This window comes from Antechinus flavipes, chromosome 2 (assembly GCF_016432865.1).
Source record: "Antechinus flavipes isolate AdamAnt ecotype Samford, QLD, Australia chromosome 2, AdamAnt_v2, whole genome shotgun sequence".
Lineage (NCBI taxonomy): Eukaryota > Metazoa > Chordata > Mammalia > Dasyuromorphia > Dasyuridae > Antechinus > Antechinus flavipes.
This window is the reverse complement of record NC_067399.1, coordinates 320,607,111-320,861,497: the sequence shown is the minus strand read 5'-3', so window position 1 is coordinate 320,861,497 and position 254,387 is coordinate 320,607,111. Positions and strand designations below refer to the sequence as shown.

At 35.0% G+C, this 254,387-nt stretch overlaps 3 protein-coding genes and 1 long non-coding RNA gene across 12 annotated transcripts; 3 read left to right on the top strand and 1 right to left on the bottom strand.

Annotated features, from left to right (window-relative positions):
• Positions 1-12,209: 12,209 nt before the first annotated feature.
• On the bottom strand, positions 12,210-77,119 carry ZFYVE1 (zinc finger FYVE-type containing 1). 5 transcript variants are annotated; one of them, XM_051977659.1, is made up of 12 exons: positions 76,723-77,119; positions 74,311-75,248; positions 38,773-39,277; positions 35,795-36,009; positions 27,994-28,100; positions 25,279-25,387; positions 24,688-24,785; positions 24,481-24,598; positions 16,427-16,597; positions 15,619-15,799; positions 15,007-15,120; positions 12,210-13,893 (listed from the first exon to the last, which is right to left on the bottom strand). In XM_051977659.1, the coding sequence occupies exons 2-12, from the start codon at positions 74,791-74,793 to the stop codon at positions 13,661-13,663; spliced, it is 2,334 nt and encodes a 777-aa protein (XP_051833619.1). In that variant the 5' UTR covers positions 74,794-75,248; positions 76,723-77,119; the 3' UTR covers positions 12,210-13,660. The 5 variants fall into 5 exon arrangements, with proteins under 5 accessions (XP_051833619.1, XP_051833618.1, XP_051833623.1 ...); XM_051977658.1 differs by having other exon boundaries at positions 76,777-77,119; XM_051977663.1 differs by lacking the exons at positions 35,795-36,009; positions 38,773-39,277; positions 74,311-75,248; positions 76,723-77,119 and adding exons at positions 31,121-31,188; positions 32,634-32,722.
• Positions 32,901-38,835, top strand: LOC127549538 (uncharacterized). Its single transcript, XR_007950652.1, has 3 exons — positions 32,901-33,867; positions 36,549-36,606; positions 38,742-38,835. It is a non-coding gene; the product is annotated as an uncharacterized LOC127549538 (long non-coding RNA).
• A 38,365-nt stretch (positions 77,120-115,484) lies between the features above and the next one.
• On the top strand, positions 115,485-161,575 carry RBM25 (RNA binding motif protein 25). Of its 5 annotated transcripts, none has more exons than XM_051977654.1 (19): positions 115,485-115,647; positions 128,142-128,262; positions 132,130-132,179; positions 135,884-136,051; positions 136,482-136,539; positions 137,926-138,086; positions 140,412-140,630; positions 142,099-142,152; positions 142,399-142,482; positions 146,104-146,390; positions 150,453-150,669; positions 150,791-150,880; positions 151,817-151,890; positions 153,016-153,166; positions 154,072-154,396; positions 154,942-155,216; positions 156,104-156,202; positions 158,521-158,568; positions 159,924-161,575. In XM_051977654.1, exons 2-19 carry the CDS (start codon positions 128,157-128,159, stop codon positions 160,014-160,016), a joined length of 2,559 nt encoding a protein of 852 aa, XP_051833614.1. In that variant the 5' UTR covers positions 115,485-115,647; positions 128,142-128,156; the 3' UTR covers positions 160,017-161,575. The 5 variants fall into 5 exon arrangements, with proteins under 5 accessions (XP_051833614.1, XP_051833613.1, XP_051833616.1 ...); XM_051977653.1 differs by lacking the exon at positions 115,485-115,647 and adding an exon at positions 116,839-116,965; XM_051977655.1 differs by lacking the exon at positions 115,485-115,647 and adding an exon at positions 116,841-116,965 and having other exon boundaries at positions 140,448-140,630.
• Positions 161,576-176,524: 14,949 nt separating this feature from the next.
• PSEN1 (presenilin 1) lies at positions 176,525-252,716 on the top strand. Its single transcript, XM_051977652.1, has 11 exons — positions 176,525-176,635; positions 189,548-189,693; positions 202,125-202,381; positions 203,195-203,336; positions 214,520-214,587; positions 216,472-216,692; positions 220,285-220,383; positions 236,127-236,213; positions 237,341-237,517; positions 245,257-245,375; positions 247,818-252,716. The coding sequence occupies exons 2-11, from the start codon at positions 189,607-189,609 to the stop codon at positions 247,971-247,973; spliced, it is 1,413 nt and encodes a 470-aa protein (XP_051833612.1). The 5' UTR covers positions 176,525-176,635; positions 189,548-189,606; the 3' UTR covers positions 247,974-252,716.
• Positions 252,717-254,387: the final 1,671 nt, after the last annotated feature.

The window sequence follows — 254,387 nt, the reverse complement described above, 5'->3', positions numbered from 1 at the left end:
ATTTCGTATTATTTGCCAAATTGCATAATGAGATAAAACCTCAATGTTGTTTTAATTTAGATTTTTCTTACTTCTAAGATTTGTTCATCTTTTGTTTGTAAATCTTTTGAAAACTGACTGCATTGGACTGAATTGGATGGCTAAATTGCACAAATTACAAGTCTGTTTGGCAAGTTTGCAGCAAGATCATGTGCATATCATCTTGTAAAGCAACTTCAAAAAGTATGGGAACACAATTATTTTTACACTGTTCTTTTTGTGCTGTCACTTGACTAGTTTTTTTTTTTGTTTGTTTTCGTCAATGAGGAGGGTGCTCATTTGTGAGCCTTCATCATTTCAAAATGAAATGGTTAAAAATTCTTACCCTGTAGGCCGCACCTTTTTAACAACTCATTAAAAAAAAACAAACCTCTAACTTTTGAGATAATTAACACTGATTTAAATTGTTTACCATGCCGTAGTGTTTTAAGAACACTATTTAAAAGCAAAATAAACTTGGTTTACATTAAAAAAAAACTTTTTGTAATTTTTGAGCACATATACAATGAGGATTGTGACTCGGTTATCTGAGCCAACTATTTTTACTATTAATATTTAAACAAATTTTAAATAAAAATGTGCATTTTAAAATTAATAGTTTTATCAGACTTTTTTGTTAGTGATATTTGATGTAAATATTTCCCCTCTACCACTTTTCATCTATCACTTTTATTCCAATTCAAACAAAAGATTTTTACATTTTCTGTAGTCAAAACTGCCTATCTTGTGTTTAATTATTTCCTTTTCCCTTACTTGGTTAATTATTTTCTAAAGAGGGTTAAGGGAAGAGGAGTTATTTATAGTAATTGCCCCCCTCCAAAAAAAGAGATTAAAACATTTTTAAAGGATATAGAAAAGAATAGAACTTCAAAAGAAAACACAAAAAGTAGTTCCTGAAGTAACATGGCAATTATATTTAGTATGAAATGGAGTCACAGTTTCATATGGAACTATTTTGTGTTCTGCTATGTAGTGTAGAAATCCTTTTTTTGGCAATTTCAAAATGAAAAAGAAAATTTAAAAAATAATTATCCATATATGTGATTCCTGATATCTCATTTACTCTTTTTTTTTTTTTCCATCTAATTTTTTGGTATGATATTTTACATTCAGATCACATACTCATTTTTAACTTGTTATATATATAAACTGCTGGACAAAACAATAATTTCCACTGTCCAATTTCCCCAGCAATTCTTGTAGAGTCCTTTCCCTATTTTGTTTTGGTTCTTAAGTCTATTAAACTCTGTTCCATTGCTCACCTTTCTTGTTGATGTAATATCTTTACCTGATTTATCATTATTTTTGTTACCACTTTAAAATTATGTATGTTAATGCCATCCCCTTTATTCAGTCTTTCTTATTGTCTCCCTTGAGATTCTAGGCCTTTTGAATATATTGAAATTGTCTCCACTTTTTTCTATAGTTTTGAAGTTATAATAAACTTTGAATATCCTTTTAACTCCCAGATATTTTATGTATTATTTTGAGTGGAATTCATCATGTTTTCCTAGTTTTAAGGTTGTATAAAAATACTGAAGGACTTGTTAGTTTCTTCAGTGACCCTCCAAAGTTTTCTAAGAAGACCATTAGATCATCTGTAAATATTGATAAATTTGTCTCCATTTTGCTTATTTTTAAATCTTTCAATTTTATTCTCATTTTATTGCATTAACTAGTATATCCAGAACTGTCAACAGTGAAAAATATTCAGCATGTCTTTATTTTATTTTTTTGAACTGAGAAAGCTTCTGGTGTTCCTCCATTACAAACAATGCTAATTGGTGGTTTTAAATACATTTGTCCATTCTTTAAAAAAAAAAAAGAGAAAAATCTCTTCTGGGCTGATGCTTTTTAGTGTTGCATTTTTGAAAAAAAGCTTTTTCTTATCAGATTTTGTTTTTAGTTTGTAATTATAGTAATTTTCTATTGTTGAAACATTCCTCCATCTATGGTATGAATTTGTTTTATTTTTAGGATTTTTTAATAGTTTCCTGTGAAATTTAGATTTACAATTTTTATATCAGTATTTGTTAGTGGATGGTCTAAAGTTATTTTTCTCCCTTGTATAGGTGTCAGAATAGCTCTGACAACTGGTAGAATACCTTCTGTCTCTTTACAGAATGAATATTAATTGCTTTTTAAGTATTTGATCAAATTCACTTGTAAATTCACTTGGTGGGGAAGGATTCTTTAAAAATTCACTTATGACTTATTCAATTTGTTTTTCTGAGATTAGTGCACGCAATTCTTTTCTTTGGCATTTTCTATTTTTACAGTTTGTTTCCTTTGAATTCTTAAATATAATCATATGTAATAATTTCTAGTAAGTAACATTTCCTATCCTGGATTCACTGTTTTTTAAGTAATCTGATTTTGCTTTCTCCTTTTCTTGATCGAGTTAGTGAATTGCTAGGCTTTTCAGAAAAAAAAAAAAAAACAACTCATTTTTCTCAAGGTTTTACAAATTTTTTTGAATTTTTCTAATTCTCAAGATTTTTTTTATACTGTTAGAGATGCTGATTTATTTTCTAGTCTTTTTAAATGCTCAATTTATTGATTTTTTTCTATTTTGTTAAATTTTCAGAGATATAAATTTCCTTAATTGTTTTAGCTTTGTCTCAAAAGTTTCATTATGTTTTCATTATTCTTTGATTCTATAATTCAGTCATCTTTTGGTCCTATTGTTCTTATAACTTTGTTGTGATATGGCTTATAAAGGATGCACTTATTATATCTGTTTTTTAAATTTGGCCTGGATTCTCAGCATATGCTCATTTTCTGTAAAGTTTAACTGATTACTGCAGAATATTTTTGTTAATATACCAGTCAGATGAACAAAGATCAAACATTAATCTGCTTTACTCAACAAAATCATTCACCTCCTATTTTCATTAGTAGGCATTAGTATTTGTCCCTTTCATTAACTACACTTTGTGACTATATTAATATTACATATATTATAAATTTATCTTCTTTAACTCCTATCTATTACATTGCTTTTTTCTTTAACCCTTTTTCTAGTTCAGATGGGAACATCATAACTAATTTTCAAAGCCCTTTCTCCATCTATCTTTGCTATTATTACAGTGATATTAATATGTAATGTTCCTGGGTCCCATATACACTAAAACATTTATGGCAGCACTTTTTGTGATAGCAAAGTAGACATCTGTTGACTGAAAAATGGATAAACAAATATTTGGTACATAAATGTAGTGAGATTTAGTGACATTAATAAACAGAATTCAAAGAAGCAAAGTAGAACATATACTGATACAGCAAATTAACAGAAAAATGTACATTGTGATCCCAATGTAAATGTGAAGGAAAAAACACTAGATAATCATAGTTATCAAGCTTGACTATGGAAAAGATTTGATTATGGGGAAATTTTTACTTTTTTTTTTTTTTTTTTTACAGAAATAGGGAAGTACAGGTATAGGATATCATGAACTTTCCAAAAATTATGCTCCTAACAAATGTTTCCCTTACACTTTTTTTTTACTCTTCCTAGGATTTTCCAAACTGTATTCCCAAGAATGCCAACTCTCTAGACAAGTGGGGTTCGAGGCAAGGGGAGCATTCCTTAACTCTAGTGTTAGAGAGATTCCAATTTCATTGCTTCTTTTCCCACATCATTTGTCCCTCTTGATGCTATACAATCCCTCTTGATGCTATACAATCATTTTAAGCTTCTCCGAGCTGTGCCTTTTAGGTATACTTCATCTGACCATTGAATTACTGAAGTTCTGAAATTATTGAGAAGTGAAAGGAACCTAGATCATCTGGTTCAATCCCCTCACTGTTCAGCTGAGGAAACTGAGGCCAAGGAAGTATTAAGTGACTTGCCCCAAGGGGGAAAGAATCCGTTAAGAATTTAACCAGTTTCTAGCTCCAAATCCACATTTGGATTGCACTCATACACAACCTTCCCTATCTCATAGAATATCTCAAAAAATATCCAATCCTTCCGCCCTAAGCATAACTCAAGACCCTCATCTCACTCTACTTCGACAGACTGATTGTTCCCTTTCTGCTGACTAAAGCCATCTTCTACTCTTCCATCTGTGGTCTGCCCCATGGTTCTATCCTTACCTTCCTTAAATCAGAGGGAAGAAACTAGAAAGTACTTACATGACACTACTCTCAAATTCTGACCAATCATTACCTGAGCCTCCTTACATCTGTCCCACCCCCAAAATAGTATCTTTTTTATTTTGATGAAAAATTTCCCCCTAACCACTCACACATTTTTAGAGCTTCCAAAATCTTTTAGATTGTTTCTTGCTTTACATAATACTAAAGTTGAAAATATACTAGGGTCTATGAGTAATAATTTTAAAATATATAATAAAACAATTTAATGACGATAAATGTCTCCTTATCAATAGCCCATACAACCTAAATTATTATAAAGGAATATCTTATTGCGGGTAGCTGTATTGCAAATAGAAGTTCTTATCAGGTAATATACATTATAGAAATGTTCATTCCTAATTTACATGTAAGTTAATTTTGGAGAATTTTTAAAAATTAATTTTTGAATTTATTAAAGAATACCATGTTCAAAAAAAAAATTCCTCCTAAGTCATTCACTTTGATTTTTGTGATGCTTTTTTCCTCAAATCTTTAGTCTATCAATTTTATTTGCTCTCTATCACTCTGACATGTCAGATAAAAAAATACTACCCCGATTTTTACTATTTTGTTTTTAATTTTGTTCAATCGATTTACATTGAATACCCTGCTCACTCTTCTGAGTTCAATTCTTTCCTTTGCTGAATTTCAGACCTATTCATTGATATTTAGCCTCAATAGGATAAATACTGCTGTGATGTAGGAATTGATGTCTTCTGCTCTTCAACATATATTTGTTTTCCTGATTTCATAATATCCACTGATTAATCCTGTTATTTTTCCTGCTTGTATTATGAAAGCCCACTTTGCTTCCTACAATAGTTGTTCCTTATGTTCTGAAATTTCATTCTATTTCTTGCTGATTTCAATTTTGGGATTCTGGAGATTCCCTCTATTTGAACTTTGCTATCTGCTGTAAGTCCAATACATTGATCTTCTCTTTATTTTATACAAGCATATAGAGATGTAAAATGTCCCATAATAATTGCTTTGGCTGCATCCCACAAATTTTGGTTTGTTGTTTCATTTTTGTCATTCTCTTAGATAAAGTTATTGTCTATGATTTGTTTTAGCCATTCATTCTTTAGAATTAGATTAGTTTCCAATTAATTTTTGGTCTATTTTTCCTGGCCTTTTATCACGTGTTTTTTATTGCATCATGATCATGCATTTACTATTTCTGCCTTTCTGCATTTGATATAAAGGTTTTTATGCCCTAATACATGGTCAGTTTTTGTATATGTTCCATGAACTGCTGAGAAAAAAGTAAACTGTCTCCATTCAATTTTGCCATCTGCTTCAAATGTTCTGGGGCATCTTTTCTGCAAGATTTCTTGGTGTACAACATTCAAATTCTTTTTCATGTTTTTCTGGAAGAACTAAAATCCTCATATCTCTTTGTACCCTCAAGTTCACCACTCCTGTCTTGAAAAGTACTCATATGTCCTTCCAATATTTACTCTTACATCTGTACATTTTTCCATTCCAATTCTACAATTTTAAAAAATTGTTTTATTCATTTAAAAATGTTCTGTTTCCCTTCCCTCCCCATTGAGTCATTTCATTATTAGGAATAATTATATATCACTGTATGTTAGTGTGTATATAGAAAAGCAGAGGGGAAAAAAGTCAGTAAAACTGATCAATATGTTGAAAAAATTTGAAAATAAATCCAATATTCCACCCATGGACCTTTCATGTAAAGGAATGGGGTAGGGACATTTCTTCTTTGGCAACATGTTTGTTCTTTGTAATTTTTCCATATTTTTTATTTTGTAGTAGTAATTTCCACTTCAGTTGTTGCAATAATTGTGTATATTTTATTTGTTTTCTTGGCATTTACCTCACTGCAACAATTCATTTGTTTCAATAAATCTCTATATTCATCATATGCATCATTTCTTGTAGTATAGTAACTTTCCTTAACATTCACGTACCACCACAATTTTTATATTTCCAATCAACAGGCATTTTTGTTTCTAGTCATTTTATTATCCTGCACTAGGGTGCTGGAATTTGTATTAAATTCTCTAATCTCTGGCTAGTCTTTGTTCCTTAAAGAGTTCCAATTTCAGTTCCAGTTCTTTCACATTTTTATTTAATCCTTTGGTTGCTTTTCTAAAACAATTTGGTAAGAGCTGTTCCACTCTAATTCAGAGAACTTTATATCATTTATCAAACTACTTTACCTTCCTTAGGAGACTGAGTCAGTTTTGTTGTCAAGCATTTGTTTTCTGAGATGGATTCTGAGAAGGAACACAATCATGTGTTCACTTCTCAATTTTGTCTATTTTCCTAAAGTAACCTTGCAAAAAATGTACTTCTTGTTAATTCCTTGCCTTCAGAGCTCATGACTTGTCTTCGCTGTCTGTTCTCTCAGATCTCCCTAAAGTAGTACACTTCTCAAAATGGACTCAGCTCCCCGAGATACCGTTGCGAGAATTCAAGGGGCCATTGTAGTAAAGCTCCATTCCACCATTACTCTTACCGTTTGTCTGGGTTACTCTTATCTTTACTACAAATGTTTTTCTTTGTTCCCTAAAATTGCCTTCAGGCTAGTCTTAAGGGATGGAGGAAATTATTCACAACACTGCTGAGGAATGCTGAGCAATTTTTCTTGTGGCACCTCTTCATAACTCATCCAGTCAATCCTATTGCTGCCAGTTTCCTTCTGTTCTATTACTTTTGGTCAACTGTGTTTCTGTTCTCTTCCCTTCTCCACAGTGTTCCTCAAATGCACCTTTTCCTTCTCCAGGACATAGAATTGATCTGGTTCATGAGGCTGTTCTTCTAGTAATAGGATTTCCTCTTGGGATATTACCATTAGTTAACTACAGAAGTAGGATGCTAAAAACCATAGCAAAGTGATGATATCACAGTATAGCTCTGGGCTAACATGCAACCTAGTTTTGGGAGCATAATGGAAAATGCTGGGATGAGTGGAAGCTCTCAGCCAATTTTCTGTTATATTTTTCCTCTTTCATCACTTTGTAGCAGATTCTTTCAGGTTTTTGTCACTGTTAAGTTTTCTGAATTTCAGGGGTTTAATTAGGTGTACTATTAAGGAGTTTGGGAAAGATGTCCCAATAAAAAACTTTTTATACCCATCTTTTCCTGGGATTCTCAAAAGTTGTTCTCTCACAAGTCATTTTTTAATTTTTTTGGGGGGTAAATAGTATTTTATTTTATTTTTCCAATGACATGTAAAGATTGTTTTCAACATTTGTTTTTTAAGATTGAGTTTCAAATTTTTTTCCCTCCCTCCTTCCCATCCTTTGCCCCCAAGAAAGCAAGCTGATACAGGTTATACATGTGCAACCATGTAAACATTTCCACATTAGTCATACTGTGAAAGAAGAAACAGAACAAAAGGGAAAAGCCACAACAAAAAAGACCCCCCCCCAAAAAAAAAAAGAAAAGAAAGAAAGAAAGAAAAGGAAAAGGAAAAGGGAGGAAAAAACCTAAAGTGAAAATATTATGCTTAAATCTGCATTCAGACACCATAGTTCTTTCTCTGGATGTGGACAGCATTTTCCATTATTGAGTCTTCTGAATTATTCCAAATCACTGCATTGCTGAGAAGAGCTTAAGTCAATTAATCATATTTGATCATTGCACAATGCTGTTGTTACCACATACAATGTTCTCCCAGTTGTGCTCAATTCACTCAGCATTAGTGGATATAAATTTTTCCAGGTTTTCTGAACTCTGCCTGTCCATTATGTCTTAGATTCCATTACATTCATATACAATTTTTTGTTCAACCATTCTCCAAGTGATAGACTTTTCCTCAATTTCCAATTCTCTGCCACTACAAAAAGAGCTACCAAATAATTTTGTACATCAAAGTCCTTTTTCCCAAGTCTTTCAAAAACAGCACCAAGAACATAAACTTGGTAACTAGAGCTAAGTTTTCCACCAAATATGAAAAACTATCCAAAGGGAAATTTTTACATGAGGATAACATGAAATAAAAGGAGAAAAATAAAACATAATGCACTTAATAGGCCATTTAAGGACGATTTTCCAATGTTAAAGCACCATATAAAGGACTGAGTATCTCATGTTGCTACTGGTTTGAAAATGAAAATATGAGGGAAGACATTGAAAGAGGAAGAACAGTTTTATCAATACCTCCAGTGTGGAATATTAAGAAGAAATCTCTTAAAATCTAGAGTTAAAGGTGATAGTACATTAGCTGAACTGTTTGAAGACTAAACAGTCACAACATTTAGAGAGATCAGTGATCACATGGAAGTGATTAGATTTTATTTGTTCCTAGAGCAATAAACTCAAGCTGTGGAGTTTTAAAGTTAATGGAAGAAGTAGTCCAAAAGTGGAACTGATAACCTCCTTAGGTATTAGTAGGCTTCTATTGGTAAACCAAGTAATACAAAGGTTTATAAAATGAATGAATGTTGCAGAAGAGACTGTTTATCAAGTTGGAATAACTTTGCAAATGTAATGGGTTTCTTTTTTGGGGGGAGGGGTAGGAGAAGGGGAGGTAAGATATTAGAAAAAAGATGTCAGTTGCTATTAGAATATGTGGTAGGGATGTCACATATATATAAAAGTGTCATAAGAATCTTACTTCACAAATTCCTAAGTAGTAATCCTTTTTAGTACAATTTTCTATATTAATTTTAACTTGCTAATTAAATTACTTTGCTCTAGACAGTCACACATTAGCCATCAGTATATGTGATTGAAGCTTAAATTAAAAGAGCTTCAACTGCTTAAAGCCAAAGCCCATACTGTTCTCTTTCAGGAGATTCAAGGAAAGAACATTTTTCCTCCTCTTCCCCCCAAATTTGAAAATTTTGCTGTAGTTATATGATTCCTTCAGGACGTTGGATTTCTGTATTAGAATCATTATCTCTAATGGGGATGCAATAGTCTCATTAATACATATAACTTATGGAAGCTCTAGATGAAACTCTGGAGCTATATATTACTGGATTCTTAATTTCTTCCTTTCTCCCTCATTACTGCCTTGAACACACAAAAACTGTGTACACATAGGCATTAAAAGGTTCTCAAGGCTAAGATATCTCCCTTAGTTTCAAAAAGAAATTGTCTCTAAACTGATTGGTTAGATAATAGAACATGTCCATTAAAACTAAACTAATGATATAAATTTGAAAAAAGGGATCTGACTTTTTTTCCCCAGAAATTTAAAGTATAAATAAGTACTAAAATAGTCATTTACCAAAAAAAAAAAAAAAAAAAAAATTACAAATTGTTAAAACAAACAAGCTTACCATTTGATTCCTAATTTTTATATTTCTTATAAAAAAGTTGCTTCTACCCTCTATCTCATTTCTTTTGAATGAAATGGAATAATACTGCCAGTTACCATAATGGCCTGTGGAGAATTTAGACAAAGGAAACTACTAGGTTAACAATGATTACTAAATTTTAAAGGTTCTCTTCTACCAAAAAAAAAAAAAAAAATGCCCTTTATTTCCTTTTTACCTTTTCCAGGAAGGTAAGCATCCTAAGCAGGTTAACAGATGATGAAAATGTTCGGAATGATAACATTTTATCAGACTAGTTGGAAAGCCCAAATAATTGAATTTTGCTGTATTTTAATAATGTGGTTCCTATCTATATTAGAATCATTATGTTAGACTCTAATGGGAATGCAATAGTAATATTAATGCATATAACTTATGGAAACCACAGATCACAGGTATTATTCAGTATGCTCCTATGCAATGTGATTTATTTGTAAGCTGCCATGTTAGGAGAAGGGTCTTTGCTATATAGTTTAACTATAGCATTATAAAGATTCCCCAAGCTTCCAACTCCACGTAGGGGATATGGTGATGAGAATCCTTTGAATCCTATTGCTTAGGAAACCATTTAGTCAGCCACCAACTGAAAAAAACTCTAAATAAAGTCTAAATAAATAATCTAGTACTTAGCAAACATGGCTCGACCTATGGAAGAATCTTTTAAACCATCAGTTTATCAAAAGTCTTTGTATGTCATTCTCTGTTGAGTCTGGGTAAAGGCAGAAAAAGGAAGTCAAAAAAGAACTTTAAAAGATTTCACAATAGGATGTACTTTTCTATTCTCTATGTTGCTCCAACTAAAGCAAAGAGAATAATTTTCTACATTACCTTATACTTCAAACCAAAGTTTATGGCTAGAGATACTGTTAATTATCTAATTAGACCAGAGGTTCTTAATTTATTTAATTCCATGTGCCATCTTGGCAGCCTATTGAAGCCTATAAGCCACTTCTGAGAAAAATGTTTGACTACATTCAAAATTGAAGGAAATGCTAAATTTTAGTTGCAGATTAGTAAAAAAAAAAAATAAGTGTCATTCCCCCTCACCTAACTTAATAATAGCTCTAAAATCTTTATAGAGACCACAGGTTAAGAACCCCCCTGCTAGAACAATCATGTGTGTATACAAATGCTTTTTGTTGTTATTTGATTGTTCATGAGCCTTTAGGGTTTTCTTGGCAGATATATGAGTGGTTTGGAGTTTCCTTCTCTAGCTCATTTTACAAATGAAGAAACTGAGGCAAACAGGGTGAAATGACTTGCCCGGCAGCTATTAAATCTGGCTAAATTTGAAACTGGGAAGATGAGTCTTCCTGACTCCGGGCCTAACACATTGTCCACTGTGCCACCTAGCTGACCCAAGCTATACGTCCATTACTTTGGGGAGAAGGCATGCCAAATGCTTACTACCTAGGATAATTAGGCACATCATGTAAAAATATTATGATTTTACTCAGAAATAATTTTCATCCTATACTTCTATTTTCTTTACCTTGGCAGAGAAAGGCAGTTGTTGTCAAGGCACATAGAGTGCTGGGCTTTAAGTCAGGAAGATCTGACTTAAAATCCAGCCTCGGACACAAACTTTCTAGCAGTGTGACACTGGCTAAATTACTTAATCCATTTGTCTCAATTACCTCATCTGCAAAATGGCAATAATAATAGCACCAACAATAAAGATTAAGTGAGATAATATTCATACTTAGTAGTACCTGGCACCTAATTACTTAATAAATGTTTACTGTCCCTCCCCTACTTTGGGATTAAAAAAATATATTGCATCAATTGATACAGCTTGGTACTTGAAGGTATTCTTAAATTTTGATTCTTCTAGTATGTCTAATCTTTTAGGCTACTCTTATCTTCTGCCTCATGCCATCATCTTCCCTTCCCACTCCTCCAAAAAAGAGAAGAGAGAGCCAAATATGAAAAATGAGAACAATGGAGGAGAGAAAACAGGACAAAGGGTAAAAATGAGTATAGTCATGGCTCCAAGAAAGAAAATAAACTGACCAGAATTGGATATGAGGAAGATACAAGTATGATTTTACATGCACATTATACAAGAAATTAAGTCTAAGAGAAAACCTGAGAGTAAACATGATATGAAAAAAATAACATTCGAATACACAAAAGACTGTGTATAGAAATAGTTAAGTACTTATTCCTATCTCCGAAAACAAAGGCTTATGCCACAGTTAAAACAAACTAAAGCTACCCTTCACACTTTATCTTTTAAAAGTAAATGCCTCACCATCCATTCATGGTAGATAATACATCTAACCTGCCGAAAAATAAGAAAATTTGAAAGGATTAGAAAAGAGAAAGTAAATTTACCCAAACTGACATTCTCACAGAAATGAGGTTCCTATCTTTTTTTTTATTTTTGATACTGCCAGTAACTGTTTCCCCAACAACTAGGATGCAGAAGTGTGTGTTAATTATTCTTTATGAGGGATTAGAGAAGAAAAAAAAGGACAGCTCACATTTCAGAAGGAATATTCCTTTATAACAGTTAATTTAATAATATACAGTTCTAGAAGGAGGGCGTCAGCCACTGTGCTATAAGACAGTAAGGGAACAGGTCTCTGAGTGGGACCCAATTCTGGCTACCCATGATCATGAACTGTCTCTCAAATAGGATGCCCCCTCCAAAAGACACACAACACACACACAACACACACACACACACACACACACACACACTCTCTGTCTCTCCTCTCATTCTCTTTCTCTCTCTCCATTATTAAGGGGCAAACTTTCCATTTAGTTCAGTCCAGAATTTTGTTGCTTTTTAATGAGTTTTTGGCCATAGAAGATAAAATCCACCACGGAAGATTATTTTAGCACAAACAGTCTCTTTCCAGTCACCTCATGGTTAGGGATGGAAGTCTAGTACCTTGATAAATAGAAGTCCATTTGATTTCTCTTGCAAGGACTGAAGAGATGATGGAATTTTGTTTTCTTATGTGCTCTGTTGTAACATATATACATGTATGCATGTATGTGTGTATATATATATATGAATATGTATACACACAGATATAGATATATATATGTTTTAATAAAACTTTTAACAGTCCAATTTGTGCTCTTTGTCCCTGGAAGATTACTCATGGTTATCCCTCTAATAATTAGAGGGCTCATGTTTTGGGAACAAGAATAAGACACTTTAAAACAAGCATTAAAATCCTAGGGCAACACTTGGAAGTAAGTCACAGGCTTTAAGGAGAAGTAGGTAGGCGAGGGAAGATACTCAGGGGCTAAATTTTGGAGAAGGGTCCCCTGCATCTTAGAAAAGCCTAGACAAAAACCCCAACAATAAGTAAAGATACCTTTTTTAAAAAGGAGCAGAGGAGAACGTATCTTCTTCCTGTGCTCTCAAATACAGGAGGTGGCCTGATACCCACACCCTGACTTTCCTGGAGGTTGAAACCTAATTCCAAAACCACAGCCCTCACCCACCATTGATTCTAGTGACCTGCACTTGAAGGTAGGTGGTTCCTGACTGAAACAGGCTTAGCCAGGGAAATTAATTTAAGTCCTCCTGAACACCAAAGGATAGAAATCCCCATACTGCTGTCCAAAGCATTATTATACCATAAAGCCTTAGTCTCCATAGCAGCTGGAGGAGTCTAACCTTTAAGTGAGGAAGATGAGATAGGAAGGAAAGAAAGGCTTTTAAATGCTTTAAGAGAACAAGCAAAAGGCTAACAAGCAATGCAATGGCTTTGGACCTAGCCCAGCCTCGCAGGGAAGAATTCTTGCTACCATTTTTCCCTGCGCCGGTAACTTGTGTTAAGGATTCAGTAGCCAACTGCATCCTTAGCACTCAATATCTTTGTATTTATATATATATTTATTTATAATTATAGATATATGTATTTATATTTTATTTTTAAACTGGAATAAAATGCAACGGATTCTGGTTCACTCACCTTTAAAATGAGCTGCCCAGTCCCCCCACCCCGAGGGATTTAGGCCTTCAGCCCTGATCTGATGTATTCACCCCCAGCTTGACACTTAGCCTCCCAGATGGAGGTGGTAGAGCCCCAAGAATATCTAGGAAAGAGGGCACACACTACAATAGGCTACCAGGTCAAGGAGGGGAAGACCCCCAAAAAGATTTGTTTCTAACCCTGAGAACCTAAGGAATTGTGAAGGACCTGGAGAGGGAGCTGGCGTTAAAGATCACCAGGCTTTTTATTGCAGTTAAAGCAGACTCGGACTGGGTGGTCCCAGCCTCGAGAGGGGACGGCTCGGCGGTCATGGGAACACTCATCGCAGAAGCCTTGGCCACAGGCCCGGCAGTGATGTTTGGAAAGTTTTATGCTGAATTCCTTTCGACAATTGTGGCAGTGCAGGATCTCATGGTCAGGCACCCAATAGGCTGGTCTGGCAGCATCTTTCACAAGACCTACAAAAGAGAAAGAATTATGGTTAGAATCAGCATAGAACAAGACTCAAGTCAGCACCCAGGCTATGGTACCTTCACACAAGGTACCTGGCATAAGCACGTCCCCTAACATCATAACATCTAACATCATAAACCAAGTGATCCATGGTGTACTTATCAGGAAAAAATAAGAGGGTTCAAAAATATTTTCATTTTACCTCTGAGTTTTTTCAGTCATGTCTGACTCTTCCCGATCCCATTTGGGGTTTTCTTGGCATTTGCTTCTCCAGCTCATTTTACAGATGAGGAAACAGGCAAATAGGGAGAAGTGGGCTGCCCAGATTACAAAGTTAATGAATATCTGAAGTCAAATTCGAACTTAGGAAGATGAGTCTTTCTGACTTAAGGTCCAGCACTCTGTCCAGGTGCCATCTAATTGCCCCAGATAAAGGTAAATACTATCTCTCTGACCAATAAATCATAAACTCTTGAAAAAGGTTTCCAAGCTCATTAGTTAAAATCAAGAATAGTCTACCCTGACTCAAACACAGTGATGACTGAAAAAAAAAAAAAATCAAGTTTCTTACAATTCCAATTCTCTAGTCTCCATTATTAGTTTATCATATCTGAACTCTATTATAGAGCACACACACTTCAATTCCAAAAATCCAGCTTTTCAGCAAAAAATGATGGTCCGGATTTGCAGCTTTTGTTGATGTGATTATATGCTTCCCAGAGATACCATGAAACCACTAAACTCAAGACCACTAATAAACTTAAAGAGAAGTCCCTGAGAGACAGGTATTAACCAATTTGTCATCCAAATGAAGGTTAGCATGGTAGTCTTTAATTAATAATTATCTATGCTTTTGAAAAGAAGTTGGATATACTAATTACTTCCTGTTAAGGAGCTGATAAAGAGTATAAAGTGAAGTATACTTTCTCCTTAGGTTTTTTCTGAAGAGGGTAAAGGGCAAAGCTAATACAGAAATTTAGTCTGATTATATGGGTTAAGGAGGGGAAAGTAGAAGGGGAGAAATGAAAAAATAAAAATGAATTTAAAAAGAAGATTAAGAGAATGGATAATTTGCTAGGAATACGCCATGCTGGGAGTAAATAATTGTCCATGCCCACCTAGTGGTATGTCGATGGCTGTTACTACTGCTCCCAGGGTATTCTGCACTGCTTCGCCCACCTTCCTGGCAATCAGTGTCCCACCTTCTTCATCCACCTGTGCCTCCGGGACATCTGTACAAAAAAATAGTTCTTATTAAAGGACAAGCCTAATGATAAATACTCATTCATCTCCAATAGAAGATAACCAGTTTCTTTGTGAAAGCATGAAATATGAAAGAAAAAAAAAACTTCTAGATTCTTCTCCCAGCACACTACTATTCAATTCTATAAGGTTTAGAGCATACCATCAGCTGAGGATAAAAGATTGGGTAAAACCTGTCCTGTTTTGTTATCCCACACCCTTATAATATGTATTAATCTATCTTCAAAATGAAAGAGAAATGTTTTTGCTTTAGATTCTCTCCCACAAATAATACTGCCTTTCCAGGACTAAGATACTCATAGTACTATAAACACAGAGAAGAGGAAATGCCAAAACCAGAGACATGAATCACCCTGAAAAAAGTGGTTTAGTCTGGGAGTATACCAGTGTGGAGATATCTAATCTGGAATGCCCAAAGGAAGAAGGTCCTCCCACTATGTTCTTGTGGGCCCACTGTCCCACATTACCTAAATGGACGTTTCTTGCATCAAAGCAGGTGTCACACACTCGAACTGGTGCAGGTCCCCAGCCCCGCTCAGGTACTGGCCGTGTCTTGGATGAACAGCTGTCACAGAAGCCCTCCCCACAGGCCCTGCAGTGATGCTTGGTGTCATTATCTTTAAACGATGTTGCACACTTGTTGCAATTCTAACAACCCAGAAACAAAAAAGAAGCAGATCATTTGTACCAGTTCAGGTAAAAGGGGCATGACACATGGAATAAATGTCATGGAGCCATGCTGGGGTTGACTTAACTATGAATATTAACTGGGAATCTCCTTCTCAAAAGTAGATACCCTCAGGCATTCACCCCACCTGGCACAACTACACTATTCCCAAGAGAGAATGGAGTAGTAATGCATCCAAAGCAATAATATAAGTGTTTTTTTTTTTTTTTAATCAAAATTGGGACAATTTTCCAAAAAGATTTCTTGGAGACTAAGATACCACAGAGTTAAACTAACTACTTGAACCTAGAGATTCTAGTGCCTTTTACCAAAATTAATTAGTGCCTTTGACCACGATTAATTAGCTCACTTCTAAGCAGAGAAACAAAAATCAGCGAGGAGACATGACTTGTAATCGCCAAATTAAAATAGGAAAAGAAAACCTGGTAGATTAGTTCACACTGCTGTACTTCTCTCCAAGCTATAGATTTTGACAGGGAAAAACAAATCTCCTTGGCTCCTCCCAATAAACAGCAGGTAAATGATATAAAGTTTAATGCACATAAAATGACATGATTGATGGGACTGTGCAGATGACACTACAATACCAGGATTTGGGAGTTGGGTCTCCAATAGGCAGGGGCAATCTGGTCGGTCAGCCAAGATGTCACTGCCTTTGTGGGCCCAAGGCTCAGCTCAGACACTGACTGTGCCATGAAGTTCATCCCATCTAACAGGCGTTGGGCAGCATTGTTGTTATCTTTCAAAAATCCATCTGTCTGAAACAAACAAATGAAAGAATGAAAAAATGCCTCCAAATGAAAGGAGTTAATACTTCTGATAAGCTGAATATTTGTCATTAATTAAACTTCACAAATCAATCAGCAAACATTTTATTATCTAACACTACTATCTGCTTAAATTCTGGGATGCAAATATAAAGAATGTAATAGTCTCTATGCAAAAGGAATTTACATTCTAATGAACACAAAACTTTTTGGAAAGATTTATAGCCCCAAAACCACCACACTCCTATACAAATGTCAAATCCATTGAATTTATTAGACATATCATCAACCTAGGAGATCAGGATCAATAGAATACCACCCAATGTAAAGCACTTTGCAAAGATACAAGCACTATATAAATATTGGTTATTATATTTAAAGTAAAACAAGGATTAAAATATACTTTAGAAACATTTTACTGAAGAAACTACAATTATGAAAGCACATAAGCACAATAGGAAAACAGTTTCATCCTTGTAAAAAAATTTGAACCTTAAAACAATAATTGCAGCTGATAATAATACCCAAAAAGTATCTCATTTGATCCTCATAACAAATCTAGCATGTGGGCATTGTAGATAATATTATCCCCATTTTATGGATGGAAAAAATTTAAATGACTTAATCAAAGATATTCATTTTGGGGAATATAATCTATATCCTATGATGATGATTGGCTTAAAGAAGAGATCACAATCAATCTTAGGTTTTGGTGATGTTAAGAGCCCCTAGGAAAAATATCCAGCCCTTAGAGGAGCCTAATCTGAAACAAAAAGCAGAATGTTTCTAGAAATGAGATCAAAGTATAATTATCAATTCAAAAAGCAAAGGTGTTCAAAGAGAATAAAGAAATCCTTTGAATTGTGATGCTACATATGATGCAACAATTAGCTCTTAAGACATAAAGGTTCAGTTTAAGAAACACCTTGTAGAAGAACCAAAGAGTTAAGATTTTAGTGTTGTGACAACCTATCATATTCCTATGGGTAAAGAAGTTTAGGTTTAATTTTTGTTTCTCAACTATTTCATTCTTTCCTTATAAATAGAAAGGTTTTCTTCTAATGTTGTGAATTCAAAAGAAAACTTTAAGGACAGAGAAACAAGAAGGCTCTCAAGGGTCATTCATACCTACCACATCATGAACATTTATTTCTAAAACTTTTAAATTTTGGTATAGGCAACTGAAAAATATCAAAATGTGAACATTTCTTTATACAAAGAAAAAACAGAGTAAGAGGTTGCTGGCAAGATGATATGGATCTCATATATAACTTGGTTGCGGGAGGGGGATTTGTAATATATATATTAAGTTTAACATGGCAATTCCAATACTGCTTTGCACATAATTGTGTCCCCCCCCAAACTTCCTTTTATTCTCTTCTGTGTATTTTTTAAATGTTTCATTAATACTTTTTTCTTTCTTTTCATACATTACATTTATATGCCATCATCTGTTTAGCCATCCTCTAATTGATGGTTGCTGAGTTCTTAGCTTTTAAAAAATGCATTAGATGTATCTTTGAACACATCAGCCTTATCTCTCTTAAAAAAAAAAAAATCTCATTGGGATATGACAGTAATTAACCATTATCTTGGGGTTAAAAGTTATGCACAATTTAACAATTTGTGAAGGGAGTACAGTTCCAAAGTACTTTCTATAATGTCTGATCTCAGTTCAAAAGGGTATCACTATGTCTGTTCTTCCTATTATAATTATCTCAGCTTTCCCACATCCCAGCTCAACATTCATCATTATCTTTTCCTGTCATCTTAGCCAATCTGAAAGGTGTGTAGTGGTATATCAGAGTTCTCTCAATTTGCATTTCTCTGATCAACAGTGATTTAGAACACTTTTTTATATGATTAGAAATGGTTTCAATTTCTTCATCTGAAAATTGTCTATCCTTTGATCATTTATCAATTGGAGAATGGCTTGAATTCTTATAAATTTGAGTCAATTCTCTATGTATTTTAGAAATGAGAACTTTATTAGAACCCTTGAATGTCAAAAAATTTTTCCCAGTTTATTGCTTCCTTTCTAATCTTGTCTGCATTAGTTTTCTTTGTACAAAAACTTAATATAATCAAAATTATCTATTTTGTAATCAATAATGACCTCTAGTTTTTCTTTGGTCACAAATTCCTTTCTCCTCCATAAATCTGAGAGGTAAACTATCCTTTGTTCTTCTAATTTGCTGATATTATCAGCTGTCTAGATATTTGCAGATATTATCACTGTCTAGATCACGAACCCATTTCAACTTTATCTTGGTATATGGTGTTAAGTGTGGGTCAATGCATAGTTTCTGCTACACTAATTTCCAATTTTCCCAGCAGTTTTTGTCAAATAGTGAATTGTTATGCCAAAAGCTGGGGACTTTGGGTTTGTGGAACACTAGATTGCTATAGTCCTTTACTATTTTGTATGACTCCTCTTTTTAAAAAACCTCAGATATAAAGGTATATAGGTAAAAAGTATATGCCAACAATAGTTGTGACATTGTAATGGGATCAAAAAGTATGCATAGTTTGATGACTTTTTGGATATTGTTACACATTAACTTTCCAGAGAATGATCAGAGCTATTCACAGCTTTAATCAACAATGCATTAGTGTACCTGTTCCTTGTCTTCTACAATCATCACTTTCCTTTTTTGATGTCTTTGACAATCTGATGAATATCAGGCAAAACATCAAGTTTCTTTAAATTTCCATCTCTCATCAAAACATTTTTAAATAGCTATTGATAATGTGCATTTCTTCTTTTGAGAACTATTCCTTCATTTATCTTGTACATTTTTGGATCAATTCCCTAGGCAACTTGAATATCAGATTTCTATCAAAAATCTTTCTCATGTCACCTCCCATCCTTCAAACATCACCTCCCTTATTTTTCTATGATGTTATATAAGAATTGAATGCTCTACTGTATATAAAGTGCTTTGCAAAATGCTTTGTAATGATAACTTTAATTTATTTCTATACCTTTATCTAGGGGACAAAACTAGCTGGTGCACCAGTCCTGAGGTTAGGGGAACCTCAAACATTTAACACCTACTAGTTGTGTGGCCTTGGGCAAGTCACTTAACCCCAATTGAATCACCAAAAATTAAAATAAAAGATTTCTACAAAAATAGGCTAAAAAAAAAAAAAAAAGATCCTTAAAGGTCAAATCCAACAAGACAAGTCATCTTGTTCAACCAAAACCTAAAGCACTGGTATCAAACCAAAATATAAATGGATTGTTGCCATAGAACACTGACTTAGAAAAGCACAAATTAACAATACCCATGTGTGTTGTGTTTAAAGATTTCCCATAAAAAATTTAAGCTGGCTCCACAAAAAAAAGATAGGCTTTTAAAAATCTGTAAAAATATGACTGCAGTTCTTCCCAAAGATATGAAAAAACTGAAAATGGGTTCTGTTGTAGAAAAGTGATAGCAGACCATTTTATTGAAACAGATGTTGCCTAGTATTCACAGCCAGTGGCTGAGTCTTCTGCAACTTATGATTCAGACACTGTCAAGAGAAAAAAGTGGGAAGGGATAGGGTCTTATGTGGTCTTTCAAAATGTAAGCTACATACACTTCACAGAAGTGATTAGAAACACTTTCATTTCTGCAGCTTGTGACACTAAAATCACAGCTATTGGGTCTATTTAAATTATATAACCTGTTGGCTCCCTTAATGCTACATTGAAAATTGAAAGTCAAATCCAAAGCATCTGGAGAAGAAAGACTTTTATGCAACTGGATGCTTATTTGCCCTATTATTTTTTATTACCCTTCAATACCGAAATGTGTATGACTTGCACATTGCCAGAATATATAGTATTTTCTTCCAAAAAAAAAAATTACACATATATATGTATGTGTATGTACTTTCCCTCTAAAATTTTCCCCTAGCTAGCTATTTTCCTTTTAACCAGAGTAATGTTGTTAACACAAAAAACTTTCAATTTTATGTAATCAAAAGTGTTTATTTTATCGGCTGTGTTGCTTTATATCACTCTTCTTTGTCAAATCTTTCCTCTCCAGACTACTTTCTAATTTTCTCAGAAGATTCTGTCCAATATTGAGTCTTTCCCCAGGAGTTTAAGAGTCCTTGTGCTCACTGGACACCATGCTATGAGAATTAATTCTGGGACCTGTGTATCTAACTTGTTTCAGTAATCAATTTCTTTATTTTTTAACCACAGTCAAATAGTTTTGTAATTGTATTCATATAATTTCTATCTATGTCTTGTAGATGCAGATATATCATATGTTCTAATATTATTTTGAAAGGAATCTATTTTTTCAATCTCTTTCTACTGAGTTTCACTGGGAACAAACAAAAAGACTAATTAATATGGCCAAGGGAGAAGGAAGAAGGAAAGAGAAAAGGTTATTTTATATCCTGCTACATTTATTTAAGTTATTGTTTCAATTAAACTTTTTTCACTGAATCTCTCTAAATTTACAAATACTAATAATTAACTGCAAAAAGTGTCAATTGTTTCCACTTCACTTATATTTATTCTCACAATTTCTTTTTGTCTTCCAATATTGGTTGGTTGATAATGATATAAATGAAAAAAGCAAAACATTCTCACACACACACACACACACACACACAGTTAAGCAAAAGAGATCACAGCATTGGCCATTACTGAGAACACCTATCTGGTTCTGTACCTTAATTCTTCTCCTCAGTACCAATAGATGCACTATCAGTCTTTTGAAGTCATGATTTCAGTAGATATTTTACTCAAAATTCTGATGTTTCTCAGAGTTTATTTCCCCTTACATTATTGTAATCATCTATTAAAATATTCTGATTCTGTTCACTATACTTTGCATAAATCCATATAAGTCTTTTTGTATTTCTCTGGATTCATAACAAAGGTCATTTTTTTTAGGCATGATAAAATTCCACTACATTTATGTAACACAAACTGTTCAGTCATTCCCCAAATAATCATCACCTATTTCATTTCCAATTTTTTGCCACAACAAAAAAATGCTGCTATAACTATTTTTGTACATAGATTTCTATTCCTGATCTCCGTAAAAGTAGATTCTAATATCACTATTTTTATGGAAATATTTTGCAAAACTTCACATGTGCTTTCTCAATGTGGGGGGAAGGAAGGAAAAGAAGGGAAAGATATTGAATTCAAAGTTAACAGATATTAAAAATTGTTTTATATGTAACTGAGCAAAAATAAAAATATTAAATAAAAAAATTAAGAAAATACACATGCATATATGTTGTTTCCTCCAATAAAATGTAAGCTTCTCAAAGCTAAAAAAAAAAAAAAAAAAAAAAAAGAATCTAATAGTATCATTGGATCCAAAGACAGTTACACCTATACTGAAATATGTAACTCCAAATAGTTTTCCAGAATGGTTGTACCAGTTCACACTAAGTATCCATCCTGACACCATCATTTCAAAATTGCTATTTACTTCTTTTGTCATCTTAGGCAAATCTGATGGACATGAGGTGTGAAGTGAATCTTTAAAAAAAACTTTTTTAAAGTATTTTCCTTATTAGTGAATTGGAGCATTTTTTCCCACATGATTCATTATAATTTCCATTTCATTTGAAAATAGCCTGTTCACATCCATAGACCAACTTGCAACTGGGGAATGGCTTATTATTATTATTATTATTAAAGCTTTTTAATTTTCAAAATATACAAGGATAATTTTTCAACATTAACCCTTGCAAAACCTTATGTTCCAATTTCCCCCCCCTTCTTCCCACCTTCTCCTCTATATCCAATATATGTTAAACATGGTAAAAAAATATATGTTAAATCCAATATGCATATAATAAATCCAACATATGCATACATATTTATACAATTATCCTGCTGCATAGGAAAAATCAAATCAAAAAAGGAAAAAAAAGGAAAAAGAAAATAAAATTCAAGCAAACAACAAAAAGAGTGAAGATGCTATGTTGTGATTCATACTCAGTTCCCAGTTTTCTCTCTGGGTGTATATGGCTCTCTTCATCACAAGATCATCAGAACTGGTCTGCATCGTCTCATTGTTGAGAAATGCCATGTCCATCAGAATTGAACATCACATAATCTTACTGATGTCGGGTACAATGATCTCCTGGCTCTACTCATTTCACTTAGCATCAGTTAAGTCTCTCCAGGCCTTTCTAAAATCATCCTGCTGATTGTTTCTTATAGAATAATAATATTCCATAACATCCATATACCACAACTTATTCACAGCCATTCTCCAACTGATGAGCATCCATTCAGTTTCCAGTTTCTTGCTACTACAAACGTTTTTTGCACATGTGGGGCTCCAGGTCCCTTTCCCTCCTTTAAGTAATGGCAGTATTCTTATGCATTTTTATCAATTCTCTAAATAGCTTAGATTAACAGACCTTTAAGAGATATTTGTAATGGAAACTTCTCAAATTGTTTTCCTTCTCATTCTAAATCAATGCATCAACTAGCACTAAAGCTAATCAACTATTGCTTTTATCTTTTTAGATAATCTCTATTCCTTGTTTAGCTAAGAATTCTCCTCCTCATAGTTGGATTTTCATGAAATATCCTTTGGTATTTCATTCATTTTTCCATGAGGAGTATTGTAGGATATAGTATAATGTTACTCTAAAACTAATTACTGCTAAAAGTGCTTTCCACTTTTTCCAGGAATTTTGATGAAAAATAGTGTTTAGTAGTATCTAGTAGTTAGTGTCCCTGAATTTATCATACACTATATTACTATGTAAGATTAATTATTAGATTGTCCCATTGATAAACATTTTTTTCTTACCAGCATCAAATTATCTTATTACTTACTACTTTATCATGTACTTTGACATCTAATATAATTAGTTCCACTCAATTTGAACCTTTTGTAGTATCCCCTTGAAATTCTTGGCCTTTATTCCTCTAGATAAATGTTATAATTATTTTACATAATTCTACAAAATAATTCCTTGTTAATTTAAACAGTATGGCATTAGATCTGCCTAAATTATTCATGCATTTCCACCACATTTTTTATGGAGTTCAATCACAAGCAAATTTCTTAATTTCCACACAAAGTACTTTGTACTTTTGTACTTTTATTCATGAATAATGACTACATAGATATCAAGGCACAGTTATTTGAAGTGAGATTTTTTCTATTTCTTTCAAATTAATAACATGTAAAATGGCTATTGATTTGTATGGGTTTATTTTATATATTCCTACTTTATTGAAGTTAATATTTCAAACTGATGTCTAGTTGAATCCCTAAGATTCTCTATGTAAACAGTCATATCGTTTGTAAAATGGCATATTCATTATTTTCTCTTTGTATATACATGTTCCCTAAATTTCTTTTTCTTCTCTGACTAGGCTTAAGTGTCAATACTAAAGTATTACATATCACTTTCATTTCTGACTCCTCCTCATTCTATTTCTCCCACCTCCCCTGCCCTTCACCAGAAATGTCCACATTCAAAGTGCCTACTGATTTTGGTCCTATTTACCAAAGCTTGCAGTATTCCTTAACACTGCTCTTTTCTCAGATCTCCCAAGCTTCAGACCTATTTACTAGAGCTTCTGCTGGCATCTCCAAGCAGTCTGGCTATGCACTTGTACAGTCCTTGAACCCTAGATTAGATAGAGGAGCTTCTGTTCCTTTTCAGTTTTCTTTATCATTGGTATATATCTAGAGCCCTTTTCAGCTATCTGCTGAAATGCTAAAGAACAAGGCTCCTTCACAACCTTTTACAAAACAATCTTTACCAGAAGTCATCATTACCAATGTATTAATGACAAATTCTGACATCAAAAAAATAACCTTCTGCCACATTTATGTATTACTAGATAGCCAGGAAGAAAAAAGAAAAAAGAGAATACTTACTCCAGGCCAGACATGTTCAATTTCTGTCCGTACAACTGTGTCCACAGGATCTTGATTCCCAAACCAGTACTGCCGACTACGATATACCACACCACAGTTAGGACACTCAATCACATACCTGTAATGGAGGTAAAGAGTAATCCAGATAGGCATAAGGAGGAGATGGGTATATACTGAAGTATCTGAAACTTAGCTACCTCTACTTACCCAGACCATGCATATTTTGCAAGACCCATCCAAGGGGAGTCAGTGGAAGCGGATGTTTTAGGTACCACACTGACCTCCTTTCCTCTTTCATAGCAGGCCTGGAACATATAAAACTCCATCAGCTTCTTGTGGATAGAGAAGACCCCAGCCCCTCATGAATACTGATGAAATTTGGGATCAAATATAGGTCAGAAAAAAAGGACCACTTTTTTAAAGATGCCAATTCTCTGGAAGTTAATCAATAGAACATAAGCATACACATGAATATAAAGTCTAAAAATGATTAGATAGTATATTATGGCTAAAGAAATTTTGAGTGAATATGTAGCCTTAAGACCAATCTCTAAACTGTAGATCTAGAGGACATAAAAGTAAAAAAAGAAGTGTCTAAAAAAAAATCCCATCTGAAAATGAACACTTAAATACCTGACAAAAGGTACCAGTAACATTACAACACACTTGGAATTCTGACTCCAAAAGCATTGGGATAGAATAAGAGATAGCTTGTGGATTATTTCAAGCTTCAATCTCTCAGAGGAGAGAAAAAAAAATGTATATCTGTAGAAAAAACAAAATCTCTCAGTTACTTACTTTACAGGTATAAACCCGGTTATCATACTGGTGGGAGTATCTACACCGGCTCTTTGCTTCATGAGGCACTCCTTCTTTTCCATGATTCATGCTATTTTTACATCCAGACCTATGATCCAAAAAGTAACAGTGATGCAACAAGCAAGGGAACTTGTTTGTTGCCTGGAAGATATTTTAGGTCAAAAACAGTCATAAGATATTGTTGTGGTGCAATCATTAGCATTACTATGACTAGTAAGCGGGAACAGGGAAAAATATGTACATGCAAATTTATACAAGTAAAAAGAAAATATAGAAACTACAGGTATAAAATAATTTGGGAAGAGGCTCTAGCAACTATTGGAGGTAATCAGGAAAAAACTAATTTGGAGATAGGTCTTAAGCTGGGATTTAAAGCAATCAAGAGAAAGATTTCTAAATGACAGAGGTAAGAAAAGAGTGCATTTCAGGCATGGGGCTAACAGCTTCTGCAAAGGCTTGGGGATGGGAAATGTAATGTTGTGAAAGAATACTAATTAGTAAGTCAGTTTGACTAGACTGTTTGGAGCATGAAAGAGAGCAAATATTTAAGACTGGAAAAAATAGGCTGAAGACAGCTTGTCTGGAGGGCTTTAAATGCCAAACAAACAAGTTTGTATTTTATTCCAAAAGGAATAAAGAACCACCTGACATTACTGAGCCGACAAGTGACATTGGCAGATCTCTACTCAAGAAATATCAATTTGGTAACTGTGGAAAACAGACTGGAAAAAAAGATTTGAAAAGCAGGGAGACCAATGAAGAGGTTATCACAACAGTCAAATGGGAGGTGATAAGGACAAATTAGAGTAGCAGCTCTGTGAGTTCAAAGAAGAGGAAAGACAGAAGAGACATTATGAAGTGAAAAGAAGAAAAAAAAATCATTTCCAAGGTGGGACAGCTAAAGGAGGACTTGAAGTTTCCCATTAGGAAAAAGAAAAAAAAAAAGATATTAGATACTTAATAAGAGATGAAGCTTAATATCATAGGATCATTTTAAGAGCTACATGAAGCCTTAGCGCCATTAAGCCCATTACCCTACTTTTACAGATAAAAAAATAGGCACAGAGAGGTTGGGAGATCTGCCCAGACAAAGAGGAAATGTCTGGGTTGGAATTTGAATCTGGGTCTTAACTCTTGAATCCACTTTCCAATAACCATCTAGTCCAACCAATACTGGAAAAAGAATTTCTCTGCCAACATACCTGACAAATAGTCTTTACTTAAAGGCTCCAATATCAAGCAATCTACCACCTCCAAAGATAGCCAGTTACACTTTGGATAACTCAAAATTTTTCCCCTCTTAGAGAAAGCTTAGATGTGACTCTGAAACGTCTTCTAAGTTACTTATTTTTACTCTGAACCTTGTTCAACCAAATAGAGCAAGTCTAATCCTTCTTCCATATTATAACTTTCCATATTGAATAATCCTTCAATATGGTTATTATGATATCCTTTCTAAGTCTCACTTTCTTGAAGCTAAAATATCTCCAGTTCCTTTAAGTGATCCTCATCCAGAATTAACTCAAAAAAACCTACTATAATTGTCCTCCTCAAACCATTGTCTAAACTTAACAACAATGTCCTTCCTAATATGAGACACCCATAACTAAACAAAATATTGAATGAGAACTGATGAGGGCAGAATAAAACACAACAAAAATTGCCCCCAGTTCCTGAAACTATACCTCTATTAATGAAATCTAAAACTGCATTAGCTTTTTTAAGCTGTTGTCTCTTACTGAGCAGCTTTTTTAGTCAACTAAAACTCCAAAGCTTTTTCAGAAAAACTATTTTCTATCCATGTTTTCCCCAATATTTGTGAGATTAATTTGTTAAGTTTATGTATAACACTTTACAATTTATCTCCATTAAATTTTATCTTATTAGATTCAGCTCAATCCTGTCAAGATGATTTTGGATACTGATTCAAATAATACAGCATATCCTTGCCAACTTTGTGTAATCTGCTGAGGTGCTGTTTGTTCTTTTTTTTCCCAAAAATGTTAAACATGAGTTTTCATTTTGCAAATGAGGAAACTAACACCCAGTTAAGTGGGTGATTTGCTTAGGGTCATCCAGGGAGGTAGTAATCAAGGAAAGGACCTGGGATTGAATCCCAGATGCTACACTAGCCAATCACTTAACCTTTTTATGTCTCAGTTTCATTTATAGAGCAGAAAAAATGCTGTCAGTGAGGATTCAAGTGAGATAATTTTTATGAGCCTTAAAACACTATACAAAACATTAACAAAAATCTGTAGAATATTTCTTTGAGAGGAAGGATTCTTTTTTCTTCAGTGCCTTGAAAATAATACATACTTAATAAATGTTTCTCCAACCCTCTAATAAGTAGCAAAATTAAAGTCAAATTTAATTCTCCTACAGGAACCCCACTGCTTTTTACCTTATACTGAACTCTCTCAGAGATTCAATATTCATTAGATAATTCAATATGATATTGATATTTAGATTTTGAACCCAACCTCTATCCCACCTTGCCCAAATGCCATTCTGATTTGGAATTTTCCCAGGTTAATCCTAAGGTAGGTTTTGAACTTTATAAGATATTATGTTCCACAGGCTATCTTACAACTTTAAAAAATTGGGCTTCATTTAATTTGTCCTACAAAGGAGGCCAAGCCTACTCCCTTATTCTTCTGGTAATAGGTAGGGTGAATTGTTTTCTTCACTTACCCACAGCTGAGGCAAATGGAGGAGCAGGTGAAGTACTCGTCTGGAAAAAAGGAACTGTGAGCCATCTGGTCATCAGGGATTTCACCGCTGAAGCGGTCACTCAATGCCTGCCAGAATTGAGGGGGAAGGCAAGAAACTCCTAAGTAACTCAAGAGAAAACCACTTCTGCCCTGTTTTCTCTTCAAAGGGGAGGTAGTTTCCATAGAAAGGCTAAATTACTAGTCTGCTCTGAGAGATTCCCCACCTAGGGAGTGGAGACCAATAGAATGCAAGTGCTGCTATCATGGCCTACAAAGCATTAAGCAATATTTCAATAAGCCTTAGTAAGAAATTAATATTACCCTCTTTTCCAAAAGCCATGAAAGGATCAAAATAAGCTGACAGTTCCCCTTTATTCTATTTAAAGTTAAAACATATTATACACTAGATCTTTAATCTCAGACATTTACAAATCTAAGTGGTCAATTTTATCACCGTCAGTTGACAATAAGAAAATAAGGCATAGAAAGGTGACAGTTCTCATAGTGAATATAAAGTTGAGGATTTTCTGCATTCCTTACTCTTTCTTTTCCCTGCCCTCATAATCTACATAGATGGCTTATTAATGCTTGGGCCAATGTCAAGATGAGGGAGAAAACTATTCCAAAAAATAAGGAGGAAATATCATAATATTTGGCAATCTTTCTTCGGTACAATTAAGCCAAAAGCCAAGAAGCAGCTGAGCCTTTTTGAAATTGAAATAAGTTTCAGGTCAAAGGATAAAGTTTTTGCAGAGACAAATGGAAAAATCTATCTTGAAAGATATCTGCCATTTCTAACCCTCTATTTACTTAGTACATTCTAGGAGGTCATGCTTTCAAGCTAAATTTTGTTTTCCTCTCTAAGTCTTAGACAAAGTTGAATCTGTGAAAAAAGCAATACAATTTCAATCAGCTATTTCCAAAGTTATGCAAATAAAAAAATTAGATTCTGTAGTCATTAAAAGGCATCCAATTTCACTTTAAATTCCAGGTTTTCAATAATTAGCTTAATCATTTAGGTTACCTTGCAAAAGGGAGAGGTTTTCGTTTTGGTTTGTTTTTGGAAGAAGGAATAATTTTTTTAATGAAAAGAAATTGGGCAGAGGCAAAGAGATTCCAATGTCAATGCAGAAGCTTCAAACTCTGGAGAGAACTTTATACAATGGGACATATTTAAATAAATAAAAGCTTAGACAAGTATAAAATGATCCAATTTAATGATTAAAATGTAACAATTATCCTCTGGAGATGATTTTTGAAAAAGCAACAAAACCATTTATCATAAAACTTGAAAATAGTAAGGTACACACACCAAAAAAAACCCATTATAACAAAAATATAGCTTTAATCTAAATATGAATTCTTTTTCTTGGAATAGGGCCTCTCTCTTCTCTTACCCCTATCTTAACTATTCATACTTAAACACTCAAATTCAAATCCCATCTTCTGCCCTATCACGAAGCCTTCCTGAATCCTCCAACCCAAATCATCCCCTCTTCCTGAGCCCTATAACTTAGTCCAGGTATCACATAGCTTGGTCTTTAAATTTTCTTGTTTTCTCAACTATAGAATAAGCTCTGTACAGCATGGATCATCTGTTTTACTTATTTTATATATGCCTAGGATAGTGAAATGCACACCTCAGACATTCAAAAGATACTTGTTGAAAAGATCAAGTGCCACCGGAAACTTGTCTTCACTCCCCAGTAAACATTCTTTCCTCATATAGGGAAGTTGCTGACCATAATCAACAGGTTTCTCTTACAATTCCCTATAAGATCTGTCTCAAACCATCCCAGTTTCATGAACAGTGGTCCAAACTCCTGCAGACAGTCTGATTATAGGCCAAGCAAAATGTTTGTTGTTCTAGGGGGAAAGTTGGGGGGGGGGGGAGGGAAGAGGATTCCCTTGCTATATGTTGAATTGACTAAGTAAAACAGTGAGATAGACAAAGTTTGTGTTTGAGGCCCTCTTTCCTTCCCTTTTACAGAACCCCTCTCTCCTGGAAACTCTCTGGGCTTCCTTCCTTGATCTGTAAAATGAAGGGGTTGAGACTATATGATTTCTACATTCCTTACTGCTCTGAATTCTATGCTCCAACCCCTCTCTCCTAGGGCATTATGATCCTATCCCACCCATCCCCCACTCCCTCTTCTTCCTCTCTTCCCTTCTCACCCCCCCCTTTTTACCCTTCTTCTTCCTGTCCCTTCTCCCTCTTCCCCTCTCTTTCTAGGACACATAAGTTGAATTTAGGCAGCAGTCATGCTCTTCCATCACTATCAATATCAATTATTTAGCATTCTGCATGACTTAAGTTGCTTGCCTGCAAAGAATCTCTGTGGCAATGGAACTTGAAAAGGAGTCCAGGATGGGTGGGATAGGATAGAAGAGGGAGGAAATGAAAGAAATGAGAGGGGGGAAAGGGAGAGAGGGGAAAACAGGAAGGGAAACAGGGAGAAGAGAGAGGGAGAAGGGAGAGGGAAAAGGGAGAGAGAAGAGGAAGAAGAGGAATAGGGAAGAGAGAAGGAAAGTGAGGGAGGGAAGAGAGAAGGGGGAGGAGGAGAAGGGAAAAGGGAAAGGACAGGGAAAAGAAGGGGAGGGGAGGGAAAAGAAGGAGAGAGAAGGGAAAGGAAGAGGAGGGAGAGGGGGGAGGGAATAAGGGGAGTGGGGAGAATGGAAAAAGGAAAGGGGGTCAGAAATAATTTATTTAGTGCCTGTGATCCATTCCATTTATAAGCCCAGGGCCTAAGAAGGGGAAGTGTGAGTCTACTTTCAATTATCTTCAGTTCTTGCATGCATCTCACAGTGTGAGCATCTTAGTAGATTGCATGATTCTAGAATCTCCTCCACATCACATTCATACATTCATATCCAATCTAGTCATTCTGCTTCAGCTGGAAGAACTTCCTGGTCAGCCAGAAGGTTCCCCGATATGCTTCCTTTGACTTTGTGGTTCTCTATGACTTCAATCATTAACTAAGCAAAAAGAGTAAGTTATATGGTGGTGTGCATACTCTTTGATATTATTATATGTACAACTTACATGTGAAGAGTTTTCAAAAGTATTTTTCCCTAATCATCAATTTCCCTGCCAGCTGAGTCTTTACCTGTTTTTAGTTTTCTTCTATTTGAGTAGAAGTCCTGGTTCCAGCCTGCCTCCTGATCAATACTTTAGCTGGGTGTAGTGAAAAATAAAATTTACATTCAATTGTTTCCATAGCAACCATCTCAGATCCATCTGATTGTTGATATAACGGTCCTCTTTTAAAAGTCTTAACCCCTCTTTCCAACTAAGAACTTTTTAAAGATATTCTGCTATATACATTTCACCTTATAGGCAATTTAAGATAATTTTGGCTATAGACCTTTTCCTCTTACCACTTATCCTACTATATTTCACATTATAAGTAAGTTAAGGTAATTTAACTATAGACCTTTTCCTTTCCCCACCAACTTTAAATTCTAATCCCCATTAAAGAACCTTAACTGTAATCTCTTAAAAATGTTAGTTTTACAAGAATTTTCATTCATTCATTCAACATGCATCAATTAGGCAAGCTAGCAAGCATAGGAAAGATACAAATACAAATAAAATGGAGTACTACCCTCCAATAAGCTAATAGTTGTAAGGCACATATTTATACTTACAAAAAAATTAATACAAGTACATGAGAAAAGTATGAAAAATTGTATCTCAAGATCAGAAGGAAAGAATACTCCTAGATAAGGAGGGGAATTGGAAAAATCAAGAAAGGCATCAATACTTAAAAGTCTTGTCCTTAAAGTTGTATCCAGAAGCTGGTAGGATTTGCATCGCATTAGGGAGCTCTCATATTGGTCAAAACCCAAAAGAAAAAACAAATGTGGAATTTCAGGATTTAAGATATTATTTAGGGAGTTGGAGTGCTGAGCCCTACTGGGTATAACTCTTAAACAACACCAGAAAAGCCAGTTTCCTATAGATGAAGCCAGCTGGGAATCTGGACAAGTATCATAACTTTCACTGTAGATAGAATCTTAGAAATGTTAACTTTTGATGAAATCTTTAGAGAACATTACTAAATGATAACACCCAGGAAAACTATGTACTTGGTCTACCAAGCATATCATTTGTTATGGAATTTTACTTTGGAAAATTGTAAGCATAAATCTAATGGCAAGGAAAATTGTGACCCAACAGCAATGAAAGTTCAAGAATCATCTTTGCTTCAAATACTTGCTGGTCTACTCTTTTTTATTTAAGAAAGGGTGATGACATTGGATTTCCTGGATAATTCTAAATTTCTGGGCTCATTTTACAAGAAGATTTCCTATGAAGTAAGCTCATAAAAATAACTGTCATTTCCAGCGACATGTTTCTCATAGCTGTATCTCTGCTAAGACAATAATTCCTTATGACATCACAGAAGAAGGCAGACTGCATTCAAAGCAAACCAGATTTTACTTCAGATGCCAATTGCAAAGTATTTCCTAAGGATCATCTTCTGGAAAGTGGATAAGGTAATCAATAAATATTTTCCTACGGTCATTTAAGAACTAGATGATGTTTAACAATACTGCCATGTTTCAGCTGGTTTATCTGACCCAAAGAAGAAAAATATTAGGGAATTTAATAAGTACCAAAGTGAATGAAAGCTGTCCTCCTCCCTCAATTGCAAACTGAATTTTCTTTTCCAATGTAGATAATACCACATGATCCAAACTTGCTCCCCATCCAAGATTCCAGATTTCACATCATTCCTAAGTTTCTTGGGTTCTCCTCCTCCCAAGGTCCCAAGTTTGGAGGAGAAAGTCAGGGAAGGGTCTCCCTTCTGAACAAAACCTTGGAAAAGCATTTGTAACATGTCTGGGAATGGTTGCTTGGAGACCAGATGATCCTGAACTTCAATTGTCCTGGCAACAACACGGCTCTTTCTCTATTGTACCCCCATGGCTAGCACTAAACAAGAGCATGCAATACATTTCCTATTTCAAAATTGTGGAGTTTTAGACAGTAAACCTTAAGATAAAGTTTGACTCTCCCTCATTTCCCTTCCTGACCCAATAATGATTAAATAGAGACACTGGTAAATATCTCATGATGGAATTTGAGGGCCAAAGATTTCTCTTTATTTGCTAGCCTAAGGAAGGACGATGTCATATAAAGCCAGTATTAATTTTTAAATGATTGCCTCAATTACATAGCAGCAGCCTGGACTCACAAGGAATATAATGTAATAGAAAGTCCATTAGATTTCTCTTCAGTCAAAAGTCCTGGATTCCAGGACTTAATCTCTTCTACCTCTGTCATTTACCCAATGTACAAACTAGTATTAACTTGAGCAAATAACTTCACCTCTTTGGGCCTCAATTACTTCATCTTTACTATCAAGGTAATTTCCCACGCTAAAAGCCTTAGATTCTGGTACTGATAACCTAATTCTCATAATACTGGATTTGTCCTCTGCCACTAACAAGGTAAATTTGCCAACTCTGCTAGAATATATTTCTGCTGAGGCAGTTCCTGCCAACACAATGGTAAACAAGGGCAGAAAGCATAAAACAAGTAAAACATATGATAAATAGAAGGAGACATAGACTCTAGCTAGACAGAAGGAAATTTCACTAAAGGAAGTAATACCAAGATTCTTGCTGGGTGACAAGGAGATTATTGTGAAGCCCACAAAGGACAAGGACACTGTTTCTGGATGTATTGTAATAATGCAATATGTGTAAAGGAGTTGACTACAAGTTAATTCTTCTGTTCTTCTTACTAATGTATTTTTCCCATAGCTATCTTTCTTTTTTAGTAAGAGATGAAAGATGAAAGATGAAAACCACTCTTGGCGGTTATGAATTCTAATGCAGAATAGAGGTAGGAGGATGTCAATGATTTTAAATGTATTTTTTTTTTTTTTTGCTGAGGCAATTGGGGTTAAGTGACTCGCTCAGAGTCACACGGCTAGGAAGTGTTAAGTGTCTGAGACCAGATTTGAACTCGAGTCTTCTGACTTCAGGGCTGGTGCTCTATCCACTGCACCACCTAGTTGTCCCTGTAATTCTCTTTTTAAAAATATTTAAGAGGTTAACCTACATTAGGAAGGACTATAAGGAAAATGAAAGCAATATTTAGGATACTGGCAAAACCATTAGATTTCACAGCATGTGAACCCCTAAGAGATCTCTGATTCACTGTCACAATTCTGAATTAGGGGTCACTCATTAAATGAGAATATACTTCTAAAAACTTCTTAAACTCATCCTCAAATCATATTTAAACACTCAGATTTTGAAAATTCTATTATGACATGAGTATCTATCTCTCAAAGTTTACTAAACACACTAATGAGAAGTTGAGGAAGCAACAGACTAACATGGAAAAAGGAAGAAGTTAGCAAAATAAAACAGATCTGATGGGGGTAGCTAGGAATCAGGAAAAGGAACTACAATCTAATAATCCCCCTGGATCCAATTTTAACCTCTAGTAGTCACCCTGACAAATAAACATTAAGCTATGCTTTTCTAACAATAACTGTATTGCTCTTTTAAATCCCAATTTGAAGAACAGCCCTAAACTATCTTTTACAGAATATTTCAAAGATTTAAAAATTTTAATAAACTAAATCATTGCTGAAAAAGAGCCCCAACAACTCTGTTAAAATCAATCACTCAATATCATATGCCACCACTTCAGCAAGAAACCATTATGTCATTAGGAAAACAAGGATTGTCATAACTACAATTTGGTCAGAATTCTTGTAATCACACAGCTGTTCAGACAACTTCTATGCATCTTAAACCTAAGAGACCTCAGCAGTTGCCCCTATTCTTCAATATGCCTAGCAAATAAGGCTGGAGGAGATTTCAGAGACTTAAAAGTCTCAATGTATTAGTGTCCTTTGATAGTTTCATCTAAATATTAATCCAGGTAAGTGTCTGAGAAGGGCTATGATGGCAGTCTTAAGCTTTCATGAGCAAGAACTGACAAGGGTTTTTAGTTTTCTATATTCCTGGATCCATTTTAGTTAAAGAGAATATCTAACTAAAATGAATCCAGGAATATTTGACAGGTATGTATAGAGTTACTTGGGGGAGGTAGTAGGGAGGGAGAAGAATGAGGGAGAGAGGAGTAACCTGTATGCACATAAGTAAAACAAAGTAGTGGATATGAGAATTATATTAGGTGCCTTAAAAATATAAAAATTGCTACTTTTCCAATCATTCTGACCTGGAGGAGCTATTCCTTTGTTGCACCAAAGTTTCATTGTTTTTTCTTATATAGCAGGACAGGCCAACTGACTAATGACCAATATGATTTCGAGGTATTGATATGTATGTGGATGTTTCACAAATTACATCTCATGAGGAGATGGAATGAGCAGTAGCAAAATTATGAGCTTTCCACATAGGTATAGTTAGAATACTACAATCTTAATGTTGGAAGGCAAGAACTAAATCTAAGCTACAGATTTTCTAAGTGAGAGATTTTATATCAATCATGATCTGAAATGACATCATTAGTTCTATAATATAAATAAATTTGCAATATAAAAAGATTCTTTAAGAGGATTAAAGCTGATTGAGATAAAGGATAAGGGGGCCTGGTGAAAGGGACCAGTAGCACAGTTCAGAGTTGAATTTCCTTTTCCTATTCTTAAAATGTCTTCTGAGACAAAGGAAGGAGTGCTGCTACCTGTTGGATTTTGCTAATGTAGTCCAACTACCCAATTCTTTCCCAATAGCTGCCCTAGAAAATGAATACTAGGAACTTAATGAGTACTAGTCATTGGGAACCCACTGACCTTTAGTGCTTTGTAGATGACCCCTGGGTGCCTGGGAGAACGGGTGGTGTTGTTCTCCAGCTGCTGCTCCAAGGCCCGCCTGAGCCCAGAGAAATCTGTAGGGGGATTGTAAGTCCTCGTTCCTTTGTAGTGGATGGAACTGAAAGCTTCAGGGAATCGACCCAGCTTCCGAAACCGGTCCTGGATCAGCTTCTCAGGCACCTCAGAGGGGTGATCTGTGAAGGCACACATAGGTTCATGAGCAAACAGCTTAAACAACAACAAAAAAAAAAAAAAAAAAAAAAAAACTTTTTGATAAACTGAAGACTGCTAGGATTGGCATCTTCCTTAAGTTCATAAAGGAAGTTATTAGTAAGACAGAAAAGGAAATCTCTCTTATCTATGTCTTAGCTATTTTTTTCTTATATGCCCTTTCGATTTTTTAAGGGAACAACACAAGGAATATTACACACATACAATGGGCCTTAAGTCCCTGTTTCTCTCACTGCTAATCAGAAGCCAGAAAGTAAAATGAAGCAAAGTAGGGTATAAGTACAGAATAGGCCCTTGGCCAAAACACTTCTCCAATAATTTTAGCCTGTATCATTTACAAAATTAAGATCATTCATTTACCTCTAAGCGAAGAAAGAAAACCATATCAAGTAAAAAAGTAGAAATCATATGTAATAAAAGAGGTGACAAATCAAATCATGTTTTTCCTCAGTTCTACTCTCTATCTAAAATTTGTCTATTCTATTCTCATATTTCTATAAAGAATTCTTGATAATGCAACATACTACTGGTGACATCGAAAGACAACTACAGACCAAAAGGTAGCAATGAACCTCTTTCCCAAAGCCCTGAAGATTAAATTACAATATTTAATTGTAGCAATTAAGCAATCTTAGAATAGTCTCTCTTCTCCTGTTCCTTTTCTTAAATTCATAATTGTAGAGCTGAAAAGTATCATGAAAATCATTTTGCTCAACCTTACTATTTTCCAAGAACTTCCTTTCTCTTACTCATACAAGTCCCCTGAAACAAATACCACTGATTTTATATTATTCCTTCCTGGTTTCTCTGGTTTGAGTAAAATATTAATTTAGAGTATTTAATTGGCAAACAGGAAGATATGCACCCCCACTCCCCTACCAGAATTCAGGCCTGCCATTAAAACTTTAATGAACACGTGTTCGAACCACATTTACCTTAGAAATTGACCCCTTTGTAATGCTAGATTAGAGGATGGGATCAAAAGTATACTGCAGAATATTTTATGTCAAGTTTTTACTAAATGAAGTATGATATGATACCTATGATATTTCTAAATTCATGAAACAAAACCATTTTGCAAAGAGGTTCTGCTACCAATCATCAAATAATTATTCCCAATTCCCAAATTATAAGGATAGATTATGTAATATATTGGTGGTAATGTTCTTTAAAGTCATTTTTAATTTTTTATTAGTATGAAAAACATCAGCAAACATGAACATTTCCTTCAACAAAAAATGAGACAAAAGAGGATTGTATAGGATACAAAGTAAAAATACAACAGATTTCCCATGTCCTTTTTCTGAATTTACTTCTATTTTTGTCATGTTTCATTGATACTTTTTTCTTTTTTGCTCCTTCCCCCAGCCTTTACCCACTCTCCACCATAATAGTGGAAATTCTTCCTAGATCAGAAATAGTAACTGTTCTTATCCTATCCTAACCAATTTAAAAGATAAGTATTTAATAGCATTATTCATACAGAGCTCCATAGTAGACTCACTCACTATTATTTAAAATATGGTAACAAATATTTGATACCAAGCATGAGGGAAAGCACCTCAAGAAGTATGCAATTTAAGAAAGGATCTAACATGATCAAGGCAAACTAACATAGATCAAAGGACTTAGAACTAGAAGTTATCTTAATGATCATCTAGTCTAGCTAACTCACTATGTAATCTGGGAACTGACCCTTTCAAGTTCCCAAAATCAAAACTATTTTCACAATACTAAGACATTATTTGCCTATTAAAATGTTCTTCCAAGAATTACAAAATGTTTAACCCATATTGGCTTACTTGCTATCTAAGGGAGGAGGGCGGAGGAGGGCGGAGAAAGAGAGGAAGAAAAATTTGGAACACAATGTTTTGCAAAAGATAACTATCTTTACGTGTATTTTGAAAATAAAAAGCTCTTAAAATTTTTTAAATAAAAAAGTAAAATGTGGAAGATTCCCTTTATTAGTTAAATATTTGTATGAAGCTGGATTTTCTTCACATACTTCAAACCAAAACAACATATTGCAATAGACTGAATGCAAAAACAGAGATGAGAATCCAACTGTCTATTTAGCCAGGCATTAGACAGATTCGCAAAAAATACATAAATCAATACTACTCATCACTTTTTTTGGTTTGTTTGTTTTTTTTTCATAAAAAATATTTATATTGACATGCAATGGATTGTTTTTAAATAAGTTAATGTTTTAAAATTTTATGAATCTTAATTTCCAATATAGTAAATCCTTATATGTGTAAGCCATATAAACAAAAATTCTTTGGGGTCCCTAATTAATTTTTTAGAGAGTTAAAGGATTCTGAGACCAAAAAATTTAAGAAACAGTGATCTAATCTATCTCCCTCGCTTTATAGATAAGAATAGAGAAAAGTGAGTAATCCACAAGGAGGCACAAGAAATGGGCAGTCTCATTATTCAAACCCAGATTTTCTGACTTTAAATCGAATATTTTTTATATAAGATAGTTAAGTAAATTACTTGGGGAAAAAAAAATCCAATCTCTTAAGATTTTTGTTTAAAAAGTTTCTCTTCTACATATTCTTTTATTTGTTCTTTTGAGGAAAAGGAAGAAAATCAGCCAACATTTACTATGCCCATTATATATGGGAGAAAAAAATATACAGAAAAGAAAATACTAGCAAACTAACAACTACATTTTTTCTCTTTTATTTAGGCAAAATCAATATGCTTCTGTAATTACTCACCAGAACCCAACAGTTGGGTATGTACTGTTTCATGGAAAATGATGACTGCAGGACCCAGAGTAGATAAAGGGACATCTAGACCACAGCGGGCAGAGGTGGCCTTGAGCTCCTTAGTAAAGTGTTTCAGGTAGGCTTCTGAAGCATCTCCAAGGAACTTGAACAGGTCATTATGCAGCCTGTCGGCATGAGTCCGATAGATGACCAGATCAGAGATGGCTAGAACCTTGAGCAGCAGCCGTGTCCTCTGACTTAGGTTGACAGTAGCTCCCAGAAGCCCTTCTGTATCTACTACCGCCACTTTGTGGACTGGGTCATACGCTGCCCAAACCCCCACTGTGCAGGACTCCTGTGCTGGGGATGTTTTGAAGACCTCACGGCCATAGAAAAAAGTATGGTTAAGGGTATGAGACTTTCCATCTCCAGTATTTCCAAATATGGAAACCACCTTCAGATGTTGATCAGGTTTGCAGTCCAGTTTCTTAATAAAGTCTTCTTCATTTATTACCTTATAAAACAAGATAATAAAGCATGAAATGGCTAGAAATAAAACGAATCAGCACTTAAACTAAAGCTCCTCATCAGCCATTTAAGATGGGAGAAAAAACTGAGCAAAAGTCATCAACAGCAACTATATCATATAATCACTATTCAGTACTACCCTCCAAAACCAACTTTGAGCCTCTCCTGAACAAACTGTTGATTCAGTAATTGGTCTTTCATATCAGTGACATTATCCATGTATAAATTATATGATGAATTGATCATTTCATTTCTAAAAGTTTCAATTTTCATCTGAAAAATGGGGATAATAATTCTTACATTAGCCTATCTCAAAAGGTTGTGGTAAAGAAAAACCATTTTAAAATTTAGCTATTATTAACTAGGTATTGAATTTCATCAATCCAATATTTCAGCTGACTCCTAGTTTAATTAGACCATCTAGTTTAAGTCATTCAATTCTTATGGACAGGGAAAAAAAGGGACATAAAATAGATACAATCACTAGAAATGAAAAGAATCCAAGGATTTAAAGGTGTTTGTGTTGCTCCCTACTCTCAGCCAACTCTGAGGGTAAATTGACTTTGGCAGGATTAAAGAGGAACATATGTTAATTTTGCAAGAATCCCTGAAGAGGTGGTCAAGGGCTAGTTGAGGCAGCAGAAAAAGGCCCAGAGAGAACTTAAGGCCAATGACACAGAAAAAAGCCATGTCAGTTTCTACCTTCCAGGTCAAATCAGAAAGTGGCAAGGGCTTGACTCTTGAGATGTGGAATAGATGCAGGAAGGGAAGATTTGGAAGGTTCAGATAATTTGGATATAACAATTTCCCTGCTATTTTCAAACTACACCCAGGTGTGATCCAGTGTTGCTGACTATCCATCCAATCAAAAATAGAGCCATTGAGTGCAATCTATCCATTATAAATGGCTAGAGAAAAATCTATCACAGAGGGGTAATGAAGAGGGAGAATAGGGAATAAGCATGTAGATAGCACCTACTATGTGCCATGCCCTCTGCTAAGCACTTCTACAAATTTCTCCTTCGATCCTCAACAACAAACGCTATAAGATGTTACAGCATCTCAAAACTGAAGAAAACAGAAGCAAAAAGAACTTGAGTGTCTTGCTCAAGGTTATACAGGCACTAAATGTCAGAGGCTAAATTTGAACTCAGATCTTCCTAACTCCAAGTCCAGCATTCTATCCACTGTGCCATCAAATGCCTCTACATAAAGAGGCAAGGGATAAGGTCAGTAGGTCCCAGCCTGCACCATGTACAAACCCCAGATATAATACAGAAATACATATATTGAATAATTGACACAATCTCCATATTGTTCCTTAACCCAAAATATTTTTTAAAAAGCTATTTTCAAAACATATGCATGGATAACTTTTCAACACTGACCCTTACATAGTCTTGTATTTCAGAGTTTCCCCTCCTTCCTTCCCCCCCGCAACATGGCAAGCAATCCAATATATGTGATATATGTTAAAATATATGTTTAACCCAAAATATAATAGCTATCCTGATTGGCAAGGTGAAGAAAAAGCTAATAGTATTTCTGCCAAGTCTGCAGGAGACCTTCCTAGTCCTACCCCACCTGTTAGCATATTTTTCTTTACAAATTTTATCATCTCTTCTGTATATACTTTGTATGTACTTCGTCATGTGTCGTCTCCCCCTGAAAATTTAACACTTGAGAGCTGGGATTGTCTTTTGCCTTTATATCCTGAGAATTTAGCATGGTGACTGGCAGACAATAAGCACTTAATAAATATTTGTAGACAGATGAGCTTTCAAAAAATGTAAATAAAAAACAGGATCATCTCCTAATGGAGAGTAAGACATAACTGCAGTCATCAAAGAACTGCAGGGAAAAAAAGCCTTTAAAAGTCTTATTTCACCATTTAGTTCTCTTCTTTAGTTAATAAAGACAGGACAGGGGTTACCAACTCCTTCCACCAAATGGTACCAGTGGTTTCTTCAATAAATCCTAACAAATGAAGATGTTCTCTAGGAGAGCATGTGCAGTAATAAACTAGACTCATGCATTCTTCTCAGTCACAGTATATTCAGGTCTCTAGAAGCACTATGCCCTCATCTGGGAGCAATACACATTTACTGTACTTCCCCCCAAGGGCATGTAAACACCCAAATTATCCATAACTTGATCTATCAAAACACAATCAAGTGAGGAATAGCTCATACATCACACTGAGGTATTTCAACAATAGTCGACCAGATCCTAAGGGACCAAAGGTAGGTTGTTAATGCAGAATTACAGGTTATAAGGTCCAGAAGATGTCAGCATAGGTGAGATAGTCCCACTAGTATTAAACTGCAACATCCCATTCCACGGACCCAAATTTAAAAAAACACAACAAAACCCTCAATGGCTGATTGGCTTAAGTTCTGACAACAGTACATTCTTCAGCTCCTAATAAGGATTTACTGAATAATAAGCAAAGTCATTCAGTGGGGACTGCCTGAGGAACAAAAATAACAGAAATAAAAGTTGCAAAGCACTTTAGGTAATCTCACTTCAACTTCAAAACTTATCTTATTTAGGTACTATAGGTTTTTCAGATGAGGAAACTGAAGATCAGGTTAAATTATTTCCCTGATATTACACATCTAGTAAATGTCAGAGGTGAGATTTGCATCTAAGACTTACTGATTCCAAATCAAGGGATGTATTCCTGCGTCCACATTTGTTTTCAGCAAGGTAAAGGCTACAATTCAGATAGTCTTGTCTTTTAGGTGCATGTTCAGATAAGAGCATAACATTGAAGATCTCAGTGTCAAATTAGGATTTAATGTGACTCTGGAAACCTCTCACAGATAATGGGCAAGATTGACCAATGGGTTTTGGGGGCAAGACAATGCCAGAGGTCACTGGGTAGTATCTTTTAAGAGGTAAAACTGATAAGAGATCAAAGAAAGAGGAAATGGACCTATATGGACAAAAATACGTATAGCAGCTTTCTTTTCTGTAGCAAAGAACTAGAATCTGAAGCAGTACCCATCTAAGTTATGATATGTGAATATGATGGAATACTACTATGCTAAAAAAAAAAAGTACAAAGGACACACACACACACACACACACACACATATACATATACATATTGCTTTTTCAATGATAAGGGAGAGGCAAAAAAAGGCAGAGAATAATGGAACCAAAAGAAAAAGAAAAAAAAAATTATGAAAGGGATGGTGGTTTCAGTGAAGCTGGAAAAGTGAACAGATCCAAAAGCACAATGTAAACCATAACAATATTATAAAGACAAACAACTTTAAAAGATAATGACCAACCATAATTTCAGGAGACTAGTGTTGACAGCTACCTAATCATCTCCCATTAAAAAAGTGACGGACTCAAAGTACAGATTAAGACATACATTTTTCTGAACACAGCCAATGTGAGCAGGTTTTTTTCTTGACCATACATATTTGTTATAAGGGTTTTATTTTTTCACTGAGAATGAGGAAAGTAGGAGGGAAAAGCCACATTTTCATAAATTCAAAAACTGTTTAAAAAATTGCAAAAGGCAACTGGTAGTTTGTTATTGGATCCAACGGGTGAGCAAAAGGTTAAATGATACTTATTATAGTATTATATTACTGTGAAACCAGAGTTGCCAGAGTTGGACTGAGAAATGACAGCTCCTTCATTAAGAAGTCAGAATGTAAACACACTATTATCAAATGATGATATATCAATTACTTGGCTATATCCTGGCCTCAACAGGACAGTAAACCACACATTCTAGTAATGAATCCTTGGCAAACTACTACATAGATTCTACAGATCACTGCAGGAAGTTCTCTGATCTAATAATCAGAAGAATGGGGATATTTTAAGCTTTACAGATGTCCAATATGTCAGAGTCACTCAAAAATGAATAGCTACCATCTTCTAGTCAAAGTCACAATTCAAGATAAAGGGAAAAGGAAATGGTCCCTATGGGTTGACCTCAATGCTGTTCATCTTGTAGTAAAACATACCAAATTCTAGATCTAAGAAATAATATATATTGATCCATAAATTGAATTCAGTTAGCTGATCTGAAAATAGCAGGCTCAAGTAAAACTGGAGATAAAAAAATAGAGACAGGACTTTTGAGGAGGACTTTCTTTTGATATCATCCTATCTTCCCTTCCTATCTCAAATTCCTAGAAAAAACTATTTACACTAGCTATTCCCACTTCCTCTACTCACTTTTCAACCCTTGGCAATATGCTTTCTCACATTTGTGATACACTGAAACTATCCCTTTCAAAATTTACTATTTGAATATGCAAATCTGATGGTCTCTTCTCAAATCTCATCCTTCTCCACTTGTTTCATATGTCACTGCAGATAACCCTCACCAGCTACATATTCTTTTCCTCTGGGCTTTCATGACATGAAAGGAAGAAAATAAGAATTTCTTAAGCAGTATTAGGCACTGTGTAAAGCATTTTACAAATATTTTCCCTTTTGATCCTTGTAATTATTGTGGGAGGAACATATTATAAATCCCATTTTACAATTAAGGAAACTGAGACTGAGGAAGTAACTTGGCAGGGTCATATACCTTCTAAATGTCTGAGGCTAGGACTGAATTCAGGTCTTTCTGATTTCAGGTCCAGCATTCTAGCCATTCTTATCTTGGTTTTCCTCCTATCTGTCTACTCATTGTACTCTGCTGCTTCAGCACTGTCCAGATCACACCTCCTTACTGTGGGTATATTTCACAAGGCTCTGTCATAGGCCCCTTTGTCTTTTCTCTCTACATTCTCTCTCTCAGGACCTTATCATGTCCCATAGGTTTAAATTATTTCTATGTTGATGATTCCCAGATCTGACTATCCAGCCCACTCTGTCCCCTGAGGTTTAATTTCATATCACAAATTGGATGTCTTAGAGACATTTCAAATTAACATGTCCAAAACAGACCCACCACCCACCCTGACCCGGATCACACTCACCCTCTCTTCCAAACTTATTTCTATTGAAGGAACCACAATTTTTCTAGCCTTCCAGATTTATAATCTTGGAATTATGAAGTTTCACTCTCATTACATATGTTGATCAGTTGGGAAATCCTACATTTATATTTCTATAATATAATAACTAGAACTTTTGTAGAACTTTAGTGTTTGTAAAATACTCTACAAATATTCCATTTAATCCTGACAGCAGCCCTGGAAGGTAGGTGCTATATTTTTCACATCTAATCCCTTCCCTCTAACTCATATACCTATCATTCTAAGGTCCCTCTCATATTAATTACTACAATAACTTAATGGAGTCTTTAACACAGATCTGACCATGTCACTTCCCTATTCAATTTACTCCAGTGGTTTCTTCTATTGCTTCTAAAATCAAATATAAACTCCTTGGTTTATCTTTTAAAGCCCTTTTCAAGTTTTAAAGCAACTTTACAAGCTGACCCAAATCTATCTTTTCAGCCTCATTGATCATCAACTCCCCTCCTGTATTCAATAATGGAACCATTTACTTCTCTTAGTGGAACACCCCTTGATTCCCAGGTGCATTTCCTCTGACCAAAGAAGATATTAAATCATATGATTCAGAGCATAAACTGCTGCTGTGATAATGCCTTCTCGACCTTGTGAGTTTTGCTTTTCCTAAAAATTGTGAATCTTGAATGGACCTGTATAACATCATTCCAGAATGCCAACTGTTGGAATCTGATTCAGTGTGTAAAAAAAGGCTCATTTTATTCTGTATTGCCAGGTCTATTCTTGAATTTATCTAGGGACAAAGTGGGATCACTTACTTGGGTACCTTGTTAGCCCTTATTTTTGCAAGTGCCTATTCAATTTACTCCACTGGTTTCTTCTATTGCTTCTAAAATCAAATATCTCTATTTCTCACATTTCATTTCCTGTCATAGGTCTTTTCATTGGGTGTCCCTAATAGCTGGGATGAACTATTCACTTCATTTTCACAGAATCCCTCTGTCCCTTCAAATTACAGCTCAAGCAATACCTTCTGATGAAACCTTTCTTGGCCCCCCATTTCCTAGTACTTTACCTCTGAAACTACCTTGTATTTCAGTACATATTTAATAATTGTATTTGTTGTCTTCTCCATTCAAATATAATTGTATCATTCGTTGAATTTTGGTCTTAATACACCTGGGCACAGTGTCATATAAAAGGTACTTAATACTTGATTTTTCATGGCTGGAGGTCTCATTTAACCATGTGTCCCTCATTAGTTTCCCCTAAAAATGCCCTAACAAAAGAAAAGGAGCACAAAGGTGGCACACTAAACCTAAAATAGAAGCAACTAGAGCAATCTGCCCAGACAGTCACACCCAATGGACCCCATAAACAGATCGGACTTGAAGAAATCATAGAAAGTATGGAATACAAAATTATAGCATGCAATTAACTAGATCCAGTCTTGCCACATCAATAGCCAAATATATCAGCTGCCAGCACACATAAACACCCCTGAACTCCGAATATGGCAGTATCCCCCAAGAACAGCCATATTTCATGTTTCAATGTAGGGGAGAAAGGAGAACAGAGTGATGGCTGGAAAGTCTCATGGTACAAATAAAGTCTAACAATGGATTTGTAGTTAAAAGGATCTGAGTTTTATTTCTTAGTTTTCTGTGAGACCAGGGGCAAGTTATTTAACCTTGTTTTTGCTTTCAGTTTTCTTAACTATCAAAGGATCTAGATTAGATGATCTCTAAAGTCCTACAACACCTCAGGATCTGGCTCTGCATTCCTCACCCACCACGTACTGGCAAAAATAAGGGCTAACACGATACCAAGTAAGTGATCCCACTTTGTCCCTAGATAAATTCAAGAATAGACCTGGCAATACAGAATAAAATGAGCCTTTTTTTACACACTGAATCAGATTCCAACAGTTGGCATTCTGGAATGATGTTATACAGGTCCATTCAAGATTCACAATTTTTAGGAAAAGCAAAACTCACAAGGTCGAGAAGGCATTATCACAGCAGCAGTTTATGCTCTGAATCATATGATTTAATATCTTCTTTGGTCAGAGGAAATGCACCTGGGAATCAAGGGGTGTTCCACTAAGAGAAGTAAGCAAGTCAACAAGCACTGTGCTAAGTCAACAACTTAGCTGAGACCTGGAGAACCAAAGAAAGGAAAAAAGAACCCTCTCAAGGAGCTCACAACATAATGGGGAAGACAACACACTACATACAAATTAAAACTTTAAGTAATCTCAGAAGGAAGGCACTAGCATTGAGAGTGGCCAGAGAAGAGATTTCTTATACAAAGTGGGTCATGGGTCTTAGCTGAAATGCCAAATATGTCAGAAAATCCAGGAGATAAAAGATGAGGCAGAGCACTTCAAGCACTGGGGACAAGTAATAAAAATCTACATCAATTTCAATAGACTTGTGATGCAAAATGCCATCCATATTCAGAGGGAGAACTATGGAGAATGAATCAAAGCATAGTATTTTCACCTTTTTTTGGTTTGTTTGTTTGCAAGGTCACTTTTAAAATTGAGACTGAAAAGGAAGGAAGATGAAATCAGACCAGGGGAAACTAAATGAGAAAGTACTGAGGTATGAAAGAAGTGTAGTAACAGAAAAGGAGAAGGCAGAGAAGTTGGAGGAAGCAGTTTAGGGAAAAGAGAAGGCAGAAAGAGAGATAAAGTGATTAATACACAGGAAGAGGTAGAGTGATCATAATCAAGTAGAGAATGATGTCAGTTTTTAATCCTAAAAGTGGAACATTTGTGATAGCAAGACCACCTCTGCTCTTTATGGTTAAGGTGGTATAAATGTTCTTGGTTCCTAAAGTGATTTAATGTAAACATTAAAGCTTTATATAAATACTAGTTATTATGTTGAGGGCAGCTGGATGGTACAAATGTAGCAGTGGATATAGTGGTGGACTTTGGGTCAGGAAGATCTGAGTTCCAATCTAGCCTCAGATACTGGACAAGTCATTTCATCCTGGTTGCCTGTTTCCTCATCTGTTAAATGAATTGGAGAAGGAAATGGCAAACCACTATCTCTGCCAAGAAACCTCAAATAGGGTCACAGTCAGTTAGACAAGACTAAAATGACTGAACAACAAATTGTTATGGTGTAGAGAAATAAAGTAAGGTTTGCCATCTGAACAGGTAAGAGTGAGAAGTGCATAATTCTAAAGTTATAAAGATGGGAAAGACAATATAAAAATGGTAGTTCCTTTAATTGGATCAAAGGCCTATCATGACTATGCAACCTGGACAAGTCACTTAACCTCTGAGGACTTCCATCACAGCGGGGGAAAAAAAACAAGACAAACAGACTAGAAATGTGCTCTAATCCGTAATTCTGGGCCAGAAACTGCTAATAGCACTTAGACAGTCTTTATGGTTTAGGGATTAGAAAAATGATCAGGAGAAAATACAATACTCTTAGAGACTTCTTATCCAGTATTTTAAATTCCATGGTATTCTGATATACCAACTCATTAAATTTAGACACCAAACACTGAAGTTTAACTTCATGAGATATTTACATCATTATAAAATGCCATCAATAACCCTCCCTATAAAATGTTGGGGGGAAGAGGGAGAGATTTAGGAGCAAAGCTCAAAACAAATTCAGAAAATGCCAAGGTGGAATTGTTATCATGTAACTGTTACTGTGGTAATCCAGGTCTGGGACATAAAAAAGGTTAAAAGATCGGGAATGTTTTACATCTTATAAGGGAACAAAGCAGCATCTCAGACCTTTAGCGTTGGCATAAAGTTTGGAGAATTATGTTACTACTATTGCTATATGTATAAATTGTATATTTGATACTCTGCTGTCCACAACATGGAAAACACAAGCAAAGGAGAAGGCACACACCTACTGCAGATCCCTACCATGCCTATGTATAATGATGGGGAAACAGGGACAATATGGAGGCAAGCTTTACCTACAGTAATGAAGTATTTTTAGAATGCTGAATCATGTTGTGTTTTAATAACTAGGGTCAATTTGGTATTGCTACACATTTAATGTTTTTCATTATATTCTTGATCTTATAAAAGTTTAATACATGTGATAAGCAATGGATAAAACATGAGAACTACATGACTTGAAAATATATGTATATGTGTTATCAGAAACCTAAATAAAAATCAATAACCTAACATAGTTCTAGACTGTGAAAGATCATGAGTAACTAGACAGAGGAGTCTGAACATGGGTCAGAAAGCTAGATCATGGCAATGATGTTGTCAAAAATGATATCTTTCCATCAAACATCCTAATTCATCAATTTCCTCAAATCCCATTAGGATACAGCCATGACCTAATATCTCAGTCACACAAAGGGGTATTCCTGCTATCACTCATACTTCTATGATTAAAAAATGTTGACATCCTTGTTATTGTTCTATAAAAAATAATGATCAAGCTAATTTTAGAAAGACCTGGAAAGACTTACACAAACTGATGCTAAGTAGAACCGGAAATACATTTTACACAATAACAGCAAGATTATGGGATGATCTCCCCAGGATAATACACCATAACCAAGTAGGATTTATAGCAGGAATGCAGAACTGGTTCAATATTAGAAAAACTATTAACATAATTGACTATATCAATAACCAAATTAATAAAAACCATATTATTATATCTCAGTATATGCAGAAAAAGCATTTGATAAAATCCAACATCCATTCCTATTAAAAACACTAGAGTGTATAGGAAATAAATGGACTTTTCCTTAAAATAGTCAGTAGCATCTATTTAAAACTATTAGCAACCATCATATGTAATGGGGATAAACTAGAACCATTCCCAGTAAGATCAAGGGTGAAACAAGGTTGTCCACTATCACCATTACTATTCAATATTGTATTGCTAGCTTTGGCAAAGAAAGAGAAAAAGAGATTAAATTAGAATAGGTAATGGGGAAACCAAATTATCACTTTTGGCAGATGATATGATGGTATACTTAAGAGAACCCTAGAGAATCAACTAAAAAACTATTAGAAGTAATCTACAACTTTAGCAAAGTTGCAGGGTACAAAATAAATCCACATAAATCATCAGCATTTTTATACTTCACTAACAAAATCCAACAGCAAGATACACAAAGAGAAATTCCATTTAAAATAACTATTGATGACATAAAATACTTGGGAATCTATCTTTCAAGGGAAAGTCAGTCACTTTATACACAAATAAAGTCAGCTCTAAACATTGGAAAAAATCAAGTGTTCTTGGATAGGTTGAGCAAATATAATAAAGATAACAATATAATAAGTAATTTATTTAGTGCTATACCAACCAAACTCCCAAGAAACTATTATATTGACCTAGACAAAATAACAAAATTCATCTGGAAGAATAAAAGGTCAAGAATTTCAAGGGAATTAATGAAAAAAAAAAAAAAATCAAATGAAGGTGGCCTGGCTGTACCTGATCTAAAACTATATTATAAAGCAGCAGTCACCAAAAGCATTTGGTATTGGCTAAGAAATAGATTAGTTGATCAGTGGAGTAGATTAGGTTCACAGAACAAAATAGTGACTATAGTAATCTTTGACAAACCCAAAGATCCCAGCTTTTGGAATAAGAATTCACTATCTGACAAAAACTGCTGGGAAAATTGGAAACTAGTATGGCAGAAACTAGGCATTGACCCACACCTGACACCGTATGCCAAAATAAGGTCAAAATGGATTCATGATTTAGACATAAAGAATGATATCATAAAAAAATTAGAAGAACATAGGATAGCTTACCTCTCAAATATGTGGAGGAGGAAGGAATTTGTGACCAAAGAAGACCTAGAAATCATTATTGATCACAAAATAGATAATTTTGATTATATTAAGTTAAAAAGTTTTTGTACAAACAAAACTAATGCAGACAAGATTAGAAGAGAAGCAATAAACTGGGAAAACATTTTTACATTCAAAGATTCTGATAAGGGCCTCATTTCTAAAATACATAGAGAATTAATTCAAATTTATAGAATTCAAGCCATTCTCCAATATCAAGCCATTGATAAGTGGTAAAAAGGATATGAACAATTTTCAGATGAAAAAATTGAAACTACTTCTAGTCATATGAAAATATGCTCCAAATCATTATTGATCATAAAAAAAGCAATTTAAGACAACACTGAAGTATCACTACACACCTCTCAGATTGGCTAAGATGACAGGAAAAGATAATGTTGGAAGGGATGTGGGAAAACTGGGACACTGATGCATTGTTGGTGGAACTGTGAACAGATCCAACCATTCTGGAGAGCAATCTGGAACTATGCTTAAAAAATTATCAAACTGTGCATACTGTTTGAGGCAGCAGTGTTACTACTGGGCTTATATCCCAAAAAGATAATAAAGAAGGGAAAGGGACCCATGGGTGCAAAAATGTTTGTGGCAGCCCTTTTTGTAGTGGCTAGAAACTGGAAACTGAATCGATGCCCATAAGATGGAGAATGGCTGAACAAATTGTGGTATATGAATGTTATGGAATATTATTCTGTAAGAAATGACCAGCAGGATGATTTCAGAGAGGCCTGGAGAGATTTACATGAACTGATGCTAAATGAAATGCGCAGAATCAGGAGATCCTTGTACACAGCAATAGCAATATTTTACGAAGATCAATTCTAATGGACATGGCTCTCTTCATGATGATTCAAACCAGTTCCAATTCAGTGATAGAGTCATCTACACCCAGAGAGAGGCCTGTGGGAACTGAATGTGGACCACAACATAGTATTCTCACCTTTCTATTGATGTTTGCTTGCATTTTATTTTCCTTCTTGAGGTTTTTTTCCCTTTCTAGATTCAATTTTTCTGTGTAGCAAAATAACTGTATATGTATACATATATTGAATTTAACATAATATTTTAAGATATTTAACATGTACTGGACTACCTGCCATCTAAGGGAAGAGGTGGGAGGAAGGAGGGAAAAATTTGGAACAGAAAATTTTGCAAGGATCAATGTTGAAAAGCTACCCATGCATATGTTTTTTAAATAAAAAGCTTCAATTGAAAAAAAAAAAAGATTATGGAATGATCATACAGATCATGGTTCTTAACAGATCTGGTGGTTCTCAGCAGTTCAGTGAACCAAGGCAATCCCAATAAACTTTGGATAGAAAATGCTATCCACATCCAGAGACAGAATTATGAAGACAATGTAAATCAACACATATTATGTTCACTTTTTTCTTTTTCTTCTGTTTTATTTTTCTCTCATGGTTTTCCTTTTGTTTTGATTTTTCTCTCCCAACATGATTCATAAGCAAATACTTATTTAAAAAAATGAATATACACATATAACCAAAAATTTTTTTAAAAACCATTGACATTCTTCTACCTGATCATAATCACTGTTTTTCCCTATGCCTCAATCATTCCATTTTTCTTTATGCTTTACCTTTCCCCTAAACTATCATCTCCTCCTCCTTCTCATCTTCCTCCTCCTCTTCTTCCTCCTTCACTGTTACCTACTACTCCATACTCTCTCCACATTTCAGAACTTTCTCCTTATTCTAACTTCACCTTCCTTCCCAATTTGGACCTTATCATTAACCACCATCTACCTCTACTAATCCTATTTACATGCTATTGAATAGAGAAGGGAAAAAAAATCATACAGAAAAAGCTAAGTGGATCCACCACAAATTTATGTACTCTAACCTCAATTAGACCCTCTCTCAAAGAAGGTAGTCCTTTTATTCCTTCCTAATGGATTCCCTACCCTTCTTCCCCATAACCTTCCAAACCTTCTAGAAAGTCATCCCATACATCTATATTTACACAGCATCAAGACTGAAGCTGACATAGGTATTTGGTGACCGATTAGTGGAAGCAGCACAGGACACCATCTCTGGAATCTGAGGAACTACGTTCAAAGTCTTAACCTTTCTGGATCCCAGTTTTTTCATCTGTAAAATGGCCTCTTAAGTCCCTTCCAGTTCTAGGTCTATGATCCTATATGTAACTAAAATCATCTCTTCTAACTACCCAGTAGGACTACTCTGAAGATTACACAGGGAAAAAAAATTGGTAAAGGACTCTGAATCAAAGTTAAAAGCCCTATACAAATGATACCCAATGATTTGGTCCTAATTTTATCTTTTACATTCATCCTTACAGAAAGGTTGCTTTGTTTTTATGGGTTTTTGAAGAGAAATGCAAATTAAAATACTTCATTATTTCACACCTAAATACAACAATATAAGACGGGGTAGTCAATCCTGGAGGGGTCATGAAAAGACAAAAACACTAACTCTCAACTAGTCCAACCATTCAGGAAAACAATTCAGAATTGTGCAAGAAAAGTTTCTAAATTATTCACACCCTTTGATCCTGTGATCACACACATACCCCCAAAAGGTCAATGACAGAAAGGTCCTACATACAACAAAATATTGATTATCAGAACTTTTTGTTGTAGAAAAAACAGCAAACATGAGAGGAGTTCATCAATCCAGTAATAGCTGAACAAATGAAAACATGTTAATGTTATGAAATATTGTGACATAAGAAATAACCAATATGAGGAATGAGGGAAGTTTGCATATGAACTGATTGAAAAGTAAAGAAAGCAAAATCAGAAAAATGTATATATTTCCCTAAGATAATATGAATGACTACAAGGCAAATGACACCATATATAATTCTGGTCAAATATAATGGCCAATTGACTAGTACAGATAACAGAGATTAAAAGAAAACTTCCTTCTTTTTGTTAGGAATTAATAAGAACATGTACCCCATCAGTAATGACTGCTTGAGTGCTTTGCTTATTTTGTTTTTAATCAAAAGGTATTAAGGAAGTTTATTATGAATTAATTGATGTGTCAAAATAAAATATATCAATCAATAAATTCATTCTTGGGCTCTGGCCCAAGTCAGACCTTGTGCCAAAGAAGAACAACAGTCCTGTGATGGTAGAACTGGTTATTCAACTAGGTCTGAGAAAGGTAAAGAAAAGATAAGATAGGATTCAAAAGCATGCATTTTCAAAGTCTATGAACAGTGAGGTTTTAAAAAAAGGAAGGCATGTTTTCATCAATGGAAACAATTCTCCAAATCACTAATAAGAAATATAAATTAAAACTGGCAAAGCTGACAAAAGAATTAAATGATAAATGTGAGAAGGGATATAAAACAGATATACTAATGCAATGTTGGAACTGTCAGCTGATCTAACTTATGTTCCAGGAAACAATCTTAGAATTATAATTTTATATAAGTAACTAAAATGTATAAAAATTCTTTGAATCAGCAATACCACTTACTAAGCATATACTATAAGAAAGTCAAAGACAAAAAAATCTCATATACATATGAAAAATGTTTATAGCAGTACATATGAAAAATATTTATAGCCATACTTTTTGCAATAGCAAAGAACTGGAAGAAAAGTAGATAGCCATCTATTTTGGGATAGCTTTAAAAAGTATGGCATATGAAATAACTTCAGAGAAATTTTGGAAAGACATATATTACTAATAAAGAGAGTACGAGTAAGAAAAATAAGGAAAATAGCTTTTATGATGACCACATCAAAATAAAGGCGAACACAACACTGGAATCTTCCAGGACATTTAAGTCTAAAAGATTGGCAGAGATGGTGGTGTGGAATTAGGCATATATTTTCAGATGAGGCTGTGGATCTTTTTTGCTCAGCTATATTTATTTATTGCAAGGAAGAATTCTATTGTGGCAATGGAAAGATCTACTGGGTAATAACAATGATATAAAAAAAACAAAAGATTTTTAAAAAAACTTAAGAGTGGAATTGAACTTGCTTTCTTAAAAGGGAGACAAAAGAGGGAGGAGAAAAAATTTGGAACTCAAAGTCTCACAAAAATGAATGTTGAATATTTAACATATATAGGACTGCTTGCCATCTTGGGGGAGAGGGGAGGGAGAGAGGGGAAAAAAACGAAACATAAGTGATTGCAAGGGATAATGATGTGTAAAAATTATCCTGGCATGGATTCTGTCAATACAAAGTTATTATTAAATAAAATTAAATTTAAAAAAAAAATGAATGTTGAAAACTATATATTATTTAGGAAAATAAGATATGAGTTTTTTTAGGGATGGGAGGAAGAATTTTTATTTGCTCTGAATACATTTCAATGGTCTTACCTAGCATCACAATCAAGAGAAAAATAGTCAGACAACCCCATACTCATTAACTTAATAACTATTTTTATCTATATAGTGTTTTACTTACAGGATCTCATTTAATCCTCCCAACTCCTGAGGGTAACTCATTAGAAGTATTATCACCCCCACTTTGCAGATTAGTTAAGTGATAGAGAAATTAAGTGATTTGTCCAAGGTCTTGCAGATAATTATAATAGCAGCATGTAGTTTTGTAGTTTCTATAGTTAGCATATAAAGCAACTGACAGTTCCCTTCTCTGGATACCACTTTTCGCTTTTGGAAAGCAAACTATTAGAAATTTTCTCCTTACATGACAATCCATGGCTAAATGTGCAAATATCATTACCATTTTTTTTTAATTTACAAAACATATTCATGGATAACTTTTCAACATTAACCCTTACAAAACCTTCTGTTCCAACTTTTCCCTTCCTTCCCCTCACCCCCTCCTCTCCTAGATGGCAGATAGTACCATATATGTTAAATGTTAAATCCAATATATATCATTACCATTTTTACAAAGAAGATGCACAAGCAAAATAATTGTACAAATGTGTATGCCTATATTCGATTTACATATATATTTTACCATCTTTAACATATATTGGATTGCTTGCCATCTGGGAGAGGGGGTGGGGAAATTGGAACACAAGGTTTTGCAAGGGTCAATGGTGAAGGATTGTCCTTACATATGTTTTGAAAATAAAAAGCTTTAATAAGTTAATTAACTTTAAAAAAAAAAAAAAGAGAAGGTGCACATACAGGTTAAATTACTTCTTCAACTACTACCATATCCAGGTCTTCAAGCTAAGTCTTCTGTCTCAAAGTTCAGGCTTCTTTACACTTACATCACACCATTATCTTTTTTTTTTACATGATTATTAGTTCAATACAATCTATTTGGATCCTTTACCATCATAGTAGAGTGAAGTAAGTAAAGAAGAAGCAGCACCCCCATCTCATTACTACCTATCACCTCCAACTGGGCTCCCATCTCCAGTTAGATTCAAATAAACTAGATTTATCTCAACTGCTTCCAGCTCTTCTACAGGGTTTACCTAAGAAATATGACTGTCCCTAACCATCATCTTACCAGGACTGAGAATTCAGACAAGACCATGTTGTTGAGAAGCATCTGGCTATTAATTTGCAGGCAAGAAAAATTATAAGAATCCCTCACATGAAGCCTTTCCAAGGGCCTTCACCTTTACTATCCTGATGATTATAATAGCTATATCTATATAGTACTTCAAGACTTATCTCATTTTGAAGTAGCTATCATTGTTTCCATTTTACAAATGGGGAAAATGAGGTTTTCCCTATGCTAATGCAGTTTTTGGTTTTTTTGGGGGGGTGGGGGGTGCAGTTATCTGAAAGACTGGTAAGGGGACTCATAAGGGCTGGGGAAGAAGCTCAAGTGAACTGTCCTGGGAGCAGAAATCATGGCAGCTACCAGAATCTAGCAATTCACTTATTATGATTCTTCAGTCACTCTCCACAGAAGACTTTCTTCACACTCTTCACAGAAGTAGCTAGTACACATAAATTATAATCACCACAGCCCTAAAAATATGGAAGTTTGTCCCTGAGACAATGAAAAAAAATCAACTTTACTAGAACACTCAAATTGCTAAGAGAACCTAATACCAACGACAACATAATTCCAACAATCTGAAATAATTTCTAATCTTTGAGCCAATCAGAGATTGTTTCTATATTTCTCCCCCTTCCCCATTTTGAAGAGCAAAGTTGTAGCAGAGTTCATATCATATCTCCGGAAGATGGATTACTATTAACTTTTACCAGTGATTCAACTGTTACTTTTACTTTCTTGTGAACTTAAAACTACAATAAGTAATGAAAGGCTCAAAATCCAGAGAGGCCAGACAAAAGACAATTAACATATGGAGGGGATGTGGGAAAATAGGGACAGTGTTACATTGTTGGTGGAATTGTGAATACATCAAGCCATTCTGAAGAGCAATTTGGAACTATGCTCAAAAAGTTATCAAACTGTGCATACCCTTTGATGATCCAGCAGTGTTTCTACTGGGCTTATACCCCAAAGAGATACTCAAGAAGGGAAAGAGACCTGTATGTACCAAAATGTTTGTGGCAGCCCTGTTTGTAGTGGCTAGAAACTGGAAAATGAGTGGATGCCCATCAATTGGAGAATGGTTGGGTAAATTGTGGTATATGAACATTATGGAATATTATTGTTCTGTAAGAAATGACCAGCAGGATGAATACAGAGAGGATTGGCGAGACTTACATGAACTGATGCTGAGTGAAATGAGCAGAACCAGGAGATCATTATACACTTCAACAACAATACTGTATGAGGATGTATTCTGACAGAAGTGGATTTCTTCAATAAAGAGAAGATCTAACTCAGTTTCAATTGATCAATGATGAACAGAAGCAGCTATATCCAAAGAAAGAACACTGGGAAATGAATGTAAACTCTTTGCATTTTTGTTTTTCTTCCCAGGTTATTTTCTACCTTCTAAATCCAATTCTTCCTGTACAACAAGAGAACTTCAGTTCTGCACACATATAGTGTATCTAGGATATACGGTGACATATTCAACATGTATAGGACTGCTTGCCATCTGGGAGAGGGGGTGAAGAGAGGGAGGGGAAAAGTCGGAACAAAAGTGAGTGCAAGGGATAATGTAAAAAAATTACCCTGGCATGGGTTCTGTCAATAAAAAGTTATTTAAAAAAAAAAAAAAAAAAGACAATTAACATCTCCATGTAGATGACTCTGTCTTTCTAAACAGTCTAAATCACAGTACTCAGTTAATATTTTTCCATGCTTGTCAGGTCAGGGGCATCTAGCTGATGCAATGTATAGAGTGCTGAGCCTGGAGTCAAGAGAGACCCAAATTCAAATTCATCTTCAAGACAGTTAACAGCTGTGTGACCCTGGGCAAAGCATGTAATCCTTTTTGCCTCAGTTTCCTCACATCTGCAGAAATGACAGGGAGAAGGAAATGGCAAACTACTCCAGTATACTTTGCCAAGAAAATCCCAAAAGGATAAAGAATCAGACAGAACTAAAAACTAAACCAACCAACTAGATCTAGGAATAAGACCATAGATTTAGTTGAAAGGAATTCAATAAAATATCTAATCAAATCGCCTTTTCGCCTCCACTCCCCCACCCCACTCCACCCTCCAGAATCTCCTGAAATCTCAGCAATATCTAGAATGACCCAGGTTCTGATAATTTCTCACTTTCTAAACTCACCTTTAGTGGCATCTCCCTTGGAGATAGAGGACTAGAGAGTAAAAGCACTAATCTCCCAAAGTATCTTTATATATAGGGCTCACAACCATCTGGGTACTACCATTTTTCATCAGCTACTTTGCTTGATATGTATGTCAGCTCCAGGGTATAACATATGCCCCCATTCCAGATACCTGGGCCCTTTATTTCTTTTCAGTTTCCTTTTTTTTTGTGTTGTATTTCCCCAATAGACTGTGAGCAGCTTGAGGGTAAGAACTGGGTTTTTTTTCCCCCTTTATTTGTACCCTGGCAATTAGTACAAGGCACAGAACAGAGTAGGCACTTAAAGATTTACTGAATTGAAATTTTAATAAATCAGTACATGATGTGCCCAGAGAGATTAAGTGATCTGTCCACAGTAACAAAGATAGTTAGAAATAAGGCTATAAACTCAGTCCCTCTAAGTCCAAAGTTAGTGCTAGGTAGAACTCAACATTCTCAAATTCTAGCTCAGAGAGCAAATTTCAAAACAGTACAGAACCAGGAGAGAAGCAGTCTATTGGTTATGTAGGTGGGGGCACAACCACCAGGCCAAGCCCCACATGGTCAAGGTTTAGGTCCTTATTGCTTCAGATTGAATGTAAATAGCAATCATTTCAGTCTTCGCCAAAAACCCTGAGGGTCTTCCCTTCCCAGATTTAATTAGTTAATTTGGATTAGGTGAAAGAGGCCATTTTTTGCCTCAATTGCTACCTAACCTCCATCCCTAAATGGGTGGGGGCCTCGGTCAAACTGGGATCTTAGTTCATTAAAAGCCTAGGTTTCCCACTGCATCTGGGGCCATCTATAGTTGTCCGGATCTGTGTCTGTCCACTGAACCCCGATGGTTCTGAAGGAAAAAGTGAGGCAGGTGACCTTGTGATCTTCCCTCACTTCCAATTCACTTGCAAGTCATGGCCTCACCTCCCTGATGTCATGGTCCTCTTTGAGAATTGACAGTCACAGTATCATGGATTCAGATCTGGAAGGGACCTTGACTGAAGCAATCCAGGAAGAGACCAATCCCTTCATTTTAGAGTAGAAGAATCAAGATTATATCATAAAGGTTAGTAAGTAATATGTCCAGGATCCCCTAGCCACTAAATGTCCAAGGTGTGATTTGAATTTAGGACTTCCTAACTCCAAGATCAACACTATCTACTACATCATGCTGGATCACAGGGTTTCATTTCATTATCATAGACAAACTGAAGTAGTCTATGAAAGCTGTCTCACAAGATGGAGACAGTGTTGTAAAAACTGAGTGAAGGCCAGTTGTGCCCCAGGGCCCAGTTTCTTTCTCCAGAAATCACCGGTTTACATGGAGTAGGACCTTTTCTTTGTGAGACTAAGTTGGGGCCACCTTGGCATCGAAACTCCCATAGAAGGTAATTTAGTAATCCTAAAGATGTGGTTGGTTAGAAGTTTTTCCTCATTTCTGACTTAGAATGTGAGGTCATTTGTCCTGACTAATCAGGCAAAGATCCAGCCTACAAGGAGTGTTAACCCAGGCCCCTATATAACTCTTGTCTATTAACTAGGCCTCGCCTCTCCTTGACCAACTGCTTGTGGAGAGAGAGATGCCCTTTCCCTCAAGATAATAATAAAATTCCTTTCTGCTTTTGCTTTGAGAAATGTTGATTTATTTGATCTAGTGGTCCCACACAGTTTATTGGGGGGGGCTTTCCAGGATCATGTGGCCTGATGAGTGGGTGGGGTCTCTAGACCTAGCAAGAGGTCGTCCTGCCTAGCTTTAGGCAGTCTGTCAACTTCCGGTACCTTTCCCTGCTTCCAAGATCTAGTGACCAGAAGAGGAGAGACTTAAAACAAAACCAGAGTCAGTAAATCCGAGGCAAATCCCAAGTGGCAGGAGTTGGATGGCATTCAGGCAGGCAACTTTTGTGAACAGAACATCAAAATGTAAATGATCTGTGAGTCCTTGAGTCGAGAGACTATGGAGGTGTGCTCTGAAAATTCTTGTCAAATATTCATGATAGGGCTTAACCAATAGTCTCCTTCAGTGGAAAATGCTTAAATATTGTTGATGGGGAGAACATTCCCAGGGGTAATTGAGTATGTCCAATTTAAATCTGTATGTAAAATAGAATGTGTCTGCTTTGCATTCCGTGTTCTGTGAGAGTTAAGGAGTCAGTTCTGTTGCTAGTTTGAGAAACATCAGGCTGAGTTGGAAAGGTATCTATAACAGACATATCTAGAAAGGTTAGAGAAAAAGCTTAAGTATGTATGAATGAGAAGAGCATATATTGAAAAAGATTAGAGAATTTGAGAACTTTGGGGAAAATAGAAAAGCAATGTACTACCACTTTAAAAAATCTAAATAAAATGAAAAATGACATTTCTGTGGACCCAGAACTGACCAATTTAAATCTGCAAAAATAGTTAAGCTATACAACTATTAAAAAACATTTTAGCAGATTTTGGGGTCTGGGGGAGTAAGTTTCAAGTTACTTGGCCCTATAAGCTAAACTAAGTTGGTCTATAGAGTTTTTAAGTAGGCCTAATTTACATAATTAAAAGCCTCCAGAGGGAAACTGGCCCAAGGAAGGGAAAAAAAAAAAAAAAAAAAAGAAAAGAAAAAAAACATGCTTCCCTTCCTGGGTTTTTCCAAGCTTTTCAAGTTTGTGGAACCCATCTTGGCTAGGGAGGTATCCTTGGCTTACCTGAATTCTTCTGGGGTTTGTGCTGGTGCCCCAACATCTTTAATATGGGCCCTCTCCTCAGCATTTTTGGCTCAGAAACTGAGTCACTGGATCACAGACCAATAGCCAGATACCTAGGCCCAAATTTCTCCAACCCTCTTCCCCCGGGTCTTAGAGTCTGTTAATTTCTTAAAGCCCTGTGGTTGGATTTGAAAGAGCAGTTTTCTGCTACCTTAAGTTTGGGGATTGTGTATTTACACTGGAATTCTGATTCTGAAATTGTAGGGGATAATCACTATTAACTCGATTTCGGATCTTGTTTATTCTGGTATAAGCATTTAGAAATGTGTGCATTGCTAGTGAAGTATCATTACTAGAAATTTACATCCGTATTTGATTTGATTTTAAGTTAAAATTTTTGATTTTCTGGGAACTTACCTAAAGAGATCACATGTTTGTATCCTAATTAGATGAAATATATTTAAGCTACAATGTTGCTTGCTAAATAGTATATTGGATAGTTTGTAAAAATTGTATGTGTGCTTTAACATTTTGTCAGCCCAGCTGGATATGTAGCATAAATTTAGTGAAATCTGATTCAAGGCTATTTAGGATATTAATCTTGTTTATCTTGCTTTCTCCCTTAAACAAAGAAGTAAAAGCAAGAAAATTTGACGAATAGGGATGTGTGTAATTGCAGAATAAATTGTATCTGAAAGGTGTGTAATATGTCTAAAAATAAATAAGTATTGAGGTGTCCCCCGGAGAGAGAAGGGAGCCTGGCTCCAGAATATTTAGGTTAGGTTTTAACGAAATGATACCAGTGGGGAAACTGAGCATTCCCCTGAGCTCTGCTGCTAAGGGTTAGTGGAATAACATTGGAACAAACTACCTAAGTATGGATTGGTAGAAATAACTGATTCTGATTTTTAAAAAAACAAAAAATAAATAAAAAGGGAATTTTTTACTTTTAAGTCTGTATAAGAAAGAATGGGGAAGGACTGCAAAATGAGTGGCAATTCCAGATACCTGGGCATCTGCTCTCATCTGGCAAAGTGGAAAGAATGAATCAGATTCTTAAACTGATTACTAAATTCATGTTAGGGACTAAACTGTCTTGGACCAAATGTTTGCTTATTGCTTTGTTAAAGAATTAGAATTGTCCCCAGAAGTGACCTGGGACTTTCCTCATATGATATTGGTTTATTTTATTTGGGAGGATAAAGGGAAAGGCCCTTTTTTTGAAACAAAGGATAAGTTTTTAAGGAATTATATATACTGGCAGTGTCTTCATTCCTTTTTAGCCTTTAGGAAACAAGGTTTGCTAACCCAGACAACATCTTTGGAGTTTGCAATTTGCAGGAGAGTGAGCTCTTACTAAGTCCTGGAAGTAGAGTGGGAAGGACCTTACCAGACTTGAGTACTAGACTACTACTCAGTCATCTGAGACTGCAATTTGGAGGCTGAAAACACCAGGCTTACAGGACCTGTAGAGGAACTTCAAGAATGAATGGTCTATTAAAGACAATTTATAACCTCTAAAATTGACTTTGCAACTAGGAATGTTTTGGTTAGAGATGGGAATATTTGTACTTAAGAAAATTTTAACAATATTTGTGTTGTACCCATTATTTATATTTCAAAAAAAAGTTTAAAGGGACTCCTCAATTGAAGGAAGATGAATTAACATTTTTTTAAGAATGAAGAAATCAATAATTATTAATTCTAATAAGGTTCTTTTATGTGAAATTAGGATATTCTATATTCTGTATGAGTTTTATTTGGTTGTATTGAGTCATCATAAAGTTGTATTCATTATTTAAAGAGATTCCGAGAATAATAGTTTTTGCCTTTGTTCCTTTGAACATCTTTCTGTTACAGACAATATGAAATTTAGAATTTTTCTATGTATTGGGCACTTTAAAAGCAAAATGATTTATGTAATGTTGAATTTAAAACCATCTACTTAAATATGAAAGATAAGCTGTGAACCTTCTAGGATGAATCTCTTTACTGTTATCAATGTAAGGTCAGAGTTGATACCTATTTAGGATATGTGATCCTTGAGAATAAGATTCATCTGAATGTTTGATTAATGAGATTTGCTATTGGAAATAAAATCCCTTAGACTGTAGCTGATATCATTTGGAGTTTTAAATTCAAGTATGATTGTCTGACAGATCATCAAGCCAGTGATCCATCTGAAAAGAATATGTCACAAGCTACTCAGAAGAATGTGGTCTTGAATTGTTACAGGTGGTAGTAAGTATCTGGGCAAGAATTAGGAGGATGACCTTGGCCTCTGTTGATGTGGGATCCTTCTGACTCAGTTTCCCCATGGTATTCTTTTGAATAAGAACCCACCAGATTATTCCTGAGTCTGGCTTAAGGTGGAATTGTTACTATATGATTAATTGAAAACTGGGAGAGTTACCTGAAATAAAACTGAGTTAAGAACCTGTTTTGATGCGATCATGTCCCTGCTTTTTTCCTCTAAAGGCAAGTTTTTATAATCAGCAAATAGTCAGTAGAAGCCATGAGCACATTTTTTTTTTTTTAATGTGCTCATTATGTCCTAAAGTAGGTAAATGAGTATTTGGCCTAGTCATCTATCTGTTGCTAAGTGCAGTTTTGTCTATTTTAATATCTCTGTTGTGACATTTGTGGAAGGCATCTTTATTTGTGAAAGGTTACCTATTCCAATTATAGTGAACATAACTAGTTGGAATGATAGATGATCCTATTACCTGAGGCCAAGAAAAAAACTCCAATCAATAAGATGTTTATGGAAGGCTAGCCTCATAGCACTTGGTAGGTCCTCCTATTCCCATTCTGTATTATCCAAAATGGTTAGAATGAAGGGCCAGGAAGGGAGGAAACTGTCTGAGTGATTTCATAATTAATACTCCCATGAGAAAAGACTTTGTTTCCAGGAGAAAATACTGACTATTGCCTTGGTAAAAGATATAACCAAAGACATCAGAAAATTAGCACATGTTCCCTTTTAATACCTCTTGGTGGTCTTGGTTTGGAGTAGCCTGTTGAAGACAGGTTTTATGATTTCTCCTAATAGCCCTCAGTTAAGTCTTCTCTGTATGATACAACTTATTACCAATATGGTTCAGAAAATTGTCCAAAATGATTAAAATAGAAGGTAAAGTCATGGGATCAGCAGAATTGATGGTGCTCAAGAGACAAGGGTAGAAACTGGAGCCTGGGAGGAGGTTAGATTTCAAAAATAAAGTCGATCATGAAATTGAAGAAATATATAAACTTTGCTATGAGAAGCTTTCAACTGATGAGAGAGAGGGGAGAATTGAAGGAAGTAATGTGTGAAAGCTATCTCACAAGATGGAGACTGTGTTCTAAAAATTGAATGAAGGTCAGCTGTGGCCCAGGGCCCAATTTCTTTCTCCAGAAAGTTTACAAGGAGTGGGACCACACAGTCTTTTTCTTGTGAGGCCACCTAGGCATTAAAACTCCCATAAAAGGTAATTTAGTAATCACAAAGATGTGGTTGGTTAGAAGTTTTTCCTCATTTCTGACTTAGAATGTGAGGTCATTTGTCCTGGCTAATCAGGCAAAGATCACCCTATAAAGAGTGTTAGCCCAGGTCCCTACATAATTCTCATCTGTTAACTGAGCCTTGCCTCTCCTTGCCCAACTACTTGTGGGAGGAGACACCCTTTCTCGGGAGATCTTAATAAAATTCCTTTCTGTGTTTACCTTGAGAAATCTCCTTAATTTATTTGAGCCAGTGATCTTGTCCCACATGAGGAAATTGAAGTTTTTTTAGAAAAACTTCCAATTCCTTATCATGAGACAGGAAAGTAAATTCTAAGGTTGGGATTCTGCCCTTTAATTCCATCTCTCTGACTATTTAGTCAGCAGCTTCCATTTACCTTAACTACCAAATGGAGAATAAAAATCATTTCTTGTTGTGTGTGTGTGTGTGTGTGTGTGTGTGTGTGTGTATACGTACATACATAAGTATTTTCAATCGCCAGCTCAGATCCAAATGCCTTTGTTATGTTTGTTTCTAGGCCCCAATTTTAATTCTGTTGCACCGACTTCTTGGCTCCTGATTCCTGCTACCTAATCTGACTCCCTATTTATTTGTTCTCTCACTCTGGTGACCCCTGGATGCTCTCTTCGCAGCTTCTGCAGTGTGCAGTCTTGTCTGGATTTTGGTCTTTGGATCTGAGAGTTTGAACTGATTAAATATATGCTTGCCCTTCCACACTTAAACATGACAGCATAATAGAAGTTAAAGGTAGAAAAACACCTTAAAAGTCTAGTTCATTTCACTCATATAACAGATGATAAAATTGAGGCCTACAAAGTTTAAGTGACTTATCAAGTCACTAAAAAGTAGGAAGCAGCAAAGGTTTTTTAACTTCATTTTAAAGTTAACACCATGTTAACATGATCAAAGACATTAGCATTATACCTATGTTGTATTTGCCTCAGCATGAAAAACCCTAGAAGACAGAAGTACACATTTAAAAAAATGGGATAAATTTCCCACTTCTTCCCACCTGTTTTTATTGCCATGGAAGGAAAGTGGGAACAAAGGAAGGAAGAAAAAGGAAAGAAAATTCTGAATTTTGATTATAGGTTAAAAGTACTTTGGATTATCCAAATTCTTCATCATCTTTTAAGCAAAGTTTCAATTAAATCATGTCCAAGACATGAAAAGTAGTCCTCCTTTAAAAGGTCAAAATATTACTGAAATAGAACTTCTTAAATGATTCTTACTGTAAGGAAGTCCCTTCAACCTCAACATTATTTTTCCCAACACAACACTTAAGATTATAAGTGTATGTGTGACTGGATGATAGATGGGAAATGCATATCTAGCGTTCTACATCTGTGTATATACATATAAACATCTGTATCTGTATATGTATATATATATATTATATATACATTTGTGTGTGTGTGTGTATACACACACACACACACACACACACACACAGAGATTGACCAAGATATACATGTACATATATATGTACATTTTCATATATAACACATCACACATTCACAAACATCATTTCTCAGTTATTTTTTTCTTGAGACCTATGGACTACAAAGAAACAAATATATCAAATGTTAACTAGGGACCAAAGTTCACTTTCTTCCAAATCATTCTATTATTTAGAGGGTGGGTGGGCATTCCCTTTGAATAATTCACTTAATTACCACTGGCCACATTATCACATAGTCTCATATATACTATTCACAACATCCCTCTTCCTCTGGTAGGAAAGAACTAGACATCTTAATGAAATGACCCACAAGACCGAATCTTTGAAGGACTTTATTTTTAGAATGGTGATTCAGTCTCTTAGACCACACCTAAGTCACCCTATTCCGTTCTACAAAGAATGAATTTTCCAAGGCAAGATTCAACTCTAAGAACTAACTAGAACACCCAGAGGTAAATAACAAAATAGAAAACATTCTCACAAATGTCTTCTAAAACACTTGAAGACAATTATCTAATCCACAGTTTCTGAAGCTATAGCCCTTCTATGCTTTTCCCAATTGTCAACAACAAAGTATAGCACAGGCTTTCCTAGTTACTATTCAGAACATTAGACTTGAAGTCAGGATACTTGAAGTCTTATCTTGACTCCAAAGATCACAAGACCTTAGGGCAACTTATTTTAATTCCCTGTAGACTCAAATTCTCGGTTAAAAAGGAGATAACTCCTATCTTTTTTTCCTGCTTTCAAATGCCATTTAAAAAAGCAAAATCAATTTATGCTTTTCAAAAGAAAGATGCCATGTAAGACACCAAGGGAACATTATTATTATGTGGCCATTTTACCTTTAAATGACACTTCAGTGCAGGTACTCGATTCAATTTAACAAGTATAATAAGCACCTACTTACCAGACACAGGGAATAAAAATTTAAAAACAAAACAATTCTTGCCTCTAAGAGATTAAATTATACTGGGGGAAGGAGGAGGAGAGAACAGCATGTACACAGTTAAGTAAATATAAATTAATACAAAGCAATTTTTTTTTTGGTAATGGTGGTGGGGAACAATAGGTAGGGGTATCAAGAAAAATAGTCTGTAGGAAGTCAGCACTTGAGTTGAGTTGAGTGAAGCTAAAGACTCAAAGAAAAGAAGGTAAGAAGGAGGAGTATCTGAGGCATGGGAGACAGTCTTAGAAAGTCATAAAGATTGGAGGCGGAAAGTCGTGTACAGGGGAACAAGCAGCAGGCCAGTTTGGCTGGAACAGTGTGTGTTTGAGGGGGAGTAATATGAAATTAAGTCTGGAAAGACAGGTTGGAGCGAGGTTTTGAAGGACTTTAAATATCAGAGAAGTTTGTATTTTATTCTAAGGGCTAAATAGGAAGCCAGTGAAGCTTCTTGAGCACATGGTCAGACCTATGTAAGCAACATAGATTCTTAACTTGTGAAATGATGAAAATGGCTCCTTAAGATTTTCAGCTCTGTCAGACTGTTTAAATAAATGTGCAGAGCAGTGTCATGGGCAGATAATGAGTAGATAATAAAATCATTTATGCCTGGCTGGGGAGTATAGATTTATTTTCCCAAATATTTTGTTTAAAATAATGTTCAAATTAGTTTGTACTTAAGGTACTTATCATTGGATCAATTGGATAGAAGCTAATCTAAGATTAAAACTTTGTTGCAGATAATCCACATATTAAAGAGAGTTGGCTGTAACAGGACTTATTTTTTTAAAGGAGGAAAATAAAAATATAGAAATGAAATGAGTAAAAAATAGACACATATAAGAAAAAAGAAGTGGGGTAGAGGCTCTGGCCAAAAGAGTGTTCCTGAGTTTGAGAATCCCTTATTTCTTCCCCCAAACTGGCAAACTACAGCAAATTACTTTAATCTCACAAAATAGTATGTATTTTCCACTACTTCTAGACAATTCACCACACAGTAATAAAAGCTGTCTTTTTCATATTATAGAATTTCTTTAAGTACCTGATTTTCAATTTCAGCTTTGCCACTTAATTACCTGTATGATTGTGGCAACTGATTTAACTTTCCCTGCGCCCCAGTTTCCTCATCTGTTAAAACAGAGGCTGAACTAGATTACCTCAAGACCTTTTCTGGTCCCAAATCTTTGCTACATAACAGTCCTGCAAGCCCAATTAAAAGTATATATGAAAATATGTTTAACATGATTGTACATGTATAACCGTTTTGGAGAGAGGTGAAGGAAGGGAGGAAGACAAAGATGGAACTCAAAATCTTACCAAAAGGAATGCTGAAAATTATACATACAATTGGAAAAAAACCAATATATTATTAAGTGGGAAAAAAATTAAATCATAATCCAACAGGCCAGTGAAATTGAAGTTTCCCTATATGCCAATGTTAGGTTCCCAGTTCTTTTGTGTCAGATTCCTTGAAAAGTTGATGGCTATAGTCCCAATCCTATGGAAAAAGACTGACGCTCTCCCTCTCTCTCTCTTCCCTCCCCACCCCCTAGCAATACTGAAAATAGAATCATCCTTTAGTAAAGTCAAATCAAAGATTGAGTGATAAGAGATGAGTGAGCTAATATATACATACATGTATGGAGCACCACTAAAGTGGAAGTACAAAATGGGCAAACAAATTTTAATCAATGCTCAAAGGTCATTGAAGAGGGTTTGAGGGGGAGGAATCACAACATTCTTTCTAATCTCCAAGGCAACAATATCTACTTTCTCCTGCTTTAGGGTCATTCCCTCTCTATTCTCTAATTTTTTCTCCCCCAAAGGTCTTTTCATTTTTCCTCAGCTAAAACAATCATTTCCTTATTTCAACTCCTGTTAGAGTTCTTAATTTTCTCTTATCTCAACTATATTGATAAAATTAGTTAGGATTTCTAACTTAAGTGACCTTATAAGAAATTTCTAAGGCCAAAAAAATTCTCCAGAAAATTCTGTAGTAGGAGCAAAGTTCTCAAAAGGGCCTCCAGGTCAAAGTCAATGGCAGCACTGCAAGCAGCCCTATCTACACAGAAAACATTCAGAGCCAACTTAATAAACAGCCCATCTGTTACAGCATTTTATGGCTCAAAAGAGTTTATTATAAACATAACACCCACAGAATCCCCTTCTCCTGGTCTCATTAATCCCTTGTACAAATCCAAAAGATCAACATTTTCAAGTTAAGTGATTGACTAGAAAGAACTGAATCAAGTTGAGCAAAACAAACTAGAAGGAACAGGAAATATGTCAAAGTGGCCCACTGAAAAGCTGAGTCATAGCAACTCATATTCTATGTAGGTCAACTTTTAAGTGGACCCTGTACTGTATAGAAGGCTACTTAAAGTCCTATGATAATATTTCTGGCACTAATAAATGAGTGAGTCTGAGAAATCTCATGTTATTATTGAGCACAGATTAAAGACATAAGAGGAAGTTTCAATGTCTTTCTGATTACTGTATTCATATTTAATGTTTCTCAGTAATCCTACCTAGACTCTGTCTACTCCTTAGATAACAAAAAAGAACCCTTCACTCAGCCTTTTCTCCCCTACAGGCAGGAAAACCATTAGGATGAAGGGAACAAAACCCAAAATGCTCTATGCTACATCCATATATAAAGGGTTGGTATCAATTTAATGGTCCATTATTCTGCAAAACATTTTGAAAATATTTTAAAGCAAATCATGAACAATTTAAAGCCAATATAGAGAACATGGCAGTGAAGAGCTGGAAAAGGTTTTGGGTTTTTTGTTTTGTTTTGTTTTATGTTCTCTGATAATAATCACCTGGACAATGTTTCCCATTGCCATGGTTTGGGGCATCCTACTGTCTATACATCTTTCTCTATTTTGCTGTCCCTACTTGTTTCTACTTCTTTCTCTTCCCAACCTTATTCTACAGAGGTCTGTGCTGTTTATAATGCTTTCTCTTATAACCTATCTCATATTCTCAATCTTCTTTGCTATATCATCATTCATAATCCATCCCCAGATTAGGTTTACTACCAAGACTCTGTCCTGGCTCTACTCTGTGCATTCTCTCGGTAAATCCATCAGTACCAGTGCATTCAACTCTTATCTCTAGATAAGCAACTCCAAAATCTTCACATATATTCCTAATGTCTCTATAGTAGGTGCTTAATAATAATGGTTCTACCAGGAGATCATTATACACTTCAACTACAATACTATATGAGGATAAACTCTGATGGAAGTGGATATTTCTGGCAATGAGAAGATCCAATTCAGTTCCAATTGATCAGTAATAAACAGAACCAGCTACACCCAGAGAAAGAACACTGGGAAATGAATGTGGACTGCTTGCATTTTTGTTTTTCTTCCCAGGTTATTTTTACCTTTCTGAATCCGATTTTCTTGTGCAACAAGAGAACTGTACAAATATGTACACAGATATTGTATTTAAGATATACTTTAACATGTTTAACATGTACGAGACTGCCTGCCATCTAGGGGAAGGGGTGCAGGGAAGAAAGGGAAAAGTTGGAACAGAAATGATTGCAAGGCTCAATGTTGAAAAATTACCCATGCATATGTTCTGTCAATAAAAAGCTTTAATAAAAAAAGAAAAGAAAAAAATTAATAATGGTTTTAACAATCTGTATTTATATAGCACTTTAAGATTTGCAAAGCACATTCTATGTTATCTCCTTTGACCTAATCCTTGTGACAACTCAGTGCAATTACCATCCCCATTTTACAGATGAGGAAGTTATGACCGAGAAATATTAAATGACTTGTCTGGGGTAACATAAGGAGGCCAAATTGGAACTCGGGTTTTCCAGACTTCATTTCCAGTGTTCTATCAACCACTATCTTCCAGTGTCTAAGGTAGCATTTGAGGTCACTTCTTCCTAATTCCAAATCTACTGCTCCCTATGCCTATGTATATCATATTCTCACATGAGGCTGCAAATGTTCAATCTATTCTCAATAATGACTCAATCTTTTAAAAAAATTGGTCCATGTTTGTTGAACAAGGCAAATACAGTATGCCAAGATTTGAGTGATTTGGTTGACTTTCCCCAATCCCTGATACAAGAAATGGCTTGCTAGGTAGAAGAGGGGAAGGGAAATATGTGGAAATGAAAGTAACATCTCCTTATCAATAATATATACCAGCACAAGTTCAGGAAACCAACATTTTTAAAGAGATGACTGAATAGAAAAAAACTGAATCAAACTGAGCAAGCAAACTGGAAGAACAGCAAATGTATATTTTAAATGTAATATTTATTAAATAATTTTTATATTAGTCCTCTAAGACTCTCTCTTCATCAAACAAAATCTAAACAAGCAATAACGAGTGTACCTGTGGCTTAATAATTTTTTTCTACCAAGAAACATGGAAGAGACCTATGTATGCCAATAGCTTGAGAGAATTTGGGAAAGGGGAATGTCAAAGAAAGGTTTTATAAGGATGGAAAAATGCATCACAAAAAGGAGAAAAGTTGTAGCATGGTAAATATACTGGAAAGTGCACTTAGAATATAAAAATGTAGCTTAAATAAAGTATTATGCTTACACCTGAAGATATTTGTAGACAGCAGATAGAAGACAAGAAATAAAGGATGATTTGAAGAGACTGGTATGTGGAAGATTTTTGTTAATGTAATTTAAATGAACAACCATCTCATACACAGTAAATAGTAATATTCAAGTCATAATCTGATTTTTGTCTAAGCATTTTACACATCACCCAAAACGACTTTCAAAGTTTAGACTTTTACCAAAGACATAGGAAATTACAACTCCACCTGTTTATTACTCCTTTGGCCCACAGGACATTTGGCCTGAATATCAGGGTAAGAAAGATGGCAAAAGCTAATGTTCCAAGTGCTTCCCTGTACTAGAAACTGAGCTGAATTTTACTCCCTCACTTTGACTAAAAGTCAAAGAATGTACGGTTGATAGGACTAAAACAAATTGAACAAGTGAATGTAGTAATCTGTAATAGCAAGTCTGTGGTAAGGGATTCTCCATGAAATAGGAAAATATCTTCTTCTACTTTTCATTCTTTCATCCCACTATATTCAAACTTGGTATAACCATAGTGGGTGGGGAAATGGAAAGAAGGGAAGTGAAGCCCTAGCATTCTGAGTTGCACTATTCTGGGACAGTAAACAAGTGAAGCAGCCAAGTATATGATGGTCTCCTTAAAGGAGCAGTCTTACAGAGACAAGGACCATCACTAGCTTAAATGGGGAAAATAAGGAACATTCCATTTTTAAGCAGCAGTTATCAAAAAGCTCTTCAACTCAAAGGTCATCATCTATCTATTCTAAGGAAAGTGTCTTCTCCAGTGTCTACTCCTTACCCTTCTATTAACTATTCTTAGGTCAAATAAGGCTATGCTTCTTTATCATCCTGCATGTTCAGCAGCAACTGATAGTACCTAACCTAAGAACAGGAGATTTCTGGCAGGAAAACTTCTTTGGCTTTCTTAATGATGTAGAAAGGATGTCAGTCAGCAGAAAAACAAACAAATAAAAACTGGTAAATTCTCTTGTCAATTCACTGCTCTCTAATCAGATCCAGGATGAGTACAGTTACAATAAATTTGTAAAAGCAAGAGAAAGATGAAAATGGTAGTGAGAAAAATGTCAATCATGGTTCAAGAGATGGAAAAAGAAAACCTTTCACATGAGAAATTCACAGAAACATGGGAAGACATGGCAAGTGAAGCTGAGCAAAGACTGCAAAAACAAAGCAATAAGAAACACAATGATTAAAATATTAAATGCAACCTGCATGAAAAGACCATTAAACTCAAGGCTACTGAAATGACCAGAAAATATCCAGGGGATATTTCAGGATCCAGAAATGGTGATATATAGCAACACATATTCTTCCACTTAGTGGCAAACAACAGACACTGAATGCAGCATAGATTTTCAAGCTTGGCTGTTTTACCAGGTATAGTTAACTACTTTCCTCTTTTACTAGGGACAGTTCAATAGCAGAGGAGAAGGGAAGAGTCATTTTTTTGGAAAATAACTAATGTTAAAAGAAAGGGTATTTTTAAGGGTGTTTGGCGCTTTTTTTTGTTTTGTTTTGTTTTTAAGAAAAGGGTCTTTTTTTAGAACAAGTGAATCAAAAATTTTGTTAGAATGAAATTTGCTTTAACTAAAGATCAATCTAAGAGGTAAAATATTTATAGGTATACTTCCCTTTATTCCCTCTTCCCAGTTACTTCCCTTATTAGTAGAGTTGCTAGAACCTCAACTGCTGCCCTCTGCCTACAAGAGGCCATTTACTTATTATTGTGGAAATAAAGTAGTAATCCTCAGTATCTCAAATGTATCATCTCTTGGGGTCTTTACCCATGAACACTCTAATACTACCTTCTACAACAAATATTTCCTAATACTGGGCCCTGCCACTAATTCTTAGTTCTGTCCTCCTCAAGTTCCCCAGTATTCACTTATCTCTGAATACACTGTAGGGTCCCTATAAAATGAGTTTCTTTTACCTTTTTAGCTTAGCTTAATGCTTTGCACTGATCAGCACTGAAACATTTACTGAATTGTTGAATTTGGGTTGAAGATAGTATAAAGATGGTATCTGCTCAGGTAGGGATTGTACTAGATGAGAAGTTTAGAATGATGATTTTCATTTAATGCCTAAAATGTCTCTAGCATTGTTCAAAGTATAGTAATAGTGAGGCAGCTGTAATTTAAGAAATTATTCTGATCCTCAAGGACTTTACAATCTAGTTGAGGAGTTAATATAGTCCTTTTTTATGTTTTTAACTGAAAAATATACTAATATGTCCCAAAGAAATAATGACTGTCAGTGTGGGAACACTTTACACTTTATATCCCCAAAAATTTCCTAAAGAAGAATGAGCAATGATCTGTAGGAATTGCTTGGACCTATTAGAAGACAAATGACTGAAGTAGGTCTTTTCTGGATCTATGATGTTTTAAAAAGAAATCTCCACTTAAAAGAATCTTATTTTAGTTCTGATTTAGTAGTCCATGTGGTCCAGGAAAAGTCCCTTTCTTGCTGTCTCTAAACTTGGTGCCAACACATCATGCATAAATGACAGTAGTATTTGGTTCAGCTCAGTTCATCCTTTCACTTTAAAAGTATGACATAGCAACTAGAATTGTGGCTGCATTCCAAAGAAAAAGCATAATTTATATATATATATAAAGAAATTAACAGGGATCACACAGATCCAAGTTGTTTCCAATCAAGATTTTGTCAGTAGGTATAAATTATAACCCTCCCACTCCCACCCCACAGTGCAAAGACACTGCTAATTAGAGGCAAAAATGGGATATGGATCGCTTCAAAATTTTATTGACTCCTTCAGAGATAAGGAAGTGGAGAAAGGAGGTTAAGGATGAAATCTGTGTGGACTGGGAGAGTACACATTAGAAACACAAAACAAGATAAAGCATAGATTATAATATAATTTCAACAAACTTGTTAAAGAAAAAATGTTCTGGATTATGATGAGGTTTTTTAGTTTGATCATAACAAGTGAATGTAGTGCCATCACTCTTATTCCACCATCTCACAAAGCGTTTCATATTAATCAAGTTCCAATGACCCCAGATGCTTTTCCATTACAATTAAAATGTATGACATTACAATGAATAATCATAACTCTACTGTAGATGAACTAAGAAGTCACAATCTGTAGAGATGCTTTCCTGAGCAAAGCGCTTAAGATCACTCAAAATTCAGATAGCATTTCTAAGTTTTATTTCCTAATATTACCATGGGATGCTGTTAGTATTCCTTCTCTGCTCCATACCTATGCACACACAATTCTTCAGTGACACCTATTCATGAATTTAACATTTAAAATCTTCTTATAATCTTGCACAACCTGAACTTTTCCACCTTTTAAAAAGGTATATACATGTGGACAACCACTGCCCCAAATCTCAAGATTTGAGTTATTGGCACTAAAAAATTAATCCAGCTATAACCAGAGACTTACCTGAATTTCTTCAGTTTCATCCACTAGGAGAAAACTCACGACTTTCTCTGTCATCTTCTTTCTCTTGGTTTCTTCATCCATTCCTTCTCCTTCCAGCTGTTCTTGTGCCTTACTGACATGGTAGATGGTAACTGGATGTCTTCTTTTGCTACCCCCAGAATGAGTCCTCTTCTGACATTCCAGGCACAAATTGATTTTGCAAGTCTGGCACCTCACTGCTGCCCTCTGTCTAACCCCAGGGGAGTGTCCATTGGGGCCCTTACAGGGGTCACAATAAGGGACATGGCCAGGCTTGAGCCTAAGTCGCTCATGATTCCGTAGCCTTTCCTGCCTATGCAGTTCCTCTTCACAGCGGGGACACTGCAAGCTGCAGCACTCATCACACTCAAAGACAGCTTCATCTGTCCCACTGCAAGCATAGCTTTCCTGGCACATCAGTCCAGGGTTCAGCCCCTTTTCTGCTGAGGAAGCCTGGGCACTCATAATGAGTTCAGAAAGGAGACACACACACCATACAATGCTTATAAACTGCTCCCTAAAAGCAGACTATAATATTTTCCTACGGATGACTGCACAGAAATTTCACAGGATTCTGCAGATCTAAAGGATCTGTTTCACTTAAAAAAAATAAAAAATAAAAATTATGATTTTTTTTCCCCCACTTACAGATGGGTTATATTTTCAAACCTTCTTTATCCAAGACTTTTGTATCAGCAGAAATATTGATTTGGCTTGATCTCATTATCCATAAAGTGCAGATGAAAAAGTTATCAAAATTCAACTTTTAAAATCTATTTTTTTCTCACACAGGCCTGATTTGTCAACCAAGGTGGATTCCTCTGCTAAGCCTCTGGCCTGTGGCTTCAGTGATGTAAGACAGTGGTCAGATGGATTTCAAGATAATTCAACCTCAAGTCAATAATAGTTTCATGGGATGCCTAGAATAAAAGAAGATTACACTCATGTAAAAACAGAAATAAACTTTTAACATAACACTTTGATTAAATGTCAGGTCAGACTCTTCTGAGGATCTCATTTTTACACCCATACTCAACCAAAAAAGTTCAAGTAGGACTGTATCAATACTTGATATTAATACCTTTCAAACTATTGCTAAACTCATGTTGGGTCCAGAGCCTAATAGTAAGTACTGATTTGAAAGGTAACTGAGAGAGTCCAAGACCAGGGCTCAGGGTATGTTTCCTGACTTCTTTTCCAGTAAAATATGCTTTACTTATCTACTCTAGAATTCAAAATTTAAATAATTAACCAAAGAGTTCAGTACCTTTGAGGTAGCACCAAAAGGAAGAAAAGTGTCACCACTACTATATATTCTCCTGAACCACAAGAACAAAAGGAAAAAAAAAAAAAAACCCTAGAAATTAAAACTCCAGATCTAGCTACAACTAAAAGGCCTGGGTAGCTCTGGTTAGACTTGTAACTAGATTGTTTCCCTTTAACTCCAGACAGATGTCTAATAAAAGACAAAAACCATGGGTCACCATTTAAAAAAATAAAATGATTGCTATTCCTTTCATCCCTTTTCTTAATTTCACAAAAAGTGACAGAATCTAATAAGCACTGTTTACTTTTCTGTATGGTTGCCCCAAAAGACAGGCTCATAATTGCCTGTCAATATGAATTAAGGACGCACATTCCACTTCAAAACAAAACAAAAAACAACAGTCCTTTTCTCTAGAAAAAGGGATTTTTTTTTTAAACTTCCCCTAACAGTTACATTCCTAAGTAACTCTCCCAAGCCTTGCCCCACCCCACCAACTAAGTTTGAAACAGTTTTCCAACAAAAACGCATATTCACTTCTCCCTTACCAACAATCCATCAATCAATCATTTTCCCTATTTCCAGATAAACAAGGCAGAGCAAAGGAAGAGGAAAACCCTTTTCTCCCAGTGGAGTCTTGTGCCAAGTTGGCCATCCCAACCTCAGCCAGGGTCAGGGTTGAGGAGTGGAGGGGGTGGGAGTTGGGGGTGATGGGGGAACAAATCAGAACTACCACCACTCCGCCCCCAAACTCTCATAACTAGTGGAGGAGGAGGGGGTAAACAAATAAAAAACCCACCATCAAAACAACTCACTCCCCACCCTCCTCCCCGGCCCCGAGAAAACAATTGGCTCCTCTCCTCTCCTCCCTCCCTCTTTCCTTCCTCCCAGGCAGCAGCAGCAGCAGCAGCAGCAGCAGCAGCAGCCGCCGCCGCCACGACCCACCCACCCCCACCCCTTCTCAGCCGCCCCGAGAGGGTCAGGAGCAGCGCCTAGGAACAAAGAAGGCTCTCCCAAAATACCCCTCCGCACCCTGGCTGAGCCCTCAGCCCCATCCATTGTTTACACAACATCACCGTCCACCCCACCCCCACTCGCCGCGGCCTCACTCCCTGGCCCGACCCTCCTACCAAGCCCTGGCGGAGGCCTGGGCCCCCAGTACTCGTCACACCCGGGGACCCCACCATAGAGCAGCTCGGGGCCCCTCGGCAAGAAACAGCAGCTGCGACGACGGCCTGGGGGGGAGAGAAGGGGGAAAGGGTCCCGGAGGTGCGTGGGAAAAGGTGGGGGCTGCTCCCTAAGGCACCGGCTGCTCCAGCTCCAGCTCCATCTCCCCTTTCCCCGATCCCGACCGCCCGCTTCCTCCTCCTTTTTTTTTTTCCTCCTCCCCTCTTGTTGTCAGTTCGGATCAGCTGATCCGAGTGAACTTCACCCAGCTCCGGCTAACAGGAAGGCACGAGCTGGGCAGTGCCGGGCTCCGGAGGGGAGGGGAAAGCGGAGTTAAGCCAAGGGAGAGCGGGAGAAGACGGAGAAGCGGGGTGGGCGGTCGGAAGGAAAAATGATCGATGGCGCGTGGCCTGCTGGGTTTTGGAGTCCCGATCTGGAGCCGGGTAACTTCTGCGTCTTCTCAGGCCTGTCTGGAAGAAACTACATCTCCCAGAAATGGAGAAGACGAGGAAAGGAGGTTGAGCTAAAGTAGAAACCAGGAGGTCGTTGAGGAGTAACGGGTGAAGAAGCACCCGGAGGCTTTCGGGATTTAGAGTTTGGAAGTGGTAGTGAAGGCTAGTTTTTAACAGGTTTGAGAATTGGGGATAGTTAGGATTGGAGAAAGAAGTGGGATTGTATTAGAGAGCTGAATAGTTTGTTATGATTAGTCTTTTTGTTTGTTTACATTTATCCAATTAATTACTTTGCAGGGAGCACTACACATAAATACAGCATTCCCGAACACCCAGTTTCAAAAATTACAAACAAAAAGACTAAGGGAGTAAAGATGATGAAAATCAGCCTGTTGATTTCGAACTTTGTTCAAATGTATTTCCCAGGGCAATGATGATTTCTCCCTCTCCCCACTTAATTCTTCCAACCTAAAGACTCACAGAGAATTTACTTTTCAATTCAACAAACAGTGGGTGCTAACTAAATGCCAAATACTGTGGTAGGTTTGCTAGACGATCAAGACACTTAAGGAGTGGATTTTATTTTATTTGTTTGTTTATTGCTGAGGCAATTGGGGTTAAGTGTTTTCCCTAGGGTCACACAGCTCGGAAGTGTTAAGTGAGACCTTATTTGAACTCGGGTCTTTCTGTCTTCAGGGCTAGTGCTCTATCCACTGCACCACCTAGCTGCCCCCAGTGGATTTTTATAATAATAATATCTTACACTTGATTAGTGATTTCACAGATTACTTCATTACAACACTATTAGTCCAGGTAATCCAAGTATTATTATTTCCCTTATATACAATGAAGAAATTAAAGTCCAGAAGGGTAAATGAGTTTATTACACAGAAGGATATAGTAGCAGTACAGGGCAGTCTTGCATCACATGTATGAGAACTTATCCAGTCCTTGTCAGTGTTGTTCATCCTCTGTTGGTATCAAGCTGCCATCTACCTATCACCTGGTGCTCCAAAAAGCTTTAGCATACGAAGAGACACCACTGCAAAACCGTCTGGGCAAATGGGCTAAATCAGGTTGAGGATAATCTACAGGTCTTAAATTCTGGCAGAGAAACTAGAGTGATCTGCCATTTCCTTCTCTGGATGAGGATACCGGTGCACATTAAGTGACCTTCCCAGGATCACATAGCTAATGCATGTCAGAGGCTGAATTTGAATTCAGGAGGTCTTGACTCCAGATCCTGCACTCTATCCATTCCACCACCTCGTTTCCTTCAATTGGCATTTACTAAGTAATTATACTATGCGCCAGGCAGGGTGCTAAGCAAGCTAGGAGGGATTAAAAAAATAAAAAAGCAAAACAACCACAACAGATCCTGCTCGAAGGAACGGTGCCCCTTATATTTCGAAGGCAGGATATAATCAATAGTAATAAGAATAACTAGCATTTATATAACACTTTAAGTTTTAAAGCATTTTATGGCTAATTCATTTGGTCCTCATAATCACCCTGTGAGGCAGATGCTTTTATTATCACCATTTTTTTTTTTTTACAGGTAAGGAAACAGGTTGAGAGATATGAAATGACTTGTCCAGCTAGTAAGCCTCTAAGAGAAAATTTGAACTCTGATTTAAGTCCAGTGCTATTTCCATCTGGCTGCCTAGCTATCTATAATAACTGACATTTAGATAATATTTTAAAGTTTGCCAAGGTTTTTAATAGTTATATGTATATACGTAGATATATATACATGTCTATGTATATATGAAATGCTATAGCATTTCAGTTTACAAAGCCCTTTATACTTATACATGCATATGTATATGCATATCCACATATACTGATATACATACATATAAGTATATACATACATACATATGTGCACTATGCAATCTCATTGAATTCTCATAACAGCCCCATAAAATAGGTGCTATTATTAGCCCATTTTGCAGGCGAGAAATGACATAACTAAATATGTGAACTAGTTCTGTATTATAGCAAAGTTTTCCTGCTGGCAATGATATATATTCTTCAAGACAAAGCAGAGACATTCAAGAGTTGGATAATATATTCAACACCAAAGTTTTAATAACTTTTTATGTCAATTAAGTATTCACTACATTCGAACTGAAATTAACAACTATGCTTTTTTAATTTTAAAAGATGATTTGAGTTAAAAAGAGGAAGTTTAGCAGGGAAATTTTTTTTTTTTAACATAGTTCAGGTCATACATTTGAGGTTGGTTACATACAGGTTTCCCTAGATTTTCTAGAATTTTCTTTTTTTGGATTGTCATTAACATTTTTTCCAACATTTATTAAGAACCCAAAAGTTATTTTGAAATATTAAAGTGTTTTCTAAATGTCAAGTGATACCTATTAGGATCCTAAACTCCTTTTAGGATTGGGCATATAATGCCAGGTCTTAATAGCATCTCTGCCAGAGAATGTGTTAATTGCAAACAAAACAAAACAAAACAAAACCTTTTTCTTACTAAAAATCTTATGGATTGAGCCTGCTTTTAGGTATATAATAAAATCTTTGCTCTTAAGTTGAAAAATAATAAATAAATGTAGATCAGAGGATAGTAATGGTGATGGTGTAGGTGATAACAGTATTAGGCAATTGGTGATTACAAAAACTAATAAAACTAGGTACTTATAATTTTATAGAGTCATAAAATGTAACACATAAATATAAAAAGAAATAAGCAAGACTGAATGGTATGTGACATTGGTTAAAAAGAAATGCTGTGGAAGTTTCTTGGTAGCCTTGAATACGTTTCTTTATTCTTCAGTGACTTTTAATTAATTGGTTTATAAAAAAGTAGATATAAATACTTCCCAAGAGTATGATAAGATTTAATAAGTGTTTCTTTAAATGTAAAAGGCCATAAAAGTGTATCTTATTCTCTCATAATAATTCAAACAAAAAAGTTAGCTATGAGGAATAAAGTTAAAAATCTTTAATTATATAATTGCAAAAGTGAGTGTCCTATATAATAGGATCTCTTGGAATCAATACTGGTCCCTTTTTTATATTGGAAACACAAGTCTCTCCCGATATGCCCCATTAGCTGAGTAGCAATGATCACAACCTATCCGGAACCTTCTACCTTATTTCTACCTTATTGTGAATCTCCACCCCTAATTACATCATTACTCCTCCCTTAGCTTTTACCTTATTTGGAAGTAGTTCAATGCTTCCCCTAATTCCCTATTGGTTGAGTACTATCCTATCTGAAGAATCTAATTTCCCAATTTGAGTCTCAAATCTTCTTCTCTAATCAAGTCATTATATCTGCTTCCCCCACCCTACCCCCAAATAAAAATGGTTCTCTACCTTCTCCATCTCTAATAACTTCTGAAAAGTATTTATTTGAAATCTCTACCCTTGATTACATTTTTTCTATATTTTCAAATCTAACCTCCCCCTTCCTATCCTCCCCCCTTACATTCTTTTATTTCCTTGATTGGCATCTTAACCTCCATTTCTTGGGTTTTAATTTTATTTTTCTAGTATTTCTCAAATTCAGTTTTCATAACTGTGGAAACTAAACCTCTATTCAATTCTCACTGCCTCCTGAATGAAACTTATTTTTTTTATAATAAGTTTTTATTGACAGAACCCATGCCAGGATAATTTTTTACAACATTATCCCTTGCACTCACTTCTGTTCCGATTTTTCCCCTCTCTCCCTCCACCCCCTCCCCTAGATGGCAACCAGTCCTATATATGTTAAATATGTTGCAGTATATCCTAGATACAATATATGTTTGCAGAACCAAACAGTTCTCTTGTTGCACAGGGAGAATTGGATTCAGAAGGTAAAAATAACCCAGGAAGAAAAACAAAAATGCAAATAATTTACATTCATTTCCCAGTGTTCTTTCTTTGGGTGTAGCTGCTTCTGTCCATCATTGATCAACTTAAAACTGAGTTAGGTCTCTTTGTTAAAGAAATCCACTTCCATCAGAATACATCCTCATACAGTATTGTTGTTGAGGTATATAATGATCTCCTGGTTCTGCTCATTTCACTTAGCATCAGTTCATGTAAGTCTTGTCAGTCCTCTCTGTATTCATCCTGCTGGTCATTTCTGTGATGAACGCGTATTTAAAATCAGCCAGAGTTAGGAATTCAAGTTAAGGGGAAAATCTTCAATCTTTATTCTCAGTAGAGGTGAAGAAAGATATGGGCAGCTGCGACAGGAAGCCAGCTAGCAGAGAGTGATCGGAGGTCAAGGGCGGTCGCGATAGCAATGCGAGCAGCTGTCTCAAGACACCAGCCAGCAGTCTCTCCTTCCGCTTCCCTTTCCCACTCCCCTGCCACCACCAAAAACATCATTTCCTATACAACACATCAGGACTTGCCCCAAGAGTGGGCGGGGGCCATTCTTTCTCCAAGCATATATATTAATAGAGTATAGTCCAATTACTATTTAGCCTCATATGCTTGGGACCTCAGTGCATCAACTCGAGCCTCAGCCCATTACAATTTCTTACACAACAATAATATTCCATAACATTCATATACCACAATTTACCTAACCATTCTCCAATTGATGGTCATCCATTCAATTTCCAGTTTCTAGCCACTACAAACAGGGCTGCCACAAACATTTTGGCACATACAGGTCCCTTTCCCTTCTTTAGTATTTCTTTGGGATATAAGCCCAGTAGTAGCACTGCTGGACCAAAGGATGTGCACAGTTTGATAACTTTTTGGGCATATTTCCAAATTGCTCTCCAGAATGGTTGGATTCATTCACAACTCCACCAACAATGTATCAGTGTCCCAGTTTTCCCACATTCCCTTCAACATTCATCATTATTTTTTCCTGTCAGCCAATCTGACAGGTGTGTAGTGGTATCTCAGAGTTGTCTTAATCTCTGATTTCTCTGATCAATAGTGATTTGGAACACTCTTTTATATGAGTGGTAATAGTTTCAATTTCATCATCTGAAAATTATCTGTTCATATCCTTTGACCATTTATCAATTGGAGAATGGCTTGATTTCTTATAAATTTGAGTCAGTTCTCTATATATTTTGGAGATGAGGCCTTTATCAGAACCTTTAACTGTAAAGATGTTTTCCCAGTTTGTTGCTTCCCTTCTAATCTTGTTTGCATTAGTTTTGTTTGTACAAAGGCTTTTTAATTTGATATAATCAAAATTTTCTTTTTTGTGATCAGTAATGGTCTCTAGTTCATCTTTGGTCATAAATTTCTTTCTCCTCCACAAGTCTGAGAGATAAACTATTCTATGTTCCTCTGATTTATTTATAATCTTGTTCTTTATGCCTAAATCATGAACCCATTTTGATCTTATCTTGGTATATGGTGTTAAGTGTGGGTCCATGCCTAATTTCTGCCATACTAATTTCCAGTTATCCCAGCAGTTTTTATCAAATAATGAATTCTTATCCCAAAAGTTAGGATCTTTGGGTTTGTTAAACACTAGATTGCTATAGTTGACTATTCTGTCTTGTGAACCTAACCTATTCCACTGATCAACTAATCTATTTTTTAGCCAATACCAAATGGTTTTGGTGACTGCTGCTTTATAATATAGTTTTAGATCAAGTACAGCTAGGCCACTTTCATTTGATTTTTTTTTTCATTAATTCCCTTGAGATTCTTGATCTTTTATTGTTCCATATGAATTTTATTGTTATTTTTTTCTAGATCATTAAAATATTTTCTTGGAAGTCTGATTGGTATAGCACTAAATAAATAAATTAGTTTAGGGAGTATTGTCATCTTTATTATATTCGCTCAGCCTATCCAAGAGCACTTAATATTTTTCCAGTTGGTTAGACCTGACTTTATTTATGTGGAAAGTGTTTTGTAGTTTTGCTCATATAATTCCTGACTTTCCTTTGGTAGATAGATTCCCAAATATTTTATGCTGTCAACAGTTATTTTGAATGGAATTTCTCTTGCTGTTGGATTTTGTTGGTGATATATAAAAATGCTGAAGATTTATGGGGATTTATTTTGTATCCTGCTACTTTGCTAAAGTTATGAATTATTTCTAATAGCTTTTTAGTAGAATCTCTGGGGTTCTCTAGGTATACCATCATATTATCTGCAAAGAGTGATAGTTTGGTTTCCTCATTGCCTACTCTAATTCCTTTAATCTCTTTCTCAACTCTTATTGCAGAGGCTAGTGTTTCTAATACAATATTGCATAATAATGGTGATAGTGGACAACGTTGCCTGAATGAAACTTCTTACCAAACTCACTTATTCAATTAATTCAGAAAATATATATGTATATATGTATACAAGCAATTAAATATTGCAATAGATACAGTGCCAGGCCTGGAGTCAGGAAGACCTGAGTTCAAATCTGATTTAGAATTATACCTATTTGCTCCTCCCCTCCTCCTGATATATATAGTTAGTAAAGGAGAAATAACCTTTAAGTTCATCCATTTAATGTTTAAGTTGATATCCATTTAATGGGTAAGGAGTGCTACAAGTTATATGTGAAGATTTAACTCTCAACCAAATGTCAGTTACACAAAAATCACACATTAAATATGAAGTGATAATAAAGGTACCAGAAGTGGTAATATACAGTAGGGAAAAAAAAAAAAAAAGGAGAAAATGGAGTGACAAGGCTATCTATTGAAATGTTGAAACTGTCTTAATGTCTGGAAAAATTGAGTTCCCATCAAGGATGTCTCAAATATGCTAATCAATATAGTCTAGGAAAACTTGAGTTCTCATGGTTGACAATAGAAACAAGATGGGCTGTTTTAGCAATTCCTGAAAATAAACCCGTACAACCCACAAGCTGGTCCAGAAATCCCATCAGTAAATAGTAGATGAATCCATTTATTCAACCTAGTACAAACACAAATAAGAGAAGTTATGCTGATTATAATATACCAGACACCATACAGAGTGAAGGTACTATCCTACTGGGAGTAAGATATTTTAAAATGAGAATGAGAGGGGAAACAAGGGGAGGAGGAAAAGAAAAGGGGTGGGGGAGCTCAATCTTATCTAAAGAGAAATTATCTAAGGTTTCTAGTGTGGTAAATTGCTACCAGACATGATATGACTCCCTATATGCTGACTTCTTCCCAGAACCTTTCTTTCCCAGCAGGGATCTCTCTCTAAAGAAAGCCTATAACTATATATGTGTCTCTTCTCTCAAACATGGAAAGCAGAACAACTGATCTTTCCTCTCCTAAGTTCTTACCATGTTCCTCATGAAGGAACAGAACACTGACTAATAATTTTTGTTGGAATCTTTACAAACTACTAACTCATTAGAGTTGATAGATTATTGATCTGATCTTACAAGAAGATGTTTTGGGCCAGAACCTGAAACAAGGTACTAAGTAGAACTAATTGATACAATGCTTGTGTTTGCACCTTTACTCATTGGAGTTCACACGTTTGGAAAATTTCAGGGTTTAGTATGAGATATCTGAATTCTCACCTCCCTTGAAGCTCTTAGGGCTAGAGAGCACTATGGGAGAAAACCCATAATCCCATTCTCTCAGAAGAGTCATATATAAGCCAGTGAAGAGTGATTCATTCAAGAATATTTTCCACTTGGCTAGCTGGTGGCAAAAGAAGAGTTTTCAGAGGAAGAAGCTATGAGTCGAGAGTTCAGTGAAGATTGAGAAGGCTCTCTCAGAGGCAAGACAGATTCAACTTGGTGCTGGCTCTGGAGGCTGAAGAAAGCAGAAGCAGAGAGGCTGAAGGAAAAACCTTTGGATTTGGAGACATTCGGAGGGAGCACTTGGAACCAAGCAGAGAGAGAGGCCTCAACTAACCAGGCTACTTTGGAAGGAAAAAATAAACGTTTGTATTTTTACCACTGGCTGCATTCGGGGTAATTATTGATCTGAACTGATACTAAAGCTGCCTCCCAGAAAACCTCCCCTGAGAAACCTGCACCTTCTCCCAGAGAAAATCATCTTATTATTATATATTTTAAAGAACAAAAAGAACACCACATTTTGGCGCCCAAACAGGGACTGATTCAGATCCTGATCCAGTGGAAAAGCCTCTGATCCTGATCCAGTAGAAAAGTCTTCTCAACCCAGAAATTAGAATGAGTACAACAAAGAAATTTTGTTAAAAGAGTTAAAGTAGAATTTCAGCTAAGATGGGACAGATATTTAGAAAACAGCCTGTTTCTGTTCAAGGAAAATATTTAGAGAGCATTGTCAAAGTTATGGAAAGCCAAGGTTTAATTATAATTTTACAGCAGATCACTGAACTTTTACAAACTGTAAAGCACATATGTCCTTGTTTCTCTCTGGAAAAGGAATTAGATCTAAATGAATGGCAATTAGTAGGAGAAGATCTTTGTCAATTCTATAATAAAAATGGACTTAACTCAATTTCCAAAGACATACTTAATACATACAATTTAATACAATTGACTATAAGAAGTTCTTTAAGTGTTAGAATGAAGAAAAAGAAAGTGCAGGAAGAAGATGTACCAACTTTACAAGGTAAAAAGAAGGACGAATCAGATGAGAATGGAGTTAATTACAACTCTGAGTGTGATACTTGACAGCAGGAGAAATTAGATCATTCCACATCTCATGACCCTCCCCCCTCAATTAACCCTTCATGGATAGAGGAAGAGGGGGGAGGAAGAGAGGTAGAAACACAATCAGCGTCTCCTGTAAAGCAGAATATGACGAGATTAGAAGAGGCATTAAGTAAAACAAAAAATAAAGGAGAAGATATATCTGATTTTATAAATGCATATCCTGTGATTGAAGGGCTCGACTCCTCAGGTCAAAAAGGGAGAAGACACACTCTTTTTAATTTGGAAAAAATTAAAGATTTGAAAAAGGGTTGTACTCTTTATGGGGCTACATCCTCTTATGTGAAGATGTTACTAGATAATTTGTCTTATGAAATCTTAATGACTGGAAATCCATAGCTAAGACATGTCTGGAACTAGGACAAAATTTATTGTGGCTTTCGGAGTATCATGAATTATGTAGGATTCAAGCCCAATACAATAGGCAAACAGGAGCTATTGTATAAGTTGCTTTTGATCAACTAGCTGGTGAAGGTCAGTATGCAGAGAGTTCAGAACAGATTTATTATCCCATAACAGTGTATGAGTAAATTTCTAAGGCTGCAATAAAAGCTTGGAATTCTCTCCCTGGACAGCAAGATGGAAGTAAAGCTTTTATAAAAATAGAGCAAGGTCCCAATGAACCTTTTGCAGATTTTGTGGGATGTTTGCAAACAGCTGTAATAAGAACCATTGGAGACAATGCAGCAACAGAAATAATGACTAGACATTAGGCTAAGGAAAATGCCAATGAGGTTTGCAAGAGAATTATATGGGTGCTAGACAAAAATGCTCCTTTAGAGGAGATCATAAGATGCTGTGCCACAGTGGGCACAAATGCTTATTATACCTAAACTATGATGAACATGGAAAGACAAGGTCCTTTTTGGCAAAGGAATTCTAGAGAAACTCGTTGATGTTTTCAGTGTGGAAAAGTTGGACATTTGAGAGCTCAATGTAGATACAGAGATACAATGAGAAGACAGGGTGAGAGAATAAAACCCAAAACCCCATGTCCAAAATGTAACTGAGGCTTTCACTGGGCCTCTGAATGTAGAATGACCCAGAGAAATGAGAGGCAGGACCCAGCTCTAAAGTATCAAAGGACAGGTGGGGCATGATAGCAGCTGAGGTTACACTCAGAGAGACTTTAGAAATTCAGGACTCTGATGTCATTAACCAACAGAAAAGCAATCAGGATTACAGTTGGGGAGAATACAGGCCTTTTAAGACAAGGCAATATCCAGTGCAAACAGCTCCAACGTAATTACCAGATGATGAGGAGAAATCCCAGAAGTGGTAAATAAAGGGAATTAGGTTAACTGCTTGGGGAAGAGGGTCTACTTATATTTCCACAGGTGGAGAAGGAATCAGATGGCTGGCAATGAGACTGTCAAAAGAACTTTAAAATCTTCAGCTTTCAGCTCCTGAAAAAACTGCAACAATCATTGGATTTCCTGAGATGAAATACAAAAAGAGAAAAACTTCAAAACAAAGGAGATTTAAGAAGCATCTGACACTGAAAGAGCATGGCTGACAATGAGACTGTTAAAGGGACTTTTAAAATCTTAAGGAATCATTGGATTTCCTTACACAAGATGAGACTGTTTTAGTTCTTGAAAAACCAGCAAGAATCATTGGATTCCTTGAGATGAAAAATTGTTGATGAGACTATTGCAGTACTTCAGAGCTTACAGGAATTATTGGATTCCTGGCACATGAACTAATGGACAATGGAATCCTTTTGGACTATTTCTAGGACTTATGGACATGTATAAATTTTCAGGTTGATTCATGTTATTTGTTACATTACTACTAGCCTGTGTTATATTGCTATATGCTTATGTATTTTATGTAATTGCAAGAATCATTGGATTTCTTGAGATGAAAAATTGTTGATGAGACTATTGCAGTACTTCAGAGCTTACAGGAATTATTGGATTCCTGGCACATGAACTAATGGACAATGGAATCCTTTTGGACTATTTCTAGGACTTATGGACATGTATAAATTTTCAGGTTGATTCATGTTATTTGTTACATTACTACTAGCCTGTGTTATATTGCTATATGCTTATGTATTTTATGTAATTGCAAGAATCATTGGATTTCTTGAGATGAAAAATTGTTGATGAGACTATTTTGCAGTACTTAAATTTTCATGTTGATTCATGTTATTTGTTACATTACTCCTAGCCTGTGTTATATTGCTATGTGCTTATGTAAATTATGTATAATGCCTCCCATATTGATGGATTTACGTATACCACATATATCTGTTTCAAAGTTCTGGCCCATATTGATGGATTTATGTGTACCTGTTTCAAGTGGGCCCCTTCAGAAACCCACTCATCTGATTTGACTTCCTTTGGTGTTTTCATCTCCCTTCCTGAGGTGTCAGGGAAGGCGTGATCATCTTTTTTGGAGGGTTCTCACCTCCTTGAGAAGTCAGGGAGGTCATGACCACCCTATGTTCTAAAACAAAAGAAAGGGGTAGATGTTGGAATCTTTACAAACTGCTAACTCATTAGAGTTGATAGATTATTGATCTGATTTTACAAGAAGATGTTTTGGGCCAGAACCTGAAACAAGGTACTAAGTAGAACTAATTGATACAATGCTTGTGTTTGCACCTTTACTCATTGGAGTTCACATGTTTGGGAAATTTCAGGGTTTAGTATGAGATATCTGAATTCACACCTCCCTTGAAGCTCTTAGGGCTAGAGAGCACTATGGGAGAAAACCCATAATCCCATTCTCTCAGAAGAGTCATATATAAGCCAGTAAAGAATGATTCATTCAAGAATATTTTCCACTTGGCTGGCTGGTGGCGGAAGAAGAGTTTTCAGAGGAAGAAGCTATGAGTCAAGAGTTCAGTGAAGATTGAGAAGGCTCTCTCAGAGGTAAGACAGATTCAACTTGGTGCTGGCTCTGGAGGCTAAAGAAAGCAGAGGCAGAGGCTGAAGGACAAAACCTTTGGATTTGGAGACATTCGGAGGGAGCACTTGGAACCAAGCAGAGAGAGAGGCCTCAATTAACCAGGCTACTTTGGAAGGAGAAAAGAAACGTTTGTATTTTTACCACTGGCTGCATTCAGGGTAATTACTGATCTGAACTGATACTAAAGTTGCCTCCAAGAAAACCTCCTCGAGAAACCTTCTCCCCCAGAGAAAACCATTTCATCTTATATTATTATTATAAAGAAGAACAAGAACCCAACAATTTTCTAGCAAAGAGGAGAATCTTATATAAATCAGTTTGAAATCCAGGTTACACAGGTTTGCTGGATTCTCCTTCATACAATCCACACCCAACCAAATTGGCATGTTTCCCATGTAGGATATTCCATCTCCCCAGTTGTTCTCCATGCTATGGAATGCATTTATAGGTCATCTCTACCTTTTAAAATCTCTTGCTTCTTTCAGTGCTCAAATTTCAGTGACTAGTATAATCTTTGTCCAAATTACTTTGTATTTTTTATTTGCTCATTTGTATTGATATTGTTTCTTTCCCAAATAAAATGTAAACTCCTTACTGGAAGGGACTTTTAGTCTTTGGAGCCCCAGTATCTTGTATAGTGACTGTTACATAGTGAGTGTTAAATAAAGTTTGGTTGGACAAATGAATAAATGAATGCATGAATTGTAATGAAAATAATCAGCTCCCCTGATCTGCTGAATTGGGGCCTTAGGAACCACCCCATGAAGTATGTTTAGGTATGATCCTATACTAGAAAGACACTCTGGCTCAACAATGAAGGACTTGCACTTGGGGATAATGCAATGATCTTTTGATACTTTTGGAACCCATGATATGGAGGTATTTTGTGCCAAAAGCAATTGACCTCTGAGTCAGGAAGAACCTGTCACTCAGTAATCTTTAAAAGGAGGTGATTGTTTTCTTTCCACTGGGCCCAATTACTTGGAGCCTGGCAGCAATTATATATGCTACTTAGTAAGGAAAGCCAGAGGTCTGGTCTCAACCCCCAATCTTCCTCTTTGTGTTTTTTGCCTTGAGCACCAAATGATCAAATAAAAATCTTGAGAGAAAGTCCTTTCTAGCCATGGTAGCTAATTCATGAAATTCGGAGGTACAGAGTTATTTTTTCTACTTTTACTCTTCTCAGGGAAATGGCTGACTCCAAGACAATTGAGTTGTTTTTGCCTTAATGGCCAAAAGATAGGAACCTTAAGTGAATGTCTGAGGATTTTGAAGATATAAGAGAAAGTGATGTATCTATTCAGCAGTCTCATAAAATCAAGTGTCAACCTTACAGGAAAAAAATATTAAGGAGTAATGAGCTATTTCATATTTTAAATATTTGTCAGGTCATGCTTATGAATATTTCTTGTTTTAAGTATTTATTTTATAGTGAAGGAAAAATATAGTTGATGTGATCTATGGTGTGAAGTTTGTCAGCAAATGATGGCAGGCACCAAAAGTTGAGGTTCAGTCATGTGAAGAATTCATAATGGCCATTCTCTTTGGCAGAAGATAGATTTATTTAGAGAAGAGGTTACAGACAAAATGAAGAGATACAATAGACACTGGGAATTGAAACAGAATGGGAGAGCATATGAAAGACAAATTCCTTAATAGAACTCATAATTACCCAGTAGAAAAGTAGCATCCCATGAGGTTTGGGGCATGCCCTTAGCTGGCAGGCTAAATCCTGAAAAAGACTTAACACTCTAAAAGAGTGAGTTAACTGTAAGGAGGAGAAGTGGGGTTGGGAAGTATAATGGAGTTAGGGAAGATCCCACGTGACATGGAGTGGGGCGGTAAGGGGAATGACACCATGAGACAATGCCATGACAGGCTAGCAGCCCGTAGCTGCCATGGGATGGCCCACAAGTAGATTTTTATAGAGAAAATTTAACCTCAGGGACATGAATGGGATTTCTGACAGGGCATGGAAAGGTGAGGCTGTTCAAGATCTCTGTAGAGGGTGGGTCTCAGGGGTTTAACCTAACTTGGATTTCAGACTGGACAACCTCCCCAAAGGTGGAACCGTGAAGCTAAAAACTAGTAGAATCTTCTGTCTGCTTGGCCTCAGGCATCAATTCTTGTTTCTCTTGGTCTAAAACAATATTCAGGGTCTCATCATAGCTGTCTTCCATCTGATCTACTTTATACATTTATACAAGAAACTCTAAATCCCTTTTGGGAAGATCTTAAATTTAAGCTATTACTAAATGTTGTTTCCCCAGAGTTCAGCTCTGGAGTAGGAATATAATGAGCCAGAAAATATTAAAAAAATCTGGTCCCCTCTTCATAAGGAGTCAGGCTTTCATGGGACTTGAATTCAATCAATATTAGTTCAGAGCCAGAACCCTGTAATAGAAAAGGAAATCCTCCCCCACCCAGGTCAAGAGTCTTTAAAGAATGAATGAATAAAAGTTCTTTGTAAACCTTAAAGCTTTATGTAAATTTTTTGGAGGTCAGGCTTGATGTAAATTGATCTAAATTCAGGTATGGGATCAGGGTTTATTTAATAAATGGAAAGGATATTTAACAAGGACATGGTATTGAATCCACTGAATACAGCTCTTTTCACCTTCATATTTGTTACAGTAGTGTACCAGGCCAGATGTAAACCTGAGGACCACATAACTCTTCTCATATACTCATATACATACTCTCATATACTCATATACATATATACTATATATAAATATATGTATATATATAGATATGTGGATGAGATACTCAGTAATGGTGCGGTTGATAGAGAGGGAAGAAGCTTTGGTATAATTATTTCCTCTGGCAAACAAGGACAATGATAGGGATCTGTTGGGGGTCCCACCCCCTGAGGAGGTTGTGGGTGGCCCCACTTTGTTGTTGTCAGCCAAGGAAGCCCAGTTATGTTCAATATAACCTCATTTCACCTATAAACCTGTCCCTGCTCAGACCCCAGGTGTCTTTCTCTTCACCCCCTCCCTCATACTGCGTCTCTCCTGACCTCCCTACCATACTTCATGTTGTTTCCTCTCCACCCTGTCACCATGCCTCATGGTATTCTTCTAACAGCTAACTAACTCTTTTAGGATACCAAACTCCTTTATGGATTTAGCTAAGGGCGTGCCCTAACCTCATGGGGTGTTTCCTTTCTCCTAATTAATTGTAAGTTCCACTAGAGAACTTGTCTTTTCCATCAATTGTTAAAACCCCTTTCCTCATTAACTATAAGCTCTCCCAGCACTATTTCATATTTATCACTCCTGGTGTCTATTGAATCTTTTCAATTTGCTGTGACCTCATCAGCCTACCTTTTTTTTTTTTTAAATTTAAATAACTTTTTATTGACAGATCAGCTTACCTTTTGCCAAAGAGAACAGATATTGTGAATTCTTCACAAGACCAAATCCCAACATTTGGTGCCTACAATAATCTCAACATTTGGTGCTTTCCTGAATCACAACACTATTATATTTACATGACCAAAAAAAGTGATCAACAAACTGAACCTTACTTCCCTGGACCTATTGAGTTTTGTGAATGATTTCATTACCTTTTAAGAAAAAAAAAAAAAAAAAAAACTTGCCTAGTAGATATTCCCATTACTTGATAGGAAAGTTATAAAAGTCTTTTAAATGTCTTTCAACTATTTAAATGGCTTTTTCACATTAGATAATAAGCATATCTTTGACAAACAGTCCATTTTCCCAAGTTCAGTCTTGATTACAACTCTTGAGTTTTCTTTTTTTTTTTTTTTCCTTGAGGCAATCGGTGTTAAGTGACTTGCCCAGGGTCATACAGCTAGGAAGTGGTGTTAAGCGTCTGAGATCAAATTTGAACTCAGGTCTGCCTGACTTCTGGGCTGGTGCTCTATCCACTGCGCCACCATGGGTTTTCAATGTTTTTAAGTCAGATACATTTCCAGACTCTTGAAACATGCTTATGACATGGTATAAGGACTTTTTTTTAATAGTCTATCTCTGTTTGGAAATTTCTATAATTCTAAAACAATTCCATTATTTTTCTAATATCAGTATATTTATCAGAACTCATCATTCCCTGATTAAGAGACAAGATTTTTCAGGCTCACTAAAAAGGGGGGAAAAAGCAACATCAACCTTTTTAGGATGGGTTTTTACATGCTAATGAAGATTCTCAGAATTTGTATGCTTACTTGGACTACTACAATTGTGATATAGTCTTTTTGTATCACAGAAGAATCAATAATAACATCTCCAGTTTCCAGGTCCCTTTGAAAGCCTTTGCTTGCTTTATGGGGATTAGATAGGCTGTTTCACAACGCTGTTTTGTCAATTTTTGGCTGTATTTTTCATTTTGGACTTTATTTTCTTTTGTGCTTTACTGATACACTTGGACTTGAATAATGAATTACTTGTCTTCTCACAACTACAGACACTACAATATTTTTAAGGCATGAAAAGTGTACTCTTTAAAAACTACAACAATTGCATGTTTGCATGGATTAATATTAGAGTAATAAAATCCACAGAATCAAAAACACAGCAAAAGAAAATAATGATACACAGGTATATGTGAAATTCAGCATTTAACTGACAAAGAACTAAGGGTGAGGATATTAGTTTATTCTTTCTGCCAAAAACATCTCATCTCTCACACTCTTCTTGCCCTTTCTTTCATTTCTTTGACAGCCTAGACTAGAAAAGGCATTTTTTTATTCCTGCTGCCATTTCTATATCCTCCCTCCTGTGTTACCACTAGTCAAGGTCAGTTATTCTGGGTCTGCCTAGTATCAGTGATACACTGGGTAAGGAGAAGGATTCTTTGTTCCCCAATGCCTTGTCTGTCCTCCCTCTGATACTGTTCATCTAGTTAAAGATAGATGTTCTGATTTAACGTAGTATCAGTAGAACTAGATAGACATGACTATTACTACAATAAGTAAAGCCATATCAAAATAATTGCTCATCCCAAGTAACTCACAAAGCACTATCTATTTTAGCTGATAATGAAAACAGGAATTTCTTAATATGTTATATATATTTTAGTTCATGGTAGTTAGTCATGGTTCCAGTTCATGGTAGTCAGATGGTTCTGAAGCATCCCACTACACATAAAACACCACTCCTCAACTATTACTCATCTAATTCACAGGAACAAATGTGGTCCATGGACAACTTGGACTCCATCCTACTTTAATGCTATCTTTATCAGATGTATAGGAAAAACTCTTTCTTTGACCTTACATGAGTAATAATTTGGTCAGATCATAGTAGCTCCTGGTGACTGAAAGTAAAGGGTCTTTGCAGAATCTTCCAACTTTATTAAAAAGAAGGAATGTCTTCTATTTCCATTAAAAAGAAAAACAAAACCTAACATGCTAAAAAGGTCTATGACAGTTTGAGCAACCATAAAGAGAAATATTTGCTTTTATCTTAAGGCTGGGAAATTCCTACTTTTTGCTTCTCCAATTACAGTGACTTCCAAGTCTTCCAAGGCAATTATTCTTTCTCCTTTTCCTTTTTTTCCTCTTTGTTTATTTGAAATGTATAATTTCTTACTTTGTGAATGTCCTCCCCGCCAAAAAAGAATAGCAAGTCTTGTAACAGATATGCATGGTTAAGCAAACTAAATTCCCATATTGACCAAATCCAAATTATTAATTACTTGCCTTTGTCACAACAGACACTGAAAATTTTTTTAACAGTCATTAAAGGCTACTTTTTAAGAGTTACAACTTTAACATGCAATTTATGTTATATTCTGCATCTTTAATTTATCATCCTCTGATAGCAGATGAACATTTATGAGCATCTGTCTCAAGATACCTAGGTTGGTCATTGCATAGATCAGAGTTCTTCATTCTTTTAATATTCTTGGTCTTTATATAAGAGTGGAATCAAAAAATATCCATTTGGCTCTGGTCCCTTGAGTACATGCAAAAACTTTTAAAAATTTGAATTAATCAGAATTAAGAGTGAAAATTATTATAACTCATTGAATCAATCAAAACTATTCTGTGAGAGACCGAGTCCTGTCCTAAAGGCTTTACATAAAAGGGAGAAGCTATCTCAGGATCAAAAAAAGAGATTTTGAGCATCTAGACTCCAGAAGTTGGAGGAAGCATAGAGAAAAGAGAAGGCAGATGGGAGGGGACTACTGACATATGGCAAAGAAGGAAAAATTTCTAATATGGGCATCATGGAGAAGAAGATCAAGCCTGATGGAAATCCTAAGAAAAGTTCTATTCTTTCCCCAACTTCCCCACCTGATACCTGTCTATTCACAGATATTATAATTTCTTTACCTAAATGTTTCCAATAAATTGAATTTTGCTTCAACCAAAATGAGGCCAGAGAATCCAACCTCTGCTGACATATTAGGTATTTTCTTTACTAAGAGCTCAGAGTGATTGTGACTGAACTCAAAACTTTTCATTTAAAGTAAACTCTCTAAGACCAAAGAAAGGGAAACTAAAGGACCTTAATCCCATAGGCTTAAAATCAACCAATTGTTATAACTGGACAGCTAGGTTCTGATTAGTGTAATAAATTCCATGAAATAGTCACATTATTCATATTTGGACTGCATAATTCCACTGAATTAGGACTAATACCATATTTTACACATAATTCGTGCAATCACTTAAACAGGATTCAATATTTCAGGATATACTGTATTGTATATTTTTTTACTATATTTTTTATCGTATAACATGTTCTCTTCATTCTGCTCATTTCAATCTGCACCAGTTCCTTTAAATATTCCCAAGGTTTTTTTGAAAACTATCCCTTTTGTCATTTCTTTGGCACCAAAGTATTCTATTACATTCATATCCTATCATTTGTTCAACTATTTCCTAGTTGGTGGATATTTTCTTAATTTCCACTCCCCTACAAGCTTCATCCACATTCTCAATCCTTTTCAGGCTCTATTATCTTCTCTCATTTCACTGTGCTCTACAGGATTCTGAGTGTATTGGATTTTGTTTGTTTTTCCAAATATATATAAAGATAGTTTCAACATTCACCTTTGTAAAACCTTGTGTTCTAAATTTTTCTCCCTCTCTCTCCAAGACAGCATGCAATCTAATAAAGGTTAAACATGTGTAATTCTTTAAAACATTTCCATACTTATGTTGCACAGAAAAAATCAGATGAAAAGAGTAAAAAAAAAAAAAAAAACCATAAGAAAATAAGCCAAACAAACAAACCAACAATATAAATAAAAAGTGAAAATACTATGCTTTGATCTATGTTTAGTCTCCATAGTTGTCTCTCTGCTTGGCACTTTTCCATCATGTCTACTGGAATTGCTTTGAATCACCTGAATCACTTTGAATTGTTGAAAAGACTTACATCCATCACAATTGATCATAACATAATCTTCTTAATACTGTGCATGAGTGTTCTCTTGGTTCTGCTCATTTCACTTAGCATCAGTTCATGTAAGTCTCTCCAGGCCTCTCTGAAATCATCCTGTTCATCATTTCTTACAGAACAATACTATTCCATAACATTCATATGATATAACTTATTCGGCCATTTTCCAATTGATGGGCATCCACTCAGTTTCCAGTTTCTTACCACTACAAAGAAGGCTACTACAAACATTTTTGCACATGTGGGTCCCTTTCCCTCCTTTGTGATCTCTTTGAGATACAGACCTAGTAGAAACACTGCTGGATCAAAGGGTATGCAGAGTTTGATAGTCCTTTGGGCATAGCTCTCTTTGGATCTATTGCTGGCAAACTCTCCTTCATTTTATATCTTTTCTCTCATACTCTTTTCTTCTGATGTTGAGAGGAACTTGGCTTTCCTCTAAAGACACATGCCTTTCCACCTTTCCTGTTGATAGCTGCTCCTTCTTTCAATCCCTTGACATACTGGATTAGGGGAGGGATTCTTAGCTCCTCAGTGCCACTTCCATATCCTCCCTCTATCATTATCACTCAGGAACATCTTCATTTGGGGAGTTTTTATTTCAGCTATATAATCTTTTTTTTAAAATAACTTTTTATTGATAGAACTCATGCCAGGGTAATTTTTTACAACATTATCCCTTGCACTCACTTCTGTTCCGATTTTTCCCCTCCCTCCCTCCACCTCCTCCCCCAGATGGCAAGCAATCCTTTACATGTTGAATAGGTTACAGTATATCCTGGATACAATATACGTGTGCAGAACCGAACAGTTTTCTTGTTGCACAGGGAGAATTGAATTCAGAAGTTATAAATAATCCGGGAAGAAAAACAAAAATGCAAGCAGTTTATATTCATCTCCCAGTGTTCTTTCTTTGGGTGTAGCTGCTTCTGTCCATCTTTGATCAATTGAAACTGAATTAGCTCTCTTTATCGAAGAGATCCACTTCCATCAGAATCCATCCTCAAACAGTATCATTGTTGAGGTATATAATGATCTCCTGGTTCTGCTCATTTCACTCAGCATCAGTTCATGTAAGTCTCGTCAATCCTCTCTGTATTTATCCTGCTGGTTATTCCTTACAGAACAATAATATTCCACAACGTTCATATACCACAATTTATTCAACCATTCTCCAATTGATGGGCATCCATTCATTTTCCAGCTTCTAGCCACTACTCAGCTATATAATCTTGTACAGATTCTTGCTGATATTGACCTTTATGTAACTCTCCTTCCTTTCTCAAGTTCAATATCTAGCTTATCATCTTTCTCTTCACTCTATCCCCTGACCACATCTTTGATGATTTTGGTGTATACAGGTACTGATTATTTTTACAAGAACTGATTTTTTTTTTGGCCTGGTCTCTTGTTCATCAGCCTTCTCAACTTTCTTTTCTTTCTTTCTTTTTTTCCTGAAGCAATGGCAGGTTTTTTTTTTTTTTGTTTTGTTTTGTTTTTAGTAACATGTCCTTCTCTGAAGATGAATTCCAGGTCTTCCCTATTCCTATTATGTTTCAATGGTGGGGTTCTTTGCAAGTTCTGCGTTTTTTAAAATAAGAGGTAGTAGTGTAAGCATCTCTAATCCTGGCATGTGAGGACAGTGTCTCAAGCTTCCCCTCAGCTCTTCCCCTTGACCAGGAACCCCAAACCAAGAGCTCCACCCTCTAGCAAGGGCCCATGGGGATGCTGCTGGTCATCCCTCCCCATGCCTCTGCACTCACTGGTGCTGGCTCCTTCTCTCCAGGATTGCTTTCAGCAGCTTACCTGGGCCTGGTGTTCCCAATCAGCTGAGCTTCCCTCAGTTTTCCTGGACTCAAACCTCAACTCCACAAACAATCCAGGAGGTGAGGATCTCAGTTCCTGCTGAGGCTCCAGTCCCAGGGCCCCCAAAGGGTGTTTCTGAGGAGCTGGTCTGGAGGTGTGGGCACTTCAGACAGGTTACTCCCAGCCCAGGATCTTTCTTCAGATCTTCTGGCTTTGTACATGGAAGAACCCAGTTCTACCCCAAGTGTTCTTGATCTTTCACCAGTCTATGTTTGCCTTGAGGCACAAATTTGTTCTACTTGTGGGGAACATCTGTAGAGCTTGAAAAGCCACCTTCCCAGAATCTTCCCCAGGGCCTACTCTTACGAACTCATGTGGAACCTCTGTAGGACCAACTCACATGTCTTGTGCAGTAGCATCATGGATGTCTTCTAATGATGTCATCCCGTTGCTGCCTCTGAGCAGTTACTATGTTGGGAATTGATTCCTGTTGGCACCTTTTGGGTTTCTTTTCAGGACTACTAGATATCTCAACTTCAATCTATTAGGATATGAATGCTAGAACTTTTTTTTGACAAGAATAGAAGGAAAACTTTTTTTTTCATCATTTTAACTTTTTATTGACAGAACCCATGCTTGTATAATTTTTTACAACATTATCCTTTGCACTCACTTCTGTCCCGACTTTTCCCCTCCTTCCTTCCACCCGCTCCCCCAGATGGCAAGCAGTCCTATACATGTTAAATATGTCACAGTATACTTTAGGTACAATATATGTGTGCAGAACCGAACAGTTCTCTTGTTGCACAAGAAGAATTAGATTCAGAAGGTAAAAATAACCCAGGAAGAAAAACAAAAATGCAAATAGTTTACATTCATTTCCCAGTGTTCTTTCTTTGGGTGTAGCTGTTTCTGTCCATTATTGATTAATTGAAATTGAGTTAGATCTCTTTGTCGAAGAAATCCACTTCCATCAGACTACATCCTCATACAGTATTGTTGTTGAGGTATATAATGATATCCTGGTTCTACTCATTTCACTCAGCATCAGTTCATGTAAGTCTCTCCAAGTCTCTCTGTATTCATCCTGCTGGTCATTTCTTATAGAACAATAATATTCCATAATATTCATATACCACAATTTACCCAAACATTCTCCAATTGATGGGCATCCATTCATTTTCCAGCTTCTAGCCACTACAGAAAGGGCTGCCACAAACATTTTGGCACATACAGGTCCCTTTCCCTTCTTTACTATTTCTTTGGGGTATAAGCTCAGTAGTAGCACTGCTGGATCAAAGGGTATGTATGCACAGTTTGATAACTTTTTGAGCATAGTTCCAAATTGTTCTCCAGAATGGCTGGATATATTCACAATTCCACCAACAATGTATTAGTGTCCCTGTTTTGAAGGAAAACGTTTTAATCATAGCTAACATTTGAAAGCCAGGCTGCATGCTCCCAGCCTAAAAGTATGCTTTCCTTTTGACTCCTTTGTTTGTAGAGAGATATAATAAAACAATTGTCTTATTTAAGGTTCTGTCTTAGCAATCAAATGAATTTGAGTAAGAGAAAAAAGATAAGCTAAGGAGAAAAAGTCATTATTTTCCATCCATCTAATCTTAAGAATTACACATCTTACATATCTGTCAATAGCAAAACACCAGCAAAACATCTTTTGGAATTATATATTAGCTAGTGGAAAAGCTTGTTTTATGTCTAGTTAAGTAAAAACTTAAAAAGAAATAGAACAATTATTCAACATTAATCCTTGCAAAAAATTTTTGTTCCAATTCCTCCCCCTCCTCCCTCTATTCCTTCCCCTAGATGGCAAGTAATCCAATATATGTTGAAAATGGTAAAAAATATATGTAAATCCAATAGAGGCATACATATACATTTATCTTGTTGCACAAGAAAAATCAGATCAAAAAGGAAAAAAAATGAGAAAAAATTCAACCAAACAACAAAAGAAGTGAAAATGCTTTATTGTGGTCCACACTCAGTTCCCACAGTCCTTTTTTTGAGTGCACATGGCTCTCTTCATCACAAGATCATTGGAACTGATCTGCATCATCTCATTGTTGAAGAGAGCCACATTCATCAGAATTGATTATCATATAGGCTTGTTGTTCCTGTATATAGTGGTGTCTTGGTTCGGCTCATTTCACTTAGCATCAGTTCATATAAGTCTCTCCAGGCTTCTCTGAAATCATCCTGCTGGTCATTTCTTACAGAACAATAGCACTCCATAGCATAAATTATTTACCACAATTTAGTCAGACATTCTCCAACTGATGGACATCCACTCAGTTTCTAGTTTCTTGCCACTACAAAGAGGACTGCCACAAAAATTTTTGTACATATGGGTCTCTTTCCTTCCTTTAATATCTCTTTGGGATATAAGCCCAGTAACAATATTGCTGGATCAAAGGATATGCACAATTTAGTAACTTCTTGAGCATAGTTCTAAATTGCCCTCCAGAATAGTTGGATCTATTCACAGTTCCACCAAAAAGGTATCAATGTCCCAATTTTCTCACTTCTCTTCCAACATTCATTATCTTTTCATTATCTTTTCCTGTCATCTTAGCCAATCTGACAGGTGTGTAATGGTACCTCAGAGTTGTCTTAATTTACATTTCTCTGATCAAGTGATTTAGAGTACTTTTTCATATGACTAGAAATTCATCTGAAAATTTTTTGTTTTCTGTTCATATCCTTTTACCATTTATCAGTTGGAGAATGGCTTGAATTCTTATAAATTTGAATCAGTTCTCTATATATTTTAGAAATTAGGCCTTTATCAGAAACCTTGAATGTAAAAATGTTTTCCCAATTTATTGCTTAGGAAAGGAAGTCTTTAATACTTTGTGTTAAAGTTAAAGAAAAGGTCACGATCAGTTTTGGTAGTTTTTGAGTGTATGAACCACTCTAAGTTGGTTCAAGTTTTCAGGGGACTTATTCAAGACATCTTGCTAATGATACAGCTATGATTATGTGGGCAAAAGGAACAATATTCTAATATAGACTAGTATAGTCAATCTGGCAAATATAAAGGAAGAATCTACGAGTAAAGAGAGTAAGCTAACCAGATCAAAAAATGACCTTGTATGGTTCTAAAATATCTTTTCAGATGAGGCCCTGACATCAAATAAATGATCATTCTAGCTCCATGGTTCTCAACTTTCTCAGTATCTTTATTATTATTATTTTAAAATATAATTAATATTATTTAATTATTATTTGTCAAATATTTTTAATTAATTAAATATTATTGGATATTATTACTAATTTCTAATATTAAAAATTATTGAGGATCTGCCCAAAGAGTTTTTATGTGGGTTATATTTATATTCAGCACATTAGAAATAAAAACTAAATTTGAATTTGTAGGCCCTCTGCAAAGGTTTCAGAGACTCCCAGGATTCTTTGAACCATGCTTTGAAAATCATTATTCCAGATCAAAGCTTCTTAAACTGTGAGATACAACATCATATTGAGCTACTTAACACTGTGGGGGTCAAGAAAAATTTAATAACAGTAAAAGATAATCAAGATTTAATTTTATAGGGGCAGCTAGATGGTGTAGTGGATAGAAAATCAGGCCTTAAATCAGCCTTAAAATCAGGAGGACCTGAGTTCAAATGTAGCCTCAGACAACTTAACACTTCGTAGCTGTGTGATCCTGAGCAAGTCACTTAACCCTAATTGCCTCAGCAAAAAAGAAAAAAAAAAGATTATATAAGAATAAATAAATACATTGCATTAGTATGCAAATTTGCTTTAGTCTTAATGGTAAAATTATATGTATAACAAAGAATCATCATAAATTTTGTTATGATTTATTAACAGTAAATGTTTGATTTGCATACTTATTTTATATACCTATATATCTGGGGTTACATAAACATTTCTTGGGCAAAAAGGGGTTATGAGTGGAAAATTTAAGAATCTAAGTTCTAGATCACTTAAGTGTTATGTTCTGGTTGGTTTTCTGGAGGTCTTGGACTAGCCTTCGTTTCAGCAGAGTAATCACCATGAGAATAGCCAGGGATAAAGTCCAAATTCTTTATTATCTCCTTCACAGTCTAGTTTCCTTGCCTGGGGCCTGGGCTAGCTTTCTTGAAGTCCTCCTGAATGTGTCTTCATTTCTGTGGGGGAGGCAGGAGGACTACCACAATGGTCTCTGTCTTCAAGTCTGTCTCAATCTGAGAGCTTGTGCTCCAGCCTCCTGCCTTCTATCTTCTCCAAGTCTGTCTCTGAGCCCTCTGTCTTCTTCGAATCCTCTGAGTCCATCTCTGAGCCCTTCTGAGTCTTACCTCTAGCTCAGACGAGCCTTGGTCTCAGTGGAGAAATGAAGGAGGACAGGCCTGCCACCACGGGTGGTGTGAGATGGACTGAATGAATCTGGCTGAGTTTGTCCCAGCTTATATACTCTATTATAATTACATTATCATAGGTGTGAATCTTGTAGAATAGGTGTCAATCTTATAGCACTACATTAAGTACTAAGTACATGTACTAAACTAGAGAACTATTAATCACCATGCTAAACTAGATAACCATTGTCTTATCAATTCCCCTGAGTTAGCATCTTGTAAGAATCCTTGTTTCAAGTAGAATTCTGGTCCATTACAACCTAGTCTGCTCTGAAAGAGATCAAGACACCTTCTGGGAGATGGTCTGGTTGGTGAAGACATCCCTACTAAAAAAAGCCAAAGCAATATCACGTGAGAACAGCATGGCAGATTATATCCCAAAGAAATAAAAGGAAAAGGACCTGTTTAAAAAATGTGTAACTCTTTTTTCTGTGGTGACAAAGATGTGAAAATGAAGATATTCAACTGGAGAATAGCTGAAAAATCTGGTAAATGAATGTAATAGAATAATATTGTTATACCATAATAAATGATGAAAGGGACAGTTTCAGAGAAACATAGAAATATTTGGATAAATGATGCAGAGTGAAGTGATCAAAACCAATAAAAAAGATAACATCCTCAAGACTTTTTAAAAATTGTTTTTTTTCTAAATACATGCAAAGATAGTTTTCAACCTTTGCAAAATCTTGTGTTCCAAATTTTTCTCCCTCTTTCTCTCTCTCCCCTTCCCAATACAGCAAGCAATCCAATATAGATTAAACTTATGAAATTTTTCTAAACATGTTCATATTTGCCATATTGTGCAAGAAAAAGCAGATCAAAAGGGAAAAAAATATGAGAAAAAAACAAGCAAACAACAAAAAGGTAAAAATACTATGCTTTGATGCACATTCAATCTCCATAGTCCTCTTAATTTGGATGCAGATAGCACTTTCCATCCCAAGTCTATTGGAATTGCTTTGAATTATTTTATTGTGGAACTTAAAGCAATGAACAACCATGTTTCAAGAGTACTAATGATGAGGTATTCTACCTACTTCATGACAAAGAGATAATAGACTCAAATGTGCTGAATCATTCCATAAACTTTTGGATATAGCCAATTTGAAAATGTTTTCAAAGGGGAGAAGAGAATTATGAACCATCAATAGGGTCTTGAAAAAGAAAAAAATCATAAAAGCATTTTTTTTTTTAGATGTGTAGAATAGACTGAGAAGGACCAACCATATGGCCTACCTTGGTATGAGTTGAAGTTCTCTTAAGAAATCATGAGAGTGTTAACAGGAAGGTATAACTGCACTTTGGGGCCCACAGGCCTAATCTGTGATTTGTCAGCATGGACTGGAACCAACTCTGGCAGAATTCTGCAGTTGACAAGCTGGGGCCCATATGTTAAGACATATTGACAATCCATTCATTGGTGACTTGCTCTCTTAAAATTCCAGTTTTTCTGTTCTGCCCATTACTTTTGTTGTTCATATTTATAAATATTCACCATATTAGAAATAAAACTAATTTTTAATTTGTAGAACCTTGGAAATTCTGCTTCTATTAATCTCATTTCTCTTTTGAATTACTGAGAAACAGCGTGTTGTGATTCCTTGTTCTCATGTTCCATAGGGTTTTCTGGTGTTTTGTTTTATAGTATTTGTTCAAAGATGTCAACTCATTTGCTAGATTTGGAGGCCAGATTCCTCTTTTATCATTAACATTTTCTCCACTGATTTACCTCTTCATGTTATCAAGGTCTTTGATTTTCTTCTTCCTGAGATCTTTGGTAACTTCAGTCCTTTCCCTGCCCCCACCCCACCCTTTTAATGCTCACCTTGATTATCCCCTTTAAAGGTCCTTTCTTTGGGGACCAGATCCTAAAGATCCCACTGAGCATCATTCATTCACCAGTATAAATCTCTGCCCCACATGACTTTTGGGCCAGAAAACTGGTCCTGGTTGGATCCTGAGCTCATTCCCTTCAGGTTACTTCCTTTCTTCCTGTCTAAGAGACCTGGCTGGTTTCCATTGTTTCTTAGTTAGGAGAATAGGCAGTTAAGAGAAAGCTATGCTGGTACTATGGGGATATCCCCCACAACACCAACAATCAGAGCTTTGTAATGATGGGGCTTTGGGGTTATTGTACTGTTGCTCTGGGTTAGCAATCACTAGGTTGTTTTGGCTTGAGCAGATATTCTGAAACCAGAATCTCCACAACACAGGAGTTGAGGAGAAGACTAGGGTGTAAGGTTAAGTTTTGTTGATAGCCCAGTGGATTGGCTAGTGCAGCCTTGAGGCTAGTAGCACACACAGCATATAAAGGAGGGAAACTATGGATATTAGTGTGGATGGACAGTTCACTTTTTTTACTTTTTGGATTTTGTGTCCTACAGACTACATTTATCTTTGACACATAATTTTGGAGAGGTCTGAGAGGATCAAAGAAAATGTCTAGTCTATCTTATTAAACATGTGACCAAATCAAATTCACTGCGAGGTGGTCTACTTTCATGCAATGCTCCTCTTTGACCTTAGCTAAGTTTAGTCTCTTACTTCTTTCAGACAACTGGAATGATTTCCACTTCTAAATTAAGCACCCGAATTGAACATTAAAGGAGGGATTAATACCTACACAGAAAACAAACATGTTTAGGAGCAATGTGGAAATGTCTGTACATAATTTTGTTGGATTTTATATTTCTACTCTTAGAAAAATTAGATGAAACATACTGAATTAGAAATTCTAATTCACATAAGCTATACCCAATTGCTAGAATTACCTTTCTCTTCCACCTTTTAGAATCTCTAGCTCTCTTCAAGGCTGATCAAAGTCTACTTTCTGCAAAATCTCCTCTGATTTTCTTCCTTTGTTAAGGTTCCCCTGAATATATGCTCCTGAAGAAAGACACAACTTTCTTTGACTTATCAGTATCAAACTGAACTTCATTCCCTGGACTATCATTACCACATTTTTATCTTTGTATTTATCAGTACCAAACATAAGATCTTTCTTGTGGTAAATGATGTTTGTTGGGATAAATTTATTGAAAAATTATATATAATTTAGCACTTTCAAAAGATGTCAAAAGTCTATCAACAAGGAAGTTTTTTTGAGAAAGAGAGGAAGAGGGGGAAAACTCAAACTAATAATAATGAATGCTAACACAGTATTTTATTAAAAAAATTTTACTGATGCTTTTTTTAAATAGCTTTTTATTTACAAGATATATGCATGGATAATTTTTCAGTACTGACAACTGCAAAATCTTTTGTTCCAATTTTTCCCCTCCTTCCCCCACCCCCTCTCCCAAATGGCAGGTAGACCAATACATGTTAAATACTATATATATATATATATGTCCATGTAGTTATTTTGCTGCACAAGAAGAATCGGACTTTGAAATAATGTACAATAACCTGTGAAGGAAATCAAAAATGCAGGCGGACAAAAACAGAGAGATTGGAAATGCTATGTAGTGGTTCACACTCATTTCCCAGAGTTCTTTTGCTGGGTGTAGCTGGTTCTATTCATTATTGAACAAATAGAACTGATTCAGTTCATCTCATTGTTGAAGAGAGCCACGTCCATCAGAATTGATCATTACATAGTATTGTTGAAGTATATAATGATCTCCTGGTCCTGCTCATTTCACTCAGCATCTACAGATGCTTTAAAAAACCCTTATCACCTTTACTTCTCAATACTGTCCTACCAAACCATAGAATCCTCACTTTTGATGAAGAAAAAGAATTAAGCAAAATAAACCTACACATCATGCTATATTCTGAAATGTGAAGCCCACAACTGCTCTCTTACAAAGAGGCAAATATGTCTCATTATCAATTTCTGGAAAAATATCAATTATATCAATCTGAATTATGACATTTTAGTGCTATTTTCCTTTTATAGTATCATTGTGTATAATATTTTCTTACTTCTGATTTATAGTGGAAATGAACCTTGGATGTTTGAGGTCATATAAGACTTTTTTGAGTTTCTCTGAGATTCCTCATATTCGTTTATTATAGCACACATTATAGGAATGAAATACTATCACAATCAAATCAATTGTTTTACAATCAATAGAAACAGCACACCCAACAATGTACTAACATTCCTGTTTGTCTAATATCTTTCTACAAATATGGTACATCTAGGAGATTTATCCCAAACTTAAGAATATATATTGTATGGAATATGGACTCTATAGAGTCCATTTTGAAGCTACTTACAGCATGTGTACCTATCTAAAACAGGAGCTTTTAATCTAAGAGTCCTTTTAAATATTTAGAAAATAGTATTCTGCATAGTTGATTTTATGGATGTAAAACCATTTAAAAAGATTTACCAGATTGTCAAAGGAGCGTGTAGCACATACATAAATTTTTAAGAATCCCTAGTCTATGAATGTGAAAGCCTAATATTTTAATCTTTTTTGTTTGCTTTTTCTTGTTTTCTCCCTTTTGGTCTGATTTCTCTTATACAACATGACAAATATGTTAATATATTTAAAAGGACTGAACATATTTAATCTATATCTGATTGCTTGCTGTCTTGGGGAGTAGGGAGGTAAGGAAGAGAAGAAAATTTGGAACACAAAGTTTTATATAAAAATAGATGTGAAAATTATCTTTACATGTACTTGGAAAAACAAAATATTATTGACTTAAAAAAAGAAAAAAACAAAGACTAGTCTAGAGAGCAAGTCAGTTTCCTGCTGAATAGAGTATCTTCTACTGATTGGGTCTATCTTGGACAAGCTACTGCTAATGGGAGTAGGGAAAGAAAAAGAAATCTTTTTTCCTCCAAGAGATGTTTCCTTTTTGTGCATTGAATTCTTCAACTCCTGGTTCCTACTTAAAATAACTACTGGAGTTGGTGAGCTCAGCTTTTTGATTCTATCCCACAAATTTTGGTATGTTGTCTCATTGTCATTCTCTTAGATGAAATTATTGTGTCTATTATTTGCTATTTCACCCAATCACTCTTTAGGATGAGATTATTTAGTTTCCAATTACTTTTTAGTCTGTTTTTTCCCCTGGCCTTTTACTGAATTTAATTTTTATTGCATTGTGATCTAAAGAAAATATATTTACTATTTCTGCATTTGATTTTGAGGTCTTTATATCCTAATATATGGTCAATATTTATATAGGTTCCATGAACTGTGGAGAAAAAAGTGTACTCCTTTCTGTCCCCATTCAATTTTCTCTAATATCTATCATACCTAACTTTTCTAGTTTTCTATTTACCTCCTCAACTTCTTATTGTTTTATGGCTTGATTTATCTAATTCTGAGTGCAAGGTTGAGCTCTCCCACTATTACAGTTTTGGTGTTTATTTCTTCTTGCAGCTCTCAACTTTTCCTTTAGGAATTCCCATGCTATACTACTTGGTGCATATGTTTAGTATTGATATTGCTTCATTATCTATGCTACTCTTTAGCAAGATATAATTTCCTTCCTTATCTCTTTTAATTAGGTCAATTTTTGCTTTTGCTTGATCTGAAATTAGAATCGCTACTCCCACTTTTTTTTTTACTTCATCTGAAGCATAATAGATTCTGCTCCAGCCCTTTAATCTTCACTCTGTATGTATCTCTTTGCTTTAATGTGTTTCTTGTAAACAACATATTATAGGATTCTGGCTTTTAATCCAGTCTGCTATGCATTTAACACCTTATGGGAGAGTTCACCCCATTCACATTTACAGTTAAGACTACTAATTCTGTATTTCCCACCATCCTATTTACCCCAAATTATACTTTTCTCTTTTCCCCTTTAGCTCCTCCCAGTATTTTTACTTATGAATACCACTTGCCTGAAGCAGCCTTCCCTCTTTCTTAAACTTTGCCTTTATGATTCCTGTTTTCCCTTCTATTGAGAACTTGGCTTTTTAAGGCTTCAGAGTGAGGCCAGTTACCATATTCTCCTTTAAGTTCAGTCAAGGCAAACACCTTGACATTTTGTAAAGGGATGACAGGATAAGTACATCAAGTGCTTGTCTTATTCTCTCAAGGAAAAAAAGGATACAGGTTATAGATACATCTTTACTCTAAATCCCTTACTTATTTCAGAGTATTATATATATTCTGGGCTAAGAGTCAGAAACTGTCTCTCCTACATAGATTTCTGTCAATTCTAATAAAATAAGTTGTCAAAGTACGACTTTCTTAAAAAATTATAACTGGGAGTAAAAGGGAGAATATTCTCTCCTTACACCTGTTTTTCCTCTTTTGTTTTTAGAACATGCAAAAAACACACAAGGACACAAGATCTACTTGGAACCAAGCTTTGGGGTATCTACTAAGGTGATCACTTTAAGCTCAGGGCTGGAAGTCATTAGCTTTATGCTAGATAATATAAGGATTCTTTCTCTTTAATGCACACCATACTCCAAACTATTTTATATGACGTAGGAAAATGGGTGGTTTTAATTATCCTTCCTCTGTTCCCTTTTCCCTCCCTCAAGTGTCAGTGCTACCAAGTGCTCCAAGGAAAAGAAATGGGAAAAATCAAAGAACCAGTATAATATTTTATGAACAGAGGTCTCTAAACCTTTTTGGTTGTGCATGTCTATCAGCAATTTTTTTTGACTATACTATGTATATTTATTTGGGAAAATATTTTTATTTATAAATTATGAATATATTTATGCATTGTAAGATATATAAAGTGGACCTTTGATTTCATTGATACAGGAAACTCTTAAAGAAATTCCTTCTATTAATGCAGACTGGTACCTTTTCTGCAACATAAAGTCTTAGTTTACTAGGGTACTGAGAGTTCAAGTGATGACCTCAGAGTCACACAATATGTGTCAGAGGCAAGACGCGAAGATAGGATTTTTAAAAAATGTATTATTCTATGCAACCTAAACCAAAACAAATAAAATTTAAAAGGATAATACAAACATGAAAAACAATATTTAAACTTTTTATTTCATTTACTGATGTAAAACTTTTTTGTTCTCACAAAAATAATATTTTTATAAGAACCAGACACTTCATTATTTTTGATAAATATATATTATTGAGGGATAGGGAATACTTGTAAACAATAATTATGTTAATAATTATTTAATTTTTAGCAGTGTTGCTAGACCAGTACATTTTTTCCTGATTTTTTTTAAATTTAAAAACATAAAAGCGATAACAAATCACATCATAACATTCAATGATCATAACTATTCAGCAGGAGTTATGATTCCCTTTGTGTATATATATTCACCATAAAAAGCAAAATGAATTGTCTGATTTCAAGTCAGCAAAAGTCTTCAGGATACTTTTCTTTTTTGCTTACTGGACAAAATCATACCTTAAGAGTCCTTTTCAGGTATGGACAGTCTATTATTAGTCAATAAATATTTACTAAGCACCTACTATGTGCCAAGAATTTTATCAAATGCTTTTTATGCATCTATTGAGATGATCATATGGTTTTTGTTAATTTGGTTATTAATATGGCCAATTATACTAATAGTTTTCCTAATATTGAACCAGCCCTGCATTCCTGGTATAAATCCTACCTGATCATGGTGTATTATCTTGGGGATGATTTTCTGTGGTCTTTTTGCTAATATCTTATTTAAGATTTTAGCACCAATATTCATGAGGGATATTGGTCTATAATTTTCTTTCTCTGTTTTCAACCTACCCGATTTAGGTATCAGTACCATGTCTCTGTCATAAAAGGAATTTGGTAGGACTCCTTCATTCCCTATTTTTTCAAATAGTTTATATAGCATTGGGGCTAATTGTTCTTTAGAATTTACATGTAAATCTATCTGGTCCTGGGAATTTTTTCTTAAGGAGTTGATTAAAAGCCAAATGCTGAGGATACATATTTTAACAAAAGAGTTCAAAAATCTGATGGAGAAAACATACACATTACTGTACAAACAAGCTATACACAGGAGAAAAAGGAAATTAACAGAAGATACCAGAATTAGGCGGAATCATGAATGGTTTTCTGTAGAAGGAATTTTAGCTGGAATTTGGAGGAGTACATGGCTGCCAAAGCAGAGTTTACAGGGAGGGAAGAGGGTCCAATGACATGTCTTTCACTTTAACTCAACAAATATTAAATACCACTTATGTATCAAGGTGCTGTGTTAAGTGCTGGGGATGAGGGTGCAAAGACAAAAATAAGTAAATAAATACAAAGCCTATCACATAGTATAATATCGAGTATTATCAATATCAAGTAGTATAAAGGGATTTCAAAAAAGGAGAGAATGCTAAGAATCAGGAAAGGTAGAACCACCATTGCTTTGTAGAAAGCCAGGGATTTTACAAAGTAAAGTGGAAGACAACACAACATAAACACAAGAAATCATCTATGCAAGGGTACAGAGGCAGGAGATGAATGTGCAAAATTAAAATATTTCCACAAAAGCAGGGATTGTCTCAATTTTTTTTCCTATTTGCAACCCTAACACATAATGCAGTAATTGGATCAGAATAGTATAGTTCACAGTAGTATACAGAGAATAGTTAGATGGCCAGTTTCCTTGGAAAATGCAGGAAAAGGAATAATATAAATTAAGACTGGAAAGGTAGAGGGAAAGCAGGTTGTTGGGGCCTTAAATTCCAGAATGCTCTACAGTGTGTGATACAACCAGATCTGTGTTTCAGGAATATCAGTTTGATAGCCATGTGGAGGATAATGAGGGAGAGAGACTTTAAATAGGGAAAACAAAATTAGGAAATTTTTGCAATAATCCAGAGAAAAGGTGATTAGGATCTCAACTACTACGGCAGTTTCATGAGTAGATTATGTGGGAGATATGGAGGCAGGGAAGGTGAAAGGAGTAAGCATTGACATACTGTGCTTTTAACAAATATTATCACATTTGATTCTCAGAACAGTCTTTTGAGGCAGCTGCTATTATTATCACCAACTGACACATAAGAAAACTGAGGAAGACTGATTAAATGCTTTGTAGAGTTACATTGCTAAGATCAGATTTGAACTCAGATTTTCCTGACTCTGGGACCATTGCTTTATCTGTGCCACCTAGCCATTTTCAAGATTTGGTAAATTATTGGCTATGGAGAGAAATTAGAAGTTGTAAATATGGAAGACTCGAACTATGGGGCTATTGTAATAATGGAGATGTTTCTAGGAATAATGGAGACGTTTCTAGGAGGGAACTCATTTTGAGTTTCATTTTAGAAAAGTTGACTGTGAGATGCTGAATGGGATATGCATGTGGAGATTTCCAGGAAGCAGCTGGTAATAAAAGCTAGATTTCAGAAGCGTAGAACTGAATATATAGATTTGGGAGTCATTTACATAGCAATGATAACTGAACTGATTAACCATATAGAAGAGGGAATAGTTTTGGGGAACACAGGGTTAGAAAGAAGACTATGAAGGTGCAATCAGGACAAATAGGAGAACCAAATAAAAGCCAAGAGGATATCTAGAACAATTTTGATAAATGTATTTAAATATAATTGGTTTCCTTTGTAATTCTATGCATTTTATCAATTTAAACACATTCTGAAGAGGGGGTGGGAGGGTCCATAGGTTTCACTGGTAAAAGGATTCATGATACAAAAAAGGTTAAAAACTGATCTAGTAGGAAGTACTCCACAGTATCAAAAAAAAAAAAAAAAAAAGGTCAATAAGGAAAAAGTTAGAAAAGATCACTGCAAAACCATAGAATTTAGAAGTATAAGGGATCTCAGAAGCCATTTAAGTACCCATACTGAAAAGGAGTCTTCCCTAAAGCACAAGTGACAAGAAGTCATTCAGTCTTTCACAGAAGTATTTTAAGGAGGGGGAATCTAGAACCATTTCAAGGAAGGCCATTCAACTTTTGGACAGCTCTAATTGTTAACACATTAAGGTAAATTTGCCCCCAAGTAACTTCATCTATTTTTCTAGATTCTGTCCTCTGGGGCCAAACTGAACAAACTTTGTGAAAAGTACTTTTTCTACAAGGCTACCTTTCAAATACTGTACTTGAAGATTACCATCATGTCCCCACTATATTTTTCTCTTTTCCATGTCAAACTTTAATTAAACCTCCTATGAAAAGGATATTTACCATTCTGTTTGCCCTCCTCTCTATGTTCTTTAATTTATATCTTTCCTCAATCATGGTACACAAAACTGTACAGAGTACAGAGGGGTCATCGCATCCTTATTTCCAAAAATTACTCTTCTCTTCATATAGCTCAAGAATGCATTACCTTTTTTTAGTTGCCTCATACTGAATTTGTAACTCATGAAAATCCCCAGATCTTTTTCAAATTGCTGCATAGTCATCTCTTTCCTATTCTGTACCCATGTAGTTTTATTTTTAAGAAGTTGCCTGTTGATGTTTCAATAGAAACAGGATGAAAGCTAGATTACATGGGGAAGAGTGGGTGAAGAGAAGAGAATATAAGATTAGCAGGGAAGAGAAAGGATTATATATAGCACAGATAGCATGAAAGAATGGCAAGGTCAAGAAAATGCTAAGGAAGATTTAAATTAGGGAAGGCATTAGGGAAGAAAGAGGTTGTAAAGGAAGAGACTTACCAACGGAGTAGGCAAAAGGAGAATATTTTAACAATTGCCAAAATAATTTTTATGAATTATAAGTCTTACCCCCATTTTTTTTTAATCACACCAGCTTCAAGAATTATCAGTGGCTCTTCCTTGACTCTAAATGCAAATTCTTTATATTGGCATTTGTAGTGCAGGTAGTCTATCAGTTTAACCATCCCAAATCATTACTCTTCACATATTCAAAGTTCCAGATGGTATGCTCTACTTGTTCTTCATTCCCCAAACCTAATATTCATTTTCTACGTCCATGCCTTTGCACAAGCTATTTATCATGCCTACAAAATAGCCCCTCCTTAACTCTGTCTCTTAGAATATCTAGAAATATGTTTCACATTCCTTGTCAAACTATCAAATAAATGTATTTGCAAATAGAGTAAACTCCTTGAGATCAGGAACTACTTTCTCTTTTATCTCTGTACCCCTGCTATCATCGAGTGCCACAAACTAAGCAGATTCTTAGTAAACGTTTGTTGAATTGAATTGGATCAAAGATATAAGCAATAATTGTTGTTTGGTTGTTTCTGTCATTTCTAACTCTCCAAGATCCCATTTGGGGTTTTGTTTTGTTTTTTTATAAAGATCTTCAAATAGTTTGTCATTTTTTTATCCACTGATTTTACAGATGAGGAAATTACAGCAAACAGAGTGATGTGACTTGTCCAGGATCACACAACAAATAAGTGTCTGTGGCCAAATTTGAATTCAGGAATATGAGTCTCCCTGACTCCAAGGCTGGCACTCTATCCACTACACTACCTAGCTTTCTACAAATGACAATAGCTAGCATATATATGTAGTAGTATATTTAAGATATGCAAAGGACTTTATATGCTATCTCATTTGGTTTTTACAAAACTATTAAGTAATATAGTTATCCCCATTTTAAAATTGAGAAACACTTCAGCTCAGTTCAGAGGGTGAGATTAGTGCTAGTTCAATACCCTCTCAAAAAGAATGTAAATCGGGAGTAGAAACCACATTCATCAAGGTTGTGAGTAGAGGTGCTAAAATTTGAACTAGATCCTCCATTTCCATTATACCACTATGCAATAGGATCAAAGAAATTGAGAGTTTGAAGAGACCTTAGAGGTTGGCTGTATTTATGGGTAAAAGGGAGAGCTAATCAATTCAAATAAATAAAAAAATGTTTTGCCATCCTCAAAGTACTAAATAAGTACATACTATTATTAATCTTCTTAGAGGAGTTGGAGAAAACTCAAGAGAAAAGTTAACTAGGTATAGCACGGGATTTGAGCTACGAATGACAAATATTAATCATCATGATAAGGAGAGGTTTCTGGAAGGTGTGACATCAACATCAGCTAAAAAAAATGTTTATCTTGGAGAAGAGATTTGGGTTAGGACTCAGGAATAATAGGAATTTTCTTCAAGGATTTCTTGACACTGGGGAGTGGAACCAAGAACCGATAGATCAGCAGAAAACCTGGAGTTATGATTGAAAATTTCCTAGAAATTATTTTAAAATGTCCTAGTCTCTCATTCTCCATTCACTCTCCCTTAATATATCAGCATAGCCTACTTTGAGTGAAGTTTAGGCAGGATAGTTCACATTCTGGTTCTAAGTAGATTGATTAAAGAAATAAAGCCAGTAGTGAATAAGAACCAACACTACCAAAGAAAATGTCCTTTCCCCTCCCCTCCCCCAAAAGAGAAAAGAATTGCCAAATCTTAAGCAAATATCACCAATGTGGTAGATGTAATTGATCTTTCAATTAAAACACTTATTAGCTGTCTGAACCAGGGAAAATTACATTTAACTTTTCAGTCACCTAGGCAACTCCCTAGTTAAGAGGATAACTGGTAGATTAGGGATCTTGTCTATAATGGGAGAGAGCACACAGAGAAATTACAAGTCCGACTAAACTCTTACTCCCCCTTACTACCACCTCCTCTCCCAAACCCCCAACAGCTCAGTCAGAAGTTACACGGGTCAACAACGGAGCCTATTTGTTGGCCTATGGTACAAGTGTACGTCTTTGGACCCAGCCCTCCGGCCAGTACTGACAGGCCTTACACAGCTGACACAGCTCTAAGATCCCTTTCAGCTTTGATCCCAAAGTCGCACTAATTCCCCCTATGCTCTTTCTTTCTTTCTTTTCACCAACCACAACCTGGGACAATTACTTCTCGTAGAAGGAACAGCTCATAGTAGCCAAGGCTTTGACTTCGGGTTGGGATCGCTGGCCCTTGGAGTTCAGTCTTGGGAGTTATCAGCAAGCCCTCTAGGGAAGTGTCCCAGGCGCTATAAGAGAGTGCTGCTTTAGCAAAAGCAGTCCGAATTTCGCGGAAATACTCAAAGGCCCGAGTAGGGCCCAATGTCACGCGTAAAAAGAGAATCCTTCAACAGTTGATCCCTCCAGCCACTTTGACCTCAAGATGGCGTCAAGCCGTCGCAAACGTCAATCGGCCCCAAGCAAAGATGGCGGCGAGAGACGGAAGTTACCGCCCCCTAGATCCGGGTCTTTCTAGCTTTCCCAGACTTCTCTATGATTATCCGCCTCCTGCGTGGTGAGGCGGCGCTCAACGGAGGCGACTCTTGAAGACGCTGTTCTCTATGGTTCCCGCCTCCAATTCTTTTGGGCCGCAGTGCACGCCGGCCTAGCGGAGGACGTCCGAGAGCACCCCGCGCAGCGCGGCTGGCTCTGCGGCCTATGCGAACAGGCCGGCGCCTCGGTAGCAATCACACGGGCGAACGGCGCGCAGAAACCTCAGGACCGGTCGCGGCCACTCGTAATTCGGAGCCCTAGAGGCCGCAAAGACGGTACCATTTTCTCAGCGGCGGGTGAGTGGGCTCCGCGGAGCGCACGGAAGGGGAGGGGAGCTGAACAGAGCGGAGCGAGGCGGGCTGGGCCCGGCCCTGGGAAGAGAGGCAGGAAGGCGGGCGGCGGCGGCGGGTGTCGGAAATGGCCCGGGGATAGGAGAGTAGACGGGCACTAGATAGTCGTCTTTATCTCTACCACCTTAAGCTAGCGGCTTCGCCTCGGGCCACACAGCCCCCGTGGAGACCCTAAACCTCCTGGCAGGGCTTTGCAGCCCATTTGGCCTGGTGCTGCCCGGCCTCGCCGCCGAGGGCCCGGCTGCCGTGCCACGAGGAGGTGGGTGGGCAGGCAAATCCCCCACCCTGTTCTCTTCCTCCTCTCCCTCTTCCTCACCCCCGCCCCTCACCTTGTCCCACACACGCCCTTGCAAAGTGTATGCCCGCTGCTACCAACGGACTCCCCTCCCTGTGTTTCTCAGTCAGGGATCTGAACCCCACCCCCCATCTTGCCACCTCCTCCCCTTCGTCCCCCCCCTTCCGCATAATATTTCTCCCTCCCTCAACTCATCCCTTTCCCCGAATACATACAGTGATCCCTAGCAGGGCCTTGTACGAGCCATCAGAGTTGATTTTGATTTGACAGAGTTCTACCCTTTAAACGTGATCCTATCTACCATTCATTCGAGGCACCTGCCATTCTCCAAAATGTCCTGGTGTTTCTCCTTCCTTGTCCCCTACCCCCAAAAATCTCCCCCCCTCCCCTTTTTCCTCTCACTACCTCCCTCGTCTCCTTTCTTTGATCAGGAGTCTAGTGTGACATCTTTAAATATTTAAGACAAATATATGTATATCTACATATAGGTGTCAGTCAATATTAAGTGCCTACTATGTGCCAGGCACGGTACTAAGTCCTGGGGATACCAAGAGAGGCAAAAGGCAGACCCTGCTCTAGGAGCTGGCAGACTAACGGGGAGGTAACCTGCAAACAACTGAGAAGATTAGTTCTGAAGTGGTGGAATGTAGATGTATCACGTGGAAATTTGGGCAAAGTGTGAGGTGGACACCAGAAGCCAAGAAGTGCTTACCTCTTGGGCTTGTTTTCTTAGAATCTTAGAATTTTAGACTTGGAAGGGACCTTAGACATCATCTAGTCCAACCTCTTCATTTTACAGATGAGGAAACAGAGGCCCAGAGAGGCAAGTGGCTTGCCCAACATCATGCAGCTAGTTAGTGGCAGAGCTGAGACTAGAGGCTAGATCTGCTGACTCTGTCTGCTCTTTCCACTACACCAGCTCCTGGACCTGACTGCCACAGTAGGATGAAGTAATATGAATAAAACATGGTAATATCAAGTAGTTGTTAACATGGGAGGGGACTTCTTTCAATAGAAAATAATCAATGGAGGGTTTTTAAAAACATTATCTTGACATTTTGAGTTTTTAAAAGGTTATGTTGAAAGATAATTTAAGCCTCTCTGCTTCCCTCCCAGGAGAATTCATTAGGTTATCTAGTCCTATCTTCTACCATTCAGTTACAATATACTCTATTATCACCTTGTTATCCTTAAGTATCTCCAAGAAAGAACATAATTATATTCTTGACAACTCAATTGGTAGCCTAAACAGACTTTTAAACATAAATTTGACATCCTTTATTTACACAATTGAAATTTATCATTGCTGAACTTTAGTTAATGGTTTTGTGTCCTTGTTAATGTTGTTTTTTGGTCGGGGGAGGGAGCAGAGGATAGAAGTTAAGTTTCTTTCTTTTTTTCAATTTAGTTGGTAATTTAAAAAAATAATTAGTCATTTGCTTGACCATGGAGACAGAATCAAAAATGAAGTATTTCCCTTTCCTTAGTAAACTTATATGTATCAGCTAAATGTATGGAACTTCTGCTTATTTCTGGAGATTGAGAGGCAAAAATGGAATACTACTTTTTTTCAATGAGCTTTTTAGGAAAAACTTGTATGGAGATAAGTATATTTTTTAAAAATTGTATAAAGTAAAGTAGGGTAGAAGGGTATCTGGGGGAGCAGTGAAGGAGGGGTGGGAGGATTAGATGATGAGAGCAACCCAATCCTTTCATGTGAAAAGTGGCTTGTAAAGAAAACCAGGTATTTTGTGTGTGTGTGTTGGGAGTGGAGGGGTTGGTAGTGAGGGATTGCTGTGAAAAAGGAGTGCATTTCAATTAGTGCAAACTTAGGACACTGAAGGTGAAAGATCTGATGAACTATAGGAAATTGGTCAATAGAATGTTTGAAAGGGGGCACTGTGTAAGAAGACCTGAAAGTTAGGAAGTGGCTAGGTGGGTTGATCTAAAATGCTGGTGTACCAGAGGCAACAGGGTTTAACCAGGAGAGAAGATTCAGCATGTTCACATAAGCAGACATGAGGAAAATTGAGGAGGGAAAAATACTGATTTGAGGGGAAGGGAAGGGTTATTTGTATAGGAAGTGGCAGCTCAGCTGAGCTTGAGCAGTAGCATGAAAAATGATCTGAGGTCGTCCAGTATAAATTTTGAGATCTGGAGATGAGAGTGTATTCCAAGAATGAGAGATGGTTTACACAAATACAACAGATAATATGTTGAATTTGGGGAACAAACAACTAGTATTCCAATTTGGTTCGAGCATAGAGTGCACAGAAAAGGAGAAATGTGAAATAAGGCTTGAAAGACAGAGGTTATAATGCCAGACTGAGGAGTTTGAATTTTATTTCGGGTGAGAAGGGTAAATGATTTGAACTCTGAATGATTTGAACAGTGAAGTGACATGGTTAGATCTCTGATTTACAAAAATTATTTTGGCAGCATTGTTGGGAGATGAATTAGAAAGAGTACAAACTAGAAATAGACCAACTATGATGTTGTTGCTGTAGTCTAAGAGAGGTGGTAAAGACCTGAATAGAATAAAGGTGGAGTCATCAATTGGCTATTGGTGGAATATAGGGAGTGAGGCAGGGAAGAGATAGGGATTATTCTGAGGTCTTGAATTTATGTGATCTGAAGGATTGATAACACTTGACAGAAATAGGGAAGTTTAAAGAGGGGCAGCTTAAGGAAGAAAGATGACAAATTCTGTTTTGGACATATTGAGCTAGAGATTTCCTTGAGATATCCCAAATAGAAATGTCTAGGAGGTAGTTAATAATGTAGAACTAGCATTCAGGAGAGGACTTTGGAATCATTCTAGGAACCATAGGAACTTGTGAGACTACCAAAGGAGAGAATAGAGAGGACCCAAAACAGTCTTAGAGGCATCCATATTAGGAACTGAGAGTTGGATGATAGAAAAAGGAGGCAGAAAAGCAGTTGCTGAATAGACAGAAACCAAAGGTAGAGTGAATGTCTAGGATCTACAGTGTTATAGGCTTTAGAGACTTTCAAGAGGAACATGATTGAATATATTTATTTTTATTCTGAACTTAAGAAACATCAAATAAAATGAACTTTTATGTATACAAAGTAGAATAGAAAGGACTGGACATGAAACCTTGAATACCTGTTATATACAACTTTTCCTTATATTTATTAATATCTAGATATCAACTTCAATAAGTAACATTTAAAACTATCTTGCCTATCTGTATTTGATTCTGAATTTTCCTTCTCTCTTCTGTGCATTAAAAAATAATGCTTCAATGATTTTTCTTTTGGGGGGAAAGTGGGGTAACCTGTCTCTAATATTTGAAAAAAAAATCCCTTTTAACGAATCTATCATCAAGCAAAACAAATTTCTACATTAGCTTTGTTCACAAATAATATGTCATTGCACATCTCTGTTAGGAGGTGGGCAATATATTTATCATTAGCCGCTGGAATTGCACTTGGTTCTTTCATTGATCAGAATTTTTAAATCTTGTGTCATTATTGTATAAAATGTCTTTCCGTTAATTTCATTTGGTATTAGTTAATACAGGTCTTCCCAGATTTCTCTGAAGCTGCCCCTTTTGTCAGTTCTTATGGTACAATATTCCATTACATTGAAAACCACAACTTGTTATTCCATTTACCCAATGCTGAATCCCATTAGTTTTCAATTCTTTGCCATTACATTTAAATGTGTATATATGTATATTTTTTTTGGATGGGTCCTTTTTCTTTTTCTTGATCTCTTTGGAGTATAGGTCTCCTCTACTGTTGGGTCAGAGTTTGTCAAACTGTGGGTCAGATGCAGTATTTGGTGACTTTGGGTGCATATTTCCAAATTGCTTTCTAGAACATTTGGAGCACTTCATGATGCTAGTGCATCTGTGTGCCTGTTTTTATGCAGCTACTCCAACATCTATCATTTCCTTTCCTTATCATTGCCATTCTGATGAGTGAAAGGTAGAATCTCAGTGTTGTTTTAATTTACTTTTAATAGTGATTTGGATTGTTGTTGTTTGATATTGCAGTTAATATAGGTTGAATTTCTTTGAGAATCTATCTGTTCATAGAGGAGCAGATTCAGCAGTTAAGAAATTGGTAACCATGGAGAGAGCAGTTTCAGTAAGTAGGATAGAAAACCTGATTAAAGATTCACAAGTATAAGTGGGAAGAGAGGAGTTGAGTCTGGAACACTCAAAGGAGTATTGGATTTGGAGTCAGAAGACCTGAATTCACATCCCAGCTCTGCTACTTAATGCCTGTGTGAACTTTGGCAAGTCCTCTAACCCCTCCAAGTCTCAATTTATTCATCTGTAAAGAAAAGCACTTGGACTAGGTGACCTGTACAGTCTCTTCCAATTCAAAATCTGTGATCATAAGTGAGGATAGCAAGAGTAGTTTGCTTTCTTAGCAGCTTGGCTCATGAGAAGATTGCCTTTGTTATAACTGTATTAAAGAAAGTGTGAAAGAATAGATGAAGATGTTGAGGTTTTGAGGTGTGGCATGGGTATAGTAAAGTTGAATGGCCTTGGCTTTTTTCAGTAAAGGAAAGGAAAGAAAGAGCAACTACATATCGAGCTAAGCTATTATCTCCTATGACACAAGTCCTGGGAGTTAGGTGCTATTATCCCCATTTTACAGTTGAGGAAACTGAGATTAGAACTTGCTCAGGACTAGAACTTACTGCTGCTGCTCTATAGCTGGATATAGATTCAGTACTTCTGACTTGAGGTCCAACCCTCTAGCCACTACTACAAATGCCTTTAAACAAAGTGGAAAGCCAGATAAGGTAGGGAGGGATATGAGCAAGTAGATTTGGAACTAGAAGGATAGAGCCTTATACGTGATCTAGCCCCTTAGTTTTAATTTTTCCTTTAAAAAATTGATCCCGTTTTCTATCAGTCATTTTTGAACATACTTTTCTTTATAATAGAAAGAGAATTAAACAGAATCTACCTGATGCAGTGAATATGTAACATTCATACCCATAGCATTTCACCTTCACCAAAAAGGAAATGCTTCCTCATTTCTTTTACCAAGATTAATATTATTTTATTATTAATAATTATAAAATAATTATTATTTATTTTCATTTAGTATTTGGCTTCATTTTAGTTTGTTATTACTGTTGTAGAACCTTCTGGTTCTGTTTACAACACTTTTATTTCTGAGTATATTATCTCTTTCTTTCCCTTGCCCAGCAAACCATTCCTTGTAACAGATTTTAAAAATAATGGGGAAAATAAAAGCTGTTTAGTAAAATCAGTCACTAAATAATGGGTATTGAACAATTATGCAATATTTCATAAGCTTAATCCCTTCTTTAATAAAGAGGAATTACTTTTTTTTAAATAACTTTTTTTCCAGGGCCAAATTTGTTCATTATAATTATGGTTCTGAGCTTTCCCCCATCCCTCTTTAAACTGTTATTTTCTTGATTCTGTTTAATTTAATGTGGCTTTCCCCTTTTCTGAATTTTGCATATTCATCATTTTGTAGAGTCCATAGATATTTCATTATAGTTATAGACCACAATTTCAACCCCTCTTTTTAATTCATAGGATCTTAGATCTAGATCTGAAAGGGGCTTCCAAGGCCATGGTTTTCAATTCCCTCATTTACAGATGGAGAAACTAAGGCCCAGGGAGAAGTGATTTGCTTTAGGTAGTTAGTGGGAGAGATAGTAGTTTTTCATTGAAGTTTACTGGAGAATTTTGAAACAGTTGCCTATTGGGATAGAAGATTAGGAATAAAGAGATCATTGTAGTGGTGAGAATCCATTTGAGGTTAGAAATAACTTTTGCATTGTTAACTGAGGAATATGAAAGGAGGTGAATGGTGGGGGAAACTCAGAAATGAAAATGTTGAGGGCTTAAATAGCAATTGAGAATGTGCAAAGGGATTGGAGAGTGAATGAGACATTACAGTTGTTGATAATGTTTTCTTGGTTCTGCTTATATTGTTTTGCATTAGTTCTTATTTATATTCATTACTTCTTATCCCACAGTAATAGTCAATTACATTCATATATAATGTGCTTAGCCATTCTAAAATTGATGAGAGAACAGGCTTATGGTAATAGATCTAAATGTGGAAGGCATCTCAAAGTCCTGGATCTAGTCCATTTCTTCATTTTTTAAGAAAGAAAACTGAGATGCAGAGAAGTAAGAATTTCAAAGGCGAGACTAGGTACCCTAGAGCAGAGCTGTGATACTTAGAGCTGGGTTGTAGTAAACCCACAAAATTCCATAGTGCATAGGATCCAGATTACAATGTAATTGGGAAATGTTTTAACAAAATTCATAAAAATACAGTACAGTAAAGATAATGTCATTATGCTACCCTTCAGAGTCTCTTTCTGTTTGAGTTTGATACAGCTGCTCTAGAACAGAGGTATCAAATCTTATCTCAAAAATCATTGGTGGCCTGTAGTCTTACTGTAGTGAACTGGGCCAGATTAAAATGTAATTGGGAAATATTTATCAAAATAAAAACAAATAGAACATAAATAATGTTAATATGTGGTTTTCTAAGCTAGTAGATGCCCTTTAGCAGGGATCCTTATGTATGGTTTAATATTTTTCATTTTTCCCTTCTCTCTTTCACCTCCCACTCCCCATTTGAATTTAGTATCACTTAAAAATCTGGCAGATTGCATATTGATTTAGACAACATTTAGATTATTAGTATCTGTGTTCTATTGAATTTTTATTTTGTCATACACTTCCTAGTTAGACTTGAATCTGGTTCATCTCAGAGGAGATATTAATTACCTTACCCTATTTTGTTTTCTATTCTTTGCTACCTAAAAAAGGGTTATTATGCTGGAGTTGTAAACAGATCCAACCATTCTGGGGAGCAATTTGGAACTATGACCAAAGGGCTGTCAAACTGGGTATACCCTTTGATTTAGCAGTGTTTCTATTGGACTTTTATAAAACTCAAAGAAATCTTAAAGGAGGGAAAGGGATTTACATGTGCAAAAAATGTTTGTGGCAGCCATTTTTGGAGTGGTGAAAAACTGGAAACTGAATGGATGCCCATCAGTTGGAAAATGACTGAATAAGTTATGATAGATGAATGTTATGGAATATTGTTCTATAAAAAATGATCAGGATGATTTCAGAAAGGCCTGGAGAGACTGATACTAAGTGAAATGAGCAAAACCAGGAGATCATTGTATACAGCAACAACAAGACTATATGATAATCATTTTTGATGGACATGACTTATCAACAATGAGGTGATTCAAGCCAGTTCCAATGGTTTTGTGATGAAGAAAGACATCTGCATGCAGAGAGAGGATTGTGGAAACTGACTGTGGACCACAACATAGCATTTTTATTTTTTGTTGTTTGCTTGCATTTTGTTTTCTTTCTCATTTTTTTCCCTTTTGAATCTGTTTTTGTGCAGCATGATATTTGTGGAAATGTATAGAGGAATTGCACATGTTTAACATATATTGGATCAGTTGCTGACTGGGGGAGGAAGGGGAAAAATTAGAACATGGGGTTTTGTAGGATCAAAAATTATACATTTTGCAAATAAAAAGCTATAATTTAAAAATAAAGGGAAAAAACACATTTTTAATATTATAAAGAAAAAAAATAAAAAGGGCTATTATGATTGTTATTTGCATGTATCTGTCTCTGTCTCCATATGCATGAAACCTTTCTGTCATTGATCTCAAAAGATGTATTTCTAGCACTATGGTCTTTGGGTTAAAGCATATAGACTTTCCCCTCACTTTCATTTTATATCACTGTCATTTCAAATTTTATTACTCCTCTTTCTCTTGTCTGGCCCTTGTAAGAAGGAATTTTTAAAAAGCAATTTGTAAAACTAAATATATCAACCATACCTGCTTATTCATTGTTTTATATCCATAATCCCCTACCCAAAGACCTGGAAGGGAGTTTCAGAGTTAAGCTTGGTCAGTCTAATTAGATGCTTGATTTTTTTTCTTTTTTAACATTATTTCCATTTTCATTATTGTAATAAAAACTATCTGTATATATCTAGATATAAATATATTTATGTGCCTATATATCTTGTCTACCTTTGTGCTTAGTTCATCTGGGTGTGTGCATGTTTCTCTGAATTGCCAATATTTATAATTTCTTATGTTGCACTAATATTCCATTACATTCATATGCCACAATTTATTTATCTTTTTTTCAATTGATGGACATTAACTGTGTCTACTTCTATGCTGTTTGTAATATATGCCTAATAACTGGCTGAGTTAAGTCCACAAACATTTATTAAGCACCTAATGTATATGGATATTATAGTCAAATTTGTTTATTTTTTTTTTTTAAAGCAAATTATTTTCCTGAATGGCAGAACTCACCAGTAGGGTAGCAGTAGTCTTGTCTTCCTATAGTGTCTTCAGCAGTTTGCTTTCAAGATTTACTTATGTGGCCTGTGAAATAAAAGAATTAATCATTCAAATCTGAAGTGCTTTCTTTCCTTTTTTTAAGGAAGAAAGATACAGTACAAGGCATTCTAAAGATTATCATATTTAATGTTAGTATACAAAGACATTTCTATAATGTATATATTTCTTTAGATAATTTAAATCATTTAATGTTCACAAAACTTGACAAGTTTTTAGCATATTTTGAAATAGAGGTTTTATTAGTTTATTTTCCAGAAACATATCTCTCTCTTATCTCTTGAACAGTTTATTACAAAGAAGCTTATTAAAAATTGTTGTTATACTAACGTCCTTCTAGATAAAATGTTTGGGGGAATATTTAGAGAATCTCTGATAAACGATCATGATGTTGAGTGCTGAATGTTAAATACTGTTTTATCACATTTATCATAGGATGAAATATTATCTTTTTTATTTTTTAGTCTGTAGTTTATTCTGCAGCTGTATCTTTAACCACAAGTTCAGGAGAATAGTTTGGTGTCTAGCAGGCACCACAGCTAGTTTACTTGACCATATAAAGGCCAGTAAGGTGGGTACAGTGGAGTCAAGAAGATGCATTTAAATGCAGCCTCAGACATTTATTATGTGACTCTGGGCAAGTCACTTAATCACTATCTGTCTCAGTTTTCTTCACTGTAAAAATTGAAGTAATAACACCACGTACTCCGTGGGTTTTTATGAAGATCAATTGTAAAGTGCTTTGCAAATTTTCAGAAATTTTACATAAAGCTCTTTTGAGGGCAGAAACTCTTGTCTTCCTTATGTTTGTCTGAGTAGACAAACATTTTATTTTCCAGAAATATATTATCTCTCTTATATCAAAGAGTTTCTTACAAGGAAGCTTACTGAAAATTTTGTTTCTCTATATTTGTTAATTCAGTTTAACAATACAGTGCTTTACATTTGGTAAATATTCCTTTGTTGAAGGGACTGACTTGGAATAAATTAGCTTATATTTTGGTAGGTGATATCTTAATGCTGAGTCTATTATAATATTCTTTTGTGAGAACTAATTGATATCAAATTTAGCATTAATGCTTTACTAAAAACAAAATTTAAACTCAAAAAGTACTTTGACTATATGAGTAACTTTTCTTTTTATTACAGATAATGTATATGGATATATTTTGTGGGCTAATATATTCTTAATCTTTTTCATGACTTCAAATTTAGTTTTGTCAGAGCCCGAAATTAAAAAAAAAAATCTTTATTGAAATAGATGATTGCCTCCTACTTTTAAGATTTTGAAACGAATACTTTGAGGTTAATAGTTTTCATAAATTCATAACTTTAATTGAAATAAAAATAAGTTTTCATAAAAATGCTAAATGAACCAAGGTATCTGTTTGTTTCATTTTCCTACTATCTCCAGCTTTGAACTTTCTCCTTATGAGATAATCTGCAAGTCCTATTAGAAGATCATATTTGATGGCTGTTCTTTTAGAAAATCTTCTTGTGAAATGAAATATCTCTTAAGTTTCAGATTTGGATTGGATAAGGGGAATCATTTTTTCTGCAGTCCCCTGAAGTGTTTCCTTCTACCCCACTTCCTCCTCCCTGCCCCCCAAAATAAACAAATGTACATGTTAAAAGCATAATGTTTAAGGGAGAAAAATGACTAAAAAGGCATAGAGATATGATTTCCAAAAAGAAAATATTTGCTTAAGTAATAATGAGACATAAAAAAAATCTTAACATTAAATACAATCTAAACACCAAGAAAAAGAAAATCTTTGTTTTAGTGTAAGGGAAAAATCTTAAGTGATTTGTTACTTTTAATTTTTAGAAAGATTTGATAAGTTCTATCCCTATATTTTATACTAAATTAAAAGATGACTATACTTTTTTTTTTCCTTGACTAGGAGCTGAAAAAATATTGATAATGCCAGGAGTTATTAAATATTGTTGGGAAGAGCAAAGTGATTTATTTTATAGCTATTTCAGTAACAACCATTTTTAAATGTGAGGTACCTACAGCAGGGGCATCCAATAAGAAATTGTTTAGATATCAGCTTTGCCTGTAGAAAAAGTTCAGAAGTATGTACCAAAATTCAGATTTTAAAAGTGGGTATATGTATATGTGTGTGTATTTGTGTGTGTCTGTGAAGTAACTGCTGTTTCCCAAACTTTCTAAACAAAAATAAATTCGAATTAAAATGTGATTGAGCAGAGTTCTAGGAAAAGTAATAGTTCCAAATGAAAAGGACATTTTTTTCTTTATCTTAAATTTTCTTACAGCTATAAATGTCCATGTAGTTTTTTAATAGGAAGATTTTCATAAATACCTATTCTTAATTCCTCCTGATAGTCAAAACACTTTAGCAGGACCAAAATATATTTTTTGCAATCAACTATGTGGTAAGCTACAAAGCTGTCTTCTTGTAACCCCGCAGCTTTGTTTTTTAATCCTTTCCCAGTAGTTCTCTCTCCTGAGTGAAATAAGAAAATAGGAACTTTTATCTTTGTACTTTAAAATGTTTTTGGTTCTTATGTTTACTTTATTAAAAGTGCAAATATACTTTTTAAATTTTTAAATAATAGATTTTTATTTTCAACATATATGCAAAGATAGTTTTCAACATTCACCCTTGCAAAGCCTTGTTTCAAATTTTTCTCCTTTCCTTAGATAGCAAATAATCCAATATATGTTAAACATGTGCAATATATAATTTCCACAGTTCTCATTAGGCTCTGCTTTAAAAAAAAAAAATACTTGAAAGCTTGTTGAAATGATACATAGGGATCAGTTTTAGAGCCAGTGAATAGATGCCATAGGTCATCCCACTTTGTTACGGCTGAGGAACCTGAAATCCAGACAGCTTACGGACCTGTCCAAGGTCACACTGGTAGTAAGTAGCAAACTCAGTGATATTACATCTGAAGCAGTGTTAGTGGCCTAGACATATCTAGTAGAATCTTAGAAAGGCCATCCAGTTGAACCCAAATCTGAGCAGGAAACCTTCTTTGTAAATTTTAAATAGGGACAGGAATAACTACTTGATAGATTGAAAAAAAAAATTTGGCCTGTAAATAATAATAATAGTATTTGTATAGCACATGAAGGTTTACACAGTTCTTGACATATATTATTTCATTTAATTCTCACAATCCTGTGAGGTAGATGCTATTTTACAGTTATGGAAACTGAGGCTGCATGAAATTATGGTAGCTTACATTTTATATATAGCCCTTACTGTGTTCCAGGCACTGTGCTAAGTTCTTTATAAATATTACCTCATTTGGCCTCATATTGACCTAGGAGGTAGTAAGTCCTATTTTTGGCACTATTTTACAGATGAGGAAACATACTGAGCAATTATATGATTTCCCCAGAGTCTCAGGCTAGGTTCAAGTTCAGAGTTTTCTTGAGTCCCAAATCCAGTGTTCTCACCCATTCTTGCTTCTGTCAGTTACTGAATGACTAACTACAAAATGCAACTTTTAAGGCTATGATTTTTTTGATTCGAATCAGATTTAAAGTTTTACCTAACTGATTGTGTTTGAAAATCTGGAACATTTTTTCTTCTTGATCTTGCGCTTAGAATGTATACTAATGTTTTAGAAAAGTATTAAAATGAAAAGATAAAAAACATCATTTACTGACACATTTAAGGTGACTTTGGAATAATAAATGTTAATGGAATATGAGGAAAAATAGTTGTAAGTATTTTGAGATTTTTATTTTATTTTATTTTATTTTATTTTAAGATTTCTCCAGTCAGAATGTCTTTCCCTCCTCACTTGAATCGACCTCCTATGGGAATCCCGGCTCTCCCACCAGGTATCCCACCCCCACAGTTTCCTGGATTTCCTCCACCTGTGCCTCCAGGTAAGCTGATTCTGTTATTGTGGAATATTTTTGTGACCATTATAGAACCAATACTTTCTGGAGTGTCAAACTCAAATAAATTTCTGATTTGAATGTGCTGATTTTGAAAGCTTTATTTATGCTAATTTAGACTGTTAGAGAGTTTATCAAGAAATGTTTGTGGATTTTTTAATCTCCTCTAGAACATAATTTTATCATAACCACTAAGAAGTTAAAGGCTCATTGTGTTATATTTTAGATATAACCCTGGCAGTAAGATAAAAATAGTTGATAATTAAGACTTTTTTAAATACATAGAGCTTTCTCCACTAACTTGCATAAAGTTAGTGTGTAGGTAGTACATTTTATTGGATAATTGAAAAACAAAGAATTTAATTGGATACAGTTCTTTCCCACACAGACCTAGTTTTGAAGTTTGGAGTTATTCTAATTTCTTTATAATGACTAGTTATCTCATCATTTTATTAGAGAGGCTTTAAATCATGTTCTAATTTTTTAAATTGGAATTTTATAGAGTTTCCATATGAATATCTGTTTCATTGACAGCTCTGTTGCTTAGCAAACTGATATTGTAACTTGATATCTGTGTTCACAAAGCAATTACAACATGATTTGATGTTAGAAGCTCTGCAAATCTGAGATTCAGCAATTATGTTCCCTTCTCTTAGAAAGCCAACCAGGTTAAGCCTGATCTATTAAAATTGGGGGAGAGGGGAGCAGATTTCACTTCACTGAATGTTTGAACTTTGTTGTATCTATGTGGTTGTCCTGTTTTAGAAGTTAGTGTTATCTCTTTTTGAAACCAGACTCTGGAAATCAACTCATTTATGTATAGTGTTGTAATCCTCACACACCCACTTACGTGATCCATTAGATGACCAGTATGCTAAGTAACAACTTTTAGTTTCCCAATCTGAATATAAACTACTCCTGGAAGATAATCTTCTTAGCTTATTATCAGTTCCTTCTAGGCCAATCTTCTTATACATGCTTTCTGTTCCCAAGGAAATAAATTTGTTAGTCTAATAATAAATGAAGGTGATATTCAGTATCAGAAATTAACATTAAACATCGAATCAATAGTGTTATATTCATTTGCATAAATGTAGTTAGAGTTAGTTCCTCATTCTTGAGGGCAAAAGTGGAAAATTAAGCAGTTTTCCCAGCTTCATACAACTAGAAAAAACATGTTTTAATTTTTTTCATTAACCTAAATTTCAAATCAACAACAATCATTCCACTTCATCAATAGATTTGGAATGGAAAATCTGAAAGATATGGTAAGGTAGGAATGTTTGGGGATCTAAAGGGAAAAAGAAAGGTTAGAGTAAATAGGATGATTGAGACAGTAAACCCTTCAATGACCTCCTAATTAGTAATTAAAATAGTTCTTTCTGACTTAACCTTATTGGATGGTTTAATGAAAGATCTAATCATAATGCTCTTAAATAAAATGTTGTACTTGAGGTGTATTTAATATTAATATTCTTCTGGATCGCTTTGTGAAGATGGATACATATTGAGAATCAGGGCTTTCTGGATGTAATTTTCAGCCTGAGTGTTCAGAATCACAGAAAGGTGACCCTTGGGGAATTAGTGTTCTAAGTATCCTTGGTCTAGGTAAATATTCATTCTATATCTTATAGTGTTTTTTTTTAATGCAATTGAGAAATTTTAAATCTCTTTGAGATGATGGGGAAAAATAAAATTAAGTGTAATGTATTTTTCTGATGAACACAATACCAATTTAAAAAGGGAGATAGAAGGTAAGTAGGGCATGTTTTTTTTTCAAAGAAAAAAAAACCTGAACTTTATTTTCTTATACTATGGGTCAGCATACCCCCAAACCAGATGTCCAATCCAAATCCAATAAAGTTAAGCCATTCTTATTTCATTTAGGTAATGGTAATTCTGTTACACTTCCAATTCCAAGGGGGACAATAATCATTTCTTCTGGGAAACAAATTTTACTTAAGTGGTCTCTATATTATCAGTGTTTGCTGTATTCCTAATTAATAGATAAAAATGTGGAAAACTGATATACTAAATCAAAAGTGAATCAAAACTGAAGTACCTGATTTGACATGTACAATCAGTATAAAACACTAATAATTGATCTAGTTTAACACTTATATGCAGAAAGTATAAAATATTTAAAGTATTGAAATGTTTCTTAAGGTATTGAAGTTGTACTTGAGAAGTAGGCACAGTTTCTTTTAATTATTACATTTTATTTCAGATGATATTCGTAGGTTCTTGGGGGGGGAGACATACACCCTTAATATTTTTAGATTGTTAAAAAAGAGGAAATGAATTTTTTTCTTCGGTCTGCTGACATTTTATATTTTATGATGTGATTAAGTATGATGCTTACATGTTTTTGAAAGAATAATGTTTAAAATCTTGGGTGTAAAGCAATTCTTTTGCTTTTTTTTTTTTTTTTTTACTTATATGTTTTTGATTGGGAGTTTAAGATAAAGAATTTCAGTGCAAAAGTTGGTCTCTAATTTAGGAGTTTTATTTAGAAAATTTTTTCATAAATCATAAGCTGCTTTATTTCATGAATTTTTAAGTCATACTTTTGAAATGCACTAAAATTTTTATAAAATGGCTTGATAAAATATTATTTTTTATAAACTGTATTAACTTAAGTGAACATAATCTCTCTTCTGTATCTTAACTTCTAGTTGCATTGATAAACATAATGCAACAATTGCATAATTCTTGGTATAAATGGTCAAGGTAAAGGCTTTTAAGATTTTTTAGAAACAATATTTTTTTAAACCTTCCTGAAATTGCATTTAAAGTTTTACTGCTATCTTGTTTTTTTGTGCCAAACAATTTTCAGTTTTACCCCTCTTTTCTCTCCTTTATAACAACAACAAAAAACAACCAACTACTCTGTAACCTTCTTTGTCAGTATTAGTAACATTAAACATTTTTAGATACTCACTGCATCCTCTCCCCTCTCCAATTTATCCTAATGTTTCATAATTTATTCTTTGAAACCAGTATTGGTCACTGTATTACATTTTGTATATATTGCAGACTTAGAGTATAGTTAACTTGATGGCTGCTTGCCAAGTAGATGGTTTTAAAAATTAGCCTTTGGAACAATTTATTGTATTGCTAGATCTAATTAAAACATCTTTGATTTATCAATAATCCCTAATTAAAGCTAGCAGTCATCACTTAAAATAATAAATTAAGAATAGAAATGTCAATACATAGAATTTGTTGATTCTTTATGAATGTTAGTCTGTTAATAGACTTGATTTGTCAGAATTTTTGTAGGTTTAAAAATGTCTTAAACATAGCAAAATCTAAGGTTTTCTTTTTTATTAATGGCTTTTAGACTAATCTTTAGTCTTTTGCTTGATTTTTTTTTTTTCTTGATACTGTGTACTATATTATTTTTGTCAGTCCAAATTAATTTCTCAGTGGCCTCTTTTTTAATTTAAAAAGAAAATTCTGTAAGTACTTTTAATACATAGGTGAGTCCACATTTATGAAATAGGTTGATTTAACCAAACATTAGTTTTGGGGGCTCTGCTGAACCTGGTAAATTGACAGTAAAATACTGAATTTCAATCAGTTACTACAAAGAAAACCGCATGTTGTAAAACTGCTTGCTTTAACATTTTTTGCTGCATGTAATGCCATTTGGATTTGCCTGGTGGTAACTTGCATTAAAAATGATAGTATTTGTATGACTGCTGCCTTTTCATTAGTTATATTTCAAACAATATATAGAATTTTAGTAGTGTGACAATTTTCTGAGTGATATTTTCAGTGCATGTAAAAGATAAAGATTTCGTTTTCTAAGAATTTTGTAGATATAATACTTTCTCCTCTTCTTTTTTTAAGGGACCCCAATGATTCCTGTACCAATGAGCATTATGACACCTGCTCCAACTGTAAGTATTATTTAAGGAGGAGTAAGAGAGTACCCTTTTTTAAAAATTAAAAATGTTATTAAATAAAGTTGATTTTTTTTTTTGTGCTTACACATACTTTAAAAATAATTGTCATGTATGATTACTGTAGTTAATATTGTCAGGTGTGTGTATATGTGTGTGCATATATAATGTCTTTTTTTCCCCCCTCTTTTTCTTAAAAAAATCTGTTATGGTATGGCTCTCTGAGGGGAAGGGAGATGGTTACAAAGGGAAATTTAGGCAAGGACAAAAAGAAAAGTTAAACATTTAAAATTTTATTTGAATAAAGAATTTGAATTCTTAACTGAAACCTGTCGTTTGTATCAATTTATTTAAATAGGCATAATTTGTGTTTAAGTTATAATAATAGTTCACTTTTATGTAGCACTTTAAGGTCTATAGACTTTTATGTATTATTTAATTTCCTATTCCCTCAAAGCATCTCAACTATGTGAAGATATGAAAAATTTCTCATAACCTATCTACCTTGGCTTAAGTGAAAGGATAGTTGTTTTCTTTTTTCTCCCCATTGATTAGATATCAGCATCCAGAGAGGAAATGGGTAAGGGAAAAGGGGATAAGGAGAGTTTGTGTGCCATAGATGACATCTTCTGGGAAAAATCTAATTTCCTGTGAATTATGGATCTAGGATTTCCTTAGAGCAACTTTCTGTTCTGTTAAATTCTTCCTCTTTTCCCCATTTAATCCTAGAAATCCTTGGCTTGACTAGAAAAAATATTAATAATATATAGGCTGTTTTATCATTTATACCTTTTTCTTGTACAACAATATCTTTAATTAGATTAGCTTAGTTACATTATATTTGATAACGGCTAAATTCTTTTTTTTAATTTCATATTTCATAGTTGGTTGCCTGTGGAATATTATTTCTTTTTTCTTTTCTTTTCTTTTCTTTTTTTTTTTTGCTGAGGCAGTTGGGGTTAAGTGACTTGCCCAGGATCACACAGATAGGAAGTGTTAAGTGAAGTGTCTGAGGCCAGATTTGAACTCAGGTCCCCTTGACTTCAGGGCTGGTGCTCTATCTACTGCGCCACCTAACTGTCCCCTTGGAATATTTAACTCTCAAGTGCTTCACACTGTTTTATGAGAGTCAGTTTGATTTTTGAACCTACCTCCCCTTCCCCCATTCAAAACAAATAAGAATTTTTTTTCTTCATTGACATAAATAAGTCATTTGTTGAAAACTATAACTCGTCATTTGTTTGGTTCAGAAAATAATTGGATCAGAAAAGGAAGAAAATAGTAAAAGCATAAGACAGCTATTTGTGAATCTCAGGAATATGTGTACATATTCATCACACTAGGTTCATTTACTCATAATTTAGTATAAATTGTGGCAGTGCAAATTCCAGCTATAATTTTAGCTCCTGATTATAGAGTGCTTCAGTTTCCAAAGCAATTTCTTTGCCATAGTCCCATGAACTATGGGGTAGTATGAACATTGTTCTCTTCATTTTACAGATAAGGAAACTGAGGCTAAGAATGGTGAAGTGATTTAAATTCATAGGTTGGTAGATTTAGAGCTAGAAGTCACTTTATTTAGTCCAGCCTCTCCTTTTACAGATCAGGAAACTGAGGCCCAAAGAGATTAAGTGTCTTGCCAAGACAGCTAAGTAAGTAGAGAAGCTGGGTTTTAAACCTAAGCTCTTGGATATCAAATTCAGTGTCTTCCAAGTTTATATGGCTAATAATTGGCTCAGCTGGGCTTTTATTCTAGGTCTTCAGATCCCAGTATTTTTTGCTGGTTCTCATTATGGTGGCTCTCAATAGAGTATCTTCCGTGATAGAAGCCTGGTCAGAGGTATCAATAAAATTTAGATTTAAAAAAAAGTCAGTATTTTAAACTGTATAATGATACCTTCTAAAAATGAAAACCCATGTCTGAGTTGTAAAGAATATGTAGTAATGTTTTATCAATCAGTAATAATTTATGTTTTATAAAGGGGAAATGGATTAATTTGAATTTTCCTGATGGAAAAAAATAGAATCCTGTTCATTTTGGTGTTATAGGAGTATTGATGATAATTTTGTACTGTCCCTTTTGCTTTTTTTCCTTTCCTCAGTGCCTACTTTACTTTTTTCAAGTTTAAGCATTGATTGAAGAAATATATTATATGCCCACCATCCCATTTTCCTTTAAAATTCTTAGGTAAATCATTCCCAGAATGGATTTTTCCTTTCATTATTTTTCCTTTCACTTATGTATATTGTTTCATGTATTTCTGTAAGTTGTGATGTGGAAAGCTCCTCTAATTATTAGGCACAGTTTGCTACAGAGTTTTAAACTATTCACTTCTTGAACAAATCTTCATATTAACATGAATAATAAGAAATCATGTGTACCATTAGTTTCTAATTTATGTCTGAATTATATTCAAAAGTTAATTTTTAAGTGACTTGTTTGGAACTCGGGTCACATATTCCTAAAGAGACATTGCAAGTGATGGTTAGGTTCCTGAGCCAGACTTAATAGCTTATCACATAACCAGGTTGTAGTACTAACAATAATAGTCAGAGTTCTGAATCCTGGGAGAAGAGTTAATAAGGGTTTCATTTTTTCTGAGCATAGAATCAGATCTAGGCAATATTAGAATAGATTAAGGTTTTCTTTTTGTACCTTCACATTCCTCCTTGTACATACTTTTTCCCTCCTTATTCATGTGCTCAATATTTTCATACTGGCCTAAACTGTGGCATCCTACCCAGGCTTCTCCATTCTCTAAAAATATACCTTGTTACAAACTCCAGAATTGTATACACTTTTCCTTCTCTCCTAATTAGTTTCCATTCTCAGTCCAGTTCAGGTGTCAATACCTCACACTTATGTCTGTTGGAAGGTTTTATAAAGTGCTTACTTCACTGCATCATTATGAAATAAGTAATGCAAGCATTATTGTCATTTTAGATATCAATGTTAAAAGGAAAGTAATCTAAATTAATCCACAAATATGTAAAGTGATTGATGAATATATTCAGTGTTCCTTAATCCTCCCAGATGATACAAATCTATACATTTCTATAAGAGATGATTGATTCCTAGAATTTTAGGCAATGAGAGGGGGAGGGGGAACTAAGGACAGTAAGTTCTGCAGTTTGATCCCTTGATCTGTTTTTGCTTTTTGTTTTTCCATCTTCCTTCTTCCACTTCTGAAGTTGGAGATTCTCTAAAATCCCCAAATGTTCCCCTGCAAAGGATTCAAATTTAAAGGGATTTGAGCTGGCAGTGGGAGTGCTGCTATGAGGCAGGGACCTGACTTGCACCAATCCTTTTTGTGAATTTGGGTCATTTTAAACTCGGGGACTGCTTGTACTGTTCCAATTAAACTCCTAAATTCTCCTGAATTGATCTACTGTTTGATGAATCATTGGTTTTTCTTTCTGAACTAATAGGAAATTTTGAAAAAAAAAATTCTTAATCTTGTGCTTAAAAATTAGAGGTATATGCAACTTCTGTTGAAAATAACATGCTTGGTTTAATAAAAAACGGAATAAACATTCTATAGAGGTTTTAGGAAGATATTACCTTGTTATAAAACAGTAACTAATAATAGCTATATGGTAAATTATACTGCTGAAGCTTTTACTTTAGTTCGTGTTAAAACTGGTAAACAGTTGTTTGAAAGATCAAAACTATATTTTATTGTTTCTTTTCCCCTCTTTAGGTTTTAGTACCCACTGTGTCGATGGTTGGAAAGCACTTGGGAGCCAGAAAAGATCATCCAGGCCTAAAGAACAAAGAAAATGATGAAAACAGTGGCCCCACGACTACAGTTTTTGTTGGCAACATTTCTGAGAAAGCCTCTGATATGCTCATCAGGCAGCTTCTAGCTGTAAGTTGTAAACTCTAATGTTTAGAGCTTATATTTATGAACCATTTATATACCCAATTGATCCTCACAACAAGTTTGTGATATAGTATAACTTTTATTACCATATTATAGAGACTTAGAAAGATTAAGTTATTGATGCATGGTCACATAGATTGTATCACAGAAATGGGATATCAGTTTTCTTTAGTTTTTTTTCCCAATACCTTATTCTTGAAAATGATGATAGTAAAAGTTGTTTAGTTTTTATGTTATACTTCTAAACAGTTTTAATAATTAAATACCACATTAATTTAAAATTTTTCATTTTTACTTGTCTGAAAAGTAAGTCTTTGTACCTTTTTCCGGTTTTTCTTTATTTTAGTTTTATTATATAAACTTTTTTGCATTAAAAATCTAATGTTACAAATTTTATTTCTTTTTTTAAATAAAGAAATGTGGTTTAGTTTTGAGCTGGAAGAGAGTTCAAGGTGCATCTGGAAAACTTCAAGGTAGATGAATTTTTTTTTCCCCTTTGTTATAAGTTAAATAACTAATTCACTTCTTTTGGTATGCTGGATAGATATAATTCTTTATAGGAATTTTCCTCTTTGGCTTGTGATTGGGAATGGAGTAACTAAGGGTTGGAGCTAGATGGCAAAGAAAGTAATTACAGCCAAGTGGAGGCAAAAGAAAAAAACCAAAACAAAAGATTAATTTATGATTTTTGTGGGGTTTTTGGTATTTTTCTTCCTGTATCAGAAAGTTGCTAAGCAATGGTAGGTTTGAAAAGGGTTTTCATGATCAGGATCGAACTGTTGAAGATAAGCAGCAGCCAGAGTTTCTTGGTGCTCTGGAATAAACCAAAAGTGAACCAGTTGTCTCTTTGTACTTTTCAGTGCAAATCTAACCATACAAGAGCCCTTTTATTTGGTACTCAAGGATTCTAGTGATAGTAAAGTTGTTCTACCGACAAAAAGAAATTTACCTTTTTTTTAAAAAATCTCATGAAACTCAAGAAATTGAGGAAATAGCAAACATTCTTTGTTTTTAACCAAAATTTTCATTTTACCTTCTTATTTTCTTTTATTAAAGCTGTTTATTTTTAAAACATGCAAAGATTTCAACATTCATCCTTGCAAAACCTTGTGTTATGATTTTTTTCCCTCCCTCTCTTTCTCCACCCCTTTCCCTAGATCGCAAGTAATCTAATATATGTTAAACTTGTGCAATTCTTCTATAGATATTTCCATAATTATGCTGCACAAGAAAAATCAGACCAAAAAGGAAAAAAATGAGAAAGAAAAAAAAAAATGCAAGCAAACAAAAACAGTGAAAATACTATGTTGTGATTCATTCAGTTTCCACAGTCCTTTCTGGATGCAGATGGCTCTTTCTATCACAAAACCATTGGAACTGGCCTGAATCATCTCAGTGTTGAACCTTTTTAAAAATATAGAGAATTTTCCCATTTCTCAATGAGCATTTTAATAGTTTTTTATTTCATTTTTTTCCCAATTGAAAATGTTTGTTTTTCTTATGTTTAAACTTCAGTTAGCCTTCAGTTAATAATAATAATGTGGAGAACAGGAATATTATGAATTAAAATCCATAAGTGAAATCAAACCCCATTTTAGTCAGTAAGTTGCGTTCCAACTATAATTTTATTAGTGTGATTAATATAGTAAATCATCTGATTTGAGTTTCTTCTCTCCCTCTGCCCCCTTCCTTTTGGGGGGAATTGCTAATAAATAGTGAAGAGTCCATAAAAGGGACATGTAAGACTATGAGCATATGCCCATAATGAGTTTGCTTTAATTATGTATAATACTCTTTTAAAGAAAAGGCATTCATTAATGCATTGATATTTTCATGTATTCCTTTATATCCATTGTTAGCCTTTGGGTTCTGTGAATATAAAGAGCCTGAATCTACCCTCCGTGCCCTTCGGTTATTACATGATCTTCAGATTGGTGAGAAGAAGCTCCTAGTTAAAGTTGATGCGAAGACTAAGGCACAGTTAGATGAATGGAAAGCGAAGAGGAAAGCGTCCAATGGGGTATGTGTCTCAGTGAGTCACTCTAGTAGGTTAGCTGTCCTGTTTGGAGTGAAATGTTTCTTTTCTTGAAATTTTTATGTAGGGCTTCAATAGGTCATATTGATCTATAGTTATGACAAAAGTACATACTTTAAAAAAAAGTATGCAGATATTTTAAATATTGTATCCATCCATAGTGGGTGGATGACTTTTGGTTTGCTTGTTCCAGGTTGGGATGAAGGTAGGAAGGGGAGGCTGGACAGTGTTAACTTTCCAGAGAAAAATTGTTACAGACTATTCCAAACAGAACTAATTCAATAAGACATCCTTATAAGTAAGTACGAATTATAATTAAATCTACACAATTAGAAGGAATTGGTCCTCCCCTTTTAGAAGTACACAGGTTCTAAAAATGCAAATTGTTGTAGTTGTTATTTATACTTAGTATTACTACTACTTGTCTGACTTAAATTATTAACCTTATTACCAGGTAAGTAGGTGGAAGACCTATTCAAGGGCATTTAAAGGTACCCTAAGAAGTGGAGATGTTGAGTGGAGGATTTTACTTGAAGATAGGGGGGAAATATCTTTCTACTAATCCAAAATATAAACATCTAGTTCTTCCATTTTTGTTCTTTTGTGATAGTAGATGTGATTCTGTTGTGTGTTCTACCATCTTGGCTACAATCTTTTACCTAGCCTTGTAAACATGTATCTTTTGGCTCACCAAAATTAGCCAACCTGTAAATAATGCTTTAGCTCACTGATCTTTGTATATAACTTGCCCGTTAGGAGTAATATACTTTGTATATTACTACCATTTTTCCTATTAATCAGCTAAGAAAGTAAGAGTGTTCTGCATGGAGCAAGTGGGCTCAGGGTTTCTCCACAGATTTGTCTGTTGTTCTATATCTACTACTAGCTTTTCTCTCTCAATCCATGGCATGTGGGAATGAGTTCCTTGTATGACTTAACTAAGGCAAAATGTTGTTGGGTCATGAAAGTATTTGAGCCTAATTTTTAGATTTTCAAAACATCAGCATATACTATATATAAAACCATGAATCTTAAGGAAATCATTTATTTTTAGATATATTTGAGCAAAGCTAATTACCTGACATTGGAGCCATGTCTATTAGCATACATATAATGACTAAAAATTAGTAAGTTATAAAAGGAGCATTCTCCCCCTGCTCAAGTTATTAGAAAATATGTAGTTTGTATCTTTGTGTTTATCACAACACTTTACATAGATGCTCAGTAAATAATAGTCCAATTAATAATCATTATTGATTTTTAGTTATAGAGTTAGATCCTCAGGTAGTTACAGCCTTTTAAATGCTGAAGGTAGAATTCCTGCTTTTTTTTTTTTTTTTTAATCAAATTTATCTTATCAAACTACATGAGGATGTGATTTGTGGAGCATGAGACACTACGATCAAAGTATTTATTCAGGAACACCATCATGGCTTTTGGTTATAACTTGGAGTTACTGTAAGCCACTAGTGTAAGGCAGATAAATTGATTTGTACTTTATACTTTTAAGAAACAACATACAATAGACATAATTTATTTTATGTTTATCCCACTTATCACTTCTTCCTCACCAAGTTTTGAGGATTCTATGACAAATGGAAAATTTAATATTGAGAGCATTCTCTAAATTGTTAATATTTTGAAAACATAACTAATTGAATAAGCATTAATTTTTGTACAACACAAATCAGATTATGTCCTTAACTAGTAGGTTTAAAATTGAAACAAATGTAATTCAAGTGCAAAGATTAGGGAAGTTTTAGGGACTTTTTTTTTTTTAATAGAAGGAAGTGGTATTAAGTACTAGGCCTACCTTGAAGAACAACTTTGAAATAACTCCGGGAAATATTGATTTATATTGGAGAAACAATAGAATGTATGGATTTTAAAAGTGAAAAGTGAGCTTTAAACAATAGTTTTTCAGAAATATGGAGATTTTGGTTTAAAAAAAAAAAGCTTTGGAGTTTACCTAACTTTTAAGAAAGAAAACATGGGGATCTGTTGTAGAAGCTTTATCTTTTTTTTTTTTTTTTTTTTTAAATACACAAGGTATGTGAATTGATCATATTGAGATTTTTTTGTGTGTGTGGTGGTCTAGGACCTAGCATTCTTAAGTATTAAAATGGAAAAGGAGTGGGAAGAAAATGACGAGATAAGAAAATTCCAAACATTAAGCCATATTAAGTCATAGCCTAGTTTTGCTAAGTTGATAACAAAAATAGTGCTGCATACAAGGACTCCCAGACAAGTGTTTTGGAGAAAACACTGGGTTTTACCAACTCTTGCTTCAAAATAAATTTCACTTTCTAGGTTGGTGATTTTTCTGAATTTGCCTTGTTTCCCAAGAATGCCAGGCCAGAGACTACAAATGATGACGATGAAGCCTTAGATGAAGAAACAAAAAGAAGAGATCAGATCATTAAAGGGGCCATTGAAGTGTTAATACGGGAATACTCCAGCGAGCTCAATGCCCCCTCCCAGGAATCTGACTCTCACCCCAGGAAGAAGAAAAAGGAAAAGAAGGAGGACGTATGTGTTATTGATTTCGGACAAAACAGATTTATTTCTTCAATTTACTTTTTATGATCTCTGTTATCTTATACAGTTGCTCTAATTTCAAACTTCTGATGGGAAAAGAAACTGACTAGTGTTTATATCAGAATTTAGTAAGCTTTTATTGCTTTATTTTGATAATACCTTAGGAAGTTGGCTTCCTAATTTTTGTGACCACAAATTTCATTTTTTTGTCATTGAAATACACCAGCATGGAGGCTTATGCCTATGTATGGGGTCACCCTTCTAGTTCTGTTTTTTTTTTTTTAAATTGTGTCATGAAGGGTAAACCAATAACTGATAATGTGCAAAGTAAGTTTTTCTGTTATGGGGGCTGGCCCTAAAGATCTTAGAATGGAGATTATCTCACTTTGCCTTATCCCCTTTTCATGGTTGTTTTTTTCTCTGCTCCAAGCGGGAAAGCAGGTCTCATTCACTGAGGATCTTCACTCACCTTTAATTTTCAGCTGCCTTTCCTTTAGAAACCTTGCCTCATTCCCCTCCATGGACAATAATGCTGTTGAACATCTATCTAGCTGGAGGAATTTGAAAGAGCAGCGCGAGATGAAACACTCCTCCCCAGGGTCTTGAGTGTCACATCCCTACTTTGTTCTCCACTTCAGTTAGTCTGAGGAATAGGAAATCCAGGTTGAAAAGGAAATATTCAGGTCTTTTCCTACCCTTTTCTTTGGGCATACTGTTGAGAAACGTTGATGGAAATAACTATCTACATTTATGGGAAATACTTTATATGCATGAATAGTATTTTATGCCATTTTAGAAGCATTGTAAAACCTTTATAATGTGATTATTTACCAAGTCACACTTAAGGTTTATGTTATTCTTTGGATTTCAGTTCCTCACAGATGATCTTGAGCAGTTTTCTATGTGGCTAAATGCCTTCATTTTCCTTGGTCAGTTCTTTCTGATACAGCCTTAAACAGGGCAGATATAATGCAGAGCTACTAGGCCCTAGTGTGCTGATCCCTGGGTTCTCTCAAAGACCCAGTGAAAGCGGGACTGTTGGGTTGACTCCCTTAGCACGTCTTCCCTTAATAGGGAGGGAGAAAAATACTCAAAAGCTTCCATAGTTTGCTTGGGTTGGGAGGGAAAGAAAGAAAACCTGCCATATGGAAAGAATTATGGGAGAACTTTGCTTATATCAGGACCACTGTTTCCTGGAGGGGGAGCAGGAAAAAAGTTCTGCTTAATTGTTAGTCACTGAGTCCCTCCCTGTTCCATTGAATGAGGGGGGTGGGATTGTGGGAGGGGGTGTGTGTGGAGAGTGAGTGAAGTCTTATTTTTTAGTATCAAATAACTTTGACAAGGAAATGATATCACAGCAATACAGTATTGCTTACAGTACAAACATACAGAACATTGTTTTTCAGAGTAGTGTGAACTCTATTTTTAAAAAAAAAAATCTTCGTGGATTTTTCCGCAGATTTTCCGCAGATTTCCAGTGGCCCCACTGATCCCTTATCCACTCATCACCAAGGTTCGTTTACATTGTAGGCTTTGACAATGACTATATTTACTGCTAGTTGCCAGATTTGTGACTCTTGTCCATCTGATTTTTCACTCATTAACATCAGATTGTCAGGTTTGATACTGCAGAAGGGCTTTTTTTTTTCTCTTACAAGACTGGTACAAAACCTCTAACCTTCGACTTTTCTCTTGTCTCTTTGTATTGATGTTGATTGACCTTCATTCTTTTTTCCCTCCTGTCCCCCTTGTCTTTTAGGAAGATATAAACGCTATAGAAATGGAAGAAGACAAAAGAGACCTGATATCACGAGAGATCAGTAAATTCAGAGACACACACAAGGTAGTATTCTTGTTTTTGCAATTGATACAAACTAGACTTTTTGCAGAATCCAAAAAGAAAAAAAAAGACCACTTAAAATCAACATTACATTAGAATTCATTAAAAATGCTATTTATATTAGGTCTAGTACATAGTTAGAAAACAAGAATCAAAGAGCAGTGCCACATTAAAGTGGTCCTGTACATTTTGTTTAGTTCTTTCAGTTATTTAATGATTGCTCTGCAGTCATTTCACTTTAATATGAATAAAGAATATTTGTTTTCCATAAATTTCAACCTAAACATCAGGTTCAGGATTTATAACAATTCAAGGGGGCAGCAGGATAACATCCACTATAGTGTATTTCTGTGGGCAATTGTGTAGCTTAATCAGAAGAAAACAGTTTGATTTAGAGCTAAATTTAAGGGTTATTATTTACATAGATTTAATTTGAGAGGGGGAAAATTTTAAAAGTAGGTCAGTGGTTACCAGACTTACCAAAATTTAGATGCATGGAAGAACTGTAAATTCCCATAAAGCTAATCTATTCATTGACCCCCACCATTATGATAGAGATCATATGGTGACTAATGCAAGATGAAACTCTCAGCTTGGAAAGTAACAAGGAATAGGATGTAAGTATGAGCTTCTGTTTTTTATTATATTTATGGATGCCCCCTCAGAAAAATATGCAAAGGGGTAACTGGCTTGGAAATGAATATTTGTGTATAGTAAATCCCTTTTATAAGCCTTGCCTACAAAAGCTTCTCAATGTTAGCGCATCTGTGAATGTTTTCTGGTTTTGAAGGTGATGCTTATGGACCATTAAAAGCAAATTCTGCATGAAATGTATTTTAATGTTTAAGTGGTAAGATGGTACTAGCTCTTCCCCTAGGACTGAGTAGCCAGTAACTCACCAGTAAAATGTTGATAAGTGTTTTTTTTCTTCACATAGTCATGTTGTGGGTTTTTTTTTTTTCTTCAAAATTCAAAGTTGGAATTTGGTGAAATGGTTTAACCCCACAAATTCAAGTCATCTGTTGTGTCTAGCCCTACCTCTCTTTTGTATTACTTCATTCAGTAATTACAAATATGACTAGAAACATGTTATTTTTTTCTCCCAAAATTAATTTTGGGAATGAAAAAGTGGGGAAATAAGAGTCTTTTTTGGCAAAGTTCAGCATTCAAGTTTGGGGACCAAGTAAGAGTGAAAATGTTATAGAAGTGTGTGTGTGGTTTCCCCCTTCCCTTCCCCTCCCCTTTTTTGTCATCATTGATTTATTCAGTAAGCCCTGTCATGTCAGTAGCATATTAATGATAAAATCATGTGGTTAAAAAATCAAATCTAAAATATATATGCTTCAGAGTTTGAGAAGCTGTCAGGCATATTACTGCCTTAGACATATTTCATTGGGGACTGTTTTGGACTTCCAAAAAGATTAAAAAATAGTTGTTCCTTTATTTGGGTGGTATGGTTAAAGGGGTCTTTTGGAACATCAGTGAAAAAGTAATGAGCACAGTGAACCTTTGCATGTTTTGGTATGAGTTTATTAAATAAGCACAGACTGTCAGGGTAATCAGCGTGGCAGGGGGCGTCCATTTACAGCACGGACGAGTCTGAAGAGAACACAAGGTAAGATTGATGATTCTTTTACCTCTCTTTTTCTGTTCCTTTCCTACATCTGTGTTTCTGTTCCTAGCCCCATTTCATTTTTCTCTAGACCTTTTATCTTATAGAAATACATTAGATAAATACCTTTTGTAAATTAGATTTATCTGTTCTTCCATTGGCTTTGCAAGAAGAAAACTTTTGAAATGAGTCCTAAAAAAACTAAGCCTAATTTACATAAGCCAAAAGATACACTAAAGAAAGAATTAGTACACTGAATAAAGTGTGCTTTGAGGAGAAAAATCCAAGAATGCTACCAAAGAAATTACTATTGGAACAGCTAAAATAATCTGTAAGTATTCCTCCTCTCAGTATTTAAACACATTTCTTTATATATAAGTATATGAAATTGAGGTAAGTTTACTTTCAAAGTTTTCATGTAGTCTAGCCCCATCTTGTAAATTAAGACGATATTAGGAACTTTTAAAGGATGAATTTCCTTGCCCCTTTAAATAGGATTTCAGTTTTGTTCGTCTCTGTCAGCTTTCTGCCATTTTTATTCTCTTCCTTTTGTAATCTCAATGTATTCGGTGCTGGGTTTGCCTGTATTTCACATTAAATACAGGGTAGCACAGTAGCTGGATAGATTGATCCCTTGTGAATTAGCTTTATTTCATAATTCTCTGTCAGTTCTCTGATCCATGGACAAGAGGGAAGAGTGTCTAACAGGTAAGATTGCTTTTTAAAGTTTTTAAATGCTTTACATGATGAAGAAAAGAAAAATGCACATTTGTTGTTGAAGTTTTCATTTCATTGCAGTGGCACTAAACATGGAGCCAAAGGGATAAACGTGGTTTTTTTTTTTTGTTTTGTTTTGTTTTTGTTTTTGTTTTTGTTTTTTTTTTTTTTTGCTTTAGTTTTGTTTTGTTTTGTTTTTGTTTTTTTGGTTTTTGTTTTGTTTTGTTTTTGTTTTTGTTTTTTTTCCTGTTTGGGGTTTTTTTCTGCTGAGTATGTGTAAAAACCGTGTGGTGCACTGGCAATCTGTCAGGTTGACAAACTTTGTCTTTGTTATTTGGTTTATTTGTGAACCATGTACTTGCTCTTCCTCCCAGAAACATAGCTTATAGGCAAGGTTAATCCAGTGTTGGCGGTCCATGTCCTAGCACAGAATCTGTAAGTTAACACACAACAATTGCTTCCAAGGATGGATTTATCATTATCTTGATGTATTTTTATTGTCTTATAGGAATTCTGGGCATAGATATGTTGCTTTGCTTTTTATTTTATTAAATGGAAAAATACAGTTTATAGACATTTCAATAAAACTGTAGCAAATAACCCTTTTTAGCCTTTGTTTGAAATAAGTGATTTCCAACCTTTTTGATACTTTGTGGGCTGTCCATCTTGTAATGGTGGGAATAAAATAGATAATAATATACAGCTGTTGCCTGGATGTAGTTAGATAGCTTTCTGGTGGGTGGGAAGACCAGAGTATAGTAAAGTATTCTGGTTGTTTTGTGCTGACATTCATGATTTATTTCCATTCTTTTCCAGAGCCCCCACATTACAGTTTTTTTGGGGGGTTGGGAGTTCTTTGGGGTTACAATTTGTATTTTCCAATTTTCAAACTGCTTTATAGTTATTTGCACAAAATACAGTTGTAGTCAAGTGATGTGTGATTCATTGTATTTTTGGAGACTTTTGTCTCAAGCTTTGAACCACCATGCTTTTTGTTTGCAGTGTAGCCATTACATACTTACTGAAAGGCCAGCCACACTCATACAATCTCCCAGCATTCAAGGTTGGAGATTGCTGGTCTATTTTAGAGTCTATGCTTTTGCACGAATTCTAGTCTTGTGATTGCTGCACTTTGATTTATCATTTATAAGATATAAAGTTAACATGTTAAATATCTAATGTTAAAGCACCACTGGTTTTGGTGCATCCATTCCCATTATTGGGCGTTGCGCCGGGAAAAATCTTTTAACTGCAGCTGAAGAATTAATTCTGAAAGTTCTCTTATTGATTTTTAGAAACTGGAAGAAGAGAAAGGCAAAAAGGAAAAAGAGAGACAGGAAATTGAAAAAGAACGGAGAGAAAGAGAGAGGGAACGTGAAAGGGAACGAGAAAGGCGAGAACGGGAACGAGAAAGGGAAAGAGAACGTGAACGAGAAAAGGAGAAGGAACGGGAGCGGGAACGAGAGCGGGATAGGGACCGAGACCGGACAAAAGAGAGAGACCGAGACCGGGATAGAGAGAGAGACCGAGACCGGGACCGGGAAAGAAGCTCAGACCGCAATAAAGATCGGAGTCGATCACGGTAAGTGCAAGGGATTCCTTAGCACTGGTGGGTGTTTTCCTGATGCCATGAATGAAAGGCACATTGGCTTCATCATCTTTGTTTTAATTTCTTTTCTCTCGTTTATTTAGAGCTTGGGTTAATAATTTCTAAGTCATGGATTTGATCTCCTAAGAGGGGTAGTTAAGTTCACAGCAAAATAAGAGTCTTTTTAAAAATTTTTTCAATAGTTTTTTGTTTTTCCAAATACATGAAAAGATAGTTTTCAACATTTGTTTTTGTAAAACTTTGTGTTCCAAATTTTTGTCTTTCTCTTCCTTATGTCCTCTCTCCCCAAGACAGCAAGCAATCTGATATAGATTAAATATGTACAATTCTTTTAAACCTATTTCCATGTTTGTCGTGTTGTGTAAGAAAAATCAGACCAGAGGGGAAAAAACCATGAGAAACAAAAAAAAACAACAAAAAAAGAGGTGAAAATACTATGCTTTGATCCATTCAGTCTACATAGTTTTCTTTCTGAATATGATTGGCATTTTCCATCCCAAGAATATTGGAATTGCCTTGAATCCCTCCATTTTTTTTGAAGAGACAAGTGTGTCCCAGTTGATCATCACACAATCTTGTTTTTACTGTGTACAGTGTTTTTGGTTTTGCAGCAGCAATATGTATTCTTACATAACCATAAACTCATCTTCAGTCTGACTATATTTTTAATATGTCACATGTATATAGTTGGTTATAAGATGGATTTAGTCATGCACTATTCCCTCTTGCCCTCTGCAAAAGGCTCAGGGCAGCTGTCACAGTGCTGAACAACTTGTCATGCCTTAGTGATAAAGTGCCTCCATATTATACATATGCATCTGCATGTTCACATGTGTATAGATACAGACATATAACTATTTGATAGAATTTGTCTCACTTTTTTTTCTACCATATTCCCAGTGCTTTGATAGTCACAAACTAGAGAATAAGCTTTCATCTCAGGTGCTACATTTTAACATCAAATTTTTCTTAAGAGGTGATTGGAACATAGCTAACTATCTCATTCTATTTAGGGTACTTGTTACTGGCTTAGCTACTGTTGTTTGTCCTTCGTTCTTAAAGAGGACTATGACATCTGGCAGGTGATGACATGGAAGTGAAGTGATTAACTGAGGGAGAGCTATACAGAGCCATCTGAGTCCAGTGGCAAGATATAGATCAAGATGACTGGAAATGGCCTTGAATTTTTTAAGCTAAGATCTTCAACAGGTCTCAGTTTGATTGAGGCTGCACCCATTCATTGATTAAGGCTAGGTAGAAATGGAGGCAAAGAATACTGGCTTAGCATGTACTGGTATAAAAATAAAAATAGGTAGGTAAGTATTGGTTCCCAAGGTATTAAATTTGTTATCTTGTAATCATAAATTTTTAAAGCTAAAATGGATCTTAACATAATCTGTGAGAATTCTTTGTTTCATCGATGAAGAAGCTGAGAAGTTGACTTACCTAATTTTGGGTATGTGACCACATATATACCTCATTGATGAAAACCTGGACAAATTTCTTGATTTTTACTTCTGTGCTCTCTTCATTATGATCTTTTATATTCTAACAGCATATTTAAAATTTTTTTAAAACATAATTTCAAGGAATTCTGTAAACAGTTAACCCTAAAAAAGTAATTTCTTTGATCCTCTTTCCTTGATAGAAAGTTAATCCCGGGCAGCTAGGTGGCGCAGTGGATAGAGCACCAGCCCTGAAGTCAGGAGGACCTGAGTTCAAATCTGGTCTCAAATACTGTCTAGCTGTGTGACCCTGGGCAAGTCACTTAACCCCAATTGCCTCAGCAAAAAAAAAAAAAAAAAGAAAGAAAGAAAGTTAATCCCTTTGACAAAAGAACTGAATACTATCCTGTTTAAGTTAATTTAATTCAACAAGCATTTATTAAATATTTATCTCGTATAATAAGGCAGGAAAAGAGGTTAGTTACAGCTGAGCTCCTTTTGTTTCTTTTTCCCACCATCAATAGCATTTACCTTTCTGTTGACTACAGCTCAACACTTCAAGTAGTCCAATTATGCAATAAATAAAAGTTAAGGTACACAAATCAAATCTTTTAAAATGCATAAACCATGTCTTCAAATACCTGTGATCCTGAAATGGGGGGGAATGAAAGTGATTTGATTATCTATTAGCTATTTTTCCTATATCTGTATGAAAACACATGAATTTAAGTGTCTTTAGGTGGATCCATGTAGTGTCAAAGGTGAGTCACTTGAAACTCACAGAGGTACCCTGGATCTTCCTGACATCTGGTCATTTAGTTTCTTTTTCTCATACCCAACTTCATAAGAATAAGAAAATACTTTCTAATAAGGTACTAATTTTTGACAGGCTTCCAATATGGTAAGCAAATCTGGTTGTAATTTAAAATTTGTAGTAATTTTTTCTTGTAGTATTTAGTTTAATTTTCGTTACTGTCATTGTGTAACTTTAAGCTGTTGAGTAATTATGAGAAATAATGCATAGTTGCTGATTACTTTTTAAAATGCTATTTTTAGTCTCTTTGGAAAGCTAGGTTTTAAGGAGATCTACAAAACCTTTTAGCTGTGTTTTCTGTTTGAGGCATAAGTAGTTCAGTTAGATAGGAAAGTTGTGATATCATTCTAGATTTTTATAGTGTTAAAAAAAAAAAACTTAAATATGTTTACTTATTAAGATATTTTGATTAATTACATTCAGGATTAACCAGAACTGCCATCTCCCCATAAGCCATTATTGATGAAGTTCTTTTACATTAAACTTAGTTGTTTTGGTATATTATTAAGTTAGCTACTTTTGATAATTTAATATCTCATTTGATGGTCAGAATAATTATCAAGGCTATCCTACTGCTACAATGAAGTTTAAAAAATAAGATAAACTGAAAGAATGATGATTGGTTTTATTAAATTTCAGGAAGGGGATGGGGCATGTGGTTTGTTTTTATTGTCTGTTTCTGTCTCCTAAAATAGGAGTACGCTGAAGTTTCTTCACTTTTACAATCTGACTTATTGACCATTTAAGTTGCTCATTTCTGCTCTTCTACTCTATGGTTTATGTAGAAAATACCATCATTAAACTAATCATTATATTGTCTTCCAAATAAAGAGATATAATAAGTATCATTAGAGAATAGTGAAAAGATGCCTGGATTTAGTTTCTGACAAGATCTTGATCTAGTTTTCTTCTCTGTTCTTTACCAGCTTGGTGAACTTTCAGGCAAGTTATTTCTATTTTCTAAGCCTCCGGTTGACTTGTAAAATTATAGAAATGAAGTAGAGCAGTTGTGTCAAACTCAAATAGAAAACCACAAATTAACAATATCTATAGTTATGTTATAGTCCTAGTTATTTTGTAAATGTAAAATTATTTACATTTCCCAATTACATTTTAATCTGGTTCAGGCCACACTCAGAGGGCTGGGAGTTTGACACTTCTGGAGGAGATGATCTCTAATGCCCCATGTAGCTTTGAATCGTATTATCTTAAATAGAGCTATTATAATACATTATCCAACTGGTTGGGATCTTCCATGTACAGTTTTACTGAGTAAGTTATTTTGTTCTCTTATACTCTTATCTACTTTTAATGTTTGATGTGAAATTATAATGCAATAGTGTAATAGCTGTTACCTAAGAATCAGGAAAACTTGTGTCTTAAGATCCTTTCCAAGTGATCTTTGACAAATCATTTAATCTCTCAATGACCAGGCAACTCGGTAAAACTATAAGTTGCAGAATTGTTGCAAATTTGCATTGTTAGAAGCATTTTTCTCATAGGGACTTCCTTTACCCCTGAATCAGTGAATCAGAGGTCCATACTAAAAATGTCAAGTGAAATTCTTGGAATACCAAGACGAATGTTAATAGAATACTTATATTGATTAGAATATGGTCCAGGAATGTAACTCTTCCTCAGTATTATTGATGAAGTCAAGTAGTAAAAATAGATTCCATTAGAATTCCACCAGCTGTTTCTCCTAATTTAAACGATTCTACTATCAGGTTAGTTTTTAAAGAAATGAGAATGATTTTTTTGTTACATGTTATATAGAGAGAAGAGCAGAGACCGTGAACGAGAACGGGAGCGAGAAAGAGAAAGAGAACGGGAGCGTGAGCGGGAAAGAGAACGGGAACGAGAACGAGAGAGAGAAAGGGAACGAGAGAGAGAAAAAGACAAGAAAAGAGATCGAGAAGAGGATGAAGAAGATGCTTATGAACGGCGAAAGCTGGAAAGAAAATTACGGGAGAAGGAAGCTGCTTATCAAGAGGTAATGGGAGGATTCAGGGCACTTTTTTTCTTTCTTTCTGTTGCCAAGGGGCTCACTCTGTCACAGTCAAGGACGAGGTCATTTTTTTTTTTTCTTTAATACTTCTGACATCTTCCTCTAGCGACTTAAGAATTGGGAGATCAGAGAACGGAAGAAAACTAGAGAATACGAGAAAGAGGCTGAAAGAGAAGAAGAGAGACGACGAGAAATGGTAAGCATCCGTGCCCAAGAACATTAAATAGGAGCTTCTGTCTAGTAAAGATTGATATGCCCATTTGGCACTTTTTATTCATTGTCAGGTTTGAGAAAAAATTCTGGTACAACAAAAGAGTTTGTGTGGTATCTTAGAATTCTTTAACTTCAGATGACACAGTATCCTTTTCTGGCTTTGGAATTGTTCATATCTCCTTTCTATTTACTTTTTTAATACTGTGTAAGACAGTCATAAAAATAGATTCTGTCCTGTATTTAAACTCATTCGATAATCTGTAATCCCAAAGGATTTGTGATACATGGAGCTTTAAAAAGTAAAATGTTTTAAATTTTAAAAATAAGTTTTAATTTGTTTTACTATTGTATTCCATGTGTTCTTTCTTTACTGAAATTCTTTAATTTTTTTTTTATTCTCCTCTTTGGAGAATATTCTTATAGTAATTCCACTTTGTGTTTCTATCTGTTATAGAGGTGATCCAAAAATCTTAATGCAGTTTTAAGTTATTGAAGTTTTAAAATAGCTACTTAGATTTTCATACCTTAAACTTGCACTAAGATTTTTGGGATTCCCTTACCTTAAATTTTAGGGAGAGGAATAAGAAATCAAAGTTTTAAGTTCTGTTTCATTGATAAAATTAGTGGACTTTGCTTCCAAATGAATTTTTTACAGATGACTTTTATGTCCAATATTGTATTGTACAGCTAATTCACTATACTTCCAAAGATCTCCCTACTAATAAAGTTAGACTATATATTTAGAAATTTTGGGGTGGTATCATGCATGATTCTTATTTTGCTGATTGTCACCTTGTATATTTTGGTCTGACCCAGAATTTAGAAAAATAAATATAATTTATTTCGGTTTTATCAGAACTTTATGATAATTGTAAAGGTTTTATTGTATGTGTGTGTGTGTGTGGTTTTTATTTTGAAGGCAAAAGAAGCCAAACGGCTAAAAGAATTCTTGGAAGATTATGATGATGACAGGGATGATCCTAAATATTATAGGTAAGTAAACTTCTTGAATAAGCATTATAGTTTCTTCTATTTAGAAATTAATAAAAATGAGCTTTGTTTCCCCAGGGAAATCTAGGGTTGTATACAGACACCCCTGTTGCCAAAGTTTTGAAAAATTTGAGCATAGAAACCATGTGAAAAACTGTTGCCTATCTATGGAGCCTGAAGCAGAATCTTATCCCTATCCATAAAACCAGGGGACTTCCTTCTGTAGCATTGACATCCATCTTTTCAACCTGTAATTCAGAGTTTTTGACAGATTTCTTAACACATTTTGCTGATGCCTTTTGGTTTTTATATTACTTGCTAACACCTCAACCAGGAGCATCTCTGATACTGTGTACAACATTATGTATCTGTGGTCTCCCTCCTTGAAAGGAGGAAGGTGGCAGTCTTTCTAACATCCTTAACCTGATTTCTGTTAATGTAGCAAAATGGAACAGTACAAGATTGTATTCCATAATGATATGATGCATTTAAGTTTGATATGCATCATGTTAATTGATGCAGGTAATGTTATATGAAAACAAAGGCAGGGATGATATTACAAGATTTGGGTAATTACTTGATTATATACTGTTCCCATTTTTTGTCCTGCATAGCCTAAGGAAAAAATCTTCATCCATCAAACAAAGTTTTAAGAATTGTGTTAATAATAAGGTAGCGGGTTTATGGTTGAGGCTATTCAAAACTGCTGGCAATTTTCATAGTATTGATATTTTGCTTTAGAATCAAAAAAAGTTAGAATTATGTTATATTCCTAGTCAGTTTGCCAAGAAATGGCCTTTCTCTCATTGATGATTGAAAATCATACTAGATGTTGCTATCTAACAATCATATTGGCTTATTTTTTTTTCTTAATATAGCTTAGTTTTAAGAAGAAATCCTATTCTTGGTGGTACTTTGTTGATGAATAAATCTTTATTAATGTATGTTATGATTCGTTTAGATGTTTAGGAAATATCAAAGAACTTTTAATCTGTGGCCCTTATTCTCAGGAATATAGCTTTTGTTTTTATTTGGAAAATAGGGTTATTTGGAAACATTCTTTCTATGGTTTGCTTATTAGCTTTGGAAGAAAAATAACTAATTCATTGAGACTCTTCTCTTTTATAGGGGTAGTGCACTTCAGAAAAGATTGCGTGACAGAGAGAAAGAAATGGAAGCAGATGAACGAGATAGGAAGAGAGAAAAGGAGGAATTGGAAGAAATAAGACAACGTCTTCTGGCAGAAGGACATCCAGACCCAGATGCAGAGCTTCAAAGAGTAAGAAATAAACTGCAATATTTGCGAAAAGAAATATTTTAAGTGTTCCTTCACTAAGTGAAATCAACCAAGAAAGAATTCAGTTCCTGCTTAACAGCAATGGTGCATGTTGCATTCTTTGCAGTAATTTAAAAAAAAAAAACTTTTTATGTAGCATTTTAAGACTTCCCTCTGTCGTAATTAAACTATTACACAGCTCATTTTACAGATGAGGAAATTGAGATTACTTTATCTTTCATGTCTTAAGTATTTGTTTCTAAAAACTAAGTTAAAAGAAGTTTACATTTCTAAAAATTGTCTCTGTAAAATTCACAATGTGATCCACAAAAATCATACTTTTGAAGTGATTTTGCAGAGAAATTTTGAAAACTTCTGTTATTTTTGGGATATCTTTATTTGTCATACCTTTAGTATTTCCTATAAATCATTCATATTATTGTATACATATAATATGATTTATTTTTATCTGTCATACCTGTTGTATTCATTATAGGTAGTTACTCTGTTAACTATATTCTTAGTAAGCAAGGACTGAGCATGAATAAATCAGTTGAGATGTCCTATTATGATGGGTGGATCACTGAATTTAATACTTTTTGTCATTAATTTTCTTTATTTTAAAAGTTTTTTACGCCTTAATTTTCGCAATGAAAGTTTGAAAACTGTTGCTTTGTTCTCCTTTCAAAGACAACACACTAAAAACTTTGTTTTGTAACATTTTGTGTAATGCTTGGCATAGTTCTTTGTGCAGCAGAGAAGGTATTTTCAGATTATCCAATACAAAAAATTATTACTTTTAAAAATTCTTGCCTTAAATGTTCCATTGTTTGGGGGAGGAAAGAGAATTTGAATTCCAAACTGTTGCAGTTCATTTTCATCAATCCATTTTTTACTTGGTTATATAGATGGAACAAGAAGCTGAAAGGCGTAGGCAACCACAAATAAAACAGGAGCCAGAGTCTGAGGAAGAAGAAGAAGAAAAGCAAGAGAAAGAAGAAAAACGGGAAGAGCCCATGGAAGAAGAAGAGGAACCAGAGCAAAAACCTTGTCTTAAACCCACCTTGAGACCCATTAGCTCAGCCCCATCAGTTTCATCTGCTAGTGGCAATGCAACCCCCAATACTCCTGGGGATGAATCTCCCTGTGGTATTATCATCCCCCATGAAAACTCACCTGATCAACAGCAACCTGAGGAACATAGGCCAAAAATAGGATTAAGTCTTAAGCTAGGTATGTTGATATTCTTTTTGCTCTCTTAGGATAAAGGATCCAAGAACTTAAGAGTTATCACTGCCACTTCTAAATTTTATCCTAGACTTACAGAAGTAATTGGAAATTTTAAATTGATTTTTAATCAATTTTTGTGTACATGGGTAAAATGCTTTTCTAATTCACTTTTCATAGTTTTATTTAGGCATATATATATATATAAAATTCTGAGAAATGAAAAGTGTAATTATCTGGGATTTATGAATAGTAAATTTTTTCTCAAGAGCAGGACGTCTTAACCTGGGGTTTTTGAATTTGATGTTTTAAATATTTTGATATAATTGGTTTCCTTTGTACTCGTGTATTTTTTTAATTTGAAAACTGAGAAAGTATGCATAAACCTCTCCTAATAGCCAGTCCATCTCATAGCTCTGCTCTATTTGGATTTTTCTGAGAATTGTGCAGGCTATGATAATATGTATTGTTATTGAGGGAGAGAGAGAGAATAGTTTTATAAGGAAGCATTTTTTTTCTGGGAGTTTTACTAGATCATCCTTTTTCTTTAGGTGCTTCTAATAGTCCTGGCCAACCTAATGCTGTAAAGAGAAAGAAGCTCCCTGTGGATAGTGTCTTCAACAAATTTGAGGATGAAGACAGTGATGATGTGCCCCGGAAAAGGAAACTGGTTCCTTTAGATTATGGTGAAGATGATAAAAGTTCCACCAAAGGCACTGTTAACACAGAAGAAAAGCGCAAACATATCAAAAGTCTCATTGAGAAAATTCCGACAGCTAAACCTGAGCTTTTTGCATATCCCCTTGATTGGTCTATTGTAGATTCTGTGAGTTGCAATTTTATGTTGTTTATATCTGGCACTAATCAGTTAAGGTCTTTGGTTTTGATTAGTGGAATTTGTAGAGAAGATCATATAGTTCCTATATGTTATACTAAATAGATGCTTGTGATTATGGTGGTCAGGTAAAATCTAGTACTTAAGCTTTTCAGTAGTTTTTCCACACTTTGTAAAGGGGAAGTGTATGTGTTTACACAACCATATCTGTTCTTACTGGGAAGAAAATTAGATAAGAGTGTCAGAGAGGTAATGTAATGGAAAATTGTGTATTAAGTGCTTATTCTATGCCAAAAATTGGGGACACAAATGGAAAAGTGTCTCTTAAAGAATTCACCTTCTCATTAGTAGACAAAGCATCATTAAGGAAGCTTCAGTTTCATGGCACATGGAAAAGCCAAGGAAGGGAGCAATACCAGAGTATTAGTTCACAATCAATCATTGTTGGGACTGTAGTATACACAAAATGAATAGTGGGTTGGGACTCTGGACTATCTCCAATGAAGGTGCCCCAGGGATAAAGGAAAGCGTCTAACTAAGTATAGTGGGTGTGGAGATTGAGGGCAGGGAAAGTCAATGCAGTTTGGGACAAGAGAATGGAATAGTTCCCCAGAGTGTATTGCTTCTAATGGGCAGTTACGGGCTGAAGCTAGGTACTCAATGAGTAACATGTCACCATTGAGGGAAATGATAGTAAAGTGTATAATAGTATTGTATGATGATTAATTGTTACATAGTTGAATGAAAATCATATATTTTATGTTGAGGTACTATTTTTGTTGTAGTCCCATATGCTAGAATTTAATCTATTATAAGTGGCATAACAAAGATGAAAATGTTGAAGCAATTTAAATAAACATTATCTCTTTTTAATGCAGACATTAATGGAACGTCGAATTAGACCATGGATTAATAAGAAAATCATAGAATATATAGGTGAAGAAGAAGCCACATTAGTTGATTTTGTTTGTTCTAAGGTTAGTGCTTTATTCTTTCATTCTCATAACAAGATTCCAAGGATCCAAGGTTTATATTTTGTATGTGATCTTTAAGAATTGCTCTGAGGGGCAACCAGGTGGCATAGTGGAGAGACTGCCAGCCCTGATATCAGAAAGTTCTGAGGTCAAATGCAGAGACACTTAATGCTTATTAACTGTGTGACCCTAGGCAAGTCACTTAACTCATATTATCTCACCCCACAAAAAAAAATTTTACTCTTAACTGGAAAATTGACCACCTTGAAGTTAACTTAGTGATGTACTTCTTTGAGCTCAGCAAGGCAGCCTTTTCAACTTCAATTGTGTCTGTCCATGCTTGTGCTCTGCTCTTGAGATCTCAGGTTCACCATTGTGTCAAAATAAGGCATTTGATAGCAATCTCTGTATATTGTTCAATCCTTCTTGGGCCACCAGCCCTCCAATCAGCACACTCAAAAAATGCATTTGCAACTATTTTTGCTTTTTTTTTCCTCTTGTGATTTTTCCTTTTTGGATTCTTCTTTCATAACATGATTAATATAGAAATATGTTTAACATGATTCTTCATATATAACTTTTATTAGATTGCTTGCCCATCTCGGAGAGGGGAAAAGGGAGAGAGAAAAATATGAAATCTTGTAAAAGTTAATGTTGAAAACTTTATTTACGTGTAATTGTGGAAAAAAGATACTATTAAGTGGGGGGAAATTCATGTACTACCAAGAATTAAAGCAAACAGGATGATTGGAGACTGCCTTGTCTCTTCTTTTTGTATGGTGATGAGGAACAGGAAGCAGTATTTGATTACACACATTGTTGGAATGTTGCTGAGACATAGAGGTATAGTCTCTAATTGCAATTGAGAAACATTTTTCACCACAAAAAATGTTTGGGTCTTCTATCACAAAACATCTGATTAAGGGTATATAACCATTCTTTTTTTTTTTTTTTTTTTTTTTAAACTAAAGTTTTTCATTTTTAGAACATATGTATGGATAAATTTTCAACATTGACTCATATAAAATTTTGTCTTCCAAATTTTCTCCTCCTTCCACCCACCCCCTTCCCTAGATGGCAAGTAAGCCGATATTTGTTAAAAATGTATAACTATTCATTTCAGACAAATGTTATTTTTTTTAAAAAAGTTTTTATTTAACAAAAATTTCCCCGACCCATCTTAATTTCTATCGTGAGGCCGTGTGAGTCTTCCTAGGTTTCTTTGAAACTGATGCCTTCATCATTTCTTACAGCACCATAGTAGTCCATTCATAAATGATAATTTTTTCAGCTTTTATTTGTTTGATGGGTGCTCTGTTAATTTCAAATCCATTGTCCATTGCAGAAACTGCTCAAAATATTTTTTGTACTCAAGGGTCCCTTTTCTCTTTTCTAATCTCTTTGGGATATAGACCTAATAGTGGTTTCTCTTAAACAATCAATAAATGATTTTAAATATCTGCTATATGCCAGTATTAACCCTGTACTTCGTGTTAATAAACAGTTTTATTTTGCATCAACAAGATCTACTTACTACAATAAAAGCACATCATTCTAAAACTGAGTAGTGGCATAGGGGAAAGATGCTATTATTTTTCCATCCGCCTGTTTGGATCATAAGAGCAAGATGGGGCAAGCCTGTACTTTTATTTTCATCTGTTGGTACTGCAAAATAAAGAAGATCAGCAAAATGAAGTTTGTTTTCGTGATGTGTGTGTTTGTAAATAAACTATCTGAATCAGTTGATAAAAGTAGTCAGTTTCTAAAAAACCTAGGAAGGCTTATTTGAACAGATTCAGGATAAAGTCAACAGGAAAACAACTTATGGCCTTTATAGTTAAAGAATTACCACCCATTAATTACTTTAGTACCATATCCCCATCTGGAGATTTCTCATAGCTGGTCTTAGTGGCTTAAACATTTTTTATTTTCCTCCAGTTTGTTCAGCTGGAGGTCTTAAGAACTTAATTTTCTTATGAATAATGTATTTCCTTAAGTATAAATTTTTTTAAAATATTTAAGTTTAAATTTATGTTTTTAAAAGTATGCTGTTGTGAGTGGCATTTCAAGGATACTAAGTGTTCATTACTCATTTCTAGAGACTTCTTAAAATGAAGTATATTCATACAGGATGTTTTCCTGCGTGAATGTTGATTATATTACCATTAAGCCCTGAACTAGAATCAGATAAGGAGGACAAAATCAAATTTAAATTCAGTGGGAAATCATTTAAATTATTTTAATATTTTAAAAAATCACTAACATTATCATCTTTTCCTGTATTAAAAGTTTTCAGACTAAAGGATTTTTGTTTCTTTCAGGTTATGGCTCATAGTTCACCACAAAGTATATTAGATGATGTTGCCATGGTAAGTTGGATTTTCTTATCTATAAATGTCTACTTTTCCCATTTCATTGGTATCATAAAATTTCCATCTTTGAACATCATGTATGTAATAAATTTCACTAAATGTTGACATACACACATCAAAGCTGCTTTCTTTTTAAGCTGCTTTAAGATTTGCTGCAAGCATCATTGCATATTACTATGTATAGTCAGGAATTTTTTTTCCCCTTAAATGTTACTAAGCCTGATCAAATTACTGGTCCATTTGGTTCTCTTCAGTTTTAGTTTGATGTAGTTTAGTCAGTTCTCATTAATTAGTGATCTCATTTTTTCTGAGCATGTGCTGTTCTTTCTTCAGCTTTCTTTTGACTATCTTACTGCTAAGCAGTACTTCGGGGACAGGGCAAAACAAAGAAAAAATACTGAGTTCCATCACATTTGTCTATTCATAGCATCTCTAGCAAAAGTTAAGCTTCACATTTTCTGTGTATGAATTTTAGTCTCAACTTAAATAGTAAAAGACATCAGGTTGGAAGTATAATTTTATAAAAAAGGAATACCTTTCAACCAGCAGGTAGGAAAAGATAACTATTGTTAGCAAAGGTATTTTCTTAAGTCATCAAATGTTCTGTTTCCCTCATCTGCCAAATGGAAAATAACATTTATTTTTTGTGAATGTTATGGGAGAGACTAAGAAAATATAAATCAAGAACTTTGAACAAAGGTATCTTTAAGCCAGTTTGGTAATTGTTTCTTCTTCTTTGGATAAGTTTTGTAAGCCTTTTTTTGTAACACATATGGATTTTTCCTATATATAAATTATTTAAATTATAGAGCCATGGCCCCTGTAGACAATTATAATCTGTCAGTGCAAAGAAGGCCTGTAATGCCATAATTCTAAAGTATCTTGTTAAAAGTCAGTATTGTTGTTAGTGATTTAATATCTGTGTGTAGCCTCTATGACATGAGAAAGCTCTCACAAGTCTCTGCCATCAGAATGTAGGCTCTGACAGGTCCTGCCCTTGCCTGAACTAAGAGTTCACAAAAAAAAGAGGCTTCTTGCCAAGTTGGCCACAGGATAATGAATTTTGAGGACACAACCACTATCAGAGATGATTTATTAACTTATAAATAGGTTGCATTTTGTCTCTAAAGAGTACTCAAAGGAATGAGAGTATAGTTAAAAGTAGTAAAGTATTAAAGTACTGTAGATGATTTATTCTGATACTAAAGTACTTCTTAGACAGTTTTCCTTTTTAAATTGTTGCTGGAAATAAAATATTTCAGTGCATACTCCTTCAAACTTGTGATGACTATCACTACTGAAGACGGTTGTGATTATTTGTTTTAATCACATGTGTTTTTTCTTTCCTGTAGGTACTAGATGAAGAAGCAGAAGTTTTTATAGTCAAAATGTGGAGATTATTGATATATGAAACGGAAGCCAAGAAAATTGGTCTTGTGAAGTAAAACTGTTTTTACATTTAGGTTCCATTTCAAATTTTTTTCCCCTTTTCCGCCATTCAAAGGACTTTGAATTTTATCTGTCCTCAAAGACACTTGTGAGATCTGTAATTTTTTTTAATGTAGAAAATGTGAAAAAAAAATTTTGGTCCTCTGCTCTGTTAAGACCCCTCTGTTCTCCCTCGGTTATAGAGTTATCTGAATCCTACATTGGTTCTCTTTATAACTCACCAGGTACAATTACTGGTATGTTTTATAAGCTGCAGCTACTGTACAACGCCTCTCTGATAATCTTGTTCTGCTAATTTGTTCCTTGTAAATATTAAAGTGACTCCCTGGTTCTTTTGCAAAATTGCACTTAATGTTGAATTGTACCTGTTAGAAAACCAAGATAATCATTTTTTATTGCAAGAATATCAGCCATCTTTTATACCTTCTCCCCATGCCCTTTTTAATTTAAAAACTGATCAAAAATGGCAAGTCCTGTTTAAGGTATAGAATTTAAATTAGAATGTAAGAATGTGTCAGGTGGGCAACCCACTTTTCTCTAAACTATGTATGTATGGGTGTGAGTGAATGTATGATTGTCTCCCCCCACCCCACCTCCCCCACCCCCCCTTTGTCTTAGGGGCAGCTGCCTTAAATATTTCGTGATTCAGGATCCTAAAGGGAAAGTAGTGATATTGTGCCAACCTAAATGTCTTGGACAATTGAATTGTCAGTGTCCCAGTGCGTGGGATTTTATTATGGTGCAGCATTCTGTTGAACAGGATGGGGTTCCCCTGTTTATCTGGCTCCTTCAGCTTTTCTCTTAAGGGAAAATGAGTCATGCAGAGCTTTTTACATTTCTTTAGGCTGATCATTAATTTCTAGAACACATTATTTTTTACATTCATTGGCTTTAACTATTATAGTTCCATTTAGTATCTCCTTGTAATGACCTTTTTTTTTAATTTTTAAAAAATTGTTCTTTTAAAGAAAACAAATATTTTAAGAAATGTTTTTCTTTAAAAAAACAAAAGCTAAAGCCAATTTCAGTGGCTTTTTGGGAGAAGTAGTACAATAGATTTGGGCATAACAGTTCAGAAAACATTTTGGCATCCATTTAATACCATTTTTTGACCACTCTTGATTTTTCTTTTTTTGACCACTCTTGATTCTCTCTACTCTCCCCCCCCCCCCTTTTTTTTTTTAAATTGTAAGGAGACTATGGCTTACCTTTTTTTTTTTAAAATACATAAATGGAAACTTAGTTTTACCTCTTCTCCATATCCAGGTTAAAAATATGATGATGTGCATAAAGACATACCATGGGCTGTCTTTACAGTAGGACGTAACTTAACCAGGGAGTGAAACAGGTTGACCTGTTTAGAAGAGTATAACTGTGACCCTGTGTTACTAGATTTCTTTCATCTTGAGGGGACATTTGAAAACACTGTTCTTAACAAATGGGAACGTGAAAAGGTTCCACCATGTAAATATTTCGAATATTAAAAATGTATATATTTGATCTGGGGACTCAGATTCTTTTAGAGTCTTGTTAAATAAATGGCATCATGTTATAATTGTGTGGTGCAGACTAGAAAACTTAATTTGAAAATATGGGATGAGTTTTTGTGGGGGTTTCATGAACATTTTATGGGTATTTAGTAAAGATAGAAGCAATACCTTGTTTGGATTGGACCTTCTTTACATGTGTGGAAATGCCTTTATTGTTATAATGATTTAAATTCTGGTTTCTTAAAGAGTGAAAACTGAAGGAAGATATCCAATATTAATTGTTAATTTCAAAATAAGATTTCTAGAAAGGGCCTCTTTTCTTCTCTATTATACTTTCTTCAACCTTTGTCTCATTTCAGTGATAGAAATTGTTTGGATAATAATTATAACTATGTTCTCTTAATTAACACCTCTTAGACATTATATTGGAGAATTATTTTATAGTTCATTGGTCCAGCATGTCAGTTTCAAAATTTTATCTAGTATATTTGAAAGATCTTGTTTTTTAATCTACTTAAATTTGATTTTTATTTGTATCATTCTATTCAAGTTATATTTATTTTTCCTTTCCACACTTAGTGTATATAATTGCCCTTCTAGAAATATTTGCTTCCTATCCTTTGGAAAATTGGGGGGAAAGCTGCACACATGAAAAACATGAAAGATATAGGGTTTTTAAAACTGATAGTACATAACTGAAAAATTTTAGTTACAACTTAAGAAATTTTTCAAAAAATGTCAACATTAAGAGACTATTTAGAGGGTTTTTTTTTTAATATATTATTTAACGTACTTTTATTTTGTGTGTGTATTTTATGTTCATTATGGGTTTTTTTGTACTTACTAAGTATTTTTTTTCCAATTACATGTAAAGATAATTTTCAACATTCTTTTGGAGGCAGAGCACAAGGCATTTGGGGTTATGTAACTTTCCCAGGGTCACACAGCTAGTAAGTGTTAAGTATTTAAAGTTGTATTTGAACTCATGTCCTCTTGACTTCAGGGCTGCTGCTCTATTCACTGTGCCATCTTGCTGCCCCCATAGCATTCATTTTTCCAAGATTTTGAGTTCCAAATTTCTTTCCCTTTCTCCTCAAGACAGCAAATAGTCTATTATAGTTACATGTACAATCATTCAATATGCTTTTATAACTGGTACTATGTATTTATTTGATACAGCTTCCAGAGAAACATGCATGCAATTTCCTAGGAATGGATTGGACTTCCTGGATTGTTTTCCTAATTAGAACATGCATTCATCACTTAATCGATTTTTATCATAGTTGTATAATTCCATATGAGGGATCTGTGAAACAGTTACACTGCTTTTAGTTAAGCAACTGCTATGGGAAATATAGTATAACTTTTCTGCATAATTGTAATTTTTGTCACCAATACTCTTTTCCCTCCTCTCAGCATCTAAAAAAAATAATTTTAAATATGCAATTTATGAAAAAGCATATTTTGAAAAATTCCCTCAAATTCTCATTGTGTTCCTGGTTGAATTCCCAATGATAGAAACCCTCAAACATTCAAAAGTAACAATATTGAAGTGATTGTTACTGTTACTGAATCAAACTTTTCTCTATAATAGACTCATGTTTCTTAAAAGGAGGATTTAATGCTGTATAAGTTAATATCAAATTTGTTTACTTGTTTTTCATCTCTATTTGTTTCATTTTAAAGTCTTCATTAATATCTAGATACTAGTAGTAATTGTGTATGATCATAGAACCATAGATCTAAATTTGGAAGGTACCTTAGAGATTATCTAGTCTGGCTGCCTCTTCTTTTTACCAGGGTGGGAACTCTGAGGTAGGACATTATGACTTTCTTGAGTTCATACAGATCATAAATGTTAGAAGTGAAATTTAAACCTAAATCTTCTGACCTCTGAGCTAATGGGGCTTCTGCTGTACTTTGCTACTGGCTTAAACCTCTAGCTCAATTCAGTTCCCCAAATAGTTTATTTAATGCCTTCCATTTTCCAGACAATGTTAGGATCTGAGGATAAAAAGACAAAAGTGAATGGAGCTTGTGCCAAATGAAGAGATGGAATATAGAGGCTAAGGAATAGTTGTCAGGCTAGTGTGGCCACAAATTTTTTTTCCTGCTTTGTATACTCTGCATTACTTTATACAAGTCTTCTTATGTTTCTCTTGAGTTCTTCATGTTTGCCATTCCGTGTGGTACAATAATGTTATTTTACATATACACCATAATTTATTCAGCCACTCCCCAGTCGTGCATTTAAGAATCCAATTTTTGCTATTAGAAATAATACTACTTTAAATATTTTCATATAAATCATTTTTTCCCTTATATTGTTTCCATGTATGTTCATATAAACCCATTAGTAGGATTGATGAGCCAGAGTTTTGAGAGGTTTGCTAATTTTGCCAAACAAAATTCTACATTTTGATATTATAAATTAAGATGTGGATCAAAATCATTTAAAAACTAATGAATTTTATGAGCCCCTTTCAGGAATTAAGATGCCCATTGAAATGACAGTGGAAGATTTTAAAAGCCTAATTGAATTGCTGCTTTTTAAAAATTATTCTAAAGAAAAGGTTAGTGGTTAACAAATCAAACTTGCTTTAGATTTAAGCTATTGATATTTTAATTCAGATAGTTTAAAAGGTGTCTTTACTATTTTCAGCTTCCTCAGCAGTCACAAATTTTCATTTTCAAGCAGAATCTTTTTTCAGAACAAGGATGTTCAGTCCTTATTATCTTTAGCATTTGGTACTGTTTGTATATAATAGGTTTTAAACATTTGTTGAATCAGATTTGTTACTCTTGGACACTCAACCTCTGTCTGCCTCAATATCCTCAACCATAAAGTGAGGGTAATAATAGCACCTACCTCACAGGGCTGTGAAGATCAAATAAAAAAATACTTGTAAAGTGCTTAGTATAATGCTTGGCACATGATAGGCAAATAATAAATGCTTGTTCTCTCCCGCCCTATCCCAAATTGATATCTTCAACTTTCATTGATAAATGATAGCTGGAAGCTAATTATATGTGGAGATGAATGGCTGATGCCATTGCCTATAGTACATTCTACCGAAATTTAGGGTCAAGATTAAGTGCTGCTTTCAAATAGAAACCAATATGTGGCAACAGCTGTGGAAACTTTCAGAAGGTAATACATCCTAAGAGAAAGATTGTGAATGTATTGGCTCTTATGCTGCTGTTTTAGATCCTAGTTTCTTTAAAAAGCTCCATCATTTGTTACTTAAAATGTCACTGAAAGAAGATTAAACTTTAATCTAATTTCAGCATTCTCATTGAATATAGCCTTTGCTAATTTTTTCCCCCAGCAAGCTAACTTTCTCCACTGGGTGGGGATCCAAAGATGTATCCTTGCCCTTAGGAATTACAGTTCATTCTATGTCTTGTAACTAATATATAAGTATCAAGAATTAGCTGTCTGACCTTTAGAAAGTCACTTCATTTCTCCTATCTGACAAACTTTGGGTTGTCTTAAATGTTTTGAAAAAGTAAAAATTTTGGTGTCATTAATTTTTTCCATCAACAAAATATTTTTCTTTCTGCTCTCACCTCCCCTCCCCTCCATGTTTTTTTCGGGGGGGGATTTCTTAGCAAATATGCATAGTCAAAAGAAATATTGCTATTTCTTTAGCATTGTCCAGTGAAGGGGGTGTTTGGTTTTGCAGTCCAGACCAAAATTTTTAGAATGAAGAAATAAAATTGATTAGATAGGCTAACATGGTTTAAAAGGAATATCTTACTACACTTAACTCCCCTTGCTTTGATTTAATTGCTCGCCAAGTACCTTTTTTGAATGAATGATAAAATATAGGAAGAAGCATTGAATTGTGATTCTTAAGTTTATCTCAGCTCTACCACTCATAAAACCATTTGTAAAATGAAATAGTTGTACTAGATTTATATAGACCTTCCACAAAGTTAACATTCTATAATGAATTTCTCTGCTATCATGCCAAATATATCTGCTATTGAAAACTGGTGTTCTCATTGTGTCACCTTTAAGATTTTAGCATGAATCAGTTCCTTAGAACCTGACCCACCATCATGCAAACTGTCTAGTTGACTTATTAGACCTGCAAGATCGAGGATCAAACCCACCTTCATAAAGTCACCTTTGGGGATTGCACCCTTTGTTCCCAAGTGAGCCCCATTGAGGTTCAGCCAGGAAAAGCTTGACACATTAATCCCTTACCATCTTAAAGACAATAGCACTGACCAAGATTTGGTTATTGTAATAATCTTTCCACAACTAGACATTGTAATTTAGCAGGAAAACTGAAGGCAACCCCATGGTATAGGTGGTTCTAATCAGCAAAAAGTCTTAAACACTATCACAGTGATTCTTGGTAAATCCTTTGTATCCCTCAGTCTCATATACTAGTAATTGACCTTGTATAGCACTTTATAGATAATATTATTTGATCCTTAAGAATGTACAAAAGTTAATTATGGATCTTTGTAACTAAAGATATTAAGAAGTTATAATAATAGAGTAGAAAACTAGATTAGCATTGAAAACACCTGAATATTCATTCTGTACTGTCTATCACTGCTATGTAGTGATTTGCAGTGGTTTAGGTAACCTTTATGAGGATAGTAGTACTTCTTCCCTTATCTATCTCAAATATGTACATACTTAACTAAGAGAAACGGAAATTTATAAATGTTAATTTTCACTTGAAAATAAACCACCTTTTTTTCTGAATCTAGGATTGTCTTGAGAAAGGCTAATGTCATTTAAAAAAATCAATTATGACAAATAATAAAAATACTAGTGAGGAGAATAGCATTTCTTTTTGTTTATCTTTTCACATCAAACCCTATGAGGTCAGGACCTTGAGGCTGGGAAGCTTTAATAGTAGATGTGTGATCTTATTGGTGTATGGATTATCTGTGAGAAAATCCCCTTTACAAATGCAAATGTTACCAGTTGTACATTTAGAAACTTTTGGATCCAAGAATTTCCTGAGTCACTGAGTAGTTAAGGAATTTGCTCAAGTTCACAAACAAAAAATCTATGAAAGGACTTGAACCATAATGTTTCAGATTTAAGGCCTATCTTAGACAATATAGCATCCTTAAATAAGGTTGATGGTATTACTTGATTTTGGTTTCAAAACTATGTATCATTCTCTCTAGTATCATTATTAGTAGGAAATATCCTAGAAATCTAAATTGCTAACACTGAAATAACATGCATAAAATTTGTTCATTTTTCTCCTAAAAGAACCTACTTCATTACAGTCTCTGGATAAAATACAAAGGTTTCCTTCATATTTAAAGCTGTTCAGTGTGGTTCTGATCTTTGGGGCTTTTTAAAATCACTCTTCTTAAGCCACTCTTTATTCTAGGTGAACTGTGTTCACTAGTTTTTTTTTTTTTTTTAAATTAAATCTTATTATGAATTAAATAAGTGTGTGACATTTTGAATGTAAATGGGATTTTTTTTTTTTTTTTACGAAAAAATGTACTTTTTCTGTTATAGCTTTAAAAAAAGATTATCTAAATTTAAATTTAACAGTTTTAGTTCTGCTTACTTGTTTGTGTCCTCTTTGGAATTCCTGTACCAGTTATTTCTTATTGGTCTATCGATGCTCGTTTATTTTATGTTTTTTATGTCACTGTCCTTTTCCTCTCCTCCCAAAAATAGTCTCCACACACACATACTAACTTAATCAAAAAACATATCCACAAATTTGCTGTGTCTAAAAATAGCTCATTTCCACTTATAGTTCTTTCAGCCAAGAAATGGGAACCGTGGTTCATCTTCTCTTCTAGGTCTTTGCTATTGTCCTAATTTATCCTAGAGATCTTTCAGAATTGTTTTCTATTACATTGTAGTAGTCATTGTACAGATTGTCATCCTGGTTCTTTGCTTCAGCTCTTACAAAACCACTTAGATTTCTCTAAATCAGTTCTTTTTGTTATTTCTCAAGAGACAGTTAAAAAAATTAGTAAAAACCATGGGTTTCAACTAGCAATAAAGCCCAATTTCGACAATAAATGAACTAGAGATTCTAACAAAAAGGAGAAAATTTGATCACTGAGAAGTTGGAGTAAAACCCATGAGTCTATGATTCTGGATGGGATTACTTTATTCAAAAGACAGAGAAAGTAAAAATGAGAAAGATAACATATTTTTTAGTCAGCAAAAATTTGCCTTCTTACCCTCCCATTCCAACTCTTCTCTCCTCCAAGCTCCAAAGTGAGGACTTAAGAAAAAATCAGTCAAAACATTTTTTACATTGGCCCTGTCCAAAAAAATAGAAAAATTACCTCATTCAAATTCTTAAGTCCTTCCCAACTATATCAGGAGATGGCAAGCCTGTTTCATCATAAATCCTCTGGAATTATGGTTGGTTGAAAAGAGTTCCTGATTCTTTCAAAATTATTGCCTATACTGTTTTGTTGTCGGATAAGTTATTCTGATGCTGTTTACTTTGCTATGCATGATTTCACACTAATATTTCCAGAATTCTTTGAAATCATCTGTTTCATTTCTTACAACCCAGCATTCCATCACATTTCTAAACTAGAACTTGCTTATCCATTTCCCAATTTATAGGCATCCCCTCAGGTTCTCTTTTTTTAAAAACTGCATCAAAAGAGCTATAAATATTTTTGTTAATTTTTAAGAGTCTTGTTTTGCTTAGGATTAATCCCTCCTCCCTGCTTCCCTTTACCTATTTCCCTTGTTGAATGAAATGTATTTCTGTACCCAATTCTATGTATTTGTCCATATTCTTTCCTTTAACGATTTTACATGAATGAAGTTGAAACCAATTATTGCTCCCCCTTCCCACTCCCTCCTTTATATGGACTTCTATATTATAAATTAATTCATATAATTAGGTGAGATCATTTTTCTTAACTTTCCTGTTCATTGTTTTATTCTTCTGTTCTCCATTTTTCTCTTGGTGATTAGCATGTTTTAGTCTTCTGGATTAACAGAAAATGACTTGTGGTCATTACATTGAAGACTTCACCACAATACTATTCATCACACCCCTATCCCATAAGTTGTCATTCATTCTCCAATTTTTGGGCACTCCTTCAGATTTTATATTTTGTACATCTTTAAATTTGTTTTGCTTAGGATTTATCTCTTCCTTAAACTACCTTCCATTTTTTCCCTTTCCCTGTTGTGAAATGTTTTTTCAATACCCATATGTATAGTCACCCTTTTGACCAATTCATATGAGGGATTCAAGTATCTGGTATTCTTCCCAACTCCTCTTTTATTGTATAGAAATCTTTTTGTGTATCCTGATTATGTAATTATTCCCAACCTTCCTTTCTCTTCTCCTTTTTGTGTATTACTCTACATTTTTATGATCATCAAGACATAACCACTCCTAGGCCTTTAAATTTAAATTTCAGTTTCTATCAGCTTTGGCCTTTATCAGGAATGTTTGGAAATCTTCTATTTCATTAAAGGTCCATTCCCCCTCCTTTCCCTGCACCTACCCATCTCTTACTCCCACTGCTCTCTACCCATTCCTTCTTTCCTAGGAGAATAATACTGAGTGTTGCTGGGTAAGTTATTGACTGTAAGACTATATCCTTTGCCTTTTGTAATTTCATATTCCAAGTTCCCTGCTCTTTTATAATGATGACGTAAATAATTTATGATCCTGATTGCTGCTCTTTGGTATTGAATTCTGCCTTTCTGGCTGCTTTTAGTATTTTTTCTATGATATAGAAGCCTCTGGATTTTGGTTCTGATGTCCTGGGAATTTTCACTTCATAAAAAGATCATTAGATTCAGTCTCTATGTCAGCCAAGAAATTCTCAGAACAACAGAACTGCAGATTTTGCTTATTTCTCTGCAGTCTGGAACTGAGATTTCACTTACTCTTGCCCTGAGCTAAAGTTTTGCTGCTTGCTTCTGAACTTCTTTCATACACTGTATTCCTATCTAGGAATGACACCACATGGGCCCTTCTCAGTCTTGTCTTACACTAAAAACTGGATGTGAATGACAAAATTTCAAGTTGGCATTTGTCCCCTCTCCAGTATGGGCACTATATAGTGCTCTATATAGATACTTTTGCCTAGGTGCACAGCCTCTCCATACGCACCAGTGTCCCACAGAATTAATATGTTCCTGCCTTAACCCAGTTCCCAATGTTAGCAGATTTGTCTCCCTGTGCTGACCTAGGTTGAAAAAAGAAATCCTTGTGATTTCTGGATTTCCCCATCAGGATTCAAAGCATTTTTTAGGTTGAAAAAGTTTTGTGGATAGGTGCTTGGCTACATTGCTTGCTATTTCACCATATTAATAGCATTTTGATGTTATGTATGTTGATATGAAGAAATTCAGGAATCAGAGGGGGAAAATAAGACTTTCAGTGAAGGTCAAAGAAGACGCTTTTCACTGGAGGATGTTAATAGATCTAGACAAAGAAAATAAATGAGTTTGGGGAATATAACAAACCTAGCATAGAGATATGCTTTAATAATGATGAAAGACTTAAATTATTTAGACATCTGTTGAAGTTATCTGTTGTTAGACATTGAGAAGTTATCAAAAATAATTTCTTGATTTGCTTTAGTGATAATTTCATCCTTTAAAAGATCATAGAACCAAAAAGGAAAACTCATTCTGAATTTGATTCTCCTTAAATAGGAGTTGATTACTGGAATGGATAGATGGGAAGCTTCAAGAAATGTGGCTATTCCAACCAAGACGTAGAAATGTGGGTATTGAACTGTCTAATTCAAATTTTGGAAAAGCAGGTTTTAAAGGGTAGATAGTGATTAGTTGGATATCACGACTAAAACTGCTTCAAGGAAAGTCAGCAGCCCTTGGAAGAAGAGATGCTTAAAAGTAAAATTCTGAAGATTCTATGGGAAACTGTTCGGGGCGGAAGGGGGAGGGGAGGAATTTGAAGAAATAAATGAGAATACATAAGGGAGTTCCTACCTACCGGCTTAGATTCACTCATTTTATTTAGATATATAGAAGATGGGAGGCCATGTAACAAATGAAGATGAGTATGTGACATAAGGAATGTGAAAGCTCAGAATAAGCTGGGTGATCTAAGTATACCAAGAAAGTCTAGCTACATTGTGAGGAGAATCAAGAAGGATAGGATTTTACTTTGGGATAGATGGGATCACTACTGAGAGGGTAGAGCTGCTTGATTCTTTTGATGCTTCACTGAAAAGGGTCTTGGCAAGTGAAAAGGCAAAGCAAGAGAAATGAGCAACGAGGAGTTGAAAGCGCTTCAAGTAGAGTTGTTAAAGGATCATTTATTTAGCAGTCCTAGAATGAATATGAACACCTGGTGCAGATGAAACACAGCTTGGAACGGCAGATATGATCACCGAGTCATCCATCAGTCATTTGAAAGATTATGGGTGGGACACCTCGTCACTAGAAGCATAAACTGACTTCAAATGGAAACTGGGGAACACCCTAAAGTAGATCATTTAAGAGATAGTTGGTGAATATATATCAGAAAGAAAAGAGGTGATTACAAAGAGCCACCATGGTTTCATCATAGGGTCATCCCAAACCTTTCTTTTTTTGAATGGGTTTATCAAGTGTATGTGAATGCCTTGGAAATAGTTTACCCAAATTATTTAGCAAAACTCTTTGGAAAGTGCTATGTCATTCTTATGGTGATAGAGAGCTATGGAATAGGAAATGATAATAGGTAGGTTCAGAACTGGTTGGATTACCAATCAAGATTTATTAATGGTTGTTTGGCAAAGTGACAGATGGACTAGCTCAGAAATCTGAACTTGACCCTGATTTGTTTGACATTTGAATAATGGCTGATAGATATGCTTTTCAATTTAATAGATTATGCAAAACTGGGAGGGATACAGGACTCAAAAGAATTTTGACAAGATTTAGGGGTTCTTTTGGGGGGTCTCTACTGAAGAAAATGCTAAATTTTAGCTAGATAATAGTGAAAACAAAAACGTTTCTTTTCTCATTTAGGTTTACAGATTCCCAGAAATCTACATAATCTAAGACCCTCTGAATTAAAGCATTGGGCTACATCTAATAAATGATTCAACAGGGATGTAAGGGCTCGCACTTAGAAAAAATTCAACTTTACAAGTATAATGTGTAGAGATGGACAGATTGCACTTATTAAGATTTTAAAGTACTAGTGAAATGCAAGCTACAGTTCAAAAATCCCTAATGCAATTTTAGGCTGCATTAGAAAGGGCATAGCTTCTAGTAGTCTGTCCTGATCAAACCTAATCTAAAGTATTATATGTGTGTCTTGGTGCCATTTAAGGATATAGAAAAGGGAGATATGAACTCTCTGATTATTTGGAGGGATGTCACATGGAAGAAGAATTAGACTTCTGGTAGGCTCTAGAGGGCAGGATCAGTAGCAGTGTGTGTATGTTGCAAAATAAATTGAGTTAATGTCGGGAAAAGTTTCCTAGGAAGAATAAATGTCCTAAAATGAAATGGGCTTCTTCAAAGTAGTGGGTAGCCCTTCAACAGAAGTGTTTAAGCAAAATTTGTTATATTGTAGGATTCTTCAAGTATGAGTTGGACTATGGCCTCTGAGTGTCCTTTCAACAAATTCTATGTGGATACTTATTAGTTATGTGACCCTGGGCATGTCACTTAATCTCGATTGCCTCACTAAAAGTAAATAACATCAAATCAAACTATGTGGCAATAATTAAAATAGCATTAGAAATAGTGGTATCTTGGAAATTTTCAAACAGAGCCTAAAAGATGACTTGTTGGGTAGTTATAGTAGAGATGCTTTTTGTTAGTTTGGACTAGATGGCCAATGAGATCAATAAGTACATCTATGAACATTTATTGAGCATCTACTATGTGCCTTGCACTGTGCTAAACATTGGGAATACAAAGATAATGGGGAAGATCACATGCAAACAACTAAGTACAAACAAGGTACATAAAGGTTAATAAGAGTAGAATGGCTATAGAAATAAAGGGGAATAGGAAAAGCCTCCATAGAAAGTGGGATTTTAGTTGGGTCTGTAAGGAGTTAACAAAGCCAGTAAACAGCAATAAAAAGGGAGAATAATTCAAGTACACTGGATTAATAATAGTGAAAATGTTGGAGCAAGCAGATTGAGCATTTTATGTTGGGAATAGGAAGGAGGTAAACGTCTAGATTACAGAGTTCATGGAGGGGCATAAATAAATGAAACACCAAGCAGGATTGTACAATTGATCCTGGTTATAGAAGAACCACTGAAGTTTACTGAGTTAAGGGAGTGATCTAGTCACACCTGTGCTTCAGAAAAAAAAATCACTTGATAGCTGGTTACAAGTACTGGAGAAACTTGTGGGAGGCAGACCAACCAATGGGTTATTTGAGTAGTTCAGGTATAAGCTAATGGGGACCCGGACTAAGGTGGTAGTATCAGAGGAGGGGCAGCTAGATCGCACAGTAATGGAGCACTGGCCCTAGAGCCAGAAGGACCTGAGTTCAAATCTAAACTCAAGATAGTTAACTCTTATTAGTTCGGTGACCTTGGAGAAAAATTAATATACTTGATGGCTTCCTCCTCTTGCCCCTCTTCCCAGCAAAATCAGAGATTATTCAAGGGATATTACAAAAGTAAAATTGACAGGTTTTAGTAAGAGATTGGATATGGAGAGAGAGGGAAAGGAGTTAGGAATGACACCTGGGTTGGAAACTTTTGTGTCCGGGAGGATAGTGGAATTTTTTTAAAGCTTTTTATTTTCAAAACATATAGTTTTCAAAATTCACTCTTGGAAAACCTTATGTCCCAATTTTTTTCTGCCTTTCCCCATCCTTTTCTCTAGATCGTAAGTAATCCAATATATGTTAAATATGTGCCATTCTTCTATACCTATTTCCACAATTATCATGCTACACAAGAAAAATCAAATCAAAAAGAAAAAAATAAGCAAATTTAAAAAAAGATGAAAATACTATGTTGTGATCCAACTCAGTCCCCACAGCCCTCTCTCTGGGTGCAGATGACTTTCTTCATCACACAACCACTGGAACTGGCCTGAATCACCTGAAAAGAGCCCCATCCATCAGAATTGATAATCGTATAATCTTGTTGTCATGTGTAATGATCATCTGGTTCTGCTCATTTCACTTAGCATAAGTTCATGAAAGTCTCTCCGGGTCTTTGTGAAATCATCCTGATGATTGCTTCTTATGGAATAATATTCCATAATATTCATATACTATTAACTTATTCAGCCATTCTTCAACTGATGGACATTCAGATAGTGATATTCTTTTAAGTAAAGGGAAATTTCGAAATAGGGCAGGGTTTTGGGGAAAAGACAATTCAGTTACGAATATTCTGAGTTTAATGTCTGTGGAACATACAGTTTGAGATTACTATTAAGTCAGTTGGATATGAGAGTCTGGAGGTTAGTGGAGAATTTAGGTCTGGATTAAGATTTATTACCAGCAGAGATGGAAACTGAGTCTATGGGATCGTGATGAAGCCTGAAGTGAAACAGTATAAGGGAAGAAAAAAGGAAACAGGATAAAGAGCTGTAAGATTCTAAGGGCATAATCTGGAAGGAGACTTAGCAAAGGGCGACTGAGGAATGGTCAACTAACTGTAGGGAAGAGAACCAGAAGAAAGTCCCAAGGATCAAATTTTGTTATTCTAATGATAGTTAGAATATGACATAGAAATGTCATAATTTGTTCAGCCCTTTCCTAATTGCATACATGGACACTTTCTCTTAGATCATTTGGAACATTAAAATAGTGAAAACATTACTGGTTGAGTGTGCAGAGTTTAGTTCCATATTGTTTTCCAGAGTAGTTGACTTGCTTCACAGCTCCAGTAGCAGTGCATTAGTGTGTGTGTGTGTGTGTTTTTTCCTTGAAACCCCTGATACAAGTGGCTTTTTTTGGGAGGGGCAGAGTCATTTACTAATCTTAAAAGTTTGAGGAAGAACCATAAAATTTCCATTTCCACTTGATATTAAGTGACATTCTGTCTCCTGCCTTTTTTTCTGATACATTTCTGCTTCTTAGAGGATCTTGACTTTATTCAAAGCTTATTGTGTTATCTCCCTAGCAGAAAACTTTCCTGATTCTTTAATAGTGCCCCTCCTGTCTCAATGTTTGTACAGTTTAAGTTTATACATTATAACCCAGTTATGGCAGTAACTTTTTGTGTTATTTTTATTGCCTTGTACCTAGGACAATATATATAACATAATATGTATAAAATATAATAATAATAATAAATACTTGTATAATTGGGCTGTTTGAAAAAAGGGATGAGAAGATAGGGCCTAAAAAAGGTTCAGTAATTTGCCTTGTCTGAGTCTGGCCTCTCCTACTTCACAAACCTAGGGCTCTTTCCACTGCCACAGGGGCAGAAATAGGTTCTGTTGACTGGAGAAAATGCATCAATTCAACAGACTTCAATTATTTGCAAGGTGCTCTAGTTCTTTTGAGTTTCTGGACAGTTTCCACTTTTAACTTTTTATCCATATCACTTAATAGAGTATTGCACACAGTTAAATTGGTTAAACTACTGTCCTTATGGTTCAGAAATATTTTAGCACTGTGTGAGGCTAAGTCTCTATTGTTTAGTGTAAGACTACTTTAACATACAAATTATTTTGCTAGTACTTTGCTTCAGAGAAACTTAGGCTTGATGAAACAATATTTTGTCCTTAAGTTGTAATTTATTCTTCAGTTGTCTGACTTTTATGACTCCATTTGGGGTTTTCTTGGCAGATACTGGAGTGCTTTGATATTTTCTTCTCCATCTGATTTTACAGTTGAGGAAACTGAGGCAAAAGGGGTTTAGTGACTTGCCTAAGATCACACACATGGCTAGTGTCTGAAACCTTTTTTGAAATCTGGGAAGATGAATTTTCCTGGCTCCAACCTCAGCACTCTTGTGCCATCTAGTTGTCTGTGAAAGGCTTTGTGTTATAGTTCCTGGCTTAGTATGGGAGACATGTATAAAAAGGTGCTATCCTGTCCTTTAAAAGTGTGTATTCTTATAGACTGAAATAAGCAGAAAGCACAGAACAATTTATATAAGGACAAGAATTTTGAAAGACTTAAATCTGATCAATGAAATGACTCTAACATTGCATTGAAATTTATGATGGGAGAGCACCTATTAGATGAGGCATATTACTTGCTTTCTAGTAGAGAATTGACTCAAAAGTGGAAAAAAAAAAAAGCTTTTGGTGGGAAAAAGTGTGTATTCAGTTCCACACGAAATCATTAAACATCGTGGAAAAGAAATGAAAAGTTTCTGCCACACTCTAGACTAACATATTAATACCAGCCTGCACAATTTAAAGCATATTACTTTCTAGACAGAAACATAAATCTTAGAGCTGAATGATACATAGGGATACGTGGGGAGGCTAAATGACTTATCCATGGTCACACTGACAAAGCTATAATTCGAATTCAGGCTCTCTGACTCTAAAAGCATCTCTTACCCGTTTTCAAGGCGCCTCTCGGCACGAAAATGTGCGTGGGGAGGTAATGGAACGGGGCGGCCCGAGTTCCACGTGAGAATTCTACCCTGGAACCAACCATTCGCCTAACTTCACCACTGTACGTCCAAAACTAATATGTAAAAATGAAAAGGTTGGGCTAAATGACCACTAAGGGCCCCTTTCCCCTGTTTAATTACGGGAGTACCCACAGCCTTTGAAAACATCTATAACTAAACTTAATATACTAGCAACTTCCGAGGCCATCCACCACACTCTGAAACAAAGGTGAGCAAACGATGGAGCACCGCAGGGTGGAAGGCTGGGGGCAGCGGCTTTTCTCTGCATTCAGATGTACCTCTTGAAGGAACATAATGAAAAGGTGGTTTAGGAGATTCCCGCCGTCTGTTCCAGGTGAGGCGTGGCGGGAGGGACAGAAATACTCTTATGAGACCGAGAATGGCGTCAGGGTAACTATCAAAAACAACGGCCACCCGCCACGTTCCCGCAGGCACTACGGCTGTACCGGAAATTACGATAGAAAAAGCGGCCGGGAGGCGCCCGGGAACCGGAAGCTACGGCGGCTGAGAGATCCCGTTGGAAACAAAACAAGCGACTCCTGTAGGGCGAGACTCGGGAACTGATTTAGCCGAGCTCTCGTTGGAAGGAAGAGTAGGTAGGATAAGGGAGTAGGGCTGGGAATCTGAGGGGACTTCAGGGAGTGGCGAATACCCTATGGGTCCGGGCCAGCCCGAGCAGCCGCTGACCCGGAAAGGTGGTCGTGGCCCTGGTCTCCCACTGCTATCTCGAAAGGGGTGCCGGGTGTCTGGGCTCGGTGGGGCGGAGAGGTCAGAGTCTCGTTTCTGGGCTGGGGGCAGGTGCCGGAAAACCGGCCGTGTGGGAAGCCCATGGTTCGAGGAAGTGGAAAATATATCAACCTCGAGAGTATCTCAGTGTAGAGTAATAGTCGCCCACTAGCCCGGATGGTGCGAGCCCTCTGGATGGGCCGTCCTTCTGGAAGTGGGGCGGTTTCCGAGGGGAAACCGAGGAAGCTGAAACTTTGCGCTTTGGTTCCGATCTTGCAGCTTGTGCAGAACTTTTTTCCTCGCGCTCCCCGTTTTCCCCCATGTGTCCTTGATCTCCCCTGTTCCCGCTCTGACCGTCTTGGCTTGTGCTGCCACCCAACCAGGAAACACAGGTTTATTGCTAATGGTTTAACTGAGTCACTGGGGACGTGTAGGCAATTTAAATTTTACTGTAATACAACCGCTGGACTCTGGACTCCTTAAGTCCTCAGGCTTTTTAGAAAAACAAGCGTATTTCATTTTCGTGTAAGGAAGAGTATCGATGTCAACAAAGCATTTAGATAATACTTTCGTGTGGGGACATTTGTGCTGTAACTTTAATGAATATTTTCAGAAGCATAAAGTGTTTTTGGAGGGAAGGGAAATGCTGTGCATTTGTTTCTTTGAACTTAGAAAAAGCATAAGCAAAACAGTTTTTGGTTTGTTTTTCCTGCCAAGAAGTTATTGGTGGTTAATAATGATATTTGCATAATACTGTACGGTTTGAAAAATTTACCTCATTTTATCTTCACAACAATCCTGGGAGGCAGGTGAAACTGAGGCAGATAAAGTTAAGTGACTTGCTCAGAAGGCACATACTCAGTACGAGTCTGAAGCTAGATTTGAACCAAGGTATTTGACATGCCAAATCTAAATACTATCAACTGCACCACTTATTTGCCTCCTGATTATTCCTGGATTATAACCTCAGTAACAAGTATTATTTCTTATACATCTTTGTATCCCTTAGAATTCCTCATGGTATCTTAGGTTGATGCTTAATAAATTGAACCCAAGCCAAGAAAAAAGAAAACTAGAAAAAAATAGTTTTTGTATGTATCAGTTATTATTTTGGTCCCTTTTATTGTGGCAGCACTCATTAATGTTCAGTGTGTCTGACTAGGCCCAGACTTGAACTTGAGAAGATGAGTTTTCCTGACTCCAGACCGGGTACTACCTGTTTATGCTAATATATATTTAGAGTAAACCAGGAAATATACAGTGAACAAAAAATTGTAAAGTTCTCATTTGATTTTTGGCTACTAGTAGTTACATAAAAGACGATTTAGACTCAGTAAGATCTAGAAAATAGGGTAATTAAAAAAAAAGGAAACTTAGTGACTTCAGCATTAGCTTTGTTGACTCCGCAAAGTTAGCAAGTCTTTCCTCATTTCCTCAGAAGAAGAAACAAATAAGGCTTGCTTAATATCATAGAAAATCAGAAGTGACATTATAATCGAGGATTCATGTTTTGAACATTTCTATACTGAATTATGCTATCTGAATTTCCCATTCCATCAGCTTTGTTCCAGGCAAATAGTTGATTAGGAATTATTAACTTCTTTGGATTTAGGTTGTTTTTTTTTTTTTTTTCTCAAACTCGTAAAATATTTATAAGACATATGTATTAAAGAAGGTAGGAACCATTGTATATTATCCAAGCCAATTATATAATTTATTTTAAATGCTGATTTTGTATCATTGTCAATAAAAACTAAATAAAGAGCCCGTCAAATGTAATATGCAGAAGGCTGGCTTTGGCACCAGGTAAACTGGAGCTCTAATACACATTGGGTTAAAAAAGAAACTAACTTCACAAATATGAGATGAGAGGTAATAGTAAACAAAAGCTAATATGAAAAAAGATACTGATTAAATTTATTTTATGGGCAAAGTCAGCTCAGGGACATGGTAACTAAAAAACATTTAATGCTGTTTTAGACCACATTAATAGAAACATTTTCTCTGGAACAGGAGAAATAGGTTGAATTTCCTTTGTGAAATTGGGCAGGTCTTTAAATGACTCCAAATTTGTTCTGAAAACAGATCTTTTTTGCATCACTTTTTCTAATGATGTTGTATAGGTGTAAGTCATGAAATATTAAATAACTCTGAAGATTGAAAGTTGAGAATAAACCAAAAGACAATGGAAAATAGCATGAATAGGTTTCAGTACACTTACAATATGGAATTTATACAGGAAAAACTGTTTATAAGGTGCCATTAGACAAGTGTATGATAGGAAAAGATGGGTTGGTCACATAGTGGGCCCCATTTATGTCCCCCCCCAAAAAAGTAAAGATAACATATGAGATTTTTAATACATTGTAGGCAGCATGTTGCACCAGTTGAGCAAACATGTATAGAAGCATCCAGTTGGTGAAGTGGATAAAATGCTGAGCCTAAATCAGACCCAAGTTTAAATCCAGGCTCAGACACTTAGTAGCTATGTATAACATTGAAATAGTTATAACTGTTGCCAAATTTCTTCAACTGTAAAATGGAATTATTAATAGCCTCTACCTCCTAGGCTTGTTGTGAAGATAATCTGGCACATAAAATACTATATAAAGGCTATTGTTATTGTTAGTTGTATCTGCTTTGTTGAAGGATACTTTCATCAAAATCATAAACCCATTGGAGTATAATACCCAGAACAAAGAAAATGGTAGTCTTTTGATAGTCTGCCCTGGTCAGACCACTTATGAGATATGTTCAAGTTTAGAGTCCCCATTTTAGGAGACATTGACAAACTTGGAGGATGTTCAGTTGAAACCAGTTAGTTCTGGTGAGATAGCCAGGAACTATGCCAAACAAGGGTCATTTGTAAATAGGCAGTATTTATCTTGGAGAAGAGAAGACTTACTAGTCAAGATGGGAAAAGAATATGATTTAGCTGATTTCAAGTATTTGAAAGGTGGCCTATTGAAGAAAGACTAGATTTGTTTACCTTGGTCCCAAAGATCAGAATTAGAAGCACGGGGTGGAAACTATAAAGGTAGATTTTAGTTTAACATAAGGAAAAGCTTCATACCAATTAAAAGTTGCCCCAAAGAAGGTAATAATTTCTCTATCACTAGAAGTATTTCAAGTAGAAGCTGGATGATGAGGCGGGGATGTTACGGAGAAGATTCCTGTTCTGTCAGGATAAACTGAGCAAGATGATCTCTGAAGTTTCTTGTAAATGTAACATTTTTGGGTTGAGAGCAGTTAAGCTAGGTGAGAAAATGAATTAGAGTGTTGATCTTGAAATGAGGAATACTTGGAATCAAATCTTGTCTCGCACACTCTCACTTAATTTTACTCCATCTCAGTTTCCTTATCTATAAAATAAGGATAAGAATAGCACCTATCTCATAGGTTGATTGTGAGGCTCAAATGAAATAATATTTGTAAAATTAGCTCCTTATCTTGTTCAAATGATCCTACTCCAATCCTCCCTCCTTAAATAAAGTGCCCCCTCTGTCACCTCCTCTCATTTATTTTTGATCTCTCTCTAACCACTGGCTCATTTCCTGTTGTCTACACAAATCCCTGTGTCTTCTCTATACTGAAAAAATCCTCATTTGATTTTTTCATTTCCACTGTCATCCCTTATCTCTTCTTCCCTTTGTAACTAAACTTCTGGACTTCTGGAAAAGGTCATCTGTATTAGATGCCTCCATTTTTTCTCTTCACTGTCTCGCATCCCCACCCTCTCCCATCCAATCTGTTGCCTGAGCTTTGTGTTTCCACCTCTGCCACATTTCTTGAATACCACCTTTTTTCTCCTCTGATTCTAGTGCAGACCCTGTCACCTCATGCCTGGATTATTTCAGTAACCTGCTAGTGAGTCTGCCAGCCTCAAGGCCTATTCCAATTTATATTCTATTCAACCTCTATTCAGATTTTCTTCAAACAAAGGTCCAATCTTTTTTTCCACTCCACAAACACTGGTGTCTCCCCACACTTCCCACCCCTTTTACCCTTAGCAGAAGTCTTGGTTTTCTCACATAGACATGTTTTTCAAATCCTATTTGCCACATGCAAAAGCTCTGCTTTCTAGTAAGCCTTCTTCCTTTTTTCACATTATAACAAAAAGAATGTTATAAATATCACCGTTGCTAATGCCATGTCTGTTGAAATAGTGGAGTTTTTGAATGTTCCATTGTATGTTATCTGGATGTCTTTTCCTTGTTACTAGACCATAACCAATTTGAGTTGCCTGCCCTTTTCTTCCTTCTCTTCCTATCAATTTATTTCAACCCTCTCTCCCCAAAATTGTTGGTTGGTTTTCACTATATTTGACTAAGGATGTACTATTAGCAAACACTGGTTTCCATATAAAGAGAACGTCTATATAAAGAGAAATGTTAGCCTTGAGATAATTGTGTTCTTGACAAAAGGCTTGTTTAGAAATCAATGTTATATGATTAATTCAATTACAAGCATTTAATTAAGCACTTCCAACTTGCTAAGCATTAGAAATGCCTATATAAAAATGAGACAGTCTCTGCCCCCAAAGACCTTACATTTTTAAAACAGAATATAATTCACAGATATCTTAATTCAGGATGTATGTAGAATAAATACATAATGATTTTTATGGAGTCACTAACATTCTTGAAGAAAGTTCTTGAATTGAACCTTGAAGGGACTGAGGGTTTCCAAGGGCTGGAGGTGAAGAAAGAAATTATTCTAAGCATGGCCCCTTGTAAAGACATGGAAGCAGATGTTAGCATGCTGTTTTACGGGAATAACATATGAGCTAGTTTAGATCATGTTTTATATATGTATATAGTATGGTGAAATCATTTCCCTTAGATTCGATGATCATTTCTGTGTTCTTGGATGAATTATATGTCTCATAAACATCTTAACCTCAACATGTCCAAAACTAAATTTGTTATCTTTCCTCCCCAAAACACTTCTCTTCTTCTGGACTGCTTTATTACTATCCACTTAGACTCAAAAGTTTGGTGTCATTCTTGACTCCTCACTCTCTCTTCCCCCTTTATATGCAGTCTGTTTACAAGATTCATTGATTTTTTATAACAGCTATCAAATATGCTCTCTTCTTTCCTCTGCTGCCATTCTGGTATAAACCATCATCACTTCACACCTTTTTTGCAATAGCTTATTGTTTGATCATCCTCAAGCCAGCTGTGATCATGCCATATTTATAAAATCCTGTTTGGTATTGAGCCCATCTTCACTCTTTTTTCTTTTCCCCCCTTTTCCTTAACACCTCCCCCCCCTCCCCCCCTGCCAATCTTTCCATTCAATACTCCAGTAACATTGACCTATATGATAATACTCTTTCTTCCAATTCTGGGCATTTTCATTGACTGTCCCCTGTGCCTGAAATGCTCTCTCTTCAACTTTATCTTCTGGCTTCTTTCAAGTTCCATTTAAAATCCTGTTTTTCATGTTCATTCTGGTGCCTTCCCTCTGTTGATTATTTCTATTTATAGCATGTTTGTACAATTTTTTTGCATGGAAGCTCTTTGAAAGCAGAAGTTATATTTTGCCTTTCTGTGTATCCCCAACACTTAACACAGTGCCTTCCCCTTTCTTTTGGGCTTATACCTCCTAGGACAGTTATAATTTAACACTGACTAAAATACCTTATAGTAGCAGTTGCACAGGACAAATTCCTCCAACTTAGCCAGCCCCCCCTTCCCTCTCCCCCCCCACCCCCCGGAAAGTTGGGCTCTCTTGTGTGTTAGTGACCTGTGTATAAGAGTCCTACCTCTTTTCATTTTAAGTGCTATTGATACGGTTCCTAGGGAGGATGTATCAATAACCCTAACCCTACCTGGCTTTAACCCTAAAGTCAGCTGGCCTTGGGAGTGCTGTAGTTCTTGTTCTACTACAGAGATCACTCATAGAAAGCAGAATTATTTATTAAAATTTTGAGAAGCGGGCCCCATCCTTGTCTATGAGCCAAATTTCACAGCAGGATAGGGCTAGAGCCTTGAAAATGCTTACGGCTTTTATACATTTCAGACAAAGAACCTCCAAAATCCCACCCTCTATCTGTTGTGATTCGTCACATTGATGAGGTTTAGATTTAGGGTACCCAAATGAAAATAGGGTTTTTGGTGATCAGGGAGTTAAATGAGGTCCTGGTCTCACTATGTGTAAAAACAGAATGTGACAAAAAGAGGCCTTTTTGCCTGAAATGCAAATATTCTCCACGGGAGAATACTGCCCATAGTCCAGACCCAGTCTGGATGCCCACTGTCTTTAGAGATAGGGTCAGACAAAAGAAGGAACACAGATATTCTTCCTGGAAGAATACTGCACAAACAGCTCAAAACCCAGATTGGTTCTGAGTTTGGTCACCAAATTATATCTAGGTTTTGGGGATTTGGTCAGGGAACCAAAATGATGAGGTTTAGATTTGGGATATCTAAATGAAACTAGGGTTTCTGGTGGTCAGGGAGTTAAGTGAGGTCTAGTGGCGCAAGTGTAGAGAGTTCTGAGGATTCCATTTCTGGTGGCGCAAGAGTTCCCTGTAAAGGAATTTACAGACTCAAAAATCTAGATTGATAAAAGAGGTTTATTATGGGGATTGAAAGTAAGGTTAAGGTCTGGTTAAAATTTAGTTAAGGAAATAAGTGAGGATAAAGAGAGGAGGGCACTGGAAACAGTATTTCAATGGACAGAGACCCTTGGTATGCCACGCATAGGGCTGCCATGTTTAGAACCTCTGCAAAGAGAGGGTTTTAGTTTGGCTCCTTTTATAATGAGATATTTAGCTAAAAGGGGCCTGTGAGTAGAGCTGTGAGAGCTCAAATTGACTCAGATCCTCTGGGTGCTGGGACAAGCCCAGATCTCCTATTGGAATTCAAAGGGGTGCTTTTGACCAAGATTTGTGAATCAAAGGTCCTAGCTTCTTGAATTGATAATGCATCAGCCAGGAGGGGTTGGGAGTAATCTGAATCACAAATCAATCAAAGGATTGAAAGGATCACAAATCAGTTTCTTAAAGGGACCACAAATTGTTTCATCATAAGCCTGTATTCCCCTATTTGGTCAGTGGAATGCAGTAAATAAGGCGATGAACAGCTTCTTTGGCCATGTATATGTTTTTAGTCCCTCCTTTGAACAATGGAATGTAGTCCAGGCTTCAATCTAAAATCACGGGACTCCAGGGAAGCCGAAACTTTGGCCTGTAGGCTTGATCTACATTAGCTAAGAGTCTCTGATCAATATGTGCTTAATCTGTAAGTTTTTCACCTGTCCACACATTCTGATGAGAGTAAAACTACTTGATCTGAGTGAGCCCTGTAAAATTATGTAAAATCATCAAAAAAAAAATGTCTCCTTTGATTTACAAACCCAAATGGTATTGCATCCTCTCAGAGCAAGATAAGCTTTCTTGGAGGAAGTCATGTCCCCTGCAAGATTTCACATCCACTGGAGACTTCCCTTAGACTCATGCATAAAATGGGTCTTCAGAAAATGACTCTTTGCAGATCACTTCTCTCTCTTGAGAATGATATGCCTGCCAAGAAAATCCTTCTTGGTGTTTCTTTAACAATAAAGCTTTTTTTTTTACCATACATAGTCTTTGGGTTTAGTGAATTCCTTCTTCAGAACTGGTACCTTGGAGAACTCAGAACCTCACCCATTCCTCCTTAACCTCTTCTTTGGTAACCTCATCCCTCATCACTTCCACAAACAATGCTAGCTATCAAATAACAATCTCTTGGTTAGTAATAATAAATTTTCTGAGACAATCTAAGCTATGGAATTCAATAATGGGGTGCAACTCATCTCTAAACCATAGAATTGTGTGGCATGCAAAGATCCTAACTCAAATTGATTGCTCAAAGGCATGGTACAAAACAGAAAGTTTCTTTATTTCAATTCTCAAGAGAAGCAGGCAGTCCCTTCACCAGAAAGTCTGGAGCAGGGAAAGCCAATTTTACAGTAGTAAGGAACATAGTTGTATAAAGGTTTTACAGAAACTATCTGCCCAACCATCTTCTCTTATCCTTCTAAAATCATTGGCAAATTCGACCTTTATACAGGCGGGTTTTTTTGGTACCAGGGTATTGGTTAAGCAGTAAATATTATTAAGAAAAAGGGTTCTGTTTTCCTTCAAAGAGTAATAATCAATTAAGCCAGAGGGACTTGAGGCAAAGTAATCAATTAACTGATAGAATTAGCCAGTTTGGAGATTTCTCTGATATCTCCAGGCTATTAAACAATTGGTCGAGGTTTTCTCCTTAATCAGTTGAGTAAAAGTCAAGGTTATCTCTTAAATGTTTTCTGCTGGAAGAACAAGTTCTTGCTCTTCTCCCAGAGCCTAATGATTAAACAGATCCTTGATATTGAGTCTTGAATTACCTAAGGTTATTATTCTGAGAAGTCCTCAGTTTCCCATTTCACTCAGAATTAAGGCCACTACTCAGTTCTATTTCTTAAGCCATAAAATTTCTATTCCTATAGCACCTTGCCTCTTCCAGTGTCCTAGGGAGGGTGAAAAGGTGGCAAAGGTTACCCAGTTGGTAGGGAACTATCCCAAGAATTGCAAGAATTCCCAAGACCAGGTGGCATCAGTCAAGGAAAGTTTGCTGAGCGTGGAGCTCCTAATGACCCAACAAGCCCTCCTGGGTGCTTAGAATGTTCCAGCCATAGAATAGAAGTAGACTGGGGGGGGGGGGGGTTAATCTTGACAAGGAGAGGGTGAAGCCAGGGGAGACCAGATTCTCTGTGTATGGGCCACCAAATATCAAGATTCAAAGGTGATCCCAAAAAATTTGGAGTTCCCGATCAGTGTCAGGGAGATGTCTCAAAAGAATTTGGTGGCTTGGATCCATCTCTTAAGTCAAGAGGCAAAGTTTATTATGATTTTAACACCAACTAAAATGGGCCAAGTTCCAAAAGAATTTAGCAAAAAACCAGGAACAAGAAGATAAATTTATAGGAAAAAGAGAAACCTGGTGCTTCTTGTCACTGATATGCTAATTTTATGGCTTAGAGGTGAATTTGAGGAGTGGTCTGGTATGTAACTCATTTTTGTCTCAGAAACTTTGTTGTCACTGATCAAGATTTTTATCTGACAATTAGCATTAGCATTGCTTGTGGAACTACTGCACTCCCAATACTAGGTATCCTTAGGGTTATTGTTACATCTTTCCTAGAACAGCCTACATGACATCAGTACTGTGACTTTTACTAGATGAGTCTGCATGGATGAAATGATATTTGTAGCATAGATTTCATTATATTTTCTCTAAAACCTATTTGGTTTTTACTCTGTATCCAAACTGGACTATCAGAGACCATGCCTAGAGGGAACTAAGGCACTTTGCTATGCATTCCCTGGGATCATTGAGCCTTGACTTCATCCTGGCAGTTTTTGGTCTTGCAAAAATTGGGGTAGGGGGTAGGTGGTTTTCTTTGAGAACTACATAATCTAACATATTCTATCATTATTATTTCTGGAAAAGATGTCAGGTGATTATCCTTTTGTTCCATTCATGACTTCCCTGTTCCATTTATTATCTTTGTGACTTTCCAGACCATAATGTGTTTCCCTGGCCACCAACAAAACAATTTGCTTTAATTATGTATTAATTACGTAGTCTTCTCTCATTATAAAGTAAACTTCTTGAGAACAGGGCTTGTCATTTTTGTATGTGTATGCACAGTATTTAGCACTGTGCTTGGAATATAATAAGCTCTTTAAAAAGGTTCTTCCTTTCTAGTTTTTTCTTCCTTTCTTTTTTTCTTTCCTTTCTCTCTCCCTCCCTTTCTCATTCATTCATTCACCATATTTCTTAGAACATGCATAGGGATTTTTAAAAGATAATATATTCAATCACGATGTTCTCTTGATAAATACTATTATTATTAAAAAAGGATTTCTGTACCACTAATAAAGTTACAATCTTTAAAAATTTTTATTTTCATCTTATTTTAAAACTTCTTATTTTTGTATTACATGTATGATATGTACATATATGATATGTACATAAATATACATATATTTGAGTTATATGCTCAAAAATTTTTACTGATAGAGTGAGCTAACAAAAAGAGAACATTTTACTTAAAATGCACAATTACTAGACCATCCAATGCAGTAGCTAGTCCTAAATAATTTATTTTTTATTTACAGATTATTGTATTACTTTAGAATATAGGACCTGTGATTTCATGAGGAAACTCCCTCCACCAATATAATTGTCACCTTCTCAGCAAATTACAATATTAGAGGGTTCCCCGGAGTACTGAGGGGTTAAGTGACTTCCCCAGGGTCACACAGTCTTTATGGGTCAGAAGCAAGACTTAGAACTAGGTCTACCTGATTCTGAAGTCAGCTTTCTATTTACTACCCTATGCTTCCCATCTTGTATTATTTTAATAATCATAACATATTTTTATAGTCATTTAATTAGTTATGTCCCGATAGTTAATATATAAGTAAACCTGTGATCTGATCAATCTGGGTATATACTGTCTGAATGGATACAAAATTCAGCCTTTTTATCTGATATGATTCTTGTTCATAATTTTCTATAAATCCACTCAGCATACTGGAGACCTTCTTCTGACTTGTTTAGTATCTTAAGGTATTCCATTGTAGCATTCAGAGTTAGTTAATATTAAGATTTATTGATTTAATATTAAAATTATTATTACTATAGGACAAGATATTGCTGGTGATCTATTATTGGAGATTGATATCTACTATGTGACCTGTTGATTTAGAAGGTGGCCTGAATACTACTGATTGAGAATCAGTGTTTTGCCCAGTCTTTCAGCCAGGACATGCAAGCTTTTTATATGCTTGCTTTTCTATAATTAAAATTATGCTTGGTTTAAAAGCACAGGTAATATTAAAATTAGTTTCCAACTGGTCGTTGGGTCAGGTAGCATAGAAATATGTTTTCAGTTGGCAGGAAAGCTAGTCTAGGACAAAAAAATCGTGATGAATAATCTATATACTAATAACCAAGAGCTAAATGTAATTAAAAATTGTCATAAGGAAAAGAACAGCTGCTTTTATGTGGTTTGAGTGAAAAAAAAAAAAGATTGTAGTGATTCCTTATGGTAAGTAAATTCTGGAATTGGGAAATTGTTGAGTGAAATAATTCTCATGTGTAGCAAACTTCAGTGGTCAGAGCTCTTTTTTTGAGTTTGCAAACTAGACTCGGCTGGAGCTCCATAAACTTTCCATGACAGATTATTTCATTTATGAAATAATAAAAATAAATAATAATAATAATAATAAAAATAGTCTTTTCACTGATGCAGCTCAAAAAGCCTCCACAATTCAAAGAAGGTCATTGAGTTTTGCTGATTATCCTGCACCCAACCTGGTAATTGTAATTAGTCCCACTAAACCTACTATGAGGCCCCAGGCTTAGGATTTTTGTAACACAATTTTTTTTTGATCTTGTGTTTTGCTGGCATGACGTTTGAGAATCGGGATTCCTCATCATACTGCAATGAAGTATCAAAGTAGGATTTTAGTGAAATATTAAAAATCTTAAAAATGATAGACCCTGTACAAGTAGAATTTCATGATAGTAAATGTCTAGGTGACTTAATGCACACATTCATCTTTTCAGTTCCATAAGGAGGCCTCAGAGAGAAACTAGGTTAAAAGTTTCTGATTGGAATGAAGACAAATGGTAAGATCAATTAGAGGAAAATTTGAGTAGTTATCCCTTCCATGTTGTAGGAGTTAAGGGTAATCTGGAAAAATAGTTTAAAATTTTTTGACCTTCCCTTTGTACTAGAGAAGAAGTCTGAATTTTATCTTTTTCTTTTATGGGTTGTTTACAGTACCTTATGGTCAAATATAGGTCAAATATGGTCAAGTATTTGGGTATTTGGTCTGTCATCTGCAAAATTCCCCCCAAATTCATTTAACTTTTTATACCATGCCATCATATATCAGAACCTCAATAGTAAAAGTCATATGATAGCATAGTACAGAGGAAAGAACCTGGGGCATCAGAGAAAATTTGCTTGACCCTTTCCCTTCTTTAACAGTATGAGTTTATGGATATCTCACTTCTGCAATTTTTTCCTCACCTGTCATATGGGAGTAATAATATCTGCCTTAGCTCATTGTTGTTAGAAATATCAGGTGAGATAATGAATGTAAATGAATTTTAAAGATTATTTTTAAAAGGGAGACCTAGCGTGGAACCCAGATAGAGTAAAAATTTACAGCATTGACTCAAGGAGAGAAAATACTTTGATTTTTAAGTTTACTGTTTCTTTAAATAGATAATAGAGATGGGTCACTAATTAGTTTATTGTAGTTTAAAGAACACTTCTCTAAATATTAGCTTCCTTTACCCTAATTTTACATTCATTAGCCTTCTGATCTTACAAGTTTTATTTTAAATAGACTCATTAATCACCTCCTACTCAAAGTATATTTTTAATTTTATATTAATAGAATAAATTTCTGCTTATTGCCTAATCTTATGAGTATTTGATTAGTGAGGGTTTAGATTACCAGGGTGAATTGTTCAGCCCTAATTGAACTGATAGAATCCAGTCTGAGAATCTTGGTATAATCTGAAGGTGTGCTTCAGGTATTATATATATATAATAGTAAAAAATTCAGTAAATGCATCTAAATAATTTGGGTATATTGAAGAGTACATTTAAATTAAGAAAAAATTTTTAAGGATTGCTTTTCTAACATGTAACTTATACAAGGTGTTTTTAAAGACAAATATAACCTTAACATGTAAGTATATTTTATTTTTTCCCTTTTTCAGAACTGCAAGAGGTTTTGTATTTTTGTGGGAAAGTGAAGTGTGTGCATAAGGCTGCTCTAATGACGGAGCTATCTGCACCCTTACCCTACTTCCAGAATGCACAGATGACAGAAGATAGCCATATGAGCAATACAGTACGAAACCAGGTATAGTGAAAAATTTTCCTTTAATTCTTTCAGTTTTTCATCAGATTGTAGATTCATCTCTCATGTAGGTTTTCACATGCCCTGAGAGAACTCAGGGGAAGGAGGGAAGCCAGCTGCTTGTTACTACCCTTTCTTACAGCTCATGATACTCCAACAGTACAAAATCATAACCAACCTTGAGTTATGTGGTGCTATTATTTCTACAGGCCTGCTGTTGTAATCATTGTATGCCATTTTTGTGTTTCCCTGCTTTTGGTTACTTATTCTTTAACCACATAATTTCAGGACTGAAGCTCTTGATTTCGGGATTGAAGCTCTTGCCATAGGTTGTGCATGGTTTGTGTGACATTTGCTGCTCTAGATTTTGTTCTCCCCAAGATAGTGACTTCAGTTTTAAGATTTTCTCATTTATAAAACACTGTTTCCCTTTACTTAAATGATGTCACAGAATAGTCCCTATGATGAGAGTAGGTATTTCTGCAGCTTTGAGAAAACATTTTACCTGTCCACGTGGTAGCTTCTATCACTACCATAGCTTTAGCAAGATGGTCTTAGGAGGCAATTTAGTCTACAAACTAAGATGGCCTTAGGAGCTGGTTGGAGGTGAAGGATGAATAAATAAGTGAAAAAAACATTTATCAAGCATTTATGTGACACACAGTGTGCAAAGCACCATTGTACAAAGCATGTGAATACAGAAATAGAAACTCAAACATTCCATTTTCTGAAGGAACTTGCATCTTACTAGGAAGAGATAGCATCTTTTGGAGAAGTGTTGGCTAGGGAAAAGAATTTTGATTAAGAAAGTAACAGGAATAATGAGTTGATTTATAAAGCCTTTACCAACAGTAATTCTATTGTAAAGTAATTTTCTTTAAATACAGAATTTACTATGACTTCCCTACCCTGTAAATGATTTCTCAGTAAATGATAAAAAATAAACATCTCTATTTAACTTTTAAAGCCTTCTGTAACCTGTGCTAACTTTTTTATTTCCCTCTCCACATTTGGTGATTCAACCAAATATATCTTTTTCTATTCCTTAGATATGACATTTTTTTTTCCTTCCTCCTCTGCCTTTGCTCTGGCTGTCTTCCATGTCTGGCATGCGCCCCTCTGCCTACCCTTTCTTTCTTTAAAATGCAGTTCAACACCCTCTTCTGTAGTAAGCCTTTCTTGTCTCTCACTTCTGCCCCTTAATCTGCTAGTGTCTCCTCCCAATTACCTTGTATATATTTGTATTTATTCATTTTATTTGTATCTATTTTTATTTATTCCCCCATTAGAACATAAGTTCTTTTCAAGTAGGGACTTTTCATTCTTTGTACTTGTATAAAGTACAAACCCAAAAATATGAAGTGGGGTCTGTGATATAATGCCCTAGATAAGTTTGCATTCACTCAGACCTTAATCAAGCTGGCTGGGATCGTGGATGGGAGTTCCATGAATAAATGAATTAACTCAGAAAATGGAGAGTGATATATTGCAGATCCTTCTCCTTCCCATACAGAGAGAAAGAGGGAATAAGTATTAAATAAATGCCAGTGCTTTTCAACTGTGAACTCCTTCAGTTCTCACAGTAATCCTGGGAGTAGGTGCTGTTATTATATCTTATCGTAGGTATTGTATATTTTATGCTTTTTTGTATCTTCCACAGCACCCAGCCCAGTGCTTAGTCAAAAATTTCTTGTTGTGACTGACTATGGTAATTAAAATCTTCAGTAAAATAACATTTTCTGTGTAGACCAGATCTAGGATAACTGGGAAAGCTAGCTAACTTCTTTATTCTATTTCATTCTCATGACATGCTAGAAATGGAAGGCATCATCTTTTAAAGCACTGGCCAAAGCTTCCTTCCCTTCTCTCTAAATTTGCCATTTATTTCCATTCAGTTCAGCAAAAATTTATTAGATATTTGTTACATGCAAAGGACCAGGCTAGGTTCTGGATATATAGAGATGAAATTGGAAACGGGTTATTTTGTGGTGTTCGATACAGTGTGAACACTGTAAATTGAGATGAGAACTGTTGGCTGGAACAATTGTAGGCACAGAGATGTAGAAAGTCATGCTTGAAGTGAACCTTGAATGAAGATTGTGAGAAGGGAGCTGCTGTGTTTCATACCTGGGCAATGGCCTGCCTAAAGACATACATAGAGTCAATAAATGTTGGTGCTAAGTTTAGAGAAGAAGCAGCAAATCATCTAGTAGACTCTGTACTTACAGGTAAGGGAGGCATATAAATGTTTTGATGTTAAAGGCTTTTGCTGGTAGTTGATTCTGAGTGTCAGTAACAAGCATTAATTCATATGAATAGCTTAATAAATAACCTAATAATAAATAGCTTAATTTTCCTGGCTTTTGGCAAGGAAATAAAAGTAAACAAGGGACATGATAATGTCACTGAAGTTAAGAACAACTAACTCTCTTTATATCTTAACTCCAGTATCCACTGGAAGTTGAGAAAGGTGTACTGTATTCCTTACAATTTGATAAGAATAAGAACATAATGAAGGCAAGTGAAGACATGTCTGATCTTGAAATCAGTAAGACCTGGGTTCAAATATTGCTTCTCACATATATTAGCTTTATGACCATGAGTGATTCACTTACTGACACCTATCCAGGATTATCAATTAACAGTCATATTGCTGATCTGGAGTGGTATAGGTTCCACACACTGGAAGATTTCCTACATTGATGCAGTCACACATCTGTACCAGCCAACAAACATACTCAAAAGTCCACACAAATCAAACATATTACATCCATATTACTGAAGTTTTGCTCTGAAACCCTGTTGTTATGTGAAGGTGACTCAGTTCTCAAAGGTTTTACCAAGAGTACATGTTTTTAACGTGTTGGAAATACTTTGAATATGAGCTTAGCAATATATCTTTCATCAAAGGACAGATTTGGAAAGGCTCATCCTTAAAGGGTTGGCCACTGGGTGATTTATTTTTTCTTTTCTATGTTGGGAAGAGAAATATCTACACTGATTTTTGAAATTGAAAAACATACCCATGTTCCTTAATGATGTCAACTGTGTTCCACTTTCACCTTTAGAATTTATTGGTTGTCACATGTCCCTAAATAGCTTAATGTAGACCCTGATGTTCCAGAATTAAAATAAGCCAAACTAAAAAAGCTTGTGCCTTTTTTTTAGTTATTGACAAAATTTTTTTTAATTGTCATAAATAAAAAGTTGATATCATATTGATTATCTTTAAGCCTTCTTAGTCTTTCTTTAAGGGACTGCCCTCAATTGACTATTTTTTTTCCTCAATAGTATTTTATTTTTCCAAAAATATGTAACGATAGTTTTCAAACTGTCATTTTTGTAAAACTTTGTGTCCATTTTTTTTCTTCTTCCTTCCTTTACCTCTCCTTTCCAAAACAGCAAGCAATCTGATGTAGGTTAAACATTCGCCATCCTTTTCAACAAATTTCCATATTTGTCCTGTTGTACAAGAAAAATCAGATTAAAAGGGAAAAAATGATAAAGAAAAAAGCAAACAAACGAAAAAAAGGTGAAAATACTATGCTTTGACCCTTATTCAATCTCCATAGTTTTCTCTCTGGCGTCAGATGGCATTTTCCATCTTAAGTCTCTCAATTGACAATCAACTTTATTGTATTAGATAATAAACTTGAGGGCTATTGTTGCCATATTAAATGCTGTAGTTGAATTCACTCTAGAAACTGTAGTTTCTAACACTTGTGTATGCTGGTGTTAAACCTTTGGCTAAATTTTTTAATTTTTGTGTAGATTTGCCAGTATGACATGCTTAAATTAAGAACAAGGTGAAAAATCTATCCCATTGCTTTTGTGTCACCCAGTCTCTAACCATCCTTTTTTTCGAATAATATACATGTAGGATTACAGTACTTCTATTTTGCCCTCTGCCTCCCATACAGCATTTTTATGTGGCATGCCTGTGCAGCTTGTAAACAGTTGTTAAGTTGGAAAGATGGGAGACTAATAGGTAGAAAGTTTAATGGTTTGATTGTCAAAAAGCAAAGTTTTTTATGTATTTGTAAGTTATGAAAAAATTAAGATTTTTGTTTCCTGAACTTCTTTATATATTTGGCTTAAGTACCAGATTTTTTTTTTTTTTTTTGGTCAAATGCTTTTTCTATTTAGAAGATCATGTGATTTCTGTTAGTATGGTTATTGATGTACTCAATTATGCTAAGTTTTCCTAATATTGAACCAATCCTGCATTCATGATATAAGTCTTACTTGATCATAGTGTATTATCCTAGTGATAAGTTGCTGCAATCTTTTTGCTAATATTTTATTTAAGATTTTGCATCAGTATTCATTAGGGAAATTGTTGTATAGTTTTGTTTCTCTGCTTTCACTCTACCTTAAATATCAGATATTAAAATAGTCTTGAAAACAAGGACTTGAGGTTTTTCATTTGGTGAGCTAACTGCTTGTCTAGTCAGTCAATCAGCCCAAATTGTATGACAACAAAAAATATAACCTATTTCTTCAAGGAGTTTATATTCTAATGGGACAATATATAACATATAAAAGAAACCTGAAAACTGGGAAGGTATGTTGCATGTGAGTGACATGATGGTAGAGAATCTGGATTGCAATCTGATGAGAAATGGAAAGCCCTGGGCACTCTTCTTAAATGGAGGGTCACAAAGGAGTTGTCTAGATTCAGTCAAAGAAAGGGACACAGGGACAGAGGATACTTGCAAGATCTGATTTCCAGAGCCGAAGTATTCTCTGCAGATTTGTAATAATTTTGTTTTCCTATATACTAATATACACATCTGTGATAGCATATGTAATATTTTCTTTTCAAGGTGCTTGTTTGCTAGATTGAAGCTGTTGACAGAGAACAGAACAGCTATGTTACATTAGCATTGGCCTCATTATAGGAATATGCACATACTAAAAACCAATTCCCAAACAATTCATTTGTACTCATATCTTCTAAAACTGTGGATGGTTGAATAATAGGCTTCAGAAGAAAAAGGTTAGAATACATGTTGGAACTTTTTGAATTGGTACAACCTGATATGTTGTCTTGAGGTATTTTATTTTCACATCGATACAGTAGCAGCTTGGTGGTCCAGTGGATAGAATGCTGGACTGGGAATCTGGAAAATCCAAGTTAAAATCTGGACATTTAATAGATGTAGATCCCTTTCTCCCCTTCCCCCATTCTCCACCTCCAGTCAAGTCACTTAACCCAATTAGCCTCAGTTTCCTCATTTATAAATGAATTGGAGAAGGAAATGGCAAACTATTCCAAATCTTTGTTAAGAAAACCCTCCAAAAGGGGTTACAAAGGATTGGAAAGGATTAAGCAACAAAATGGGGATAATGATAGATAATATTTAGCTCCCAGAGTTGTTATAAGAATCAGATGAGATTTTTTTTCTTTTCAGCTAAATAGATAGAACATTAGGCTTAAAGACTCATCTTCCTGAGTTCATATTTGACCTCAGACACTGTTGTGTGACCCTGGACAAGTTACTTACCCTGTTTACCTCAGTTTCTTCTCTATAAAATTAGCTAGTTGAAGGAAATGGCAAATTACTCTAGTATCATTGCCAAGAAAATCTCAAGTGGAGTAAAAGAATTGGACACGACTAAACAACAGCAGCAGTAGTAGTCAGTTTTCCAAAATGAGTCTGAAGTCAGGTGTGTTTGTTTTTGTTTTTTTCCCCTCTCATGATTATGATTTATCCTCATGGACTATGTCAGAGTGAGATAATAAAGGGAAAGTGACTTTAGAAAAGATCTTAAGTTTAAAAATTGAATCCTTGTTTTTGTTACTAATTTTCAGCTTATTCTACTTAAATTTTTCAAGTTCTTTTAGGAATAAATTTTAGGTAGCTTGATTTAGTATAGATGAAAGGTTTTTTATCAAAATGGAAAAAAAAAAAAAAGAAATTCTTCTAGGCATAATCCTGCTTAGGAAACAGATGTTTTCAGTATTTGTCTCTTAAGTCAGTTTACAAAGAGTGTGTGTATGCTAACACATGTTCAGCTGTTAATAATTATTTTCCACTAAAATATGTTTGCTTTTTTGTAAACAAAATCCATCTGTTTACTTTCTCTTTTAATATGAAACAATGAATTTCCCAAACTTCATTAGTTAATTTTTCAGCAAATAAATTTTTTTCTTTTAAAAACGAATAAGAATGAAATTTAAAACAAACATAGCTTAATAAAACTAATGGACATATCTTCTGAGTCTTAGCAAACATGTAGTGTTGTTGGTACCCACAGTCCCCTGCCCTTCTTTTTCAAACTGGATTTAGGTCATTATCCATAATCATAGCATATTCAGTTTCATTTTGTTGCAATTACTTTTTACATTGTTTTGGGGTTCCTTTTTTTAATTGCTGTTTTTATTTTTTCTGGTTATATGTGAATATTAACTTTAAATACACATTTCTTTATGAATCATGTTGAGAGAGAAAAATCAGAACAAAAGTTAAAAACCATGAGAAAGAAGAAGGAAAAAAAAACAGAAAAAAAGAAGTGAACATAGCATGTGTTTACATTTAATTTCCATAGTTCTTTCTGGATGCAGATGGCGTTTTCTATCCAAAGTTTTTAGGATTGCCTTGGATCACTGAACCCCTGAGAAGAGCCAAGTTTTTTTTTAATATTTGATCATTGTACAATCTTGCTATTACTGTATATGGTGTACTCCTGGTTGTGCTTGGGGTTCTTTCTTTTAAAAAAAAATCTTATTTTAGGGAGTGAGGAAAGAAGAAATCATGAAAAATCTTGGAAAATTGAAATAAATAACTAACTTATAAGTTTGAATGGTGTATTTGTAAGATGATAACTTTGGAGAGAGAAAATAATGAAGATATTACTCTAAGTCACTTGAATTATAACCAGAGCCCCAATTAGTTGCTGAAAGTGATTAAAAATATTATTATTATTTTGTTACAACTATAAATGACTAATTTAGTAATGTCAAAGAGAAAGGAAAAATAGAAAGCCAGATTCTGAGTAATCTTCAAAGATATAAGCTATAAATTGTAAATGTTCGATCATAGTGATCTTGATAGTTTTGTAGACATTTTAAAACTCAAGACTGCACATTGACAATTTGTAAAAGTTCAGTAATGTTTTTAACCAGTTATTTTAATGGCTTAAAAATGTTATCCTTTCCTAAATGTATAAAAATAGACATTTCAAGAAAGTCTCTGTCTTTTGCAATCCTGTTGTAGAAAGATTGCTTTTAATGCATAAATGTTTTAAATTTTTCATTTGACATGTCAGATTTTTATTTAGGATTCTACTCCAGAATAAAGAATATCTCAACTCTAATCAAACTATATTCTGTACAGAGAATGTATAAACTTTTTTAAAGATTGATTTAATCCCTGCTAAATTCAATTCAACAAGTAAGCATTTATTAAACACCTACTGCATGCTAGGCATGGAAAGGTAAAAATGAAACAATCCTTCTTTTCAAGGAGGCAAAGCAACATGTGTGCAAATGAGTGAGTACAAAATATTTAGAAGGTAGTTGCAAAGGTTTTTTTGAGTGGGTAAGGAAAGTACTAACAACTGGAGAGATCAGGAGGAAATTACCACTTAGGAACAGCCTGATGTAGAGGAAAGAGGAATGGATTCATTGTCAGAGTATCAAAATCCAAATCCTAGTTCTGTTACTAATAACTTCTCCTCTTGGAGTTTTGTTTCACTGCTGTGATCTCATCTTTCTCATCCATAAAATGAGAAAATTGGGCTACATCACTTGTGGGGTCACTTCCAGTTCTACATCTATGAAGGAAGGGGCACTTGAACTGAATCTTTAAGGAACTAGGAAGTCCAGGAAGTGGCCATAAGAAGGGAGAACAATCTAGTCATGGTGTTTAAGCCTGTTCAAAATCAGAGAACTGGCAAATAGAAGGTTGTAATTAGGGAATAGCAGAAGGAGAACTTTGTATTTTGAAGATAGTGTGTGTGAAGGAAGAGGGATGTAAAACTATTTGGAAGATAGTATCGTAGACCTATAATTGTAAGACTCCTCAGAAGCCACCTAATCTAACTCTGGCGCTTTACAGTTGAAGAAACTGAGGCCCTAAAGGTGAAGTGATTTCCCCAAGCTTGAGAGATGAGATTTAAAATCAGGTTCTCTGATTCCAGGACCAGTACTTTTTGCCATACCATAGGCTGTAGCCAAATTTTAAAGGTCTTTAAATGTCAAAGAAATGTATTTTATGTTAGATGCAATAGGGAACCACAAAACTTCTTGAATAGGATAGTCACAGTATCAGGTCTGTATAAATGTTATAGAGAATGGTTTAGAGAGAGGAGAGAATTTAGACAAGGAAACAGCTTAAGTTATTGCTTTGCCCAAGGGAGAATTGTTGAGGGTCTGAATCAGGGCAGTGGCCAAGTGGTAAAGAGGGACAGTTGCTGGAGATGTGGTGGAGAAAAAATTGACATAACTTTGCTACAGTTGGTTATGTGGAATGAAGGAGAAGAAAGAGTCAAGGACAGCTCCAAAGTTGAGAATCTGGATGACTTTTTGGAAGCATGGTAGGATCATCATCAGATATAAGGAATTGAAAGAGTAGGGAGTATAGAAAAAGATCTTGACTGATGTTTTGGATGTTTTAAGTTTGAGGTGCTTATGGGACATCTGGGTGAAGATGTCCAATTGTAGTTAGTGATGTGGGACTAGTACTCAAGAGAATTGAAGGTGGAATTTGTCAATATGGAAGTCATTGCATATATAACTGTAGAGATGGAAGCTAATGAAATTGTTATAAAGAGATTGGGGGGAGAAAGAAAAAGGGAGAGAGACAGAATGTATGCTCAGGACAGAGCTCTGGGATATATCTATAGGGTTGTGACATGGATGTTGATTCTGTGAAAAACAGGTGGTTTTCATTTTTATAGATAAGAGAAGGAACTTGGAAAAAGTAGTCAAGAAAATCTGGAGAAAAGACAACATTTGGGTTAGATTTGGAGTAGGGTGGGAAAGGGTGACACCACTGGTGTCAGGTGCTACAGAGGATAGGAGAGGATTTTAGTCAAGTACTGAAGTCAGGTTACAAGGGGGTTGAGTAGTAGAAGTTGAAAAGGAGGAAGTAATGTGGTTTTGTGGCTTTTTCTAAGAATTTGGTTGTGAATATACATTAAAATAACTTAAAGGGAGGAGAGGATCAATGAACTTTGTGGATTTTTTTTCCTAAGGATTGCAGTCTGGGCATATTTCTAGGCAAGAGGAAAGGAGCAAGTAGACAAAAATTGAAATTAGGAGTGGTAGGAAGAAATGGGTCACGTGTTTGGTGATGAGGAGATAAGATCAGATAAATAAAACTTTATCTAAAATCATCAGCTACAATTTAATTACCATACGATTTCTGCTTCTCACAGCATGAGGACATTGGGACTTTGACTCATGGCGCCTACTCTGTCACTCCCTGCAGCAGAATGAAAAGGGAGTTGAGAAAGGGGACAAAAGTGAATGGTCTTCTTTCATAAGGAAAATAACTAAAACCTTGGACCCTGGGAATCCTGATATCATAAACAAATTTGCCAACAGGACTTAAATCTTCCTCAAATATCTCCTCCCTGTCTGAGATGATATCATTTGTATTATGAGAAGTCATTCCTTTTAATTCTAAAGTCATTAGAAATGAATCATTTTTTTCTTTTTACTTATATTTTCAATTTTTGCTCCTGAAATGGTCAATACAGCAGCATGGTATTTGCTCTAAAATCATTCATACTTTTAGTTCTCGGTTACTGTCATTCCTTGAGTGTCAGCAGCATCCACGTCTTACTGTGTCAGGTTATAAGTCTACCACAGGTGACTTTTGCCTCCCTTCATTTATTTCAGGATTTATGTGCTTTTGTTAAGAATAGCAAAGTAATATTTTTTATTTTACTAGCTTCAGAAATTATAGGGTTTTAAAATCAATTTAAGATTGAGACTCTACTGCAGAGAGAGAAAAAGGTCATAAAGAAAGTAGCTTGTCTAGTAGTCAGGGTGATTAGGAGCTATTGTGTATATAATAAAGATTTCTTTGATAAGAATTTGGCAAGGAAGAGGAGAACAAACAGGCTGGAGCTATCTCATACCATGAGCGCATTGTTAAATTTTGAAGGAATGTGTATACCTCAAAAATTGACAATTACACATGTACATAGAGGATATAGTTTTGTTGATTGTCTAGATTTCAATAAGTGATGGAGAAAATGTTAATAAAACTGTTTAAACTTAAAGTTTTATCATGAATACATTTTGTCCTCCTTCGAGATCCACTTTTTAAAGACTTACCAGCATATTCCTGAGTATAAGATAAATAAGAATAATAACAAAAAAAGATCAAAAAGAAGACAAATGTTCTTGACTTCTCAGGGCTCAAACAATATTCAAGTTGAAGTAAAACAAAAGCAGAAATGCTGGCTTTTCTTTAGGTGGAGGATATTGGGTTTGGGGAGGGGGAGGGTTTGGGAAATAACTTCTCAGTGACAATAGTTGCTCTAGAATGGCATGCATTTTTCTTTGACAGGTTCCCTCCCTTGCCAACCTCTACCAGCTGGCAGAGGTAGCCAGTTGGTAAATTTCAGTTTCGCAGAATGGGAAAAGGTTTAGAAAAGTGGCTAAGGAAGTCTGGGAATCATATTGTATGGGAATGTAACATTGAATAGGAGGAAAAGGTTTTGTCTTTTTTGTTTTTTAAAGGTAAGCTCAACCAATCTTTCCCCCAGATCCTTGAAGTAATTTTTGGAGAAGAGGATTATATTAAAAGACTATTAGGAAGGATGTTTAGAGTTTGGAAAATTTGTTCTCTGCCTTTTTCTTCAACTCCCCTGCTCAATTGCAAAATGTAATCCCTATCTAGTCATATAAGAGGTTAAGTTAGTATTTCTCGTGGGAAATTAGAAGAATGGCTGAGTTTGATTTCCAAGGAATATTAAGTGTGACTCAGTTCTAGATATTTCTCCCATTTCTTTTTCAAACCAAAGTATGATGTTTGAAGTGGGGGAAAAGATGAACAGGAGTAGACTCTAAAGTCAGGAAGCTAGGAATTCAAATATTCTCCTAAAACCTTATTAGCTTGGTGACTTTGGGCAAGTGACACAACTTCTTTGCCTTAGCTTCCTCATCTAGAAAATGAGGCAAGTAGTACTACCTCTCTTACATGTTGTTATCAAGGTTCAAATGAGATAATGTAGATAGAACATTTTTTATTATTTTTATTTATTTTTTATTATAGCTTTTTATTTACAAGATATTTATTTACAAGATATATGCATGGATAATTTTTCAGCATTGACAATTGCAAAACCTTTTGTTCCAGTTTTTCCCTTCCTTCCCCCCACTCCTTCCCCCAGATGGCAGGTAGACCAACACATGTTAAATATATTAAAGTATTTGTTAAATACAATATACGTATACATGTCCATATAGTTATTTTGCTGCACAAGAAGATTTGGACTTTGAAATAATGTACAGTTAACTTGTGAAGAAAATAAAAAATGCAGGCTGACAAAAATAGAGGGTTTGGGAATGCTATGTAGTGGTTCACACTCATTTCTCAGAGTTCTTTCGCTAGGTGTAGCTGGTTCTATTTATTACTGAACAATTGGAACTGATTTAGTTCATCTCATTGTTGAAGAGAGCCATGTCCATCAGAATTGATCATCATATAGTATTATTGAAGTTTATAATGATCTGGTCCTGCTCATTTCACTTGGCATCAGTTCATGTAAGTCTCTCCAGGCCTTTCTGAAATCATCCTGCTGGTCATTTCTTACAGAACAATAATATTCCATAACATTCATATACCACAATTCAGCCATTCTCCAACTGATGGGCATCCACTCAGTTTCCAGTTTCTGACCGCTACAAACAGGGCTGCCACAAACATTCTTGCACATACAGGTCCCTTTCCCTTCTTTAAGATCTCTTTGGGATATAAGCCCAGTAGAAACACTGCTGGATCAAATTGTGCAGTTTGATAACTTTTTGAGCATAGTTCCAAATCACTCTCCAGAATAGCTGGATGTATTCACAATTCCACCAACAATGTATCTGTGGATACCTGTACCCACTTGTACCCATCTTGAAAGTGATATAAACAAAATGCTAAAAAAGTTGTAGGTAAAGTGCTAAAGAAGGCAAAGTGTGCTGAGTAGATTTCATAGGATAAGATTTTCAGTAGGCAGGAACAGGAGAGCATATTTGGCCAAAAGAATGGTCTGGGGAGAAATATGAAGAAGAGAGACAACAACATATATGTAGAATTTGGGTGAATAATCTAGTTTGGCAAGTACTTTTAAACTCCAAATCTCTTAGAGTTTTCTTATCTTTGATGCTTATTATAATCATTTTATTAACATTGATTCTTCCAGCTTCATGACCTAACTTTACTAAGAATGTGTTTTATTGAAAAAGGATTCTTTATGTTTTTTAGAATGATGGCAGGGAAAGACAACGCCATGAACATAGTGAAAGGCGGCGGCACGGTAACCCTGAGTCAGAGACCAATGGACAACCCCAGGGTGGCACAAGGCAGGTGGTGGAACATGATGATGAAGAAGATGAAGAGTTGACTTTAAAATATGGTGCCAAACATGTGATCATGCTGTTTGTGCCAGTTACACTCTGCATGGTTGTGGTTGTGGCCACTATCAAATCTGTCAGCTTTTATACCCGGAAGGATGGACAATTGTATGTATGATATAATTTATTTTATTATTCTCTAAAACAGGGATGTTTTTTAAAGATTCCATTATCACTTTGAGAGGCCTCCTGTAATAAAGGTGCCTTAATTGTAATCTTCATGTGATTTTTCAAAAGCAAATTGTTTCTTGATAAAGGGAAGAGAAGTTTTGGATCCCAATCAAAGAAGGAAAATGGAGAGGCTGTATTGGAAATCTTGAAAATATTTTTGCAGACATTAGTCACTACAAGATTAATCTTTGTTTTCTTGTGCAAGGTGTTATAGAATGGAAGGTTTGGAGGAAGTGGCTTGAAAGGAGGATCATATGAGAATAATAAATAAATCAAGGGATAAAACTTGAGAATTTTTGCTATAGAGAATACTCTATTGCCAAGTAAAATGAATGCCTTGTAATATTATCTCAGTAATTAATTTAATTTTCAGTTATGAAAACAAGTCCTTTTAGTGGTGAAAATCAAGAATTAAAAGTGCATTTGATCAACCTTAGCTTGTTTATAGTGTAAATCTATTTGTTTTATTTATAGCAAGTGAATGAAGACCATTTGATTTAGATAGATTTGTATAGAGAATCCACTAGGTGGAGCCAATACTTTTCTTGAAATCCTAGCTTTGAAAATCATTTTGCTTGGTAAATATTGTGCTTTAAAAAAATTAATATAATAGGTGAGTTGGGAAAAATGTTAATTTCTAAAATTAACTGAAAAAATTATAGTCTCATTTTGTATCATAGAGGAGGAAGACAGAATTATTATGGTTTGGGATATATTCTGATATAACAATGAACTTTTATTTTCTTTTAGAATTTATACTCCATTCACTGAAGATACAGAAACTGTAGGGCAGAGGGCACTACATTCCATTCTGAATGCTGCCATCATGATCAGTGTTATTGTGGTTATGACCATCCTGTTGGTGGTACTTTATAAATACAGGTGCTATAAGGTGAGTTGAAGAGCATAAAAACCTGGTTTAAATGTCAATGACATTTTTTTAAATGAGTGTTTCCTTCCAAACTTGCCAATTTGCCTTATGCTCATCTCCATTTTAGACCAGGAAAAGTCAAATCATAAATTTTTTAAAAAGCTAATTTAAATTTTTTATTGATAGCTTTTGTTTTTATATCACTCTTATTTTTGAATATGTTCTTCCTTTCCTTGACTGCCCAGCAAACTATCACTTATAACAAAGAATTAAAAAGAAAAAAGGGAAAAATCATCCCATAAAACTTAACCAATAGATCAGTGAATCTGACAGCATATCCATCTACTAATACTTGCACTCTCTTAAATATTAGGGATGCTGTTCCATTTTCTCAACTTTTCTTTGAGGCCAACTTTGCACATTATAATTTCAGGAATTCTTCCCTTCCTCCCTCCCAGATTTACTTATTTTGGATGACTTGATTTTTTTTTTCTCAACAGTATTTTATTTTTCTAAATATATGTAAAGATAGTTTTTATTTTATTTTATTTTTTGCTGATTTGCCTAGGGTCACACAAGTAGGATGTGTTAAGTGTCTGAGGCCATATTTGAACTCAGGTTCTCCTGACTGTGGGAATGGTACTCTATCTACTGTGCTACTTAGCTGCCCCCAAAGATAGTTTTTGACATTAATTTCTGTAGGACTGTGTTCCAAATTTTCCTTCCCCTCGTCCCCTCTGATATAGATTAAACACATACAATTCTTTTGTGCATGTTTCCATATTTGTCATATTGTGCAAGAAAAATCAGACCAAAAGGGAAAAACCCAAAATAAAGAAAAAACAAAAAAATAAAAAAGATGAAAATAGTATGCTTTGATCAACATTCACTCTCCATAGAGGATACCGATGGCATTTTTCATCCCAAGTCTAATGGAACTGTCTTGAGATCAGTTGAATTGCTAAGAAAAGCCAAGTCCATTATGATGTGTTCTTTCCATTTATGTTGTTGAATTTGTATATGTTATTTTCACTTCTACATTAGTTCACATAATAAATCTGCTATTCTTCTCCAATGAAATACAATACATTGATCATTTCTTTTTATTATTATTTTTTAATTATAGCTTTTTATTGATAAAACATATGCATGGGTAATTTTTCTTTTCTTTTTTTTTTTAAATAATTATAACTTTTTATTAACAGAACCCACGCCTGGGTAATTTTTTACAACATTATCCCTTGCACTTATTTCTGTTGCGACTTTTCCCCTCCTTCCCTTCACCCCCTCCCCCAGATGGCAAGCAGTCCTATATATGTTAAATATGTCATAGTATTTCCTAGATAACAATATATGTGTGCAGCATGGGTAATTTTTCAACATTGACCCTTACAAAAACTTCTCTTGCAACTTTTCCCTTTCTTCCCTCTACCCCCTCCCCTGGATGGCAAGTAGTCCCATACATGTTAAATATGTTAAAGTACATGTTAAATACAATATATGTATACATATTTATACAGTTATCTTGCTACACAAGAAAAATCAGATTTAGAAAAAAGGTAAAAATAACCTGGAAAGAAAAACAAAAATGCAAGTAAATAATAACAGAAAGAGTGTAAATGCTATGTTATGGTCCACACTCATTTCCAAGTATTCTTTTGCTGGGTGTAGCTGGTTCTGCTCATTAGTGATCAATTGGAACTGAATTGGATCTTCTCATTGTTGAAGAGGGCCACTTCCATCAGAATATATCCACATATAGTATTGTTGTTGAAGTGTATAATGATCTCCTGTTTCTGCTCATTTCACTTGGCATCAGTTCATGTAAGTCTCTCCAGGACTCTCTGAAATCATCCTGCTGGTCATTTCTTATAGAACAATAATATTCCATAACATTCATACCACAATTTACTCAGCCATTCTCCAATTGATGTGCATCCATTCAATTTCCAGTTTCTAGCCACTACAAAAAAGATTGCCACAAACATTTTTGCACGTGTGGGTCCCTTTCCCTTCTTTTAATATCTCTTTAGGATATAAGCTCAGTAGTAACACTACTGGATCAAAGGGTATGCACAGTTTGACAACTTTCTGAGTATAGTTCCAAATTGCTCTCCAGAATGGTTGGATCCATTCACAATTCCACCAACAAGGTATCAATGTCCCAGTTTTCCCACATCCCCTCCAAAATTTGTCATTTTCTTTTCCTGTCATCTTAGCCAACCAGAGGTATGTAATGGTATCTCAGAGTTGTCTTAATTTGCATTTCTCTGATCAATAGTGATTTGGAACACCCTTTCATATGGCTAGAAATAGTTTCAATTTCATCACCTGAAAATTGTCTTTGACCATTTATCAATTGGAGAATGGCTTGATTTTCTTATATGATTTCTTATATGATTCAGTTCTCTATAAATGAGGTTTTTATCAGAATCTTTAACTGTAAAGATGTTTTCCCAGTTTATTGCTTTCCTTCTGATCTTGTCTGCATAAGTTTTGATTGTACAGAAGCTTTTTAACTTGATATAATCAAAATTTTCTATTTTGTGATCAATAATAATCTCTAGTTCTTCTTTGGTCACAAATTCCTTCCTTTTCCACAGATCTGAGAGGTAAACTATACTGTGTTCTTCTAATTTAGTTATAATCTCATTCTTTATGCCTAAATCATGAACCTATTTTGATCTTATCTTGGTGTACAGTGTTAAGTGTGAGTCAATGTCTAGTTTCTGCTATACTAATTTCCAATTTTCCCAGCAATTTTTGTCAAGTAGTGAATTCTTGTCTCAAAAGTTGGGATCTTTGGGTTTGTCAAACACTAGATTGCTGTAGTTATTGACTATTTTGTCCTGTGAATCTAACCTATTCCACTGATCAACTAGTCTATTTCTTAGCCAATACCAAATGGTTTTGGTGACCACTGCTTTATAATATTGTTTTAGATCAGGTACAGCTAGGCCACCTTCATTTGACTTTTTTTTTTTTTCATTAGTTCCCTTGAAATTCTTGACCTTTTGTTCTTCCAGATGAATTTTGTTATTTTTTCTAGGTCATTAAAATAGTTTCTTGGGAATTTGATTAGTATAGCACTAAATAAATAGATTAGTTTAGGTAGTATTGTCATCTTTATTCGCTTGACCAAGAGCACTTAATTTTTTTCCAATTATTTAGATCTGACTTTATTTGTGTGGAGAGTGTTTTGTGGTTTTGCTTGTTATAGTTTCTGACTTTCCTTTGGCAGATAGATTCCCAAATTTTTATACTATCGACACTTATTTTAAATGGAATTTCTCTTTGTATCTTTTGCTGTTGGATTTTGTTAGTGATGTATAAAAATGTTGATGATTTATGTGGATTTATTTTGTATCCTGCAACTTTGCTAAAGTTGTGGATTATTTCTAATAGTTTTTTAGTAGAATCTCTGGGATTCTCTAAGTATACCATCATATCTGCAAAGTGACAATTTGGTTACCTCATTATTTGCTCTAATTCCTTTAATCTTTTTCATCTCTTATCGATAAAGCTAGCATTTCTAACACAATATTGAATAGTAATGGTGATAGTAGCAACTTTATTTCACTCCTGATTTTATTGGGAATGGTTCCAGTTTATCACCATTACATATGATGCTTATTGATGGTTTTAAATAGATACTACTGACTATTTTAAGGAAAAAATTGAACATTTCTTACAGCACAATAATATCCTATTATGTTGATGTGTCACAATTTGTTTAGCCATTCCATAATTAATACATGTCTACTTTGTGTCCAATTCATTAAGTGTGGACATCATAGTCACCTTCTTAACAGAATTGCTAATTGCTCACCAAACTAGTAAACTCACATTTACCAATAGTATATTATTAGTGTCCTCATCTTCCTGAAGCCCCTATTTTATTTCCATTTGTTCTTTCCCAGTTTTCTGGATGTGAGGTGAAATCTAAAAGTTCTTTTAATTTGTATTTTTCTTTTGCTATGGTTAGTCTGGAGCAATATTACCCCATGGTTTATATAGTTTGCAATTCTTTTTATAACTGTTATTCTTAAGTTGACCCATTCTGCTTTGGAGGGAAAAAATAGAGGGTCATCTCTGTTTCTTGATCTGATTAAGTAGAGGAGATAACTTTACTGAATACTTGTACTTGTCTCTTTATTTGCAGATTAAGAAAATTTAAGAGAGTTGTGGCTTTAAGTTGATTTGGGGAAGGAGGGAACTATCCACGTCTTTGCTTCTCAGCCTTTATTTCTGTCTCCTTATAAATTTGCATGTAGTTGTTTGCCTGGAACCAATCTTTCTCACCTCTTTTTGTAACACTATATCTGAAACATATTCTTTTCTAGTCTTTATGTATTTCATATCTTGATCTTTCTTTCTAATTAAGGCCAGATGGGTCAGCAGATAATCAGGAAGGCCTGAATTCAAATGTGGCCTCAAAAATCAATGGTATCACCTTGGGCAAGTCACTTAGCCTTTACTGGTTTCAGTTTCCTCAACTATAAAAAGGAGATAATATTAGTGCTTACCTTTCAAGGTTCTTATGAAGATTAAATGTTTATTTGTAAAATACTTAGCATAGTGCTTAAAAACTATGTAAATGCTAGCTATTGTTATTAATTTTGGAGCAAATTTCTCTCTTTTATTTTTTTATGTGTTCTGTGATGTTAAACTTTGGATTTATTTCCTTCTGTTTTAAACATATTTGGGTCTTCCTAATGTCTTTTAGGTGGGCTTCCTCCATTTTATCATAACTTAGGTCCCTAAACCCTGATTTCCTTTCTTATCTCTCCACAGAAATAATTCCTGTTGAAGAATTTATTGACTTCTCTTTATAAAATTTATGTCTTCTCCTATTTCTTGATTTTCTGTCTTTGACATTCTCCTCTCTTCCTTGACAGTCAAGAGAGACTGCTCTTTCTGCCCCTTCTATTACTATTTGATACCTTCTGTTCTTCTTCTCCTCCTGATGCTGTTTGAGTGGTCTAGATTCCTGATGGTCTAGAGGTTAGTGGTTACAAGAGAGTTATTAAGCATCCCTTTTAAATCAGCCACAGGTTTTAGGAGTGAAAGAATTCACTCATTCCCAACATGTTAGTTGCAAAATGAAAGTTTATTGTTAGATAGAAATCAGTTTACCAAGAGACTGACTTCTATAGTGGAAGATCTATGGAAAATGGAGTTTTGCACTGAGAATGCAGTTTTCAGTGGACAGAGGGTCCTGGCAGTAAAGGAAGCTACCAAGGTCCATCTGCAAAAGACCTTCGTTGTTGGAAGCTATATATTAAGTGTCTTGCTGGGGGTTGGGAGCAGGTCAGACTCAGTGGGGGCTGAGACAGCCCAAGCAAATCAGACCTAATGGGGCCTGGGAAATCCCGGATTGCCTATTGGAATTCAAAGGGATGCTTTTTGACCAGGATTTGTAATTGAATCAAAGGCTCTGGCATCCTGGAAAGATAACTTATCTGAGGAGGATATGCCTCAGCCAAGAGGGACTGAGAATCTGAAAGGGATCACAGATCAATAGGAAATACAGTTTCTTAAAGGGACCACAACCCACTTCACTACCTACCTCTTCTTTTTCTCCTACCTACCTGGGAAAATTCCCCCTTGATGTCTTTTATGTTCTTCTTAAAACTTCTTCAAGTATACTATACTTTTCCTAAATCATCATCTCTAGCCTGGTCTCAGCACATTCTCACTCACATGCTCCTTATTCTCTGTAGAAAATCTCTTCTTAGATAGCTGCTAATATCTAAAGTTCAGACTGAGATTGAATTTACTGATCTTTCTTTCCTCAATTCTTAACCACTTTCCAGTTTCTCAATTATTGTCAGCTAAGAGTCTTTATTAATTATTAGTATATATAGTTATTACTTTATTAGTTATTAGTACATATTTTGTCTATAATAGAACTACTGTTTTGAATACTGGGATACAAAGGCAAAATGAAATGGACTTTACCCTCCAGATATTTGTGTTAATTTGTGATTGTGTTGTGATAATTTTATTTATTTATTTTTAAAATACTATATAAAACTTATTTTCAAAACACATGCATAGATAGTTTTCAACATTCACCCTTGTAAAACCTTGTGTTCCAATTTTTTTTCTCCCTCCCAATCTCTCCCTCAGACAGCAAGTAATCTCTACTGTATGTTAAACATGGGCAAGAATAGCTTATCTTTATGCTTAATTGGGACCATAGATCCTATTCTACCATCAAACTAGTATTTAGAGTGGTGTAGCTCTAATCCCTGTATCACTCTTGGATGCTGTGATCTCACAAAAGCCATATATTTCAGTTTTACAAACACTAATTTAGCATATCCCTATCTTAACTTATTCTTATTACATGAGATAATTATATGCAAAAGTACTTTATAAATATAAGGTACTTTACAAATCTAAGGAATTGTTTTTTATTAATGAGATCATTGTGGTTCACATGAAATGCTAGGCCAGGCTATAGTCAGCTTCTCTGGGCACCATTAAGTATAAATATTTTAGAGCAACATATAATCATTCCTACCTTCAACCAAGTAATAGATTGGTTATTAGCATTAGATGGTCAAAGTGCGCTGTAATCTATATGCCACTGCATATATAGGTTCCTATGATTTACTGCCCTATATTGATTAAGATACATTGTTCAGATTAAAATGAAATTCTAACCCATGCTGAGTATCCAAATAAAATGATCCTCTTATTGGGAAAATAAGGATTGTCCTTGGGGAAATGTATGACTAGAAAAGAAGGTAGTCTAGTCACATAGGATAGGTTGGTTAGATAGTAACCTCTTTGAGGGCAAAGACTACTTTTTGTCTTTTTCTGAATCTCCAATTCCTAGCATAGCGTCTAACACACAATAGGTGGTTAACAAATGTTAGTTGATTGATTTTGAAGGATCACTGATAACCCATGTGCATTATCAAGAGACCAAGAGGAAGGTCTACACAACATATTGAGTGTAAGATTTACAAGAGAATATAAAAAGGAAGCATACAGTATGATCAGACATGGCTGCATTACAGTCTGGATCATTACAATATGTTCTCTATCATTAACATCACAGGTCTATTGTAGTATTGGATGAATAAGAATTCCTCACCATTAAAATAGTATCACTAACTTTCTTGCCTGTGGCTATGGGAGACCTGTGAAACTTGCAGATAATTTAAAAATTAATTTATGCTAATAGTATTAACCTTTGGTGCTACTATTATAGCTTTTAATTTTAAAAAATTATTGGCATTTTTTGTTTTTACATCATCGTCATTTCCAAAAAATTTCTCTTCCCTCTTTTATCCATTAAGCCATTCCTTGTACCAAACAATAAAAAAGAAGGGGAAAGTGCAAAATTAAATAATATATCAAACAAATCTAATAGACTATGCAATATTCCATTTGTACAAGCCCCTATCTCTACAAATAAGGAAGGAATTTGCTTCTTCTCATTTCTTCTTTAGGGCCAAGTTTATGTCATATCTGTTAAAAAAATTATTTTACTCATTTTCTGTCTCTCCCTCCTATTAATCCCTTTCCCCAATTTCACAACAAAGAAAAATGAAAACTTTAATAACAATTGTGCATAGCCTAGCAAAAACACATTGATCATGTCCAAAAATGTACATCTTGTTCAGCATTTGGCATCCTCTCTGGTAGGACATGAATAGCAGTGTCATACTTTTTTTTTTTTTTAAAGCCAGTCACAAGTTGCCAGGTTAAATTTTGGAAGGATAGCGATCCTGAGATTAGATTATAGGATTTATAGCTGAGTGAGAATTTAGAAATTGTTCCGTCTAATCTGTTCATGTTGTCAACAAGGAAACTGAAGCTTAAGAAAGTGATTTTATTTGTTCTAAGGTACATGGCTATTATATGCCTCATTTGGGATTTCATTCCAGGTTTCCTGATTCCTAGTCCAGTATCTTTACCTTTAACTCTCTATTAGTTAACTGAACTGGTTAGTTAAATTTCATTTCTCTCTGACTTTAGAACATATATAAATGAAAAGGAAAATGGCCCAAGCAGACTGCAGAAGCGGCTAGGAAGCCAAATAATCCATAAACTGGATTATTAGTCCATGAACCAACTGAATAATTTTGTTTCTAATAGTTTTTAATGCTAAGTATATCCTGTTTTTTCTTTTTTCTTTTTTTTATAGTTTTGCTTTTTTAGCCCACACATTCTCAGACTGCTTAAAGAAAATTTGTATACAGAAATGCACACTTTATTTTGTCTTTTTTTTTTTTTTTTAATGTTGGCATCTAAATTTGTTCAGGTTTTATTACGTAAAATTGACTGGAGAAACAAAACACTGTGGGTAGGATTGTGAAATGAAGTATAAACATTTGAGTCTCTGAAGTTTAGAGACTTGCCATGACCTGTTCTGAAAGTCACCAAATAAAGGCTTGAAAAGGTTTTGTAATGTCCTTGTAAAAGATACAGAACTTAAAAGAATTAAAACAAGTGGAGTATGGAAAAAAAAAAAAACTGATAATATATCCTATGTACTTTGTTACAATTCTGTTCAAACATTTTTTACATACTAAAGTTGCAAAAGTTTATTAATACAACAATGTTCCTGGGAATACTGTTGAAGGAATGTTAAAATGAATTACTCTTTTGTGTTAGAGTAATAGCTTTTTTATGTGAAATCAGAAACAGTGACTACATATCCTATTACATGGGAAAGCTGAGGGGACTTGACAATTAGTTTAGTTACCTATCTCTGATCCCAAAAGAAAATGTTAAGTCATGGAGATAAAAGGTTTTGAATTTAGGGGCAGCTAGATGGATCAGTGGATAGAGAACCAGCCCTGAAGTCAGGACAACCTGAGTTCAAATCTGGTTTCAGACATTTAACACTGCCTAGCTTTGTGACTTTGGGCAAGTCACTTAACCCCAATTGCCTCAGCAAAAAAAGGAAAACAAAACTTTTGAATTTAGATATACTGTCTTCTATTCCTTGTTAAGCTATTATTTACTTTATTATTATTAGTCATTTGTTATTATTCACATTACTTAAAAATCTTCACTAGATCATTTAAAGTACTATTATTTCTTTTTATTAGAAACACAGTTGGGAAGTGAAAGTATGATAGATTTTGGGGTCTTAATTACATGTTTTAATAACTTTGGGATGCAGTTTCTCTTTTAGATAATATATAGTATGAATCTTTTATTATATAAATATAGGTCAATGAAAATAAAAATAATTGAAGAAAATTGAGTTTCTGCATTTCATAACAAACATGACTGCTTGATTTGCAGTAAAAATGTCTTCTTCCTTTTAATTGCATCTCATGCTAATGAAACACTTTTTGAGAGAGGTGGATTTATCAGTATAAATCACTTAACACTCCACATGCTTATTAATGTGAATGGTGTTAGAATTATTTAATGTGTGTGCCATTAAGAATTTGAATTGAACTTAATTTTTAGTCATTGTTTCTAAGAAGTTGATGCACTTGTTACTTGTTACATCTGAAGGTAAGCATAGATGAAAATATTGCCTAAGCATCTCAAGAAAGATTATTTTCTCATAATATTATGAATTTAGAACTAGAAATACCTTCAGAGACCATTTATATTTCCTTTTATAGAAAAGAAACAGGCCCCTCAAATCCTTTTAGAAATGTTTATTTGTACTTTTAAAGAAGTAGAAAGATTGGTGGCCAATTATTATTGTTATTATTGACAATCATTATTACACTAATCAAACTAAAAGTAATAATATAATGGTATGGAGTAGAAATTGAGGGCTGACCTTTGAATCAGGAGGTCCTAAGCTCTGCATCTGCTAATGGTGCTGGCTGTGTGACTTTAGGCAAGTCATTTAATTTCTCAGTGCTCTCAGGCAACTGTCTTGAGTATTTCCTTGTTATAGATGTGGTAATTGAAGTTCAGAAATAGTTCTTCACACATCTTCTGACTTTTCTAAGAGATATATGACATTTTAATGTTCTAGAACCAGACCAATTTAGAAATTAAAAAGTGATCACTGAATATAATAGGACAGAATTATCTAGCCAAGCTCTAGGCAGAGAGCTACAGTCTGAAAAAATGGCTGCTCACAGTAATCACTATTCTACTTTAGGTTTAATTTTGCAAATTACTTAACAGCTCTTGTCTCTCTCTTGTTCTTGATTTTTTTTCACATGTAAGAAATCCCAAATTTATCTTAACTAAGCCTATTGATTTATATTATTTAAGTCTGATCAGCTTGTTTCTTTTGGGAAAAAAGTTCTTCCATATTCTGTATTTATACTGAAAAATCAAATCGTTCTTCATACTACTATGAATTTAAGAAGGAATACATGAGTAGTAGAATTTGTAAAGTACTTGTTAGAATGCTGCATAAATTTTGTGTAATGATAATAAATTGGTAGATGTGTTTTATGGAGCTCATATATGATTGCTTGTTATTGAATCATATAATAAAGAATTCAAGTATTGGAAGTCTTCTCTCCCCTTCCCCACCTCCCCAGGCAATTGGGATTAAGTGACTTGGCCAGGGTCACACAGCTAGGAAGTATTGAGTCTGAGGCCAGATTTGAACTCAGGTCCTCCTGATTTCAGGGCTGGTACTCTATTCACTGCATCATTTAGCTATCCCCCTTGAAAATCTTAATGATATTAATTTCAGCCTCTAAATTTTTTTATTGTCAAATTGATAGCTGACTTGCCCTGTCCTGTTAAGGTGTAATACTCAGAAGTCCATTTATTGAATGTTCCTTTGACTTAGATTTGCAGTGATGCATTGGGCTCATTTCAGAAATAAAATAAAGCTTCAATATTTCAAACATTACCACCTTAAATTTTAATGGCATGTATATCTTCTGCTAATGATTTGTTAAGTTAGAGTCAACCCTTTTTTAAAATTTTACCACTTCTGAAGGAAAAAACTATATCTCCAGGGCATAAGCTAGGGAGAATCTCCATATTTATATTCCAGTGAGTTTCCTACTATATATAGTAACTAACTCAATGTTTGGTCTCAAATTTTTAACCAAATCAAAATCACTTATTCTAGCACATGTGAAGTCAGCCATCGCCCAGATATGATTTATAGGCATAATATACAATTTTACATTTGGAGTCTGTCTTTGATTAAGTTTTTTTTTTTTTTAAGGGAAAAATGGAATATGAGTTTTTAAGGAACATTTCTGTTCATGATAAAAATGAACCTCTTTCTTTTTCAGGTGATCCATGCCTGGCTTATAATTTCCTCTCTCTTGTTGTTGTTCTTCTTCTCATTCATTTATTTGGGGTAAGTACCTAGAAACCTAAATGCTTTTCAGAAATTTCCTATCTGCTCTTATAGACTTTACTTAGGACAATTTATGTTGTTTTGGGGCCCTTATGAGGTCTAACTAATAAGTTCAAAATATTTACAGGATTGTTTGTATCTGTGTTCCTAGTCACTATACCTTTCTTCCTGCCTGTTTTCTGCAACTTAGTTGAATGGACACAGTGATATAATCTTAGATTCTGCTAGCTTGGATTTATTATTTTAAAATGTTTAATAAATTTAACTTAATTTGACTATTTTGTAATGGACTTCTCTTTCTTGTCCAAATCTGTTATGCTTTTCAAATTTATTCAAAACTTGGAAGGCTGGATGATCTTTGCTACATGATCAATAGTTTGAAAGTGTTGTAGAAAGTAGATTAAAGATTGAGTTACACATCCCAAGTTGTGATTAGTTTCAAACTACCTAGGAAATTTTTAGAAAGAAAGAATGAAAATTTCTTAGCAGTCTCTTTCTCATTTGTTACTTTATGTTTGTAGGTGCTATACTGGGTACTTAAAGGGGAGAAAAAGACTGGACTTAGTGGTGCATGTCTATTATTCCTGCTGCCAAAGAAGATAAGGCTGGCAGTTTCTTTGAACTCAGGAGTCTAAGTTACAGTAGGCTAAGTTGGTTGGGTATCTGTACACTAAGTTCATTGTTAATGTGGTGAGCCCTAGGAGCAGGGAGGAGCCACCAGCTTAGCTAAGGAAGGCAAATTACTCCAGAGGAGTTCAGAACCTTCAATACTAATTGTAGAGGAATTAGCCTTTGAATCTTCTTCACTTTTTCCAGGCTGAATAGGGAAACTCAATCTTTAAAATTAAAGAAACACAAAACTTCCACATGGTCCCTTGCCTCAAGGAGCCAGATTCTCAGGTGGAGTTTTTCCTTCTTTTCCTTTTGGAAACTAATGTAATATTTCAACAGAACTCAAGAACGACATTACATTTAGTTGCCCTTCTCTTAGTATGACTGACATTATGATTACTGATCTTTCAACTGATAACCTTAGATAGCTAAGAGAGCAAGAAACAAAATTGTTGGAAAACAGTTTTTCACGTGATTGTCAGCATACAGCTCAAACATATTGTGTTAATATTTAGTGATTATAGCTAACTGCTAAGCATACAGCTAACGGGCAAATAAATGGATCTTAGAGTAGGTGATTGACATTTGTCTCTCTTTCCTTACCCTCTTTATAATTTTATCACAAATTTGACAAAAGGTAAATTAAACCTAGAAGGGGCAATGCTTTTAGTGAACTCTTGAATGTAGCTTGGAATTTTCTGCTACAAAGTTATTGTTCCTTGAAGTCTGGAAGCATTATGGTAGACTAATAAGAGAACAAGCTTGGGCGTTAGGAAGACAGGATCAACTCTGCCTTTGACACAGAATCTTTTTGTGACAAATTTACATAGATAAATCACTTGATCTCTCCTTATCTAGGTTAGAGCTTCCTAAACTTTTTCCATTTTTGATTCCTTTTCACCTGAGAAATTTTTACGTGACCCTAGGCATATAAGCATATAATCAAATAAAACATTTACTGATAATAAATCATAGGTTTTTGACATTCCCCCCACATTCAGTTGGGACCTCAAATAGGGTCATGAACCATAGTTTAAGAAGCTGTGCTCTAGGCAACTAAAACTCTACTTGCACGTGTGTTGCCAACCTGTGGGGCTGGGTGGAGGCAGTTTTCACAGTGATGAAGTCACAGGTTTGGATTTCAAAAAATAATGAAGCTGTAAATTGTCCCTAATGTTATGCTTTGCCTCTAGAAAGTAGTTGTGTTTTGTTTTCTTCAATTATTCAGTACATTTTTGCACTAGATCCTTTGTTTTTAACTCTGCTTTTCAGTGAAGTATTCAAAACCTACAATGTTGCCATGGACTATATCACTCTGGCACTCGTGATTTGGAATTTTGGCGTGGTAGGAATGATTTGCATCCACTGGAAAGGACCTCTTCGGCTCCAGCAAGCCTATCTCATTATGATCAGTGCTCTCATGGCTCTGGTATTCATAAAGTACCTTCCTGAATGGACTGCATGGCTCATCTTGGCTGTAATTTCGATATATGGTAAAGTTTTATAAAAACATACTGCTCCTTTAATTACGATGGTTCTACTTTGATTTGTTTTATCCTCCTTGTATTTAATCATTTTTATTTAGGGACAAAAATGACTTGATGTAACTGTGGGCCAGTCACTTGTCTGAGCCTCAGACATCTCTCTTTAACACTTATTCACGAGATTATAATCAGATTGCATCTTGTTTCAGTGGAGGAAATTCCCATACAGATGTAATTATAATTTCTTATCTTATTAATTTTATGCCATAATTGTTCAGTAAATAATAATTTAATATTATTGGTGGTAATAACTTAGTCTACATGCTAGACTGAGAGAATGCAAATTGTTGTGCATTGTCTAGACCATAATTTTACCAATCATGAAAGTGAGAGCTTTTATAATTTGTAAAATATCTTTACAAGAGGGTTTATAGAAATACAATTTTCATCACTTTGGCAAATTTAAGCCAAATAGTATTTAATACAATATGCTCTTCTGATATTATTCTATTGCCACCTTTTCATTAAGTAGCTTATGTAGCATTGTTTTTTTTTTAAAAGAATACCTCAGGCAAGAACAATGCCCATTTCAGTGAAGCTACTCCTTCAAACCATATGAATATTGCTACATGTATTTTATGATAATAATGACTTTCCTATTGGCTATTCCAATGCTGATCACTTATGTACCACTCATATCACATATCACCCCAGTTTGATTGTGACAGAATTTGGTTATTTCAAATTACACTATTCTTTTACTAGGACCACAGGATAGGATAGACTTGCAAAAATAGAATTGAAGCTGAAATTAAGATCTGTTGTTTTCATCTTCAAATTTAAGATATCTTTAGCATAGTTGGAAGTCTTGCACCTGCTTTGCCTTCCTACTTCTCTCTGGCAATATTTTCCTTTGCCATTTGTCTTCCTCATTGGTATGCTGAGGAAACTGTTAGACATCTATGAAGTGCTTTGAGCTTCTGGGGGAAAAAAAGAGCTTCTCTGCCCTGCTTTTGCGTTTCTAATCTGTTGAATCAGCACAAAGAATGTAAAAAAATTCTGAAATTCTTAAGCTACCACTAATTTTAGTATAGCTTAATTTTAAAAATTAATTGTCATCATACTTCAAGAAAGATGGCATATCACAAAATCAATCACCTAGTAGTATACAATAGAAAACTAGCTGTTTTTTAGAATGGGACAAACCCAGTCCTTTTTTTCTTTTACTGGCTAATAAATCATGCTGACAGTGGGAAATTGTTGGGATTTTTTCTTCCCTTGTCCAAGGAGTTAGCACAAGATCTCTAAACATATTTTCCTCCTCTAGATATTTTGAACATTTATTTAAAAAAAAATAATAATAGCTTTTTATTTTTCAAAATATGTGTAAAGATAGTTTTCAGTATTCACTCTTGCAATATTTTGTGTACCAATTTTTTTTCCTCCTTTCCCCTCTCCCCTGCCTCTAGACATTATAGATTAAACATGTACAATAATATTTCATAACATTCATATGCCATATCTTATTCAACCATTCTCTAATTGATGGGCATCCACTCAGTTTCCAGCTTCTTGCCACTACAAAAAAGGCTACAAACCTTTTTGCATAGGTAGAGTCTTTTCTCTTTTTATGATATCTTTGGGATACAGACCCATTAGAGACACTGCTTGATCAAAAGATATGCATAGTTTGAAAGTCTTTTGGGCATAGTTCCAAATTGCTCTCTAGAATAGTTGGATCAATTCATAACTCCACCAACACTCCACCAAAGTGTTCCAGTTTTCCCCTTCATTATCTTTCCTGTTATCTCAGCCAGTCTTAGAGTTGTGTAGTACAACTCTACTCAGGTACCTCAGGTGTCTTAATTTGCATTTTTCTAATCAGTGGTGATTTAGAGCCCTTTTTCATATGACTAGAAATGGCTTTAATTTCTCCATCTGAAAATTGTTCATATCCTTTGTCCATTTATCAATTGGAGAATGGTTTCTATTCTTATAAATTTGAGTCACTTCTCTATATTTTAGAAAGAAGGCCTTTATCAGAAATTTTGGATATAAAATTTTTTCCCAATTTTCTGTTCCCCTTCTGATCTTGGCTGCTTTGGTTTTGTTTGTACAAAACCTTTTTAATTCAATATGATCAAAATTATCCACTTTGAATTTCATAATGTTAAACATTATTTTTAAAAATTATTTAGCATAAATGTCCATGCTTTGAATTTTGAATTACATTTAAGAAATATAAAGATTAATATAATGGTTTGAAATGAATTGTGAAAAATTTGCTCTTGGCTTCATTACTATTTCATAGCTAGATGTCTTTGTATAAAAAATTTATTGCTACTTGACATTTGTCGGTCTCACATACTTTTTATGAGAATCTAATTCTGTAAAAGGCATGTCAGTTGACTGCTTTTTATTCCACTTGACATCTTCACCTCCCAGAACATAATTTTCTTCCCTAGCCACAACCTCTATAAGTGCTTTATCCTCCATAAGGATGTTAAACTCTTGAGCTCACAATCTTTCATTTATATTGGTATCTCTAGTGCTTGCCACAATGCTTGAGGCACAGAAGAAATGCCTTGATTTATTTAATAAAGTCTTTTATGTTCTACTGATCAACTACCTATAGAAATAAGACTTTTATTTTGTGCTTTTTCTTTTGTTTTTTTCTACTACCCTCTAATTTCAAGATCATTAAGTTCACATATAACAGAAAAAAGGAGTAAGACTAATTTGTTTTATTCTGTTGATTACAATCTTGAAACACTCCATCAAAATCTTTCTCATTAGATTTATTAAAATACATTAATTCCATATTTGGAGCTTATATATTTGATTTTTTTGTGAGAAACAACTTAGTGGCCTTATTTCTATTTATGGTACATTGACAGCTTTTAGAGAAGAGTTTCATCTTATTATCAAGACTTTTTTTTTCCACTTAATAGTATTTTAATTTTTCCAATTACATTTAAATAGAGTTTTCATTATTCATTTTTGTAAGATTTTAAGTTCCAATTTTTTTCTCCCCAAGACAGCAAACAATCTAATACAACTTATACATGTATAGTCATTTTAAACATATTTCCGTATTAGTCATGTTGTAAAAGAAAATTCAAAAGGGGAAAACCACAAGAAAGAAAAGTGAAAATTCAGTATTTAGGCTCCATAGTTCTTTTTCTGAATGAGAATGGTATTTTCTGTCCCAAGTCTTGGAGTTGTCTTGGATCATGCATTGCTGAGAAAGATCTAAGTCTGTCATAATTGATCATCACATATTCTTGCTGTTACTGTATATAGGGTTCTTCTCACTTCCCTTGTGATTATCTTTTTCTTGCAATATGGGAAGATTTATTCATAAAATCCAGTTAATTTTGCATACTATGTAGTAAGTATAGTGAAGTCAGTGTCAAAATGGAACATTTATAGATATTCTATTACTGATTTTTTATTTTGGAGTCATTTTTATTTTTGTCCTTCACATCCTATTAAGAAACATTAAGATACCTAGATTTTCCTTCCCTTTTGTCCGCACAATCGACCCCAAATCATAGGCAGTGTAGTTCAAAGTATTTTTTGTTTTTTTTCTTTTTTTCAGATTTGGTAGCAGTTTTGTGTCCAAAAGGTCCATTACGTATGCTTGTTGAAACAGCTCAGGAAAGAAATGAAACTCTCTTCCCAGCTCTTATTTATTCCTGTAAGTATTTCACAAAGACTTTTGAGTTAGTTATCATCTATTTATTTATGAGAGGCCAAATCCAGTTACATTGACTGTCACAACGATCTCTTCAACTTTTAACTTTAATTTTGTCTTCTGATCCCTTTCCTACATAGTTTGGTCCTTGACCTAATAATAATTTATTTAGGAGATGGTGTGGAAAGAACCCTGAATTTGCAGGCAAGAGATGTGGGCTTTATTACTTATCATCTGTGGGACCTTGGGTGAACCATATCATTATTTTATGACTCATTTTCTTCATTTATAAAATTTGAAGTAGGATTAGATGATGTGATAGCCAATCCTATTTTTTTTAAGTAATAATTTTTTATTTTCAAAATACATGCAAAGTAACATTCACCCTTGCAAAATCTTGTGTTCTAGATTTTTCTCCCTCTCTTCTCCCATCCCGCCTCCCTAGATGGCAAGTAATCCAATATAGGTTAAATATATGTACCTCTTCTATACATATTTCCACAATTATCATGCTGCACAAGAATAATAAGATCAAAAAGGAAAAAAATGAGAAAAAAACCAACCAACAACCAAAAAGGTGAAAATACTCTATAATGATCTACATTCAATCCCCACATCCTCTCTCTAGATGTGAATGGCTCTCTCTTCTAAGTCTATGGGAAGTGGCCTGAATCACCATATTGTTGAAAAGAACTATGTCTGTCTGATAGTCAATTCTAGACTTAAAGCTGAGAAGGAGAATAATCAGTTGAATTTAGGCTTTATGTTGTACTCACTGCATTTTTTTTTTTTAAGCAAGAGAATGATCTAGTCAGAGAAATATTGTCTAAAATGATTACCTGGCAACATGTATGAACTTAAGTTGGAATTAGATTCAGAACTAGTGTGGTGCAACCAGGGCTATTGTTGTTCAATCTTTGTTCTCAAAGAGGACCATGACATTAGGAAGGTGATGTCATGATTTGCATGAAAGTTGAATTTAAGTAGGAGAGGACTGTGTAAAATCACTGGTCTTACTCTCTTCTGGAGCCAGTGGAAAGAAATAGATCAGGATGACTGGAGGTGGCCCTGGATGCAATGGGAGACATTGGCCTTTTTAAGCTAAGATCCTTCCCAGGTCTCAGTTTATTTGAAGCAACACCTACTCAGTGATTTAAAGCTTGGTAAAAAATGAAATAAAAGATGATCTGGTTTATTCAGTAGCTCAGATGAGAGGTGATGAGAGGCTGGCTGTGTGAATGGAAAGAAAGAGAAATAAATGAAGTAAATGAGACAGAAGAAGATTTTGCAACCATAATCCTCATGCCAGAGCTCCAATAGAAGCAGTTCTTTCAGGACAGAGGTTATACTTCCTATCTCTCTTTGATGGTGCTAGCCTAATCCTTTGCCACCTTTCTTTTCCCCTTCCCCAATATCCTATGATCGACATCATTTCTTGAGATGTCTTTTTGCTGGGATGGAAAGGTTTTCATCTTCCTCCTTAATTCCATGAGCCACTTTTCTTTCATATCTAGTCATTCAATTAGTCAGCAAACATTTCCTTAGGAATTACTATATGCCATACACTGTGCTAAGAACTGGGGATACAGATAGAAGCAAAAATAAGACCCCTTCCCTCAAGGAGCTCCCATTGTAGTGAGGGAGATAATATGCAAACTATTATGTATGGACAAAATATTTAAAGTGTAAGTGGGAGGTAATCTTTTTTTTTTTTTTTTTAGTAGTGTTTTGTTTTCCAAATACATGTGAAGATAGTTTTCAACATTCATTTTTGTAAGACTGTGTTCCAAATTTTTTTCCCTTCCTTCCTCCCTTATCTCCTTCCCCCCCCCCCCCCCAACAGCAAACAATTTGATATAGGTTAAATATTCTTTTACAACAAATAAACAATTCTTTTAAACATTTCCATATTTGTCATGTTGTACAAGAAAAATCAAATTAAAAGGAAAAAAAAACCATGAAAGAAAAAAATAAAAAGTAAAAATACTATGCTTCAATCCATATTCAGTCTCCATAATTCTCTCTGGATGTGATTGTCATTTTCCATCCCACATCTATTGGAATTCCCTTGAATCAATGCATTGTTGAGAAGAGCCAAATTCATCACACTTGATCTTCAAATAATCTTGCTGATGTGTACAATGTTCTCCTGGTTCTCCTTACTTCACTCTGTATTATTCAGCTTGCTGATTGTTTCTTATAGAACAATATATTTCATATACCATAGTTTATTCAGCCGATCTTCAACTCATGGGCATCCACTTAGTTTCCAATTTCTTGCCACTACAAAAAGGACTGCCACAAACATTTTTGAACATATGAGTCCTTCTTCCTTTTTTATGATCTCTTTGGGATATAGACATAGTAGAGACACTGCTGGATCAAAGAGTGTGCCCAGTTTGATAGCACTTTGGGCATAATTCCAAATTGTTCTCCAGAATGGTTAAATCATTTCATATTTTCACTATATGAGAGATAATCTTGAAAACACAAGCAGTGGAGAAAGGGGATTGGGAAAGGCCTCTTGTAGAAGATATAATTCTTTTTTTTTTTTTTTTTTTTTATAATTATAACTTTTTTATTGACAAAACCCATGCCTGGGTAATTTTTTACAACATTATCCCTTGCACTCATTTCTGTTCTGACTTTTCCCTTCCCTTCCTCCACCCCCTCCCCCAGATGGCAAGCAGTCCTATACATGTTAAATATGTCACAGTATATTCTACATATAATATATGTGGGTAGAATCGAATAGTTCTCTTGTTGCACAGGAAGAATTGGATTCAGAAGGTAAAAATAACCCGGGGAGAAAAACAAAAATGCAAACAGTTTACATTCATTTCCCAGTGTTCCTTCTCTGGATGTAGCTGCTTCTGTCCATCATTAATCAATTAAAATTGAGTTAGATCTTCTCTTTGTCGAAGAAATCCACTTCCATCAGAATACATCCTCATACAATATCGTTGAAGTATATAAGGATCTCCTGGTTCTGCTCATTCACAGCATCAGTTCATGTAAGTCTCTCCAAGGCTGTCTGTATTCTTTCTGCTGGTCATTTCTTACAGAACAATAATATTCCATAATATTCATATACCACAATTTACCCAATCATTCTCCAATTGATGGGCATCCATTCATTTTCCAGTTTCTAGCCACTACAAACAGGGCTGCCACAAACATTTTGGCACATACTGGTCTCTTTCCCTTCTTTAGTATCTCTTTGGAATATAAGCCCAGTAGTAGCACTGCTGGATCAAAGGGTATGCACAGTTTGATAACTTTTTGAGCATAATTCCAAATTGCTCTCCAGAATGGTTGGATTCGTTCACAACTCCACCAACAATGCAACAGTGTCCCAGTTTTCCCGCCTCCCCTCCAACATTCATCATTATTTTTTCCTGTCATCTTAGCCAATCTGACAGGTGTGTAGTGGTATCTCAGAGTTGTCTTAATTTGCATTTCTCTGATCAATAGTGATTTGCAACACTCTTTCATATGAGTGGTAATAGTTTCAATTTCATCATCTGAAAATTGTCTGTTCATATCCTTTGACCATTTATCAATTGAAGAATGGCTTGATTTCTTATAAATTAGAGTCAATTCTCTATATATTTTGGAAATGAGGCCTTTATCAGAACCTTTAACTGTGAAAATGTTTTCCCAGTTTGTTGCTTCCCTTCTAATCTTGTTTGCATTAGTTTTGTTTGTACAAAGGCTTTTTAATTTGATGTAATCAAAATTTTCTATTTTGTGATCAATAATAATCTCTAGTTCATCTTTGGTCACAAATTTCTTCCTCCTCCACAAGTCTGAGAGGTAAACTATCCTATGTTCCTCTAATTTATTTATTTATAATCTCGTTCTTTATGCCTAAATCATGGACCCATTTTGATCTGATCTTGGTGTACAGTGTACAGATAGAAACAATCCTTGATGTCTATAACCCAAAAAGGCCATTCTCTAGGCAGCTGAGTAGGAGATGGAAGTCCAGGCTGAAGAGTTCCCATAGTTTCCATCTGTTCGTTTACCTTTCTTAAATCACTTAACCTATCCTCCATTTTCCAGATTTCTTTTTTATAATAAATACTGGAGAATTCCAAGGACTTAGAGAAGGTTGTAAGTGTCCTTGGTCAAGTTGTTCTTGCACTATCTCTACTAAGGCCTGAATTTTATCTCTTGTTAAGGACCACTGTTCTACCCACACTGGTGTATCAGTTTTCCACTGAATAGGAACTGGTGAGAGTGCTAGCAGGTGTGGGTCAGTGCCTAGTTTCTGCCATACTAATTTCCAGTTTTCCCAGCAGTTTCTGTCAAATAATGAATTCTTATCCCAAAAGTTGGGATATTTGGGTTTGTCAATCACTAGATTGCTATAGTTGATATTTTGTCTTATGAACCTAACCTATTCCACTGATCAACTAATCTATTTCTTGCCAATACCAAATGGTTTTGGTGACTGCTGCTTTATAAGATAGTTTTAGATCAGGTACAGCTAGGCCACAGAAGATGTAATTCTTGAAGAATGTCTGTTCCGTGAGAGCCAATGCAGAATCTTTAGCAAAGACAGGTTTATGCTTGTCTAGTGACCTCCTCCCAGATGATAATAAACTGAGCTCTGGTGGTCCCTCGAGTTGTTAACCTTCTGTATCCCAGGAACATTCTGTTGTAGTCCAGTGAAAAAGGATCATTGGATTTAGAGTCAGTACACTTGAATTTGAACTCTGACTCTGCTACTTTATTAATGGGATCTGAAGGAAACACATATTCCATATTTCCTCTGTAAGTTTCAGTTTCTACATCTATAAAATGAGGAAATTCGACTTGATTACTTCCCAAGTGTCTTTCAGCTCTAAATGCATGATCTTGGATTTCTTCCTTTCATATTCTTTCAGATTTCTGCTATACACTAAAATCTTAACTTTCTTCTTTGTCACACCCTCTAATAGACCAAGAAAGAGAATTGTCATCCTCCTTAGTCTTTGTTTATCATTTTTAGACCCACCGGCACTTAGCATTAATTTCTCCTTATAAAGTCTATATGGATAGTTGTTATTATCATCTCTCTACCTCCAGGTCAGTCCTTGGCTTGTGGTCTTCTTTGACTTAGTCTCTCTCCTTGGAGTAACCTAGCTTCCACTGCCTCAAACTATTTGTACAGGAATGGTCAGAGGCTAGGTTTCCCTCAGACTCCACCTCTACCCACTTCCATCATCCTCAATGCAACTTATTTGTTCCAAATGCCACCATTCCTAGAAATAGCAACAGTTGGAGGTCAAGAGAAGCTGGAGACAGTTTGGACTATTGTAATAATCCCCCAAAAGGTAACAGAAACCTAAAAAAAGCAGCAGCAATGAAAAAAGGAAGAAGCAGGTCTTTGCCAATAATAGTGGACCTTAAATCAACAAGATTTAACAATTGATTGGGTATAGGGATTTGAGAAGCTGAAAGAGTCAAAGAAACTACTGATGATCTGAGCCTGAGTGATCAGGAGATGATAGTGCCATTAACAGAAATAGGGAGAGGTACTGGTTCAGCAGGAATAGAGGATAAAGTCAGTATGGTTATCACAGGTTTTCAAGGGCTAGGAAAATGGCAGGCAGACATTTGGAGATGAAGACTGAACAGTGGGTCAGGCCAGAAGATATAATTCTAGGAATCATTTTAATAAAGCTTAGAACTGAAGCAATGGGAAGTCATGAATTCACTACGGAGAAGAAAACTGAGGACAGAACCTTGGCAACTCTTGCATTGAGGGAGCAGGAAGAAAAGTCATTAAAAGAGATGTAATTATCCAAAGATAGGAAGATGATTGAAATGGTGATGAGTATTGTAAAAACCCAGTGATGGGAGTGCATTTGGGAAAAAAGAGGAGAAGGATAAACTTCGGTAAGATGTTACAGAAAAGTCAGGAAGGAAGAGGACTAACAAGAGGCCATTGAATTTGGTAGTTAGGATGTCATCTGTGACCTTGGAGAAAGTAAGTTCAGGGGTAAGTGACAGAACAAAGTTAGAAATCAATGAATGGAGGTAAAAGAATAAGTATAGATTTTGCCTTTAAAGAAATTTGGCAGTCTTTAAAGGCAAGAGAGAGGATTGTAGTAATAGCTGGAAAGGGCATCATTCTTTTTTTTGGGGGGGGGGGACTTAAAATGCAAAATATATTTTGTTCTTTTTTATTAATTCTAATTTTATTTATTTAATATTTTCCCCCAGTTTTACATTTATAGCAAATTTTTCTTCTTCTTTTTTTTTTTTTAAAGATTTTTGAGTTGAGATTCTCTCCCTTATCCCCACCCACAATTAAGAAACCAAATATGAAGTTAAGTAAAACATTTCCATAAAAGACAAGTTGTGAAAGAAAACATCGATCTCCTAACCTAATGAAAATAAAAACTGTTAAGAAAAATTAAGTTCAAAATAAAGAGAGATATATAGAGAGAAAAAGAAAATTCTTTGGTCTGTATTCAGACTCAAACAGTTCCTTCTTTTAGTATGAATAGTATTTTTCATCATAAATCCTTCAGACCAGTTGTGGATGATTACACTACTGAAAAATGACAATAATTTATAGTTGGTCATAAGGGCATCATTCTTGAAAGGAAGGTTTGTATTTAGTGTGGGTGAGACTTGACTATGTTATATTTGTAGACAAAAGGAAAGGATCTATTAGAGAGGAAATTATTGAAAATACTAGAGAAAGCAGAGATAATTTAAAGGAACAAGGCTGTAGAGGAGGCAACGGGCTCATAGAGAAGAAATTAGTCCTGAAAATCAGGATGAAGTTTGCTTCTTCCTCAAAAGTAGAGAAAGAAAGGTAGGTAAAGGTAGAAATAATTTTTTATATGTGAGAGGTAAACATTGAGGGTGTTTACATTCCATTGCTATTAATTAAGTTGGAACTGAAATCACCATTTGAAAGTAAATTGAGTTGCATTAGGGCCTTCAGAATGGCAATGATTTAGGACCACCATTCTGGGGAATACAGAGATATGTATTTTGCTTTTGAGTTATGGACTTCTGTAAAGAATATGCTTGTTTTCATTTTAACAGAAAAAGACTGATCCTGGGGGATTAATGATTGTATCTCTGCTAAAGGACATTAGAATATAAACTTCTAGTATGATATTTCTAGGCATTAAAATAAATCATATATAAATATATTTTTAGTTTGTTTTAAATCTGTGAAAAGATATCAGGATAATGCTGATATATTATAGCAATCTCACCTTATTTGAAAAAATTTGAATAGAAAACTGCACTTTGTTTGTCAGGTCAGAACATGAAAAAGCCTTTTTTCTTGTAGATTGCCAAATCTGTATCACACAGCAGTCTTACAAATCATTGGGGAGTGAGGATTTTTCTAATAGAATATTGATTAACACTTTTTCTTGATGTTAATAAACATTCATCCAAAAGTGCTTTAAGCAATTTTATTATTTATTAGTTGCTTTTAAAGATAGCCACTTTTTGATTTTTCAGGGGTCACTGAAGTAATAAGTAACAAAATAAAAATTTAAACTTGGGTCTTTTGGCACCAAAGACATTACAATATCCCAACAGGTCATAGTGCTATTCCTTCACTATATCATTACTTTATTTGGTTCAGGGATATTGCTGTTCCTTTGCTTCAAATGAATAACCAGTTTTTAAAACTCCAAAACAAAATCTACTTTTATGAGCTTTTTGCTTGTTTCATAGTAGCTCTATTATTCAGGGAACAAGATTTTTTTTTATATGCCTTCCATGTTTTAAGCACTTTGTAAAATGGAGGAGATGAAAGACAAAGGTGAAATAATTTCTGCCTTCAAGGAATTTGTATTCTATAGGAGATAAATAACATGGAAACATACTTACACTACAAAATCCACAAAATTAGTAGAATTTAATTGAAAGTGGAAGAGGAGGCACTAGCATATGAGGTGATTAGGAAAGCACTAATAAAGGAGGTAGTTTGAACTGAGTTTTAAAGGAAATTAGGAATTGTAGGAATTGGATGTAAGGGAAAAGTGCATTCCAGGCATGAGGAAGAGCCTATGCAAAGATCATAGTAATGTCAGAGATAAGGTTGAGTGAAGAACTGCAAAAAGGAAAAAGGGAGAGGAAGGGAACAAATATCTATTAAGTGCTTACTGTGTACTAGGCATTGTGCTAAATACTTTATAGATATCTCATTTGATCCTCACTACAACCCCAGGAAAATTAGGGTGCTATTATTATCCCCTTTTTATGGTTGAAGAAACTGAGACAAATGAAGCTTGTGACTTAACCATGATCACACATTTAGTAAATATCTAAAATTGGATTTGAACTCGTCTTCCTGACTTTAGACCCAGTGCTGTATCTATTATGTCACCCATCTACCTCACCTGGTCAGTATGACTGATTTATAGAATCGTAATGTATAAGACCAGAACCAGATTGTGAAAGGTACCAGTTTGTAGCTTTTCCTAGAGGTAATAGCCAAAGGAATTTGAATAGGAGAGGTATTACCCTAGGGGAAAAAAAAGACTTCAAGAAAATGTTTTCTCAGATATTGATAATAAAATTATATTTTCACCTATAGCAATACACTTCAAAATATTGGATGATTAATCAAAAAGATACCTATGTATTATCTTTTTATAATAGGAAGTCTGAAAAATCTCAAATGTCTATTCAGGTGCAGAAAAACTTAAATACTTCTGAGCATAGTAATTTTGTTTTCCCTTCCATTCTCCCTCTTTTGAGCCAATTCTTGCTTCCTTTATTATTGTTATTCTTTCTTATTATTTTGTTATTCTGCTCTTTGGCCAGTAACTTGCTGAGTTATTTTATTATGCCATCAGGGTGTTTAGCTGGTTCATATTCAGCTGTTAAAACACACTTTAATAGTGTAGAGAACTATACTTGTTGTGGGAGAAAGTTTAGTTAAGGCATGATACCTGCCTTGATAAAAGTTATATAGGCTACCAAGGGGAGCCAAGATGGTGGAGAAGGCACACACAACTCTCTAAGCTCCTCTCATTCTCCTCATAACCAACTATTTAATCCAGCCTTAAAAATAGCTCTTCACTGCTTAAATTCATGAAGATTAGAAGCACTACAATTTACCAGCCAAAGGCAATCTGGAAGATACCAAGGAAAGGTTTGTCCTGAAGGGCCAGGAACTGGCGAGAGACTAGCATCCTGAGCAGACCAGGGGCGGGGGTGACACCTCTGTGGCTAGAGAAATTATAGAGACCACTCTGCTATAGGCTAACCGCTCTGCGTTGACTACAAAGCAGTAAACTGGCAGAGAAATTAAAGCCTAAAATAGAGGGTACTCTAAAAAACCCCAGAACCTAACGCGTTCTGGCTGTAACCCCTCAAACCCGGAAGTAACTCAGGCAGACTGTAACGCAGCTCTGCAGTCACATTCTGCAGTTCGGGGCAGTTACTAATCTGCATGGCAGGGGGGCACAGCCTGGGCAGCCTGTAATCGGTACAGTGGGGGGCTCGGCATGGGGCAATAGAACTTCCTCAGCAGACTGTGCTTCCCCGGCAGACACTTCCAGTCCCTGCAAATCCATTCACTGCTCAACTGCTAATACCCACAGCCCCAAGGCAGGCTTTGGCTTGGGAAGTGAAACTCTCACTGCTCAGTGTCTAGCCCCAGCGAAGTCGTTATCTCACACAGCTGGGGTTCTTTGAAGGGCAGGATCCCAGCTTGGCCCTGCTGTCCTGAGTTACTCCTGGGTGGGGAACTCCTTCCCAGACCACTCCTGTACTTTGCTGCTTTTTGTAGCCAGCTGGCAGGACAGCTACCGGTCCATACACCTTTCACTGCTCTGCAGAGGAAGCTGGTAATCTCCTGGCTCTGAAAGCAGACCTTACAGGCTTTAACAAAATGAGTAAAAAAATCAAAAGAACGATTGATAGTTTCTGTACAGAAAGAGAACAGCTTTTCGACCCTGAAGAGACTAATAGCATACAGTCTCCAGACAATTGTTGGTCCCCAATACAAAAGGCTCTCCTAGAAGAGACTATTAAAAACCTTAAAAGAGAACTAGAAGAGAAATGGGGAAAGGAACGAGAAGCTATGCAAGAGAGCAACAACTTCCTAAAATGTGAATTAGAAAAGATAAAAAAAACTCCCAAGAAGTGCAGGGAAATAGAATTTGCAAATTGCAAAAAGAAAATAACTCACTAAAAAAAAAATAGTGAAATGGAAAAAAATTCCATAGAGCAAAACAACTCAATTGGACATATACAAAAAGAAGTTTAAAAAGCTAATGAAGAAAATAACTCACTAAAAATCAGAACTGAACAAATGGAAATGGCTGATTCATTGAGACATCAAGAATCAGTCAAGCAAACCAAAAAAATGAAAGATTGGGAAAAAATGTCAAATATTTATTTAGAAAAATGACAGACCTGGAAAATAGATCTAGGAGAGATAACCTGAGGATCATTGGACTACCCGAAAATTATGATGAAAAAAAGAGCCAAGATACTATTTTACAGGAAATCATCAAAGAGAACTGCCCAAAAGTAATAAAACTAGAAGGGAAAACAGGTGTTGAAAGAATTTATCGAACACCATCTGAAAAAGACCCTAAAATAAAGACTCTGAGGAATATTGTGGCCAAACTTCAGAATTTTCAGACTAAAGAAAAAATTTTACAAGCAGCCAGGAAAAAACAGTTCAAATATTGAGATGCCACAATAAGGGTCACACAAGATCTGGCTGCCTCAACATTAAAGGATCGAAGGGCCTGGAATCAGATATTCCGAAAGGCAAAAGAGCTTGGAATGCAGCCAAGAATAAACTACCCAGCTAAGCTGAGTATTTTTTTCCATGGAAGAAGATGGACATTTAATGAAATAGAAGAATTCCATCTCTTTCTAAAGAAAAAACCAGACTTAAACAAAAAATTTGATCTCCAACAACAGGACTCAAGAGAAGTAGAAAAAGGTAAAAGTTTCTCTTGAGAACTATATTTCTGTTGTGGATATACATAAAAACCACATGTATAATTTGATTTTTCTGATATAACATAAAAAAGAGAAGTAGAAATGGAAAGGGGATAGTGTCGGGAAAAGGGGAGATAAAAAGAGAGAAACTACATGTGATGATGAGGCAAAGGAAACCTATCATATTTGAGGGAACTTAGAGAGAGGAAGGGACATTGTGTGAATCCTACTCAAATCAGAGTTGTCTCAAAGAGGAAATAATTGACATATTTGTTTTACAGAGATTCTTCTCTCCATTAAAAAGTGGGAGAGGAAAAGGGAGAAGGAAAAAGAATAATAAGGGAAGGGTACAAGAAAAGGGAAGGGATTCAAAGGGAGAAGGGAGGGATACTAAAGAGGGAGAGCTACGTGATGTAAGTGGGACCAATAAGTTTAATACTAGGAAAGAAGGGAAGGAGGGCAAGAAAAAGTAAAGTATAATCTGGGGATATTAGGATGGCAGGAAATACAGAATTAGTAATTTTAACTGTAAATGTGAATGGGATGAACTCTCCCATAAAGAGAAGGCAGATAGCAGACTGGATCAAAAGTCAGAACCCTACAATATGTTGTTTACAGGAAACACATTTAAAACAGGGAGATACATACAGAGTAAAAGTAAAAGGCTGGAGCAGAACCTATTATGCTTCAGGTGAAGTCAAAAAAGCAGGCATAGCCATCTTTATCTCAGATCAAGCAAAAACAAAAATTGATCTAATTAAAAGAGATAAGGTCTAACTTCCTAAAGGAGAAGTTAAGAGAGTTGCGAGAAGAAATAGACAGCAAAACTATAATAGTAGGAGATCTCAATCTTGCACTCTCAGATTTAGATAAATCAAATCACAAAACAAATAAGAAAGAAATTAAAAAGGTAAATAGAATATGACAAAAATTAGGTATGATAGATCTCTGGAGAAAACTGAATGGTGACAGAAAGGAGTATACTTTCTTCTCAGCAGTTCATGGAACCTACACAAAAATTGACCATATATTAGGACATAAAGACCTCAAAATTAAATGCAGGAAGGCAGAAATAGTAAATGCTTTCTTTTCAGATCACAGTGCAATAAAAACTACATTCAACAAAAAGTTAGATGTAAATAGACCAAAAAGTAATTGGAAACTAAATAATCTCATCTTAAAGAATGATTGGGTGAAACAGCAAATTATAGATAAAATTAATAATTTCACTCAAGATAATGACAACAATGAGACATCATATCAAAATTTGTGGGATGCAGCCAAAGCGGTAATAAGAGGAAATTTTATATCCTTAGAAGCTTACTTGAATAAAACAGAGAAAGAGAAGATCAATGAATTGGGCTTGCAACTAAAAAAAACGCCAAATTAAAAACCCCCAATCAAATACTAAATTTGAAATTCTAAAATTAAAAGGAGAAATTAATAATATTGAAAGTAAAAAAAAAACTGTTGAACTAATTAATAAAACTAAGAGTTGGTTCTATGAAAAAGCCAATAAAATAGATAAGCTTTTGGTAAATCTGATTAGAAAAAAGAAAAAGGAAAATCAAATTAGTAGTCTTAAAAATGAAAAGGGAGAACTTCCCACCAATGAAGAGGAAATTACAGAAATAATAAGGAGTTACTTTGCCCAACTGTATGCCAATAAATTTGATAACCTAAGTGAAATGGATGACTACCTTCAAAAATAAGAGGAGGAAGTAAATTGCTTGAATAGTCCCATTTCAGAAAAAGAAATAGAACAAGCTATTAATCAACTCCCTTAAGAAAAAATCCCCAGGACCAGATGGATTTACATGTGAATTCTACCAAACATTTAAAGAACAATTAGCCCCAATGCTATATAAATTATTTGATAAAATAGGGAATGAAGGAGTCCTACCAAATTCCTTTTATGACACAGACATGATACTGATACCTAAACTAGGTAGGTTGAAAACAGAAAGAAAATTATAGACCAATCTCCCTAATGAATATTGATGCTAAAATCTTAAATAAGATATTAGCAAAAAGACTACAGAAAATCATCCCCAGGATAATACATTATGATCAAGTAGGATTTATATCAGGAATGCAGGGCTGGTTCAATATTAGGAAACTACCAATATAATTGGCCATATTAATAACCAAATTAACAAAAACCATATGATCATCTCAATAAATGCACAGAAAACATTTGGTAAAATCCAACATCCATTCCTATTAAAAACACTTGAGAGTATAGGAATAAATGGACTTTACCTTAAAATAATCAGCAGCATCTATTTAAAACCATCAGTAAGCATCATATGTAATGGGGAAAAACTGCAACCATTCCCAGTAAGATCAGGAGTGAAACAAGGTTGGCCACTATCACTGTTACTATTCAATATTGTATTAGAAATGCTAGCTTTGGCAATAAGAGTTGAGAAAGAGATTAAAGGAATTAGAGTAGGCAATGAGAAAACCAAATTATCACTCTTTGCTGATGATATGATGGTATACTTAGAGAACCCCAGAGATTCTACTAAAAAATTATTAGAAATAATCCACAATTTTAGGAAAGTTGCAGGATACAAAATAAACTCACATAAATCATCAGCATTCTTATATATCACTAACAAAATCCTACAATCAGAGTTACAAAGAGAAATTCCATTTAAAGTAACTACTAATAGTATAAAATACTTAGGAATCTATCTGCCAAGGGAAAATCAGAAACTTTATGAGCAAAACTACAAACCACTTTCCATACAAATTAAGTCTGATCTAACCAATTGGAAAAATATTAAATGCTCTTGGATAGGGTGATCAAATATAACAAAGATGACAGTACTACATAAACTAATCTATTTGTTTAGCACTATACCAATCAAGACTCCCCAAAAAACTATTTTAATGACCTAGAAAAAATAACAACATTCATGTGGAAAAACAAAAGGTCAAGAATTTCAAGGGAATTAATGAAAAAAAAAATCAATTGAAAGTGGCTTAGCTGTACCAGATCTAAAATTATATTATAGAGCAGCAGTTACCAAAACCATTTGGTATTGGCTAAGAAATAGACTAGTTGATCAATGGAATAGGGTAGGTTCAAAGGACAAAACAGTCAATAACTTTAATAATATAGTGTTTGACAAACCCAAAGATCCCAGTTTTTGGGATAAGAACGCATTATTTGACAAAAATTGCTGGGAAAATTGGAAATTAGTATGGCAGAAACTAGGCATTGACCCACATTTAACACCATACACCAAGATAAGGTCAAAATGGGTTCATGACCTAGGCATAAAGAATGAGATTATAAATAAATTGGAAGAGCATAGGACAGTTTACCTCTCAGACCTGTGGAAGAGGGAGGAATTTATAACTAAAGAAGAACTAGAGATCACTATTGACCATAAAATAGAAAATTTTGATTCTATCAAATTGAAAAGTTTTTGTGCAAACAAAACAAATGCAGACAAGATTAGAAGGGAAACAATAAACTGGGAAAATATTTTTGCAGTCAAAGGCCTCATTTCCAAAATATGTAGAGAATTGACTCTAATTTATAAGAAATCAAGCCATTCTCCAATTGATAACTGGTCAAAGGATATGAACAGACAATTCTCAGACAAAGAAATTGAAACTATTTATAGACATATGAAAATATGCTCCAAATCATTATTAATCAGAGAAATGCAAATTAAGACAACTCTAAGATACCTCTAACACACCTGTCAGAATGGCTAGAATGACAGGGAAAGATAATGTGGAATGTTGGAGGGGATGTGGGAAAATAGGGACATTGATACATTGTTGGTGGAATTGTGAACACATCCAGCCATTCTGGAGAGCAATTTGGATCTGTGCTCAAAAAGTTATCAAACTGTGCATACCCTTTGATCCAGCAGTGTTTCTACTGGGCTTATACCCTAAAGGGATACTAAAGAAGGGAAAGGGACCTGTATGTGCCAAAATGTTTGTGGCAGTCCTGTTTGTAGTGGCTAGAAGCTGGGAAATGAATGGATGCCCATCAATTGGAAAATGGTTGAGTAAATTGAGTATATGAACGTTATGGAATATTATTGTTCTGTAAGGAATGACCAGCAGGATGAATACAGAGAGGACTGGCGAGACTTACATGAACTGATACTAAGTGAAATGAGCAGAACCAGGAGATCATTATATACCTCAACAACGATACTGTTTGAGGAGTATTCTGATGGAAGTTGGATCTCTTTGATAAAGAGAGCTAATTCAGTTTCAATTGATCAAGGATGGACAGAAGCAGTTACACCCAAAGAATGAACACTGGGAAATGAATATAAACTGCTTGCATTTTTGTTTTTCTTCCCGGGTTATTTATACCTTCTGAATCCAATTCTCCCTGTATAACAAGAGAACTGTTCAGTTCTGCACACATATATTGTATCTAGGATATTGTATCTATTTAAAATGTAAAGGACTGCTTGCCATCTGGGGGAGGGGGTGAAGGGAGGGAGGGGAAAAATCGGAACAGAAGTGAGTGCAAGGGATAATGCTGTAAAAAATTACCCTGGCATGGGTTCTGTCAATAAAAAGTTATTTTTAAAAAATTGTCTACTGGGGAGTAGAATATAGCATACAAAATAGCTTTAATGCTGTAACTTATGTTAATAAGGGGTAATACTTCAGAGAATAAGTAAAGTCATGTCTCTTTCATTGTAAGCTTTCTTTGATGACTTTTGTTCAAGAAATTTACAGATGATTTCAGTAGTAAAATGATGCCTTGAAGTCTGTCAAGTATTTGTTTGAAATACTTACCTTGACTTTCATCTTTTTTCCAACAGCAACAATGGTGTGGTTGGTAAACATGGCAGAAGGAGACCCAGAAGCTCAAAGAAGAGTTTCCAAAAATTCTAACTACAATGCACAAAGTAGGAGAAACTTTAGTCTTCATGTTCATTTTTTTCCCCTAGCTTTTCTAATTTTCTACTTACATTGTCATCTTATGGTAGAATGATATGCCATTATTAGAAAAAATTCTAGTGAAATATGTGGCCTCAAGAAAAATGCTTTGGGGATAATCTTACAAAATTCTAAGTCATGGTTCAGGTGACGGGAGAACTCGGACTTCCTTATTAAACAAAACTGCTAAAAGAGAATTCTGACATTGGGCTAGAATTAGAAGGGTGGAGATAATATACTGGATCTCCTGTTTAGAAGTTAACTTTGGAGTTAAGGTGACTAATAGGATTTTATAATAATTTCTCTACCTATACCTTAAGATCCCTTCATCATTTCAGTCTTTTGAAAAAAACAATATCCATGGGACAACTAGGTGCTGCAGTGGATAGTGCACCAGTTTTGAAGTCAGGAGGACCTGAGTTCAAATCTGGTCTTAGACATTTAACACTTTCTAGCTGTGTGATCCTGGGCAAGTCACTTAACCCCAATTGCCTCAACAACAACAACAAAAAATAATAATAGAAATAATATCCACTTCTCTGTGACCCCATGTGGAGTTTTCTTGGTAAAAATATTGGAGTGGTTTACTATTTTATTCTTTAGTTCTGCATTTTACAGGGGAGAAAACTAAGACAAACAGGGATAAAGAACTTGCCCGGGATCACATAGCTAGGTTAAATTCAGAAAAATGAATTTTTCTGACTCCATTTCTGGCACTCTATCCATTATGCCACTCAGCTGCCTAGGATCCCTACATACTAGAATAAAATAATCTAATCCATCCTATATTTGCATTTTCTTTTTAAGATAAAATACCTTTCAGTTTTATGGATTTGTTTTATTTCTAATTTAGGTTCCAGTCAGGTGAGCTTCATCTGTATAGAAAGAAACTTGAACCAGAAGTATATTGAAAAATGTTAATAGGAAAACATTCCTATTTATTTACAGTTTGCGTTTTTAAAATAACTAGTCTTCTTATACAACAGATGCCAGTTTAGAACAAAAGTTGATGAATCTTAACAAGTAGTTGCTTTCACCAAACTGAAGATATCTCATAAACTAAAGATATAATTTTTTGCTACCATTTTTTCTAAAGCTCCAGTAAACCAGAATTCCAGCAATGTCACTGACAGTGATGATGGCGGTTTCAATGAAGAGTGGGAAGCTCAAAGGGATCGTAATCTGGGGCACCACCAGTCTACTCCAGCATCCAGGGCTGCTGTGCAGGAGCTTCCTGGAGGACCTTCCCATATGCATGATGATCCTGAGGAAAGTATGTATCTGCTTCCTTAATTAGAGCAGCTATTCAAATGGGACACTATCAGTACCACCAAAGGAATCACTGAATTTAAGGAATAATGAAGTAGCTGCTCAGATGTTAAGCATATTTTTTTTTAAAATAACTTTTTATTGACAGAACCTATGCCAAGGTAATTTTTACAACATTATCCCTTGCACTCACTTCTGTTCCGATTTTTCCCCTCCTTCCCTCCACCCCCTCCCCCAGATGGCAAGCAGTCCTATACATGTTAAATATTAGGCATATTTTTCAAAAGTAAAGCTAAAGACATTTGGCCAGTGATATAGGCTGTTTCTGAAAAATGATAGTTTTACTGTTAAGCAAGTGACTATAATAATGATAATCATTATTATCATTATTATTATTAACAGCTTATAATAATATCTTGATGTATTTCATGTTGCTGTTTTGATAAATTAACCAAATTCTGCCCTTCATTCTCAAATGCATGTTGTTAGTTTTTATAAATCTATTGTTATTTAGCATTTTTAAACAAATGCTAGAAGAGAGAAAGGGAAGTTTGGCTTTTTATCTTTTTTGTTGGATGTTGTGCCTTACAGTTTGTTCATTGATATATTTCTTTTCTATAAGTGAAAATCTTATGTTTTAGAAGTTTTTTGATTTGTATTAATGTTTGGTATTTCCCAAATTCACAACCCTTTTTTTTTTCTGAGAAAGTTTTGCATAACTCCAGGTACACAGAAACAAAAAATAAGTATACAAATCAGTTACTGATAACCATAATTTTGTGACCCCCACATTCAGTTATGAGACCCCATATGGAGCCAGAAACCACAATTTAAAAAACTAGACTTTAGAGGTTATTCAGCTAGTTTTAAGGAGAAGAAAAGGAATTTAAAATGTCAGAAATGCAAATAGCCATGGATAACATCAGTATCACTTTGTAAGTTAAAGTTTGCAAGCATGGCATTCAAGACACTGTATCTCCTCTTTGATATTTCTAGTGGTACTTATTTGGTGACTAGGTAGTAATTATTAAGTGCTCGCTACATGCAGCTAGGTACCAGGGCTACAGAACACAAACAGCCTTTACCCTTCAGAAGGAGGGAGGAACATGTATATAGATAAGTAAATATAAAATATATAAAAATCATTTAAGATGTAATACATAATATAAAAATAATAAAATAAAACACGTAAAAAGTATCCTTGCTAGGAGTGAGGTAGGAAGTTTTACGTTCTCTGTCCAATTCTTTAGTCATTCCAGATTTCTTCTTTTTAAAAAAATCCGTTTTGTTACTGCTTTTTGTTCTTACATTTCAGTCGTTTCTAGAGGAAAATAAAGTCTTCCCCCAACCTATCAGACTGAGCCCTCCCATATAATAAAGAAAAAAATTGATCCAGTACCAGAATGACCACATCTAAAACATATGTAGCATTCTGCCCTAAAAGATTGTCTCTCTGCCATGAAGAGAGAAGTATATTTTATTTTTCATTCCCCAGGACCTCATTAGTTTTTCATTTACCCAGAATTCATCTTTTAGTGACATTTGCTATCATTTAATTCATATAATTCTCTGAATTCCTCATTTTCCTCATGTATGACACAGTAACATGTTATTATATTAATATGTCATAGTTCTTTCATCCATTCCCCAATCTTTGGGCACCTACCTTGTTTTCAGTTCTTTGTTACCACAAAAGGTTTTTTTTGGTTTATAATAGACCTTTATTTTCTGTTTTTAGCTTCCTTAAGGTATATATTCCATAGTAGAGTTAGTAGGTCAAAGAGATTATTAACAGTTTTCTCACATGATTTCACATTGCCATATGGAACATTTGTGCCAATTCACAGCTCCATCAACATTCTTGTCTTCCTATAACCAATTTAACATTGACTATTTCCAGTAGTACAATGGGAATAGTATGTCATCTTTGCCAGTTTACAAGGGGAACCTTGGAATCGTTTTGCTTTGCATGACTATAAATAATCATTTATAGTTTGTAACATTATGAATTTGTAGCAATTTTAGGAATTTTTGGATAATTTGATATATCTATTGGGCCAGTGATTCTTGATGTCAGGATTTATGTCATTATAAATCTTGGAAATCAGCTACACCCAGTAAAAGAACACTGTGAAATGAGTGTGGACCACAACAAGAGTATTTCTACTCTTTCGGTTATTGTTTGCTTGTAGTTTTGTTTTTCTTCTTAGATTATTTTTACCTTCTTTCTAAACTGATTTTTCTTGTGCCGCAAGATAACTGTATAAATATGTATACATATATTGTATTTAACATATACTTTAACATATTTAACATGTATGGGACTATTTGCCATCTAAGGGAGAGGGTAGGGGAAAGGAGAGGAAAATTTGGAATAAAAGGTTTTGCAAGAGTCAGTGTTGAAAAATTACCCATGCATATGTTTTGTCAATAAAAAGCTATAATTTAAAAAAAATTAAGTCTTGAAAATCAAACTTTTATTAGTAATATGATACAATTTTTTTTACTCCATAATTTTTCTTTTGCTATCTTCATTGATTTTCTGTTTGTATAAAAAAAACTTTTTTTTTTTTTTTTTTTTTTTTTTTTTACAAAATTGAAATTGTCTATTTAATTTTGTCTTATCTCCTTTGTCCTTTGGTCAAGAGTTCTTCTCCTGTCATTGTTACCTCCTCTTGTTCTTGTCTGATTTTTTATGATTTTATTTATTCAGCTCACTTAGTCATTTTGAATGTATTACAACATATGATATAACTGTTGAATTAAATCTGATTTCTAATTTCTGTTCATTGTTTTCCAGTTGTTGGGTTTTCTTTTTTTTTGGAGTTTTTATGAAAAAGAATTCTTTCCAGTAGTAATTTATATTCTTGAATTTCTTAAAACAGTAGGGTATTTTTTTTATTGCATTTGATTCTTATTTAGTTTGTTCCACTCATCTACTCTTGCTTTTAAACTAGCATCCAATAGATTTGTTGACTACTGCCTTGTAAATACAGTTTAAGGTCTGCTGGCACTGCGTTCCTTTCCTTCTTTCCTAGTCTTCTCTCCTTTCGTTATATGCCTTGAGATTCTAGACCTTTTATTTTTCAAAAGGAATTTTGTTAGTGCATTGTCTAGTTCAGTTGTGTATTCTGTAGGCAATTTTATTATTTTATAATATTATTAAATCTGTAATTTATCATTTTATAAAATTACATTAGTATGACCTAGTAATAAGCAGTGAATATTCTCTAATTATTTAATTGTCTATATTTCTATCCATTTCTGTATATTTCTTGCTGCTGGACTTCATTGACAATATATAAAAATGGTGATGACTTATGTGGTCTTATTTTGTATCCTGCAACTTTGCTAAAGTTGTGAATTGTTTCAGGTAGTTTTTTAGTTGATTCTTTAGGGTTCTCTAAGAATACCATCATATCATCTGCAAAGTGCGATAATTTGGTTTCCTCATTACCTATTCTAATACCTTTAATCTCTTTTTTTTCACTTATTGTCAAAACTAACATTTGTAATACAACAATGAATAGTAATGGTGATAGTGGGCAATCTTGTTTCACCCCTGATCTTATTGGGAATGGTTCTAGTTTGTCCCTATTACATATGATGCTTGTTCATGGTTTTAAATAGATGGTACTGATCATTTTAAGGAAAAGTCCATTTATTCCTATACTCTATCGTGTTTTTAATAGGAATGAGTGTTGGATTTTATCAAATGCCTTTTCCTGCATCTATTGAGATAATCATATGATTTTTGTTAGTTTGGTATTGTCAGTTATGCTGTTAGTTTTCCTAATATTGAACCAGCCCCTGCATTTCTGGTATAAATCTTACTTGGTCAGGGTGTATTATCCTGGGGATGACTTTCTGTAATCTCTTTGCTAATATTTTATTAAAGATTTTTGCATCAATATTCATTAGGGAAATTGGCCTATAATTTTTTTTTCTCTATTTTTACTACCTAGTTTAGGTATCAGCACCATATCTGTATCATAAAAGGAATTTGGTAGGACTCTTTCTTGCCCTATTTTTCAAATAGTTTATATAGTACTGGAATTAATTGTTCTTTCAGTGTTTGGTAGAATTAACATGTAAATACATCTGGCCCTGGAGATTTTTTTTAAGGAGTTGATTAATAGCTTGTTCTATTTCTTTTTCTAAAATGGGACTATTTAAGTAATTTATTTTATCTTCTATTAACCTGGGCAATCTATGTTTTTGTAGATATTTCTCCATTTCACTTAGATTATCAAATTTGTTGCTATATAGTTGGGTAAAATAACTTCTAATTATTGTTCTAATTTCCTCTTCAGTGGTGGAAAGTTCTCCCTTTTCATTTTTTAGATTAACAATTTGATTTTCTTTTTTCCTTTTTTTAACCAAATTAGCTAAAGATTTATTTTTTTATGAAACCAATTCTTAGTTTTACTTATTAATTCAATATTTTTCAATTCTCAATTAATTCAAATTAATTCATTTTTATTAATGTCTCCTTTTATTTTCAGAATTTCAAATTTGGTATTGTGTTGAGAATTTTTAATTTGTTGTTTTTCTAGCTTTTTTTTCCCTAGCCCAATTCATTGATCTCCTCTTTCTCTATTTAATGCAAATAAGCATCTAGGGATAAAAAATTTCTCCTAATAATTGTTTTGGCTACATCCCACAAATTTTAGTATGTTGTCTCATTATTGTCATTCTCTTGGATGAAGTTATTGATTGTGTCTATGATTTGTGTTCACCTATTCATTCTTTAGGATTAGATTAGGAATGTTAATTCTTAATGAAGACATTTGGATGCATTAGGAAATATTCTGTAACGTTAATCCAGTAATCCCAGTCTTGTTCTTAGTCTCTTCCCTTATTGCTCATCCTATTTGGTAGTATGCTGTTCTCTCTTTGAATCTGTGACCATCCTTCATTCTAAAACTTAAGCCACCTCTGTTTCAACTATTTCTTTACCCATGATATAGTTAGTACTTTTATATACATCTTCATTTTTTAGAATCTGATCTCCTTAAATATCTAAACCCCATCAATATAGGTCAGTGTAAGTCCTTAGTCTTATCCCATTGCTTGTTTCTGTAGGCTCATTTCACAGTTCTATCAGATGATTCACTTCTAGGCAGCATTATATTATTATTATTTCTTTCTCTGATTCCTTTTGTCTTCTACCCTAATGTCCCCACCCCCATCTCACTGTCATCTTTCTTATTCTTATTCTTATTTGAGAGTGAAAGTATAGTTCTTGGGCTCTCTTGTTTCATCTTTTTCTCTATCCAGAAGGAATTCCTCTGTATTATTCTACCAACCAATTCTACCAACTAGTATTGATTGACTTATTAAAAAGAATAAGATTTTCCCCCTTGATGTGCTAAGTCATTTTTTATATCTACTTTCTTCCTGATTTTTCCTGTTACATATCTTTGATTTCTTTAGCCATGTATAGGATCTTTTTGTCTTCCTACATATATCGTATATTGGCTTATTGTTTTGCTTCCTTTTTAAAAATGTATTTGTTCTGTTTGGTCAGTTTGCATGTTGAATACTCATCTTACCTCTAATTTATTTTGAAGAAATGATTCTAATTCTTCCCTTTTGTTTAAAACATATTATTCTTTTTTTAAAAAAAAATTATTATAACTTTTATTTACAAAACCATATGCATGGATAATTTTTCAACATTGACTCTTGCAAAACCTGGAAGTGTTGGCACTTTACTTGGGTTAATCCCCACCTCCAGTCTTTCTTCCAACCTTCTTCTACCTTCTTCTTGGATTGTTGCAGAAAGACCCCTATTTTACCCCAAGTCTTTCACCAGTCTGTGGTCTCCCTGAGGTGCAAATTTATTCTATTGGTGGTGGAAATCTGGAGAGCTTGAAATGTACCGACCTACTCCACCATCTTCCCAGAATCCTCTCCCCTAAATGTGGTATTCCTGATTCTTTTGAGATACATTCTCTCTTAAGCCAAAGCAATCAGTGGTAGCGTGGAGCCAGATAACCTAAGTCCAAATCCCAGCTCTCTTTTTCTGCTACCTCAGTATCTTTAACCTCACTGGGCTTAATTTTCATATTTAAAAATTAGGAGGTTGAACTAGACAGTTTCTCTAGTCCCCTCCAGCTCTAGCTTCTTCAGTACCATCTGGGTAGTCAGATTTTCCACTCTTGATTTTCTCTTTTTTCTTTTGAGAGTCTAAATTCTCAAATGGAAGCCCAGTGCGTCCTTGGCATCTGTCCTGGAATTTCTTTTATACTTTCAGTAATCTCCTCCTTAGCTCCCAAGGGTTCAGTAATCCTCTCTGTGCAGTTAGCTCCCAAGCATACACGGCTGTGTCATCACCACTTGGGCTCCAGTCCTCTATTACCAGCTGCCTGTTGGACATCTCTGTTTGGATAATGCCATAGATATTTCAAAGTTGGCATGTCCTAAATAGAGTTCATTATCTTTCTGCCTGAAGCCACTCCTATACCTAACTTGTCTGTTTTTGTTGAGAATACTGTTGAGAAGTCACCCAGCTTCTTAAGGTTGGTGTTATACTTAACTCTTCATTTTATCTCCCTGTTCCTCCTCTCTTCCTACCACCATTTGAATCGGTTGCCAAGTCTGGTCACATTTAATTCCACAACATCTGTCATATCTCTCCTCTTTTTACTCACATGACCACAACCCTCATTAAAGCTCTCATTACTGCACTGTTGTATTAGCTTCCAAATTAGTCTCCTTGCTTCTAGTCTGACCCTTTCTAATCTGACTGTATCACTCTCTTATTTAAAATGCTTCATTGGCTTCATTTTCCCTTCAGAGGTGACATACAGATTCCTTTCTTTGACACTTGAGTTCTTTACAGAATCTGCATGTATGTAATTTCTAGCCTGATTACACATTTTCTCCCAATCTGTGTTCCAACCAAATAGGTTTGCTTGCTGTTTACCATGCATAACATCTCTGCTTTCATCTTCATGCCTTTTTGCTGATTACCATGCACTTGGACTGTCTACCTCCTCACTTCTGTTTTTTTGGAATCTTTATGGCTCACTTCAAATGCCATTCCCTACAGGAAGCCCTTCCTGATCCTCCAGTGCTTAATGATTTTTCTCCTCTCTCCCTATAAAGAATTATTTGAGCATATTTGGTATCTGTATGCACGTTGTTTCCCTCTGGTAGAAAAATAAGCTCCTTGAAGGCAGGAAGCATTTTGTTTTCTCCTTGTGTCCTAACACTGTCATGCCTTGCACCATATGGACACTTAATAAATGCTTCTTGAATTGGATTTGTCCAAGTCTTTCAGTTTCCTATTTAAAACATTATAATACAAATATGTGGCAGGTTTCTTCTGGCAGTGTCATTAATCATAATGCGTCAGATTGCATTTCCTAAAGCTGAAGTTAATACTGTTTGTGTTTTCTATAACATTTCACCCAAATTCTAAATAACAGCCTTCTTTTTTTTTGTCTCCTAGTACCATTTTGTTAAGAGGATTCAGTTTTACTTATGTCATTCATCAGTAACATTTTTTAAAGAGGATTCAGTTTTCTTGTGTCATATACCTGCTCCTTACCCTTTCCAGCTTAGTAAGCATTATGGATTTGATTAAATGACAACAAAGCATGATTATCTAATTAAACAGAAATCCTAAAGTTTAAAATAATAAAATTTTTAAAAGTATATATTGTTTTTATATTTTCTGTAATTGAGACCTTTAGACAAATATTTTTCTTCATGTTCCTCATCCCTTCTTTTCAGGGGGAGTGAAGCTTGGACTAGGAGATTTCATTTTCTACAGTGTTCTGGTTGGCAAAGCCTCAGCAACAGCTAGCGGAGACTGGAACACAACAATAGCCTGTTTTGTAGCCATATTAATTGTAAGTATAACCTAACAAATTATATCTCTAAGGCTGCAACATAGTAGTCATGTGGGGAAGTAGCCATGCTAGAGACCTATTTTAAAGAGGATAATCAGAAGTCAAATATGTTCAGGGAACTGTGTTCTAAGTTTATTATAGTTCAAGTGGTGTCATTTTTAACAGCTTTGTGCTACAATTTTTGGCCAGCTTTTAGAACACAATGGTTATAAATCTACATGACTGTCATTTTTTGATACCTTTACAAAAAGGTAAGCACTGATTTTTTTTTTTTTTTGAGAAATAATTAGGGTTAAGTGACTTGCCATGAGTCACACAGCTACTAATTGTTAATTATCTGAGGCTAGATTTGAACTCAGGACCTTTTGACTTCAGGACTAGTGCTCTATCCACTGTGCCATCTAGCTGCCCCCTAAGCACTGAATTTTCTACTTATATGTTTTGAGCAAATTAATTTCATATGATATTTTTGTTTGCTAATTTTTCTATGAAATATACCATCTTTGTTGTGCATGTGTTAGCATGATGAGATATTACAGGAGCCACTTGTTAGTGGCCACTGGGGATCTACTTCTGACCAGCAGAATAGATTCCTTCATGTGAGAAGATGATAAGGATACAAAGAGACTGAGAGGAAGGTATATTCTCTGACCTCTCTCCTCTTCCCTCTTGCCTCCATTTATTTCATTCTTAATTCACAAGCAACATCTTCCTCTGTAAAGGCTGCTTTGCATGTCCTTCAGGGGTGTTATGATTCACAACTGTGGGGGCTTTCAGAGGACTCCCCGCCTCTTAATGGTACAGTCCCCTTTAACCCTTTACAGGCTTCCTGGGTTTTGCACTTAGACAAGGTCCCTTAACAATGAGAATATTAAATAATAATAAATATTAATTTATATTATTAAATTTTGTTGTTATTCAGTCATTTCATCCATATCCAATTCTTTCTGACTCATTTTGAGTTTTCTTGGAAAAGATACTGGAATGCTTTACCATTTCTTTTTTCAGCTCATTTTACACATGAGGAAATTTAATTACTTACAGTCATATAGCTAATAAATATCCAGGACTGGATTTGAACTCAGGTCCTCCTGACTCTGGGCCTCATGCTCTATCCAGTGGGCTACCTAGCTGCCCTCCATTATTAAATCTACTTTAAAATACCTACTATAATTTGTTTTTTTCTTCAGAGAAAATTTCTTCTTCTTTTTTTTTTTTTAAGTTTTTTATTTACAAGTTATATGTATGGATAATTTTACAGCATTGACAATTGCCAAACCTTTTGTTCCAATTTTTTCCCTCCTTCCCCCCACCCCCTCCCTTAGATGGCAGGATGACCAGTAGATGTTAAATATATTAAAGTATAAATTAGATACACAATAAGTATACATGACCAAACCGTTATTTTGCTGTACTAAAAGAATTGGACTCTGAAATATTGTACAATTAGCCTGTGAAAGAAATCCAAAATGCAGGCAGGCAAAAATATAGGGATTGGGAATTCAGTGTAATGGTTCTTAGTCATCTCCCAGAGTTCTTTCGCTGAGTTCCATTGGAACTTATTTGGTTCATCTCATTGCTGAGGATGGCCAGGTTCATCAGAATTGATCATCATATAGTATTGTTGTTGAAGTATATAATGATCTCCTGGCCCTGCTCGTTTCACTCAGCATCAGTTTGTGTAATTCTCTCCAGGTCTTTCCTTCAGAGGAAATTTCATGCTGCATGCCCTTTCCCCAAAAATTTTGTATTTAACTTTTAAATAGCTAAGGAAGAGAATGAATTGTACAAATTACTTTGAGTTTCACAGAAAGCTTGATCGTTTTCTCTAAATATAACCCTTGTTTCTAATTTATCCCATTAGCATCACTTCTCCTTGTAATATAGAGCACAAAGACTAAAGCTTCTATGCTGATGGTCCAGGCAGCACCAATAAAATTTCAGGGACTGAAGTCTTTTTAGAAAAGAAGAGTCCATTTTTTTACTGTTAGAAGTGATAGAATTTAGTGATTTGTGTTCTCAAGCAATGAAGTTTTATCACTTTTTACTTTAACTATTTCTTTCCAAGACCAATCTGAAGATTGTAAAAATTTCAAGTATTTTATGTCAATTAAATTTTTTCCTTTTGAAAAATTTGTTTCAATTTTATTTTTGTTTAAAATTGTGTGTGTATGAAATAGACTGAGTCATTGCAACTAGGTTGCTGTAAATCAGTGAAATGAGTTTTGTTTTATTTTATACTAGATTCCTCAAAAAAATTTTTAATGACTTTCTTCCACAGTGTTAAAAATATTAGGATTTCTAAAATTTAACCTAAAAAAAGTGTTCAATTGGTAAATGATTACATGAAGCAAAACCTCCCGAGTTCCATAACAACATTGAATTGTAAAGTGGTTGTATAAGTGCATTTCAGCTTATGGCTTCTTTCTACTTTCTCTGCAGGGTTTGTGCCTTACCTTACTGCTTCTCGCCATCTTCAAGAAAGCATTACCTGCTCTTCCAATCTCCATCACCTTTGGGCTTGTTTTCTATTTTGCCACAGATTACCTTGTGCAGCCTTTTATGGACCAGCTAGCATTCCATCAATTTTATATTTAGCACATTAAAAATTGGAATCCCATGGATTTTTCTCCTCTGACTGTAGTAAAATCTGGAGAGGACAAAAAAATTTTCCTCTTCTTCATGGAACAGTTTCAAGATTCCCAGATGGATTCATTGCAACTTTCTCCCAGTTTTTTGTGAGAACTTGCCTCCCTGAACATTGAAAGGCAGTAAATGGTTTTAAATGTTCATTTTTAATTTTTTTTTCCTACAAGAAGCCACCTGGATTTGTGAATAGAAATAGGAGGAAAACAATAGGCTAAAAAATTGTTAATGCTTCCACCAGCAATTTATCCCTTGGTAACAGGTAGATATTACCAACACTACAGACTCTCAGGACTACTATTGCCAAGAGGTTAAATGAGGGAAGTTGTTAAACCAAACAGTAATCTTTATTTGAACACACATGTTGAAAAAAGATCAACCTAATAAATCTGTGTTAGTTAAGTGTTGAGCCATTTGGGTGTATCATCAGGTGGACAGACATCTGCAGCCAAATGGAATGGAGAAAAGGGAGGCAGCTTGCCACTTCCAGATTTTTATGCTAGAAGTTCAAGCCATTTTCAAGTAAAAGAATCTCTTCCACCTTGGGTCAAGCCAGGTGCTTAGACAGATTTTAATGGTTTTTTTTTTTTTTTTTTTTTGGTTGTTCTGAAGCACTGAAGTTTTATCACTTTTCACTTTCACCATTTCTTCTCAACCTCAATCTAAAGTTAAAAAAAAAAAAAAAACAACTAGTCCATCTCAAAGGACTTTGGTTCAAGATTCAGTAGATATTGTGGTAAGGGGACTATTCAAAGCTTGCTCCTCACCAGCATTCTCAAAATGCTTCGGCTGTTCAACTAAATTTCTGTCCGTCCTTGCTGTGATGGCAGCACACAATTAATCTTTGTTTTTCAACAGGTACAGCATTCCAAGTTCATGTTTCCCCACATACCTTCCATCTTTCCCCTTCACTCCAAATTGCATGTAATTCTTCTAAGACAGATAATCCATCATAGCAATGAATGGATGACCTATTTATTTTAGAATTTAACTCAAGCATGCTTATAAATTGCTGCAGTTAACCTTTTTCTTGTAATTTCTTCACCAATATACAGACTTCATCCAAAGTTTGTGGCCAAAAGCTGGGGAATTAAAAAAATATGATGTTTTGTGATATTCTTTTTCTTAGTCTGATTCAATATTTCTGGCAGCTGTTGAGAATTAGAATGCACTGCTGAAGGCAAATTATTTTTTAAGTACTTTGTGAATCAATTTTGTTTAGCAAAGTTAGAAAGTAGTAGGTAGAAAGATACTATTTTTAGTCTAAAGCTTGGCCTATGGAGAACATGGGGTTAAGAGGAGAAGTCACTGATGAGTGAAAAAGAGGCCTCAAACAGCGAATAGGCAAAATAAACCAAATACTAAAGAGCAGATACCAAATCATTTATCAAAGACTTTACAATTGGTTTTTTGTGATTACACCTCTCCTATTGCAGGTTGTTTCAAAATATCTTTGTTTGAATTGAGGACAGTGAAGACTGTGAAAGCATTAAAATCCAGGTTCTGTACAAGTATGCCAAACAAAAAAAATCTGATGACTGCCCTTTTTAGAGGTAATCTCTCTAAAGTCTGTGTGGTAGACAGCAAACTCTGTTGGCCTTCTTTACCTCAGAGAACCTTTAGCTTTAGTGATGAAATGATGTGATCTGAAGGCGTGGCTCAGGAATGGCCAATATCATCTCTTCTCCTTAACATGTTTCTAGCTGTAATATATTTTCTAGATTGGAGCAATTCCCTGGAATATATATACCCTGCCAGTGGATGACTTCTCTGATTTATTATGGTAATAAGTAAAATGTGTGTATTCACCTGGTTTGGGATTTTATGTTTAGATAATGCTTTTGTATCTAAGTACTTGCTTATATTGGATTGCTTTGGGAATTTCAGTGGAAATGAAGGATGCAAAAAAAAAAAAAGGATGAATTTCAGAATGTTTGATTGTTTTGCTTTTTTAAAAAAGTCTGAATATTTTCTTCACTTAATACTTTTCTCTTTCTTTCCCACTTAAATAATTTAAAGCAGGAATATTATTTCCTGTAGTTTTACCTGTGATTCAGAAGCCACTTATATATCAATTCATCATCTCAGGAATTAAGTGAAGCATAAAATAGGTTCTTTTAAAAAAGGCTTCCAGATAAACCCTATGTATTATAGATTTTGACTTCAAACTAGAGTTTACCTAAGAGAGATTTTATTGTGTGTTTATTGGCCACCCTGTATTTTAGTTTTTCCCCTTGAAAGGCTTGTGATGCTACATGCAAATCTAAGCCATGTCTAAATCAAACTGTATAACAACAAACAGACCATTATGTTCCATTAAGTAGAGCCAAGGATATCAGTAGTATGAATTTGCCCCCAGACACTCTGTAAGGACAAGTTTAGACATCCCAGAATATGAGGTCATGGTATGAAACAGAGGAAGTTCCAGATGCATGCTTTAAAGTCATTCAGGAATGGGTAGTCACAGTATTCATCTCATAAGTGGGAATCTGGGGATAGCTAGCAGTGGGGCTCTTCCACAATGGGAAGAGCACTGCATTGAACTAACCAACAAAGTGCAACAGATTCAGAAGTTAGATAAATTTCAAGTTTAGTTTAAAATTAAAATATCCTTTAAAAGAAAGGAGTTAATAGGTGAGAAAATAGTAGATTTGTATTTAGTTTTGACACACAAAATAATAGAGTACATTTTTGTAGAAAGTAGTTTACAAGAAGATTGATGTTGTTTGATTCCCTGGACTAGAAGCCACAGGTTTTGTTGTTTTTGTTTTTGTTTTTGTTTTTTGTAATGGCCAATTCAATATTGTACTTCGAGGTTATTTTCTTTCTTTCTTTTTTTTTTTTTTTTTTTTTTAGAAAACACCCTTATCTTTTACTAAAGTATCTTCCTACTAAAAGTTAAGCAAAACCAACTATTAGAACAAATTGCAGGTACCACAACTTCTTATTGATTGCATTTTACATTTAGAAAAAATTGGAAATCATGATCTTTGCAGAGCTTAGAAGAAAAGTATGGGGAAAGGCAGCAATTTATTATTAATTTGTCTACCCATAAAAGCAACAACTGAATATATTGTTTTAAGTTCTGAATGTTGGATCTCCTCCCTGTGTGTCATTTACATCTAACAGGCTGCAAATAATATTATATTACATTTTGCTCTTATCTAAAGCCGTTTCCCTAAAGACTTCAAAGCATTTTTCATAGAAACGCATCTGTACCCCACTGGCAAAAGGGGAAATATAAGAAATTAAGCAATTAATGGAAGTCAGGTGATGTCAGAAGCAGAACTAGAGCTATGTTCTGTGATTCTTGACTACAAGTTCCTCATTTTATTTACCACACCATGCGCTCAATCAGCAACATTTTTTTCCTGGAAGGAAGAGGCTACGTTACCTTGGACTTTTCTAAATTTTTCAAGAGTTTCACTTGAACTGTGTTACTTCTTTCCTGTTTTCTAACATACAGATAACTTTAAGCTCTTTAAAACATTGGAAACTTTAGGCATAATGACTGTATACTCTGATCTGTAACCACTTTTTCATGGTTGTTAAGGGCTCTTGCCACATGAACATAGTTGACACTGAAAATTGCAATAATGCTGTCAGAGCCTTATGTAGCATATGCTGTCACAGCTTCTCTACCTGTACCATCTCTGCATGAGAAGCAGGCTCGTGAACTGGATTGTGCTCATTTCAGGAATGAGTCTTCTGAGTGAACTAAGGCTTCTTTCCTTCTCTTCCTCTGAATTTGCCCTTATCATAGGAAGACAGTACCCTACCTCCCTCTTCCCCTGCAGATGTCCTAACACTGTGTTGGATCCTAAACACTGTGTTGGAAAGGAGCTTTCAGAACTGTACAGATGATCTCACTGATCTCATGGCAGAGACTTTTGTATCTTCAACTTGAGCATAGAGCATATATCTTCGTAACGTCTCTAAAATCCCAGAATAGAGGACTTTGAAAATCACTCGCCAACTTTCAACTCTTTGCAGCCCTGCCATAAAAGAATGATCTCTGAGTAGCTTATTTGGATGCCATTAGCTGGTGGTCTTACCTGATTAGAGGAAACACCTCCCTAAGGAGAGGATTATGTTAGGTATTGCCTTGACCACCAGTATAGTCCTGATCAGAAACCTACCAATTTTACCTGCTGTACTTGAAAGCTGCCTCCTGCTGACATCACTCAATGTCTCTGTCTACAAAGCAATTTCAGAATATCTCAGAAAGGTACCACTTCCTGGATGCTTGCTCTGTCATTAATAAGAGGAGACGGTTGGGTCCCTCCTCAAATGTGCCTGACTAGAACTTCAGGTTGGACTATGCAGTGGGGAAAGTTTCCTTCTTAGGACATTTTCCTTTTTAAAAGAACAAGTATTTATTGGAACCATTGGCAGCAGCTTCAGAACTTTGAATCATGCAGTGGTGGCTACAGGGTTGTGCACACTGCAATAGTGGCTTGGTTTACAATGCGATTGGACATGCTGGAATATGGGCTTCATTGGGATTCCTTTACTTTCAAGTGTTTGCTGTTTTGTTTTTGTTTCTACAGATACTGATTTGTACATAATCCAGAAAGAATGTGAAAACATCTTTTTGTAACACCTTTCAAATTCTTGATAAGATACAATTTTGATAGATTGCAAAATTTTCCTGTATTTGTCAGATTAATAAACTAAAGATCGCATGAATCCTAACTGCTAGTTGTCTTACCTTAAGTACCATGGTATAAAAATTCTGGAATGCAGAAATTAGTGTAGAGCAGGTCAGAAGCCCATTTTTATTCTGTGCTGTTAAGATAATATAGATTATATGGCAAGCTATGCTCCCAAGTGATAAAATTTTATAGATCTTTATTAAAAACTTCATTTCCTTAAAAAACTCATTTCAAACTTGTTTCCTAAAGAAAAAATTTATAATAATTTAAAGACATTGTCAAAACTAATTATTGCATGAAATAACCCTGCATGAAGGTTTCTTGCAATCCAGATGTTTCTTATGTTAGAGAAATATTTTTAGCTGGGAGCTTGTCTGTAGATCATACAACAGCATTCAATACAGATTTTATGGATTTGACAATACACAGAATTTCCAGTCCACTTCCCCATCCTCTCTTGCAAACATTACAACACCTCTATTTACTTAACAGTGAATGACATCCACTTTGTATTATTCTACTAGGAAGAAAATGAAAGGGAAGTTGCAGTCTGAAGAAGGAAGCCAGAGGGGGAAGCACTCAGAACTTTTTTGCCAAGGGTATTTTGAAAAACTAACAAGTCCCAAAACTTGCTTAAGAGTCTTTCTTTTTTCTTTCTTTTTTTAAAATTAAAGATTTTTATTTACAAAACATATGCATGGGTAATTTTTCCAACATTGACTCTTGCATAACCTTTTGTTCCAAATATTCCCTCCTCCTCCCAACCCCCTCCCCTATCTGGCAGGTAGTCCAAAACATGTTAAACATGATGAAATACATGTTACATTCAATATATATATACATATTTATACAGTTATCTTCTTGTACAAGAAAAATCAGATCAAGAAGGAAGAAAAAGAAATACTCAGAGAAAACAAAATCCAAGTAAATAACAACAGAGAATGTTAGGTTGTGTTCCACACTCTGTTCCCATGGTTCTCTCTCTGACTGTAGATGGCTCTCTTCACTCCACAATTGGAACTGGTTTGAATCATCTCATTGTTGAAGAGAGCCTCATCCATCAGCATTGATAATCATATAGTCTTCTTGTTGCTGTGTAATAATGATCTGGTTCTGCTCATTTCACTTAGCATTAGTTCATGTAAGTCCTGAGAGTCTTTTTGAACTTAATTCAAACATTTTTCAAGCACACACAATATGTGAGGCACTAGGCACTAATGACACGAAAAGATAAAGTCCTTAAGAAATTTATATTTTTATTAAGAAAACCCATTACAATTTGAAGAGCTGGAGTTGGGAGAGGGAAAGACAGGACAGACAGGGACTAAGGAAAACTTAAAAGAAATTACCCCTATGCTGAATGTTAAAAAAAAGAGGTTCTCCAAGAAAGAGATGAAGAAATACATTCCAGGCATGGGAGATGGCTTATGCAAATACTCAGCAATAAGAAATGGAAGATCAAGTTGAGAAGGAAAGTTAGTTGCTTGCTCTGACCAGAATATTTTATTGTTTAGTTATGTCTGACTCTTCATGACCCCATTTGAAGTTCCTTGGCAAAAATATTGGAGTGGTTTGCCCTTCAGCTCATTTTATAGATGAGAAAACTGAGGCAAACGGGATTGCCCAAGGTCACACAACTAGTGTCTGAGGCCAGATTTGAACTCAGAGAGATGTATCTTCTTTAGGCCTGGCACCTTATCCATTGCACTAC

Bases quoted from the DNA above. Each gene is read 5' to 3' on its own strand.
- PSEN1 (XM_051977652.1), top strand. From the start codon at position 189,607: ATGACGGAGCTATCTGCACCCTTACCCTACTTCCAGAATGCACAGATG. The intron at 189,694-202,124 runs GTATAGTGAAAA...TATGTTTTTTAG, and splicing joins GCAATACAGTACGAAACCAG to AATGATGGCAGGGAAAGACA. The intron at 216,693-220,284 runs GTAAAGTTTTAT...TCTTTTTTTCAG, and splicing joins GGCTGTAATTTCGATATATG to ATTTGGTAGCAGTTTTGTGT.
- RBM25 (XM_051977653.1), top strand. The intron at 136,540-137,925 runs GTAGATGAATTT...ATCCATTGTTAG, and splicing joins TGCATCTGGAAAACTTCAAG to CCTTTGGGTTCTGTGAATAT. The intron at 146,391-150,452 runs GTAAGTGCAAGG...CATGTTATATAG, and splicing joins AAAGATCGGAGTCGATCACG to AGAGAAGAGCAGAGACCGTG.
- ZFYVE1 (XM_051977659.1), bottom strand. From the start codon at position 74,793: ATGAGTGCCCAGGCTTCCTCAGCAGAAAAGGGGCTGAACCCTGGACTG. The intron at 25,388-27,993 runs GTAAGTGAAGAA...TTTGGATCATAG, and splicing joins TCCATTTGCCTCAGCTGTGG to GTCTGGATGTAAAAATAGCA. The intron at 15,800-16,426 runs GTATTGTAGTGT...CTGGGTTGTTAG, and splicing joins GACCCAACTCCCAAATCCTG to AATTGCAACAAGTGTGCAAC.